The sequence below is a fragment of the Nomascus leucogenys genome, chromosome 16, assembly GCF_006542625.1.
Source record: "Nomascus leucogenys isolate Asia chromosome 16, Asia_NLE_v1, whole genome shotgun sequence".
NCBI classification, from domain to species: Eukaryota; Metazoa; Chordata; class Mammalia; order Primates; family Hylobatidae; genus Nomascus; species Nomascus leucogenys.
Window position 1 is genome coordinate 16853980 of NC_044396.1, and position 257344 is coordinate 17111323.

The 257344-nt window shown below is 36.7% G+C and overlaps 3 protein-coding genes and 2 long non-coding RNA genes across 7 annotated transcripts; 3 read left to right on the plus strand and 2 right to left on the minus strand.

Moving 5' to 3' along the window:
* Positions 1-29122: 29122 nt before the first annotated feature.
* On the minus strand, positions 29123-160492 carry LRRC69 (leucine rich repeat containing 69). Of its 2 annotated transcripts, XM_030794980.1 has the most exons (10): positions 160452-160492; positions 142999-143027; positions 142395-142580; positions 117708-117834; positions 115171-115243; positions 109078-109273; positions 105651-105722; positions 53153-53254; positions 47649-47828; positions 29123-29493 (listed from the first exon to the last, which is right to left on the minus strand). In XM_030794980.1, exons 3-10 carry the CDS (start codon positions 142575-142577, stop codon positions 29383-29385), a joined length of 1044 nt encoding a protein of 347 aa, XP_030650840.1. In that variant the 5' UTR covers positions 142578-142580; positions 142999-143027; positions 160452-160492; the 3' UTR covers positions 29123-29382. The 2 variants fall into 2 exon arrangements, with proteins under 2 accessions (XP_030650840.1, XP_003268335.1); XM_003268287.2 differs by lacking the exons at positions 142999-143027; positions 160452-160492 and having other exon boundaries at positions 142395-142613.
* On the minus strand, positions 158186-175146 carry OTUD6B (OTU deubiquitinase 6B). Of its 2 annotated transcripts, XM_012496118.2 has the most exons (8): positions 174876-175017; positions 174048-174202; positions 171408-171488; positions 168588-168727; positions 166668-166980; positions 164544-164605; positions 161186-161292; positions 158213-160502 (listed from the first exon to the last, which is right to left on the minus strand). In XM_012496118.2, the coding sequence occupies exons 4-8, from the start codon at positions 168597-168599 to the stop codon at positions 160418-160420; spliced, it is 579 nt and encodes a 192-aa protein (XP_012351572.1). In that variant the 5' UTR covers positions 168600-168727; positions 171408-171488; positions 174048-174202; positions 174876-175017; the 3' UTR covers positions 158213-160417. The 2 variants fall into 2 exon arrangements, with proteins under 2 accessions (XP_003268334.1, XP_012351572.1); XM_003268286.3 differs by lacking the exon at positions 168588-168727 and having other exon boundaries at positions 158186-160502; positions 174876-175146.
* Positions 175147-175152: 6 nt separating this feature from the next.
* On the plus strand, positions 175153-177441 carry LOC100587964. Its single transcript, XR_001113343.2, has 2 exons — positions 175153-175412; positions 175521-177441. It is a non-coding gene; the product is annotated as an uncharacterized LOC100587964 (long non-coding RNA).
* A 6442-nt stretch (positions 177442-183883) lies between these two features.
* LOC115830624 lies at positions 183884-185428 on the plus strand. The gene is made up of 2 exons (XR_004026153.1): positions 183884-184008; positions 184621-185428. It is a non-coding gene; the product is annotated as an uncharacterized LOC115830624 (long non-coding RNA).
* A 19525-nt stretch (positions 185429-204953) lies between these two features.
* Positions 204954-252100, plus strand: PIP4P2 (phosphatidylinositol-4,5-bisphosphate 4-phosphatase 2). The gene is made up of 7 exons (XM_003268284.4): positions 204954-205250; positions 224398-224546; positions 225537-225643; positions 227292-227415; positions 237294-237346; positions 249631-249721; positions 250552-252100. Exons 1-7 carry the CDS (start codon positions 205145-205147, stop codon positions 250693-250695), a joined length of 774 nt encoding a protein of 257 aa, XP_003268332.1. The 5' UTR covers positions 204954-205144; the 3' UTR covers positions 250696-252100.
* The last annotated feature ends 5244 nt before the right edge of the window (positions 252101-257344 follow it).

The following is a 257344-nucleotide window of genomic DNA, read 5'->3' on the forward strand; positions in this document are numbered from 1 at the left end:
ACTGTGCCATTGGAATTAAACCAAAAAGGCAATATACTAACTAAAATTGTGTAGCCAAGGAAAAGAATACCATGTATATAGTTTGCTGAGTCCTTTTTAATGCCCATTTGTTTGGAGAACAGAAATCTGATTTCTGGAAGCCTTTATAATAACAAACTACTTGGATCCCTTAGCTACTTCCAAGGTTGCCTGCTGCACTTTTTCCCATTGTTTTTAAATTAAAGTGAAGAGTTGCTCTCCATCTTCTAAAGATGACATCTCTAGCTTTGTGTCTGTGCAAAAATACCTTTCTTTTTAAATCCAAGGAAGAGACACAGCAGGGTTGGGGGATACTTTATTTATACTTACAAAATAGAAACTGCTTTGTTTGTCCAACTGTTTTTACATTATATTAAATTTCTAAACCATTCAATAGTTCAGGTTTGGGGCCTGTAGAGAGAGCCCCATTTAGAGACCAAGTTGTAGCATTTTAATCCTATCCTCTTGGTATGAGAGATGAACTCACCAAATAATTGTAAATTCATGCTTGAAACAAATTATTGGTTTTCCTTCACAAAAAGCAATCTTTACTTTTGTTTTATATACTCCATTTATTATATACCCAAAGAAATTCAGAAGCTATACATACACTGATTATGTATTACCTTTATAATAAAAATAAACACAAGATTTTTTTTCAAATCCTATCTAGGTCATAAATTCTAATGTATGTTAACAATATGAGAAAAATAATAGAAAGCTTAACTTAAATCACCAATCAACATCTATCATTTGTGTAATTTCAATCATTTTTAAATTTGTGTTAAATTCCAGTAACAAAAAATCCACAAGAACAGGATTTTATGAATTGAAGGTAAATAGAAGTACCTAAATCATATAGCACCAGCAATTGTTCTAAAACCATTCAAGACCAAAAGAGGGTAGAAATTAATAAAATAGTTCTGAAGTCTCTCAATTTAAAAATTTCTTAAAATTAGAATAAATCTTTCCTAAAAATCTTTTTTGAAGCTTAAATCTGGAATTCCAATTCCGGATTTTTTTTCAATTTCCATGTGCATACATATTACTTAAAACATGCCAAACCAAAGCATGGATCACTCCTATTTATAATCAGCAATGCCAGAACGAAAGAAAAAACATTATGAAGAAATTTATTCACACACATAAGATTCTCAGAGTAACTTGAACAGCCTGTAAAATTCAAGAAGGCTAAGTGTATACATTCAAAAGTTTCAATGACTAAAAGTAGCTTACAGTTCAACACTATGTACCATCTATATGGAATATCTCTTTCTAAACATCTGGGACAATACCTATACAAATAAAAAGATGAACTTGTTATCTTCTACTTCATACATGGATTAACAGAAAGATTTTTCGTAAAATCTCATTTTGATTACATCACTGATATGTTTGAATTTCAGTTATCTCCCATATCAAACTTAAACTCATTAGTGGAAACAGTGCAGTCCTTCTCTGCACCCCTACCCACCTTCTACTCACTAGCTTCTCATTAACTCTAATTCAGCAAGTTTTTATTAAACAATGATAATTTGCTAGACTCTGTGTGAAGTGCTACAGAAAAGGGAAGGGAAAGGAGTAGATAGTACCTCTGTATTCTAGGAGTTACCATTTAATGAAGAAAATCAAAACATGTATAACTAACTCAAGGCAGAATGTGATAAGTAACAGTCAAATCACCCAATAAGTCATACGGGAGCTCAGAGGATGGAGAGTGGCATTCCCTTTGCGGGGAAAAACAAAAGTATTTCAGCCTGCTGAGACTCTGTTGCAGCAGGTGAGTATACTCATGATCTCCTGGCCATTACTTTTCTGTTTTTTTTTTTTTTTTTTTTAGACAGAGTCTCGCTCTTAACTCCCAGACTGGAGTGCAATGGCACAATCTCGGCTCACTACAACCTCCACCTCCCAGGTTCAAGCGATTCTCCTGCTTCAGCCTCCGGAGTGGCTGGGATTACAGGTGCACTAGTCTGTTTCTATATTAATGTCCTTAGTTACGTGGTATTTTACATCTTCTAAACATTTACTCAATGTTTACCTCTTCCACGAAACTTTCCCTGGTTTCTCCACAGTTTTGTTTATGCTGTGTAATGAACATTCAGGTAACTCTCAGTGTATTTTTGTGTATAGAGCTGTAGTCATTTTCACTGTTTATTGGTTTTCCTCCTTTAAATCTATTTCATGTGATTTTTATCCAGTCTGACTCATGAGATTGTACATTCCTTTTGAGTAGGGATTATTCACATAAATTGCTTTGCTTCTTTTTTAGAATTTAGCAGAAGGAGCTGCAGACATTGGATTCACTCAGTAAGTATTAACATATAAATGTTCATCCAAAAGTACCCCAAAATCATTTAGTCTGTCTCATCCTGGTTTCCAGGTTGTGCTGTTAAAGATTCAGATAACCAGGTGGAGAGAAAATGAGAATAAACATTCTAGGAGAAAAATAAGATGAGATTTTATCTTTGTTTGCTCAACTTCTCCCAGTTCTCTCACAATCTAAGGAAAGTTCTTTTTTCAACACAGTTCTTTTTTCTAATACTATAAAATCTGGAGCATGAAGAGAAGAAAAACCAGATGGGAAATGCGGAAGAAACAAAGGAGACAAAGGATAGATAGACACTCTCATGGGTTGGGGCTTCAGAGAGAATTTGTAGAGGGTTGGCATGTGAGGATCTCTGAGGCAATTATGAAGTGTGAGGGAATTTGGCCAGGCTCAAGTGAAGAAACAGACTTTTGAGAAATGCTGTGCAGGTTATAAACTGAATCACATTTAATAGTTTCTGAGAGACATTAGTAAAGAGTGAAATTCTGTCACAATACTTTTGGTTTTGACATGAGGCTTCTTTGAATGTGGTCTCTGTGGAGACTGGGACACCTAAGACACTGATTTATATCGAGGTTACAATGAAAAGTATAGATCAGACATTGGAAGTTATCAACCCCAAACTCATACCTACCTCAGGAAGTTGATCTACAGCATTTCTAAGAAGACACTGTAAAAGGCTCCCATCTGAGAGGGAAAACGAAGGCTGATACTAAGGAAGGCCATACTCTACCCACCAAGCCACATAGCTGGCACAGGGATACGTCCACACAAAGTGCGTAATTTGTATCAAGTCTACCAAACAGAGTACTTTTTTTAAATTTACCCAAAGTTTCATATAGGCACATCCCTGAATCCAACCTCTGTTTTAATTCTTCCAATTTCTAAAATTAAAAGGCTTAGAAAAATAACCTATTCCAATTTTCTAACATTGTAATTGTTAGAACTTTTTTTCCCCCAATTATTGAGGCAAAATCTGCTACTTAAGAGCCCAATCCCAATGACACATAACACATAATTAGTTCTTTAGCTTCAGGCCTAATTAATTTAGTATAACCCTCTAAAGAGTTCGGATATTCTATGGTGCTGTTTATTTCAAAAATACTCTTACATTCAAATATGGATGCACATATATAAGTTAATTACAGTCCTGAACAGTGCCATTAATATTTTTCTCATGATAGGCCAACCAGTACAGTAGAGTGAGCAAAGTTCTCTGTTCTCAACAGTGATTGCCAACATGTCTTACATTGCTTTCTTTGGATTAAATAGAACTTTCCAATAGTTTCTTTAGTGTGTTTTTTTCTTTCTGCTATTATTTCATATTCTGTAATCTATTTTGATACATAATAGTGGCCAAAAGAACATAAATCAAGTGAAGTCACAAAATGCCTAGGGGCCAGGTGCAGTGGCTCATACCTATAATCCTAGCACATTGGGAGGCAGGGGTGGGAGGATAACTTGAGCACAAGAGTTTGAGACCAGTCTAGGAAACATAGTGAGACCTCATCTCTACAAAATAATAATAATAACAATAATAATAATAATAATTGAAAAATTTAGCTGGGCATGGTGGCTCATGCCTGTGGTCCCAGCTACTCAAGAGGCTGAGGCAGGAGGATCACTTGAACTCAGGAGGTCAGGGCTGCAGTGAGCTGTGATCATGCCACTGCATTCCAGCCTGGGCAACAGAGCAAGATCATCTCTCAAAAACAAACAAACACAAAAAAGCAGCAAGAAAAAAAAAATGCCTAGGGAAAGAATCACTTATATATTCAAACACATTTTACAATAATATAAGACATTTTCAAAGAAATCATAAAAAAGAAAGAAAAGAGGGAAAGAGGGGAGGAGAAAAAGGAAGAAGAAAAGGAGAAAGAAGAAAAAGGAAAAGAAGAAGAAAAGGAAGAGGAGAAAGGAAGAGAAGAAAAGGCAAGGCAAAGGCGAAAGCAGTAAAAAATAATTAATTGAGGATTAATAAAAGCCTTTTCTCATTTCTGACTAACAACTGATAAACAATAAGTAAAATAAATTATGGCCTTATCATGGCTTAAGAAGACTTGAAGATGCTTAAAAAGAGATTTACCCAATACACATGTAGGAAATTCACCTCCCTAACGACTACATAATTGTGTGTCTGTAACTTGCTTTAGCAATCCTATTTCTAGAAACATTAACCTCTATGCTAAAGGAAATATGTATATATTGGAAGATTATGATTCTGTCTCTCTTTTGTATCTCATTTTGCAACTACACATACTAAGTTCCTTCAGTTATTCATAATATGATATATTTTTCATCTTTTTACTTTTATTTATATTTTTATATTTAATGCAGGTTTCTTTTAAGTGGTGTACAGTTGGCTCTTGCTGTTTTAGTCCAATGTGATGACCTGTGCTTTATTTAGACCATTTACACTTAATGTAATTATTTATGTGGTTGGATTTAAATCTACCGTCTTGCTACTTCTTGCTACTTTTTTTTACTCTGGCTAATGAAAACATGAACTGTGATAAAACGTGGAAACGATGTGAGTTCCTAAGATTACTCATTTTAATCATTCCCCAGTGTCGGTAGGTTCCTCCCATTCATGTGCTGATCATTACTTAGTTGAACATTCTGCATGTGCAGATTTCTGAGTCAGTGTGTCTCTTCCTCTCTCTGGTACTCTGCCATGTGAAATCTAGCTGCTTTGGAGTCTCCAGACTCAGCTCCTTCTCTTCAACCTATGAAGACTGCCAGCCTCCTCCTGAGTTATCCTCCACCCCCACTCTTTGGCACCATGGTTGCAAACTTTTCTAAAAGAAGATGGGACGGGACAATCTTAATGCTTGTTTTGTTTACTTTCCATCTTTCCAAGATCAGTCCTCTACTGACTGATGTCCAAAGTCTTGACAGCATCGTTTTATATATTGTATCAGGTTATTTTTATTTGTTTCAAGCAGGAGGGTAAATCTAGTCCCAATTACTCAAAACTGGCTAGAGATGGAAGCTATCTATTATACAATATGGCTTTTAAACTGTCCAACATTATGATCACCCTCCCTATGACCTGCTACAGCTTGCCAATTTTCACTTTAGAATGTGATACCAAAATTTAACACAATTTTTAGCTGTGTTCTGACTTTAAAAGCATAAACATTACCACACAATTAAATTTTAACTTTTTGCAAATCCACCGCTGTTTAAGTGATATATTCTCTATATTTTTTATGTAGAAGGTTTTTATAAAAATTTAAGCACAACATTTTGTATTAAACTTTTTCTGATATATTGAATCTAGCCAATTAGTTCATTGTATCAAAATCTTTTTAATCTGATTCTGTTATTATCAATACTGATAATTATGCTTTTCGCTTATAATGTTAGCTATTCCTCCAAACTTTGTTATCTGTACTAATCAGCTGAGGTGGTTATAACAAAATAGTATTGACTGGGTGGCTTAAACAAGAATTTATCACTCATAGTTTTGGAGGCTGAGAAGTTCCAGATCAAAGTGTCACCTGATTCAGCTCCCTGGTGAAGGCTCTCTTACTGGTTTGCAGAAGGCCACTGTTTCTCTGCATTCTGACATGGCAGAGAGAAACAGGAAGAAAGCTCTCTGGTGCTTCCTTTTTAAGGGCATCATTGCCACCATGATGACCCTACTCTCATGACCTTATCCAAACCTAACTGCCTCCCAGAGGCCCTGTCTTTAGATTCCATCACACTGGGGGCTAGGGCTTTAACATATGAATTTTGGAGGAATGCAATTTACTCCATGGCATTACTAAAAAATTGATTATGAATGCTGTATATAGGCTTTAATTAAAATCATTCATGAAAAATGAAAGCCAGACATAGTTACAAGTCCCTGTACTTCATATCAAAATTTATTCCTTAGTAGGCATTATTTGAGAACAATCAAATGGAATTTTTCATGCTGTCCAAAAAGATATGGAGAGCTCATATCAAACTAATTATTGAAATCAAATGTTACGTTTTCAGCAGTCATGTAACTTTTCAATATATTACTTCTATTAAAAGATACTGAAGTTTGTCTAAAAACTTCATTAGACTCTGTCCCTGGATAGAGAGTTCCCACCTGGAAGAGATAATAATTGCAGAGAAAAAAATGGAATATTCAAAACTATTGTGTTACTCAGAAGAAAAATGACTAAAATACTCCATACAGCGTATATTGTTCCAAAAGGATAAGTCCAAAAAATATTTACTGAACACTGCCAAATAGTGTTTGACATGTAGGGGGAAATTTCAAAACTAGAGAAAATTCAAAACTAGCCTCTATCTTATAATGTTAGCCTCATTAAATCTCTTAAAGTTGAAATAGTACCAAAAGGTCATTCCTAATTAAAAGGACACAAGCAATGTGAAAATCATTTTTATAGCATTTCTAAGATACGGTCACGCAGCTTTTTATGTGCAAAGTAGGGGATTATTCTAAGATGGAGGGCTTATAATTATTTTTAGGGTTCCCTCTTCCTTGCAACAAAGAATGTTTTTCAAGACAAATTATTGTGTCCATAGAAATATGAGTAAGTGTGCAAAGTTCAAAAATAACCAAACAACTCTCATGTATATTATTTAGAAATTAAAACTCAACTTTTAAAGTTGACTTTAAAAATTTGCTTTTACTGTCAAGCTTCATGGCTTTGTATTCTTTGTGTTAAGGATCAATAGAGCAAAATGCACAACACACTTTGTTAAGAATTCAGAAGCTATTTATATTTCTCAATATTTTTCTTCATTTCTCTGATTATTAAATAATCAAATTACTGTTATAAAGCAGATGATTTGAGAAAGTATAGAAAAGTGTTTTAAAAGATAAAGAAAATATGTTCCATAATCACACTGTTGATTTAAATTTTGGTATAGTTTGTTCTAGCTTTTTAATGTGAAACATCTTTCTTTAAGTAGTTGAGGCATTTCTATACATGTAATTTTTTATTTCACTGAGATTTATATCATAAGCATTTGTCATATCATCAAAAACTCTTAGAGAATATCATTTTTAATGACTGTACAATATTTCTTCACAAAAATGTACCACAGTTCACTTACCCAAGAAGTAGAAACTGGTTACTTACAATTTTTATTATTATTACAGATAACACTAGGGTAGACATCTTGGAGAATAAATCTTTATCTAGATTTCTGATTGTTTCCTTAGAAGTAGAATTATTAGGGTCCAAGTGTCAAAGGATCATTGCTAATGATGTCATTTTTATTGGACAGTATTTTTTCTATGTGCCAATGAGGCTCTTCTGGGTCACCATTTTACATGGCCCTGGACTTATAATAAACTCATCTTTTGGGGGTCTCAACACTGTTATGTGTTGACTTCCACAACACTTACTGATGTCTAGTTTTCTGGATCAATTGAATTTCCAGTAAGAATTTAGAGCATTCATGCTTTCCCAGGATCTTAAAGCCAGGGAATATATTTTTCTTTTGTGCTTGTTTTCACTTGCTAGTTTTCATTCCACAACTGAAAACCTAATTTAAATATGGGCTACCACTAATGACTTGTTCACAAACAGCACATAATAATATTCAGAAATTTGCTGTGCTCAAGCTTATGTGTCTCAGGAAGTCAAATTGAATGCCCAAGTATAACTCAGACAGTGGAGGTCAAAGTACTATAATAGGAAAAGGGACAGTGAATAATTATAAGTTTCTCATTTATTGGAAGATGCAGAATAAGCTTATAAGCCATTTTAGTTTGTTGAAAATGCAAAATTTTAAGAAACTTTTTAGACCTTCCACAAAGCATTTCTTTCACTTCAAGAAATAGCACATAGGGAATAGTTCCAGAGTTCTCATTCTCCCCATTAATTAGTAACACTATTGAAATTTACTCTAGATGTTTCACAGTTTACATTGCACACAGTTTGGGATGATATTGTGTACCATATTCACTATATTACTAGCAGTAAAATACATATACTAGAATAGATAAACCAATCCTTATGGAACTTTACTTTTTATTCATGTCAAAAGGAGCATAACAAAAAATAAATATTTGAAGTGTTGTAATATGGAACCAGACAACCAACCAGAACACTGGCAAGCAAAGCTGAAATTCAATCCCACCAAAGCCAAAACTCAATGCCAACTTTTCAAGGTCTTTGAGGGAAGAATTTAGATAAGTAGAGTACCAAGGACAATGCTTGGCACACAGGAGAGGTGCTGATAGATGCTAGTTGTTAGCTTCCATAAATTTCATTAGTTGCTAAGATAATTTGGATAATGTTTAAGTCTTTCAGTAGTTTTGAGTTGTTTTTAATATGCCTTAATACATTAAAAACGTAAAGGAATAATACCATATATGTCTTACTTCTCACCATTATTCAATTTGAATGAAATGTTTTCCTTTTCTCCTGGGATGGACAGTCTTACCCAGTTTGTAGTCCCTTTCAAACCTGTCTACTTAGCCCCTTGAAAAACAACTCAAATCCATCTGTGTCAATCCTATGTCAACAAAGATGAATTAGTTATTGAATTGAAATACTGAAATGCAGAGTGGAGAGGAATTCTGAAGCATTACGTTCAGTAAGAAAGTTTGCATAGACCCATACCTGCCGCAGGCATTAGTGGATGTAACCACAACATAGTGTGGCTCTATCATTACTGATCTAGGAATTTTTAATCTAAGGCAATGTCTTATGAGAGCTAGCAGAAATATTTTCACACACACACACACACACACACGTGTGTGTGTGTGTGTGTGTGTATATATATATATATATATAGAGAGAGAGAGAGAGAGAGAGAGAGACAGAGTCTCTCTCTATCACCCAGCCTGGAGTGCAGTGGGGCGATCATGATCTCTGCTCACTGTGAGCTCTGCCTCCTGGGTTCACGCCATTCTCCTGCCTCAGCCTGCAGAGTAGCTGGGACTACAGGCACCTGCCACCACGCCTGGCTAATTTTTTGTATTTTTAGTAGAGATGGGGTTTCATGGTGTTAGCCAGGGTAGTCTCGATCTCCAGACCTCGTGATCCACCTGCCTCGGCCTCCCTAAGTGCTGAGATTACAGGCGTAAGCCACCACACCCGGCCTCATCTATATATCATTTTTAAGAAATTGACTCTGGGTATATATAATCTATTAAAAACAAGATTTTATTGCACTTAAAACTAGGGCCAAAATAAGAAGTAATAAATATGCTTAGTAGCACATAGTACTTATGCCTATCAATCCTTGTAGATGTCCATAGAGAAGGAATTATTTTTATGGTCTCTCTACTAACTGGTATTTAAAATAAAATATCCATCTAATTAAATATATACATCCAATATAGGTCTTCTACCCTATAAAACTTATTATTTGGAGTCACTGTCTTAATAGTTGCTTTAAAAATTATGCAGGATGATCAGAATTTTTTGACATAGCTTCCATACCCAAGGAAGACTCAAGAATGAGGGAGAGATATACTTCAAGATACTTAACATAACTGGGATTGTAGGAGTCTTTAAACCCGAGGACCAAAGACTTAAGAGTTCAAGGTCTAAAGTGCCCTTTTTGAATGTGTTCTTGATATTAGTAATAAGGCAAATTATATGTATATATATATATATATAACCTTTCCCATGTTCTAATCAAATCTTGTGTAGATAATGCACAAAAAAGTGAATGCAACAGAAGTGGCTATATCATATACATCAATAAAGCTATTTCTGAACCTGATGAGCCACTTTAGCTATAGAATAAAAAGTTATTTTCATATCCCACCTCCATTTTCATGAGCACTGTCAAATGACAACCAGTGGAAGGCAGAGAGCTCATCAACTTATTCATAATGAAGAAAAATAAAGAATCCCACCCAAGAATATGCCTTTTATTCCTGCCAGCTCCAGGATGATCACCAGATAAGGAAAGTGAAATAGAAAATAAAAAGGAATATAATATCTCTCCTATGAATTTTTAATTCCTTTACAGGCCCCTTTTACTTTTGTTTATATTGTTATTAGATTGAAAATCAAAAGGAAAGATTCAAGAATACAGCAGTGGTAAAAACAACATAATATAGCAAAAATTGGGGGGTCCAAAAATGTCAAAGAGAGATTTTTGAATGTGACTACATATATGGTGATACTATGAACATTATTACAGGAGAGATAAGAATGGGAATCTTGGAATCCACCACAATAAGGTGATGATTAAACCCTAGGAAATAACACCAATAGAGTGAAGTATGGGATTAGAGATTTAACAATATCAAATACAGAGAAAACAAAGATGAGGGCTTAGAAAAGTCTGGAATTTAGCAATTAGAAAGTTGCTGAGTGACCTTTGGAAGAGGAGCTTTATTACAATGTTGGGTGCAGAAACCAGATTGCAGTTGAAGAGTGAATGAGTGATAAGGAAATGGGGGATATGCATTTAAGAAGTATAATCAAATAGAGTGCAGTTAAAGCTTGAGGTTTTTAAAGGTAGAAATCTCTAATCATGTTTATAGAGGAGGAAAAGACATGGTAGAGAGAAAAAGAGTGAAAATGAGGCAGGCATTCTGATACCAGATGGAGCAAGTCTGGAAAGAGGTAAGAAGTAAAGGGATAAAGGGCACTGATTACAGGAGCATCCTTTAAAAAGACAAATATATATTTCTCAGGGAGAAGTATCGAGAAAGGAGAGAATCCGAAATAGAAAGGAAAGAAATTGAGTTTTTTGTTAAACTGCCCCAACTTAACTGGAGTAATAGCTAAGCATTGCCAGATTTAGCAAATAAAAATATAGGAAATCTAGTTAAATTTGAATTTCAGATACACAAGAAAAAATTATAGTGTAGCTATGTCCCACACAATATTTGGAATATACTTACACAAAAAATAAATGACATTGTTGTTTATCTGAAATTCACAGTTTTGCATGAGACATACAGTAAAAAAGTCATTTATCAGACACACAAATTTAAATGGGCATCCTGTGGATTTTGGTGTAGTGAATTGGATTGGAAATACCATAACAGAGTTCAGGGTATGTTCTACTCCTGGCCACCAGCTTGCTGTGTTACCAGGGAGCACATCTGTCAATGATAGCGGGTAGTAGTAATAGTCAAATGGGGTTTGAATTCCAGTTCTGTCACTTCTTAGCTTTGTAATCTTCTGCAAGTTTGGTTGACAAAAGGATTAAATGAAATAATTTACCTAAAGTACAAAGCACAAATGTTGTTAGAGAGTAAGCAATTGATAAATATTAGACATTGGTGTGGTGATGAATGGCCCTGGGAGTAGAGGCTGTAGTTGTTTGTTTTATTCTGCACATATATAAATTTTATGTAGTAAATAGTAATGTCAGAACTATTTGTAATAATATTGACCATCAGTATTAGTTGAGTTTCAGAATTGGGAAATCAGACACTCACATTTAAACTATAAATGATATGTTGATTACAATAGTGGTCCTGTGTAACTTTTACAACATTAATGGCTCTTCTTGCACTAACTCTTAAAGCAACAGTGTCATCTAGTGGCTGTGAAGTCAATAATGAACAATTAAGAACACTGGATAAAATTTGTGAGGTTTTTATCTGCACAGAAGTTATTGAATTTATATCAGTGATGAATGTTGATGGTAATATTTTCTGTAACCTACTACATCAGCTCATCTCATTTTGTCTCATTAAAATGATGCACACTCGACAACATGAGGGCATTGGGTATCTGCTGTCCTTACCTACCTTTATTAAAGAAACATATCGGAAGGGTTTAATTATGAAATTACTCAGATGGACTTTGGACTTCCCAGACCTTCTCCTAACTCTATTACATCCTGAAAACTTTGGCAGAAAGGGAGGGATAAGTGAGCAAGGCTGGAAATATGAAGCTTGAGACTTTCTCAATTACCAGCCTCAAATTGCTTTTCATTCTATTTAGGTTAGAGGTTTCTATTTTCTTTTTCATGCAGTTAAGAATATCTATGCTTTTCTTTTGGAAAAGAAATTTTCCCAAAACACAAATTAAGATATAAATATTTGGTTACAAATTTTGTATCTGTATTAATTGGGGACCAGTGTCTATTCCAGATACATTACGTAGCTTCTGTCTTGAGGGCTTTTCGAAGAGGTGAGAGATTTATAGTTCATAAAGTTATACATGTAAGTAACATTTTCAGAAAGTAATGAATAGGGCAGCTTTTGTTCACTTCCAGAAATGTCAAGAGAAATTAGGTTAAGAATCCCAAGTAGCTTTTAGGAGAGATTTTACTCTGACCCCATTTAATCTATTTGTTATATGAGTATATTATAGAAATCACAAACTAGAGTCCCATGGCCTAATGGTCAAAGATGGTTAAATTAAGTAAACTTGGCATTAAAACTGGTAATATATCAACTCAGATATGGCTCAAGAGTTATTAATCAATGATTGTTGGAAGTATTTCCTGAGTTTGTGAGAAATACATATATTTTAAACATCAGTTTGAAATCAGTCCTTTTAAAGAACTAATCTTTTTTAGGTATACTTTTAAAATCCCCAGACAATAATTTTCAATTACCGAATATTTCTGTGGCTCCCAGACTTTTTGCAGTTTTCTCTTCCCCCAGACTCCCCTTCACCCAACATCTCTCATAAATATTTCATAGCTTACACTGTTTCACAACGTTCCTAGACTGGTGGGAATTCTGATTTTTCTTTTCGTCTTGATCTAAATGAGTAAAGATATGAACATGGATAATTTATTAGAAACTGCATGCCAGACTCTTTAAAGTCAGTCCTAAATATGAGTGAGAATGTACCTCCAGTAATATTTCTTTCCATCTCCTCTAGTTCTCCTTTTTCTCTTGCTGTTTATTTTTAGGACTTTAGGGACTAAGCCCTCAATGACCAGAGTTGAGACATAATTCCACTCTGCAGAAATTCAGGCACTTGGGCTGGGCATGGTGGCTCACACCAGTAATCCCAACACTTTGGGAGGCTGAGATGAAAGGATTGCTTGAGCCCAGGTGTTCAAGGCCAACCTGGGCAACATGGCAAAACCCACTTTCTATAAAAAAATTTTTTAAAAATTAGCCTCTCATGGTCGCTCATGCCTGTAATCTCAGCTAGTCAGGAGGCTGATGTGGGAGGATAACTTGAGCCCAGGAGGTAGAGGTTGCAGTGAGCTACGATCACACCACTGCACTCCAGCCTGGGTGACAGAGGAAAACCCTGCCTCAAAAAAAGAAAATGAAAGAAAGAAACAGAGAGAGAGAGAGAGAAAGGAAGGAGGGAAGGAAGGAAGGAAAGGAAGGAAGGAAGGAAGGAAGGAAGGAAGGAAGGAAGGAAGGAAGGAGAGAAAGAGAAAGAAACAATGACTGTTTCGCAACAATGACAAGCCTATTCATTGAATGAGAAGATTATTTTCAATTTTCCCATTTGAAAAAAATATAGGGTTTTCATTTGTGTTTGGCTGTTTTATTTAACAGCATCACATACTTCAACATTTAATTTCTGAATTCCCTCATGGGACTTGAGAATGGAGCAAGTATTTTATGAAGCTGAAAAGAAGGCAGAGACAGGTGTCTTTCACTACCAAGTCTCTGTGCCCCACTTCTATTAAAAAAAAAAAAACAGAAGGGCCACCCAATTTTAATGAATGCAATAACAGTGACTATGTGTCATTGGTTTAGTAATGGCTAACTGGTAGGCAACTACTCTACTTCTTAAGAGACCTAGAAGAGCTTCCTAATGCACACACTAATTAATGAAGGGTTTGGTGGGCCACCCTGAAAAATAACAGCTTTAACATTTTGAGCAGAATTAAAAAGAAAAGTTTGTGATGTGTACAATAGACTTGCTTAAAGCTGATCAAGTTATAGAACTTGTGAGCTCCCAAATGTATTCCTAACCAACATTTCACACCCAGAAAGATGGTAGTCATCCATTGAAGGGCATGAAAAAAACAGATACCAGAACTTTCAGAGAATTGAGGATTATACTAGTGAAAAAGAAATTAAACTAAGTTGATTAGGAAAATGATTTCAAGATTCACACAAACCAGTGTTAAATCTATTCTTGTTTCAGTTTTCTACCTCTGCCCCGATCAATTTGGAATAAGCAGATGTTTCTGGAAACCCAGATTAGAATATCATCCTTAAGATTTTTGGAGAAGAGAAAAGCCCAAGGACAGAGTGAAGGCAGTAAAAGAGAATGGAAGGTTGTTCTGGGGGCTGGAAGACAGTAACTCATTCACATGTCTAAAAATAGCAGGTCTGTAGCAACAACGAAATTCAAAAGATTGTTGTAGCAATTCTGGCTTTCTGGAGGACTCTATGACCAAAGCATAGGTGGACTGAAAATAAAACACATTGAACTAAAACAGAGGTATCTGAGAGTTTTAGGTGTAGTTTGGGACAAGTTGCTTTACCTTTTCAGCTTTCAAGAACATACTTGTCTGAAAGGTGAGATTTCAGGTTCCACGCCCCTCTCCTATATTTTCTTTTTCTTTTTCTTTTTTTTCCTTTTTTTTTTTTTTTGAGACAGAATCCCGCTCTTGCCCAGGCTGGAGTGCGGTGGCACAATCTCCACTCACTACAACCTCCGCCTCCCAGGTTCAAGTGATTCTCCTGTCTCAGCCTCCCAAGTAGCTAGGATTACAGGTGTGTGCCACCATGCCCAGCTAATTTTTGAATTTTTAGTAGAGACTGCGTTTCGCCATGTTGGTCAGGCTGGTCTCCAACTCCTGACCTCAGGTGATCCGCCTGCCTCGGCCTCCCAAAGTGCTGGGATTACAGGCATGAGCCACTGCGCCCCGCCCCTCTCCCACATTTTCTAAGGGAAAAGCTGTCTACTGTTCTTCCACGCTGTCTCTTCAGTGACCTACTTCTCTCCTTTTTCTCCTGATGTTTCCTCTTCTCCTCTTCTGCACTTATCCTGTTTTGCATTATTGCAAGCCTCAATCCAATGAATCTTAACTAGGCTGAAATAAATTATCCGCTGTTTGATGGTCTCTTTTTCATTAGGGTCTCACCAGGATATCAAAAAGCACAATTTAAATACAATCAAGCAGGACTGTGGAAGCACCTTTAAAACCCAAGGCATTCTCCATCAACTTGGAAGTATTCCCAATATAATTCAATTCTCTTGATGAACATTAAGCACATTCTTAGCTAGAATTGTCAAGTCTTTATTTGTCAGTAATCACCAGCTTTCAAAAATGCATAGCCTTTATTGGAATCACAGGAGCCCCAAGAGATCAACTCATTCAATCATTTGTATTCTCTAAATGCTTTTCCCCCAGTAAAAGCAACATTTTGTTTAGACTGAAGCTTCATAGAGGTGTATTACAAGCCTGTTAGGCATAGGCAGTGCCTGATTCTTTTATACAATGCTTTGAGCCTTGTAGATGTTCTGTCAACAAACACTAACTCCATGAAATAGGCCAATTTAGGATGTCTGAAAACATCATCACTAGGTCTCCCCACTCCTTGTTACCTATTCAAGCATTCTGGCACTCTGATTTCCCCAAATCAAACCAATGTGATTTTTTTAGATGCCTCTGAAATTCAGCAAGACATGTTTAACCCAAAAAACTGGTTATGGGGCACATGCCCTGGAAAATCTACTGGTAAAATATAAAGGGGAATAAACTTAATATTGTAAAGAACGTAGTATGTTGTAGTGGGAAAGGACTTTTTTTGTTTTTAACAATAAAGTATCCCTTTCGTGGAAAGTTAAGTGTGGAATCGGCAGTAAAATACTTGATATCTTTTCATCACAGATTCTCTGAGTTTCTCTAAATATTGCTCTAAAAACATAGAGTATTAGAATTCTCATTCATAATAGAGACCCTATATTATGGGAAATAAAATAGTATATTTTGGTTAGAAATAAATGGATTTGATTAGAAATAAATCTGAAAATGCTTACATTGAAAGACTTGAGTTCCATAAAAATTTCTATCAGGAAAGTAGTCCTTTATTTATTGCATATGTACTTTAAAAATACATTCAGAGCAAAACTTAATTTCAGATTCATTTTGTTTTTCTTAATTAGTCATTCTGGTCCTAAAATAACTTGTGAGCTTGAAAATCTTAGGTAGTTTTTGTTATACTACACACTAACAAAATTATACAAAATAATAGATGAAGATTTCATATACCTACTTTTCTAAAAAATGACACAAAGACCCATCACTATGACTATGAAGTTCTTATTATATCAAAGGAAAGCCATTGTAGTAATGTCAGATAATTCTCTGACCTCCAGTTCCTGCCTAGCCGTGGTAAAGAAACAAAACAGGGACAAAAGACAATGCTCACATGTGCGCACACACACACACACACACACATACGCACATACACACATACACACAGAGTTCCCTATGTCATACAGTATTTGCCTCCTGCCTGGAGATCAGAAACCGAACCTACTGGCTCCATTTTTTTTCTTAAAGTTTTAGGATTTAAAATAATCCACCAGAAGCTGCAAATTGAAACACAGTGATTCAAAGTGTCAGACTCTTAATCCTTCAGAAGAAAAAGAAAAAGAAAAGAAAAGAAAAGAAAAGAAAAGAAAGGAAAAGAAAAGCATTTCATCGCTGACACAGCCAGACCTTATTAAGTGATCCCTTTCCAAGAGTGTGCCTTCTGACTTTACAACAGGCTCCCCGTGTGTGATTTTGGCCTTCTCCCCATTACAAGAGCCTTCTGTACATGTCCCTGTATCTTTGCTATCTGAGACTACAACACCTAAGGAAATAAGTTAATTGTGCACTTGTTAAAACCCCATATAAGACTAGTCTAAAAGAGGACTTAAATTTGTAGAACAGCAATGAAATCGTAGTCATCTGATGATATAAGAATATAATTCATTCCTCATCAGAATCCATGCCTTTGCTTATATTTTTCTTTCCAATGGCCTGCTGAGCATTTCCACTAATGTCCAGTTAGCATCCTTAATTTCCCACGTATATCATAAAATCAAACTCATCCTTTTCCACCATATCTAGGCCCCCTTTCCAAATCTCTTACCTTGCTACTTGTCACCCACATTCTTACAAATACCGAAATAAAACCCAGATAAGATGGAAAGTTTCCAGCTATTCATGTCTCCACCCACTTTGCTCTTTGATGCATAGCAAGTTAGTTCTATTTCTAAAATAAAGGTCTTCTAAATCTATCTCATGTTCAGTTCCCACTGCCATAAACTCAATTGTCATTTAGTGTACTCATGCAGACTAGTCTTATAAACTCAATTTGGTCTTTTTCCTCCTTGCTTGATTATACCCTCTTAATTCATCTTCCGTGCTGTTGCCATCACCTTTAGCCATTCCCTGTTCTGTAGTATTGAGTATACATAAAGCATAAGCTTCTAGAAATTCAAGGTCCTCCATGACATCTATTACAAACATTGACTGAACACATACTGTGATGTTAGGCTATGTGCTTTTCATAAATTGATTCGTTTAATCTTTATAATAACCCCCTGAAAAGGGACTGTTTTTTATGTTACAGGTAGAGAGGTCACTGATAGAGGCCCTGAGAAGTGAGGAAACTTGCTTCTGGTCCCACTGTGGTAAATACAGGAATAGGAGCAAAACGTGCCAGGAACCATCTGGGAGAAACTGTTTTCCAATTAGAGGGAATAGCATAGAGAAGTCCCCAGGTGGGAATAGCATGGGAGCTTCAGAGCACTGAAAGGAAGACAGTTGGGAGGAAAGTGAGCCTAAGGAAAGAGTGACAAGAGGTGAGACCAAAGAAGAGGTAAGAAAAGCTAAACCACAAAGTGCCTGTGAGAGATGTCAAGGAGTTTGGACTTTGTCTAGAACATAACTGGCAGCTAACAAATGTTTCTATGTATGCTTTGGTTCATAGCAGCTTACTCATATTAAACAAAAATTGGACAAGCCCAAGTTGGAGAATGGATGAGCAAAGTGTATCACAGTTATGTTATGGAATACTATCCAGTAACAAAAAGGAACACACTCGTGATATATGCAACAATATGGATGAATCTTGAAACCATTATACTAAGTGAAGAAAAGCCTTGCAGAAAAGAATACATATTGTTTGATTCCTTTTATAGGAAGTTCTACAACAGGCAAAATCTATGATGGAAAAAAATATCAGAAAAATGGTTGTTTGCCGGGGATGAAGGGGCAGCATGGAACTTACCAGAAAGCAGCGTTGCCAGATTAATTTTGAATTTCAGATAAACAAAGAATTTTTTAGTACAAATGTGCCCTGTGCAATATTTATGACATTACTATATAAGAGTGTATCCACTGTTTGCTAACATTCATATTTACCAGGGCATTCTATATTTTTATTTGTAAAATCCAGCAACCTTGCAGGGAAGGGACATGAGAACATTTTTTGGGGCGGTGACAATGCTCCATATCTTTATAAAGGTTTGGGAATGTATTTGCCAAAGTCTTGTAAATTTGCGCATAAGAATGTTCATGTAAAAAAGATAAAAAGATAAGTATTTAACTCTAGTTAGTGATATGCACACTGAAATACTAGAAGGGAAATATACTGATGTTTACAACTTATGTCAAAATGCGTAAAAAATAAGATAGACTGATGACTGAATAGAGGAATAAATAGATATTTAATAAGGCAAATATAGTAAACGTTAATTTTAGAATCTAGGTGATGAGTATATGGGTGTTCATTGCAAAGTTCTTCCAACTTTTCTGTATGTTTGAGAATTTTCATAATAAAATGTTAGAGGGAAAAATTCATGCCCTGCCCTCATGGAATTTACACTATAGTGGAGGAAGACAGACAATAAATAAATGAGTAAGTAAATAGTAGAGTGAAATAGAAGGTGATGAGGGAGAAAGATAAGGGAAAGGCCTTTGTGCATGTTGGGGTGGGCATCATAATTTTAAATAGGGTGGCCAGGGAGGGACTTCCTAAAGGTTGTGGGGAAATAAGCCAGAACATCTGAGGGAACAGTTATCCAGAAAGAGGAAATAGCATATGGAGAGAGAGACTGGCAGGATTCAAGCAGGGAAGAGCTTGGTCTGACATTTTAAAGGAAGCCCTTTCTGGTCATTGTGCTAGGGACAGATAAAAGCTCTCTGAGGCTTTGTCTGTCCACTCCTAAGTTTGGATAATGTCTTCCTTATGAGAAGTAGCAATAAATATTTGTTGGATGAGCACTTAGAAACATAAAATGAAAATCTTTTGGTGAGATATGGATATTTTATTCTTTGAAGTAGTACTTTCTTTTTCAAACCAGTGTTAATTACTTGAATGAGGCATTTTAATTGGTCAATTTTAAAACATTTTAAATGCACTTTTTTGTCCTCTATTTGGAAAGATAAAATAATAAACCACAAGAAACCCCTGGTTTCTTCAGTCACACCAGAAAGAAATCACACGCTTTAGTTATAATTAAAGTGACTGGAGGCTTTTTCTAATTTTACTAGGGGAGTGATGGCCATGATCCAGCTTCCCTACTTTCCAATACACTCACTTTCTTCCTCTCTCTCCAAATATGTATCAAATTACTTCCAAGAATAAAAGCCAGTAACTTCCCATAAAGTGGCCATTGTGAAGCTCCTGGCCCATGCAGCCCCTGCCCCAGGCTGTCTGCCTGAAACTCATGATCCAGGCTTAATGCTGACCAGCTTGCTCACCTTTAGTCTGCAGTGATATTAATAAGCCCCATCTCACTTCTTAAGGCCCAGACACTTACCTTTGAATGTGTCAGAACTCTCAGCTGCCCGTGGATGGCCTGAATCTATGATTATAGATCCTTTGCCTTCCCCATCCCACCTTCTAAAGCAGCCTTGCTCTTTTAGTTTTCGTAGCTCATTTTCTCACTCGCCAACACCTATGTTTACTACTGTGCTGCCGTATTAACCATCTTCACTCACTCCAACCATGCATCTAGAAACAAGGCACATGTCTCCCATCACCTCAGGTGATTTCTCTGGCCCCTCAGGGCACTGATTCTAATGAGACAAGGACCTTTTAAAAGTCCCTTCTTTAATTCTGGTGTGCCATGGCTGCTCTATGAGTCTCCAGATCCCTTTTGAACTTCAGGTCAGGAGACTTCATGCAATTTGGAGCCTTGTGGCCTACAGAAGGCTCCCAAAGTACCAGCAGTATATTTGCAGCTTAAGCTGCTTAGGGACATTCTCAAGGCCACGAGGCAAAACAGTTCTTTAGCAAGAGCAAGTGACTTCCAGCCACTTATTTTCAAATAGCTGCAGTCTAGAAAATAACTTAGACAACAAGGAACATGCAGAGATATTTTATGAAGAAATACCAATGAGAGTTTCAAACGTTATTCTGGAGATGTGAGAAGCTTCATCAAATAAAAAAATTAAATTCAGCTTCATTACAAACTTTCTTGGTAATCTCCATTAATAAATACATTAAGAAAGAAAACAATGCTTTTTAACATAAAAGTCCTAAAATAGCTAATATACATAATGGTTTATTGCTTTGATTATAGAAAAATAATATCAATACTTTAGCTAGATTTAGCAACTCTTTATCCACTGAATTCAACTAACACCATTGTGAAAAGGTGTTAGTAATATTGAGTAATTAAATGGAGAAAATCAATTTGGATTGCATTTACAAATAAGATACACAAATATAAATAATCAGAGACCACACTTGAATTACTCTTAATAACTGAGGACATAAATAGAATTCATTAATAATCCTAAAATAATATATATTCTTCTGTTTGAAGCTACTCCCCCACAACATAGATGTTAAGAGTTTATAATAAACAGTAAAAGAAACTTGAGTTTCTCTTTTTTATTCTCTGAGGCAAATGCAAGTGAAAAACAAAAATTCCAAAGAGCAGCCGCAGAAGAGACAAAAAAGGAGAAAAATCGAAGCTAGATAATTCGCTAGAAGTTATTTCTCCAGTTGCTTTAACTTCATCAGAATAAAAGAAAGTTGGTTGTAATTGTTAGAAAATATTTTGCAGTTTCAGATCCCAAAAAGAGAGTTTCAGATGGATTATAGATTGACAAGATAACCACACTCTCATACACATACACATACATGTATATGTGGAGTGAGATTGATTAAGTTTCTAATTTAATTAATCAGTGATTCAGAACATGAGTTGACCCCACAGGGCAGAATCAGATGCATTCTTCCAGAGTCTGGTTACTATGGTAACACTAGATACATGACCGTGCAACCAGTAACACTAAACTTCCTGACATCAGAGTCATGAATTTTTTTAGCACACATTTAGCCTGGGCTTTTAGCTTTTCAAATATTCAACCGGTTCCTATCCATTATATCCATAGGACTCATTCATTCACTTGCTTCAGATCTTTGATCAAATATTACCTTGTCTGATTCAGTCCCTCGATAAAAAGTATTCCCATAATTCTCTATCTTCTGGATCCTCTTTTACTTCACCAAAGTACTTATCATTATATTGTTAGCCCATTGTTTATTGTTTGTCTCCCTACATTAGAAAGTAAGTTTTATGAAAGCAAGGGCCCTGCCAGTTTTGTTCATGCCATATCATTAGAACAGTGCCTGGTAGATAGGCCCCTCATTAATATTCATCTAATAAGTGAATAAATGGGAAAACAACAATATGTGAAGAAGAGGTAATCATAAGAAGCCATTATGTATATTAGCTTTTTTAAGACTTTCATGTTAAAAAGCATTGTTTTCATTCTTAACGTATTTATTAGTGGAGATTACTGAGAAAATTTTAAATGAAACTGGACTCCATTTTTTCATTTGATAAAGCTTCTAAAATCTCCAAAATAACATTAGAAACTCTCATTAGTTTTTCTTCAGAAAATATCTCTTTGCATGTTCCTTGTTGTCTAGGTTATTTTCAGGACTACCACTATTAGGAAATAAATGTCTGGAAGTCATTTGAGGTTCTATTTTAGATGTCTTGAAATTGAGAAGCTTGGAAACATAGGTTAAAATGGAGAAACAGATTTAGACACTACCCACCGAGGTGTGGTAAATGAAGCTAAATGAAACTGGTGAGAGTAGAGATTCATATGATAAAGAAAAAGCACTCAAAGAGAAGAAAATGAGACTGAGTAGAGAATCCTCTGCAACACATGGTTTTGACAGAAATATAGAAAAGGATTCTGTTAAAGGGATGGGGAAAAGGAATGGACCTCAGGCAGGTAGTTCCAAGAAGCAAGAGACAGCCAATTAAGCCCAACCTTCCATGGAGTACCAGCCAGAGGAGGAGCACCTGGACTGGCAGTAAGTCACCTGATGACCTCTGAAATGCCAGTTGCCATGACATGGAGGAGCAGAAACCAGGTTGCAGTACCTTGGAATATGACAAGGACAGGAGTAGAAAGGAGAAGTTAGGGAGCCAACATTTTCTTTTGTGTCACCTGAGATAGATGGATGGATAAAATGTTCTCCCCAAGACCAAGACAGCACATACATTGTAGCTGAGATCATGGAGTTAAAATGGTAAAAAAAAAAAAAAAAAAAAAAAAAACACTTTTCTAGGGGGCAGGGCCAAGATTGCTTACTAGAAGCAGCATGGTTCAGAAGCTCCCATCGAAAAAAAAAAAAAAAAAAAAAACATAATAAGCATGTGAATCCTTCACCGGCAACCAAGGTATCCAGGTTCTCTCATCAAAATTGACTAGAAGGCTGGCATGACCCACGGAGAGAAGGCAAAGCAGTGTGCTGCAGCGGCCCACCTGATAGCCACACGGGGAAGGGCAATCCCCTCCCACCAGAGAAGGGAGGCAGTGAGTGAGCGTGCTCCTCAGCTGGGGAAACTGTGCTTTTTCCACGGAACCGTGCAACCCACAGATCAGAAGATCCCACTTGCAAACCCATGCCACTGGGACCTAGCATCCCAACCCTGGAACTTGCAGATTCTTATAGCCTCTCAGCTGGAATCTGTTCAAGCCTAACAAACTCCCAGGAGGAGGAGCAACCAGCATCTGCTGCCACTGCCTGCTGTCTAAGCCATTTGAGCTCCTTGGGGAAGAGGCAGCAGCCAGCACTAGGACTCACAACTGCCCAACACGCTAAGCTCCCTAGGCAAGGGAAAGGCGACACCCATTTCTATAGCTCCAGGCTGCATTTTTTCCCCTGCTGGAGCCAGGGAGGCTGGATGGCTTGGTCCCAAGTCTTGTCCCCACAGCCCAACACACTGGCTGTGTCAGTCTGTGGCCAGAGTGCCTCTTCAGGTCTAACCCTGACCCGTCCTTCCTCAGTGGGTAGGGCTTCCCTGCAGAATCTCCAATAACTCCAGCCAGAGGCTCAGGGACAGAATTCGGATCTCCCTGGGCCTGAGCTCCTAGGGGGAGAGGTGGCTGCAGTCTCTAAGCACCAGCTGACTTAGCCTCTCCTCCTGGTCATTCTGAGGAATCCAGGCAACCTAGGGAAGTGGGTTTCCCCCCAGCAAAACACACATTCTCCACCAAGGGACAAAGTGTTTTGTTAAATTAGTTCTGCTCCCTGTGCCACCCAACTGGGTGAGACCCCCCAACAGGGTTTGTCAGACACCCTATACAGGAGCAATCCTACTGGCATCAGGGGTTGGGGCCTCTCGAGGTCAGAGGTCCCAGAAGAAGGAGGAGACACCCATCTTTGCTGCTCTCCAGGCTCCTTGAGTGACATCTCCAGGCATGGGAGCAAATCAGATGAATAAGGCCTGAAGTGAACCCCCAGCTAACTGCAGCAGCCCTACAGAAAAGGGTCCTGACTATTGAAAGAAAACAAGCAGAAAGTGACAACAACAGCATCAACAACAACAGTAAGTCCCCCACAAAAAACCGCATACGAGGGTCAGCAGCCTCAAAGACTGAAACTAGACAAACTCATGAAGATGAGAATCGATGAAAAAATGCTGAAAACCCAAAAGATCAGAGTGTCTCTTCCCCTTCAAATGATTGCAACGTCTCTCCATCAAGGGCACAGAACTAAATGGAGGATCAGATGGAAGAATTGACAGAAGTAGACTTCAGAAGATGGGTAATAAAAAACAACAAGGAGCTAAAGAAGCATGTTCTAACCCAATGCAAAGAAGCTAAGAATCTTGATAAAAGGTTAGAGTAATTACTAACTAGAATAACCAGTTTAGAGAGGAACATAAAGGACCTGATGGAGCTAAAAAAACACAGCACATGAATTTCTTAAAGCATACACAAGTATCAACAGCCAAATCAACCAAGCAGAAGAAAGGCTATCAGAGTTTGAAGACCACCTTACTGAAATAAGACATGCAGGCAAGAATAGAGAAAAAAAGAATAAAAAGGAATGAACAAAGCCTCCAAGAAATATGAGATTTCTTTAAAAGACCGAACCTACGATTGATTGGAGTACCAGAAGGAGACAGGGAGAATGGAAACAAGCAGGGAAACACACTTCAGAATATTATCCAAGAGAACTTCCCCAACCTAGCAAGACAGGCCAACTTGCAAATTCAGGAAATACAGAGAAAACCATCGAGATACTCCATGAGAAGATTAATCCAAAGACACATAATCATCAGATTCTCTAAGGTCAAAGGAAAAACTGTAAAGGGCAGCCATAGAGAAAGGTCAGGGCACTTTACAAAGGGAAGCCCATCAGTTCTCTGAAACCAATGAGAATGAGAAGACAACATACCAGAATCTCTGGGTCTAAAGCAGTGTTAAGAGGGAAATTTATAACACAAAATGCCCACACCAGAAAGCTAGAAAGATCTCAAATCAGCATCCTAACATCACAATTAAAAGAGCTAGAGAAGCAAGAGCATACTAATCCAAAAGCTAGCACAAGACAAGAAAAAACTAAGATCAGAGCAGAATTGAAGGAGTTAGAGACATGAAAAACCCTCCAAAAAATAAATGAATCCAGGAGCTGGTTTTTTGAAAAAATTAAAAAAACAAATAAACTGCTAGCTAGACTAATAAAGAAGAAGAGAGAAAAGAATCAAATAGACACAATAAAAACGATAAAGGGGATATCACCACTGACCACACAGAAATACAAACTACCATCAGAGAATCCTATAAATACCTCTACACAAATAAACTAGAAAATCTAGAAGAAATGGATAAATTCCTGAACATACACACCTTACTAAGACTAAACCAGAAAGAAGTCGAATCCCTGAATAGACCAATAACAAGTTCTGAAACTGAAGCAGTAATTAATAGTCAACCGGCAAAAAAAAGTCCAGGACGAGATGGATTCACAGCTGAAATCTACCACAAATACAAAGAGGAGCTGGTACAATTCCTTCTGAAACTATTCCAAATAATTCAAAAGGAGGGACTCCTCCCTCATTTTATGAGGCCAGCATCATCCTGATACCAAAACCAGGAAGAGACACAACAAAAAAAAAGAAACCTGATGAACATCGATGTGAAAATCCTCAGTAAAATACTGGCAAACTGAATCCAATAGGACATCAAAAAATTTATCCACCATGATCAAGTCAGCTTCATCCCTGGGTTGCAAGGCTGGTTCAACATACACAAATCAATAAATGTAATCCATCACATAAACAGAACCAATGACAAAAAAACACATGACTATCTCAATATATGCAGAAAAGGCCTTTGATAAAATTCAACATCCTTCATGTTAAAAATTCTCAATAAACTAGGTATTGATGGAACATATCTAAAAATAATAAGACAAACCCACAGCAAATATCATATTGAATGGGCAAGAGCTGGAAGCATTCCCTTTGAAAACTGGTACAAGGATGCCTTCTCTCACCCCTCCTATTCAACATAGTATTGGAAGTTCTGGCCAGGGCAATCAGGCAAGAGAAAAAAATAAAGGGTATTCAAATAGGAAGAGAGGAAGTCAAGTTGTCTCTGTTTGCAGAAGATATGATTTTTATTTAGAAAACCCCATCATCTCAGCCCAACTTCTTGAACTGAAAAGCAACTTCAGCAGCCTCAGGATACAAAATCAATGCACAAAAATCACAAGCATTCCTATACACCAATAATAGACAAGCAGAGAACCAAATCATGAGTGAACTCCCATTCACAATTGCTACAAAGAAAATAAAATACCTTGGAATACAACTTATAAGGGACATGAAAGTCCTCTTCAAAGAGAACTACAAACCATTGCTCAAGGAAATAAGAGAGGACACAAACAAATGGAAAAACATTCCATCCTCAGGAATAGGAAGAATCAATATCATGAAAATGGCCATACTGCCCAAAGTAATTTATAGATTTGATGCTATTCTCATCAAACTACCATTGACTTTCTTCACAGAATTAAAAAAATATATTTTAATTTCATATGGAATCACAGAAGACCCTGTACAGCCAAGACAATCCTAAGCAAAAAGAACAAAGCTGCAGGCATCATGCTACCTGACTTCAAACTATACCACAAGGCTACAGTAATCAAAACAGCATTGTACTGGTACCAAAACAGACAGATAGACCAATGGCACAGAACAGAGGCCTCAGAAATAATACCACACATCTACAACCATCTGATCTTCGACAAACCTGAAAAAAACAAGCAATGGGGCAAGATCTCCTATTCAGTAAATGGTGCTGGAGAACTGGCTAGCCATATGCAGAACACTGAAACTGGACCCCTTCCTTATACCTTATACAAAAATTAACTCAAGATGGATTAAAGGTAATGTAAGACCTAAAACCATAAAAACCCTAGAAGAAAACCTAGGCAATACCATTCAGGACATAGGCATGGGCAAAGACTTCATGACAAAATGGCATAAGCTATTGCAACAAAAGGCAGAATTGACAAACGGGATCAAATTAAACTAAAGAGCTTCTAGAAGCACAGCAAAAGAAACTATTATCAGAGTGAACAGGCAACCAACAGAATGGGACCAAAATTTTGCAATCGACCCATCTGACAAATGTCTAATATCCAGAATTTACAAGGAACTTAAACAAATTTGCAAGATAAAGACCAACAACCCCATCAAAAAGTGGGCAAAGGATATGAACAGATGCTTCTCAAAAGAAGACATTTATGTGGCCAAAAAACATATGAAGAAAAGCTCAATATCACTGATCATCAGAGAAATGCAAATCAAAACCACAATGAGATAATCTCACTCCACTTAGAATGGTGATTATTAAAAAGTCAGGAAAAAATAGATGCTGGTAAGGCTGTGGAGAAATGGGAATGCTTTTACACTGTTGGTGAGCATTCCACTGTTGGTGGGAGTGTAAATTAGTTCAACCATTCTGGAAGACAGTGTGGCGGTTCCTCAAAGATCTAGAACCAGAAATACCATTTGACCCAGCAATCCCATTACTGGGTATATACCCAAAGGATTATAAATCATTCTACTATAAAGACGTATGCACACATATGTTTATTGCAGCACTATTTACAATCGCAAAGACATGGAACCAACCAAAATGCCCATCAATGATAGAATGGATAAAGAAAATGTGGTACATATACACCATGTAATACTATGCAGCCACAAAAAATGAATGAGATCATGTCCTTTGCAGGCACTTGTATGAAGCTGGAAGCCATCATCCTCAGCAAACTAGCACAGGAACAGAAAACCAAACACCACATGTTCTCACTCATACGTGGGAGTTGAACGTTGAGAACACATGGATACAGAGAGGGGAACATTACACACCAGAACCTGTTGAGGGGTAGGGGATGACGGGAGGGAACTTAGAGGATGGGTCAATAGGAGCAGCAAACCACCATGGCACCCACATACCTATGTAACAAATCTGCACGGTCTGCACATGTATCTCAGTGTTGTTGTTTTTTTTAAGAAGAAATAAAGAAAAAAACAAAAACTTTTTCAACAGCTTAGGTTATAAGAAATCCCTAATCAAAATCAATTTACTGAGCAATTTTCCCTCAAAATAAGCATACATACTTTACTCCTGTAACGCATTTTTGATGAGCTCATTTGTACTTGGTTTTTTATTTTTGTTTAAAATGCATTCTTGGTTAATGGAGCCTTTAGAAAGTTACCTTGAGGCCCCATCTCTGTCTCAGTGGGGCCCGAACTTTGCTCTCTGGTTTGAGGATCTCTTTGCTGTGCTCCATTGATTTCATTTCTCAGAGGCAACTCTGATGCATAAAGAACCTGAATTAAACTCATAAAAGGCCTTGCTAGGAAGGTAACCTGATAATAACTACCTGGAAGATGAGAGACTCCACTCAGCTTTCCACCAGAAGGACCATACGTAGTGACAAGAAGAAATAGATTTCTGGTGGGGTTTAAATATAAAATTATGATGACATTTCTCACTTTTCTAAACATGCAGCAGCTTTATCTAAGTCTATCCTGTGGTTCTCAAACTAGATCATGCAAAGAGATCACGTGGAGGGTTTGTTAAAATAGCGATTTCTGGGCCACACTCCCAAAGTTTCCAATTCAGTGGTTCTGGAGTGGAGCCAGATAATTTGTATTTCTAACACGTTCTCAACTGATGTGGATGGTGCTGAATAGAACACAAGTCCAAGAACCACTGGTCTGTGCAAAGCATACCACATATTTTCATAACTTATTTTTCTACTTTTCTGTTGTCCTTCAAAGAAAATAAGCACAGTTCTCATTTCTGCACTACTGCCTCGGCAGTTTGTCGTGTAAAAAGTTTTTTTAAAACGAGAAAAAAAAATTAAAAACAGTCACAAAGTGATATTAGGGGTTACCTAACCTGAGTTTCCAGGCTTCTACTCATTTTTTCTGTGAAGGTCAGTAGATATTAGTGCCTCAAATGAAATCACACAAATGTAATACGACTATCTAGCACAAAACAGTGATTCCTTTTCAATTGCAAAACATTCCTAAGATAAATACTTTTCCCCATCAAAGTCTCTTAATACTCACCTAGAAAAAGGGGAGTGGTAGTCATAAAACAGCAGGAAAAAATAACTCACTTGCCACACAAATCTTTATTTTTCCATTTTTTTTTTTTACCTTTTTAAGCCAAAAAAAGCACACCTAGAATCTAAGCAAGCTAAAGGCAGATTGTAGTGCTTAGATTGGGAACATTATAATGGAATTATTTTTCTTCCTTTATTTAATGTGTTGACAAAGAGAACAGGTACAGCATGGTATCTTAAGTAGGGCATAATCTGTGTATGCAGAGCTGACAGGGCAAGTTGAGTGAGGCTATGAATGAGCACCTCACCTGTTCTACACCTGAGCAATTCCAAAGAGGTTAGGGTCACGTTGAGTAAAACATTTGTAAGAACAAATTAATACTTGGAGAGGCACCAGCTGCAGATTCTTGCTTATCTTCCAGTCCTAAAAAGTAAAGATTAAAAATAAAATTTAGGCAGTGTTCAATAAACATTTTTCATTAAAATAAATATTTGCTTTCTCAGAGGTTTCAGAACGTTGATTTCTAAAGGACGCACTATTCTATTTATGCTTGATTTGCTCTTTTCTCACACATAAAAACACAAACTTAACTAGCTAAGAAAGTCATACTCAAATGCTAAACAAAATCCAAATGATGAAAGATTATGTATGCTTTAATTCAAACATATCATTATGTAGTCTAACCATAAAGTGTTTGAAATGAAGGTGAAAAAATGAAACAGAATCTACATGAACCTGACTTTTGTCCTTCAGGGGTATTAAACTGATCAATCAGCAAATATGTACTGAACTTCTTAATGGGCATCTTGGTTTTACCTGTCCAGCACGCAGTTCCCATGGAAATTAATCTTCCTAAAATTCTTTGTTCACTGTCTGCACTACTCATTAAGATCTTCACTGGCTGGGTCTCAGGCAAGTTGCCTAATACATGAATTAAATTTTTGTACTTCAAATATTTCTATTCTCACTTCTTAGTGTACAAAATAAGCAGTCAAAACCCTGTTAGCCAATTTAGTGTACATATATTGACCATTTATGTTTGAAATAATGGTAAGCTCAAAAGCTTACCATTTATATGTTTTATAATCATCTTCTGAAATCAACACAGCTCTCAGTGAGAGAATCCAAAAGATTTCCAAAACTGGTAACTGGGAAATATTTAACTGGTTGATAACGCTACTTAGTTTTACCATGAAACCATTTGGCCAACACCATCACAACCCACAGTGAGAGATTTGATTGCTGATCTGTTCACTCTTCCACAAAAGAACTCTGAGATCCCATTGAAAGGTTCAGACAGGTAAGCACAGTTATTGATCCATCCTTGAGAGAGTAACAGCCTTCTAACCCTGGTGATATATCAGCATGGAGCCAAAGTCATAAGTCATATCCCCTTCACACCCACCTCCAACAGTGGCTGTGAAGCACTTAGAGGATACACAGCACTATCCTAACCGTAAAATATTTTGGATAAAGGTGAAAAATGGTACAGAATATCTACAAACCTAACTTCTTTCCTACAGAGATATTAATTCATCAGTCAGGTTCTGATTGATGAATCAAACAGGCTCTGAACTCCTTAGTGGATGTCTTAGTTTTTCCTATCTGGGATCCATTTCCCATTGTGCTGGCACAAAAGCCCTGTTTTTCCTTTGGGCAACTACCACTCTTCCAATCTCAGTGCATATGCTGGGGGAGTGAGAGAGCAACTTTTCTCACTCCCTGGCTCAATATATGACCATGTAACTCAGGCGCAGGCAATGACTCAATTGCTTCCCTCTGACAACGGTGACTAGTCTGGGGTAAGCACTTAAGGCAAGACAGTTCAAGGAAGCCAATGAACATCAGCCCCAGGACATTCTCTGCATCTATTGAGAGAAGGGAAGCTCTTCCTTTACTCCCAAAAGACACAATATAGGCAGCAGCCACTGGAAAACAAAGCCAAAACAAAGGAATGCAGAGATAACAAAAAAAAGGACAGATTCCTGATGATAAATTTGGAAACCTAGTTTGGACATGACAAAATCTTCAGCCAGATTTATCCCTGGACCTTCTTCATTGCTTAAATTTGTATATGAGTTGGGTTTCTTTAATTTGCAACCAAGAGTCCTGACAAATTATAAGTTACCTAAAATCTGCACATTAGGCAAAGTGTCAGGCTACAAAGATATCCAGCAAACAATCCCTGCCTCTAAGAATCTTAGCAACTAGTTGGAAAGACAATAGTCATACACACACACACAAATAGAAACATATGGCTCAGCCCAAACATAGGTTCTATATGAGTGCAGAGAAAGGAGACACCATAGGCTGCATATTAAGCAAGATTTCACAATATCAGAAAAAGGTGAGCCGGGTTTTGAAGGTTGACTAGAATGTGTCTGCCTGGAGAGAAACCAAAAGGACATTTTGGGGAGGGTGAACTATGACAGCATAAATTCAAGAATGTGCACATTGTATTGGGGAAACAATACAGTATAAACTATAAATAGACCATAAAATGTTAAATCATGGGATATCAACAATACATTAGTTCAGAAATAAAAAGATTTCATAAGTATTTTTGAAAGACACATATAATATTTTAAATCTACTATATAAGATATAATATTGATTCCCTAACTAGATTATAATGATTAAGTGATGAAATTGTGGTTGGAGAACAAATGGCAAAAGACAAGCTAAATATGGTCTTTTCCTTTTCCATATACTAGACAACCATCTCACCCAACCAGTTAATCCTGCCTACCTCTGTAACATATCTCAGCTAGAACTAAAGAACTATTGAAAATAACCCATGCTACATACATTTTCCTCAGCTCCTCTTTAAGAAACCTGAACAATTAATAGAGCCAAGAACCAAGAGGAGGAAGTTAGAGAAGGAAACAAATGTAAACTAAGGAAACAAGTTCGACATCTGATTTGCTTTGTCCAGTTTATTCATGAGGTGAAAAGTTTATAATAGAAAGTATTAAAGGCATTTTCTATTTCCAGTGTGGTTTTAGCCATTTCCCTTGTGTCATTAGGACATTGCATGGGCAGAGTTTAGGTTGGCTCGTACTGCAAGCAGGAATGCAAAGTGTCTGTGTCCCTCTTTCCCCTTCTTGGGGGAAACATTGTTTAGTTAATTAGAATAAAATGAATATTTTGGTGAGATTTTTAGAAGTCTATATATAAATGCCCATTGTTAGTTTTATAGTAAACATGAAACTTTGAAGGTGATTATTCTCTAACTTAATAGTTTCTATTTCTTATACAACATTTTTCAGGGCTATGAATTGTTTTCTAGAAATTTAACTGAGAAAAACAATTCAGCATAATTCCTTGGTATTACACTTTTCCATCTAGATTCATCATCTCTAGGAATGTTTGCATAACATGAAATTCTCGTACCACCTTACCACTTGCTGCCCTTTTAAATTTGTATTTCTGTTTGTGGCATTATTGCAACTATTTCTACTGGTACGACATATGTCCATTTGAAATGAGCATGTTACAAAGGAATAAAGACACTTCCTGTTATAGAGGACCTCTCTTCACAAACCTCAATTAACAAAACCTCATGATTTTGTCAAAGACAAATACTGCTTTTGTCATTGTTTATAGATAGAAATCAAAACACTCAATGAAATATCCTTTCTGTCAAGCCAAGGTCAGTGAATAGGAAAAGGAGTTGGTCTGTGATTATATATGCTTTTATTTTGAAAAAATATCATTTTAGCAAAAAGCTTTAAAAAGTGAAACGCTATAATACAGTTTACTTTTTCACTCATTAATACTTGCATTATTTTCTAAAGCAAATAAACACATGATTATATTCTCTACATGTTTTTTAAAAAGTAGTTTTCCACTTTAAATTCAAATATTACTCTTTGCTAAGTTTTATGTTTGTTGAATGGTAGAATTGAGAAATTTTTAAAAATCATTCAACATAATTGGTAACCATCACTGCCATATTTTAAACTTTGAGAAATTAAAAATCATTGCAATATATATTTATATGGCACAGTAAAAAGTTTGGATAAGATTTCAATATTATATGAAGCACAAGGAATAGAAAAAGAGCATAAGACGGTTTCTTGTTTTCTCAGGAAAAGGTATCTCGGTAGGCAAAATAATGTCCTCCCAAAGATGTCCACATCCTAATTCCTGAAATCCATGAATATGCATGTCACCTCACATAGCAAAAGGGACATTGCAGGTTGGGTTAAATTAAGGACCTTGATATAAGGAAGTTATCCTGGACTATCTAGGTGGGAGCCATGTAATCACAAGAGTTGTTAAAGTGGAAGAGGGAGATAAAAGAGAAGGTCCAAGTGAGGTGATATGAGAAGGCCTAGATCTGCCAATACTGACTTTGAAGATGGAAGAAAGGAATCATGAGCCAATGGATATGGGGGGCCTCTAGAAGCTGTCAAGGGCCAGAAAATGGTTCTCCCCAGGAGCCTCCAGAAGGAAACCCAGCCCACAAAACCTTGATTTTTGCCCAGTGAGACCCATGTTGAATTTCTGATCTACTTGACTGTAACAAAAAAAAAAATACATTTCTGCCAAGTCACCAAGCTTTGGGGAATTTGTTAACAGCTTCAATGGAAAACTAATACTGTTATCATGTTCCAAATTAGCAGGACTTGAAAAGCATAACAATGGCAGCCCTCCCTGCTTATGGAATCAACGCATTTTCATGCTAGAAGAGACTGGTCTAATCCCTTCATTGTCCAAATAAGGAAATTAGTCCTGATATAGTAAGAAGGTAGACGACTTACCTTAGGCCTCATATTTCAAGGTAGAGACAAGATTAGAATCTAAGTTCACTAAATTATAGATTAGTGTTAGTCATTGTATGATTCCCAGGCTCTTTCATTAACGAGGATTTCTATTATAGTTTAATAGCAACTACAGAATGGTTTAGAAGAATGAACAGTTGTTGGAAAGTGCACATGTTTTCAAATAACATACTGAAGAAGTATATTTCTTTTCTATGCCAGTCTGTCTCCAACTGAGGGTTAAACATATTCACTTGAATTATCCAGGCATCACTTGAAACTCAACATGTCTAAGATAAAACTTGGGGTCTTGCCTCCCAAACCAGCTCCCTTCTGGACTCCTTCTCCTTCACACCCCTCAGAGGTTTCCCATGCTCAGTCAATCAACAATTTATATTGTCCTTCCTTCCTTATGATACTTACCTTCCTTGCTTTTCCACCACCACACCTTACACCCACAGTAGTCAACCACTCTAACTAGCCTCTTATCTTCAGCTTCTCTTCTCTTCAAACTTCAATTAAGCCAGCACCCTATTACCAAGTGACTCTTTCTAAAACACACACACACACACACACACAGACACACACACATATATATATCTCACCGGTTTTCCCCCACGTGTTCAGTAGGGTTTCATTTCCAAACAAGATCAAGTTCAAACCCCTTACTTAATCTAATCCTTTGACAGGTTCATGGCATGTGACCTCAACTTTTTAATAATGTCTCCTCCTGCCACTCCTATCCACAGACCAACCTAACTGATTCACTGCCCTATGAACATGATTTATTCTCCTCCCTACCATTCTCTTCTCCTAAAACATCCTCTTTACTTTCTTCTCCATGTATCTGAATTCCACCTATTTCAAGGCTATATACAAGTCCTGTCTTTCTAGGCACTTCCCAAACCAGACAACCTACAGTGATCTCATCTTCCACTTTGAATCCTAAAGCAATTGGTCTCTATCACTCATTTAAGATCTAGATTTTATTGCTAATATCTTTTACCTCTTTAGCATTTAAACTCAAATTTTAAACCATTTGGGACAGACTAGGTCCCCTACTTATTCTCATTGTACTTAGCATTCAGTTCCCTGCTTAAAGCAGGCCCTCAAAAATTTATGGAATGACTAAATATAATTTATCACTGCCATGCCACAGTGATAAGTGACATGAGCACTGCTCTGAAGTTAACTACTCCATTTAGCAAGGGTAACCATACATTGGGATTTGCCAAGGACAGTCCTGGTTTCCTGTTGTTTTTACAGCTATTAATAAAATCCACTTTTACTCTCAAAAGCACGTTGGCTTAAATCATACATATATGGTCATTCCACCCTTAGGGCAATTTGGACTGTGACAAGAACAGAAACCACAAAGAAAATCCCGTCATGTTCCAGCCAGCCAGCCAGCTAAGCAGCATTCTCTCCCCACACAGTGGTCCTGCTCTCCCACAGCACCCCCTGCATAATCAATATCCTCTGAATTTCACAAGGAATTTTCAACATTTTGATGGTATACAGCTTCAGAAAACTAAACTAAAGCTGAATAAAATGTAAGATTATTTAGAAGAAAAAAAATTATAGATACAGAATACTACTGTGACTATATCCAGCAGTTTGAGAACAAAAGGGAGAGTTCTCTGAAAGGGTAAGAGTATTCGAGGAGTTCTCACAGGAGTAAAAGTAATCAAGACACAGTGTATGAGCTCATTTATACTCTAATTGTTTTGCTATTTTTGGAATAAAACAATAAGAAATATATATATCAATTTTAATTTTTCTAAACAATACTTATGACTTTCATGGCTGTTTAGAATTAGAAATGTGATGCTTTCTGATCCTCTTAGTACCTAATGCACATTAAATTGACTAACCACAGCATAAATGTTTTAAAACCTACATTCATTTTCACAGTTGACTGGTTGAAATGATCAGTTTCATAAATGAATGTCAGTGGTATCTTAACAGTAATAACTTTTTACTACAAACTAAGATTTTACTTTATAAGTAATGAGTAAAATTATTAAATGTAATCTTATGTTTCATTACTGGCAGCTTGTCATAAAAAAGGAATTAAAGTTACAAATTTTCATTTATTTTCATAAAGTAGATGAACGTTTTCACTCATTTATAGGGAGACCTACTCAGCCTAATCTCTTTTGAGGGTAGTTTTAATTACATTACATCATTTAATACAGGGTTGAGAGTTCATGTTCCAAACCATTCCCTCCCTAAACTATTCAACTTTAAAGGAATCTGGGGAAATGTTAAGTTCAACTAACGAAACTATAAGAAATGAAAACTATTAAATGCATATCTTGGGCACAAGATCACTCAACTGTTTGGAAAGAATTTTATGAGACTAGGTTAGGTCTAAGTCATTGTTCAAATACAGACAAAGTTAGTAGTGACTAAAAAGGATAATTTTTTGTTGCTGTTTCAAAGATTTATATCATTAGGAGCTAATATTGAAATATCAACTATGTTGAAATTATTGATCATTTTGTAATTGCTAAGGACTAACTCAACTTTGATGGCAGAACTATAGCATTTAGAAAAAGACAAAAGCATCTGGATGAATTATGATCAAGGTTGATATTTGAGACTGAATAAAATTGTTTGACTATTTTCCAATCCTCATCTCATTATTTCATAAAGCAAGCATGACATAATTTTACATTCACCTGAATAGAAGCAATTACAACTTGATATTTGATTGTTCTGTGTTTTATGTTGAGAATAAAGACCCATTTATCATCCAGTGTCTCCCTCCTTTGAGTGTAAACCCCATAAGAAGCAGAACATTGTGTAAAGCACAACAGGGGCAACCAGACGTTGGCATTATCAAATATGTTCTCCCTTCCTGATAAAGTATTTGCTCTAAAGGTCAGCAGTCTCTAAGTTTAGTTTCTGAAGAGACAATTAACAAATTTAAAAAATTTTAACAGAAAGAGAGGCTTCCAGGCAAAAAAAAAAAAAATTTTTTTGTATAATTGCTGTCTACTTAAAGTAAAAATTTAGAGATATATGAAAGCAATTGTTTACCAGTGTGCTTAATCTGATTATCATCCCCAAGTATTCTGTGCATGTTTTCACTCTGTTTCAACTCTGGAAACAAGGAACCTATGAACAGCATTTAAATTTTTTTTAATTGCTAACATCTAGTAATATATATTCAAATCTCAATTTTCTTTATCAATCTTTAAATATTTTAAGCATCCTTAAATTTATTTAGCATGATTAACAAACTGTATACACTTATTCTAATTCCATTGCCATATACTTTTTACTATCATATACTTACTAAATATTATTAGTTTAATGATTTTAATAAGGCTAGAATCAATGGTTTTTAAAAGCAAAACAATTTTCCTTTAAAAAATTTTTCTTGTTATAATTTTCTGACGCTCCCATGGCTTTTGCCTATCAATGTATCTACACATATAAGTCTACATTTTGAGTTATTTTCCCTTAGTGCTTTGAAAATAGTATGCCATTGCTTTTTCTGGCATCTATTACTGTCACTGAGAAATCTGATGTCAGTTCATTGCTGCTGCTTTGTAGATGATCTCTCTTTTCTTAACATTTCATCTTTAGCTCTTAATAGTTCAACTTTGGTGGTATATAGTTTTACCAAAATGTGTCTGTATATGGATTTGTTCTTGTTTGTTCTGCCTGGCACTCAATGTGCTTTTTCAATCTGAAATTGTCTTTTTTCAATATTTGAACATTTTCTGCCATTAGCTAGGACATTCAAAGGGTGCAGATCCTAGTTAATGGGTTTCTCTTTTAACCATTATGTTTTTAATCCATGCTATATTCTTATGCCATTATGTTGCTGTTTTTATAATGCCCTCAGACATATTTAATTCATAAAAATGTATTCTAATTTTTAAAGTGAAATTATATAGATATCAAATCTCCTTATTTTCCTACTCTTGCTTCCAAGCTCATTTCCTCAGTGATTGATGCTAACCTGTGTGTGTGTGTGTTTGTGTGTGTGTGTGTTTGTGTGTGTGTGTGTTTGTGTGTGTCTGTGTGTGTGTGTCTGTGTTTAAAATCCTGTAAGAAAGTTCTATCTATCTGACCTGAATGGCCAGTGGTTCTATTTTCTACTCTGCAAGTCGACAGAAGAAAAGCCTCATCTCTCTTTCACATGACAGTGTTTCAAATATACAAAGATAGCTATTGGGAGTAATTGTATCATCATCAATCAATAAATTTATTTGCACTTTCTCTTATGATTCAAAATGAAAATGTGCATGTTCTAGTGCAGGAAAAAAGAGACAGAAGGTGGTATCAGGAGGTGTCATGTAAGCTAAAGTCCTAATTCTATTATTTGATAGATTTGAAATTTGTGAACAAACTACTTAACTTTGCTTAGTCTTAGTTACCTCAACTGTGAATAGAGACAATGAAAACCAAGTCACAAAGTTAATATGAGGGCCAAAAACTCTATTACTTAAATGTCACCCCCTGGGAAAGTTACCTTTAAGCCTCCACCAAAGTAGTTTTTGTTCTGTCTATGACTCCATAGCATGGGTATATAATGCTTTATGACAATGCTTCTAACGTTACATTTTAATAGTCTGTGATCTCCTCAATAGCATGAACCGCATCTTATTCATCTCTGGATCCAGAGAGCTTAGCACAGTACCTTGTGTATAGTAAGAACTCAGTAAAGATGTTGAAAGAAAAAAATATGTGAAAAGCATTTTGTAAGTGGAAAAGCACCACCATTACCCATCTTCTAGTTGTTTAAAACCTTTCGTATCTCCTCTTCTTGGTTTACTCATTCTCTTAACATGATGGAACAGATAAGGCTCATCATGCAGTAACAAATTCTATTAAAAATTCTATTAATTTTTTAAAGTAGCAGTACCTAATCACAGCATTAAACTCTTCCTGAATTGGTGTACAAGACAGACTAATTTTAAATCCTCTTTACTAGCTCTTTCCACAGCCTACCACCATGCACATATCTTCCCATTTTCAAAATCTTTCTTCAAGCCTTCCTCACCCTCCAAAGAATATTCTATAGCACTCCTACCTTTTACAGCTACATTTCTTGCAGATTAGTCAAGACTTGCTGGCTTCACTTCTGTATTCTTATCAGGCTTTTCTTTTTATTTATTTATTTATTTATTTATTTATTTATTTATTGAGACATAGTTTCACTCTTGTTGCCCAGGCTGCAGTGCAAGTGCAATGGCGTGATCTCGGCTCACTACAACCTCCGCCTCCTGGGTTCAAGTGATTCTCCTGCCTCCTCAGTCTCCCAAATAGCTGGGATTACAGGTGCCCACCACCATGTCTGGCTAATTTTTTTGTGTTTTTAGTAGAGACGAGGTTTCACCATGTTGGTCAGGCTGGTCTCAAATTCCTGACCTCAGGTGATCCGCCCGCCTCAGCCTCCCAAAATGCTGGGACTACAGGCATGAGCCACCACGCCTGGCCCCATCAGGCTTCTTATCGATGCAACCTGCTTCCAGCCCTGCCACTTAATGACACAAAGGACACCACCTTCCTCTTTTGATTTTTCAGTGCTGTTTCTTCTCCTCAGCCCTGGATCTGTCAACTTGGTGTCTTTAGTCAGCTCATTCTTGAGCCCATATTAGAGTAAGAGAGCAGCCAAAATTTTCTTATGCCCAGAGAATAGTGTAGAAGTGGTTGAAAGAGAACCAGCAAGCAAAAGGGACTTCAACATCAGAACAAGAAGACACGGGGTACATGGAAGAAGAAGCATGACCAATGGGAAGTACACACCACCATGGAGCTTCGATCTAAATAGGAAGATCATACACCAGAGGATGCCCACATGAAACAGGACATTGGCAGAACATATGGCTCCTACCTCCTAATACCATGACACTACTTAAAAACTCCAAGAATTAGATAATATAGGCAGAAAGGAGGGGAAGGAAATTCTAAGTGATCAAGATAAAATCTGAAATGACTTAGGAAATCCTAAAATTACCACATAAGCCTTGAATTAACTAGGTAAACTTTCCAGTAGAATGGGGGCCCAAATAAAAGCTAAGTTCAGTGGAAGAAAAAGCAAGAAAGCCCTGTTTATTGTGCATCTGTGTGTTATAGCTGAAGAATTTGTGCCACTCTCCCTGTTTTGCCCTTCTGTCCCTGATTGTTTCTTTTCATTCTCATTTGCTGACTCCTGCTTTTGCCACCTTTTAATAATATTGCCCTCCAAGGTTCTGTCCTTCTGGTCTTCTCACCCTACTGGGTAGTTCTCCTTAGGTAATCTTCATTCCCAGGGCTTCGAGTGTCTCACTTCTATAAACAATTTTTAAATCTGCATCACCAGGTCTAGCCTCTCTTTGTCAAGCAAAAATGTCATCATACCCCACTACTTCAACAACTCTAAGTAGCTGTTACGGGCTAAACTGTGTCACCCAAAAATCCATATGTCTTAAACCCCAGCATCTCTGAATGTCACTGTATTTGGAGATAGGGTCTTTAAAGTGGTACTTAGGTTAAAATGAAGTCAAGTAAAGTGAGCTGTAATCCAGTATGACTGACATCCTTATGAGAAGAGGAAATTTGGACACAGACACGTACCAAAGGAACACCATGTGAAGACACAGGAAAGAGCCAGCCATGTAGAGGCCAAAAAGAGAGGCTGCAGGAGAAGCCAACCCCTTCTGGCACCCTGCTCTCAGACTTCTAGCCTCCAGAATTGTTAATAAATCAGTTACTGTTGTGTAAGCCACGCAGTCTGTGATACTTTGTTATACAGCCCTAGCAACTTACACACTAGCTTTTGAATTAAGCTCAAACTTCACACAAAAGAGTCACTGTAACCTCACACTGCTGTTCTCTCCAACTTCATCTCTCATACCTCACCTTCCGTGACTTCCCTGTACTCATTGTGCAATTTATATTTGCACAATATTACCTCTGCACAGGCAACTGCCTAGCCTGAAACACTTATCCACTAGTTCTTTATCTATTCTAAATGCCTCCCTAGCCTTCAAAGCACATTTCTAAGAAATGCCTCTTAAAATAACAACATTTATTATGGATTCTCCAAACACAATCACTGTGGTAGGCACCAGGGTTAAACCAGGGACTATCCCATTTACTGGCGATGCCTTCTTCTCACAGCATCCTGTGCAGCTTCACATCTACTTATCACAAGAATGCAATCATTCTCTCTTTCTTGTCTGAAAGCTTTGGTTTACAAAACACACACACATAAAAAATTATACTTATTAAGCACCTACTATATGCTACCTTTGTTGAGCACCCACTGTACTAAGCACTGTTTATGCATTACCTCATGATCCCTAACCACAGTTCTGTGTGATGGGTATTATTATTATTGCCATTTGACAGATGAGGAAGCTTAGCCTTGAAGAGGAAAGTAAGAGGACACAGGTGGCAAGTGGTAGGGCTGGACATCAAACTTAACTTGTCAGATTCCAATCCTTATTATCCCACTTCTCCTGGGAATATGTGAGTTTCTCGAGGATCAGAGTTCTGTATTCCCAGCCCTGGCAAATAACCTGACACATAGTTAGAAAAAAATAAATAAGTTTCAGTGGATAAATAAATGACGACAGAAGAAGGATCTTTAACATAAATGTCTTAAGTTCAGCTGAAGTAAATGGGGAATAACTAGGTTGGAAAACATAGGAAACATAGCCCTGACTCTCTGGTTAAGGATCAGGAATAACATGTATGAGTTCCCTGCCCATGTCCTCTACTTGGCAGCTTTCTGAGACTGGCAAAATTACTTGGTTTCTCCTTGCCTGGGATTTCTTACTGGTGTCAGGGGGTTATTTTGGACATTAATTGAGGTATTCCAGGTGACATATTTAGCAGAGCACCAGACGCACACTCAGTACCAAATAAATTCTGGCTGTTGTTGCTTGTATTAGGTTGTAGTTTCTGAAAAAGAGACATGAAATAAGAGTAGCAGCACATCAGATGGTTTTGAGAGGGAATCTGTCAGAGCACAATAAACATGGCAACTTGTCCAAGGTGTTCAGAACATCACCAGTGGAAAGCAGGATGTTTTGAAAACTGTTTCCAAGTAATCTGACATGCTGTACTCATTAAATGTCTCTTGAATATAACAATCCATTCCAGATGATAATGTGAACAATTCACATATAGCTACATGTGTGATCAAGATTACATATTTACTCCCATCTTGAGGACCAACATACATTTCTATCCTCATTTTCCTACCGATGAGCTCTCTTTTCTCTTTGTATTTAAGGTCCAGTTGGTTTTAACTTTCAAATTCCTGCTCAACCACTATTTTAATGTTCTCTTTGGCTACCTGGTTAGTTCTAGATTCTGAGCTTTTAAAAATCCTAACATTAGCCCTCCTTGGCAGCACCTTTGCCAGATTTTCTTATGATACATAGAGATGTACTATGTTGACAAACTAATTAAAGGAGGAGCTGGTATTCAAATCCAGATCTGATTTATCATCCTGTAGAAATACAATTTTATCAGGTATTGTCAGAAGCTCTCTCTCTATAAAGGTGAACAAAACCAAAATGGTTCTTGAATTCCTTGAGCTTAGTATTCAATGGTAGAGACAGACACCAACACCAAGTAAATCGATTACTACGAATTTTGCTAAATGCCATGAAGACTTCAAAGCTTTCTGATATAAACGCCAACTCAACTTTGACAAAGACATTTCCATAGCAAGAGCATTAAGGTATTGAAAAACCGAACAACTTAAATCACTGTTTCTTATTCATAAAGAACTTTTATAGACAACCACTACACTAGAGCCCAATATACATGTAACTGAGTTGAGAATGATTTCTCTGATTAGATTCTTCCGCTTTTATTTTTTGGTCTTAAGTACACATGGTTATGTCTAGTAAAACATAATTTGTACATGACTGGATCAAGAGGAAAACACTTCTAGACTTCCTTTTAGTCTCCCAATTCACATGCAACATTTTACAATACTTGGCAGTGTCAAAAACTCTGGTAAAGGACATTGTGAGAAACATTGTAGTAGCTCTACACCACGACCACAGCTGACTTAGATCTTTTACTCTGGACTAGCTCTGTGGATCCTGTCTATCAGGCTGTCTATCAGGATCCACAGAGCTAGTTCAGAGTAAATACCTGACATCAGGTGACGTGAATACCTGGCATCAGGTGATGTGTAAATACTTGACATCAGGTGATGTGAACTCTGATGACTGTTGCCGGATTTCATTCTACAGGATTGTAAATGAACTACGTAAAGTGGCTGTTGTAAAATCTATACTCTGCTTCTTGGAAAGTAAACAGGCCAGTAATGTGAGCCTCCACGTCCTAAGCGTGGGTTAGTATAGCTAAAATAACCTACATGTTTTCTGGTTCATATATTGTGTTATCCATTGTAACTCTTGATAAAATCTCTCTACTTGGTATGAAGGATAGATTTATTTATCCATTCATTCATTCATTCACGTTTTTTATAATTCGAATCTATTCTTCTATTTTTGCTCTAGAAAGTAATAATACAATCTTTGTAGGTAGGCTACATTCTTGGCTTGTGTCAATATCAAATTTGTTTTGGACAAGATGCATCCTTAAAGGCAAAAAATAGTAAGAGATAAGGCCAATGGAAAAAAAATATTAAAAATCGGCAACTCTAGGTAAAGGGTATACAAATGTTCGTTGTATTATTCATTCAAGTTATGTGTTGTTTTCCAATTTCTCAAACTAAAAAGTTGGTGGAAAAAAAGTTCTCCTTGTTGAACCTCATGATGAACACCACATATAGTGAAGTTCATGAAAGAAAGTTTCACAATTACAGTTTTGAGAAAGATAATGTATCTCTGAACATAAGTAGTGATGATCTCATCCAGGAGTTAGAAATGTAAACTTATGAAACAACTAATAATGCTAGTAAGAATACATTATCAGCATTCACATGCACTCATCGATTGTCCCTGGGGAGGCCATGGGCTGTGAAAGGCGAAAGGCCTAATCCAGGCTCTGGAGATTCTTGGGAACATGGCATACTTGTATGCAGGAGCCTTTTTTCCGCTTACAGTGGAGTAAAGTGAAAGACTTTCAGGATAGGGTCCAAGAAGCAGACTGACAGAGCAAACTCTACAGTGTGCCTGAAGGCAGCCATAGTAAGAAATCTCCCCAGCGTAGAGGCCATATTAAGGTGTTTGTCATCTTCCAGTGCTCCACAGTGGATTTACTCCTTCACCAACACCTCCTTTTCTTTTTTCACTATTCGCTATACTACACCTTTGTCACTAACAATTCATTAATTCATATATTCAACCAATGAATATTCATTCAACTTTTTAATATTCAACTTTTTGTTACGTGTAAGAAACCACATAGGCCTTGCTTACTAATGTGTGTAAGACACAGCCATTTCCCTGTGGTACTGGGACAGCCCTAAACAGGGAGAGCAGAGATTCCCAGCCCTGACTGCACATGAAAATCAACTAGAAATCTTTTTTTTTTTTTTTTGAGACAGAGTCTTGCTCTGTCGCCCAGGCTGGAGTGCAGTGGCGCGATCTCGGCTCACTGCAAGCTGCTCTTCCTGGGTTCACACCATTCTCCTGCCTCAGCCTCCCGAGTAGCCAGGACTACAAGCGCCCGCCACCACGCTCGGCTAATTTTTTGTATTTTTTTAGTAGAGATGGGGTTTCACTGTGTTAGCCAGGATGGTCTCGATCTCCTGACCTCGTGATCCGCCAGCCTCGACCTCCAAAAGTGCTGGGATTACATGCGTGAGCCACCGCGCCCGGCTAGAAATCTTTATGAAAATGTGGATGCTCAGGATCCTACTGTTACAGACTCTGATTTAGTAGGTCTAGGGTAGGATAATCTGTATTTTTTAAAAGATTCTTTGGTAAATTTGGTGAGTGGCTGGTGATAAGATACACTGAGGCCGGACGCAGTGGCTTATGCTTGTAATCCCAGCACTTTGGGAGGCCAAGGCAGGCAGACCACCTGAGATCAGGAGTTTGAGACAAGCCTGGCCAACATGGTGAAACCCCATCTCTACTAAAAATACACACACAAAGAAAAGCCAGGTGTGGTGGTGGTCACCTGTAATCCCAGCTACTTGAGAGGCCGAGGCAGGAGAATTGCTTGAACATGGGAGATGGAGGTTGCAGTGAACCAAGATCACCACCACTGCACTTTAGGCTGGGTGACAGAGCCAGACTTTGTCTTGGAAGAAAAAAAAAAAAAAAGATAGGTATAAGCATATTCACAGCTCAGATCCTTTATTGGCACAAAGACTACTGGAGCATAATGATACCTTAAATCACTTGAACAACAGGACTTAGAATCAAACTCTTTAGAGATAGAGATGATGTTAGAGGTCATATATCTAGTTCCCTACCAAAATCTTCCCACCCACCCACACACACACTCACAGCTAACAACGAGTCCTAGACTTCCCAGCACACCTAACAGACTAGATAGGAGTCTATAGCTTCCGGGTTGCTCAGGCTCCCAGATTTTGCAGAAGTCTCATACTTAACCATGTGCAAAAACAGAACTTCTATCTCTCCCCAACAAACCTAACCTACTTCTCCCTTAGTCTTCCCTATTTTAGTAAAAAAAAAAAAGAAAGAAAAGAAAAAAATCTGCTTTACACAGTTCTGTAGGCCAAAAAACCTGGAAATCTACGTCTTCCCACTTCTTTCTCCAAGATGCATCTTCAATCCATAATTTCCCTCTACTGCCACTGCGATCATCATCTCTCAGCTGGTCTAGTGCAAATAGCCTACTGCCTAATCTCACTTTCTTGCCCTCTAATTCATTCTCTATGCAGATGTTATCTTTTTAAAATGTAAATTAGGACATACCACTCTTTTATTTAAAATTCCTCAAATGTGTCTCATCACACATTAACTAGAAGCCAAATTCCTAATGTAAACTACGTGGTATTTTGTGATCTAACTCCTGCCTATCTCAACTTTCCTAGTCAATTAATACTTTCTAATCACACTGAACCATTTTTCAGTTCCTCAAATCAAAAAGTGATTTCCCATTAATACACACTGTTCCTACTGGAACAGTTTCCTGGAAACACTCTTCCACAATTCTACCTGACCTTCTTTACCTTTGAGGTGTCATTTAAAATATCCTTTCCTCTGTGAAGACTTCCCTTATCCCAGATTTAAAGAAGGGCTTCCCTGATACTCTTCCTTGTGAAGCCCATTGGTTGTGGACTGAATTGTGTTTCTGGCAAAATACATATGTTGAAGTCCTAACATCCAGTGCCCCCGAAAGTCACCTTGTTTGGAAATACGGCCTTTACCAAGATGATCAAATTAAATGACACCTGATTTTAAACTTCTGGCCTCTACAACTGTAAGACAATAAATTTCTCTTGGTTTTTTTTGTTTGTTTGTTTTGTTTTTGTTTTTGTTTTTTTTTTAGACAGAGTCTCACTCCGTTGCCTAGGTTGGAGTGCAGTGGTGCAATCTCAGTTCACTACAATCTCTGCCTCCCAGGTTCAAGTGATTCTCCTGTCTCAGTCTCCCAAGAAGCTGGGATTAGAGGTGCCCACCACCACACCCAGGTAATTTTTGTATTTTTAGTAGAGATGTGATTTTATCTTATTGGCCAGGCTGGTCTCAAACTCCTGACCTCAGGTGATCCACCCGCCTCAACCTCACAAAGTCCTGGGATTACAGGTGTGAGCCACCGCACCCAGCCTAAATTTCTCTTGTTTTAAGCCACCTAGTTTGTAGTACTTCGTTATGTCAGCCCTAGCAAACTAATATACCATTCTTTTATGTCATGTTAATCACAATTTATGTTACATTTGTGTTTACTTATTTGTTTGTCTCCTTCACTAGATGATAATTTTCAGAATGGCAGAAACTGAAGCTGTTTTTATTAATTTATTTAAAATTATCCCCCAATATTATACTATGCTAGCCCAAGGAAGGCCAAGGGCTCACCAAGAGCAGAAAGGAATTCTGGTATTAAAAGCAAATGTTGGATAGTCTAGAACAGGTGTGGGAAAACTATGGTCCCCGGACCAAATTTGACCTACCTCCTGTTTTCATAAGACTTGTAAGCTAAGAAAGGTTTTCACATTTTTAAATGGTTGAAAAAAAAATCAAAATAAAATAATATTTCATGATATGTTAACATTATATGAAATTTAAATTTACAAGTAAAGTTTTATTAGAACACAGCTACACTCATTTACGTATTATCTAGAGCTGCATTCATGCTACAAAGGAGAGTCAAGCAGTAGTCACACAGATCTCACTGTCTACAAAGCCTAAAATATTTACTATCTGGCCGCTTAGAGAAAAAGGAGTTTGCTGAGCTCTGGTCTAGAACATGCTTTATGGGCTATGTTAACTGCCCTGGGATTCACAACTCCTGGGTAACATAATGTTGCAGGTGCACATTCATGCATATTTAGTGTTCTAGAACACCATCGTGATATAAACTAGCCAGCACATTCACCTTTTCTACACCAAGAATTCCACGACAGACTACTGACAACTTCTTCTTCTGAGAAGAATTTAGTTCTGGTTTTATTATTAATATTCATGAACAAAAGGGATTTACTGATTAAATACTTTCAACTTTTATGAAATTTTGCTAGAATGCATGTATTTTGATAAATTTGGGAGTCTATGAATGCAAATAGAATGGGTGATGATGATTATTACAGATACTTATCCAAATTTGTCTACCCAAAATTTACAGTATACTATCCTATAAGCCAATCATAGGTACAAATCTAGTTAGTATTAACTGATTTAGATAAGAACAAAGGATAGGAATCGGTATTATGTTCATATTCACACAAAAAGCATCATTTACCTTTGGTGGAGGAACAAATCGAACACATTCCAGCCATACGGTTATAAAGTACTGTCCACATATTGCACATGTTTTTCCCTGAGAGATCATGCTCCTGACTTGTGGGTACTGTTCTATGCCATCCATTAGGAAAGGGTTATTTTCTGCTAGCTGATTCATTACAAATCTTGATGTTATTTCCTAAATTGAAAAAAAAAATACAGTTCCTCAGATTGTTTTCAAAACTATGTTACATTACATTGATTTCCATTTCACTAGATAAAGTGTATGGCTTATTATCTAGATTCTGTTAAATTAAGATTCTGCAGTGTATCTAATGAATTGTGTTGTGAATGACTGGCATTGCAAATAAGTTTGGTTTTCATCAATATGAGAACAATAAGTTTCTTACATTATCGTATTTCTACATCTCTTACATATAGGAATCCAAGTCATAATACATTTGCATTACATATATTATAAAGTTAGATACAGTTTAGGTTTAAATCTGGCACCTCTCATTACAATAAGCAAAGACTGTACAAACATTCAGACTGGATTCAAAAATGAATTTTGTCATATTCACTAAGGTCTAAATCCTAACTACTTAAACTGTGGTTCACAGACTGCATCACATGGGAGCTTATTAGATATGCAGAATGTCAGACACACTCCAGACCTACTGAATCAAAATCTGCAATTTAACTAGTTCCTCAGGTAATCTATATGCATATTGAAATTTGAGAAGCACTGGTCTAAATTCCTTGCTGCACTGAGAACCTGAATAATGCCATCAAAAAAGCAATGATTTCTATGAACCAAATATCTGAATTTAATCTTAGTTAAACCTAACTACCTAGATATGTTCAGAAAATTGGCTTGCAATAATAATAATAAAATACTAAATAATAAATGGAGGAAGTAAGAAAATGGAAGTTGCCTTTCACTAGGGCTATCATCTTAATAAAAATATATTACATAATGCATAAAATTAAATCTTCGCTGACCAAGCAAAGAAAATAAATAAACATTTGCCTGAATCCATTAAATTTTCTCCATTGTTCTTGTCAGTAGCATGGAAGTCCTGTATAAATGTTACACAAACACTGCTTGAAATTTTAATAGTGTTTGGGGATGATTTATTTGGTACTTTTTTTTCCTGACAAAAGTGAAAGATTTCCCAGTAGTATTGAAACAGTCCACATAAAGCTTGGATAGGAATTTTTGAAAATACATATATACACACATAATCTTTCATGCATTCACCTAAGTGCATGAAATTAATTTAATTTAATTTGAAATTTAATTTGAAATTTAATTTAATTTAATTTTAAAGAAATTAAATTCTTTAAAAACTTAAAAAATAATAGCAAAATCTTATAAACTGCTGTGTCCATTTCCTATTATCCTATCCCTCCCAATAAACAAGCACCCGAGAAAGCTGCCTTTATACAGTAAACAGCCCTGAGCATGGATTCCTTATTTGTCTGATCCTTCAACAGCACAACCTCCTACCCACTTAAGCTCATTCTCCTGGGTGGTTGCGTGACTGAGGTCATGCTTTCACACTAATATTACCAGGGTGCCTAAATCAGATGTTTATTTTCACCCTTTCTCCAACTACTTAAGCAGATGATAGCTTGTGATTCTTAAAGAAATATTGATTTTATAGGTAGGCTTTTAGCTACATGAATTCAATGGCCAAGTCTTATTATAAAGCTGTAGAAAACTCATGGATAAGGATTCACTATCCAAAATAGCAGATGATGGAAGCATTTGCTGAAATACAAGGGACCTAAAAATAGGTTCATATAGATCACTTTTTCCATTTATGATTTCTGGACCCAAACATGTTTGTTGCACTCAGTATATCTGACAGCTCTTAACATCACCTATTATTTATATTTTTATTTTACTTATTGCCAATGTGTTACTTTGGAAGGATAGCATACACCATTAAAATATAAAGTTCTTACTTGGAAATGTGAGTATATATAAAATAAAATACTATTGGCATGACCAATAGTATCTTTTAGAACATCTCTTAGAGATGCATTCAATGCAATTTTTGAGAGTATACAATTTAATGATGGTCTAATTCCAGTGTTATTTAAAAGTCAAGAAATCTTTTATAGACCAAAGTGGTCTATAAAAATATTTCAAAATACTCAAATTACTCCTTTTAGATCGCTTATATGCTATTTTCTTAGAATATTTATAAGTTAATTATAATTCATCATAAATGAAATTAATTTTATATGCCCTACATTTTCCTTACATATAATTTTTGAGTTATTAAATTATACATATAAAAATTATATAATATGAAAAATATAAAATGTAAAAACAAATATGAATCCTAGGAGTGATACATTTTGGAACTATTGTATACTCATGTGTTACTATGTGTATGATAAGTACTAAAACGTAGCATCAAGAGCAAAAATTCAAAGTCTGAGACAAATACATGCATAGGTGTAAACTCTGGCTCTATGACTTATTTGCTGTGTGATCATATTTGGGTGAACCCTTAACTTCCCTGGTCTTGAACACCTCATCTGTAAAATTGGGATTTTTTCCAATACTATCACAAAGAGTTTGGAGAATTAAATTACATAAAAATGGTAAACCATTTAGTCTGGCATCTACACAAATAGTTTGGAGAATTAAATTACATAAAAACGGTAAACCATTTAGCCTGGCATCTCCTAATGCAGTATATTCTGGCTAATATTTTTCTATAATATAGTTATTAGCATTAAATTTTACTTCATAAATCTCTGAGGTGAGGTAAAGTTTTAAAATCTTTACCAAGGCATAACCCATATCATAGTTCCTAGAATTCTTTGACACAGCAAGTACTTTAATCAGTAACATTGACTAAATGCCCCATAGAAATAACTCTTACTTTAAGTACCAATCAATTTAAGTCACTTTTATGAGAAAAATTCTTAGAGATACTCTTAAAACTACCCAAATCATTTACATATTACAGACATAGATAGCTACTTCCACTAAACATATTGTAAAAATTAACTTTTGTGCTCCTGGACCCAACAGTTCTGAAAATTAGAACAATTTCTCTCTCATTCACCGCCCTCACAGACAACGTTCTTGTCCTCGAAGGCTCCCTATAAGACAGCTACCAGATTGGGTTAACTGCTAATTCAGCCTCCTCCACAAACCAGAACCTCCTCCAACCCAGGACAACCCTGTCTCCATTTCCCTCAGCTCCCTATATCCCCTTTCTGAACCAATATTGTAGCTGGGAGTCTGGAACCCAACTGCTTAAGGTGGCATCATTGTCCCAACAGTTAGTAGCTCTGTGACCTCAGATAAGTTATTTGACCTCCCTAAATCTCCATGTCTATATCTATAAAAAGTGGTCAATAATGATACCTATCTTTCTAGGGTTAGTAGAGGACTAAATTAGTTTATTCCTGTTAAGTGCTTAGAAGAGTACCTTGTCCATAATAGGCATAAAATAGGTGTTAGCTACTATTATTATACTGAAATGATTGATGAAAGGAGAAAAATAAGTTATAAAGGAATAAAAAATCAAATACAACAGTTACTCAAATTATTTACTATTAAATTTCAAATGAGATGTTTTTCTGTTACAGAAGAGTAAGAAATAACGCTGTTTGTGAAAATATTCTGTGAAAGGGAATCTGAAAAAAGTAAATCGAACTTTACAAGATGTCAGTTCTTTGGTGCAGCAGTTACATTTTTAGGGGTAATATACACAGGAACTAAAAATTTACTATGAGAATGGTCACTGTCCCTTTGCTTTTTGTTGTTTTTGCTTTTTGACTTTGGGGGCGGTTTTTTGAGACAGGATCCTGCTCTGTCACCCAGGCTGGAGTGCAGTAGCACGAACCCGACTCATTACAGATTCAACCTACTGGGCTCAAGGAATCCTCTCACCTCAGCCTCCTGAGTAGCTGAGACCACAGGCACACACCGCCATGCCTGGCTAAGGTTTTTAAAATTTTGTAGAGATGGTCTCAAACTCCTAGGCTCAAGCAATCATCCTGCCATGACCTCTCAAATTGCTGGGGCTTCAGGCATGAGACACTGTGCCCAGCCTTGTATCTTTGTTTATAAAGGCTAAAAGGCCAGAAAGTTATTAATAATTTAAACATCCAACAGTGGAGAAGTAGTTAAAAATATTATGATATCATCATATACAGAATACCATGTATTCATCAAAAAAGACGTCATGGTCTAGTTTTATTTTGTTTTGTTTTATTGATTGGAAAGCTATTCACAATAACTGAATGGAAAAACAACTCTATATAGTGTACAGAGTTTGAACTCATCTTTAATTACAAAAATATTTTGAATGCATAAAAATTTCTAAAAGAATAAATGTCATAGAGTATTAATTTGATTTCTTAGTATTTTTATTAACTTCTGTTGGCTTTTTTTCCCCTAATTTCTCTACAGGAGCTTGTATTACTTTTGTAGTAAGAAACTTTTTAAAAGTCAGTATAAGAAATCTTGATTTTCTCCATTGCTTATCTGTATGTTATTGTTTTCTGTAATAAACAGGTATTATTCATAGAATAATTTAATTAAAAAAAAAACAACAAAGTAAGCCACTGGACAAGATTGGACCTGCAGCCAGGAAAGTTGATCCCATACAAATCTTAAAAGTCTTATGACAGTCCTGCACATTATCTACAGACCCAAATGGATCTCAGAAATCTAAATTCTTGATGAAGAATCATAGTCAAATGTGGGAGGATCTGTGATCTCTGACTTGTCTATTGCCAAAGAGTTCTGTAATATGCTTTCCTCTTCCTTCTTTTAATACCATTAACCTGTTTTGCTGAAGTGAACATAGTTTCTGGATCATATTCATTTATCCACTAGGGAGAGAGACAAGTAAAAATGGAGTGAAAGAGGTAAAGACTACACTAAGAATAAATCAATACGTCTTTTTTTTTTTTTTTGAGACGGAGTCTCGCTCTGTCGCCCAGGCTGGAGTGCAGTGGCGCAATCTCGGCTCACTGCAAGCTCCGCCTCCCGGGTTCACGCCATTCTCCTGCCTCAGCCTCTCCGAGTAGCTGGGACTACAGGTGCCCGCCACCACGCCCGGCTAATTTTTTGTATTTTTAGTAGAGACGGGGTTTCTCCGTGGTCTCGATCTCCTGACCTCGTGATCCGCCCGCCTCGGCCTCCCAAAGTGCTGGGATTACAAGCGTGAGCCACCGCGCCCGGCCAATACATCTTTAAATAATACTGAAAAGGCTAAAGTGAAAATGAATTTCTCTCTTTTATTCATCCTACAAAATATTTCCATTTCTCTGAATTAAGTCACTCTGGGAATCAGAGTGACCTAGGATTTCACTGGATTCTATAAGCAAGTCAAAAAGATTATGTATAGGATCCACATTGCCAATGGACTAGGATTACATTAATCATTTGCTGGCTTGGCAAGAATGTTTTAAAAGAAAACGCTTTAAAATTTAAATTGTGGCTTTAGTTTGAAGACTTGAGTGAATGAGGTAAGTCTTCACCTGTAGACTCCAGACGTTCTCCCGTTGTGTAGAAATCACTGGCTGCTGCAGGAACAGTGGGTTTCCCTCACAGTAGAATTCCCTCAGCTTCAGATCCTGAAACTTTTCAAACAAAATAAAAATCTTATTGTGCAACAAAATAATGAAACTACCTCTAAAGCTACACCTTTAATAAAATTAAACTGAAATTACTTTATTTAGGACTAAAAATCCACAGTAAATACTAATGTGGATTTAAGTCCTAAATAAAGTAATTTAGGGGCACACTGGGGCATACTCTACTTACCAGAAGCACAAGAATTTTAATGGTGGCATGAATGGCCATGACCTTAGGGGTCACTTGTCATATCCCCATCCTGAACAACTAAGAAAACTTGTTTAGGGTTATAGAACTGGTTAGTAATAGAATAAGCATTAATACATTGAGTGTTGGGAACATTTTGCAAATGTATTTATTAGAAAACCAAGCATAACAAAAAATATCCTAACGTACACCAACCTCTAGATCTCAAAGACTGTCTTATGATCCATTTATGTTTAATGAGGAAAGTAAAAGAAATATAAGAACATCAAAATGTTCACATTATAACTTATTAGGGACCATGAAAATATTACTAAAAATACAAAAATTAGCCAGGTGTGGTGGTGCATGCCCCTAATCCCAGCTACTTGGGAGGCTGAGGCAGGAGAATCCTTTGAACCCAGAGATGGAGGTTGCACTGAGCCGAGATTGTGCCACTGCACTCCAGCCTGGGCAACAGTGAGACTCTGTCTCACAAAAAAAAAAAAAAAAAAAAAAAAAACAGAAGATGGAAGATATACAGGTCACAAGGATATTTAAAGTTCTATGGAGAAAGTCTAACAATTGCACTCTACAACTTCAGTAGAAAAAGAAAAGATTAAGAAGAGAATAAGAAGAGAAAAGAAGAGAAAAGACAATGTCTTACTTTCTTACAGAATATCTTGCCTTGCCTCCCAAAAACCCATGTAGCTTTCACAGTTAACCTAATTTAGGGAGTTATTTCTCTGAACCTAAATTTCAGCTGTAAAATGGGGACATATGACCTATCTTAAGTAGTATGCTGGTAAACCAGGTCTTGAAATGAAGAAATAAAAAGCCTCAATTTGCAGTGAGTGTTGACTCCACAGTGTAAATCCTCCTGCTATAGCTGATTCAAGTCACTGAACACAGAGTTTGGGAAGGGATGTGCAAAATTAGCTTTTGTGAGCCTGGGTGAAGTGGCTCCACACCACTGCATCTCACAACATTTATAGGAAAATTAGAAATATTTCCATAATTTGAGCCCAGAATTTGAAATGTAGCAAGCATGCAACAAATTAAAAATAATTGATTTTAAACATCTGGGATATCATGTCATTAGGTTTCAAAAGTACAGGAAAGCTTACACAACACAGGCAGATGTTTAAATAAAATGCAAAGCTCAAGTCTATGTTGGTATCACCTTGAGTCCTGGTCTCAAAACAGACATTCTAACTTTCTTAATTCAGTTTCCTGTGTTAACCATCTCAAGGGTACAACCTAGAGAGTTGAACCCAATGGCAGCTCTAAGTCAGTACGCAGTGTGCTGAAATGAGAAGGGTTATTCCTTGTGCTTCATTCTATATAACCACCATTCTTTCCTTTTTTGTCCTAAAGGATATCATTCCATAATTTATACTAAACTCACAGTCCTCTAAGAAAAAACCAATACAGAGAGATTAATGTAAAGGAGAAAGAAGGAATAAGTAAAACAGAAATGAGCAGGTGAAGGACACAGAATGATCTTAGAATATTAATATCTTTTAATTATCTTCTCCTTTGTGACAAGAGGAAAAGGCATTTAAGTGAACCCCTGGATAAGTTTGAAGACACTGGATAGTTGAAGGAGTCAGACATAGTCCCTTCAACTGTTTGAAGCAGAGAATAAGACCACATGTCAGTTGAGTTTGGAGGCAGGGTATCAGTGTGAATGGAGACAGGAAGAAAGAAGTGAAGGTTTGAAATGTCCCACAGTTTTCAGTAAAGGAAACTGGACAGAAATATATTATACAGAAGTGCTGAGGGAACCACTGTAATCTACATGTTAGTGGTGGCCCCTGTCTGCACAATTATGTGCTTTCCTTTAGCATTCAGCTTCCCAGATCCAACATAAAGAGTTTGCAACATAAGTATGTCAGAAAGTAAAAGAATGAGCATGTTGTGTGTACTAAATATTAAAGGGCAGGACTGCTCCTTTTCAGTCTAGACTGGTTACAGGAAGGAATAACAATACCAGCTCTGATGGACTAGGAGAAAAGAAGACGTGGCAAGACATGAAGTCTCAATGACTTTGACTTAATGACTCATTGAGTGACTTCATGTCACTGAGTCATTAAGTGAAAAGATACGGATATAAAGCAATAAGATAGCTTGAACATAGAAGGAACCAGTGGTCACATTGCCATACCAGACCTTAATTCTTCAAATTTAGAGCATGTGAAGGTGATGTCAGGATCCGGATTTGACTGTAGATATGGTTTGCTGAAGTGAAGACTGAGGAAGCTCCTTAAAATGAAGGATTCAAGGAACTTTGAGGCTAAGATGTCTGTGTCAACTGCCTTCTTGAGTAATGGTCTCAAATATTTGGCTGTCCAATGGACCTCTCCAACTGGAAGTTCCACAGGCACCTAAAGTTCTAAATCCTAAGCCTAAATTCATGTTTCCCCCAAATTACACTTTTTCCTTTTTCTCATCACCCACTTCAAGTCTCTCACCATGTCCTGTCAATTCTACCTTCTTAAAACTTTTGGAAACCTCTCTTTCCACCCTCCATCCCATCCACCTCCTCATCACCCCCACACAATCTTCTCCTACTCCTGGCCACACCCACTACCCGCCCCACCTTCATTGGAGGCCTTTGTCTTATGTGAGTTGTTGCAATGGTACTTGAATTCATCTCAGCGCCAGCTTTTGCTGAAGAAATGGTTTTCTGAAAGGAAAATTTGGTCATATAACAACCTTGCTTAAAACCTTTCAAGGCTCTCTTTTGTCCATAGGATAAATTCAAAGCCCTCATATGTCATACTTGGCTCTCCTTGGCTGACTCTCCAACCATATATCCTAGTAAGCCCCATCTTTACCCTTTTAAGCTTTCAGAGGTACTTAGAGATCTATGACAGGCCTGTATCTTATCTCACAGTTATGACTCATGCCATACCCTTTTAACTCATCCTACACCTGGGTCACCTCTTCAAAACTAAAATGTCACCCCTCTAAGCTTCTCCAGCCTCTATCAAATGTTTCCTTGTCTCCTCACTGGGCCTGGTATATAAATTAATCATATTACCTATAAATACTCTGAGACAATCATTGTTGAAAAGTCTATCTTCATCTATCAGGCTTTGGTCTCTTTAAACACTATGACTTATGTGACTAATGCAAGCTCAAAATTCAATGCCTAGTACAGAGCTGATGTTCAATAAATGATTTATGAATAAACAAATAGCTTCTCAGAAACCCCAGACACATTCGCTTCTCCCTGCACACTCAAGATTTGCAAAGGCTTTCTTCTCCAGACTTGGTTAATTTTTATAATTGTTCCCACAAAGCTCAAGGCCTCAGGAAGAATATGCAAATTTAGCAAGTCCTTCTGTTGCTTCAGACTAGCCTAAAGTAATGAGGGAGATCAGAAGGGGGCTAGATTAGCAGGAGCATTTATAAAGTAAACTGGGGGTGAGGGAGGAAGCTGAGATTTCACATGGACTCAAAAATAGAACCAATAAGTAGGGTATGACAAATCCCGGTGCATTCTTCAAAGCATCTCAAAATTCACAGGGTTACTCTTTAGTGAGAACTGGGATTTCTAAATAGGCTTAAGGTCAAGTTTCAAGGAGGGGGGATAAGATTCCAGTGTGGGGGCTAAGGCATCCAAAAATTAGATTTAACTAATAACTCTAAAAAAGGATATTAATACTATTTGTGACCAATGGGAAATTCAAGAAACTGTATGATAAATTTGATATCTAATCAGAGTTGTGGAGCAATTAGGCTGATGATATCATTTGAACATAAGAAAGCCAAAAATATCTGTGCTGGGAACCCCTGTCTCACACACCCTGCATCAAAGGGAGGGAAAATAGTCAGAAAGTGACCTAGAGTCATAATCCTTCAGTATCTGCTGAATACCCAAGAGAAGATCCTTAGAGGGAGTTGAAGAAAAGAGGCTAAGAGCCAAGCCTGGAGGGAAATAGATAACTAAATTCCCAGGCTATAAACATACACACACACACACACACACAGAGAGAGAGAGAGAGAGAGAGAGAGAGAGAGAGACAGACAGACGCTGAGACCTTCCTCATTCTAGTCAGGGAGAAGCAGTTGAAGGCCTGCAAGCCCAGGCCCTGCCCCGCCTTTTGTACCCTAGGCCTTAAAGCCAAAGGGAGAGTCCTCTTCAGGCTTTTCCATTTAAACATCAGCATAGAAATAACTGATCTGGGAGGGCTTATTTGTGTCACCGCACAGTCCTCACCCCATGCCTGCTTTAGACCCCATTTCTGCCCTTGAACTACCTGAGAACCAGTAGCCCGAAGAGGACTCTACTTCCACCCTGCCTGTGTGTGCCAACCCTAACCATGCAATTGCTTTACAATGCAAACCACACCATATCACTCCCCCTCTTACAACCACCCAGTGGTTTCTCATCTCACTCAAAATGAAATGCACACTCCTCACCCTGGCTTCAAGACTTGGTTATGATTTGGATTCTGCACTATCTCTTTGGCCTCATCTCCCAGTACCTGCTCTCTCACTCTTTCTCCACTTCTCTCTTGTCTCTCTCCACTGTGGTAACATTGGCTTTCTTCCCAAGCAGTCTCCACCTTGGGGCCTTTGCATTTCCCTCTTCTTAGAACAATTTGGTCTCAGTTTTGTCCATATCATAAAACATCACAACAAAATGGAGTAAGATCTTTAGTGGTTTGAGAGGGGAAGTGCTTATGACCCAAAGATTCAATAACCAGAAAGTTTTCTTTGTTGTTCCAAAGCAACATGAAGACCTTCTCATATGTGCATGAGATATGCACCTTAACCAAAGAAAATTACTCATGACACAGCAGCTGAAAGAGAGTAAGAAAGAAGAATTTGAAGGATACATTCTTTTAGCCTGTCAAAACACAAAGAATAAAAATTAGAACAGCCACTGCCCCCATGCAAACAAGATTAGGGGAATCTGGAAACATTGGCAATGTCATTTAAAAGGCTGAAAATTACTCTTACTCTTTGAATAATTCTTATAGGAATTTTTTCAAAAGAAACATTTAAAAGAGACAAATGTTTATGCATAAAAGGTATTTCTCAGAATTATTTAAATTTGGGGAGGGGGGATGGGTGGGTGGGGTTTTACTCTGTCACCCAGAGTGGTACGATCTCAGCTCACTGCAGCCTCCACCTCCTGGGCTCAAGCTATCCTCCCACCTCAGCCTCCCAAGTAGCTGGGACTACAGGCACGTGCCACCACGCCCAGCTAATTTTTTGTATTTTTGGCAGAGATGGGGTTTCACCATATTGCCCAGGTCTCGAACTCCTGAGCTCAAGCGATTCACCCAATTTCACCGGTTACAGGTGTGAGACATGCGCCAAGCCTAAGTTTAAAAAAAAAAAAAAAACCCTTTACTATGTTTAAAAAAAATGAATGGTAAATTATGCTATCATATGCCTGAATCCTCTGACACTCAACCTTCTCATTTCACATATCTTACAAAACCTTTCCGGGTCATTCTTGCCACCAGGCTTCCTTGCCTCTGTGGTGCTGTTTGCAGAGTCACACCTCAGGGAAGACAAGAATCACCATAAATTCATCATCACCAACTTCCAGTATACCCTCAGTGGTTGCCAACAATTCCAATCTAGTTAACATGCTCTTCGAACCAAATTTTCCTTGCTAACTCATAATTCTTTGCCCAGTCATGAAATAGTGCTCCCCAGAGCCCACTACATTCTCTTTTCACTTTATCTTCTTCTTTTTTTTTTACCCACATTCATCAAATTGATTAAATCTCTATGGCAAAGACTCTGGCTCCACACTCAATAGGCAACTACGTACTCAAAATATTCACATGTCAAACTCACTATTTCCAAGATTGAACTCATGATCTGCCCTCCTAAATTTTGGTCTTCTTCTAGTATTTTCTATCTCAGCCCATAGAAAACATACTAACTCCATCACCATTTTCAAATTTACATGTTAAATATCTCTTAAATATGTTCAGGTCTTTCCACCTTTCCTGCCACTACCTTAAACCAAGTTATCTTCATTTCTTATTTGACTTCAGCAAAAGTCTACCAGAAATCCACCCCACATTCCCTCTGGCCTCCCTCCAGTATGTCTGTCATTCTTCAGATGGAAAGATCTTTTCAAAATAAATCTGATTGTGTCATCACCTACATAAAACTAGGAAATTTCCATTGTCCTTAAAGTTCAAAATCCTTAGCATGCCCTACATTCCTGGGCCACGGCCTGCTCCCATACAATCTGTGAGCCTCAGTCACACTGAATTTCTTCCAGTTTTCTGAACATTCATGTTCCCTCTCGCCCTAGGGCCTTTCCGCATGCTATTCCTTCTGTCTGGAATGTATCTTTCCCCTTTACCTCACTGATTGTTGTTCATTCTTCAGCTGTCAGCTTGTGTCACCTCCTCCAGGAAGCCTTCCCCAGGTTACTTATTTAGTCAGGCTCCTGTTGTCTATTATGGATCTATGTTCCTTTCGTTTAGTGTGCTGATTTCAGTTTGTAATTATACATTTAAAATGTTAATTATTTGTTAACAATTGTTTCTCTACACACTACAGCTCAGAAAGAGCAGAACCTCTATGGTTTCCTTATCATTCTATCTCCACTTCCTAATGCAAGGCTTAAACATATAATGCAAAATGTATAGATTTAGAAAGATGGACTTGGGAGTCAAATTGCCTTGTTTGGATTTCAGCTCCCTACTTACTAGCTGTGAGAACTTGAGCCACATTACTAAACCTCTTTAAGTAAAATGGGAATAATAATTATAGTTCCTCATAATGGTTAATATGATTGTTAAATGATGTAATCCATACAAAGTACTTAGAACAGTTCCTGTGGCAGAATAATTAGTATTACCTGTTATTATCACAGTAGGTAGTCAACAGTTTCAACCATTAATAATTTAAATATGTATCATTTATTTTCTATTTTGTATTATAATGTTTTAGTAAATATTAGGATTAAATATTTTATGCCCCTTAAAATTTATTCAAAAATTAAAAGGTAATAAATTTAATGATGTTTACAAGAGATTTTTTTTTTACAAGAGATTTTTAATGACAAAATTGTCCTGATATGATATTGAGTAAAGTAAGCAGTATGCAAAACTGTTTTTAAAAAATATCTTTTAAATCATAAATATTAAAACAAAACATAGAAATGTGCTAAAATATTAACAGTTGTCAATGGGTTGTATAGTTGTAATTTATTTTTATGCACTTTTATATTTTCCTAAATTTTCCAATTCAGAAAACTATTTTTATAACCAAAAGAAATACTAGAAAACCCTTTCTTCATTTAAATGTTGGAAAATAGACCAAAAGTAGGCCCCCTGATGTGAAGAAAAATGTGCCTGTCAATATCAAAGCTGATAGTCTTTTATTTTTTCATATTTTATGTAAAAGATCATCATCATTCTTCCCTCTTAGGTGAGTTAATGCTTAAGAGTAAGACAAAAATCCCCATTTTGGGCCTCCACTGACTATCTTTAAAGTCTGTACTCTGCTTTTTAACAGTCTAGTTACATCTCTTGAACTTTCCTTATTTCGGACACACCCTTCTCATGAGGACCAGTGCTGCCAAGTTAAATCATATGCCTAATTCCATTCATCAATTGCTTCTTTCTCCTATTGATGTTTCTAAGGTACTCCTCTTCCTATTAACTCTGCATTGTCTAAACCCTACAATGTCTCTCTTGATACTTAACTAAGTCTTGACAGTTTATTTGTATGAGTCTTATCTCTTTTCCTTCTAAATAATATCCTGGTCATATAAATTGTCTTTGTGTAATTGACCTACACAACTAAAGCAGTAAATCTATCTGACCACTTAGTTTGCATGTATGTTATGTCAGTTCCACATGTTGTATCTCTGATATCTGAACATGCCACAAGATTATAATGAAATTTCTCTATATCTGTATGTCAAAAAGATGAAATGACTTCAATACTTTCTCCCCACTAAGTAATTAGGAGGGGAATGAGGAAGGATGGAATTTTAATTCCACCTTGCCTTGGTTTCATCACACAATTATATTTCACTTTTCATAGCCTAAATGTGTTCATAATTTGTCCAGCAATGACTCTTCAGTTATATAATTATTGTCTCTGATAACAGCTTTATTTCTAAATCTTTTATACAAAAAAACTTCTAGCAATTCTTATCTTTTTTTCTCCATTTATTTTCTTTAAAATAATTATAAATTGTTCTACTCTTGAATCTTAATTCATTCTTTTCAGCATTGGCACCTGAATCACCATAAAAATGTCTCAAATAGTCATACTCAGATACTATACAATAAAGATTTTAGAAAATAGCCCCTTTGGACAGTTCCAGTGGGCTTATTTGCTTCATAACTGGGCAACAGCTTTTGACTGATTCCAGAGTTTTTTTCCTAGAGGTATTTTATTTTATTTTCTTCCCTTGCCCTTTCACTTTCTACACAATTATCCTTGTTTTCTCTCAGTTATTTTGTTCTTCTTCATTCTTTCCCCACTTCCATCTCTTACTGTCATTCTCTTTAGCTCCCTTCTTATGAATACCTAAGACATCAGAACATAACATCCCCAGGTTGTGTAGATGCTTTGCCCTAGGCCAGACCCTCATTCCCTCTAAACTACCCTGTGCATTCTCCCAGTCCCTCTTTATTTTCCCTGCCTTCATCTTTCTATTTTCTGAAGTTTCGCCCTCAGCCTACAAAGCTCAAAAAGAAAATAATGATAGAGTACATTTTGTGCTGTTAGTGTACTGTGGTAACTTAAAGATATATCCACAAATTATTTGTTACTGCTCCTTTAAGAGGTAGAGCCTAATTCTCCTCCCCTTGAGTGTGTACTGGACTTAGTGACTCACTTCTAATGAATAGAATAAAGCAGAAGTGATGTGTGCAACTTCAGAGATTAGACCATAAAAGGCATTGCAATTCCTGCTTATTCTCTCTTCTTTGTGAGTCACTTACTCTGGGGGAAGCCAGCTGCCATGATGTAAGAATATTCGGGTAGCTCTGTTGAGAAGCCCACATGCTAAGAATCTGGGGTTTTCTGCCAAAAGCCATGTGAGTAAGCCATCTTGGAAGCAGATCCTCCAGCTCCAGTCAAGCCTTCAATTGACTGCAATTCCAGCTGACAACTTGATTACAACTCACGAGAGACCCTGAGCTAGAACCATCCAGTTCAGATACTCTCAGATTCCTAATCCTCAGAACCTGTGTGAAATAACAAATCTCTGATGCTTTAAGCAGCTAAATTTTGGGGTAATGTGTTATACAGCAACAAGTAACTAATATATAATAGAGTGCTTCTATTTTACTAAAGCAAATCAATAAATATATTGATAAATCCCAACACCTACTAAGAACAGGACACTGGGCTAAAAATAATGAAAAGTTGAATGAAGTAGAAGACTGATTCCTGCTTTCAAAACCTTAACATTCTGTTGGAAACAGAAAACCCCAGTTTCAAGCTGTAGACCTACACATACCACATTGCACTGTAATATCCCAATTTACAATTCAATGTTACTTTTTACAAGACCATGTCACATTGTCTTTGAGTCCCTTCATAAGAACGATTTCTTATTCTTTGTATCTCCTGATCTAGCATAAGTTTAATACATAAATGTGGTTCAATAAATATTTTTCAATAAATGCTTGATTATCCATACCAAAAAACAATATTTATCAATAAAAGGTAGTGAATGCCTAGGGTCAAAAGACCAATGAAGATAATAAGGGTACCTTTAGAAAGAATGTTTGCTATACAAATGGTAGAATAGGAAAAAATAAAGTGGGTAGTAGCTTAAAATATCTTGAGCATTATGTTTGATATGTTATGAATCTGTGTCTCTGCCCAAATCTCATGTAGAATTGTAATCCCCAATGTTGGAGATGGGACTTGGTGGGAGGTGACTGGATCATGCAGATGCTTCTCATGAATGGTTTAGCACCATCTCCCTTGGTGCTGTTCTCATTATGGTGAGTTCTCATGACACTGGTTGTTTAAAAGTATGTTGCCCTTTCTCTCTTGCTCTCTCTCTCTTGCTTCTGCTCCTGCCAGGTGAGACAACCCGCTCCCCCTTTGCCTTCCACCACAATTGAAAGCTTTCTGAGGCCTCTCCAGAAGCAGAAGCCACTATGCTTCCTGTACACCCTGCTGAACTGCAAGCCAATAAAACCACTTTTCTTTATGAATTACCCAGGTTCAGGTATTTATTTACAGCAATGCAAGAATGGCCTAAGACACTATTTAAGTGCAATGACTTTGGAGTTAGCTAGACCTCAGTTCAATCCCATGTCTCATTTAATCCTCAGTGAAGAGGATATTATTAGCTTCTGTTTACAGATGCAGAATATAAAACCTAGGTGAATTACAAGAACTCTGTCAAGTTTACATGGGGAAAATGTTTCATCTGAACCTTAAAAATCAAGGAGAAATCATTCAGGAGAAGAAAAAGCATTCAGGGTAGTGAAAATTGTGTACACGTAAACATCCAGGAATGAAACTGCCATGGCCCCCTGCCAATCTTGTCCCAGGGTCACCTCTCAGGTAGTCCTGCTTCCTAGTGACACCAGTTAAGGAAAGATCTGTTGCTAGAAGCCAGTTCCTAAGGTCCCTTCAAATAATGTGAAAGGACTGAGCTGCCAAATCTCTCATGTCTTGAATCACATACACCCTGAAATTTCTGAATGTTCCTTGAAATGTAAAGACTTACATCAGAGGATACCATTTTGCAAACATTTTTCAGGGACTTTCGTCATCTTTACCAGGAGTCTATAAAACTTGTGAGCACCAGCCTAATGTTGTCTAGTACATGACAAAGGGAAACAGAAGATAAAAGCAAAAAGCTAACAAAATATTTGCCTCAATTTTACATATTAATTGTACTGTCTGAAAATTTAGGAAAATTTTCCTTTTTATTGGATTGCCCCTGAAGCTCTTCCTTCTATTAGGAAGAAAGTCATCTAAGTTAATTACAAAGAATAAAAGATAACTCAGAACAAGTTATCAAAGCTGTTGTTTTAAGTGGCCCAGAAAGAGGAGGGGCCATATCAATTGTAGCACACAAGTTTTCAGCTGTTGCAAACAGAAATGAAATAGAACGCTAGGCCTGGACCCTTTCCAACTATTACTCTGTCATCTATCATATATCATCACATTTTATCCATCACAGAAATCCGATAAACATATAGCACAAGAACTGGAGTTGAAAAGCAGAAAACATTTAGTGTTAGAGAATAAAACCTAGGAGGTCTGGAAAGAAACTGAGATAAAAAGAGAAAGAAATACAGGTTTTTAACCCTACAATTCTACTGCTAGAACCTACAGACTTTTATTTCTCCAGAATAGCTGATACTATTCGTTTCCATTTCCCCTTGTTCGCTTTCTGCTTTTGAAAAGAAAATTTTCCACATTCCAAATAGATTTGTTATCGTTTGTTGAGTACCATGTGCAGCAGTGTTTCAGAACAGTGCTCATTCATACCTATATAGGAGCCTAATACTATTGACATCAAGAGTCATTTTTGCTTATTATATTAAAGTGAATGTATATAATTATGTAGAACTATACTTCTTCTTAAACATATTTCAATATATATATAGTTGATACTTATCATATTTGATACAAATAAAGTAAAACAGAATGGTCTATTGAATATTTGCCTCAGATCATATCTAAGATCAGATGAGATGAAAAAGTACAGTAATTGATTGTCACATCTTTCCTAGAATACCTTCACAAATAAATTAATAGAGAATACCAAAATTTCTCCTAAAACTCTGATAATTTACCCTTTTTTAGAATACTATTCCTGAATGACTTGATGTTCAAATACATATAAACATGTGCAGCATAATTTTGAGATGATCCATTTAAAATTGCCATCTATGGTTCTAAACTGTACATTCTTTATGTGCTAATCAATCAGTCCTTGATTAAAGGATATTGTAATTACAAACAAAGTAATTCAGATCTGATTCCTCCCCCCAAAAAAGACTAGAATTACCTATTTTTAATAAAATGACCACACAGTTAACTAAATATAAACATAAGTAAATAAATTAAACAGAACATACAATAATATTTCAAATATATTTAAACTTATTTACTGTAATGATTAATTTTATGTGTCAACTTCACTAGGCCATGGCGTATCCAGATATTTGGCTAAACATTATTTCTTGGTGTGCCTTGAGGGTGTTTCTAGATGAAATTAGGGAATTGATAAACTGAATGAAGCAGATTGCCCTCCCCAGTGTGATTGGGCATTATCCAATCTGTTGAGGGCATGACTAGAACAAAAAGGTGGAGGGAGGGAGAATTCACTCTGTCTGACTGAACTAGGACATCAGTTTTCTCCTATACTGGGACTGAGGCTTATGCCATCAGCTCTCCTGATTCTAAGGCCTTCATGATTGAACTGGAAGGATACCACTGGCTTTCCTGGGCCTTCAGCTTGTATACAGCAGTTAGTGAAGTGAGACTGCTCAAACCCATAATCATGTAAGCCAATTTATTATAATAAATATGTTGAGAGAGAAAGAGAGAGAGATATCCTGTTGGTTCTGTTTCTCTAGCAGACCCTAATACGTCTATTTAAAATATATCCTAGAGGCCGGGCACAGTGGCTCATGCCTGTAATCCCAGCACTTTGGGAGGCCTAGGCAGGCAGATTACAAGGTCAGGAGATTGAGAACATCCTGGCCAACATGGTGAAACCCCATCTCTACTAAAATACAAAAATAAAAATAAAAAATTAAATGGGCATGGTGACACATGCCTGTAGTCCCAGCTACTCAGGAGGCTGAGGCAGGGGAATCGCTTGAACCCAGGAGGCGGGGGTTGCAGTGAACTGAGATTGCACCACTGCACTCCAGCCTGGTGACAGAGTGAGACTGTCACAAAAAAAAAAAATATATATATATATATATGAGGGATGGTGCCTGAAACCATAAGCCAAAGAAACTACTAAGGAAAGAGGCAATGGAAATGTGACAGCAATTGCAGCTGAAATAGAGGATGCCATGAAATATATTCTGTAATAGAGATACCTAAAAAATGTTAAGTAATCATACATGAAAGAAAAGAAAAGATTCGGTAAAAGAAATATTGTTACACTGGAGAAGAAGGAAATACGCCAAAATGTGAATAGTGATCATCTCCAGAGAGCATCTAAAGTAGTCCTTTAAAGCATGTCCAATTATATCACTCCTCTGCTCAAAAAAAATCTCCAGTGGTGTCATGTCTTACTCAGAACTTAGTCCTTTTCAAGATAGTTAAAAATTAGTCAAGAATACCATTCAACATACAATAGGACCATCAAACTTTTCCTACTCCTTTGATGTCCCCCTTTCTAAGTGCAACCACTCACCCAGAGACCCTGTCATCTGCAGATTTTACACCATATAATTCTACTGCTTGGGAACTGAACTAACTGAAGAAGAGCTTGACTCTTGAGCCAAAGAAAGCCAATATAGCCTGGCCACAAACTGATTCAATCACCTAGCTGCAAAAGGGTTGGCCTAATCATATACTCTTCAGGAATTCAAACCAAGAAATATGGAAATAATTTGACATTTAGTTCTGTAACCTGAAATAGAACAGGTATTATGTCAGGGACTGGAGAGTTTACAGTGGGCTATGTGCACGTTGAAGTTATAAAGGAGTAGAAAAAAGGTATAAGCAGAAGAAGCATTTGGAACATCGCTAAGATACACTGCATTTAAGTGTAACAGGTATGATGACTTAAATGTTCACGCAGCTGAGGATTCCAGCTCCTCCTTGAACTAAGAATCACATGCTAACTCCAGTACCTCTGAGCTCTGCCCAGCCTTACCATATCTCCTGTTTGAGTCCCCATGAGATTTTCCCTACTCCTCCCTGTGTAACTTTAATTAAACTCCATTTATGTTCCAACCAAAGAACCGAAAGAAAATATGCACAGCAATTTCAACATGTCATAGAATTCTCCTGCTCCACCTTTGGCAGATAGATAAGTCACTCCAATATTTCTAAATTGCTCCAAATAACCTTCATGGGTATGTTTCAGTGAATTATCCTTTGCAAAATGTCAAACTCTACTTCTCTCTTCTCTCAATCTAAGACTCCCAATCCTTAGTCATTTATTACTTAAAAACAGTCTTTTCAGGTTTTAAAAGCCAGTTATACAGTTAGCACCTCTCCACTGGATAGGAGAGCCGTATACCTAGAGATGTTCTTTCAACCATACTTGTAAACCTTGCAGCACTAGTTACAAAGAAAAGCTGGAATGAGCAGTAACCAGACTCTACAAAAGGCACTTTCCCTAGGGATTACCAAAGATGTGAAAGCTCCCAACCTCTGTCCTGGAATAATCTACAATTTAAACTAAGGAATTCCATTTTAAAATGTATTCAGACCAAGCAACAACTCATAGCAGTGAACTAGACGATAGATATTCAAAGATTTCGTGAAGGCTGTTTATAGTTGGAAACCTAATTGTGAGATCTTGTCTTCCATTTATCTTATCCGACAGGAAATTAAAACTTGAGTGGTCAGATCATGATGGGGACTGCAGAAAGAATGTCAGTTGAAGCTTATGGCTTGGTTTCCATACCAGGCCCAGTGTGGTTTTAAATAAAGCCTCTCAAAGGCATAGCGCCTTTAATTTCGCTTAGTATATTTTTGTTCTTCTGTATTAGACTATATGTTTCAAGGGGTTCTTGAATGCTTTTCTTCACCTTCCTTTAAGTCACTATTTTAACCAAAAGAATACTGTTTTTTAGCTTTTCATATAACTTTATCTGTACTTAATAGTAAATTAGACAAAGCACTGGACTTACAGGCTGGGGAAAGGATTTAATTCATTTCTTCCACACAGCCTCTATGAACATATTATTTAGAGTACCTGAGCCTGTTTCTCATCTTAGAAATAGAAGTAATACTATCCATCTCATTGAATTGTGAAGATCAAATGAGGGATGTTTAAATAACTTCAAGGCATTGTAGAAAAATAAGTTACTACACTAACATGTAGTTCATTGTCTAAAGTAGGCAAGTCATGTTTCTTGCTCTCTTTCAATAAAAAGGCCTTGCTAGAATCAGCTTTTGTTTTTTCTTTTTTCATTATTGCTATGGTCTGAATGTTTGTGTCCCCCGAAAATTCGTATGTTGAAACAATCCCCAATATGATAGTATCAAGGTAGGGCCTTCGGGAGATCATTAGTTTGTGAGGGTTGAGCCCTCATGAATGAGATTAGTGTCCTTATAAAAGATTCCCAAGGAATCCTGTCTACCCTTCTACCACATAAGGACATAGCTAGAAGGTACTATCTTGGAAGCAGAGCGCAAGCCCTGAACAGACACCAAATCTGTTGGCACCTTGATCTTGAACATCCCAAATGTATAAACAATTTCTGTTGTTTATAAATTACCCAGTCTAAGGTATTTTGTTCTAGCAGCCCAAATGGATTGAGACAATTACTTTGCTTCCATTAATCTCTACCAGACAAAGGTAAAGGTGTTTATATATACTGCAAGTGTATTAGTAAATTGATACAAGTACTTTCAGTTTTAAGACGGTAAAACTAGGCATACTTAGTGTCTCTCTCTCCCATGCCAAAACTTAGAAATGATAAGAGGATAACTTTTAAAATAATACATAAATAGCCACTTAAATACAGGAAGATAAATTCTTACAGGAACAGAAACCACATGTAGAGAGTATCAAATGAGGAAGGAAGCATTGACCCAGGATGAATATGGAAGCCCAAGTAAGAGCTTTCACCAAAAATAATTAAGGCAATTCAAAACACAGAGGTAGTAGAGTCCTTCAGAGAATAATGGGATCAGGAAACAATAGACAGAGGGATTACTATACTCTCTCAGGACCAAGCAGCTCTGTGGACTAAACCACCTACTCTACCCCATAGCCACACTATTCCTCCTATCCCTCACCCTCTTCCCCTACATCCTATGCAACTATAGCCTAGTTAGGAGATGTGCTTTGAACAGAGAGATAAAATGGAGCCGTGAGTAGCTGGCAACACCAGAGAAGAATCAGAATGCATTATACTTGCTTCCACACACTCACTGACCAAAGCAATCTCCTGTCAGACATTTTTCCTCTCTATAAAGTGAACTGAAAAAACAGCCATAAGTCTTTCAGGGAATCTCCTGTGCCCAGAATTCTAAAATAAGCTGAAATTTAAAAAATGATGCAATCATCTAATAATCTTTGAATGCCAACACCATTCAGGATAATAGATGAAAGAGTTTATGGCCAGGCACAGTGGCTCATGCCTGTAATCCCAGCACTTTGGGAGGCTGAGGCGGGCTGATCACGAGGTCAGGAATTCGAGACCAGCCTGAGCAACATGGAGAAACACTATCTCTACTAAAAATACAAAATTAGCCGAGTGTGGTGGTGCATGCCTGTAGTCCCAGCTACTCGAGAGGCTGAGGCAGGATAATTGCTTGAACCCAGGAGGTGGAGGCTGCGGTGAGCTGAGAACGTGCCATTGCACTCCAGCCTGGGCAACAAGAGTGAAATTCAGTCTCAAAAAATAAAAATAAATAAAAAGTTTATACCAGAGGAATAGAGCTGATAAAACAGGACTATAAAATAATTAGTATAATTAATATCTTCAAAGAAATATGTAAAGAATTGCTTACATACAGCAAGAAAAAGAAGTGATAAATAATAACCAATTAGAAAACTTGGAAATATTGACTCATAGAAGTTTCCTGAAGCATAATTTAACAATATTTATCAAATCAGTAGAAGTGTGCATAATTTTTGAGATAGCAATTACACTTCTAGATATATTTCCTAAGGGAATAACTAATGGTATGTACAAAGAGTAGCCACACTGAACTTTATGGAAGCATTTTTATTGTGGTAAGAAGTGTGAAGAATCCTACCTGCCAAAAAAATAGGGGACTGTTTAATTATATACATATATCAAGGCTAAATAGCCAGTAGAAATAGTGATGTAGGAAAATACTCTAAACCATGGGGAAATGTTTACAATAAAATGTAAAGATACATTACAAAGCATGTATGAATAATACATTAATATGTATGAATAATACTAATAATACAAACACATTAACATGTCTGAATATTCCACTTTAAAAAAAAAACCTCCATGTGCATGTGTATACATGCCCTCACACTCACATACACATTTTTAAAGTGGAAAAATAGTAAAGAAATAAGCCAATATGTTGTTCACACCTCCTTGGTCAGACCATGGGTAATTTGGCTTTTATTGTTTGCTTACCTATATTTTCCAAATAATCTACAGTGAAAAGACATTTTTAAAAGTTTTTCCAGGAATCATTAAATTTACATCACCCTGATTCTGATTACCGATCTGTAAATTTTCCGAAGACACATTTGGGAATGAGAATACAAGGAGATAGATTCCTCCTGTACTTGCTCAAAAGACTGAAAATACAGCCTCCCAACGTGGATACGACTTTCCCAGAGCTAAAAATATTTCAAGAGTTTCAAGAAAGCTGTATCAACATCTGTGCTGATTCTAAGATTTTCTCAGAAGTTTGAAAACTCTCCCACATATCTGGCCCATGAGGTAAAAAAGTAAGAAATATTTTTTCAAGTTCAGTGCTGGTTCAGCTTACGAATTTTAATCGGGGAGCGGGAGAGGGTGATATCATCCCCAATGATGTAAAAATCGGTTTATGGGGGAGGTGAAAAAATCTTAGATATTGTAATTGTTTATGATCCTCCAAAGCTCAACTCTGACAATATAAATGTATATATGGAATAACTCTAATACTAAAATTTCCTGGGGGGTAGGAGGAGGTTATTAGAGGAATAAAGTCTAAAAATTGTCCTGGGTGAAGGGAAACAATAATGTGAAAATGGTTGAGAAACACGATTCAGCTACAGGAACATAAAACCCAAATTCTTTTTCTTCATACCTTCTGTTTTTGTTATATTCTTTAGAGCCTCAGAATTAACTACTTAAAAAAAATTACATACACACATATGTACATGTACTCATGCTCCTTTGTGTCAGGAAACTCTTCAGTAATTTGCTTCTATATTGAAATTTCTATACCAAAAAGATAATATTTTCTAAATTTAACTTTTATTTTAGGTTCAAGGGTACATGTGCAGGTTTGTTATATAGGTAAATTGCATTTCATGGAGGTTGGTATACAGATTATTTCAACACCCAGGTAATAATCATAGTACTTGATAGAGAGTTTTTTAATCCTCTCCCTCTTCCCACTTGCTACCCTCAAATAGGCCCCTGTGTCTGTTGTTCCCTACTTTGCGTCCATGTGTATTCGATGTTTAGCTCCTACTTATAAGTAAGAACATGCAGTATTTAGTTTTCTGTTCCTGGGTTAGTTTGCTTAGGATTATGGCCTCCAGCTAAAAAGGACAATATTTTATAAAGCCATGGATCTTTTCCCAAGCATTTTGTTGCTTCCTGTTTTGAAATATAAGTGTCTAAATTGTTGATGAAGTGTGAACTGATAGCTATTAACGTTAGTCCCAAGATTTTAAATTCACAATTTGTTTTTTGTATTTGACTCTGGAATCACTCACATTATTATGATTCCTATTATAAAGCACAGAATAAGGGCTCAAAAGTATGTAATGATTCTTTATTACTTGAGTCATTATGAGATTAAGAGCAACATTTTTTGAGCAATGTTTCTTAAATTCTGCTGTTTTATATGACTTATTTAGTATTCATTATTCTTTCTATATTTTTATGGCCTGGCTTGCTATATTAATTGCAAAAAAAACACAAAAAACAAAAAAACAGACAACACATAGAGTGTCATTTATCTCATGTAACAAGTGTCACAAGTTGAGCAGGCCAGGAGTAGTAAGGCTGTGCAATGCTGCTGCCAGAGGTCCATCCTGCTTAACAGGTAGGTTGTTGTCTTCGTGCTTGCACTTTACAGTCCCAAATGGCTGCTAATTCTCAATCAAAATTCAGGCAACACAAACAAGAAAAGACCAAGTGGCAAGAGATAAAGTCTGTCCAATTTATAGGAAAAACAAAAGCTTTCCTGGAAATCCCACTCAAAAGATTTCCATTTATTTTTCCCTAGCCAGAACTGTGACACATGACCACTCCCACTGGAAGTAGTTCAGGAGAGGAGGGCTGGAGATGGGGGTGTCAGCAGCTACCCAACAGCACCTGCCACATTTGTTCTTGTATATCAATCACATATCTCTGGTCCTGTTTCGGCCCTTCAGCCTTTTCCAAAAGCCCTAAATAGAGTACCAGAGCCTTCATTTATACTCTGAATCATTCTTACAATGTCATAAGCACTGAGGACACAGCAGTGCCCCAAACAGACAAAACCTCCCCTCCTGGGCTTACAATGCCCTAAGCGTTTTCTTCATGACACTACCTTAAATTTGTTTACCTGTGTATTATCAATCTTCCCTACTAGATTATAAGCTCCAAGAGGGCAGGGAATTTGTATTATTCGCCTCTGTATCCAGATGCCTACAAAAGTTCCTGGCATACAAAACACACTCAGAAAATGTATATCGAATACATATATTAATAAATAAGGAAACAGACTTGGGGAATTTAAGGATCTCTACAGAAAGTCATACAGTTAATAAAGTAGTAAAGCTAATATTTTAAGAATTTCTGTCACCAAAAAAGGAACATCGTCTCTTAAAATTCTCTAGCATATCCTCCCTGTCTCAGTCAGTGGTGCTAAGGCTCTATCACTGGTGTGCTGACTGGCACCAACACAGAAGAGCCAGTTCTGAGCATCAATGTCCAACATGGCTTTTAGTGACATGATATCGGTAGCTTGAAACAGGCCATGGTGGGAGTATTTACATAATGGGAATTAGCAGATGCTACAAACAAGGGTTCCACTCTGGCACCCCAGGGAGCTGATTGTGTTAAACATTTATGAGCAAAACACTGGATGTTTCACATCTCACTTCCTTGTATATATTAGTGCTGAAAGCATTCCATGAGCCTTCCAGTTTCTCCCCTTGATATGGTTTGGCTGTGTCCCCATTCAAATCCAATCTTGAATTGTAGCTCCCACAATCTCCATGTGTTGTCAGAGGGAGCCAGTGGAAGGATATTGAATCATAGGGGCGGGTCTTTCCCGGGCTGTTCTCCTGATAGTGAATAAGTCTCACAAGATCTGATGGTTTTATAAAAAGGAGTACCCCTGCACAAGTTCTCCCTTCCCTGCAGCCAAACAAAATATGACTTGTTCCTCCTTGCCTTCCGCCATGATTGTGAGGCCTCCCCAACCATATGGAACTGTGACTCAATTAAATTTCTTTCCTTTATAATTACCCAGTCTCGGGTATGTCTTTATTAACAGCATAAGAACAGACTACGACAGCCCTCCCTAGAAGCAGTCCTTATTTTGCTGCTCCTGTAGTATTCACTGAGTTTTCAGCTTGGTGCCCTCCTCTTGCTTTCTTTACCCTCCAAATCTCTAAATCTTTGAAGAAGTATCACAGCCCAACAGGGAGTGGGGCAAAAACTATAACTAAAAACTGTGACTATCCAGCAAGCAAAGTGGGCAAAGGCACAACCAGCTCTGTATCTGAAAACGACCAGGGGCAGAACCTTTGTTGAATCACAGCGTTTGGTTGGCAGTCTTGAGCTTCCTCTGTGGAGGCATAAATCTTGTTATTTTTATATGAGGACAGGTAGTACTGGACTGATTCTACTTGCCATTCCCCAGGGCACTTTCAGTGGAACTTGCACTCTAAAATAGTGAATAATTGAGTAACAATTGTATATGTATCCCATAAAACAATTTCATAAAGTGCCCTTTTCCACGCTAATATTTAGCACAAGCTATATGTTTGATTTTGTTTTCTTCTTGCTTTACAGAGCATATCTTTGATCAAGGAATATAAATTATAATTCCTCTTCCTGCCATAAAGTTTTTCAAAATTGCTAATATTAGGGTTTTCAGGTATTCATAGGTTTTTTTTTTTCCAGTTTATTTTACAACCCCCTCCTCCCATCTGTTCTCTCATTGTCCAGGTTAGATTGCCCCAGAGGACTCCCATATATATGTAGGGTAGCCTAAGGAAAAAAGAGTGGCGAGAAAGCAACAATACCACCTTCTAGCACAATTTGTCTAAGGTCCTGACATTATGGTGGCAGTCCTACACCACTGTAACAGTGTGTATGAAGTGGAGGAAAATGCTGGTGCTTTGATGGTGACAAGGGAAGACAGGAATTAGAACTAGTGTAATATACAAAGTACTTGCTATGTTTCTGGTGATTTATATCTGTTAGCTCAGTCAATCCTCATGGTAGACAGTATCATTTGTATTATTATCCCATTTTTTAGATAAAGGAATTAAAGTTCAAGTTCAATTAAAATTTTCCTGCAGTCACACAGTTAGAAAGTTGCAAAACTGGAATTCATATGCAGTGCATGAAAATTCATGTGTTTTCTACTACATAATGCTGTCCCAACCAAGTCAGCACTCTGGCTGCCCTTCACTCTATTATGACCTAAAAAAGAGGTTACTACAAAATCTTGCTCAGTAGATTTCCCTGGGAAAGCTAATTTGTAAAATCTACCAAGAAAAACCTGCCTTCTTCTATAGCCAACTCAGGGATCTCTTGCAATAGCTGTTATCTGTAAGAATCATAAAACGTCAACCATAAGTAGTGTCAGAGTCAGAATTAAAACCCAAGTTTGTCTGATTCCAGACTCTGTCTGATGTTTTCACCCATCATACTTCTTCCATTAATGAAAAAAATTACAATATATCTATTACACAAAAATAGAAAACCCATTAACTGCATGTCTTTATTGGAGTTGTGCATGAGACTTGAATCAGCTATAATTCTCATGACAGAGATGCACATAGAAAAAAATCTGAGGTCCAAATACGCACCAAACCATCTGAGAAATCTTGCCACCAGATTATTTTAATATATTAGCACTAACTCCCTTCTTACAAGTATAAGAAAGGGAAAGTAAGCAAAACTTTTGCATTCTGAAACAAGCAACTACAATAACAAAAACCTCACGGTCTCCCCACAGTGACATGATCAGCTTTTCTGAGGGTCACCTAGTGTGTCACCCTTTGTGATTCAGTTGCATGACATCCCCTGCACAGCTAAGTTGCCTGAGTCTTTTACTAACCCAGTGCCTTCTGTTTGGAATTATTTCCTTGACTTTCAGCTCTGCTTTTTCTTTAATGTATCCTCCTATAAAACCACACCTGAAATTTCTTTGACATTCCCATCTTATCCTGGACTACAGGAATGCCAGCAAAGACTTTAAGATATGGTGCCAGAGAATATCCTTTCTTCCTCTCAAAAATTAGGCAAAATTTTCCTTTTTGGGGGGAACTACAGATGTTGCCAATTGTTCCTCCTAATTATCAGGCACAAAATGTCTATTCACCAACTTCCCATCTCAAATGAACCTTCATAGGAATCTTGACTTCTATTTTCTAAAGTGAGCCTATAGGAGTTAGGGAGGTATGTAGCAGCAAGGAAGGACTTCACAGATCAGTCCTTTCTCTGGCTAGTTCAACTCAGCCAAGTCTTCCTCAACAATTAAAAGAACATGCAATATCGATGAACAGTCAAGAACAATACATGATAATCAGGCATAATATGTTTATATAAATCACTACTAGTAATTAAGAGTATTTTGGGTTTTGAAGCAACCCAGGTTTGAATTTCAGCTCTGAAATTGAGAAAAGTACCTTAATCTTTTCTGAAAGCCTCAGTTTTATCATCTGTAAAATGGAAATGGTAATAGTTCCTAGCTCATGAAACTATAATGAAAATTAAAGGATACTATTTAAAGTGTTTAGCACAAAACCAGCGTAGTTTTCCAAAAATATTATTAACCATTGTTTGTTTTTGTACAGCAACTTTACATATCCTTTCTTGGCATATTACTGTTTCCAGCAAGCATCTGTGACCTAGATAGATGAAACCATAGCTAACCATTCTGAGTATATCCCCGACTGAAGAGTAGCCTTCTACAATGGACTTTGGCCATCTTTGAAGGTTCTGACCTTAATCATCAGACTTATAGGCCATGGAATGTCTTTGCCAGCTTTTCCTAAAGGAAAGTGGTCCTGGCTCTAACAAAAGAAAGAGCTATTTTCTGAGCCTAGTTTCCTGACACCTTTGGGTAGCTGTCTTCTTGACACAGAAGTTAGTTTTTACCCTCTAGAACCTTCCATATTTACTGCCTCTAATTACTGTACCTATCTCACAATACCTTCTCCACAATCCCAATTTACGATGTGATTTCCTGTATATGGGCACTTGGAGAAAAAAGCAAGAGAAAGCTAACATTTATAAAGTTGTAGGCAGTTTTCTAGAAATTTATTTGATCCCACTTCATAAAAATCTTAAGAATAATAAAAAAATTGATTGCCTTGCCTCATACTCTCACTGCTGACAACAAATAAAATATTCTGAAATTCCCTGAAATTTTATACAGGAAGCTTTGGAAGTCTCTTGAGATACCTTCTCAGTCAAGAGCTGGATTTTTATTTTTGATTTGGCTTGTATTTTAATATATATTCTATTATCCTCTAAGAACTTTGTGATTTATAATAGAAGATATGGAAAGTGTGGCCAATAAAATTAGAGCTCAAAATATAGAAAAAAATATTGATTTTAAAACTATAATCTTTTAATTTTTTTCTAAACTTGGCAGCCATAGCAGTAAGGATTTTTAGGGGTTTATATAATTTTAACTACCTGATAAAATTTAAAAGGAAATATAACTATAATAGAAATGTAATGCAGCTATTAAAGAGATTTACCTTAAAGTGGTCTAAGAAGAAAGAACACAAAGTCTTCTGAAAAATAAGTGGAACAGGAAAGCAATATAAAAGCAAGCAAATAAAGTGGAAGCTGAGAGAAGTAGGATCAAGATGGAGACAAGTTCTGACATCAAGGTCAAAGAAGATTTTTGAGACCCTCCCAAAGTTTGTAACTTCTGAACATTAGATGAAGTGTAGGGAAATCAGACAATGGCTATGATAAAGCTAATCAGTCATTCATTCATTCAACAATGTGTATTGTTGCTTATTATGTATGCTTATTATTTGCCAAGGACTGCTCTTGGCAATAAAATATAGCAATGAATAAACAGGCAAAGATGCTGTTCTCATGGAAACTTGCATTCTATGGAGGCTAAAAAAATGGAGGGTGGGTACATAAAAATAATAAGCAAGTAAACAAATCTAAACATATATTTATTACAGTGTAAGTGCCATAAAGAAAAATTTAAAATTTGATGTCATAGAGTAGAGGCTATTTTGACTGAGTTGTGAGGAAAAGCTCTCCTGAGGAGTTGATACCTGAGCTGAGATCTATATAATACAAAAAAGACAACCACTTAAGTACACTTAACATGATCTGGAAAATAAAAGCCAAGTTTAAGATTTTCAGGAGATAAATGAAAAGTGTAAAAAGTAACATAGTAGATTTGAAAAAGAACAAGAAATTGTAACAATAAATGAAACTGAAATATATAATCTAATGGGTAGGTTTGACAACATGTAGACAAAGCTGAAGAAAAAAGTATTAAATCTGTAAAATATATCAGGAGAACATATCTAGAATTAAACACAGGGAGACAAAAGAATGGAAAACAGATGTGGAGGGAGATAAGATGCAAAAAGATAAGTAAGTACTCACCATCAATAACAATATTGAATATAAACAGTTTAAATTTTCCCAATTAAAAGATTTAAACAGGCTGAATGGATAAAAGCATAAGACCCAACTATATTCTGCCTACAAAAAACTCACTTACCTGCAACAACACACATAGACTGAAAGTGAAGGGATGGGAAAAGATGTTCCACACAAATGGAAAACAAAAGTGAGCAGGAGTAACTATACTTACATTAGATCAAGTAGACTTCAAGTCAAAAAATATAAAAAAGAACAAAGAAGGTCATTATATAATGATAAAGGGATTAATTCAGTAAGAAGATATGACATATGTAAATGTATATGCACCGAACACTGGAACAGCCAGATATATAAAGCAAGTATCGGAAGAATTAAAGGGAGAGATAGACCCTAGTACAATAATAGTTGGGGACTCAACACTCCACTCTCAGCATTGGACAGAGTATCCAGACAGAAAATCAGTGAAGAAACATCAGACTTAAACTGCACTACAAAATCAAATGGACCTAACAGACATTTATAAAACATGTCATCCAACAGCTGCAGAATACACATTCTTCTCCCCAGCACATGGAACATTCTCCAGGATAAACCATATGTTAGGACATAAAACAAGTCTCAACACATTTTTAAAAATCAAAATCATAAGTATCATTCAGATCACAATAGAATAAAACAGTGAATCAATAACAAGAGGAACTGTGGAAACTGTACAGACACATGAAAGTGAAACAATGTGCTCCTGAGTCACCAATGGTGAATAAAGAAATTAAGATGAAAATTTTTAAATTTCTTGAAACAAATGAAAACAGAAACACTGCATACCAAAACCTATTAAATATAGTAAAAGCATTACTAAGAGGTAAGTTTATAGCAATGAATACCTACAACAAAAATTAGAAAGATTTTAAATAAACAATCTGACAATGCACCTCAAGGATCTAGAAAAGCAAGAACAAATTAAACCCAAAATTAGTAGAAAGAAAGAAACAAAATTAGAGCAGAAATAAAATAGAGAATAAAAAGCAAATTTAAAAAGTTGTTTGAAAAGATAAACAAAATCAACATGGCATTAGACTAAAAAGAGACAGATGATTCAAATACATAAAATTAGAAATGAAAAAGGAGACACATTAATAACACAGAACGCAAAGGAACATTAGAGATTATTATCAACAACTATATGCCAAAAAATTGGAAAACCTAGAGAAAACAGATGAATTTCTGCACACATATAATTTAACAAGGTTGAACCAGGAAGAAATAGAAAACCTAAACAGATCAGTAATGAGTAATGACATTGAATCAGTAATAAGTCTCCCAAAATAAACAAACAAAAAAGCCCAGGACTGCATAACTTCACTGCTAAATTCTATCAAACTTTTAAGAAACTAACACCCACTTTTCTCAAACCATTCCAAAAAGAAAGGAGAAAATTCTTCCTAACTCATTCTTCAAGGCCAGCATTTCCCTTATACCGAAACCACAAAAGGACACAACAACAAGAAAAACTACAGATGAATAACCTTGATGAACACAGATGCAAAAACCTTAACAAAATAGTAGCAAATGGAATCCACAAGTATATCAAAATGATTACACACCATGATCAAGTGGATTTAGGCCAGGATTCAAGGATGGTTCAATATATGCTAATAAGTAAATATATAATACATCACATCAACAGAATGAAGGGTAGAAATCATATGATCATCTCAATAGAGGCAGAAAATGGATTTGATAAAATTCTACACCTTGTCATGATAAAAACTCTCAACAAATTGGATATTAAAGGAATATGCCTAAACATAGTAAAGGCCGTATATGATAAACCCACCGTAAAATCATAGTGAGTATGGAAAAGCTTTCAGCAGGGAAAAGAAAAACGCTTTTCCTCTGAAATCTGGAGCAAGACAAGGATGCCTATTTTTTACCCCTCTTATTCAACATAGTATAATACTTGTATTACTCCATTCTCACCTGCTATAAAGAACTGCCTGAGACTGGGTAATTTATGAAGAAAAGAGGTTTAATTGACTCCTGGTTCCACAGGCTGTACATGAGGCATGGCTGGAGAGGCCTCAGTAAACTTACAATCATGGAGGAAGATGAAGGGGAAGCAAGGCACATCTTCACATGGTCAGCAGGAGAGAGAGCAAAGGGGGAAGTGCTGTGCATTTTTAAACAACCAGATCTCATGAGAACTCACTATCACAAGAACAGTATGGGGTAAATCTGCACCCATAATCCAATCACCTCCCACCAGGTCCCTCCCCCAACATTGGAGATTACAATTCAACATGAGATTTGGGTGGGGACACAGAGCCAAACCATGTCAGTACTGGAGTTCCTGAGAGAGTAATTAGGCAAGACAAAGAAATTGTAAGGAATGAAATTAAGAAACAGGAAGTCAAATTGTCTCTATTTGCAGATGACATGATCTTATACATTAAAAAAAAAAAAACTGAAGATTCCACCAAAAAACCTGTCTGAACTAATTAACAAATTCAATAAAGTTGCAGGATACAAAATCAACCAAACAAAAATCAGTAGTGATTCTATACACCAGTAATAAATAATTCATCAAGAAAAAAGTCATCCCATTTACAGTAGCTACAAAAAATTTTTAAAGCTAAAAATAAATTTACCCAAAAAGGTGAAAGATTTCCAAAATGATACCTACAAAATACTGCTAAAAGAAATTAAAGAGGGCACACACAAAAATGGAAAGACATCTCATGTTCATGGGTTGGAAGAATTCATGTTGTTTTTGTTGTTGTTTTGTTTTGTTTTGTTTTGTTTTTAAGGTGGGGATTGACTTTTATTCCAAGGAACAACATCAGTTCACTGTTGTTGGAGACATGACAATCATTTTCATCCCAAGAACACTTTAAGGAAACATTTTACAAGTATGCTTGAAAGAATGTCGCTAACTGGTCCAGAATTTTATCTTCTTGATTTTTCCAGATTTCTCTATGTTTTTGAGAAAGATGTTAACGTTTTGCCGTGGTAAAAAATTTCAAACCTCATTTTTTTATTCCTTTTCTTGTTGCTTTGAGAAAACTCATGCTCTGTTTTTCTGAATCAAATGAAGTAGAAGTTTACAAAGCTAATTTTCTTCTTGTCTAGCTATTAACATGATTTGTCAAAGGCATGTTTTTTTCAGCCAAAGCCTTGTTTCCATTTTTTGTTGATGTGTACTCTTGCTCTTTTAGCTAGAGTGTATGTGAAAATAAAGAAATATATCATTGTATTCACAACCATGTGTCTTCATTTATAACTTTTTGTTTAAGAAATTTTTGGTTCGAGTTTAGTTCATTGATATTATCCTCTGAATGCAGTTAAGGCTGGGCAGAAATTCTACTTATGTGACATCTGCCACAGGTCTATTTTGAAGCTTTTCTTCTAATGGCAATGTTTATCCTTACCAGGATTTAATCTATAGAATTTTCTCTCAACTGTGCTTTTCTCCAGTTCCAGATAACGTCCTTTACACCATTCCTTCAGCGGTTCACAAAACTCAGATTTGCATCATTCTATTTTATTTATTTTATTTTTTATTTCATTCCCTCATACCTTGCCCATTCCCTCTGAATATTAGGTGTGATGTCAACAGCATGTTAGAAGGATCAATGGGAAGGCAATGATTGAAAACATTTCAATGTACCTTAATGGTGTTCCTTTGAGGAGCACCCAGGAGAATATCTGGTCATAGATCTTTTTTTAAATGCAGTTCTATAAAACCCTAATAGTGGTGATATGATTAGACTATGAATCCATTTTATTACCTAGTGTACAAGTGTCAGTCATGTGTCATTATATAGTCTGTTGATCTTTCCATTTGCAAAAAATGAATAGTTTTCCCCCACAAATGCACAAAGTTGTATGTTTCCAGTCTTCTTTTAATGTTTATAGTCATTCCAAAGTAACATTCTATTTTACACTTTCACATACATTGTTATGAATCATTGTTTTTTCTCTTTTTTCCACTTATCACCAATTTATTTCATTCAGCCAGACTTGGAGTCTTCATTTTGTAGAACGGTGTAAGTGGTTTCCATTCCAGCATGAATGTGGTCAGTCACATGGCAGTGGAGTGACCAAATTCCAGGTGTTCTTGGAAACATTTCTAGGGTTTGGCATGTTCCAGGGAAAATGTCAAAGACATCAGAACTATAAACGCCCCTGTGCTTGTATTAGAAGCTATGGCCGTTAAAATGTACAGTGTGTAAGTCTATTTCATCACCCATTGACTTCATCTCCCACGTGCATTGTGAGGCCTTGTAGGTTTCCAAACATTCTTCCATGAATAGCATGCATTTTATTGCTTTCTATGAATTCCTCATCATCTTTGTTTACTTTCTTGGGGTGATCAGAGTATGTTTTGATGTTGTCATCTAAGTACAAAGATTCGTTCTCATCAAAAACTAGAAACAGAAGGGCAAATTACAGTTTCTTTCTGGGATTGAATACTTCCAAGTAATGTCTTCGACAAACAATCAGGGGGCCAATTAATCCACTGTAGAGATCCTTAACTTGATCCACAGTTGAATAGTAAGCCCATGGAATACAAGCAGAATCCTCTGTTCCAGCTCCAGGTCTTTCTGGGATTTTCCATAGGTAAGTGAGAGTTTCACCTGGTAATGCTGGAATAACTGTAGAACTCTCCATTTGTACCCCATGGGCATGTACTGAGTAGGGCCTTGTGGTCATGTTTTTAAAGATAATTTTGACTTTATCTCTAACATCTGCATGAAGTTGTGGACCTAGAATTCCCAGATGTTCTTCTTCAGCTTTTCTCTCCACTGGAACACAGAACGTGCTATCAGTACACTGCTGATACACAATTTCTTGTACTTTGAGCCTAAGTAAAACTCTCCCTTTTCTAAAAATGCATTTGAAACATTCTGCTCTTGTAAATGATGCAGCTCCTTTTCCCACTCCCTTTGTGGGGAATAATCTCATTCCACCTCCACTGCTGCGATATAGTATGTCCTCTCTCCCAGGTAGAAGGTGGAATCCTCAGACTGCCGCCTGCATTGGTTCACAGTATATTTTTGCTTCATGCCGCCTGTGTAATGATCAGCTGTAAGGCATTCAACATTAAAAGTCCAGTGTATTTTATTAGATTCCTGAAAGTCTTCATCTTCCTTATCCACCTGATCAGGTGCAGTTGTAAACATTCTCATATTATCTTCCAAGAGTAAACTCTCATTCTCATTAAATACTGTAGGAAACAAATAGAACTCCCTGTCTACATCTTTCTGTCTCCAATTTGCATGTAAACTTCCTTTCTTGCTTATTTTCATTGGTCCAATAAGCCCAGTGAATATATCTTTAGTGGGATCCACAGCAGAATAATACATCTTAGCTAGACATACAGGATATGCATTAGTGGGTCCTACTTCTTTGGGGACAGTCCATTCATAGGTTCATGTTTCTGTGGGTGCCACATGGGAAGCTGAGGGAGTCACACCTGTGAGAAAGGTCACATTAGAGAGGCGAAGTGTGTTTTCTAATGTCAGAATTCATAATGTTAAAGTGATTATATTACACAAAGCAATCTACAGATTTGAAGCAATCCCTATCAAAATACCAATGACACTCTTCACAGAAACAGAGAAAGTAATTCCAAAATTTATATGGAACCACACAAGACCCCCAAGAACCAAAGCAATTCTGAGCAAAAAGAACAAACCTAGAGTCATCGAACTACCCGAATTCAAAATATACCACAAAACTATCGTAACCAAAACAGCACAGAACTGGTTTAAAAAAGACACTTAGACCAATGGAACAGAATAGAGAACCCAGAAATAAATCCATATATTTACAGTCAACTGATTTTTGACAAAGGTGCCAGGAACATACACTGAAAGGAGAGCCTCTTCAAAAAATGGTGCTGGGAAAATTGAATATCCATACACAGAAGATTGAAACTAGACTCATGTCTTCCACCATAAACAAAAATCAACTCAAGATGAATTAAAGACTTAAATGTAAGACCTGAAACTATAGAACTACTGCAAGAAAACATAAGGGAAATAATTCAGGAATTAGTGCGGGCAAAGATTTTGTGGGTAAGACTCAAAATCAAAATAGAAAGAATAATTTTTTTAAAAAGAGAATAAAAAAATACTCAAAACCACAGACAACAAAAGCAAAAACAGACATGATTATATCAAACTTAAAAGTTTCTGCATATTAAAGGAAACAATCAACTGAGTGAAGAGATAACTTGTAGAAAGGCAGAAAATATTTCCAAGCCATTCATCCTACAAGTGATTAATATAGAGAATAAACAAGAACCCAACTCAAGAGCAAAAGGAAACCCCAAATAATTTGATTTAAAAATTGGCAAAGGATCTGAATAGACATTTCTCAAATGAAGAGACACAAATGGCCAACAAGTATCTGAAAAACAGGTCCAATATCACTAATCATCCAGGAAAATGCAAATCTAAACCACAGTAAGACATATCTCATCCCAGTTGGAATGGCTCTTGTCCAAAAGTTTGAATTTGTTGTAACAAATAGAAACAAATAAAAATAAATAAATGCTGGTGAAGACACAAAGAAAACTCATACACTGTAGATGGGAACATAAATTAGTACATCCATTATGAAAAACAGTATGAAGTTTCCTCAAAAGTCTATGAATAGAACTACCATATGATCTAGCAATACCACTACTGAGTATTTCCAAAGGAAAAGAAATCAGTATATCAAAGAAACATCTGCATCCCCATGTTTACAGCAGTACAATATGTAGTCAACCTAAGTATCCAGCAAAAGATTAAGGAATAAGGAAAATGTTGCATATATATATATATATATATTCACAAAAAGAATATTATTTAGTCATAAAAAAGAATGAAATCCTGTTATTCCAGGCAATATGGATGAACTTGGAGGACATTATGTTAAGTAAAATAAGTCAGGCACAGAAAGATAAATACCGCATGTTATCACTCACGTGTGAGATAAAAATGTTGAGTTCATAGAAGTAGAGAGTAGAATAGTGGTTATTAGAGGCTGGGAAGAGTAGGGAAGAGGTGAGGAAAACGTTAGTTAACAAATACAAAATTACAGCTAGAAAGGAGAAATAAGTTCTAGTGTTCTAGTATTCTATCGCACTGTAGGGTGACTACAGTTAATAATTTATTGTATGTTTTCAAATAGATGAATTTCAAATAGATAGGTTGTTGAATGTTTCCAACACAAAGAAATGATGAATATTTGAGGTAATGGATATGCTAATTACTCTGATTCAATCATTACTCATTGTATGTATGTATAAAAATCTCACTCCGCACCCCACAAATATGTACAATTATTATGTGTTGCTTAAAATTTTTTTAAAAAGATGGAGGTATGTAATAGAAAGTTTTGAATTGTCTAAGAGGAGAGAATAAGTATCAAATAAATACTTCTCATAAAGCACACAATAATTTTTTTAATTTTTAGGGTAGTCAGTTAAAATAACAGAAAAATGGTTCTCCTTGAAAAGGTCCTTCACATTCTTTGTTAGCTGTATTCCTACATATTTTAATCTCTTTGCAGCAATTGTGAATGGAAGTTCATTCATGATTTGGCTCTCTGCTTATCTACTGTTGGTGTATAGGAATGCTTGTGATTTGTTTGCACATTGATTTTCTATCCTGAGACTTTGCTGATGTTTCTTATCAGCTTAAGGATCTCTTGGGTTGAGACGATGGGGTTTTCTGGATATAAGATCATGTCATCTGCAAACAGAGACAATTTGATTTCCTTTTTCATATTTGAAAACCCTTTATTTCTTTCTCTTACCTGATTGCCCTGGCCAGAACTTCCAATACTACATTGAATAGGAGTGGTGAGAGAATGCATGATTGTCTCGTGCCAGTTTCCAGAGGAAATGCTTCCAGCTTTTCCCCATTCCATGTGATATTGGCTGCGGGTTTGTCACAAATAGTTATTATTTTGAGATATGTTCCATTAATACCTAGTTTATTGAGAGTTTTTTTTTTTTTTTTTTTTGAGACAGAGTCTTGCTCTGTCACCCAGGCTGGAGTGCAGTGGCGCAATCTCGGCTCACTGCAAGCTCCACCTCCCGGGTTCATGCCATTCTCCTGGCTCAGCCTCTCCAAGTAGCTGGGACTACGGGCGCCCGCCACCACGCCTGGCTGATTTTTTGTATTTTTAGTAGAGACGGGGGTTTCACCGTGGTCTCGATCTCCTGACCTCATGATCTGCCCGCCTCAGCCTCCCAAAGTGCTGGGATTACAAGCGTGAGCCACCGCGCCTGGCCTATTGAGAGTTTTTAACATGAAGGGATATTGAATTTTATCGAAGACTATCTGCATCTATTGAGATAATCATGGGGTTTTTGTCCTTGGTTCTATTTATGTGATGAATTATATTTATTGATTTGCATATGTTGAACCAGCCTTGCATCCCAGGGATGAAGACCACTTGACCATGGTGGATAAGCTTTGTGATGTGCTGTTGATTTCAGTTTGCCAGTATTTTATTGGGGATTTTTGCATCAATACTCATCAGAGATATTGGCCTGAAGTTTTCTTTTTCTGTTATGTGTCTGCCAGGTTTTGGTATCAGAATGATGCTGGCCTCATAAAATGAGTTAGGGAGGAGTGTCTCCTTTTGAATTATTTGGAATAGTTTCAGAAGGAATGGTACCAACTCCTCTTTGTACTTCTGGTAGAATTCAGCTGTGAATCCATACGATCCTGGGCTTTTTTTTTTTTTTTTTTTTGGTTGGTAGGTTATTTATTACTGCCTCAATTTCAGAACTTGTTATTGGTCTATTCAAGGATTTGACTTCTTCCTGGTTTAGTCTTGGGAGGGTGTATGTGTCCAGGAATTTATCCATTTCTTCTAGATTTTCTAGTTTATTTGCAAAGAGGTATTTACAGTATTCTCTGATGGTTGTTTCTATTTCTTTGGGGTCAGTGGCGATATGCCCTTTGTAGTTTTCATTGTGCCTATTTGAGTCTTCTCCCTTTTCTTCTTTATTAGTGTAGCTAGCGGTCTATCTATTTTATTAATTTTTTCAAAAAACCAGCTCCTGGATTCATTAACTTTTTTTGAAGGATTTTTCATGTCTCTATCTCCTTCAGTTCTGCTCTGATCTTAGTTATTTCCTGTCTTCTCCTAGCTTTTGGATTTGTTTGCTCTTGCTTCTCTAGTTCTTTTAGTTGTGATGTTAGGGTGTCAATTTGAGATCTTTCTAGCTCTCTTATGTGGGCATTTAGTACTATAATTTCCCTCTTATCACTGCTTTAGCTGCATCCCAGAGATTCTGGTATTGTCTCTTTGTTCTCATTGTTTCCAAAGAACATTTTGATTTCTGCCTTAATTTCATTATTTACTCAGGAGTCATTCAGGAGGAGGTTGTTCAATTTCCATGTAGTTGTGTGGTTTTGAGTAAGTTTCTTAATCTTGAGTTCTAATTTGATTGCACAGGGGTCTGAGGGACTGTTATGATTTCAGTTATTTTGCAATTTGCTGAGGAGTGCTTTACTTCCAATTATTTGACCAATTTTAGAGTAAGTACCATGTGGCACTGAGAAGACTGTACATTCTGTTGTTTGGGGGTGGAGAGTTTTGTAGATATCTATCAGGTCCACTTGATCCAGAGTTGAGTTCAAGTCCTGAATATCCTTGTTAATTTTCTGTCTCAATGATCTGTCTAATATCGACAGTGGGGAGTTAAAGTCTTCTACTATTATTGTGTGGGAGTCTAAGTGTCTTTGTAGTTCTCTAAGAACTTGCTTTACAAATCTGGGTCCTCCTGTACTGGGTGCATATATATTTAGGATAGTTAGCTCTTCTTGTTGATCCCTTTACCATTATATACTGCCCTTGTCTTTTTTGATTTTTGTTGGTTTAAAGTCTGTTTTATTAGAAACTACAATTGCAACCTCTGCTTTTATCTGCTTGCCATTTGCTTGGTAAATTTTCTTCCATCCCTTTATTTTGAGCCTATGTGTGTCTTGGCACATGAGATGCGTCTCTTGAATACAGCACACTGATGGGTCTTGGCATTTTATCCAATTTGTCAGTCTGTGTGTTTTATTGGGGCATTTAGCCCATTTACTTTTGAGGTTAATATTGTTATGTGCGAATTTAATAATGTCATCATGATGCTAGCTGGTTACTGTGCACACTCACAAACCACTGCTTAAGGAAATAAGAGAGAAAACAAAAAAATGGAAAAACACTCCATCCTTGTGGATAGGAAGAATCAATATCGTAAAATGGCCATACTGTCCAAAGTAATTTATAGATTCAATGCTATACCCATCAAACTACCATTGACATTCTTCACAGAATTAGAACAAACTACTTTAAAATTTGTATGGAAACAAAAAAGAACTCTAATAGCCAAGACAATCCTAAGCAAAAAGAACAAAATTGTAGGTATCACGCTACCTGACTTCAAACTATACTACAAGGCTACAGTAACCAAAACAGCATGGTACTGGTAACAAAACAGACACTTAGACCAAGGGAACAGAATAGACATCTCAGAAATAAGACCTCAAATCTACAACCATCTGATCTTCAACAAACCTGACAAAACAAGCAATGGGGAAAGTATTCCCTATTTAATAAATGGTGCTAGGAAAACTGGCTAGCCATATGTGGAAAACTGAAACTGCACCCCTTCCTTACACCTTATACAAAAATTAACTCAAGATGGATTGAAGACTTAAATATAAAACCCAAAACCATAAAAACCCTAGAAGAAAACCTAGGCAATACTATTCAGAAAATAAGCATGGGCACAGATATTATGATGAAATCACCAAAAGCAACGGCAACAAAAGCAAAAATAGACAAACGGGATCTAATTAAAGAGTTTATGCACAGCAAAAGAAACTATCACCAGAGCAAACAGGCAACCTACAGAATAGGAAAAAATTTTTGCAAACTACCCATCTGACAAAGGTCTAATATTCGGAATTTACAAGGAACTTAAGCAAATTTGCAAGAAAAATAAACATCAAAAAGTGGGCAAAGGACATGAACAGACACTTCTCAAAAGAAGACATTTATGTGGCCAAGGAACATACAAAAAAAAAAGCTCAACATCACTGATCATTAGAGAAATGCAAATCAAAACCACAATGAGATACCATCCCACAAAAGTCAGAATGGCAATTATTAAAAAGTCAAGAAACAACACATCCTGGCAAGGCTGCAGAGAAATAAGAACACTTTTACACTGTTAGTGGGAATGTAAATTAGTTCAACCACTGTGGAAAACAGTGTGGTGATTCCTCAATGATCAAGAACCAGAAATACCATTTGACCCAGCAATCCCATTACTGGGTATAACACCCAAAGGGATATAAATCATTCTATTATAAAGATACATGTATACATATGCTTATTGCAGCACTATTCACAACAGCAAAGACTTGGAACCAACCCAAACTCCCATCAATAATAGACTAGATAAAAAAAATGTGGTACATACATAGTTGGAAGTAAAGCCCTCCTCAGCAAATGTAAAAGACAGAAATTAAAACAAACTGTCTCTCAGACCACAGTGCAACCAAACTAGAACTCAGGATTAAGAAACTCACTCAAAACCACTCAACTACATGGAAACTGAACAACCTGCTCCTGAATGACTACTGGGTACATAACGAAATGAAGGCAGGAATAAAGATGTTCTTTGAAACCCATGAGAACAAAGACACAACATACCAGAATCTCTGGGACACATTCAAAGCAGTGTGTAGAGGGAAATTTATAGCACTAAATGCCCACAAGAGAAAGCAGGAAAGATCTAAAATGGACACCCTAACATCACAATTAAAAGAACTAGAGAAGCAAGAGCAAACACATTCAAAAGCTAGCAGAAGGCAAGAAATAACCAAGATCAGAGCAGAATTAAGGAAATAGAGACACGAAAAACCCTTCAAAAAATCAATGAATCCAGGAGCTGGTTTTTTGAAAAGATCAACGAAATTGATAGACCACTAACAAGACTAATAAAGAAAAAAAGAGAGAAGAATCAAATAGACACAATAAAAAATGAAAAAGGGGATATCACCACTGATCCCACAGAAATACAAACTACCATCAGAGAATACTATAAACACCTCTACGCAAATAAACTAGAAAATCTAGAAGAAATGAGTAAATTCCTCGACACATACACCATCCCAAGACTAAACCAGGAAGAAGCTGAATTTCTGAATAGACCAATAACAGGCTCTGAAATTGAGGCAATAATCAATAGCTTACCAACCAAAAAAGTCCAGGACCAGATGGATTCACAGCCGAATTCTACCAGAGGTACAAAGAGGAGCTGGTACCATTCCTTCTGAAACTATTCCAATCAATAGAAAAAGAGGGAATCCTCCCTAACTCATTTTATGAGGCCAGCATTATCCTAATACCAAAGCCTTGCAGAGACACAACAAAAAAAGAGAATTTTAGACCAATATCCCTGATGAACATCGATGCAAAAATCCTCAATAACATACTGGCAAACTGAATCCAGCAGCACATCAAAAAGCTTATCCGTCATGATCAAATGGGCTTCATCCCTGGGATGCAAGCCTGGTTCAACATACGCAAATCAATAAACATGATCCAACATATAAACAGAACCAATGACAAAAACCACATGATTATCTCAATAGATGCAGAAAAGGCCTTTGACAAAATTCAACAACCCTTCATGCTAAAAACTCTCAATAAATTAGGTATTGATGGGACGTATCTCAAAATAATAAGAGCTATCTATGACAAACCCACAGCCAATATTACTGAATGGGCAAAAACTGGAAGCATTCCCTTTGAAAACTGGCACAAGACAGGGATGCCCTCTCTCACCACTCCTATTCAACATAGGGTTGGAAGTTCTGGCCAGGGCAATCAGGCAGGAGAAGGAAATAAAGGGTATGCAATTAGGAAAAGAGGAAGTCAAATTGTTTCTGTTTGCAGATGACATGATTGTATATCTAGAAAACCCCATCGTCTCAGCCCAAAATCTCCTTGAGCTGATAGGCAACTTCAGCAAAGTCTCAGGATACAAAACCAATGTGCAAAAATCACAAGCATTCTTATACACCAATAACAGACAAACAGAGAGCTAACTCATGAGTGAACTCCCATTCACAATTGCTTCAAAGAGAATAAAATACCTAGGAATCCAACTTACAAGGGACGTGAAGGACCTCTTCAAGGAGAACTACAAACCACTGCTCAATGAAACAAAAGAGGATACAAACAAATGGAAGAACATTCCATGCTCATGGGTAGGAAGAATCAACAGCATGAAAATGGCCATACTGCCCAAGGTAATGTATAGATTCAATGCCATCCCCATCAAGCTACCAATGACTTTCTTCACAGAACTGGAAAAAACTACTTTAAAGCTCATATGGAACCAAAAAAGAGCCCGCATTGCCAAGTCAATCCTAAGCCAAAAGAACCAAGCCGGAGGCATCACGCTGCCTGACTTCAAACTATACTACAAGGCTACAATAACCAAAACAGCATGGTACTGGTACCAAAGCAGAGATATAGACCAATGGAACAGAACAGAGTCCTCAGAAATAACACCACACATCTATAACCATCTGATCTTTGACAAACCTGACAAAAACAAGCAATGGGGAAAGGATTCCCTATTTAATAAATGGTGCTGGGAAAACTGGCTAGCCATATGGAGAAAGCTGAAACTGGATTGCTTCCTTACACCTTATACAAAAATTAATTCAAGATGGATTAAAGACTTACATGTTAGACCTAAAACCATAAAAACTCTAGAAGAAAACCTAGGCAATACCATTCAGGACATAGGCATGGGCAAGGACTCCATGTCTAAAACACCAAAAGCAATGGCAACAAAAGCCAAAATTGACAAATGGGATCTAATTAAACTAAAGAGCTTCTGCACAGCAAAAGAAACTACCATCAGAGTGAACAGGCAACCTACAGAATGGGAGAAAATTTTTGCAATCTACTCATCTGACAAAGGGCTAATATCCAGAATCTACAATGAACTCAAACAAATTTATAAGAAAAAAACAAACAACCCCATCAAAAAGTGGGCAAAGGATATGAACAGACATTTCTCAAAAGAAGACATTTATGCAGCCAAAAGACACATGAAAATATGCTCATCATCACTGACCATCAGAGAAATGCAAATCAAAACCACAATGAGATACCATCTCACACCAGTTAGAATGGCGATCATTAAAAAGTCAGGAAACAACAGGTGCTGGAAAGGATGTGGAGAAATAGGAACACTTTTACACTGTTGGTGGGACTGTAAACTAGGTCAACCATTGTGGAAGTCAGTGTGGCGATTCCTCAGGGATCTAGAACTAGAAATACCATTTGATCCAGCAATCCGGTTACTGGGTATATACCCAAAGGATTATAAATCATGCTGCTAGAAAGACACATGCACATGTATGTTTATTGCGGCACTATTCACAATAGCAAAGACTTGGAACCAACCCAAATGTCCAACAATGATAGACTGGATTAAGAAAATGTGGCACATATACACCATGGAATACTATGCAGCCGTAAAAAATGATGAGTTCATGTCCTTTGTAGGGACATGGATGAAGCTGGAAACCATCATTCTCAGCAAACTATCGCAAGGACAAAAAACCAAACATTGCATGTTCTCACTCATAGGTGAGAATTGAACAATGAGAACACACGGACACAGGAAAGGGAACATCACACACCAGGGCCTGATGTGGGGTGGGGGGAGCAGGGGAGGGATAGCATTAGGAGATATACCTAATGTTAAATGACGAGTTAATGGGTGCAGCACAACAACATGGCACATGTATACATATGTAACTAACCTGCACATTGTGCACATGTACCCTAAACCTTAAAGTATAACAAAAAAAAATGGTACATATACACCATGGAATAGTATGCAGCCATAAAAAGGCATGAGATCACGTCCTTTGCAGGGACATGGATGAAGCTGGAAGCCATCATACTCAGCAGATTAACCGGAGAACAGAAAACCAAACACCGCATGTTCTCACTCACATGTGGGAGCTGAACAATGAGAATACATGAACACAGGGAATGGAACAATACACACCAAGGCCTGTTGGGGGGGCAAAGTGGGGAGAACATCAGAACAAACAGCTAATGCATGCAGGTTTTAATACCTAGGTGATGGGTTGATAGGTGCAGCAAACCACCATGGCACAGGTTTACCTATGTAACAAACCTGCACATTCTGCACATGTACCCCAGAACCTAAAATAAAATAAATTTTAAAATAGGAATAGTAAAATGATATAAAACTTCCTAAGATTTTTTAAAATGTGTCATTAAAAAGTATCCAATTATTTCAAAAGAAAAAAGAGAAAAGGAGTACAGAACAAGTAGAACAAATTAAATATACACAGCAGGCTGGGCAAAGTGGCACATGCTCGTAGTCCCAACTACTCAGGAGGCTGAAGTGGGAAGAGAGCTTAAGCTCAGGAGCTCAACACCAGCCTGGGCAAAATAGCAAGACCTCGTCTCAAACAAAGAGAAAAAAAGAATAGTCAGATGGATTTTTTAAAATGAAGTATTATATGGTATTTATAAAAGATACATCTAAAATACAAGGATATAAAAAGGTTGAAAGTAGGCAGTGAAAATAGATATATCATGTAAATGTGAATCAAAATATATAATATATGTTTATATATAATATACATCATATGTTTATATATATTATATGTTTATATATTATATATTATATGTTTATATATAATATATCTATATTCATATGAGAAAAAAATAAACTTCAAAGCCAAAGCATTATTAGCGATAATTTACAATATATGAGCATGGAGCCCAGGGATCAACATTTTAACAAGCACATTGCTGATTCTCATACACTCTAAAATCTATTTGATAAAGATATATTTTATTAGGATTAAGGCCTGGAGAACATAAAGAGTCAATCCCTTAAATCAACTAGGTGGAAATGTAAACTAGTTTCTCATTCTCAACATGGACATTTTGGGCCAGGTAATACTTTGTTATAGGGAACTGTCCTATGCATTACAGAACATTTAGCAGGATCTCTGGCTTCTACTCACTAGATGCCAGCAGTATCACTCCTCAGTTTTCACAACCAAAAATATCTCCAGACATTGTCAAATATCCCTGGGACATGGAGGGAAGGCTAAATCTTCCGTGGTTGAACTCCACTGCCTTAAAACAACTTTATTATTAATTGTCACAAATTGGTTTTGATTTTTCAGAAAAGCAAAGCAATCATGTTTGTTATGTAAAATCCACATCCACCCACCCATCAATCTATCCGTCTACCCATCCCTTCTGCAATTATTTATTGGGTGCCTACTCTGTGCCAAGCACTGTTATAAGTTTGGAATACATCAGTGAAAGGGACAAAAACCCCGACCTCCATAGAGATTACTTGGAGATGGAAGGGAGAGAGAGAGAAATCATCTAAATGAAAATCAATGCTTAAACAGCCTGTACGAGAGCCACATTTGATTTCAATCAGTCTCTCTTTATAATATTTTTAATTTTTTTAAAGTTTACATTCTGAAAAATATTGGCCCTGATTTTGAAATCATTTGAACTCCACTTTTACTGCAAGACTAAAAACACAGAAGTTCCAACTCTCTGACTTTATGATCCTGTCCTTCCTACCTCTCAACAAGAGAGATGAGAGGTAAATATTGCTGAAATTTGAGGATATCCATTTTGAAGCTAAGCAAGGCATCCCCTTTATCTCCTGAATCACTTTCATTAGGTACTTGGCTAGAAGAATAAAATTTCCAAGGGTAGCTAGCGATAGTGGTTGGTGAAATGCTGTTCACCAACCACTATACCATGTGAAACAGGGTCCTCTGCAGCACTTACATTTTATAGGCATTCAGGAGCAGCCTATCTTTAATTCTAATAAAATCACATACAGAAGTAGAAAGTCAGAAATCAAATTATGTAAGTTAACTAAAAAGAGAAAGATAGTTGTATTCCCTAACTTAATTGGGCCCGCAATTTTTAAAACAAGAATTTGAACAAAATCACCATTGCATCGAGGATAATATTTCATAATTTTTTTCTCTCTGCTTTTCATTTCAAAAAGTCTACCCCATGAAATTTTAGAATTACAATGGTGAAAGAAGCAATAACATATAATTCAACACCCTCTTCTTCACTGACCCCCATATAAGAAACAGCAGAAAACATGATCTCATTCTCATAAAAGTAGTGACAGGGAAAGCATTTAGTCAAGTTTTGGAACTCACTAATTCTATATTAGCTAAGCTTACATCACTTACATAAAACCACAGAACCCACAAGGGGTTTCCATTAGAAAAGCATTGGCTTGTGTCCCATTTCTTAAAAGGTCAGTGAATGTTGTTTTAAATGTATGGCTCCTAACAAACTGAGCCACTGAAGACAGCATTGACAAAGAAAAAAATATATACTATTTTAAAACCAAGGTCAAATTTTAGAGAGGCATTTAATGAGCTTCAAGAATAGGGTATACTTTTCCTTAACATTAAACAGAGAAAATCAACTATTCATATGGGAACAAGAATAAAGTGGATCTCTAATGCTGCTAATCAAAAGAGGGAAAACAACAATGGGGATGAGGTAGCCAACTGGAATTTCTCATGGCTATTTGAGCAAAGTGGATAGTTTCAAGGAAATCACTAGATTGTGGAGATATTCAGGGATGTTCTTGAGCACAGCTTAATGGACATTTCCCTGTGTATCACTTTTAAACTTTTAGGCTATTTTCTACCATCTTGCAAAAGAGTTTCAAAAGTTTTGATAGGAGTTTTGATACAAGGCAAACCACAATTTCACTTTCCCAAAGAGTTTCTTGCCCACAATTGTATTGCACTTTCTAGACCGTTTAAGGACATTTTTGATCATGGACATGTTTAAATTTGAAATGGACATTCTCCAAGTGTTCAATCAATTTCACAGAAATATTTCTATTAATGCAAAACTAAATGGTCTCCCTAGGAATGCTTGTCTGTATGTGCACATATTTGTGTTACTGCTCATATATGGAAATCATTCTATTGAAGGCAGATGAGTTCATTTGGAAATGAGAATTATCCAAAAATAAAATGGCTTTCTTCACTTGACTTTGTATTAAGCACAAAAAATATTTATGTACTAACAAAAGATACTGGTAGTATTTGAATTAGACAAGTAACAGACAGAGAGTGACAGTAAACCAGGGTATGTACCATGCTAGATATCAGGCATGTGTCTGGAACCAAGGACACCATAGCAAGACATGCTTAGACTGGTGTGGATCAAAATAATTCATCACTGGCTATAAAAAGAGAAATTCTTTTAAATTAAAAATATCCAAGAAAAGAAGAGACATCAGGATAAGTAGTAAGCAACAAGTTAAGTGAAGTGTCTAAGAAAAAGGGAATTCAGTAATGAGAGGTCCTATTTCCACAGGAATCTGGTCTGGCAAACAAACCGAATGAGCCACAAGGGAGAGGGAAAGGGTAAGACAGAAATAAACAGAAAACCAAAGGCAAGGAGCCAGGGAAAGGAGACCCCCCTCAGGGAGATAGTTTATTGGTTCTGCTTTGTTGCCCAAGGAAGGTAAGCCTAAAGAATGTAAAGGAATCTGCAGAGGAAAATAACCTGGAAGAGGGGCAAAGACAACATGGGGAATAGGAAGCAGAGTGCACTGCTGAAACCAGCCACCCTTGTACATACACCCTTGGGTACAGATCAGTTGGTTACAGTAACAGTTACAAGTTAGAACCATTCAGGTGATCTCATGGCTTTGAAAGCCTTCAGAGACAACCCTAAATTTAGGGTGGATTGAGGGGCAGGTATCTCAGACCAAACCTTAAAATGACGAGAAAATAACATTCAATATCTGTCATGTGCCAAACACTAATAAGAATTTATATGCATTATCTCATTTAATTATTCATTCATTCTATCATTACTGACCACCAACTGTTATGTGAGACACTTTCCTAACAATGTGATGATACAAGTGTTATTAATATCCCCAACTTAAAGAGGAAAAAAGTGAGACATAGAGTAATGGAGTTACCTGTCCAAGATCACACAATGGGTACATTGCTAAGCTAGGCAAATTTAATTTTTGTTTGAGAAAAATGGATTCAAATCTTCTCCTCACTATTCAAATGATTTGTATTTCTGGGAAAGTTGCTTCCATTTTTTTTTCCTTCTGTGTTTCTCATACTGTAAAAGGGAAACTGCTTTCAGTATTCTCAAATTTTATTTATGATAACCCTAAGGAATTCTTGAAGGAAAAAAGGGGCATTGATGAAATGGAATAGGTGCTATAACTATGATTTCCCGTAAATAGTCCAAGTATACTTTTTCTCATGACAATATTGCATGAGGCTTTCCCGCTTTATTTTTTTTTTCTTATAAAAACAGTAAGTGCCTACAAACCTTAGGGATATACAAATACTTAAGATTCTTAACTCTGACACAGAATGTGTTTATGGAAGCTACAGATTCACATGAATGTTAATATCATGAATTTGAAACTGCAAGAAAGCAGTGACTGTAGAAAATGTAGCATTGGGTATAATTTACATATTTTTAAGCACATTTCTTAAGTGTCTACTCTTAGCAAAGCACTTTCTCATAAGTTGTCACATTTATCTTTATCCTTGTAAATGTTTTAGCTACACTTGAGTTTCACTCCCAAACTATAACCACCCAATGCAAAGGGTGAACTTTAAAAAGACAAAACTCAGAAACGAAAGTAACATGGTAAAGATTTGGCCTTCCTCAAATTTCTCCAAAATAAAATTTAGTGTTAAATTCACATGCTAAAAAATCTCTCCAATTTTAGATTGGCTGATGAATAAATGTTTAAGAAGTTTTGTCAGTGGCATATATGCACCAAGTACATCCACAGTGTGGCTAAAAAGAAGTAAGGCTAACCGAATTAAACAACATATAAAACTCAGCCTCCAACTATATAGGCATTCCTTGTGTTCACATACCAAAATCCTAGTTTCTATGTGAAATATTTTTCAGAGTATACAAGAATTCTATTGTCCAAAGAATGTTCCTTGAGTATCATTTTAGTCAAGGACACAGTGAAATTCTCAGAACCCAAACTCCCAGTGAGCTCAAAGAAATGCCTTATTTGTATAGCATGACAGAGACTGCCCCAACCTGAGACAAAGAATGGATTCCTCAGAGGCAGGAGGAGTCCTGAGAGTGTAGCCAAAAGTCTTGAGCGCAAGTTCAAGCTCTGTCACTGTTCCATCATTCAGGCCAATAGTTTTCCAAGTGTAGTTCCCAGACTTACAGCATCAGCATTATCCAAGAACATGACAGAAATGCAAACCCATGGGATCCCCAACCTACTGACTCAGAAATCCTAGAAGGAGGGCCTAGCCTTCTGGGTTTTAAGAAGGCATCCAGGGGATTCTGATGCACATTCAAGTTTGAGGGTCGCTGCTGCAGACAAACTACTCTGGAGCCTCAATATCCTCAGCTCCAAACAGGAATAATGATACCAAATCTGTCTTCTTCAAGGAATTATTCAATAACAAATAGATTTGATAACTTGCAAATTTTTAGATAATGGCAAAGTATTCATCCAGAAAGATAACTTTGAACTCCATTTGTGAATTTGAAAAGTAGTCATAATAGTACAGGTTGTTAGATAGATTGCTAATGGAGGATTCTAACTAAGAGTTTATTGAAATGTGAAGTTTTCTATTTGGTCTGCAATGTTTTATATATGATATTTTGTTATAAACTTCACATCAAACACAAAACTCATGATGCTCCCTGGTGATGATCATTAAAACTTTTTCTTGCTTTTGTCAGGTCACCTTTTTCTTCAAATGATTGCAGTTTGAAAAATAACTGGGCTCCTGAGGGAAAGAGGAGCTAGAGAAAGAAGACCTGTGACTAAAAGATTAAAATAAAAACTGTTTCAAAGGAACTATAAAATTTCAATAATTTACTTTTTTTTCTGTTGAAAAGACTGAATCACAACTACTTCATAGACTGAGTTTTCTGACCTAAAGAAAGATATTAGTAATCCTCTCTTCCCAGAAATCCCACGTTGACAGCCTATCCAAAACCCTTCAGCAGCAAATAATGATGTTTTTTCTTTCCCCATCATCAAAAGTTATGAAGGCAACAGGTCACTTTCCCCTTAGTATTTTGAACTCAACAATGAAATTACCACCTACCTGACTTGCATCTTTGTTCATGCTAATTCATGCCAGTTTCTTTGATTTTTCTAATTTTAAATTTCTGTCCATCATTAAAAATAACAGATTTATCTTGTTCTTATGATATCTCCAGGTTCCACTTCAATGTTTAGAGATTTCTTCAAACACAAATTCCAAAGTTTCTATACAGCAACATCCATATTTCTTCACTTGCTTCCCCAGATTAGAAGAGAGCTTGGCTGCAGAGAAGGTACTCAGTAATTGTTTATGGAATTGGAATGTCGTATAAACCTCATCAAGGAGGTTTATATCAATTGCCCTTGCAGATGCTAAATAGAGTACTAAACTCAATGTTCTATCAAAGTATAATGGGTTAAATAGTGTCCTCCAAGATTCATACCCACCCTGAACCTCAGAATGTGACTTTATTTGGAAACAGAGTCTTTGCAGATGTAACTAGTTAAAATGAGGTCATACTGGATTAGAGTGGGCCACAATCCAAGGATTGGTATCTTTCTAAGAAGAGAAAACAAAGACATGTCCTTTAAGCCCCAGTTTGTGATATTTTGCTATAGCAGCCTCAGGAAACTAATAAAACAAGCATCACTGTTTCCTGCACTAACTGAACAACCAACAGTGTTGCCATAGATTGTCCAGTGTCCACTAAAGGCCATACTTCACATATGTTATTCTCTGACAGACAGATACAAATAAAAGACATTTAATTTCAGATCATCGTTTTTCTCAAAGGCTTGTTCATTCAAAATCCAATTCTATACTATGCAGCCATAAAAAATGATGAGTTCATGTCCTTTGTAGGGACATGGATGAAACTGGAAAACATCATTCTCAGTAAACTATCACAAGGACAAAAAACCAAACACCGCATGTTCTCACTCCTAGGTGGGAATTGAACAATGAGAACTCATGGACACAGGAAGGGGAACATCACACTCCGGAGACTGTTGTGGGGTGGGGGGAGCGGGGAGGGACAGCATTAGGAGATATACCTAATGCTGAATGACGAGTTAATGGGTGCAGCAAACCAACATGGCACATGGATACATATGTAGCAAACCTGCACATTGTGCACATGTACCCTAAAACCTAAAGTATAATAATAAAATTTTAAAAAAAAAGAAATGCAAAAGCCTGAAAAGACAAAAAAAAATCCAATTCTAATTCCAGCAATAAATAAAAATGTCAGAAAAAGTGGACATATGATAAAGAAAAGGTAGAAGAACACCCAATGATTAAAAATCACATATTGAAGAATATTCATTTAAGGAAAGTGCTTAATATATAATGTTAAGTGAAAATGACAAAGCAAGACACGTATTTCTTTATGCAGTATACATTGAATTTTTTAAATGAGAATATAAAAATGAGATTCTTGAAGAAAACAATAAAGTGTTATCTCTGGAAGGTAAACTTAAAGACACCTTACATTTTACTCTTTCTATACTTATTTACTTATTTTCTACAATGAATGAATTACCAGAAAAATGCTACTTACAAAAGGATAAATGAAGACAACATCTTAAATCTTAATACCCATTCCTTCAAGAAGCAAAGGACACTTGCAAACTAATACAATAAATAATTTGGTATGTCTCAGACAGGAATTAGGTATCAAAAAATTGTATGTGAGAAAACTGAGAATGTTCTAAAATTGTGCAATGATAGGGGATCAAAATAGCCCCCAGAGTTTTGCTTTCTCTCGCTGATCTTTCTGCTATTGATATATTGATAACGCCTTATGGAGAATACTTGGATAGTACCTTTTTTTTTTTTTGAGACGGAGTTTCGCTTTTGTTGCCCAAGCTGGAGTGCAATCGCACGATGATCTTGGCTCACCGCAACCTCTGCCTTCTGGGTTCAAGCGATTCTCTGGCCTCAGCCTCCCAAGTAACTGAGATTACAGGCATGCGCCACTACTCCCGGCCAATTTTGTATTTTTAGTAGAGACAGAGTTTCTCCATGTTGGTCAGGCTGGTTGCCAACTCCTGACCTGAGGTGATCCACCCACCTCGGCCTCTCAAAGTGCTAGGATTACAGGCGTAAGCCACCGCGCCCGGCCAGATGGTAATTTTTTAAAAAGAAAAATCATACTGGGAAATTAAATATAATAAAACCAATCCAGACATAGTATCGTGTGAAAAAAATGTTTTAACAGGCTTTTCTAAAAACACACATGAAGAGGTCCTGGAACGGAAACTTTCTTTTTTTTTTGAGACGGAGTCTCGCTCCGTCGCCCAGGCTGGAGTGCAGTGGTGCAATCTCGGCTCACTGCAAGCTCCGCCTCCCGGGTTCACGCCATTCTCCTGCCTCAGCCTCCCGAGTAGCTGGGACTACAGGCACCCGCCCCGATGCTCTTCTAATTTTTTTTGTATTTTTAGTAGAGATGGGGTTTAACTGTGTTAGCCAGGATGGTCTCGATCTCCTGACCTTGTGATCCACCTGCCTTCGGCCTCCCAAAGTGCTGGGATTACAGGCATGAGCCACTGCACCCGGCCGAAACTTTTATTTTTATTCCATACTTTTGTTTTGCTTGACATTTTAAGAAACATGCAGAAGTTGTACAACTTAAAAATTTTTAAGTTTTAATTTAATTTTTTTAAGTTAAAATAAAGGAAAAAAGAGGTAAGGAGAGAAACTAAAGTCTCTCCTGTAGCAGATCTGACTACATGTTCATAAAAGAACCCAGATATTTCTTTTTTTTTTTTTTTAAAGACAGGATGTCACTGTGTTGCCCAGGCTGCTTACTGCAACCTCTACCTCCCAGGCTTGAGTGATACTTTCACCTCAAGTAACTGGGACCACAGGGTGTGCCACCACACCCAGCTAATTTTTTTGGTGGTTTGTTTGTTTTGTAGAGATAGGGGTTTCACCATGTTGTCCAGGCTGATCTTGAACTCATGGAATCAAAAGCAATCCTCCCGCCACAGCCTCCCAAAATGCTGGGATTGCAGCCGTGAGCTACCATACCTGGCTATTTCTGAAACAATTAATTCACTATGTGGTCATGCCAGATTTTTTCTTAATAACTAAATAACACAGAAACTCTTTTGATCCAACATATATGAACAAATATTTATAACAGTCCCATTTTTTACTGTAAATTTCCATTTAATGTATGTTCTTATACAAAAGTCCTGGTGAAAATACAGTTTCAAATGTTCAAAAGCCATGTGAATTTCAAAAAAAAAAATACTGTTCTGAAAAAAATTGCATTTTCTAAATTGCACACCAAATTTATTTAAATCATAAAACAGCAAAACACTCCTTTTTTTTTTTTCGAGATGGGAGTCTTGCTCTGTCGCCCAGGCCGGACTGCAGTGGCGCTATCTTGGCTCACTGCAAGCTCCGCCTCCCAGGTTCACACCATTCTCCTGCCTCAGCCTCCCGAGTAGCTGGGACTACAGGCGCCCGCTACCATGCCCAGCTAATTTTTTTTTTTTTTTTGTATTATTAGTAGAGATGGGGTTTCAACATGTTAGCCAGGATGGTCTCGATCTCCTGACCTCGTGATCCGCCCGCCTCGGCCTCCCGAAGTGCTGGGATTATAGGCGTGAACCACCGCGCCCGGCCTAAAATAGCAAAACACTCTTAAATAAATACCTATTTCAAAAAGTAGTTATAAGGCAGTAAAATAAACTACTCAAAGGCACTTATGCACAATGCAGTTTCAAATCTTTGAGTTAAGAGTACACTTAAAAGTAATGAGTACACAGAGCTTTATTTTGCTTTTCTGTCTGTTTTTATGTATGTTTGAATATTCTCATAGTTAAAAAAGGTTTTTAAAAATGTACTTCACAAGGTTAATGCTTCCTATAATCACCAGTAGAGAGTAGATGATTGCTATAATTATATATTACTTATTAGTATTTCACTATTGGTATATATTTTATACACAACGTATAATAGTTTCCATTCCTGGAAACCAACTGTGCACAAAATGCTTCATAATCACTATTTGACATAACAACCTTATGAGGTTAGTGGTTTTAATATTGTCATTATCTAGATGAAGAAATAGCAACTCTGAGAAATGAAGCAATTTGTTTGAGATTACAAATTTAGAAAATAGGAAATTAATGCTTTAAACCCATGTGTATATGACTCCAAAGTCTACGTTATTCATTTCTACGCTACTCTGTTTCACAAAAAGCATGGCTTAATTGTTTTGAATGTTCTCTACCATTACTTTGAAACTTACTCTCTTTCACTGATAATCATAGTGTGACCTAGAGTCAGTCATTTCTCCTCTAGGTCCACCAGTTGTGCCATATTTTTAATGTGGGAAACTTTGATTTTGAATCAGTTGAACCAAAATAATTTGAAATGGTTGGGCCAAAGCCCAGATGAGTTTGCAGATCATCTTATGTTAGAGTGTTTATAGAAATTCCTGAAATAGGTACTTCACAGATGAAACCAACTCAGACCTGTCAAAATTACTCCAAATTATTGGGACCTAAGTAATTATGTTTTATCAAAATTGTTAAGTACAGAATCACTTCATAGAAGAAACAGTCAATTAACAGACCACTAGGGTGAAAGGTGAATAATAAATGAAATTTAAGAACGTTAGTTAGATTTATTCATTTAACAAATATTTACTGAGTTAAAATTCAAGACATTGCAGGTATAGAGGAAAAAAAAGAGTATTCTTTCTCTGGAAGCTTACCATCCAAAAGCGAGAAAGACTTGAAATGAATTACTCCATTATGTTGCTCAAGCATACCATAGAAATACCATAGAAAAAGTGGCACCAGAAGATACCATAGAAGTAGCAGTGGCACCAGGGGTACCATAGAAGAAGTGGCACCAGAAGGCATCACAGGACATAGAGAGTTAAATTAAGACACAGAGGGTAAATAAAACCATGTCGCATTTTCAAGGTCAATATTAACAATATCCAATTTTTACTAAACATTCAAATCTGCACATTTTTGGAAACACTGTGGTGATTCCTTAAAAAATGAAACATAGAGTTACCATATGATTCAACAATTTCATCTAAGTATATTCCCAGTGGAACTGAAAGCAGACAAAGAACAAATATTTGTAAACCCATGCTCATTGCAGCAATAGCCAAAATGAGAAAACAGCCCAAGGTCCCACAGGTGGGCAGATACCTGTGGATAGACAAAATGTGGTATATACATACAACTGAATATCATTCAGCCTTAAAAAGGAAAGAAACTCTGACACATGGTATAAGATAAATTAATGTTAGTCATATTTTACTAAGTGAAATAAGTCAGTGGTAAAAGGACAAATATCTGGTTCCACTTATCTGGTACCTAGGGTACCTAGAGTAGTCAAATTCAGAGACATATAGTAGATTTGTGGTTGCCATGGAGGGGGTAAAGATCTTATTTCAAAGTATTTATAGGAACTTCTAAAATAGGTGTACAAAGGGAATGGGGAGTTACAGTTGAATGGATACAGAATTTCAGCTGGAGAAGATGAACAGGTTCTAGAGATGGATGATGCTGATGGTTGTGCAACAATGTGAAAGTACTTAGTACCTTGGACTATACAAGTAGAAATGATTAAAATGGTAAATTTTATGTTGTGTATATTTTGCCACAATTTAAAAACTGTATACTTTTTTCTAAAACATAGACCTTACACTCATTTTTTTATATTTGAATTACCTTCAGTATAAAATATTGCTCTAGGAGGTAAAAAAAAAAAAAAAAAAAGACTGAAACCTCAATTTAGAGTGGATAAATCAGGAAAAATAATGGGTCAACAACTATTCATCGAATACCTTCTGGATAGATGGACTTCTCATTATTACCATGAATGTTTAAGCATGTTCAATTGGATATAAAAATGCAATAGGAAAAACTGACATTTCTTTCTCAAAAGTTAGGAGTTGCCAAGACAAACGGTTTCTCCGTATTTGAAATAAAATGAGGTCAAAATTCATTTTCAAATGAGAAAAAAGTGCATTTTTCATTGTTTATGGCCTAAAGATGACTAACAAAAGTGTCACCTTTGGATTAATTACAAGGGATAAAAATTTATGCTCTGGAAAGTAATATTTTCAAAAAGCCAGAGGTGACCAAAAGCAGTGTATAATAACCAAAAAATTTAATCATAGCTGATATATTAAAATATTTATGATAGCAATCAGAGTTCACTTAGTTCAAACAAATTCAGCAGGCGCAGAACACAAAGAAAGAAACAGGAGAGAACAGGTTTTGTAATTCTAAAAGCAAATCTTTGAGTCATTTGTATAATTTAAGGTTCCAATTACTACAGGTTTTACTGTCTGCCCATATTTTTTCTATTCCCGATAGCATAAACAAAATTATTTTTCAATTATAATGGAAGTTGACTCTACTTACTCCTGATGGAAATATCTGAATAATATTTCCAGCTATGTCTAGGATTCTTAGTTTTTTAAGATCACAAAGTTCCTGTGTCAGAAAACAGAAGAGAGAGAGATTTTTTAAATCTAATATTTAAAATCATAAGAAAAATCATAAATTTTTTTAAAGCTCCAACATGATGAAGGTGGCCATCTTTTCTAATCACTGTACTGACCAATTCTTCAGCACATCTTCCCAAGCAGACCCCCATATCCTGGACTGCCAGCTATCTTTGAATTCTTCATTTCCTCTGACCACTTCAGGGCAACATAACATGGCCACTGTGAGTTACACTACATCTAGATTCAAATCTCACCTCTGGCAGGTACTATAACTATGGGCAAATTTCTTAATTGCTTTGTACTTCAATTTCTTCATTTGTAAAATGAAAATGCTAATAGAAGCCCTTAAGTCATATGGTTGTTGAATGGATTAAGTGAGTTACAAATCTGAAAGTGCTTACTAAAGGCCTACTATGTAGTGAGCACTCAATAGACATTGTCAATTATTAAAATAGAAAGACTTTGAGAAACAGAAAACAGAGTAATCCTGGAATATTGTCTCTATTAAAAATTCCACCAGGATGTATTAAGCATCTATCTTTTGCTTAGCCCTGTGCTAACACAACCCTTTCCTTATAAAAGAAATAAAATCTGTTACTGCCTCTATCTATGTACCCAATGTAACTGTTCATTACCGTAGTAACCACACGGTTGTTATAATGCATCTGGGTTCTGGTATTTCTACTAGCAAGCAAAGGATAAGTAGTATTTCTTTTTAAGTAGAAACATTAAAAAAAAACTTTCTAAAAATTGAAAAATACAGGTATGACTTACTAAACAGTCCCAACCACTTACAGTGGTATTTCTAAAACATCACTCATATATTGATGATCATACCTCTACCTACGGATGATATGCCTCTTTAGTCATGCCAATACTCTTCCTCTTCAATTTTATCACATGTTATCACAGGTTTCATTCTCTGGAGGCAGATGCTGAGATGGAATTTGGGGTGCTAAATGTTTATTAGGGATCACCCCTGTAAAAGGCAGGGTCAGGAAGCAGGACTGAGCAGATGGGGAAGTTGGGGTGGGATTCAGACACAATAGAATCTTATTCAGGTGGGTGGGGAGCTCCAGAGGGCTATTGCCTATCCAAATTTTTCTTTATCAGGAAGAAATGGCCAAGCCTTTATATCCCCGCCTTGTTTGGTCACAAGATGCAGAATGCTTTAGGAAGAGCATGATCTTGAGCAAGAAAAGTGGCAGACCCTGAAAGAGCTAACAGCTAGAGGCTGTCTGCAATCCCCATTCCCTGCAGCTAGGCAGCAAATCCTTGAAGGGAGTCCTCTTCTTAAGTCCTACATAGTCGTCCATTGCCATGATACTCTCCTTTGTATTGTTTTAGCTGCAGAGATTTTCAGACTCCAATGTGTTCCTTCAATATCTCGTTATGATATAAGGGCTTCCCACCCTACTTGAAAACACTTCATGGTATTACTTCCATTGCTGTTGACTCTTGCATTTTCATTTGTTTGTTTTTGCTTCCATGACTGCCACTATTATTGCTGTTGATATTTGTTGCTCTCTTTTTCTAATTTTTGCATGTGTATACCCCTCACAAGTATTCAATGAAGGTTTAAAAACTCACAAATAGGCAAGGACAAAGTTGTGCTATGAGAATGAGAAGTGTCATAAAGGGTTAAGGAAACAGTGATATGTGGAAAATTTGGTATTAGGAGGTCAGGAAAGGCTTCCTGGAAAAAGTGAAGTTTAAGCTGAGATTCTTTGAGTTATTTGGAACAAATGATGTTCCATTAAGAGCAAACAGTTGTTTGGGATAGAACTATAAGAAGTCTAGTGTGATGGTTAATTTTAGGTGTCAACTTGACTGGATTAAGGAATACCTAGAATGCTGGTAAAGCTTTATTTTGGGTGTGTCTGTGTGAGGTTGTTTCTAGAGGAGATGGGTGAGTCAGTAGAAGGGGTGGGAAAGATATTTGTTCAGTGTTGCTGGGCACCATCCTATCAGTTAGTGACTTGGATGAAAAAAAAATGTAATTTCCTCTCTCACCTGGAGCTAGGACACTTCTTCTTCTGCCCTTGGACCTCAGAACGCTGGGCTCTCCAGCCTTTAGACTCTAAGATTTACAGGAGTACCCCTCCCCTCCAGCCACCACCACAACCTCCCAGTAATCAGGCCTTTGACCTCCAACTGAGAATTACACCATTTGCTTCCCTGGTTCTGAGGCTTTCAGAGTTGGACTCAGCCACACTACCAGCACTCCAGGGTCTTCAGCTTGCAGATAGCCTGCTGTAGGACTTCTCAGTCTCCATAATTATGTGTGTCAATTCCCCTAATAAATCCCGTTAGCTATCCTGTTATCTATCTATCTATCTATCTATCTATCTATCTATCTATGTAAATATGTTACTAGTTCACTAGTTGTGACCTTCCAGAAAGGCACACAGCCAACCCACAATTCAAGTAGTTGAATACCATCAACTATCCTTGCTATCCTCCTGCCCTGTCACTTCCTGCTAGTGCCTCTCATCTGCCATATCCAAGAGGAAACCAGAGGACAAAGGAGTTCACTGCTGCCCACACAGGTCAGTCTCCCAAGCAGAAGGCAGGATAGAGAGTGAATATGAAGGAAAAAAGGAGGACAGCCAGTACATATTCCAAAGCCAAAATGAACTTGTATTTTGTTCTGTATACATTGTTACCAGATAAAATACATAATGCTCACTTAAATTGAAATATCAAGGCTGGGTGCGGTGGCTCACGCCTATAATCCCAGCACTTTGGAAGGCCGAGGCGGGCAGATCACGAGGTCAGGAGTTTGAGACCAGCCTAACCAACATGGTGAAGCCCCGTCTCTACTAAATTACAAAAATTAGCCAGGCGTGGTGGTGTCTGCCTGTAATCCCAGCTACTCAGGAGGCTGAGGCAGGAGAATCACTTGAACCCGGGATGTGGAGGTTGCAGTGAGCCAAGATCATGCCACTGCACTCCAGCCTAGGCAACAGAGGGAGACTCTGTCTCGAAAAAAAAAAAAGAAAGAAAGAAAGAAATACCAAACAATAAATAGGTTTTTTAGTCTATTCCATGCAATATTTACAACATACTTATAGTAAAAAATTTAATCATTGCCTACCTGGAATTCAAATTTCAGTGAGCATTCTGTATTTGTATTTACTAAATCTGGCAGCCCTAGCTATGTGGGATAATTCAAATTATAGCCTTCCTCTGTCATAGGGATTTGGGAACTGACTACATTTAATCTGAGAGAAAGCAAGTGGTGGCTTATACTCAGATACCCAAATCTAATCTATAACCACCTCCCATCATGTTGAGTTCTTCTCCAACAGCAAAATACTGTGGTTCCATGTTTTGCTCACCTCTGGCAAAACTCCAACATTGTTTCTGGCTAGCAAAAGCTTCTGAAGTTTCTTCAAGAATTTAATCTCTTCAGGTATGTATATCAGCTGATTGTAGTTAAGTTGAAGTTCAACAAGATTCTCAAGAAAACAAAGTTCTCTAGGAATGCTGGCTAGTTGGTTATAATTTACACTCACATAAGTAAGACTTTTTAATCTAAAAAAAAAAAAAAACACCAAAGTATATGAATGAAACTCACAAGAATAACAGAGTCCACTATATATGCCCAACTTAGCAGAAGCCATGCGTCAATTTAATTTTTGTAGCTCTTCTGAGCTTACTTCAGTCAAGTGTTTACAACTGTTGTGAATCATAAGTGTAAAAAGTTTTTGCTGAAATTTAATTTTTAAAGATCTTTTGTAATCAGATGGTTTATGTTAAAAGTATGTTAGGTAATCAAAACCTAGATTTAAGAAAAAGAAAATTCTATTTCCTTTCTTTATACGTATACATTGGCCATACCCAAGAGAAAGCTAGAGGACAAGGAGAATATGGACATACCTATGTATACAGATCAACACAGGTACAGGCATAAGCATACATAGACATAAATATACCTAGTACCAAATAGATACGAGTACTGTTCAATTGCTGTGGAAGTTCAAAGATGAATCAGCCACAAATTCTGCCCTTTTGGATGCCATGGTTTAGGAGATATTAAATAGAGCCATAAACAGAACAGCAAATGCCATTGGCTAAGGAGAAAAAGGTTAAGGAAATTTGAGTCTGTAACTGCAGATATGGTTCCTGAAGCATATTGCAAGTTTTTCTAAAGAACTGACATTTTGAATTTGGCCCTGAATAAAAGAACTTATAAAATAGGGCAATAAGAGGGAATAGTAAGCTAAGAAAAATATTATGAATAAGGAAGCAGAAGGGAATTAACATTACTAAGCACAACTACATGCCTGTGCATTAAATTTAATCATCAACATAACTCTGAGGTTGGAATTACTACTCTTATTTTAAAAGTGAGGAAAATAAAGCATTAGAGGCAGTAAATAAATTCCCCAAGTTACCTATCTAGTAGGTAACAATGTCAAAATTCTAACGCAGGTGTGTCTGTTTGCAAAGCTAAGAGTGAAAACATGTAATCATCTCAAGGTTGAAGTGTGTTACGATTGAAGTAATGTAAGAATGAGGGAACTAAATTTTTAGGCAGTTGAAAATGGAAGACTGGAGGTTAGGAAGTCATCAGTGCTAGCAAAGGGAATTATGAGGATTCTACAGATTTCTCCATACATAGTAGAAGCCATATGAATACCTGGGATTGATAGGAAAAACAACAAAAGAAAATGAGCAGAGAGAAGAGAGAGGAAGCCAATGGAAATATTCTTGAGAAATATAAACAGCTGACCATTAAAAATTAAAGGCACCCAGCAAAGTTATGAACACAGAAGTAGAAGAAGAACCAGATTAGCAAGGAATCTCTGAAGGTGTGAGAGAAGAAAATTTCAAAATTAAAGAGATGGTCAAAAGTTTAAATGTTAAAGAGAGATCATCCAAACTAACAAACAAAACAAGCAGAAATAACACCAAGTCACAAACTACAAAGTCAATATTTAAAAAATCTATTGTATCTCCATATTGTAGCCACAAACAATTGGAAAATAAAAGTTTAAGATTTCCATTTATAGTAATGTATAAAAAATCCTTCATGAAATAGTTAAGAGTACATATAACAAAGACATGAGGGACCCCTACACTGAAAACTATAAATTATGAATGAGAGAATGTAAAGGGGCTTTAAATAAAAGTAGAGATACATTCAGGTATAGAAAAGAAAAATATTGCCAAGATATCAACTTTTTAATATTGATCTATAGATTCAGTAATAGATTCAAATACAAATTTTGACAGCTTTTTTTGTATAAGACTTGATTTGGGCTGGGTGCTGTGGCTCATGGCTGTAAACCCATAACTTTGGGAGGCCAAGGTGGAAGGATTGCTTGAGCCCAGGAGTTTAAGACCAGCCTGGGAAACACAGTGAGACCCCCATCTTAAAAAAAAAAAAAAAGACAAATCAATTTTAAAATTTATATGGAAATTGAAAGGACCTAGAATAGCCAAACTATGATAAAGAATAAAATCAAAAGACTCACATTACCTGATTTCAAAACTTACAATGCAGCTACAGCAATCAAGATCGTATGGTATTGGAGAAATGATAGGGCTACGGTCTGAGTATTTGTGTCTCTTCAAAATTCATACGTTAAAATCTAACCTCCAATGTGATGGTATTACAAGATGGGGCCTTTGGGAGATGATTAGGTCATGATGATGGGGTAAACCTCATAAATGTAATTAATGTCCTTACAAAAGGCCCCAGAGAGCTCCTTGTCCCTTCTACCATGTGAGGACACAGTGAGAAAGGTGCCACTCTATGAACCAGGAAGTGGACCCTCACCAGACATCACATCTGCCAGCACCTTGGTCTTCACTTCCCAACTTCCAGAACAATGAGAAATAAATTTGTTTTACTCCTAGAAATTTAAATGAAAATGAAATTAAACAGGTTTACAAAAAAATTTGTACAATAATGTTTATTGTAGTTTAATTCATAAAAGCCCTAAACTGGAAATAACCCAAATATACATCAATAGGAGAAAATACAAATAATTTAGGGCATATTCACGCAATGAAATGCTACTCAAATAAACAAAAACTGCCAGGCATGGTGGCCCACGCCTGTAATCCCAACACTTTGGGAGGCTGAGGCAGGCAGATCACTTGAGGTCAGGAGTTCGAGACCAGCCTGGCAGATATGGCGAAACCCCATCTCTACTAAAAATACAAAAATTAGCTGGGCGTGGTGGCAGGCACCTGTAATACCAGCTACTCGGGAGGCTGAGGCATGAGAATCACTTGAACCCGGAAGGCGAAGGTTGCAGTGAGCCACGATTGCGCCATTGCACTCCAGCCTGGGTGAGTAGGGCCAGACTCTGTCTCAAAAAAAAAACAAAAAAACAAAAAACAAACCAATGAACTACTAATAAATGCAACAGTTATATGAGTCTCAAAAAATATGCTAAGCAAAAGAAGACAGACATAAAAATGTATATATTATATGATTCCATTTATTTAGTTCTAGGATTGGTAAAACTAATTTGTAAAGAAGACAGAAATCAGAATATTGATTGCTTATGAGAGGTAAGAATTCACTGGAAGGGTGTATGGGGAAATTTCTGGGCTGAAGAAAATGTTCTACATGTTATTGGTGTGTGTACATTTGTCAAAATGCATTGAATAATACAAAATGCATTGAATAGTTTTATGTAATTTTTATTCAGCAGAAGAAAAAGGCCATTATATTTGACTATGTAAAGGACAGTAACGACTTTTGAAAATGATCTAAAGTAGAATGGAGAAGACAGAAGAGAATTTACAATGTGTTACACAGGAAGCAAAAGCAAAAGACATGGCACTTTAGAGAGAGATGACAAGGAAGCAAGAGCGAGAGGAAAGAAATAGAACATGGAGAGAAAGATGCTGAAAAGAAGGGAATTGAGGGAACTCAAATTTGTCTGGATAATAGGAAGTGAAGTTCTTTGCAGTATAAATGGTCAAAGAAGGACAACTCAGCACTGAAATGGAGTAAAAATGTGTGGAGCAGGTCCTGTGGGGAAAGGGATGGGGAATTTTCTTCGTTAATCATTTTTATAATCATTTTTATTGATTCTACTCTGATTTACTATATCATGGGAGTTGGTTTTAACTTTTTTGTTATTTCAAGGCAATAAAATGAGCTCAGATCCTATTGTTCATTTGTCCATCATTCATTTGTGTGAGTAAAGAGGAGGGAAACAAATATCTGCCATTGTTCCTGATTCCACCAAGCAGGGAGATGTTCTACTTTTCCAAAGAAAATCTACAGAAGATACACTTGCAGCTTCTCCCTGACATCTGTCTTCCCCAGGAGATTGAAGAACAACTTCACTGATTGACGAATTTGGAGAAAGAACTGAGCCTGTCGACTTAGTCCCTTGCTCTCTCTCCCTCTGTCTTCCAGACTCATTCTGTCACCAGGATGCCCATGCTGTCCTCTTCCTGTGCCTGTGCAGCACTGTCCATGACAGAGTTGTTTAGGTGTAAAACTCTTACCTGGCCAAATTTGACTCCAAGTCCATGAACTGATATTCTGTAGTTTAAATGAGCCAAAAACAAAACTCCTTTTTCCCTCTCCTAAGTTCTAAATAAATTGAGAAATAAGATATGGGATTTAGAGAGAAGGAAATCAAACATCAGCACAGAGCTGAAATGATCACTCTGAGTCCCTGCTAGCCCTCCTCTGTATTAAATATACCACCCCTTCACAGCCTTTCCTGCTGAGGCTGCTGCTTACTTCATGGCAGGGCAAGAGGAGAATGCCAAACTACACATGCTCAATGCTTTGCCCAAATCCACTGAGAAGTCATTCTTTTGTCTCTGGAAATGAGTGAACAAAGGGAACGGAAAGAAGCTAGAATAAAAATAACAACCAATAATAATAAAAGCTGACATCCACTGAGCACTTACTCAATCCTAATACCTTTTATGTCCCAAACTCAACCCTAAATATATTGTATGAATTCGCTTAACTGTCAAAACAGTCCAATTTATTTTCTGAAAATACTATCATCATCCCCATTTTGCAGATGAAGATGTCAAGATATAGGAAAGTGAAGAAACTTTCCCAGGCTCAGAAAATGGAATTCTACCTAGAGAGATGACCAATTAATTGATATCTAGTAGGATATGGCCAGAATATAGACAACCCAGAGTTAACTATAAAACGGAACAGACCTATACACTTTGCAATCCTACCTTTTTCAGTGAAAGCATTCTTTCATCTTTCTAACATATTCCCTTAGATTTATATGATTCCTTGAATACTGTAATTTGTATTCCAAACAGAGATAAGTGTATGAAATTGTGAAATCATAACGTGTTATAGCGGCAAAAACTTTGAGGTTCATCTATTCAAAATTCTTTCTTTAGAGATGAGAAAGCAGCAGTTCAAAGTAGTTAAATTACTGACCCGAAGGCATAAATCTAGTTGCACAGAGATATGCACTGAACCTCATTCATGAGATCTCCCAAGTTATTTTTAAAATTATATCATCGTCAATATATACATCGATTGATAAGCTGAATTTGTAAAAAAGCAAGCAGACAACTATTAGCATGGCATTTTCATTGCTGCAAATATTTATCTTCTATAGAAATTAGATTGATTCAATTCTTTTCTAGTTGCTCTGACTTAAAATATTGCTTTCCTTATAAAAATATATTTGGAAAAAATAACGCACTGGCTAGAGGTATAGACAAGTAAATTGGAATAGATGTTAGGTGCTTCCGAAAGCCCTGTGTTGAGGACTGTTCAAAGTTTTGTATTCTCTTTTAAAACTCTGGATGCTCTTGCTCTGTGACACATCTGTTTCTGCTCAACAGGCAATAAAGGGAGCCTCCAAAGTAAACCTGAACAGAGTTCTCTCTCCATCTGTCAGAGGAAAAGCCCAAGAGCGTGTTTTGCCTACAGAAGGACAAGGCTCTCAGCTGGCTCCAGAAAGGCATTCTGTCTGTGCAGATATGCAGGATAAGGAAAAACAGCTTTTTTTTTTTTTTTTTTTTTTGGTTAATGACAATAAAATACGGGGTTTTTAAAAACGAAAATGACATTGCAGTTTTAAATCCTTAGTTTTTACATTACCTTTTCCATCAAGCTCAAAATGGTTTACAATACACATGCAAAATAACATTTAATGTGCCCAATTCTGTGGCTAACCAAGCTCCAAGAACCTCAGAGTTGGGAAATCAATGAGACCATCAGTTTTAGAACTTCATGTTTCAAAGCCCAATGTTTACACTAAGATTATCATGCTGTTTCTCATTTCTCTGAAGTGTTTAAGGAATCATCTGCTTAAAATTAGTGGCTTGCCTCAGTCCTTCAGATCCCTCTTTGCTATGTATAAATCCCACAGGGACTTATGCTAGGCATAACGCTTTCAAATGACCACAGTGGGGAAAAAGGAGGGGCGCGACTGTTAACCAAGTCTTGCTATAAACAAAATTACCTGCTGACTTCTTGAGGAAGCTGCGTAAGATGATTGTTGTTCAGATTAAGCAGGATTAAATTTTGTAAGCCATCTGTTAGAAAATAATTTTAGTCACTTTAGCCATCTGTTAGATAATTTTTAGTCACTTTTCTACTTTTCTACATACCTTTGTTTTCCTTCCGGTTCTTGCCTTGGCCGAGGCTCTTTTGGTGGTGGTAACAGAAACCCTCTTAAACTAGCTCAAGCAAAAAGGAGTAATTTATCACAAAGTTACAAATCTAAGTCACTGTGCCTGTGGAATGAGGATGCAACCAGGCTCATCAAAAACTGGAATCAGAAGCTAAAAGGCACCCAGAACCTAAGAATGTACTGTCTGAATATCTCTGCAGAAAATATAATTTAGTTCTTCATTACAGCTTCTCTCATTTTCATATTTATAATATCGTACCCGCTCTCTTTCCTCCCTCCATTCTCCCTTTTGAACATGTTTGCTCTATTTTTCTATGTACTCATAACCATATCACAACTTCTGAATTTGAATGTTCATTGACAGGGAAGACAGAGCCTTTAAACTCACATGTCCACAGGAATCAAAATGATAATCCCATGCCATGTCAGACAGGGCCACCACCATTCAGCCAGCTCTGGCAATTGTCATATGGGAATGCAACTGCAGTGTTGCTAAATCTTTCTTTTTTAAAACAGATTTTTAAAAAGAGCCAGAGATCCAAACTTCTATGTGAACTCTCCTGATTTGAAAACATGGGCACTTAATTCAAAGATTTTTAAAGGCCAAAAAAATAGAATCAACTTATTTATGAACCAGCTTCAGCCCATGGGCCACCAGTTTGCAATCTCTGCCTCAGGTCATGTAATTATCTCAAACCAATTAAACTGTTTTAGACTCTATCACAATTCCCAAGAAAGAGAAAATATGACAAGCTTAGCTTGGGACCCAACTCCAGCCCTGATCAATCTGCTCTGGTCAGGGAAACAGGGTCATGTAATGCAACAAGGTTATTCAGACCCATGCTGGGCAGCATTAAACTCCCTGACATCAAACTACTTCTGACCTTGAATCATCAGGACCTGACATAGAACATAACTTAGGTCAATCACATGGGATTTTCAAAGTTCAATAACCCCAAGTCAAGAATATTCCCAACTCAAAGAAATGATAAGTGTTTGAAATGATGGCTATGCCAATTACCCTGATCTGATCACTATATATTATATGTATCAAAATATCACTATGTACTCCATGAGTATGTACAATTGTTATCTGTCAATTAAAAAACAATTATTTTTAAAAAGAAATATAGAAACTAAAGACATTCAAGAGCACTCCAAATTTTATATATGTATATAAAATATATCTAGATAGATATAGATAAAGATATATATATATACCTAACATCTCAAATTTAAAGGCAACATGATAAAAAATTCCTTATAGAGCCTTAATTAGTATAAATTAGTATGCTCAACATTGTTTATGTATATCAGGTTGCACTTAAATCTGTCCCCTCAGTATAGGTCATAAAATATTATTATCTATTGATTTGCATGACCTTAACTTTTTAAGTGTAAACTGTTTTCTTCCAAGGTAAATTGTAACTGAACTCTGGTCTGTGGCTTTGCATATATAATGTGTCCAAGTATCAATAATTGTTTGTTATATCTATTATTTTGGAAAAGAATATTTTTCCAAGATATATGACCTAAGATTTTAAAGTACCTTTAAAAAGACAGTACAAGAGTCTACTTGTGCTATTTGCCAAATATAACCCTTAATTTATTGCTGCATGCAGTAATGTCATTAATAAATTCTGTGTGAAGATGACAATGATTATATATAGCACCCATGCCTCAAAAGTTCAGAGAAATTTATAAATTTTATAATATTTCTCTCGTTTTACTACTAAGGACCAACACAGAAAGTGGTGAAGTACCTTACATTAGTTGATAAAGCCATAAAAGCCATCTAGATCTCTTTGTCATACATTTGTCCTTAAGCCCACTCTAGGAATATCAAATAAGAATAGCGTCATCTTGAATGGAGAAATTATTAGTTAATGGGAAAAAGACAGAAAAAAATGCTTATTGGATCTCATACCTTTTCATTAAAATTCCCCCCAAATTGATTTAAATTTAGCATCTTGATCAAAAAGTGTGACTTAATATCTAAGACAGAATAAAAAGTGAAAAGAAAAAAGCTACGGTAGAGCTTTACTTCATTTGATTTTCCAATAAAATTATTTCTGGCTCAGGAAAAGGGTCCCCAGATTCACAATCTGATTTTATACTGATTCTACAAACGGGAAAATTCATTAACACTGATGCTTACTTATTTTCTTAGGTCTACATGTAAATAAACATATGATACAATACTTTTTTAAAGTGTTGTCTCCTCCTATATTTCAAGAGTAGTATGTAAATATCTCCAACAAAAAAAAGATTAAACATGCAAAATTCTTTTTCATTTCAGTCTCATATTATTAAATATGAGAGATTAAATTTGATGCTATAATGTTCTTTCTTGTTGATTAAATTACCACAGGCTCCAGGTGCAAATCTACAGATCCTATTTCCAGATAAATGGAGATTCTTCAGAGATGTAAGATATTTCATCTCTTCCGGAACTTCTTCTAAAAGGTTGTTTCCCAGATTTAGTGTTGTCAACTGCAAACATATAGAGGTTTAATGGACTCATATATTATCCAACTTCAAATGAAAAACAGAAATAATTTAAGCCCCCTTGCTCAGATCTATGTAACCTAAGAAAACTTCAAAATATTTTTAAACAATTATTTCAGTTATATCTAAAGTTATCTTTATAAATAAAGTTCATTTGAGCTTCATGCTCACTTTATGTTAATTAAAGCACAATTTAATTTTTAATTAGAGCACTTAAGTTCATTAAAATTATATTACAAACCATCCCAAGGATATGTAAAACCACAACCAATGATCCATTTATAAATCATTTGAACAACTTAAGAGTATCCGAACCTTGTGACCTATAGAATCAAACTATTAAACACTCAGCAAAGGAACTAAGTTACTGAAAACAGAAACATAGCCAAAGATCTGAGGTCCTCCTGACATACTACTCCCAAATGAGCTAGGCCATAAGACCACTCTATTACATGTATACAGCCTGGGGGGGCGGGCCTTTAACTTTGATGTCACTCTGTGTGATCACAAAATTTAGAAAAGAAACTATTGAAATGGTATAATGAGGGTAGAAAAGATCTACCCTACAGTTATCTGTCCTACAGAGAACAGATTGGTCAGGCCTAGGAAGAACTGCACATAAGGGGAGTTAAAAAGTTCCTCCTTGATGTTGTAATCCAATAAATCCGTGATACAGATTGTTCCCAAAAGTACAGTAATATTCTTTGTTGTAAAATCTAATTGTACTTTCCAAAATACAAAGAGTCTTTTACTTTACTCCTAAACATAATTTACTATTCAGGTTTAATTACCAATTGCATACTTTAGAATTTTAATAGTAAGGGCCAAATAAAAGGAATCTTGGAAGTTTTAACAAACTAATGAATTTACATAAAACCAAAAAATTTAAGAAGAAAATTTAAGCCATTCACAATTTATATTTAAATGTCACCTAGTACTTGTTATGGATGTAAGACAATGATTTAAATTAATACAAAGAAATATACATTGATATTAAAATGAAATTTCTCATCCTAAGAATTCATGGTAAAGGTTTCACTTGCATATGTACTTTTGTCTGAGAATTACCATTATCCTAATTTATAATAGTATAATACATCTACTACCATGTTGGAGGCCTTCTTCTATTGTAAATGTGAAGTTAAAATACATTCATGTAGCTATTTTATCCAGAGTCTGTAACTTATTGGTTTCCTATAACTGCTATAAAAAATTATCACAAACTTTGTGGCTTAGAACAACACAAATTTATCATATATTTCTGGAGATCAGAAATCAGAAACAGTCTCACTGACTAAAATCAAGCTGGTGTTCCTTTCCGGAAACTCCAGGGGATGATCTGTTTGCTTGCCTTTCCTAACTTTCAGAGTCAGCCTCCATTCCTTGGCTTATACGCCCCACTTTCCCCTTTAAAGCCAGCAATGGATGGTTAAGTCTTTCTCAAATCATATCACACTAATGTTGACTCTTCCACATTTAAAAACCTCATAATTACACTGGGTCCACTTGGATAATCTAGGGTAACCTCCCATTCTCCAGGTTAGCTGACTATCCACCTTACTTCTGGCTGCACCCTTAATTCCCCTTTGTCATATAACCTAACACATTCAGAGGATTGGGAGATTAGGTGTGGGCATCTTTGGGGCTCCATTATTTGCCTATCAAAGTGACTATTTGCAGTCTCTTCCAAAACGAGGTAGATTTCATTCTTTTGCCTACATTTAGTGAAACATGCACAGCAGCCTAGGAGTACTGAGAGCCCAAGAAAATCTCTCTGAGGACTGGCGAGATACGCAAGAATGTGTCAGGCATTGTGAAAAGTCCAAGATTTTACCCAGTTTACAAGCTAACAAGTGAACCTGCCACAGTTTCGTGAATGCTGGTAGAAAACATGAGACCCCTGGGAAAGATACAAGGGTCCGTTTATTACTTAGAGCAATAGCAGTGTCCAGAATATTACTATTTTTTGCACTGAAAATGCAAAGAACACAAAGAGATACCTAGACGTGAAGTAGTCTGTGTTACTGAACAGGAACGATGAGTTTAGGGACCCTGAATCTTTTATGATGGGCAGTAACCATGCCTGCCCTTCGGTCCAGAGGGAGACACTATTTCTAATTTCCAAGGTTGTCTGCTATGTAATTATACTGGAAAAATTGGTCCAAAACAAAGCCAGCCAGTGCCTCTGTTTACAGAATGTGCAGAAGTATGAGACTCATGGTGAATTATCACCTAAAAAAAGGGATGGTAACATATATTTTTAAAGTAAACAAGAAACAGCTTGTAATGTCCCACACTATCAATGCTTTTCTGTGTATTTCTAAGGGCATATACTGTACAGTGCTCATTTTGCATGTTATGTGGTAAGTTATTACATATGAGTTAGATATATTTTTGTCATTGAGTTTTACAGAATATAAGGGTCTGGCCCAGATATATGAAGATACATAGTAACTAGATTTCATCATATGTCAAAGGAAAATCACAGATTATAATCAATCTTGACTGTAAAGCAGGGTGGGTTTCAGTTTTGGTTTAGTTTTTGTTTTTTTGTGGGTTTTTTGATGCTTAGAAATATATCCATAAACAAACAGTTTTAAAAATGCAGTCTAAACTGCACATATTCTAAGTGAATACATATCTCTTAAAGCAGGTGGGTCACCATTCATTTATTCACTCATTAAAAAATATTCGGCCGGGCGCGGTGGCTCACACTTGTAATCCCAGCACTTTGGGAGGCCGAGGCAGGCGGATCACGAGGTCAGGAGATCGAGACCACAGTGAAACCCCGTCTCTACTAAAAATACAAAAAAAAAAATTAGCCAGGCGTGGTGGTGGGCGCCTGTAGTCCCAGCTACTCGGAGAGGCTGAGGCAGGAGAATGGCGTGAACCTGGGAGGTGGAGCTTGCAGTGAGCCGAGACTGCGCCACTGCACTCCAGCCTGGGTGACAGAGCAAGACTCCGTCTCAAAAAAAAAAAAAAAAAAAAAAAAATTCATTGCATGCATAAGACATGTAACATCTTTGCCCTCAAGGCACTTAAACAGTAAGAAAGCAACCATCCAATGACTAAGTGGCTAAACAAATTAATACAAAAATAACAGACAGTATTAAGTGTTCTAGAGACAATTTAAAGAGTGAGGAGAAAGTGATTTGTTGATCAGGAGAACCTGTCTTAGAAGTTGCTATATAGACTGAGATCTGAGTGACAATAAGGAAGAAGAAACTGTCAAAATAAAGACCCCAATGGAGGCACATTCTTGGTGTGGTTGAGGAGGCCAGGAGATGCAGCTGATGTGGCTGAGCACTGTAGATAGAGGAACACTCAGCAAAAAAGAGGTTGGAAAGGTATACTTGGGCCAGATTACATATGGTTTCATAAACTAGCGTAAGGGGTTGGGATTTTACTCTAAGCTCAGTGAGAAATGACTGTAGGGTTTTAAGCATATGTGTAACATTATTTGACATGTGTTTTAACAGGATCATCCTGGCGTCTGTATAGCAGAATCTGCAAGGGCAGCAAGAAGTGAAACACAAAGAGAACGCAGAGGCAATACTGCAGTGGTGCAGGCAAGAGGCAATGGCTTTAGCTAGGTAGCGGGTGGTGGACCTGGAGAGACGTGGATGGGTTTGGGATATGCTTTGGATGAAGAGCCAGAATGTTGTATGATGTAAGATAAATAGAAGAATCATGAATAGCACCTAACTTTGGAACTTGAGCACCTGAGATGGGGAAACTGTGACAAGGGCAGGTTTGGAGGAGGGACAAGGAATCAAGAGTTTAGTTTTATCCCCGTTAAAATTAAGAAGGCTTTTAGATCTTTAAACGAAAATGTCAAGTAGGAGTTGTAAATGTAATTCTAGGGTTCTCCGGAGTAATCAAGAGCACAGAATAAATTTGTGAGCCTTCAGTAAGTAAAAGGCATCATGTGGGATTATAAGAGATGAGAATGCAAGCCCAGCAGAGGAACTGACTGAGAAGTGGCTGAAGTGGAAGGGAAAAATAGGCCACTTAAAGCATCTGGTACACCACATCCCACAGCTGAGTAGTGCTCCATCCGCAGCTACCATGAATTTATCCCGGGAGGACTTTCTCCTGCACCCTTCTTAGAAGAATTTCCCTTAACTGCAAGGAAAGGCTTTACCTGGAAGGTTGTGCCTCTGCTCCATCCTCCCAGACAGCCGCTACACCATGACAGATGCCAGGACATAACAGCCCAACCCCTTTGCCTCTGTGCTGCAGGGCATGCCCCAAAGCTCTGAAAGGATTGGGCTGAGACTACATTTCTCCTGGAACCACCTCTTTATCCAGGTTCTTTCCCTGCCCTGTCCAGATTCCCTCACTCCTGGACAGGTTTCTTCTGAGAGAAATGCCTCAATATTACAAAAATCTATGTTTCAGGATTTCCAAGATATATAGTGTAACAGAATCCAAGGCAAAAGCAAAAGAAACAAAAAGTATTTTAAAAAGGAAAATTTGGAACATATCCCAGGGGAAGGCTAAATAAAATTAAAGCATCGAAATAACCACTGGATTTAGCAATCAGAAAGTGATTAGTGATCTTGAAAATAGGGGTGAAGAGTTGGGGAAGAAAGTCTGATTGAAGTGGGCTGTGCAGAAAATGTGAGAAAGCAAAGACAATGACTAATAGACAATTCTTGTAAGAACTTTTGCTATGAAGGGAAACTAGACAATGAAGAAGAAGCTGGAGTTTCCCCCCTACCCCCAAGATAAATGATAGTATAGCTTATTTATGTGCTGATGGAAATAACTCTGTAGGGATTAGAAACTCACGCCTTAAATATGGGGACACTCACAGAACCAAAATCCTTTAGAAGATGAGACAGGTACAAAGTACAAGTGGGTGCTGGCCTTAGATAAGAGTAAGGGCTCTTCATCAAGGGTAGTAGGAAGGAAGGTAGGAAAGGGTGAGTGAGGATCAGATAAGTAGATGAATTAGTGATGAAAAGATGAGAGAGTTCCTGAAGGATGGTGTATGTTTTCTCACAGAAATATGAAACAAAGTCATCTGCTGAGAGGAGGAGATTAGGAGGTTTGAGGAAAAGGAAAAAGTCACTCTGAAAGGCAAGGAGAACTACAAACCACTGCTCAATGAAATAAAAGAGGATACAAACAAATGGAAGAACATTTCGTGCTCATGGGCAGGAAGAATCAACATTGTGAAAATGGCCATACTGCCCAAGGTAATGTATAGATTCAATGCCATCCCCATCAAGCTACCAATGACTTTCTTCACAGAACTGGGAAAAACTACTTTAAAGTTCATATGGAACCAAAAAAGAGCCCGCAATGCCAAGTCAATCCTCACGCTACCTGACTTCAAACTATACTACAAGACTACAGTAACCAAAACAGCATGGTACTGGTACCAAAACAGAGATATAGACCAATGGAACAGCACAGAGCCCTCAGAAATAACGCCGCGTATCTACAACCATCTGATCTTTGACAAACCTGACAAAAACAAGCAATGGGGAAAGGATTCCCTATTTAATAAATGGTGCTGGGAAAACTGGCTAGCCATATGGAGAAAGCTGAAACTGGATCACTTCCTTACACCTTACACAAAAATTAATTCAAGACGGATTAAAGACTTACATGTTAGACCTAAAACCATAAAAACCCTAGAAGAAAACCTAGGCAATACCATTCAGGACATAGGCATGGGCAAGGACTTCATGTCTAAAACACAAAAAGCAATGGCAACAAAAGCCAAAATTGACAAATGGGATCTCATTAAACTAAAGAGCTTCTGCACAGCAAAAGAAACTACCATCAGAGTGAACAGGCAACCTAGAAAATGGTAGAAAATTTTCGCAACCTACTCATCTGACAAAGGGCTAATATCCAGAATCTATAATGAACTCAAACAAATTTACAAGAAAAAAACAAACAACCCCATCAAGGGGTTGGGCGAAGGATATGAACAGACACTTCTCAAAAGAAGACATTTATGCAGCCAAAAAACACATGAAAAAATGCTCATCATCACTGGCCATCAGAGAAATGCAAATCAAAACCACAATGAGATACCATCTCACACCAGTTAGAATGGTGATCATTAAAAAGTCAGGAAACAACAGGTGCTGGAGAGGATGTGGAGAAATAGGAACACTTTTACACTGTTGGTGGGACTGTAAACCTAGGTCAACCCATTTGGTGGGAAGTCCAGGTGTGGCGATTCCTCAGGGATCTAGAACTAGAAATACCATTTGACCCAGCCATCCCATTACTGGGTATATACCCAAGGGATTATAAATCATGCTGCTATAAAGACACATGCACACATATGTTTACTGCAGCACTATTCACAATAGCAAAGACTTGGAACCAACCCAAATGTCCAACAACGATAGACTGGATTAAGAAAATGTGGCAAATATACACCATGGAATACTATGCAGCCATAAAAAATGATGAGTTCATGTCCTTTGTAGGGACATGGATGAAACTGGAAACCATCATTCTCAGCAAATTATTGCAAGGACAAAAAACCAGACACCATATGTTCTCACTCATAGGTGGGAATTCAACAATGAGAACACATGGACACAGGAAGGGGAACATCACACTCCGGGGACTGTTGTGGGGTGGGGGGAGGGGGGAGGGATAGCATTAGGAGATATACCTAATGTTAAATGATGAGTTAATGGGTGCAGCACACCAGCATGGCACATGTATACATATGTAACAAACCTGCACATTGTGCACATGTACCCTAAAACTTAAAGTGTAATAATAATAAAATTAAAAATATATATATATATAAAATAAAATAAAAAAATAATTATTATCATGAGGGTGATGTAGAATCATAAGAAAATGCTTTTTATATAATATTAAGTAAAAGATGCAGAATATTAAATGACATGTTCATTATTAAGGCAAATATAAATAATGAATGTATTTGAATCAAATGAAAAATATCTTTTCTTGGTGGTGGGACTATGAGTAATTTAAGTATATTTTCTTCATTCTTTTAACAAAAAGAGAAAAAACAAAGAGTTTAAAATGGCATGACCATGTTATTCAAGAACCAATTTCCTTACTCTTTTTTCATGGATTTGTAAAAATGACAGCTTGTACGTTAAGGCAATTTGAGCTTCGGAACAGTAACCTGACTTCTTTGCCTCAGTAAATTCACTGTATCCTGATTTTCTTAATGGGTGGGAATTGAACAATTAGAACACATGGACATAGGAAGGGGAACATCACACACCGGGGACTGATGTGGGGTGGGGGGAGGGGGGGAGGGATAGCATTAGGAGATATACCTAATGCTAAATGACGAGTTAATGGGTGCAGCACACCAACATGGCACATGTATACATATGTAACAAACCTGCACGTTGTGCACATGTACCCTAAAACTTAAAGTATAATAATAATAAAATTTAAAAAAAAAAAAAAAGAAAGGCAATCTAGGGGAATGTAGTAGGGTGACTGACAACCACAGTTGATTATCTCATCCAACTTAGCTCCCAAGATATTGTAAAATGGATAGATGATCTAGGAAAAGACATTTTATCTGGATAATGCATTAACCACATGGTCCTTTGACTGGAAAAAGCTACCATGTGAAATTCTGAGCTCTGCAACCAAGAATGTAGCTTGGAGAAGAGGAAGAGGGTTCACATAAAAACCTCAACTTGTAAAGGATTTCAAAGTCAAAACTAAGATGAAGTGAGTGGGACTGGGAATATTCTTCATAGCATAGGATAACCAAAGGAAGATTCACTGATTTCCTTTAAATTCATAAATGTCTCTTAAAGACTAGGTAGTAGCATTTATACTCTGTCACCATGGCAAATACATCAGAGCTTCAGTGTAGATTACTTAAATTATACGGAAAGGTCCAGAAACACTGTAGCAAGGATTGAGTTACCTTTGAGAAACACCTCAAGCCCCAACCTAGATGTTTCGTTAATTCAATTATGTTTAAGATATGTCTATGATGGTACTATTTCTGAATGCTAGAGGAAGAGTGAACAAGACACACAAGATCCCTCTCTACAATGCTTCTATGCTGGGAAGTGAGTCAGACAACAAATAAGTAAACAAATAGTGTGTTAGTAGTTAGTCTTCAATATGAAAAAAGAAAACAGGATAATGCAATAGAAAGTAACTCAGGACTAGATTGGGTCATTAGAGAAGTAGTCTCTGAGAAGATGAAGTTTGATGTAAGATATTTGGAATGCTTTGACAACATTGTTTCAAATGGTGTTTTACTAACAAAGAACTGCAGAAATAGCAGATATCCAGAAAGAGTGTAGGCAGTGTTTCATTAGTAACATTCTCTATGGTATGTGTAGTTCCTGAAGGAAGGCTTTAGTCATATGACAGACAACTATTTGATAAGCTTTAAAGCTTGCATCTCTCAGTAATTACATGTAGAATGAAGTTCTATTGGTATTCTCTCTCCCTTGGAAATTGGTATGGTTATAGATGGAAAGACCCCATTGCTACTCATAGACCCATAAACCAGGGAATTATCGTAACTTACAATTAGAATAATTTTTCTTTTTTTGAGACAGTCTCACTCTGTCCCCCAGGCTGGAGGGCAGTGGCACGATCTCGGCTCACTGCAACCTCTGCATCCTGGGTTCAAGTGATTCTCATGTCTCAGCTTCCCAAGTAGTAGGTATATGCCACCACGCCTGGCTATTTTTTATTTTTATTTTTAGTAGAGATGGGATTTTTGCCATGTTGGCCAGGCTGGTCTCGAACTCCTGGCTTCAAATGATCCGCCTGCCTCAGCCTCCCAAAGTGCTGGGATTACAGGCATGAGCCACCGCACCTGGCCTAGAAGGAAATTTTACAAGTCACCTAGACCAACATACAGAATGCAGACGGGCAATTAACATACCTTCCCCATGAGCACACCCAGTAATGGGTAGCACTTTTATCTTATTAGGAAGATCTAGCTATCTATATTTAATTTTTTAATATTTAGGCTCTCTGAAATTTCTACCCAATTTTTCTCACAGCAATCATAATATTTGCATTCCTTCTCTCTCACATAACAATCTTTCAAATTTTTGAAGATTGCTATCATATTCCCTCTAAATTTGTTCCATTTTCCCTTAACTATTTCCCTCAGGACATAATTTCCAGACCCCTAACCATACTGACCACTCTCTAATTTTTGTGAGCACCCATCTCTGAAAAGATGGAGCCTATGGTGAGACAGGAAATCAGCTCTCATAGCACATATGCTAGTGGGACCACGGGTCTCCCTCAGGCGGATGACAACACTTCTATTATGCAGCCTAACATGGCATGTACTCTTTCAGCAACAAGGCACATTGTTGATGCATAATTAGTTTTGTCTGTGGCCAATAAAAACCCCTAAGCTAACTGTCAAGCAGATATCCCACATCCTGGACTTGTGCAGTTGAATTCATTTCTTAACCTAAATATAGGAATTTACATTTATCCCTGTTAAAAAAAAAAAAAAGTGGATCTTGTTAGTTTTGGCATCTAAGATAACTCCAGTGGATCACTCTAAATTCAGAGTATTAAACTGGACAATGCTCCCTGGACAAACTAGATCTGCTTCTCCCACTTCTCATAAACCTATGGTGGTCAAACATTGGAGCTACCTAGAACATCTTTCTCTCCCTCCACCTAAATTCAATCTGCCACCAAGTTTTAGTCTTAAAAATCCTTTTAGATGTACCTTTTTCAGTTCTATCTCATTGCAATCAACCTAGTACTCATTACTGCCTGCCTATAGCATTACATAGCAAAAGATGCAAAGAATGGATGTATTGTGACTTAAATTTCCTTTATTCAATCCTACTAGATTATATCTAAACAGCTGCCCAAAAGATGAACCTATAATTTCTCTACCCAGTATATCCTAAATGTTTCCAACCTCCCTGTAGATAGTCTTTTCTATGTCTTTGTATACTTGCTCCAAATACTGTCTGTCTATGCTCTTACTAAATTTGATTTGATTTGTTTGATTGTATTGACCCACTCATATCTGAAAGTTATAGCCTATCTGTGGCCTGCCTTAAAATAGGCATGTGCACTTTCTCTTACATCTTGGATATGAGGCAAGCATCTCAATGTCCATTGATGCCTTTGGATTATAGAATCTAGGTTCAATGTATAGTGATATTTTTAATAAGTAAGAGAGAAGAAGACAAGAAATTTAAGGAGAAAACATACTGATTAATCTATTAATCACAATACTAATGACTAATATTTAAATTTAAATTAAGTGCCAAATATATGAAACACTGTGCCAAGCTGAACATTGCCTAATGTGGACCTCGCAATAACCCTGATCTTACAGAAAAGGGATCTGAAGTCCAGGCTATGATTTATGGTGAAACGACCTAGGTTCATTCTATGGCCTATATTCCTAACTTCTACCCTCCACTATCTTCAGTAATGCACTACATATCTTTAAAAAGAATTTACTATTGCTCAGAATGATCATACATATGCACATAATACAAATATATGTATATATGTATACAGACACATATGCTCACACACATACACATGCTCACAAAATGAAATGGAATACAATACATGAAATTCTCATTTTAAATATCCTGTCCTATCATATACACATTCTTGAGTCTGTATTGTGCAGTAGGCAAAACACAGGCTGTGTGCTGTGCAATGTACCGGATATGTGATCTTGGGCAAGTCACTCAAATTCCTAAGCCTCTATTTCTTTATAAAAATGGGGATACTAGCATTTACTTCTTAAGGTTGTCTTAAGGATTAGAGACAGTTTAATAAAGTTCCAGGCAAACAGCAGATATTATTAAATGATAATCTTTTAGGCCCAGGAAAATACTGTGGGGCAAAATGTTAGCCATACCTGGTGCTAGAAATGCAGTAAACACCTGATACACACACACGCATACACACATACATACATATTGACACTTCACTAGTTTTCAAATTTAAAACCTGCTTATTTTCTTAATTTCTAACTCATTTTTTCAAATATTTCTAAATTCACAAGAACTCTTTTATTAGGCATGGGATATTAAATTTAATAGGTTATAAACCATGATTAAATTACACACATATATTTACTACCTGGCTCACGGTGAAGAGCCATGTATGTCAGGCTTAACTGCAGGAGTGACACCTGTAAATATGAGTGGGATTGGCAGGATCTCCATGTGCAGGGTCAACCACGGGCAAGGAACCTGAAGCAGCCTTGCTGGCAGTGCCAAGGAGCAACTCCAGGGTCAGCTTTGTTTCACCCTCAGAACTTGCTAACCATAGTTAGGAGGCACAGTTACCAACAGCAATTCTATTTTCCTCTCCTATTTGACTGAATTTAGAAAATCACTTTGATTTACAAATTGCAAAAAGGGAGATATCTGATAGAAACTAAGAGACTGGTATTTCTTCCCAGACGTTTGGGCAAAAATTTAAGAAACATTTAGACTGGAAAAGTTTAAAGAAATATTCCTGCATACTTTAGTACGTAGAGAACAATGCATCCCATTTGCTGAATTAAGCCTAAACTCTTAGCTCAGAAACTGGTATGACTAATAAACACAGTATTTTAAAAAATAGTATTTCTTTCCACAGAACCTTTAAATATGCAATCCTGCTGTGACAAAAATCCACCAGTGCTGGGGACTGGCTGGACTGTCACTATTGACTATGCATGTATGAGCTACCAGTTTGCCACAGTTCCTTCCTGGTCCCTTTTTCTCATATGTTACCTGCCTGGAGGCATGTGTTTTCAACCTCTGAATAAAATAGATGGCCTGCAAAAGAAAATCTCATCCTATTATTTAACAGCTTTCCCCACCCATTTATCTCAAACCGTTTCTTGTAACTTCTCTGTGTGTGTATGTATGATCAGAACACTTCAGATCTACCCCTTGAGCAAATTTCAAGTATACTATACAATATTAACTATAGTCACATCATTGTGCATTAGCTCTCCAAAACTTATTTATCTTACATAACTGAAACTTTGTACCCTTTGACCTACATCTCCCCTTATCTCCCTCTCCCTAGACCCTTGTAGCCACCATTCTACTCTCTGAGTCTGATACTTTTATATTCCATGTATAAATGAAATCATGTAGTATTTGTCTTTCTGCATCTGGTTTATTTCACTTAGTATAATGTCTGCCAGGCTCATCCACGTTGCTGCAAATGATAGAATTTTCTTTTCTAAATCTAAGTAATATTCCAATGCATATACAGTCATGTGTCACTTTACTATGGGGACACATTCTAAGAAATGCATCGTTAGGCAATTTTGTCATTGTGTGAACATCATAGTACTTACACCAACCTAGATGGTATAAGCCTACTATGCACCTACTATAAGCCTACTATGCTATATGGTATAGTCTATTGCTCTTACGCTAAAAACCTATGCAATACAGTATGTTACTGTACTGAATACTAAAGGCAATTGTAGCATAATGGTAAGTATTTGTGTATCAAAAAGTATCTAAACATAGAAAAGGTACAGTGAGAATACCGTATAATCTTATGGGACCACTGTCATATATGTGGTTCATTGTTAACTGAAATGCTGTTAGGCATCACATGACATATGTGCATATATATATATATATATATATACACACACACACACACACACAAACACACACACACACACGAACATTTTCTTCATTCATTTGTCCATTGATGGACATTTTGGTTGTTCCCATATCTTAGCTATTGTGAATAATGCTGCAATGAACATGGGAGTGCAGATACCTCTTCAACATACTGATTTCATTTGCTTTGGATATATACCCAGAGTGGGATTGCTGGATCATACTACTATTAATTTTTTGAGGAATCTTCTTACTGCTTTCCATAATGACTGTACCAACTTACATTCCTACCAACAATGTACAAACATTTCCTTTTCTCCACATCCTTGTGAATACTTGCTTTTTTCTTTCTGATAACAGCCATTCTAACATGTGTAAAGTAATATTTCACTTTTGTTTTGCTTTGCATTTCATTGATGATTAGTGAAGCTGAGTACCTTTTCATATACCTATTGGCTATTTACATGTCTTCTTTTGAAAAACGGCTATTTAGGTCCTTTAGCTTTTTTTTTTTTTTTTTTTTTTTGAGACAAGTCTTGCAATGTTGTGTAGGTTGGTCTTGAATTCCTGGTCTCAAATGATCCTCCTATTGGCCCTTTTACCCATTTTTAAATCAGGTTATTTGTTTGTTTCTTGCTATTGAGTTGCATGAGTTCCTTATATATTTTGTATTTTAACGACTTATCATATATATGCTTTGCAAATATTTTCTCCCATTCTGTAGGATGCCATTTTATTCTGATGATTGTTTCCTTTGCTGTGCAGGTTTTTAGTTTTAAATTATCCATTTTACCATTTTTGCTATAGTTGCCTTTGTTTTTGGCACCATGTCCAAAAAATCATTGTCCAGACCAATGTCAAGAAGTTTTTCCCTATATTTCCTTTTAGTAGTTTCAGTTTCAAGTGTTACATTAAAGTCTTTAATCCATTTTAAGTTGATTTTTGTATACCATAAAGGTCCAATTTAATTCTTTTCCATGTGGATATCTAATTTTCCCAACATTTATTGAAGACACTATCCTTTCCCCAATGTGTGTTCTTGGCACCCTTTTCAAACATTAGTTGATCATACATATGTGGATTTATTTCTGGGCTCTCTATTCTGTCCCATTGGTCTATGTGTCTGTTTTTATGCCTAAGCCACACTGCTTTGATTACTGTGGCTTTGTAATAAATTTTGAAATCAGGAGGTATGACGCCTCTAGCTTTCATGTCTTTGCTCAATATTGTTTTGGCTATTCAGGTTGTTTTGTAGTTCCATATGTATTTTAAAATTGTTTTTTCTATTTTTGTGAAGAATACCATTAGGATTTTGATAGGAACTGCACTGAATATGGAGATCACTTCCAGTAATATGGACATTTTAACAATATTAATTCTTCCTATCTATGAAGAAGGGATGTCTTTCCATTTACATGTATCTTTTTCAACTTCCTTTATTAATGTCTTATAATTTTTCATGTATAAATCTTTGACCTGTTTGGTTGTTTGTGAGTACTTTATTATTTTTATTGCTATTGTAAATGGATTGATTTTTTAATTCCCTTTTCAGATACTTTATTCCTTGTATATAGAAATATGATTGATTTTTTGTTTGTTGATTTTATAACCTGCAACTTGACTGAATTCATTAATTAGTTCTAACAGGTTTTTTATTGAGTCTGAGTCTTCAGACTATTCTACGTACACGATCATGTCATTTCCAAACAGAGATAACATTATTTATTTTCTGATTTGGTTGCCTTTCTTTTTCCTTATTTGTTGACTAGGACTTCCAGTACTATGTTGAAAAGTAGAGAAAGTAAGTATTCTTTCCTTGTACCAGATATTACAGAAAAAGCTTGCAGCTTTTCCCCACTGACTATGATGTTAGTTGTGGGAGTCTCATATATGGCCTATATTGTGTTAAGGTAAATTCCTTTTATACCTATTTTGTCGAGAGCTTTAATCATGAATGGATGCTGAACTTTGTCAAATGCTTTTTCTGCATCTATTGTGATAATGATCTGGGTTTTTTTCTTTTGTTTTGTTAATGTGTTGTATCACATTGATTGATTTGCATATATTGGGGTCCTTGGCAGTAAAAGGTGCTGCAGTGCTGCTTATCTCTTTTCCTTCTATTGGGGGAAGTTGTGGTCAAGGGGATGCCCCTTGGTGGTAGGTCCAGCACATGGGCGTGTTTGGGCCACAGAGATGCCACTGTCAGAGGTGCAAGTGCATGCAGAGCAGCTGCAGAGCTGGGTCTGGAGCACAGGTACATGCAGAGTGATCACGGCTTTGAGGTCCCAGGTCACAGCCACTTCTGAATGACATTTTCACGGAATGAGAAAAATGGCCACAGAAGGACTGTTAATTTTGCTGGATAAAAATTCTTTATTGTTTCTGCAGCAATAATGTGTTTCAGGATTCTGTTTTCATTAAATACTAACAATATCTTGGTTCTCCAATAATTATAACAGATTTTTGTGCTTAATGCTTCCCCTTGAGATTTACCATCTTCCCCATGAAGGCATCTTCCTTTTGCATTTGCATAGCATGGTGTACTTTCTATTATCAATTATTATTATATATTTTATAATGACTTGTTTACATATTTTTTATTTTTTTCACTTTTAAGTTCAGGGGTACATACATGTTCAGGTTTGTTACATAGGTAAACTTGTGTCATGGGGGTTTGTTGCACAGATTATTTTGTCACCCAGGTACCAAACCTAGTAGCCATTAGGTATTTTTCCTGCTCCTCTCTCTCCTCCCAGCTTCCACTCTCTGATAGGCCCCAGTGTGTGTTATTCCCCTCTATGTGTCCATGTGTTCTTATCATTTAGCTGCCACTTATAAGTGACAACATGTGGTATTTGGTTTTCCATTCCTGCATTAGTTTGCTAAGAATAATGGCCTTCAACTCCATCCATGTCCCTGGAAAGGACATAATCTCATTTTTATTTTTCTATTTTTTTTTTTTTTTTGAGATGGAGTCTCACTTTGTCATCCAGGCTGGAGTGCAGTGGCACGATCTCGGCTCACTACAACCTCCACTCTCTGAGTTCAAACAATTCTCCTGCCTCAGCCTCCCGAGTAGCTGGGATTACAGGCGCCTGCCACTGTGCCCAGCTAATTTTTTGTATTTTTAATACAGACGGGGTTTCACCATCTTGGCCAGGCTGGTCTTGAACTTCTGACCTCGTGATCCACCCACCTTGGCCTCCCAAAGTGCTGGGATTACAGGCATGAGCCACTGTGCCCGGCCCATAATCTCATTTTTTATGACCGCATAGTATTCCATGGTATGTATGTACCACATTTTCTTTATCCAGCCTATCATTGATGGGCATTTCTGTTGATTCCATAATTCACATGTATATTTTACCTCTACTATTAAATAGGAAATTTTCCAATGACAGGGTCTCTATGTGATTCATCTAGCATTCAAAGAACGATACCTGGAATATAATAGTTGCTCAATAAATATTAGTTGAATGATGCCTGCTTAGATCATCTCTGTAAAAACTCAAACTACGGAATAGTTATTATGGCTCCACATCAGTTTTTATTTTCAAAATCAAATATCTTTTGAGCTTAATCTGTTCTTATTTGCCCAGCTTTATTTATTTCCTTCTAATGAGTTGCATGCTTTCTTTATTCAAGCCTGCTCATTCTCACTAACCCCTATATTCAATTCAATGTAGTGCATATAATTTGTAGGCCTAGAACTTGGACCAGACAGCCTCTCTTAATATTTAATTATTCCATGCTTGTAGCTATTAATTATCACTAGAAAACTCTATGCTACTTATTATATATTTTAATTACTTGGTTTTGACTAACTTAGATAAACTCCCCCACTCCCCGGCCTTTTATTTGAGATGGAGTTTTGCTCTTATTACTCAGGCTGGTGTGCAATGGCACGATCTCGGCTCACTGAAACCTCCACCTCCCAGGTTCAAGTGATTCTCCTTCCTCAGCCTCCCAAGTAGCTGGGTTTACAGGCATGTGCCACCACACATAGCTAATTTTGTATTTTTAGTAGAGACGGGGTTTCACCATGTTGGTCAGACTGGTCTCGAACTTCTGACCTCAGGTGATCCCCACCACCTCAGCCTCCCCAAGTGCTTAGATTACAGGCGTGAGCCACTGCACCTGGCCAGATAAAACCTTTTGTATTAAAAAAAATTCTCAAATGTCCATCTTTATCTGGAAGACTGTCTTCCTAAACTAAATCATGGTTATACCATTTTGGAATAAACTATTAGATTATTTGCCTATAAGATGTATAAATATGTTTGAACTACTTAACTTCCTTAAGAAGAGTGAATCTTTAACTTCCTTAAGAAGAGTGAATATTCACATTTACTATAATCAAATAGTATATAATATACGTGTCAGGTTCTGTAAACTATTTTGTAAAGGTAATCGAATCAAATTAATGAGGGAATAATAACTGGATTTTACAATTTTGAATTAGCATATGTATGGTCAACGTATGGAAGGAGGTTCAATTTATGGTTCAATCTGCTAATTCTTATCAATGCCTTTTTTAAAGAAATCTGTGGCATCCTTAAAACCACTGTTTAATACAACTGCCAAACTGCTTCTGAGTCCAGCTCTTCCTGAAGGAATTTATTTATATGAATAACTGCCAATTTCAAAGCTACTATTTAATTTTGCAGTAACTTCCTAACAAAGTCATATTTCTCAAAACAATTATAATTTCACTAGAAATTGAGGGGAAGTTTCCATGGGCCAGCATGTTATCTAATCTCTAGATATTTCATGGAGATCCCCACAACCTCTTACTGCTGGCCCCTTAAATCCCAAAGTTAAGCTCAATGTCAAGAAATATAATAAGGATTCTCTACCGGCATTAACATAAAAAGATTATCAAGGCATTGCCTTTTAATATCCCATCAAAAGCTTCATAAGGAAAGAATAAGAAGGAAGGACAAGAGTTTCAAATTATTAGAATTCAATTAAAATGTAAAATCTTAACATTCAATTAAAATGACACTCAACTAAAATGTAAAATCTTAAGTGTTTGGAAGTTTGAATGAAGGTTGGGCTAAAATTTTCTATGTAAACAATATGGATAAGGCATCCTATATTAGGTAGATAACAGTGATGGCAACTTTAGGAGCTAAGAATGACAAGGCCCACTTTTCAGATGAGTCAAGGCAGGTCTACAGATAGAGTATATCAGTTGTTCCACATCACTGGTGAAGGAAAGAAGAGGGCTGGGTCTTTTCTAGATGCCTGCCAGCAGAGAGAGAAGCTGGATTTCCAGCAGGGGTTCAAGAGACCTAATACACGCCTCGGCATGAAAGCAGAGGCAAAGGAGACATGAACGGTTCCTGGAGAGAAGGTACTCACTATGTGCCCTTTTACCAGGACAGGACACAACAGAACAGGATAATGAATCCCTGTTTTGATAGCCAGGCTTAGGAAATAGGAGGCGTTACCTAACTGATGGAAAAAGAAGAGATTTTCCGTGGATGGAACAGGAGAAGAGGAAGGCTTGATGCTGACACACAGTATAAATGACAGGGATCTTCTCTGTTCTGCTTGGGTTAGAAAGTGAGACCAGAATGCCCAAGGAGGAAGAGTTACGGGAAGTCTCTGCTCATGGTCATTCCTTTCCTCTTCCTCTGCATAATTTGTTCTTTATCAGGGATGTCTGATTCTTTGGCTTCCCTGGGCCACACTGGAAGAAGAATTATCTTGGGCCTCACATGAAATACACTAACACTAATGATAGCTGATGAGCTTAAAAATAAATAAATAAATAACAAAAACATCTCATAATGTTTTAAAAACATTTATGAATTTGAGTTGGGCCACATTCAAAGCTGTCCTGGGCCTCATGTGGCCCGTGGGCCACGGGTTGGACAAGCTTGCTTTAGATCTTAGCTCAGTTGCACGTTTTCACAATCACCTTCTCTGACTTCTCTGACTAGAGACTCTCATAGCACAAGACTTGCCTGACTAGAGACTCATAATACAACACAATTCTCCTTTACAGCACTTTTCACAATTCTCCTACAGCACAAGTGTAATATTTCACAATTGTAATAATACACTTATTTGGATGTTTCATTAACTTTCCCCACTAAACCTATTAGGGATATATGAATGATTTTGTTCCTTTTTGTACTGCTACCACTGAGGAGAGTGCCTACTCCACTGCAGACACACATAACTAGTTGTTTAATGTATGAATGAATGAAGTTGATTGGGTTAAAGGTCATTAAGGACAGCAAAAGTATGAAAAGGAGGACACAATTAGTAAGTTTATAAACTACTCAAATCTGGTTAGAGTTGGTCTTATTTACTGTCAATTGTTTATGGCCAAATAAAAAGCTATGGCAGACCATATCTTTGTCCTGGTCAGCTGCACATGTGAGCAGCTTAAGGGGAATTTTGCCACACTGCCATTGACTTTATGATGCATGTCAACAATGATGCACACAATTAGAGATGATGGCTATCTGTTTTACCTATGAGGCACCTTTGTTCCTACGTGTGTTTGGTTAGGCAGGACTTTGAAAATTACTTCCATTTCACTCATGTTGACATTATATGAGTTAGTAAGTAAAAAGCAATAGGGATGAGACAAGATCTTTGCCCTCAAAATTCATAAAGTGCTTCTCTGAAAATTGTTGACATCCCCATACTTCAAGAGCCACAGTCCAAATGCATTCACCATAAATTATAGGACATTACCCCATTTTTTTCATTGTCATTAGAAGTGATTGAAATTTTCCAGAGCTTCACTAGTTAAATTAGCAAAGAAAAATGGAAGTAGGATCTAAAGTAGGTTCTTTACTAAAGAACCCCTACCCCCTCATTTTATCATTGTTGCTCGTCATATCATAATGGTAACACTAATCATAATAGCTAAAATGTATTTAAAGCTTCTACATGCCAGCCATGGAGCTTTAAATATATAAACATTTAATTTAATCCCCAAACATGAAGGCAGGGACCACACTTTGTACACATCTATATCCTTAGGAACGGCATAGATGCAAGAAAATGAATGGTAAATATTTGTTAAAAGAATCACTATGGGCCGAGCGCGGTGAATCATGCCTGTAATCCCAGCACTTTGGGAGGCCAAGGTGGGCAGATCATCTGAGGTCAGGAGTTCAAGACCAGCCTGGCTAACATGGCGAAACCCCATCTCTACAAAAAAATTAGCCAGGCATGGTGGCAGGCACCTGTAATCCCAGCTACTCGGGAGGCTGAGGAAGGAGAATCACTTGAACCTGCGAGGCAGAGGTTGCAGCGAGCCGAGATCATGCCACTGCACTCCAGCCTGGGTGACAGAGCAAGACTCTGTCTCAAAAATAATAATAATAACAATAATAATAATAATCATACAAGAATCACTATGGGCTAGGTGGGGTGGCTCACACATGTAATCCCAGCACTTTGGGAGGTTGAGGTGGGAGGATTGCTTGAAGCCAGGAGTTCAAGACCAGCCTGGGAGACAAAGTGAGACCCTGTCTCCAAACAAAAAAAAAAAATTTTTTAATTAGCCAGGGGTAGTGGCACACGCCTGTAGCTGCAACTACTTGGGAAGCTGAAGTAGGAGGATCACTTGAGCACAGGAGTTCGAGGCTGCAGTGAGCTATGATCACATCAGTAGACTCCAGCGTGGGCGACAGAGCAAGACCCGTTTCTTAAAAGAAAAAACATATGCAAACAAATGGGAGGAGGGGACAATGCATGTAGTGTTCAAAACAGCCATCTTTAGGCAACTCAGTTTTTAAGAACTATAAATTGAACACCATACCCTGATAAATTTCACACTAAATATATAGAATAATAACACAATAGAGCTGAAAGCAACCTCCAAGGAGACCTCATTTTATATTTACTGGTTGAGTGACCTTTAGCAAGTAATTTAACCTCTTCCTGAACCATAAATTTTATTAACAGTATGAGGGTAATAACTTCCTTGCAAGTTGTAGAAAATGATAAGCTCCTGATACTATGCTTGGCTCCCAGTAAATGGTTGATGTTGTTATTCTGTTAGCATTTTATGAGTAAAGAAATTTAAAGGTAGTGTTTTTGTTCTAGGAACTTAAAAAAAAATCAAGACTATGTTAATACGTTGCATTCTGTGGGAAATATGACCAAAAAATCAGTATATTAGGGCAAATTGGACTTCGTATGATGATAAAAGGCTACTTCAAAAGATAAACACTGTAGACATAAAACAAAATGAAACAAAAGTCATAGGTAGATGGGTAGCTTTAAACATTGATAAAGGGTATGACTATAGCAACATAAGAAAGAGTTCAAATTAACTTTAAAAGTACATGAGAATTTTAGAGAAAACTGTTAGAATAAGAATTATAATCACCGAATTTTTTTTTTTTTTTTTTTTTTTTTTTTTTTTTTGAGACGGAGTCTTGCTCTGTCGCTCAGGCTAGAGTGCAGTGGCGCAATCTCGGCTCACTGCAAGCTCCGCCTCCCAGGTTCACGCCATTCTCCTGCCTCAGCCTCTCCGAGTAGCCGGGATTACAGGCGCCCGCCACCACGCCTGGCTAATTGTTTTGTATTTTTAGTAGAGACAGGGTTTCACCATGGTCTCGATCTCCTGACCTTGTGATCCGCCCACCTCGGCCTCCCAAAGTGCTGGGATTACAAGCGTGAGCCATCGCGCCTGGCCAATCACCGAATTTTGACATACACATCACCAAGTTATAAAGCCCACAAGACACTCTGTGGCATCAGTCAGGTCAGCTGAATGTCACAATATGCCCTGCACCTTCTCTCTGCTTTATTGTTCGCCTTAACACTAATCACTGCCTCACGCCCTATTTTGGTTGTTTCTTACATCACTCCTGACTAAAACATAAACTCTATGAGGGCAGAGATTTCCATCTGTTTTGCTCCTCACTGAATCACCAGTTCTGAGTGCCTGAGACACAGATGGTCCTCATTGCTTATTTGTGGATTAAATAAATGAAGGCAGAAATTGAGCCCCAAAGAAACTAAGTGCCTTGTATATAGCTGGTAACTGCTGAACCAGTTAAGTTGTGCCAGCACTTCTAAACTCTCCTTTTCAATTCTCTAAGCTGTCTCTTTCTGTGAAACCTTCATCTGCCTTTCCTTTTTTTTTTTTTTTTTTTTTTTTGAGACAGAATCACTCTGCAGCCCAGGCTGGAGTGCAGTGGTGCAATCTCAGTTCACTGCAACCTCCCACATTCCGGGCTCAGGCAATCCTCTGGGACCAGAGGCACGTGCCACTGTGCCTGGCTAATTTTTAATTTTTATTTTTTTGTAGAGATGAGGTCTCACTATGTTGCCGAGGCCAGTTTCAAACTACTGAGCCCAATCAATCTGCCCGCCTTGGCCTCCCATACTGCTGGGATTACAGGTGTGAGCCACTGCACCGGGCCATCTGCCCTTTATTACCAACTGTGAGAGGGATGGAGCTGTATATCTGAACTCTATGATAATCTACAACCATTCTTTGAGGGTTTCTAGCACATTTTATCTAGCATGCTTCTAGAACTCCCATTACATAGGGAAAACTGTTTTTTTTTCCCAAAACTCCACAATTTCTCCAAGACCCTATATAAGAAAAACTGCTAGCTCATGAACAGCTAAACATAATGCCATTGGCCTGAATCTGACTTTTAAACTACTTTAAAGATAGAATAGACTATAAGCAGCCTAGTCGCAAATCGGTTGAATTCTTAATGGTGTAATTTCCTCTTTAAAAATAAGCACTGGGCTGAGCCAGCTCCCTGGTGAAGGAACTGAGAGTGAACAAACAGAAGTCAACATGTAGGTTACCCCTAAATAGAAGAATGAGAGGGCAAGTAATAAAGGGAGCCAAAAGAAGAAGACAATGTAATGATAATCAGACTCTTGGGGCTTTTTCCTATGGAAATATATCTTGGAATGTGTAACTTTTTACTAAACAAACTATTAACCAAGTGTGAGACAAGAATACAGACATTTTCAGATATGCAAGGGATCAAACAATTTAACTACCACATACCCAGACTAGGATGATTTCTCGAGACTCCTGAAAAACTAAGAGAGCAAGCTAAGAAAGGAAAATACAGGATACAGGAAACAGTGGGTCCAACTGAAGAGAGCAACAAAGGGAATGTCTTTGGCTGACAGTATCTAGCAAACCTAGACAGCAGTCAACTTAGAGTGGGGCAGAGGATGGAGGGTCTTGGAGGGAAGTCTCTCAAGGAAAAGTACATTTGACAGAAAAAAATAATATGGTTTGAAATAAAACGAGGCCACCATAAAGCTAAGGCACAAGAACAAAGGAAAGGTTATTAGAAACTCCAAGGGAACAAAAATTGCATGTAAGAAAGAAAATATAATCATAGATTAATTGACTCCATGTGAATATTTATTTATTAGTAATATATATTTTTAGAAGTTTAGAGTTACCCAAGACACAAATCAAATATTTAATTATGGTTATAACTGAATAGGATATAAAAGCTATAAGTCTTATAAAAGTAAAAACTTCAGAGTTTGTGAGGGGGGAGAGGAAAAGACAGCTGAAGGCGGATTACAGAGGCTGACACTGTCATCTTATAAAGTGGCGAGTCAAAAGAGACTGCAGTTGATGAAGGAAGAAATAAAGGTGTAGTAACATTACATGTAAAAGATACCTGTAGACCTAATCCCCTAATTCCACATGTGGACCAATATACAATAGATATATTAATATAACTATATCTAGAAGATGAAGAAAAATGATGCCAAAAATAGACAAATCAATAAAATAGGTGAGTTAAAAGTGGTTATATATGGAGATCAGGATTGAGGATGAGGGGAAGTGGGATAGAAGATAGCTTCTTGCTATAAGCTTTTTGTAATATTTAATTCTCTGTAACCAATGGTTAGTATTACTTTAATGGAAATAAATTCAAATAGAGGGAGAGAATAGGTTCATGACTCAGTCAAGTCCCAAATTCTTTTGCAAAGAAACTCCTCTTTCCTATTAAAAAATTCCAAGTCCTTGTTGTCTTGTAACTACAAGTGTACTTTCTGCAACTACTAATGAAGGAGGGACTTTGTAAAAGTTACCCTATTTCTTATAAAGATACAACTATAGATTACAAACTCAATTTCTTAAACCTAAAAGGAGATGAGGTAGGGTGAAAGTAAGAAAATACAGATTTATTTTTTGGAACTGTAAACTCAAAATTAATGAGCTATAATGCCTTAGCTGCTTATAGGTTCTTCCTGTGCTGATGACAATTCAGCAGTGAACAAAAAGAAAATTACAAAGTTAATATCCCTTGCCTTCTCTCAACCTCAAGATTTTTGGCAGCTAGAGTTTCACATTGTTAGGCAGAAAGGTTTAACACAAGCATCTGGGATTCATTCATGTCAACTATTGCTCTTTAAAACAGAGTATTTTTTATTTAAAATATTAACCTTCCTTTAAAGACTATTTCAGGAGAAATAAATGTCCCCTCCTTCCTATTCCCTGCCAACACTCCATTTCAAAGTTTCAGCCTGCCCTAGGAAATTGAAAAGGTACTCCCTTGCTACATCCTAAATGTCTCTTTGTTCTAAATGCAAAAGCTTCAGGACAGTCCCCAGGGTGAACAGCATCTCCTGGATCCTCAAAACTACTTCCAGATGTGAGCCCCCAAGGTAGACGACCAGAGGTTTCCAACCCCTTTCCAGATGACAGCCTCTAGAAAGATGGGTGTGGCAGAGACCTAGTCCCCTGACTCCAGACATGGGCCAAAGAGCACATGAATAAATTGAAACATCTCTCCCTACCACATGGAATTCCCTAAGGGAGAAAGCCTTCTGATGCCTCTCCAGCAACACTCCACATTAAGTCTCCAGAGACCTAAGTCTCCATAGATCGAAGTGTTATTGTTCTGTCTCTTACCCATTTTTTCTCTCTTCCTGTTTTCCATCTTCAATACCAAACAACAACAAGAAAACACTGTTCCTCACCTGGGTCAACTTGTGTAACTCTGGACACACTTTGGGGATTAGGTTATTCTGAAGGACTAGAGTCTTCAGGCCAGGCAGTTTTCCTAATGCTGAGGGCATCTTTGTCATCTTCTTCCCATTCAAAGTAATGATCTTCGTATTTTTACCACCACTCAATGCTTTTATTAACAATCTCTCAGTCATGATCTTGGAAAAGAAGTAGAAAACAAAGAAGGTAACCATTAGAGATTAGAGTTCTTTATTATACAGCTTTAGAACCTCTAATTACAGAATTGGTGTGTCATAGAAACAAGAACATTCTGAGATCCACCAGGTTGAAGGGGGGAAGCATTAGATTATTTTCCCTTGTGAAAGATATGAAGGGAAAGTAGATGGTCCAGGTTTGGGGCAGGAAATGTATAATGTAAGCCTAAGATAGCTTATGCCTGCGATGTTGAAGTTATCAGAGATTAATGAGGACACAGAAGTGAACTTCTAGGAGCTCCCACTAGTCTAAGATAGAAAATATTAAGGATCAGAAAAAAATAATCTAGAGTAGACTGAAATCAAAACACATTAAAATCTGAGTTCATAATGGGATTTTTTAAAAAGAAACATTACTCACCCTGGGAATTACTAGTGCACCAACTCAGTCTGAAAATTGATAAAGGAAAAAATATAAGCATTTATTCTGCTCTTCCAGTACAAACTGCACTTAAATATAACTTAATAATAAAGTTCTTATTCACAAGAATTGAAACTAATAAATGAGAAAGAAAAAATAACTAATCACAATTTTTGCAAATTCTAATAAAATAATAGAGCTATGCAAAAATCATAATTGGAGACTAAAAGTATTAGATGAAAGGTTGATGAGGAACTTTATAAACAAGTGATCAGGTTAATAACTCACTAATCATTTTAGCATCAATAAAATTGAGACAATCACATTATAAGCCTTATGAAGTAATGAATTAAAAAGTACACAGCAGCACCACCTATGAAATGTTCCTGCCCAAAAATTAAATCTGAATCTAATCATGGCTTCAAGATCTAACTACTATTTACAAAAAAACAGAACTAGAGAATAAGTTAAGTTCATTATAGGGAAACACTCAGTCAAATCTATAATATGGAAGATTCTACAGGCCTGGTCCCTGGTCCAATGTCACAAGGTTTCACCAACAAATGAAAGACATTAATAAAAAGGAGGGAAAACTGTTATGATGTAAGTGAAACTTAGGGCAAATAACAGCTAAATGCAATGTCCGGACTGTATTTGAATCTTCAGTTGAATACAAACATCTCAGGGAAATTTGTTCATGGGCTATTAGATGAGAGAAATTAATTCTGTTCCATGTGAAAATGGTATGGTGGTAGTATTTATTTTAAATGTGCTTAACATTCAGAAATGCATATTGAAATGTTCAAGTGAAATAAAATGATATCTTGAGTTTTCTTTAAAATAATCTAGGGGGGAAAGTGGGTGGAAGAAACTGATCAAACAACATTGACAAAATGTTGATAATTATTAACACTGAGTAATAGACACATAGGGGTTTGTATTAGTCCATTCTCACACTGCTAAAAAGAAATACCTGAGACTGGGTAATTTATAAAGAAAAGAGGTTTAATTGGCTCACAGTTCTGCAGGCTATACAGGAAGCATGTTGCTGGCATCTGCTCAGCTTCTGGGGAGCCCTAAGGAAACCTACAATAATGGTGGAAGGCAAAGGGGGAGCCAGCACTTCACACGGCCAGAGCTGGAGGAAGACAGGAAGGAGGTGCTACACACTTAAACAACCAGATCTCAGGATAACTCACTCACTCACTAGCAGGAGAACAGCACTAAGGGGATGCTAATGCATTCATGAGAACTCCACCCCCAGGATCCAATCACCTCCCACCAGGCCCAGTCTCCAACACTGGGGATTATAATTGAACATGAGATTTTGGAGGGAACACAAATCCAAACCATATCAGCATTCATTATATTAGTCTTGTTATTTCTGCTTATGTTTAAAAATTTCCAAATAAAAGATTAAAATGGTGACAAAAAGGAGAGGGAGGGGAGCTGTGGCCAGTAACATTTGATTATTATCACAACCCCATTAGCACCCAGATAGGATGAGTCTTAGAGGCATTAGGATTACACATGCATGTGACACACTTAGATGTGGATTTCCAAAAACTTGAACATTATAAAATACATTCTGCACTGAAAGTGATCTGAACAGAAATCAATCCTTCCTTTGGCATTCAGAAATCACTTTATTTATTTATTCAACAAATATTTACTGAGCACCTACTACATAGTCAACACTGTTGCAGGAGTGAATGAAAAAGATACAAATTTCTGTTCTCAAGGAAATTCCATTCTAGTAGGGTAAGAAAAGCAATCAGATAAGTAAATCTACTATGTTAGATGGTGATTTGATGCCAAGGGGAAAAAACTAAGCAGAAAAGAGAAACAGGGAGTGTGGGAAATGATAAGTTTACAATTTTAAATAGGATGACCAGGAAAGGCCTCACTGAGAGAATGCTATTAGAGACAAGACCTCTTCCAGTAAGAGAGTAAAATCAAGTGCCAGAATTCTAAAAAGGATCATTAAATTTTTAAAGGGATTATAATGAATATCAATATCATAACAGTAAATCAAGAGATGCCAATAGTGACTTTCAGTTGCTAGAAAGATAATTTTTCAGCTTCTTAATCACTGCTGTTTGCCTTCCCTCTTCCAAACCTATGCTTCGTCTTCTTTACTTTGATATTATTTGTTTCCTAAGAATAATAAAGCTGTTACTACCCAAACAAACTGATCACAAGGCTTTGTTTAAAAAAAAAAAATCCATGACCATCATCACCTCTTAAGTAACTATTCGGTGGCTAGCATCCCAGATGACACTGTCCAAACCCTAGAAATTTGTTACTGCTTTAAGTGGGTAAACAAACCAATACAATCTGATACTGCTTTCTGTTAATCTGCTGAACCTAGAAAACCTGGTTAACATTTTTGAGTCTTTCTTCTCCCTTACTTCCAATATATAATCAGTCCTATTCATACTGCCTGTTCCAGTTATCTATCACTGGGAAACAAACCACCACACATCTTAATGGCCTAAAACATTTATTTTATTGACAAATCTTTTTTTTTTTTTTTTTGAGACAGAGTCTCGCTCTGTAACCCAGGCTAGAGTGCAGTGGTGCAATCTCGGCTCACTGCAAACTCTGCCTCCCGGGTTCATGCCATTCTCCTGCCTCAGCCTCCCAAGTAGCTGGGACTACAGGCGCCCACCACCACGCCCGGCTAATTTTTTGTATTTTTAGGAGACGGGGTTTCACTGTGCTAGCCAGGATGGTCTCGGTCTCCTGACCTCGTGATCCACCTGCGTCAGCCTCCCAAAGTGCTGGGATTACAGGTGTGAGCCACCACGCCCAGCCTTTATTGACAAATCTTAATCTGGGCAGGGCTTGCCTATAGTTCTCTTAGTGACAGCTATAGCAGCTCAAAGTCTGCTGCAGAAACCATCTAAAGGTTTACTAACCCACATCTGGTGGTAGATACTTCTTATTGGCTAGGGCCTTAGGGTGGTCAGCCTCTACATGTAGCCTCTCCAATGTGGCTTGGACTTCCTCCCAACATGGTGGCTTGGTTTGAAGGTTGAGCATCCCAAGAGAGAAAGTGGAGTGGAAGCTGTATTACTTTCACGACCTTGCTTCAGAAGTCATACAGAATCACCTCTACCACATTTTATTCATTAGAACCAAGTGACAGAAACAAGCTCATATTCAAAGGAAGACAAATTAGACTCTGCCTCTTGAAGGCAAGTGACCAAAAATTTGTGGACATGTTTTAAAACCCACCACAATCCACCCTGTAGCCATGAGCTGTTTACATTCTTCCCATATGCAAAACAGACACTCTTCCTGCAAAGCCCCCTTCCCCAAAAGTTTCATCTATTTAGAACATCAGGTTCAAAGATCTTGTCATTTAAGTTAGGTACAAAGGTAGATGAAGCTCCTCTGAGGCAGTTCCTTTATTTCAGCTTGAGTGCAGTTCATCTTGACCTGAAGACCTATCAACTAAAGAGACAAGTTATCTATCCACACATACCTAGAATACAACATAGGAAAAACAAAGGGCAGGCAATAGTTAGTCCCATTCAAAAAAAAAGGAAAAATCAGAGGAACAAAGTAGCCACAGGTTCATAGCAATTCTGAAATCAAATGAGGCACAAGGTTGTCATTTTTTTTGTTTTTTGTTTTTGAGATGGAGTCTTACTCTTTCACCCAGGCTGGAGTGCAGTGGTACAATCTCAGCTCACTGCAACCTCTCCCTCCTGGGTTCAAGCAATTCTCCTGCCTCAGCCTCCTGAGTAGCTGAGATTACAGGAATGTGCCGCCATGCCTGGCTAATTTTTGTATTTTTAGTAGAGACAAGCTTTCGCCATGTTGGCCAGGCTGGTCTTGAACTCCTGACCTCAGGTGATCCACACGCCTCAGCCTCCCAAAGTGCTGGGATTACAGCAGTGAGCCACTGCACCCCGCCCACATGTACTGCCTGGGATTAGCTTTTGGTTCCCGTTTGGGCTCTTGATTCCATCCTCTTGAATTTCTTTCCTTTTCCATAAAATGTAGCCCATGTTTGCCAAGTAGTTTCCTCAGTCTGCTTCCCGCCCATAGAAGTTCAAGGTGCCAAGGGCCTCTTATTTTAATTCTTTTTTGATAACAGCCTTATTGAGATAAAACTCACATACCATTAATTCATCATTTAAAGTATACAAGTCGATGGTCCTTAGGATATTCACCAACTTGTGTAACTACCACCATAATCCATTTTCGAATATTTTCATCATCCCCAAAAGAAAGTCTGAAGCCTTTAACAATCACTTTCCATTCCTCCCATCCACCCCAACCCTAGGCAAATACAAATCTACTTATCTGTATAGATTTGCCTATTCTAGGGATTTTATATAGATGAATTTATATAATATGTGGACTTTTGTGACAGGCTTACTTTACTTAGCATGTTTTCAAGGCTGAGATGCTTTGGATATGTGTCCCCACCCAAATCTCATATCAAATTGTAATCCCCAGTGTTGGAGGTGGGACCTGTTGAGAGGTGATTGGATCATGGGGGCAGATTTTCCTCTTGGTACTGTCCTTATGATAGTGAGTTATTGTGAGATCTGTTTGTTTAAAAGTGGTGGCACCTCCCCTGACTCCCTCCTGCTCCAGCCATGTGAAATGTGCCTTGCTCTGCTTTTGCCTTGCACCATGACTGGAAGCTTCCTGAGGCCTCCGCAGAAGCAGAAGCTGCTACACTTACTTTACAACCTGCAGAACTCTGAGCCAATTAAACCTCTTTTATTCATAAATTACCCAGTCTCAGGTATTTCTTTATAGAACTGCCAAAACAGACTAATACAAAGGCTTATCCATGTTACAGCATGTACTGGCACTCCATTTATTTTTATTGTCAAATAATATTCCATTGTATGAATACATCACAGTTTACATTTCCACTCATCAGCTGATGGGCATTTGCATTGTTTCTACTTTTTGGTTATTACAAATAATACTGCTACAAACACCATCTGTGTACAATTTTTTATGTGGACATGTTTTCATTCTCTTGGGTATATACTTAGGGATGGAATATGTTGGGTCATACAGTACCTCTATGTTTAGTCTTTTGAGGCACTGCCAGACTTTTCCATAGTGGCTGCACCATTTTACACTCCTACTAACAGTGCATGAAGGTTTATCTTTTCATTTTATTGTCCTTCTCAATCCAACCTGATGCAAATCCTTTAAAAACTTCATGGGTTTCTTTTAAAACAGTTTATAATTCACTCCATCAGACAAAAACCACACCCACAAATCTCTTTCGGATGGCCCACCTCTATCTTGGGTTCCCATGTGAAACTGCCGTGAGACATTATCCTTAAGATTTTTAGGGGCCCTATTGTTTGTTGGTAAGACAGCGTATTTAACCTTCCTGTTCTTAACAAAGCCTTTTATAGCCATGCCTTTTCATCTTCATCATTTTACTGAGAGTTCCCTGGATTGGCTCTGTCTGGAACAGATTGCTTAATTTTGGCATCATTCACTGTCTGGAGAGGTTAGGAATGAAAAAAGTATTTTTCAAACCCAACAAGTTGTGGCTCCTTTATATCGAACAATTTTTTTTATCTTGCTTGCTTTTCTCCTTTTGTCTTTTGCTATAGGGGCTAGAAGAATCGAGATAGCACCTTTGACATTGCCTAGAAATCTCTTTAGTGAGATCATCCAGTTGAGCTATACTTATTTTCCACTGTTTCATGGAAAATAAATTTCCAGCATTGCTAAAATTTCTGCTACTATGTCACAAGGTCACCTTTCTTCCAGCTTCCAACCAATAATATCTCTCACCTTGTTTAAACCTTCACCAATAGCTTCCTGAAGTGACACTAGGCTCCTGTTAACAGTCTCTTCAAGGCCCTTCTAACTTACACTCAAGCTCAGTTCCAAAGCTCCTACTACATGGCTTAGTAGCAGCAAATTGTATATCAAGATTTAATAAAAAATAATAACAATACAAACCATTAGGAATTGTATAGAACATGGGTTTTATTACAGGAATTTGACCTTATATAACTATGGGAGCTGGTTAAGCCTTCTATATATGGTTGTTACTTTTGTGCCCAGTGTTATGCCTTCCCTAAAATGCAGAGAAGCCAAAAGAGAAGATCTAGCAGAAGTGACGGTACACAAAGTGGCAAAGAGTCTGATCAGTTGGTTCAAGGAAGATTTCCTGCTATTGACTGCTGGGTCCAGTCATAATGGATTAAAAAGAGCTAACCAGATGATGAAGTAAATGTGAAGTGGAAAAGCATTTAAATAAAAGCATGAAGAAAAGGTTCAGGGGCATGAAATACACAGGACCATGGAGAGTATAAACAATTGATTCTAGTGCATATATCTAAAGAAAGGAGTGATGGGAGGTGACTCTGGAGGAGTAAATAGGACCTGTCATGAAAGACGTCTTTTAAATGCCGTAATAAGGAGACTTCATCCTATGGGAATAGGAAGCCATCATAAGGATTAGGTTAGAAAGTATATTAAAATATACCCAGAATTTGTTTTAATCGAGTGATTAAGAAGTGATTGTTATGAAGGAAATTTATACTCGAATCCCTAGAAACAGAAGGCAGGGCCACGTGGGAAAGGACTGGGGACTGTCAGGAGGTAGAAGAGAGTAGCAAGGGTAGAAAGTCTAGGCCAGAGGGCTAGGCGCGGTGGCTCACACCTGTAATCCTGGCACTTTGGGAGGCCAAGGCGGGCAGATCACGAGGTCAGGAGATCGAGACCATCCTGGCTAACATGGTGAAACCCCGCCTCTACTAAAAATACAAAAAAATTAGCCGGACGTGGTGGCAGGCGCCCATAGTCCCAGCTACTCGGGAGGCTGAGGCAGGAGAATGGCATGAACCCAGAAGGCAGAGCTTGCAGTGAGCCGAGATCGCACCACTGCACTCCAGCCTGGGTGACAGAGCAAGACTCTGTCTGAAAAAAAAAAAAAAAAAAAAAAAAGTCTAGGCCAGAGCCTTTATTGGAGTTCTTGTGGAAAATACAAAGCAGGAAAGGATAAACAGTTTAGGACTGGCCAGTGTGAATAATTCTGTGGGTTTTGGGATTTAGAGGTGGTTCCCAGTGATCTGGTACCTGGCCCTAGGATGATTAAAGCAAAGGAATATTGTCTCCTGGGGTGTATGGGTCAGACAGAGGAGGTCTGGCTTAGGACTGGTTAGTTTGCATATCAAAGCCATGCTCCTGGCTGCACCTGCCCTTTGCTATCTCTAAGAACCAACTAACCCCAGTAGGAGCAGCCCCTCCTCAGCCAGAAAGGTTTTTTAAGATGTCAAAACATCAGAATATACAAAAAATAAAAATCAAAAAGATAAACGATACAGGAAAGTGGTAGTGAGATTTGCATTTGTGGCAGTTCACTTTAGTAGCATAAAAGAACGGTTTAAGGGAGTAAGACCAGAGGCAGGGATGGCTTCTGTACTATTCCAGGTGATGGAGATAAAGTGATAGGTATAACCTGGGTAAGACTGTGACTAGAATCTGGTCTCTTTGTAGGAGCATTAGATAAGCCACAATTTAGGATGTGGAGAGATGAGAGTTGTGTAATATTTAGCAGGGTACAGCTGTGACACAGGTCTAGGTTTATTAAGACAATGAGAATCTAGGAAAGACAGATTCAGAAAAAGAGGTGGAGTTTGCTCTTTCAAACTTTTCAGTTTTCACCATCTTAAACACACTCCTTATGGACACCAGCTGAAAATGAAAGGGTTGCTGATCTCTGTGCCGTATAGGCTAGCCTCATGGAATGTCAGAATCTAGAGCTTTCCCAGCAACCCGAAATCAATCCATTTGGCAGGCAAATTGAAAAAATCACCAGCTTTTTGAGACAGCATCAGCCTGTGAACTCAGCAAAAAACTAGGAATCTAAAGTTGAATGTTAATCCAGACGGTTACTGACTTATTGTGTAAATTTAGAAAGTCAGTCAAATTGCCTGTATCTATCTCTCTTCTCATCAGTAAAATAACAAGAAAGAATGCCAATCTGTTCCACAGAGATTGTGTGGGAAACAGCTAACTAATGATTACAAACTATTCTGGAAGTATAAAGTGCTGTAAGAATGCTAAAATATATAGCATCCTAGGAACTCAAGGACCCTAAAGTTGAAACAATCATTAATTTTATTAACAGAGAAGGGTTGTTTCATTTATTAACACTCTATAATACAAAATAATATAGCTAATTCTTAATATGACAAGAGCCCATGACAAATTAAAAATTTTGGAAGTTGGAAAAATGCATGAAAAACAGGAGTTGATAAACACAGGTTATGGCAGAAACCAATGCACTTACTTCATTTGTTTTGGCAAGCTTATTTTGTGATTTAAAATGTGGTCTGAGACTTGGGGTAAAAGTTTCAAACATGATCAGATGCTTCATATACTTGAAAACTGCTGTAGAAATTCTGTCCTGTAATAAGGAAGGGTACTGGGTTTCTCTTGGTTAGTTTTCTTTTTAAATATGGAAATGGAAGGTTTGATTTAAAGGGCTTAGGATTCTCAAAGCCTACCTTCTAGAGTCACTTACTAGCTATGTGACTAGCCTTTGGATTCTCTAGCCTACCTTCTAGAGTCACTTACTGGCTATGTAGCTTAAGCAAGTTATTCATTCTCAACCTCTTCAAGTCTCATTTTCATTCTCTAAAAAATAGGGATGAAAATAGCAACCCCTGCTTTCCGTGAGGCACAAGTAAGCCAGATATTTAAAGCATTTAGCACACGGCCTGGCACACAGTAAGAGCTCAGTAAAAGGTAGTGGTTTGCTTTTGTACAATCTCATATACACATTTAAATTAAGAGTTCCACTTTCTGTTAACAAATCTCAAGTGTGCAAGCACTACCCCTGAGGCTGATCTAAGGTGCTAACATGTGCCCACTGTGCCAAAGATGTCTCCCTGATGCCACTTTCTTGCCACTATACTCTTCTTTACCCATCACTACTTCAACTTATTGCTTAGATATCTGAGTACACTCTTGTTAGAGAAGTTCAAATGAGGGGCTAAATAAAGATCCATTGAAGATGTTATACAAGAGATGCTTAAGCTGGCTACATGGCTGGAAATAAATTACTGGTTCACAGACTTTAAAACAGAAAGAGATTTGTAAGAAATACAGTTACAAACTCTTAATTTTGTCAAGTAAGGACTTTTTTTTTATTCACTCTCAACTACTGCCACCATAAATTCATAAAAGTAAGGACATTTTAAACCCTTCTGTTGAAAGAGGATGACATATACATAAGTTTCTTAAATTGATTAAATTTGCTTTATGAAAATCTCGCTATCTTATACTAAATGTTGTTATGTTGCCAATGGGATCAGTTTACAGACCAGCATTTAATTACCACTAGGCTAGAGGAATCTCTCAATATTCTACTTAAAATCACATACACAAATACACATACATATTTTTATATTTTTGGGAAGCTTTACCAAGTATTAAACACAGAAAACAGAAGTAGCCAATCAAAACAAAAAGTAGCAATGAATAGATTACAAAATAGAACACTGAGATAAACTAAGACCAGTAAGATTGCTAAACATCTACAAAGTCTAATAAAGTAGGGAATAAACCAAAAAGGAGGATAAGATAATGCCAAGATTTTGGCTTGGAAACTAGGCTTGCTTTTCTTTTTTTTTTCTTTGAGGCAGTCTTGCTCTGTCCCCCAGGCTGCAGTGTAATCTCTGCTTACTGCATGCAACCTCTGCCTCCTGAATTCAAGCGATTTTCCTGCCTCAGCCTCCCGAGTAGCTGGGATTACAGGCATGCACCACCAGGCCCGGCTAATTTTGTATTTTTAGTAGAGACAGGATTTCTCCATGTTGGCCAGGCTGGTCTCGAACTACTGACCTCAGATGACCCACTGGCTTTGCCTCCCAAAGTGCTAGGATTACAGGCGTGAGCCACCATGTCCAGCTGGAACTAGGCATTTTTGACTGACATAAGAAATTTAAGTTAGCAGACCAGGTGGAGATGGTGGTGGGTGAAACCCTGTTTGAAACCTCCAGCCACTGCTCACTTCTTGCTGAGTGCTGCCACAAGGAAATCCTGGCTCAGTGTAGACAGCCCTTGTAACTTTTTTTAAGAAGCTGGAAATATGAATTTTTGGTGAAATCTCCCCTTAAATGCTACCAACTACCTCACATCTTTTTTTTTTTTTTTTTTTTTCTTTAAATCACTACACAGGTCTAACAAAGTATGTCTCTGAGCCACATTCAGTCCAGCAGTTTGGAAGCTCTGACGTAAGTGTGAAAAAGAGGGTCAAGGATAACATCCTAAAGGACAGTCAGGGGAAGAGGCTCAGAACAGAATAGCACCTAAGGAGGAGGAACCATTTAGCAAAGAGTGGTGTATTAGTCAGGGTTCCCTAGAGGGGCAGAACTAATAGGATAAATATATATAAAGGGGAGTTTATTAAGGAGTATTGACTCACACGATCATAAGGTGAAGTCCCACAATAGGCCATCTGCAAGGTGAGGAGTAGGGAAGCCAGTCCGAGTCCCAAAACCTCAAAAGTAGGGAAGCCAACAGTGCAGCCTTCAGTTTTTAGCTGAAGGCCCAAGAGCCCCTGGCAAATCACTAGGGTAAGTCCAAGAGTCCCAATGCTCAATGAAGTCTGATGTTCGAGGGCAAGAAGCATCCAGCACAGGAGAAAGATGAAGGCCAGAAGACTCAGCAAGTCTGCTCATTCCACTTTCTTCTGCCTGCTTTATTCTAGCCATGCTGGCAGCTGATTAGATTGTGCCCACCCAGATTGAGGGTGGGTCTGTCTCTCCCAGTCCACTGACTCAAATGTTAATCTTCTTTGGCAACACCCTCAGAGACACACCTAGAAACAATACTTTGCATCCTTCAATCCAATCAAGTTGACACTCAATTTCAAACATCACAAGTAGTATTATGGAAAAAAGATAATTTCAAGGAGGGTGTAGTCTACAGTGCTAAAGGCAGCAGAGATTTCCAGTAAGTTAAGGATAAGTTAGCAGTTCCTGGTACTACTCTTAGAAGCAGTTTCAGTGACATGGTAGAGACCAAATCCAGACTGTTTTGAGTCAGGGGGAGGACAGGAAGAAAGAAAACAAAACAAAACAAATATATATATATATATATATATTCAAAATTACAAGTTTAAATAAATAGGTCCATGTGCAAAGGGTGTCATTCGTTAGCAATAATTAAAACAAGCTTTGTAAATATATTACAACATACACAAAATAGTACTTTAAAGCACTTGAATATTCTTTGTGGAGCTTAGGAAAGGTGTTTTCTTAATTCACATTAATTCACCCACAATACCAAAAGAGTTTAAGAATATCAAAACCAAACCTGACAACCTCTATGTCAATCAACAATCTTGACAGCTAAATCCTAAACAGAATATAAATATCAAAGTTTGAGATATTCAGTAGAAAGCAAAACAGAAATACTATTAGAATGTTTACCTTATTATATCAGATACTTTCTTGGTCTCATAATGGTCTCATAATGTCCTACAAGTTACTACGTGCTAAATTCCTACATGCTTAATTCTAAGAGCAACAGTGAAACGGCCTCTCATTCTAGCATTCCAAGGCTCTGCTTTATAAACCACCTTGACAATCCCACTTTTCCAAAAGAGATTAGTAGCCTATCACATTTCTGCCTCCCATTTAGGTGGCATATAATACACCAAAAACCAACCTGTAAAATAATAACTATTATTCTCATAAATACCATAAATTATATAGAACATGCTATATATATTATCTAAACATTCCTACTTATCTTTATAGTTCTCCTACTAGGAAAACATTATTATTCCTATTTTATATAAGTAAACAGGAGCTCTGAAAGGTTAGTCAATAAGCGCCAGGGTCAAGACTGAAATGATAAGTCTGAACCCAAAGACCACGATTTCCAGTACATGTAATAATGCTTAGTAATGTTCACCAAATATTCCAGCTCCCTGCCTTCAGGACACAGGGTAGGACTGCACTTCTAGGCACTTTCCTACTTAGGTGAAGCCATGTGACTAATTCCGACAATGAATGGAAATGAGATGTGTTTCTTCTAAGCCACAGAATTTACTTGCTGGAGGGAGATCCTCCAGAATGCTCTCTTCTAATAAAGTTTAAGATGGTGACAGCTTGAATAGTTTGGGTCCTACAGTACAAAATTATGGAGCAGGGCCCTCGGCCAACTTGCAAAATGTAACAATACAAGAAACACTCCCATGTTGCTATGTGACTCTAAGATTTTTGAGTTGTTACCATAGCACAACTTAGTCTATCCTGAATGCTACCACCAGTAATCCCAAATGCCAAATAAACACATTTTAGTGGTTAAGAATAAGAAGAGACAGGAAAAAAAGTTAAGGTCCATTCAGCTTTTTCAAAGGGGATTCATGTAAGTTTGGCATTAGGCAGTTGCTAAAGTCATGTAAAGTAGATGACTAACTGCCTAATGTGTCCAATTTGTGATCTAAATGGTTTTCTTTAGAACTTTCCAACCTCATTAGCAATAAAACTTATGATTTAGTAAGTGGTTCTCAACTGGGGGCAATTTTGTTCCCAGGGAGACATTTTTTGTTCTTACAACTTTGGAGGGGGATACAGGTACTTAGAAAGGAGATGCCGCTGCTAAACATCTTACAATGCCACAACAAAGAATTATCCAACTCAAAATGTTAATAGTGCCACTGATGAAAATCTCTGATCTAGGTATATAAGGCCTTTCCAATGTCAGTCACAAGAGTAGGGGTGGGTGGGGGGTAGGGGAAATGCCTGACTCAAAAACAGCAATTTTTCCATCAGGATTTGGCAAAGTGAAAAAAACCCTTACTTAACTGCAAATTAAAACTACAATGAGATACAATCTCATACCAGTCAGAATGGGTATTATTAAAAAGCCAAAAATTAACAGAAATTGCCAAAGATATGGAGAAAAGGGAACACTTATACATTGTTGGTGGGAATGTAAATTAGTTCAACCCCTGCGGAAAACAGCACGGAGATTTCCCAAAGAACTAAAGATGTAACTACCATTCAATCCAGCAATCCCACTAGTGGTTATCTACCCAGGAAAAGAAATCATTCTATCAAAAAAACATCTACACTCATGTTTATCAAAGCACTATACACAATAGCAAAGTCATGGAATCAACCTAAGTGCCTATCACTGGTAGATTAAAGAAAATGTGGTACATAGACACCATGGAGTACTATGCAGCTATAAAAAAGAATGAAATCATGTCCTTTGCAGCAACATGGATGTAGCTAGAAGCCATTATCTAAGTGAATTAACACAGAAACAGAAAATCAAATACCACATGTTCTCGCTTATAAAGTGAGAGCTAAACAATGGATATACGTGGACATAAAGATGGAAATAACAGACAGTGGGGACTCCAAAAGGGTGGGGGAGGTTAATAAACTACCTATTGGGTACAATGTTCACTATTTAGGTGACAGGTTCCATAAAAACACACATTCCAGCATTATAAAATATACCCAGGTAACAAACCTGCACATGTACCCTTTAAATCTAAAATAGAAAATTAAGAAATAAAATGAAATGAAAAATTTAAAAACCTCGTGTAATTTACTTTTTAAAGTGAGGTCATTTTTTTTGTTCATCAACTCATGCACTGAGGTTATTGATCCCCATGTTAATGCTATATTTGGTTAAAATTATAAACAATAAATAAGACTTTTTTGTGAATACAAGAGTGACAAAAAAGAGCTAGATTATATATCATCCCTATTCACAGAAATAAAAATTCAGCAGCCTTATAGAAAGGCAGCGATTTGTTTCAGTATGTCATACTAGTCATCCTGATTATACTGAAATAAGACAACTATAAAACTTCTTCATGGTCAGTATATTAACAAAGGTTTTAATTTTTTTGAACTGTACACTTATTTTATAGGATTCTTATATTTGTGTAGATTTATTAAAATCAGACATTACCCTAATTGGTATGTGAAGGTAAATTAGCTGAAACATCACTATTGGAAGTTAAGAAAAATGAAAGCTCTCTTGGGTTCCCTTTCTCCCTTCAACTGACCAAAACACTTGAAGAATTCATCCAAGGGCAAGGTAAATTAAAAAGCAAGCCTTTTGTGAGCAAGCACAATTCTAAATCATATCCATCTCTCTATTCCCAGCAGTCTGTTAACCTAATGCAACTTCTTACTCATATCCTATCCTCTCAACTGATAAATTCTAAAACTATCAACAAACATTTTTTAAGCACGCAATGCGGACAGGCCAGGCAATGTGCTAGGTATTTTAAGATCAGTGAACAAGAAATTCTTGTTTCTAAGCACTTAACACACTATGGAAAAAAATAGATGAAAAACAACTAAATTCAAGTAAGTGATTACAAGTGTGTAGGTGTTAGAAAGAAACATGATTGGGAGGAGTCTGAGGAGGGTTGTCTCAGTAGGTACTATTAATATGTAAACTGAGACTAGAAAGACAAGGAAGCTGGGTAAAGCAGGTTGGGTGAAACATTCAATTCTGAATGGTAGTTCCAAGACCTTAAGTGGGAGAGAACAATGGTGGGTTAAAAGACCCATGTGTTAAGAATTAAAACCTCATGAGCTCTAAGATAAAGACTTTAGACAGGAGGAAACAATCAATGTATGTGATAACAGAACAGGCAGAGAAAAAGTTTCATCTGTTCAATAAAAGTTTAAAAAAAAAAAGCATGAAATCACCAAATAAATTCTCAGAAAATCAACTGATCTAGTCCTTCAGCTACTTCATAAGAACCTGTACCAAGAAGGCACTATATTAACAATTGTGTGAAAACATTAATTTGCACAAACTTCCTTCTTACTGCTCTACAGTCTTGCACACAAATGTTTATTCTTTATTTTAACATCTATGGGTCTTAAAATATTTTTCAAATTCACTTACCCTAAATAAACATTCATTATTCTAAAAGGTTCTAAGATTCTACCTGATTTCTAAGAACTATAGCTTTAATGGCAATTACTTTATTTCCCTCTACTCTGGGGCATAAGCTATGCTCATATATTTATTCGAAATCCCTTAAAATGTAAGCATCTGTGATTGCATTATTTTCAATTATATGTGAAGACAAAGTAAAGGCTGGATAAAATTCTAAAGCAAAATGAGTTTTCTCCACTTCTAAATTCTCGAATTGTTAAAGAATGACAATTCAAGCAAACAAATGTTGATTTAATTCATTCATCTTTTATTCTTTTTTTGGCAAACATCACGTAATATAAGCAAAACTATGCTGTTCACTATAGTTACACACATTCTTTTTTGCTTTACACAAGTTGTAAACAAATTTAAGTGAATAAAATTCTTGGCTAAAGACATATTCCAGAACTCTGACATATACTTTTCAGAGTTAGGACAAAAGAAAGCATATGTAACTTCCATTAGACCATCATCATATGAAAAAGTAAATTAGCATATGCTGCTTTTAAATTAACATCTGTCATTTTATTTAAACACTTTTTTAGGTTATAGCTAAAGTGATATTTATCTGAAGTTTTAGGAAAGAACAGAAGCTGACCATACAAATCTTGTTCATAACCACATTGGCCACTTAAATTAAAAATATAACAAAATTGAAAAATAGACATATAACCAAAAAGATTCTAAATCTTGTAAGGAAAAAAAGAATAAAGCTGCCAATAAGTTATTTTAGAATATTTTAGATGTAGATAACATTTATAATACTGGGTTTCATAATATCTTGTTTTATGACTTCCTAACGCTGACGTTTTAATTTTAAAGTAACAGATTACTTCAAAATAAACCCAAAGCATTTAGTGTTTTATAACTTCAATTTCATTCTTCTGTAAATTTCAGACACCAAAAAATTCACATCGAGGGTTACAAAACAGGCATCTTCAGAATATAATTTGTTTGGCAGGCAGAATGGCTTGTAATCTTTTGAACTGGAAAGCCTTCAGGAAGTACTTACTTGCTATCAATGACCCTGCCAGCTTCCCACATTGTTACCTGCTGGGCGTGTGAAAAGACTGACACCCCATTTTTCATATAAACCCAATATTTACTTATAAAAATTAGTTGTACTCATGGAGCAAAAATTCAAATGTTATAAATGACATTAAATCTTACTAGTTTTATCTCTAGTTTGGGAAACATACATCAAACTAAAAAAGTCTCATTTTCATAATATTTCCTTACATAAATTATGGAGACGTTTGTATATATCCTCTTAGAAAGAATACTGTTGTGAGTAACCTGAAATCTGAGCTAGAACAACCATTCATATACAAAACTACTGTATACAAGTCTTAGCTTCCAAACAGTAGCTTTCAACTTCATTCATATATATAACATAAAATTTCTCAAATATTTGAGTTGAAGGAAAGGTGACATTAATAAGGCTAATAAAATAAGTGGCAAAAGTTTTCTTCAAATCCTAGAGAATGAAGCAAGAACGGAAATACCTGGTAAGACAAATCAGAAAAGAGGAAGAATTTCAAGTAAACGTGGTCTTGGACATTTTACACTGCTACTCCCTAAAACTGCACAAGGTAAAGGCCATAAAATGCTTGTTCCTTCAAGGAAAGCAAAGTAGAAAACACAAAAGGAAATATAAAAATGTGTAGTTATGAAAGAATCAAGAGATGATGGTACTAACTCCAGTCCCATGCTTAAAAAATACCAAAGAATAACAAATGCATTAAAAAGACAGTAATCTATTAGGTCTTTTTTAAGTTATACACAAATAAAAAACTAATCTCTAATTCTTTAGAGATTTAAATTTGACAGAGAATACCTATTTACCTTTGAATTTATCTCACTTCTTTAAACAACTGAATCCCATCTAAATAAATATTTTTAAAGTCTTAATTATTAAAGCAAGCTTCTTGGCTATGCTTTGATAAGGCTATATATATTAATAATAAAGCTCCACTGCATTAATATCATCAATACCATGGTTACTGAAATCAAGTTCATTTTATAAGCAATAATTAAATTGACCATCACCATACTACATTATTGCAATGACAAAGATATTGAGTAAACTTCTTCAAGACAAATTACATTGAAATGGTTATTTTGAAAGTTTTTAGGAATAGGCAGAAAAGGGAGAATTAAAAACATTGAAAATTTGTTCCAACACAAAACAGAATGTCCAGGATCTTACATAAATGAAAATATCAGCTAATAGGGGACCATCTTGGTCTATGAATGATGTTCTCTACAATGAACTTAACAAATTTTTAAAATTCCACTAAGAAGACATTGGTTAAAGTTTATCTCTGACATATTTCTAAAAACACCTGTTAGTAGCTTTGCCATAAAACTGATTTAAGGTAGTTGTGTTTTTCAGTAGCATTTAGAACAACCCAACACTTGGTAGAAATACTCAGTTCAGCACACTGTATTAAAACATAATTGTACAACACTGTATAAATTAGCTGCAATTTTCAGTAACTATGTTTACCAACCGTGTAACTGAATTATAATGTTCTCCTAAGCCATATGCATGTCTCATATATCTGAAATTAAAAAAAAAAAAGAAATGAGTAGTTTTGATGAAAACAATTTATATATATATATATATATATATATATGCTTATTATATATATATATAAACCAATGATTCTGAATGACTCAGTCCACATGGGTATCACTCAATAGACTACGTGGACATATTAACTAAGAGTTCAACACCATTTGAAAAGTGGCAGCAGTCAGCAAGATCTGGTCCAATCACTGGTGGTAAAATGAAAAGGCTGAGATGCTGAGGGTTCAATAAGCTTAAATTGTCACCTAGCCATTGATGACCATCTTAATAGGTTTAGCTAAAAAATACTAAAGCCAATAGCAAACCCTGCATGCTGTATTTCAGAAGAGATTTCTAAATCATGTAAGATATTTTCATAAAATAAAGAAAAATAAATCAAAGGAATAAACAGGCAACATGAATGTATTTCAACTTTTAATACTTGTTGAAACTTTTAGCATTACTAATGTCAAACCAGGACAGTATACAAACTAGTCCTAAAATTTTATAACCTTTAGAAATGACTTTATTCTTAACTCACACACAAAAATAAATCACTTGAGGTTTAAAAAATTATCTAAGTCACATATTTTAACACATATAATCTAAATTTTTTTATATTCCTTTTTGTATTAATTGTGAAAAATAAAACAGTAAAAATGTCTAGGTACTTACACAAGTATTAGTGGTTTTTTTGAATATTCTTCGCCAACTATAATGGGAGGAGAATCTGCCTGTATTATCTCTATTGGTGTTTGTAAAATGTGAGACAGAGCTCTTAGCTATAGGAAGAAAAAAAGTATGAGTAAAGAAAATAAAAACGTAAATCACATTCAAGTATGTGTGAACGGGCAACCAGTCAGAGCAGGGATATGCTGTGTTCACCACTGTACACAGAGAGCCTGGTATATACTGGGCACTTAAATATCTGTTGAATAAATAAATATAATACAGGTTGAATATCCCTTATCCTAAACGCCTGGAACCAGAATTGTTTTAGATTTTGAATTTTTTCAGATTTGGGAATATTTGCATATACTACATGAGATCTCTTGAGGATGGGACTCAAATCTAAACACAAAATTCATTCATGTTTCATACATATCTTACACACACATCATGAAGGTAATTTTATACAATATTTTAAATAACTTTGTGCATGAAACTAAGTTTTGAACTGTGACCTGTCATATAAAGTCAAGTGCAGAATTTTCCACTTGTGATGTCAGCCCTCAAAAAATTTGATGTGGGAGCATTTCGGATTTCAAATTTTCAGATTAGGGATGCTCAACTGGTATTTACTAAATCAAATGCAGAGACTGCTCAAGCCCTGCCTGCACAAAAGCTTTGTAAAAAATATCAATGCCACAGTTAATGAAGAGGGGCAATGAGTAGACTAGGTATATTATACTAGTCTACTTTTGAATACACTTGAAAATGTTCATAACAAAAAAAAATTTTTAAATACCATTGCTCAAGCACCAGACCAAATAAATTACAATGTGAGAAAACGGGCAGGGGGAAGAACAAGATATTTTTTTAAAGTTTTTCAGATGATTCTAATCTACAAATACTGTTGACAACCACTGTTCTATAATTTTCAAAGAGTAGAATGAGATACGTATATGAATTGTACTGCCCTATCAATTAATTTCTATTTGATTAAAATATACAATTTTAAGTAATTTCATACCATACAATATAAAATTAGAGCCTAAAGCCAGATGAATAATGGTGAATAATAAACCTTAATGCTAACATTTTTAAAGACTTATTACGATTACCGGCCAGGCACAGTGGCTCACACCTATAATTCCAGCACTTTGGGAGGCCAAGGCAGGCAGATACCTTAAGTCCAGGCATTCGAGACCAGCCTGGGCAACATGGTAAAACCGTGTCTCTACAAAAAAATACAAAAATTAACCGGGCACGATGGATCATTTGAGCCCAGGAGGCAGAGGTTGCAGTGAGCCAAGATCACGCCACTGTACTCCAACTGGGGTGACAGAGTGAGACCCTGTTTCAAAAAAAAAAAAAAAAAAAAAAAAAAAGACATATGACCAAGCACTCAAGGACTTTAAGTACTTAATGTGTATTAATTCATTTAATCCTCTTGATAACTTTATGGGATAGGTACTAGAATCTGAGGCAAAAAAAAAAAAAAAAAGGGTTACAAGACTTGTCAAAGTCACTTGAACTCAGGAGTTCGAGACCAGCCTGGGCAACACAGGGAGACCCCGTTTCTACAAAAAATACAAAAATTAGCCACGCATGGTGGTGCATGCCTGTAGTTCCAGCTACTCAGGAGTGGGAGGAAAGCTTAAGCCTAGAAGATTGAGACTGCAGTGAACAATGATGGATAGCACCACTGCACTCCAGCCTGGGTGACAGAGTGAGACTCTGTCTCAGAAAGAAAATAAAAATCATAATGCTCTGATCTATGGGGGCACTATGGGATATGTACTTGCCCCATTACAAGAACATTCCATTGATGAACATACTCCTTTCTGAGGTTTTGAAAGAATGTAAGAAATTACTTCAAAAATATGGAAAGCACTCTGCTGCATGGCGGTAAATTGAAAACGTTCCTTTGAAGCACATTTTTCTTATACCTAAAATATCATTTTTAAGAAACTAGCATAGAATAGAGGATGCGAATCAAACTCTGGAAATCCTACTATGCCTTCTAACTTCAGAAATCATAGAATGATTTTCTCTTTAATAACTTAAATTTACTCTATTGTGAAAACTGCAACTCTTACTTCAAATGAATTCACAGATGAAAAAAATGTGTAAGTGTCCTTCAAAAGATGTTTTAAAAGGCTTTTCTTAATTTCTTGATTTAATCTCTAATACTCATATGAATGATCCTTTTAAGAAAGTTCAAGCATTTTTAACTATTCCTAATGTAGTAACAAAGCTACTATGAACTTTTCCTGAGTTTCAGAGGCATACAAAACTAATGGATACAGTTCCCTCTGGTGGAAATGCACGTACACAGCACTACTAAGAAAAAGATTTTGGGGCAACATTCATGTTGCATCTTCAAATGAAGCTGGTCTTAAAGTGAATTATTTAGAGGCACAGACTATTCATGATGATTAATCATCATTATATATTACTAATTGTACTGCCTAGGTTCATCCATCTGGCACTTCAGCTTACAAACTTTTATGCAGGTACTCTCTGCCTTACTTAAGCTCAAAAATGCTCAACTGAGTACACAGAGAGGGTTTATTATGGCCATATAGTAATCAAGAAACTCAAGCTTGGGAGGATGGCTGACTCCCCTGTGGCCACAAAACAGAGGGGCAGAAGAAAATGCCAGGACCTGAACCCAGGACTTTCTTTCTTATCCTGTTTAATACCCAGGCTGCTTCATCACCATCTGGCCTACTTAACTGTTTTTGTTTTTGTTTTTGTTTTTTAACAAAACAAAGTTAACAGTAAGTTTTTTTTAAATTAGAGCTAAAAAGTAATCTTGATAACTTCCTGTAAGTGACTGAACATACTGTTTTCTTACATATGAATTTAATGCACCAACTACTGCTTTCAAGTAAGTCACTATCAATTAGGAATTCAAAATACGATTTTAATATATATATTGTGGTAGGATTTGGCCCATAATTTCATATAATTTTTTTTTCCATTTCTGATGTAAAAAAGATATTTTTCCAATAGTGACTTTGATCAGCTGAGCTACTAGGCTTCACTTTCCTAAGTCCAGAAAATCAATGTATTGCCAATACTACTATCACAATGAAAAGACTTATACATATTTATTTCCAACACACAGATCTAACACTGAGCTATTTAAAATGTAATAGCATTTCAATCCCTCAACATACATACTTTAATCACAGACCTAATCATGTTAACTCCCTATTTCTTTGTCAGTTGAGAATAGCAAATATATAAAGAAAAGGAATCTTCAAAGAGAAATTGGGATTAGCTGAGAAACATCTAAAAACTACAGAAGGGATTTAGAAATAATTTAACAACCCACAATCACTATGAATAACTATAAACTTACCTCAAGCTGACCTCCCCATGCAGCTGTGTTTACAATATCATCACAGTACTTCTGAAACTCTTCTGTAGAGAATAGGTCAGAATACAGCACTTAATAATTTTTGTAACTCATGTTACAAAATCCCTTTTATAGTTCCCACAATTCCTGACAAAAATGCCCAAGTTATGAACATTCTCCTTCTTTACCAGTATCCTCCAGAATCTAATCTAACTCCCAGGTCCAAACTTAATTCACCCCAACTTTCTACCACATTTCCATCCAAGAACAAAGCAGTCCATTTCTGCTTTTCTTCTTCCGTCAGAGGCCCAGATACCCTCCCTATATAACAAACCTACCTCACTCTACCCCAAGCATTGACCCCCAAAATTGCCACCACATTCACTATCTTGACATGTGTTTTAAGCCCAAACCTGCATCCAAAGGAATACCATGAAAGACAAAAAAAAAATGTAGTTCCTGTATAATCAGGTTTACTGTAAGACTCTGGGAAATATACGAAGAGAATTCGAGTAAAAGTACAGATGAATTAAATTCCTTCCCCAGAGTTAGCATCAAACAGTGCCTCCACTTGTTATTTTGGAAGCACTTACATTATTTGCGTAAGTATCAGTTCTAACCAAGGAAAAGGCTTTTCAGATCAGCCCTGAGAAGTAAAAGACCTACTCACTAAATTTACAATGGGTATATTTTGTGCATACAACTTTTTATACAGTATGTTAAAATGGAAAACAATTATCCTTACTACAGAGATGGAGGGAAAGAAATTATCGGCATCTAAAAGAAAAATATGTCTCATGTGTTTGTCTCATACCCTGTTAAATCCTCACTGTTCTGAACAGTGCCTAGAATAGTGCTTGGCACACAGCGCCCTTCAATTAATATTGGTTGAATAAATGGAGATAATTAATTAAGTCTTTTGTGTTTTTCTCTGACTCAGCATACTGAACTGCCACTTCCTCTTTGCCCTACAACTAGAGCAACTGGGGAGTCTCAATGATTTAGTAATCATTTGGGAGATAAATGACAGAAGACTCGTTTATTACATTGCCTATGCATATATCAAAATATATGGAAAAATGTGTTTTATGTCCCATAGCAAATTCTGTTTATTTAGAAAACAGCAATGACCTAAAACAGCAAGAGATAAGTTAACATTTCCAATATGACATCTATGGGAAATTAATTCGCTACATAATTAGATATGCTTAAGTCATTCTTGAGATCTATCAACAGATACCTTAAGCCATACACACTAAAGATCTATAAACAGATACCTTAAGCCATACACACTAAAGATCTATAAACAGATACCTTAAGCCATACACACACTTGACTGCCAGTGCTCACTCTTATCAATTCTGCATCACTCTCTACCTTTCCTCCATGGAGGACAGACTCCACTAAAGGAAAGTCAACTTTAACCTTTCTCTCTCCAACCCATTCTGGCCATATGACTTGTTCCCAGTGGATACTGCCAAACCTGCCATCTTCTCTCAAGGACTAATAGTCCTCTATTCCATTCATTACTCCCCCAAAACCTATTCAGATTTTTACTTGCTCTCTTCCTCATCTGCTAATTGTGTACTTTTTTACTTCCTCATAAATAGTTTATCTTAACTGTGAAAGTATTGTATAGAATAAAGCAGGTTATTAACTCATTTGTTTTACTTGAACACTAATCTTCCTAATTATAGCTTATTGTGAATAAAAGTAAAGTTCCCAAATTATAAGATAAAAGAAGGAAATGGTTTTCCTAGTCATTCTCTCCTTATGGTCTTCAGACCCTATATATACTTCCTGAAGCTTACCTTCCTCAATACTTCACTTTGTCAAATACGAACTTACATTTTTTTCAAAAATGATTAATCTTATTCCTATTTCTATCTTACATAAAATGATTAACATATTATAATTACAAAATAACTAAGTAATTAAGAAATCTTAATAGAGAAAAATATACCAACATCTATTAAAATTACAGAAAATAATTCTGCCTAAATCTTGTGATGTTTTTTCCTCATAAGGATCGTCTGGGTTCTTCTTACGCTCAGTGCTGGGAAGCACTTTATTTAAAAACAACTACAACAAAGCAACAACAAAACATAGTAAAGAAAAATAAATTACCTGGAGTATACATATCTCCTGTATTAGGGTTTGTTAAAAATGGCAGAAAGTCTTCCACATGGCTTTGCATATACTCAGCGGTCTGACTTCTCAAGGCAACCACAGTCAGAGCACAGTCCTTTTCTTTCAGTTGATCTTCAATGGCTCTATACATACAGTGGCCATCAGATGGAATCTGTTTAATTTCTAACTGTCTAGCTCCCAATATTTGAGCAAGTTTCTCACTTTCCATATGTCTGGCTCCTGTTAAGTTTTCAATTTCGGCTTCAGCTATCCGTTCTTCTCGCTCCTTTTCCAATGCAGCTTTCTTTTCCTAAGAAAAGGAGAATGCATGAAAGTTAATTCATAATAATTTGGACTAATTCTCAATGTATTAAGGGAATGGAAATGTAAAGGTCTCAAAACTTTTCGGTGTTTTTTCTCCCTTCTCACACAAGCACTATCACATTGATCATCTCAAGAATTTTCTACAAGGTGAGCTCCTTACTCTCTTACTCATCTGTGTGTTTCCAGCACCTTGCTCTATACTGGACATTAAGAAAGCCCTAAGTCTACTTAAAAGCTACATGCCAAGTTTCCAAAAACTGTACTTACTGATTTCAAAGTATTCTCTTAAGACTGAGTTATCCTAGGCCTTAAAGCAAATTATTATTATATTAAAGCCCAGGCTAATCCAGGCTTCTTATCAGTCCACCAGTAACATGTTAATATGACACAGCCTTTAGAAGGGTACAAGCAGACACCCTTTTTATCAAGCTTTTTAAAATGTCTGTATACACATACATTTAATTAACAAATATTTTGTAAAAAAAAAAATTAAAATATAAGAGAGAGACTCAAGCTCCCCCTAACACCACTGCCATCCCAGTGCTTGCTCCAGAGGTTTGGTATGCATCCTTCTAGATTGTTTTTCCATTCATTTTAATAAATATGGTATACTCTTGAAAATATGTATAAATTCTTAATAAAAATGGTATCATATGTTACATTCTACAATTTGCTTTCCTTATGCAAATGTCTGATGAGCTCCTCCCATGGAAACATATGCAAGGATGGAGTAGGATGAGGGAAATGAGAGATTCGTAACATGAAGAATAGACAGGAGGTGTATAGGGAAGGTTGGGGAAGAAGAAAGGAAAAAAATTCCTAACAGATGGACTAATAATGATCAAAAGCCAGAAAGCACTATATGTTTCATAGCTAAAAACAGTTCATAGAGCTACAGTGCCAGAGAAAAGTGTCAAGAGATGAAATTGGAGGCAAAAAGCATAGGCATATAGTTAATACACAGTAGGTCTATACTTAACATAGGACTAAAAAGAAACTACAATATACACAAAATATTTATAGTGCTTTTCTCTGGATAACGGGATTCCAAAATAAGTTTTATTTTGGGGTGTATGTGTGTGTGTGTATGTCTGTATGTTTTTCTGCATCTTTCTAATTCTCTACCATGTATTTTGTTTGTATACTCAAGGGGAAACTGCTTTATAATTTAAGAATAAAAACTAAGTTATATAAATTTTGGCATTAATAATAAGTTACAGGAAGGATTTGGTAAGCCAAGAATAGGAAAAGGTAAAGACTTCCATAACGCTAGCTCTAATTCCTCCTTGGAACAAAAGTGAATGGGAAGGCAAGTTTCAATTAAACTTATTGTCATGTACCTGTACTACTTGCCTGTTATGTGCCATGCTAGATGAACCTAAAGTGATTTCTAAGTTACCTGAATCAAAAGCAGTAATATCTCCCTAATAAAACATAACCTATTTAAGGTTTATATAAGTAATAGGAACAAATTTATTTCACTGTGTACCTAGAACTGTGGATCACAGAGGCATAAAATCTTAAAACACAAGATGGCACTATTACTTTATAAAAGACTAAAAAAGTTTCAGAGGGGAAAGGAAGAATAAGCACCTTAGATATCATCTAATCCAAAACCCCTCATTTTCCTCTTCTGAGGAAACAGCACGCAGAAAGATTTCCAAAGGCCATACAGCTGGTAAGAGCAGAGCAGGGACCAAGGACAACACAGAGAGCTCCTTCTATCCAGGCACCTGAATCAGAATAAAAGTTGGAGCAGATGGGAGCTGGAGTTAATGATGTCATGTACTATTTACTGAAAGAGTGGCACTTTATCCTATCTGCAAAACTGTTTTAAGTCTCTAAAATACTAATTCTAACCATTTTGTTTTTTCCCTTCATGCTTTGCTTCATTAGAACAAAGCAATTGAGTTTCCTTTTCAGGGCACTAGGTAAGAAATCCACTGAATTCTTTTTCCAGCAATATATAGTTTCCCAAGAGCACTAGGCACTTTGGTTTCTACAGCTATAGTACTGGAGATAGAATGGCACTAATAAGTTCTAACAAAAACGTATAAAAGATGAAAATAACATGTAAATCATAAATATATTGTCAGTAAAACTAGAGTCATGTTGATATAGTAATATAACAAAGAAGATTCAAAGGGAATAATAAGAGCTGGACACCAGTCCTGGGTTTGTATCAAACTTTTAGTGTACAATTGAGATAAAATGGGTCTCTGCTTTCTCATTGGAAAATACAGAAATTGAATTCAATCTCATTCCAGCCTTCAAATTCCGTATTTTTGAAACCCAGCTCTTCTAAGTTCTATTTTCGACTCTTTCTATCATATCAAAAAGCTTCTAAGTTCTTTGAATAAAATACTGTTTTTCTAGACTAAAAATAAGAGAGATGCTATACAATATTCCATGATATTCTTAAAATAAATCTTGATAAAGTTTTATCACATTTCTCTTCCAGAGTTGTATCTTTCCCAAAGATAAACATCATTAATTAAATGACTTTTCATTCCTTGGTGCTTCTGGCAAAAAAGGAGGTTCCAAATAATCTAACACCCAATTGTGCATCCTGACTTCAGGTTCCATTTTCTTAAGCATTATAAACGTTCAATGGTTTCTGTTCTAAAATCCCATTAATATAACCCTGTAAAAACATTACTTGGGCATTTTTTCTGCCAAGTGTTAAAGCAGCTGACTATAAAAGATACTAACTGGTTTGAGAGTATAACTGACAAAGGTATTAATTCCAGTTGTGCAGTATCTTAGGGAAAAAGTAACCAAATTTTCGAGACAGGTAAGGGAGTTTTCGTTTTGTTTTGTTGTCAGAGGTCCAGCTGGGGAGGAACAAGTTTTGATAAAGATAGGAAGAACTTGTGCCCTTAGGTTTTCCAGAATTAAATAGGCTATTATAAGATGTTTCAATTACTAAGTAGACGTAATTCCAATATTTTGTTATGCTACTGGCATGCAAAAATTCTGCCCTTCCTTTTTGATCTATAGAAGCTAGACGACAATTGTGAGATCATCGCAAAAGAATGCATATCATAAGCAGACAATCTCCAAGATTCCATGAGATCTAAATTTTATGAATCTACAAAATTCACAATTATATTTACTCAAGAATAAAATTCTATACAAGAATGAGAAATGTTTGACTATGTGCATTTCATCAACTTTCAAACAAAAAAAGACACTGCTTTTAGGTTTAATTTTTTAAGAGGCATAGTATGCACTACTTAACATAGAAAAAGACATTGCTTTTAGGTTTCCTTTTAAGAGGCATACTATGTACTACTTAATATAGAAACAATACTATCATTTGTTGACCCATTAGTTCTCCAGGCCTTGTGTTAAAGGCTTTGGAAATAGTACAGTATTTAATATTCACAATGAATTAGCTTATGAAGTAGCTATAATTTGCCCCCATTTTATAGATGTGAAACTGAGGCTTAAAGAAGAACCGTACCCAAAGTATAACAGTAAATGAAATTAAAACCTCATCTGTTTGACACTAAACTCCATGCTCTACTAAATTACCTACTATGTCATAAGATGCAAAATGAGTTTAAAAATATGCATTTAAAACCATAGAAAACATCAAGTGTTAATAAAATAATACTCGCAACTAAAAAGACTGAATTTAATCATTTTTCTTTTTCAAATTCAAAGGGACTTACCTATCTAATCTCATTTCCATAATGCTGATATGAACTAGCTACTTCCAATAAATCAGTTTCCTTATAGCTGTTGAATAATGCAGTATATCACCCCCACATTTGTTTTTGTGCATGCTTTTCCTCCTATTTGGAATATCCTATCTAAATAATATTTCTTTCAAATTCCAACCCATTATTAGCATAATGAACTTTCCCTTCTCTAAATTTTCATAATTAACCATTATATAGATACCTACATAATTCTCTAAGAATTTTGTATACCTACACATGTTAACTTCTAGGTTCAAATCCTTATTTCTCACCCAATGGTATAGTTCTTGGCCAGGGTTGTGCATCAGAATCCCCTGGGCCCATATTCTGAATTTTTAAGTCTGGGATAATATATTTGTAAAAAAAACTACTTTGCACTTCCACTCCCAGCTTCGCTCTCCTATGAGAGCTGCCACCTGAATACGTTATTTTATATTCTCTTAGGATCATTTTCTTCTCCATAAAATGGGGATAAGAAATCCTACTTCACAGGATTACTGTCAGGACTAAATGAGATGTCATATAAGCAGCTTAGCATAGTATGTGACACACAGCAGGTGCTTAATAAATGTTAGTTCAAGTGCCTAGACAAGGAACTGCATCATTTTTTTTTCATTCTCTTCCTATAACAAGATCTAAGATAGTACCTAAGATAGTATTGAACACACAGCACTAACTTATATACTTGGTGACATGACTTTCATACCCGTCTCTTTTGTGCTTTTGATATCCGAGGTGGCTGATTCTCAAGCACCAAGTTTGAAATGTTAACAGCAACAGAATCTATCTGAAGGAAACAAAAAGCATTAACAAGTCAATGTAAAATACTTATTAAATTAAATTCCTGAAAATCATAAATATATCTAATCCCACATTTCAAATTTGAATAACAGCAATAGACACTGTATTAGATAATATGGTTTTGTCTGTTTCTATTTTTATGGAAGAATTTGACAAGTTCCCAAGAAGTTTCTTTCAAAGATCATGCTCATCCCTGCATGCTTTCCTTCCTTCTTAGAATGCCTACTCCATTAATCTAAATGCAGTACTGTACTTCCTGTAAGTGCCAACTCATTTAGCACTCCACTCTTCTTTTCTCTCACTATTGCCAGTACGTATAAGATAAAGGTCCTGTGCTGGCTCAGTTCATTATTACCTGCATAACCTCAACTGGCAGCAGAAGCCTTTTTCCATCTTAATTAGCCAGAACCTGATGAGTACTAATCCTTGACCCTAGTAGCAAGTTGAGCTTTTCCTACCCTACCCTTTTCCACCTACAAACTGATAACTGCAGGCAGAAAATATATTTAATTTATAATATCACTTGATATTACTATCAATCCTAAATGGCTAGTGTGTGTTTGCTAGAGTAAAAAAAAAGATGCTAGACTTTTGACTGTAAGGATGAGTAGCTAGTATTACTGCAACTATAAGTTAAGCCAGTTTTTAGTATAACACATACATAAAACAACTCAAGGCCTTTAATTCACAGAGACAGAAGTCTCCAAAGTCTATGTCCCAAATGATCAAAATATCAAAATCAGATAGAGACTTCAAAGAGTGGCTATCAACTATAGTGAAATTAGGAGTCTTGTGATTCTTCAGAGGAATCTGCTAAAATTTGCAAACATCTATATTGAAAATAGGCAAGATAAAACAGATGCATCTGAAAAACAAAAAAGCAATGGCATTAGTTTTTGGTAGTATTCAGAAAAGAGAACCAATTTAAATTAATGAAAAAGATAAATAGTTCAAAGTAGAATGCGAGTTTGTGTTTTAACAGTAGGACTCCATGTAGCTTATGAATCAAACATTTTTGTCCTTGGAAACCTGGGAAAGAAACCTCAAAATTGAAAGGTCTGAGGGAGCAAACAAAACTATCTCACTAATAGAAAAGATGGGGAGACAATTGGGAACACCACAATTGTCACAACACAATTTAACGCCTGGAGTATCATATACGCCTTGTTACCTGGAGATGAAGTATATTAAGGGCAAGGAAAGTTGGGAACTTGGTAACTAACAAAGTTAAAGAAATTTAGACTATATTTAATGTAAGGACCACTGTAAATAGCACAGACAAGCTGTACTTGTCAACAGCAAACCAAAAATCAACCAAAATTTAAGTACTGCAGATAAGATTTTGCATAGACATAAGAACTTTCTATCAAAGATGGAGTGAGGTTGTGGAGTCTATATGACCCTTCACATCCAAAACCCATACAACAAATACCACACTATACAAAGCTGTAACAGAATTCAGTATTCATTTCCTGGAGTAAGATAGTTCTCATTTGGAATTCTGGCTTTGGCAATCAACAGCTGTTACGACTCCTGGACAAAGTTCTTAATCTCTCTAACCCTGTTTCCCACTTGAAAAATGGGATTATGTACACTTACTTCATAGGTTATACCTCACAGTGTGTTATTGAGGTTAAATGAGATAATACATATAAACCAAAGTATTTGACACATATATATTAGATCCAACGATAAAATAACTATTAGTTAAAATTATGAAAGTTAGGATGCTCCAACTTACCCAAGAAACATCAGTAAAATTTCATTCATTACAACTTGTTAATAAAGCACTTTTATAAGTTAAAAATGACTTCACGTTCACTTTCTTGATTCTTACAAAAACCTGTGCTTAGAGAGCAGAAATACTTGTATCGTATCATATATGTGGGAAAATTTGAGCTCAGAAAGATTAAGTAACCTTGCTCAGGTTACAATCCCATTCAGTCGCAATTCTGGGATCAGATGCCTGGTCTTCCAACTTTCATTTGGTGAAGCTTCATCTTTTGGGCAAGTAAATAGGTAAAGAAGTATAGCAGTTTCTTTGCTGATCTCCCTTATAAAAACACACTGCCCTGTAAACTTGGTCACAAAAACATTAATGAGAAGTGATGTATGAGCATAACTAAGTGATTTCATTTCCCTACCAATTTTATGATTTGAGATAAGCAGTCTAACAGGGCCGGGCACGGTGGCTCACGCCTGTAATCCCAGCACTTTGGGAGGCCGAGGCAGGTGGATCACAAGGTCAGGAGGTCGACATCGTCTTGGCTAACATGGTGAAACCCCGTATCTACTAAAAATACAAAAAATTAGCCGGGCGTAGTGGCGGGCGCCTGTAGTCCCAGCTACTTGGGAGGCTGAGGCAGGAGAATGGCGTGAACCTGGGAGGCGGAGCTTGCAGTGAGCCAAGATCGTGCCACTGCACTCCAGCCTGGGCGACAGAGCAAGACATCGTCTCAAAAAAAAAAAAACAGTTTAACATTTAACAGAAGTGGACAGCTGTTTTCAAATGGTGTAGGCAAAGACAAACATTTATTTCACATACCTTATTCATATCCTTAGTAGTCAGCTTCAATTGCTCCAGTTCCTCTCTATGTTTCTGTTCCATTTCTTTTTCCAACTTGGCCACATCTTCGGTGAGTTGCTTCCTCCTCTTCTTGTCATTCTTGGGAACAGCATTCTTCATGCCCTGAATTTTGGCTGAAAAGCCATTACAATCATTAAGTCAGACACGCAGGAGTAAAAGGAGATGAGAAACAGGAACCAATAAGGGGACGGTAAGGGGAGAAGGGTATAGAAAAAGTAATTATGGAAGAAAGAGTCATCACATAACAGCTACAGAGAGAGAAGGGCCCAGATGAAGCTGAGACCAAAAAAAAAAAAAAAACTTCATTAACAAAATCTTGAATATGTTTCAGTTGTTTGGTGAGATAGGAGAAGGAAAAAAACCTGACTGTAGCAAGATTTAAATCTTTCAGGTATCCTTTCTGAACCTCCTAAACTGAGGCGAGTCCATTCAAAATACACCCATTAGGGACAAGTATCGGTAACTGGGGCAGGTATAGAAAAGGGAGGCATAGTGGATTTACGAGCAGACCAAGACGGCGGCTTCTAGGTATTTTCAGACACCTGCACCCCGGCGGCGGCGCGGGGTAGGGGGCACGCGGCAGGCCTCAGAAGGGGAAGCCTCTGAAGGTCGGGGAATTAAAGGGCCGCCGGGGCAGGGAAGGCGGGAGAGAAGAGGCCACTTGCTACTAGGGGAAGTCTAGGGTGATCCAGATAAGTCACGCCTTAAGATTCCCCAGAACCGACCCGCCACGCGCCCTTCCCCCAGTCGCGGCGGCTTCCAGATTCCCACTTCCTTCCGCCTCACCTTGCAACTCCTTCTTCTCTTTGCGATGCCTTCTCGCCAGCTGCTCTTCCTCATCAAGCTCTTCGGTCAAGACCGCCTCCATGACGACCAGGTAGCCCAGCACACGCGCTAGAAGAAACCTACACCGGCTAGTAGGCACCTTCCACCCCTCAACCCTCACCCGGGGTTCCATTGGCTACGGCTGGGACCCAGCCCCGCCTTCAAGGCGGCACCGGATCTAAGCCAAGCCACTGCAAAAAGGAGAAACTTGAATGGGGTGCTGCGCGTGCGCACTACCGTGACCCTGCTGTGATGGGCGGGGCGGCAGGGGAGGAACCAGACTGCGAGCGGAGAAGCGAAATTTGCGGCCTCGGAATTGGCTAGAGCGCTAGAGCCCAGTCAGCCATAAAGCTACGCGCTAGGCTCTTGGCCCTGACGTGAGGCGCGCAGAAATGACGTAACGGGAATAGTTTTCAACGTCTATTTCATTGTGTGTTTCAGAGGACCTCCTTTAATCTTTGATTTTGGTCCCTGTTTCTAAGAAAAGCAACTGAAAAGGTAAGAAAGAAAAATAAAGCATTTTAATAAAGCCGTCGATAATTATCAATGGGAATCTTTGGGCTGTTTGGGGCTGTGTGGAATTAAATTATGTTTATTGTCTCCAAGGTCATAATACCGCCCCTCAGAAGAAAGGAACAGCGCTAAGTAATCGAGAGAATGCCTCCTCTTGAAACAGATGTAGAGATGGAAACAAGATATAAGAAGGATTGAGAATTATATAATACAGGAGCTTAAACACCTATGCGCGATGATAAAGAGGGTAATATTAGAGCGCTTGGAAAATACCAGGAAGTTGAGAGAGTTAACAGAAGGGTGCACGCTGGATTGGCCACAAAGTCGAATTACTGAAGTAAGTGCAAAACGACAAATTGTCACAGAATACAGAGAAAAGGGGAAAAGAAATTAAGATAAGAGGAGAAAAAGAGAGATCTAGAGGGCCGGTCCAGGAGATACAATCTATGCATAATAGGAATACCTGAAACTGAGGACAGAGCAAGTGGAGCTGAAACAATAATTAAGGATCTAATTGAAAAAATTTACCAGAATTGAAGAACGAACTAGATCTACGAATGGAAAAGGCTCACAGGATACCTTTAGAATTTAATGAAAAGAAAGCAACATCTAGACGTATCCGGGTGACGTTTTTGAATTTCAAAGACAAAACATTTTACAAGCATCCAGTCAGAGAAAGCAGGTTACTTACAAAGGGGCAAAAGTCAGGCTAACCTCAGATTTTTTTCCTGCAATTCTAAATGCCAGAAGACAGTGGAACAATATCTAGAGTGTTAAGGGAAAATAATTTTGAGCCAAGAATTATATACTTTGCCAAGTTATCATTTCTTTACAAAGGAAACTGGAAGACATTCTTAGATATACAGGGGTTAGGAAAGTATATCAACCAAGAAACTTCCCTGAAAATTTTACTGGACGATTTACTGCAGCTAACAGAGAAACTGAATTAAAATAAGAATAGGGAGGCAATTGTATGAAAGAATTAATGGTATGCATTAAAACTAGTTAAGGAGCATTAAATTTAAATTGTTATGTATAGGGCATTAAAACTAAATACAAAAATAGAAACATAAGCTGGGTATAACATTTCAGTTTACATTTAAACTAGAAGGGCATAACACATGTTCAATATATTGAACAAATACTGTTTTATTTTTAGCATGTAGTATTGTAGATACAAATGTGCATGTTCTTAAGCTAAACCTAAGTAAAAGGGCTTTGTCACTAGATTTGACAAATAACATTCTAAATGTCAATTCTGACAAAATTGGAAAAGAGTACAGTTTTATTTCCCTTATTTTTAAGTATAGCAGGAAAAAAATAAAAAGTCTATCCATAACGTTACTACTGATACTGTAAAGAAACTTCCAATCACTGGTTTGGGAGGGGGTGGATACATCCTCATTTTCTGTCCATGACGCATGGGGAAAAACAGTAGTTACTGCATCATATAGTTTATCTAAGTAAATTTGACGTGGAAATAAGTGTTAACTACAAAAATAGAATATATACATTCCAATATTTGGAAAAGAAGTGGTAAAAAAAAAAACATAGCAAAAGAAAAATAGCAAAAAGACATTAAAATTAGCAAAAAGTAGATTGACAGTACAGGTGACCTATAAACTGGTTAAATAGCCCTATTACAATTGAAATTGGGTCAAAAATCAATCTCTAACCTGAGAAACATTTGTATTAAACAAAGGATCAAAGAGTTTAAAGATAATGGAAACTATAAATTATAGAAATAGCAACATTTTTATTAAAATCTAAACATAAGACATTTTTTGTAAAACATACAATATAGGATGTAATATTTAACAAACTATATGGTAAATAATATGACATTAATATATAAAATATGTTCCAGATCTTGATGTGGGTGATAGTTTTACTTATGTACATCGATATATATCTATTTAAAAACATGTACATTTAAATTGGTGCATTTTATGTATTTAAAATTTACTGAGTAATCTTTCTGTATGTATTATTAAAGAGAATATAGCAAAAAAAATGTTGGACTATGACTTCAACATTTATGATTTCTTTTTTTTAGAGACAAGAGGGTCTTGCTTTGTAGCCTAGGGTGGAATGCAGTGGCAACATCATAGCTCACTGCAGTCTCCGACTCCTAGGCTCAAGTAATCTTCCTGCCTCGGCCTCCCAAAACACTGAGATTACAAATGAGAGCCACCAACCCAGCACAGTTACAGCCTTTGATAAATCAAGTAAATGGAAAGTTAAGAGATAAAAGGTAGTTAAATAGTTAAAATGTGTGTGTAATACATACATTACTTTTCTAACTTATTTTTGCATTCTCTTCAAATTATCCTGAAGCATTTCTAAATGATTTTATACTCAAATGTAGAGAAAACTTTAATATATTTCTAGAAAGCACTCATGACAACATTACAAAAAAAAAAAAAAACCCTAGAAAATAATAATTTTCAACCCTGAAAAATCACATACTTGGAATTTTTTTAATGTTCTTAAATAACCTTTGGGTCAAAGAGGAAATTATAACAAATCTGATGATTTAGGAAATACAACAATGAAGATAATTATACTTTACATGCTATGGGATGGATGTAGAAAAGGCAAGAAACAGGTATTAAAACACTAAGTGAAGAATGGAATATGCACATGGGAAGGACTCTAACTAAAGTTTTTCAATTTTGCTACCTTTCAAATGAGGAAGTAGTCTGCCTTCATAGTGGATTTATCCCCAATATATTATGAGACCACAATTAACTACTTATTTCTCCCAATTGAGCTTTAATGTAACATAATGGATTCTAAGCATCCGACAATTGATTCTCAAGGAAAGGAAAGCCCAAGTCTCCTTCTTTCTTTCCGCTCCCTGCACTGTTTTCCCCTTCACAGACCTCTGTATAACAATATTTTAATGTACAACATTTTTATTGAAAAGTATGGCCTTCAGAAAAACAGCACTGGCATTACCTGGGAACTTGTTAGAAATGCAGTATCTCAGGTCAATAGCAGCATAGTGTTAGATTATAAAATCTTACACATTTACAAGACTTCTCAGCACAGTGCATTATACATTGTGAATGCTCAATAAATGCTATCCAGAATATGTGTAGAAAAAAATATTTGGATGTTGCCAAAACATTAATAGTACTTATATCTGGGTGGCAGCTTTTTGGATAGTTACTTCTTTATGTTTTTTAACATTAATTATATTAAAAAGCTATTTTACTTTTATAAATTAAACATTTCCAGAGAAATTTTGAAAAGTATATAGATGATGATAAATGTTACCTGTTGTATTAGAACATTCTCATGCTGCTATAACAAAATACCCAAGACTGGGTAATTTATAAGGAAAAGAGGTTTAATTGACACAGTTCTGCATGGCTGGGAAGGCCTCAGGAAACTTACAATTATGTCACAAGGTGACAGGAGAGAGAGTGCAAAGCAAAGAGGGGAAAAGCCCCTTATAAAACCATCAGGTCTCATGAGAACTCACTCACTATCATGAGAACAGCATGGGGGAACTACCCCCATGGTCTAATCACCTCCCACGAGGTTGTTCCCCCAACGTGGGGGCATTACAATTTGAATTACAATTAAGATGAGATTTGGGTGGGGACAAAGAGCCAGACTGTTTCACCTATGATCCCACCATGTAGAGAGACCCTGAAAATAGTATATTTCCTTCTGGTCAATTAAATTACTATTCAAATTTAGAATAATACTATATATAAATTTCTGCTTCATTCACTTGCAGTTATAGACATTTCGCCAAGTCAATTATTTTTCAAAAACATTTTTAACCGCTGCATATTTTCCCATCACACAAAATAGCTGTCACTTTTTAGCCCTTATCTTGCTTAACTTCTCAGCAATATTTGACACTATTTACTGCAATATTTGCATGATTGACTCTCCCTTCTGTCCACACTTCTACAAAAACACAATGTGCTCTTCCCACCCAGCTGTCTTAGTTTCTTGTTTAACCTGCTTGATTTCTCTCCATAACAGTCAACGCCATCTGAGATGGCCTTGTTAAATTGGGTGTTGCCTGCTCCTCCCTTGGCTTCTATGATACACCCTCTTCCTTTTTATCTCCTTTGGTTCTGGATGCTCCTTATTGACTCTTCTACCTCTTCCTGAAATTTGCTGAGTTCCCTAGGGTTCTGGCCCAGGCTCATTTTCACTCTACGTACTTTCTGCCAACTTCCTCCCATTCTTCAATTACCACATCTATGTGCCGACTGGACCTTTCTCTCAAGTTCTAGTGTGTATTAAGATTCTCCGGATAAACAGAACTAAAGGAATATAAATAGATATGTAAGAGGAGATTTATTATGGGAATTGGCTCACACAATTAAGTTGGTTCTCTGGGTTTTTGGTTTGTTTAGTCTTTTGTTCTTTTAAAATAAAATTTATGTGTTTCCAGGATTCTTTTTGAAATCTTAGTACATGGCACCACTCTACACCCCAGACAGCCCCGTATATTCTGGATTCATCTCTGATCCCATTTACTCCGAGTCCTAGAGCTTTAGCCATATTTATTTTTTTTTCTGTGTTTACAAAAATCAGATTTCCTCCTGTCACCAAAGTTTTTCAGTAGGTGCTTCCTTGACTTGGGAAAAACATTCCTGAAATTTTGTAAAACTGACTTTTTGTTATTAAGATCAAAATTTGTGTTTCACTTCATCAGAGATGCCTTATCTAATAACCTACATAATGGTATCCACCACATTCATATCATCTACTGCAAGGAACTGTCAATCACTTTGCCTGCTCTATCACTGTCACTTATTACTGTCTAACAGAATCTCCTTTTGGCTTTCTAAAAACAGTTTTACTGAGATATAATTAATATGTAATAAACTATAACCAATCAGCCAATAAGTGGCACTACTGTCCTTTTACTTGCTCATGTTGGAAACCTTGATGTAATTCTTGATTACTTTTTTTCCTTACTCTTTAATATCAACAAATAATTAAGTCTTAGTTTCTAAATACGTTTCAAATCAATCCACTTACCTTTAGTTCCACTAGCACCACGCTAAGTCCAAGCCTGAATCATTTCTCACCTATATTATGAAAACATGCTTCTCTCCAGTTTATTCTTTATAACACAATAAGAACTTTATAAAATTCAAGTCAACTTAGGAGTTTCAACTTAAGTAGGTTCTCAATAAAATGTATACTTCTTAATACGCTTCTCAAGGCCCATTCCAGTCTCATCGCACACCACACCTGATATAATCTATTTCAGCCTTTCTGGACTTCAGTGCCTTGAACTTCCATACTTTCTTTTCCTCAAGGAATGGAGTGCTTCTGGAAATAGAGCTTTCTCAACACTGGAAATATTTATACACCATCACCCCTTGACCGCCCTGTCTAGAATTAATCACAGTTCTTAACCATTCATTCTCTATTGGAAGCACCTTATTTATTCCCCCTTTTAATACTTTTACTTGCCTTCTATCTGTTTCATGAACTTAAATATAATGAAACATAGAATAACTAGATCTGTCTCGTTTGCCTTTGGGTCCTCATTACTTAATATTATGCTTAGCCCATAGAAGCCATTTAATAAACATTTTAATCAAGCATGAACTAGATGACTACTTAGGGATAATAAAGGCAGATAAAATAACACTTAAAGTCACTTTCAGCCTTAAAATTATACAATTATGGAAGTATTGTCCTATAATTTATCCTCAATATTTTTCAACTGTAACATCAAACCAGCTCATGGTAATTAGAAGACAGATCTTGTCTCTGTGATGATGTGTTACCCAATGGCAAACTCTGCACTAATTGGATATCAGTAAATGAAAGGAACTATTTTATATAACTTTATCTTTTGGGCTTTCAATTTTCTAGCCTGTCTCTTAATTTATATTGTATTACACTTTCTTCAAATATTTTCAGTTGCAGTATTTTAAAATCTCTGTTTTGTTTTCTATTTTCCCATTTCCAAATTCTTTTTGCTAAATTATTTTTCTTCTTCTTTCATGATATATTTCTTTCTTTTACTTTTCTCTAAAAACTTCTGTGGCATCAGGAAAGAATCCTATGTGTGAAACTTAATGGCAAATTGGTACTCAGTATCCACTGCAACTTTACAGAGTTGAAAGAAGTTTCAAAGATTGGAAAGATAATACCTTTTCATAATCTCTTTTCTGTTATCTCAGGGCCACTACTGATTAGGACATTTATGGAGAACATGGGTGACACTGAAGCAGCATTCTAGTTTCCAATGCCATCAACCTCATACGTATCTACCTGGTCTCTGATCGAAGCTACCATAACGTGTTCTTGAGGTCAACATGTTTTGTGGAAGTCACTGTATTTGCCCCTTTATGTCAATTACCTATTATAAACCGAGAGAAATGGGAAAACTAAAAACCTATTTTGAATTATTTTTAATGCAGAACTATTTTTTCAAGTGAAATCTTATGCAGAAGTCTGGTATATGAAACAGATAAAAATGAACCAATGAGATTGAAGGGAATGAGTAGCATGGAATCCTGCCCACTCTTCGGAGAATTTGAGGCAACTTTGTAGAGCCTTAGGAGTTCAGTTTGTATGTTACTGGGTAATCTAAAGCAGAAATTTTAATCTGACTGCACTTAAGAATCATCTGAAGTGTTTGTATTGGTTAGTCTTTACTGATGTCCTGGTCTCTCTCCCCTCAAAAAAAGTCTGCTGCTGGGACCAAGCACACAGATGCTTTTTAAAAAGCTCCCCCAAATGACTCTAATATGCAACCAGGATTGGAAATAACTACCCTACACAGCATTTTTCCTGATTCTGAGCACTCAGCTTTTCATTGATTTTCCTTAGGGCAAGTCCATCTTATTCTGAGTCCTTGTGTTTTCTTTCTGAACCTACAATTTCTCCATAGGTCCCATGGTTTTCAAAATTTCTCATTTTCCATTTTCTGTCCTTTTATATGACCTACTTGAAAACCACGGTCATCTTTCAAAACAAAACACTGCCTGTTTCTTAGGTCTTTATTGTGGGCTTGTTGTTCCTCAATACATATTTACATAATATAGTAACAATTAAGACATGGGCCTTGGTGTCAGAATTATTTTATATCTCTTTTTCTTATTAACTCTGCAGCTTACCAGCTCTGGATAAGTTAAAGGACAGCTATAGTCTTACTACATAGAATCATTATAAGGAATTGGTGGAGTGATCCTTATAAAAGTGTTTGCATGGTACCTAGCACAGAGAAAGTGCTTGAAGTTGTTAACTGTTATGGTTACAAAATATGTAAATAATTTTTATTGTCCAATTTTCTCTCTTCATATACACTAAATTGTTCTAATTCTTGAACCACAGTAACGACGTGTGAATGACTTACGCATTCGGTGTGTCCACTCAACTACTGTTTATTAAGTTCCTGTTATGGTCTATGAAAGGAACTGGTAAGACAGTCATTATTCCCCTTAAATATTCCCAAGTGTTAGTGGTCAAAGTTTTTCTCTGCTGAAAATGAAAAGTACCCTGTAGGATGGAGAAAACAGCCATCTTGAGAGCTAAATCTGGTCTTAATATTTGTTGACCTGTTACTACAGTGTTGCCACATATGCTTTGTTGGTTTTTTAATTTAGCCCCCAAACATTTTAAAAATCAGATCATTTCATGTTAAAAGAAATCTAGACTTCTAGTTCTCTTGAAAATGTGAGCTCTGACGAACATTTAAATTATAGAGTAGCAGGGGTAGTGTGCCCTTTATTTGGTGCATGTCTTCTGCAGTTTCCTAAGTTCTGTTCTCTGTTGTTGCCTCATCACTGAGGCCAAATGTCAGTTGCTGATTACATGCATTTGAACAGTTGTTATTTTTTATAGTGAAATTAAAGGTAAACTGTTTTGATATCCACGTTTCTACCAAAGGTAAGAAAACACAAGCCAAAAAGACACAGATTTCAAAAAAAAAAATAGGAGAAAGCATAATTCTTTATGGAAGTGAAGAATAGTCTTTGTATCTACGTATGCCAAAAAAACGTGTATAAAAAAATACAATTTAAGATGCCATTATGAAAAAACTCCAAGTCAGCGTTTACTAACATCTCTTCAGTTTTAGGAAGGAGGCAGGTTTGTCTTGCATCTCATTGGATCTCCTGTGCTACCTATTTCTTGAAATACCATAAGTACTAATATATACTTGCAATAGATAAACATGAGGAGTATTACAAATATAAGAGATAGCAGGAACTATTTTAATATTAAGAGGTACCAAATATGCACGCTAGGTGTAGTAAATGAAATAATTGTTTTCCTTCTTCTACAATATTTACTTAATCTGGAGGCAGAAATACATGTTGTCTCTCTTTCTGCTTCTCCATCAAAATCCCAACCAAGTAATCAGGATCTTTGAGAATCACAATAAGAATTACAGCCTCATGTTTGGATTTTTTAAATTTAAATTTTAAATTATTCCTTCTTTCCACTGATATTTGAGGAACTGCTATGCTCCAGGTACTGCGATAAACACTGGACAAATGTTGGAAAGCTAAAAAGGCATATTCCTCTTATAAAGACATTATTTACTTGTAACAAACAAGTAAATAAATGTATTAGTCAATATGTAAGTAAACAAAAAAATGGACAAGCACAAATTAATTTAAGTACTATGTAGGAAACCAATAGAGTACTGCAACAGAATAATAAGGTATATGGGATGGGGGTGGGAGTCTGTTCAGGGATGATCTACCTGAGAAGGTAACATGTAGGCAGAGATCTGAATGAATCGTGAGGAGTCAGCCTTTCAGAGTAAGTGGAGTAGGCACTTCCAAGAGAAAAGCATATTCTTGGCTATTTGCCTATCAATGTCATCTTGAACAAGGGTTAGCAATCTCCTTCCTACCTGTACCACAGATGCTATGTGCCACCTCCATGCTACCTTTGCCACCAAGAGATTAAATGTGATGCATTATTTGAAGGTTCCTTATCCTGATACCCTGTGGAAAGTAAAATCAGTGACAAATAAAAGCAGATCATTATCTCAGGTAGAGTCTGCTAAAGATGATACTTGCTTGTCAGTACATGAGTATCCACCCTAGTAAAAAACCACAGAAGAAGTGGGATTTATCTTCAATGTTCTCTCACTTCCCCTTCCAAGTCCCTCTCCTGCCTTCTGATGCTCTTTCCCACAAGTTGCAGGCAAATAAAGCATGTATATTACTCTCTTTTTATCCAGAGTTGCTCCTTGTCCTTATATGAAGTAGATTCCAGACCTCACAATTGTATATGCCTATCCTTCTACTCCAACCCCTCAAAAAAAGAGGAAGAATGAACAAGAGAAAAAGAAGGAAGGAAGAGAGGGAGAGAGGAAAGGAGGGAAGGATGGTCCTGAAGATCCCAGTTCGGTGCTGAAAAAAGCATTTCTATTAAACTTCTTCAAGACAGAATGAGTGACCATAGCTAATAATGTACCTTAAGCTTTTCTAGAATCTTTGTATTAAAAAAGTTGATTGTTACTAAATGTATTTTAATCTCGTAAAATTTTAGGAATTTAAATGAAGAATTTCACAAAGGGTAAGAAAAATTTTATATTTATAAATTTGTCGTTATGATTCTCCCATTGTGGAAAAAAAAATCTCGGGACCCCAATTCACTATGCCAAAAGGAAAAAAGTAAGCTGAATGCTGAGTCATGCAAGAAACTGCTTGCTTTTTTTCCTAAGCTAATAGCTACAGATAAAAGGTCAGATATCTCCATAGGTAGGTACTCTATGTTCACCTTATGTAAAGTGCCAATTTATTGAGCATGAGAGGAATACCTAATTGACTATTCCCCAACCTGCTCCTTTTCTCTTGCAATATATGGAGTCAGTAATGGGACCATATCCTCTCTCTTTCCCCTCTAGCCTGCTTTCCCCCTTTAAATACTGAAGCCCTCAAAATCATCTTTCTAAAAAGGTATGAACCATAGACTGTTCCTGTGGATTTGTGTTTTCTTCCGGGCAAATCCTTAAGCTTGGCAAAATAAAATTCTGAATTGATTGAGTCCTGTCTCGGATGCTTTTTGGTTTACGCTATCAAGATTTGGAAGGCTTAAGACATGTCATTAAGGTACTTTATTTCCTTCTAGCATTTTGATTATACTGAAATTGGGTAATTAGTGGTGCCTGTTCTGAGTAAGATGGAGAGTAGAATGAAGAATGAAAAGCACTGGGAAAGGGAAAACAAAAACACATCAAAGATTTCCACCTTTACTTCCTTAGTTTTTTTAAAGAAAAATGTATTATCTAATCACAAGCTACAAATTAAAATATTTGATTTACTTTTTCAGCAAAAGTTGTAAATTATCAAATAGAAAATAGTGAAAAGATTATGTCATTTTTAACAGTGTTAAAATTTTAGTTATACTCATTTGACTGGTTAGTACTGCTCTTATTTACTTATTCTACAGTTACACTCTTATCCTTGCATAGAAGTTACTTTAATTTTTTAGTATTTAAGTTATCCTTAAAATACAGCATGAAGCTATTTTACCATATATAATTTACTTAAATATTTATTCTTAAAATAACATTATTTTTAAATAAAATATGTATGTGAATTAAGAACTCCTTTCTCTAACTCCAGTCCTCAAATGTGACCACTGTTAATAAATCCACTTAATATAAATATTATAATAGAGGCCGGGCGCGGTGGCTCACGCTTGTAATCCCAGCACTTTGGGAGGCCGAGGCGGGCGGATCACGAGGTCAGGAGATCAAGACCATGGTGAAACCCCATCTCTACTAAAAATACAAAAAATTAGCCGGGCGTGGTGGCGGGCGCCTGTAGTCCCAGCTACTCGGAGAGGCTGAGGCAGGAGAATGGCGTGAACCCGGGAGACGGAGCTTGCAGTGAGCCGAGATCGCGCCACTGCACTCGAGCCTGGGCGACAGAGCGAGACTCCGTCTCAGAAAAAAATAAATAAAATAAATAAATAAATAAATAAATAAATATTATAATAGAAACAGCAGCAGTGTGATCCTTACAAGCTGTATTAGTTTCCTTGGCCTGCAGTAACAAAGTATCAAAATATGGGTGGCTTAAAACAATAGAAATGTATTATTTTATAATTCTGAATGCTAAAGTTTGAAGTTAAGATGTCAAAGCCATGCTCCCTCTGAACACATCAGTTCTCTCAGATTTATTATTTCCTTTCCTTTGCTAAATTTAGGTTTTATTTGCTCTTTTGTTTCTGGTTTTTAAAAATGGAAGCTGAGGCTGTTGACTTGAAACTTTTCTTCTTTCTAATACAGACAGTTTCATGGGATAATTTTTTATTTGAGGATTGCTTTAGCGCATTCCACAAATTTTGGTATGTTGTGTTTTTTCCAGTTCAAAGTACTAATTTCTCTTTTGATTTCTTCATTGATACATGAGTCATTTAGCATGTGCCTTTTTTGGAAAACTTTATGTTTTGATTTATTTTAGGCTCACTTAGAAGTTGCCAAAAAAATAGGGTTCCTTTATACTCTTCAACCAGCTATGCTGCCATAAAAAAAAATAAAATAAAATTATGTCCTTTGCAATAACATGGATGCAGCTGAAAGCCATTATCCTGAGTGAATTAATATAGAAACAGAAAATTAAATACCCATGTTCTCACTTACAAATGTGAGCTAAACAATAGGTATGCTTGGACATAAAGATGGAAACAATTGACCCTGGGGACTCCAAAAAGGGGGGAAGAAGGGGGCAAGGGATAAGAGACTGTCTGTTGAGTACTATGTTCACTATTTGAGTGATGGGTTCACTAGAAACCCAAACCTTAGCATTACACAATATACTCATCTAACAAACCTGCACATGTACCCCCTGAATTGAAAATTAAAACACCTGCACATGCGCGTGCGTGCGCACACACACACACACACACACACAGAGGAAACTGCCCCTGATGCAATACTATTAGCCATAGACCATTTGGATTTCACCAGTTTTACAAGCATTCTTTTTGTGTGTTCTATACAATTTTACTACATGTATAGATTTGTGTAACCATCCCAAAATCAGGGCACAAAAATGTTCCATCACCTTAAAGAAACTCCTTTGTACTGCCTCTTTATGGTCATACCCTCATCAGAACTCCAATTTCTTCCAACCTTCTTATCATCCTTAAACTTACTTCCTCATCTATGCAGTTGTTCTGGCCCTTTTAAATGTTCTTTTATAGTTTGAATATTTTGTTAGGAGAGTCTTAGCTAGTACACTGTTTTATTATGGTAATTTTTGTGTAGTTTTTGCTTTGTGGATAATTAAAGGGATGTTTTTCTATTCTATTTTCTATCTTGTTACTGCTGGTTCACACAAATTACTGGTCTTTCTAGCTCCTTTTTTTCTTTCTTTTTGGTTGCTCTCTCTTCAATTCTTGTTTCTTTCTTTCTCAGTCTTATCTCCTTGTCAGAGGAAAAAAAATGTATTTTTCCTTTACTCATGATGAATAACTTTCTGACTTCTGTTTCCCCACCTTCTAATATCAGTGCCCAGAAAGTATAGGGCAGGCTGTTACAGGGGTTCGTTAGCACTGTCCAAATGGTCAGGAAAACTGTAGTGTGTTCCAGATCAAATCCGTACCCAAGGGCACCTAATCTAGCTGTGGAGGTACAGTGGCAAGGTTATCAGCCCACCATTAGTGGGCTGATCAAAGTGATTTCCTAAACATCAATTTCTGACAGAAATTCTATATTCCTAAAAAATCTTTAAAAGATAGTTTTGACAAAAAAAAAAAAAGATAGTTTTGACTAGAAAAACTGCATCAGAAAATTTACAATTATTTGATCAGCCATGGTCAGGATATTATTTCCTTTGTTATGACAAAGGAAAATGTGAAACATTACTATCAAGTTAAAAGGTTATTGTAAGGCAACAGTAACTAAAATTTTTATGTTTACTCTTGACAACTATTACAGTAGTGCGTGAAATTATTAGAACAGTGACTATTTTCCTTTTCAAATTTTAAAACCAAAAGTAAAATTCTTTATTGTTTAAAAATAGAGATTATAATGCAGACTACCAAAATACAACATATGTATAATTTACCCTAGAAAGGAAAAAAAATTAATTGTATTATATCTACTCCAATTTAATTATGAGGTTTTTTTTTAAAGTTGTGTCTTCAGTGAAGATAAGAATCTCATTATGTTAATGGCTCATATGAAGAGACTGGAATAAATGATTCAAATAATAGGTAAAAACCTTTGGGAGAATAAAACAAAGAGATGGAAGGCAGCTAAGATAAATGACCAGCTGCAAATAGCCTTGGTAGAAGGATAAGGAGGAAGAAGAATAGTGTAGAATTGAGGAAATGATAAAAGTGAACAGCCTAATTTTCAGATTCAAGAGCAGAGCATCCTAATAGAATTCAACGAGATACATTTTTGCAGACTCTGACTAAAAATTAATTATTAAAGGATTATCATAACTACCACCATCTGTGTGTGGCTTCATACTTCTCAACATAAGCAATCTCTATATGAGAGGCAGACACGTTTTAAAAGAAAGGATTTGGGACCAGATGTTTTGGATTGGGTTTCCAATTTCAGTACTTAAGGCTAGTAACATAATGAGTGTTTCAGTGTCTATCTCAGTAAAATGTATATACTAGTAGTGTTTGTTTCAAGGATTGCTTTGAGGATAAATTGGGATGATTCACAAAATGTAGTAAGTCCTCATTAAAATGTGTTAGCTAGTATTATTATCAAAGATAACCCAATTTATTGTCAAACTTTTTCACTTGAGATATAAAGAAAGTATGAAAATCCTTAGCTTCCCCAGTTGGCTCAGCTTTGCATCTCTCCCATTTTTGACCAGGGCAAACCTGTAAACCTGTGTAAAAAAATAAGTAAGACAAAATATATTTTTTTAAAAAACAAAACAAAACAAAAAACGTATCCACCAGGGCCATGGTCAGGATATCATCTGGCCTCTGCTTAGGAATTCTGAGCGTATCAACTTGTGTCCTCCAAGTCACAGCTTTCCCCCATATTTTCCCAGTCTACATGTGCCTGGGTGTCTGCCACACCCACCCTCAGCTCTGATTTCTGCTGCTAACTCTTGTGCTCTTCCTTGAATTTAAATCTACTTCACTAATACCCAACAACCTGTGGAGTCCACGCTAACCCTTTCTCCACAGGTTAGACCTGGGCCTCTAATTATTGGCTTCTAATTCTTCATCAGCTGGTTCAGTGCTCTTCTGGTTTGAATTTCAGTTCTTCCTAGATAACCTTGCCACTGTACCTCCACAGCTAGATTAGGTGCCCTTGGGTATGGATTTGATATGGAACACCCTACAGTTTTTCCTGACCATTTGGACAGTGCTAACCAACCCCTGTAACAGCCTGCCCTATACTTAAATAAATTCTATGTATTCTGCTTACTTTTGATACCCCACCTTTCCCTTTCAAACCAATTATTATTTCCTAGGATACCTTTAGCAAAACCAGTCTCAACTGTGGTATAACTGGGTATAAACCTGTGGAGATGTTTCATGAGATAAGATTTTGAGGGTTGGATATCATATGGCTCAATAGTATTATCTGTCCCACTTATTTATTACACAGGTTTACTCTGAAGTGAGAATCTACATACAAAGCATCTTTCGCATTATAAATTGTATGCACATACATACGACATTGCATTTCTGGCTCACCCTTCCTCTGCCTTTCTAGTCATGCTTTTGTTTCCCTGGTGTAAATATCTAATTATATTGTTCTCCCTCACTTTCTTCTCTTCTTTCTTATCTTCTACCTCCCATCCCCTATGTCCCTTACATTTTACTTTTGTCATCCAATAGGTTCCCATTTCTATATGGAAGGTCAGCTCTTCTCTGAGTCCAGCTTTTACACTAGCTCTCATCCTCTCCCTGGTGCACATGATAGGACTGAACAATCAAGGCTTAAGACCTAGTAGGTGTACGCATGTTCTCGCTCATAGGTGGGAATTGAACAATAAGAACACATGGACACATGTGTGCCGCCCACCCTGGCCTTCCAAGGTGCTGGGATTACTGGCGTGAGCCATTGCCCTTGGCTTAGTCTTTAAGTTTTTTGTCTCCTATGTTGTCTGGGCTGGTCTCAAACCTCTGGCCTCTAGTGGTCCTCCCACCTTGGCCTCCCAAAGTACTGGGATTACAGGCATAAGCCCTCATGCCTGGCCTATATTTTACTTTCTTCTAAATTTTTAAAGCTTTATATTAACCAACTCATATTAATTAAGCAAAAAATTAAGAAGAGTTGAGATTTTTGTATGAGAAATATGCACTGAATAGTTCATGACTAGACTAAATTTAAGAGTAATAGAAAAACCATGGAAGGGTCTTGCCTTTGTGTTATTGTGCGGATAAATCCTTCTGTGGTAAGTAGAATAAAGGTCTACCAAAGATGTCCACATTCTAAACCCCGGAACCTGTGAATATGCTACCTTACATAGTGTCTTAGTTCATTTGTGCTGCTATAACAAAATATTTGTGACCGTGTTATTTACAAACAAATTTATTTCTCACAGTTTTGGATGCTGTAAAGTCCAAGATCAAGGTGCCAGCCAAATCGGTGACCAGTGAGAGTCATTCTCTGCTTGCAAGATGGCACCCTGTTACAGCATACTCTGAAGGGAACGGATGCTGTGTCCTCATGTGGCAGATGGAACCGAAGGGCAAAAAAGGGATGAACCCACTCTCTCTAACCCTTTTATAAGGGCCCTAATCCCATTCATGAGGACTCTGCCCCCATGACTGAGTCACCTCTGAAATACCATCACATTGGTGATTAAGTTTTAGCATATGAACTTTGGGGGACACATTCAGACTACAGCGTGTTGCAAAAGGGACTTTGCAGATGAGATTAAGTTAAAGATACTGAGATGAAAAGGTTTTCTTGGATTATCCATGTAAATAATCACAAGGGTCCTTATAAGTGAAATGAGAAAGCAAGAGAGTCAGAGTCAGAGATTTGAAGATGATTCATTGTTGGCTTTGAAGATGGAGGAGGGAGTCAGCCAGGAGGCAAGGAATGCTAATGGTCTCTTGAAGCCAGAAAAAGTAAGAAAATGGATTCCCCACTATATCTCCCACAAAGGAATGCAGAATTACTGACTGCTTGATTTTAACCCAGTGACCAAGGTTAACCATTTTGGACTTCTGACCTTCAGAATTATAAGACAAATTTGCATTGTTTCAAGCCACTAAGTTTGTGGGTAATTTGTTATGGCAGCAATCGGCAACTACTACATCTTCCTAATGGTAATATATATATATATGTAATTGGTAAATTAAAATCCCCACCAATTATGCAGGCCAATGTTAGAGACAGCTGAGTAGGATCAGTTTAGCTAGTCTGACTAGTTAGTGTTGACTAATGTGGCTAGGGTGATTGGTGAGATCAGTGAGAATATGTGACAAGTGAGGCTGGTAACAAGCTGTCCAGGCAAACAAGGCGGTATCCCTCAGAAAGACTGAGTGACATGAGGCATATCAAGTGTCAGATGACCAAAGAGGGAGAGCAGCCTTCAGTGTGAATGTTCAACAGGTGTGAGAGGAACCAAGTGGGAAACAACACTCTACCCACGCTTTCACTAAAGGTGAAAGAACAATGAGTAGAATGGCACACATCTGAATGCCATTTAATTTAAGAGTATCATGTACTCTGGGCTTAACATGAACCAAGAAAGAATGAGGACAGGACTTCTATCAGAAAAGAAGACAGTTTGACATTTCATGGGCTGTAAATCACAGAGAATCTAAAGAAAGATTATATACAGAGACAGCACATAGTAAGAATGTTTTAAACACACAAAACATTGAAAGAGAAACTACAAACTAGGAAAAAATATTCGCCTTATTTATTACAGGTTTATAACTTTCAAAAGTTGTCTGAGACTGCAGGTGTTGGGCACTTCATACAGGCTGTTGCAGCAGGGAGAATATCCAAAGAGAGTATTTTCTGGAAAGCAGGAAACAAAGAGGCTTTCTATGACAAATTAACAATGTTGCCAGTTTGTCTGCTTTGGTCAGGCAGGTATTGCAATCCTTTAGACAAGAGGTATCTGTGAGAGAGAACATGAGAGTGACAGCGAGAGTGATTTGACCTGTTTGACTCCATTACCTTCTGTTCTTGGAACTGTTTGTTTAAAGAAAGAAGTAAAAGGAGTGGGTCAGTCTCTCAGTACCAGGAAACATAGATCAGTGTCCATCCAGTCAAAGAAGAACGTTTTACATTTCTCCATAGAGCAAAAGGTCCACGTGTTGAATTTATGAAGGCAAAGAAATTCTAAGGGCCGGGCGCGGTGGCTCATGCTTGTAATCCCAGCACTTTGGGAGGCCGAGGCGGGTGGATCACGAGGTCAGGAGATCGAGACCACGGTGAAACCCCGTCTCTACTAAAAATACAAAAAATTAGCCGGGCGTGGTGGCAGGCGCCTGTAGTCCCAGCTACTCGGAGAGGCTGAGGCAGGAGAATGGCGTGAACCCGGGAGGCGGAGCTTGCAGTGAGCCGAGATGGCGCCACTGCACTCCAGCCTGGGCGACAGAGCGAGACTCCGTCTCAAAAAAAAAAAAAAAAAAAAAGAAATTCTTACAGTTCTTTCAATATATTTCTTTAACAGTTAGGAAATACACCTGCTGCTGTAATTGATAAACCCTGAAATCTCAGTGACTTAACACAGTAAAGTATATTTCTTACAACACTTAAAAACCGGTGTTCTTAGTGGGCAACTCTCCTATAAGTAGTGATTTAGTTTGCCAAGATCCTCCCTTCTTGTGCCATTTTCACCATGTGACTCCTGTGGGCTCCTCTGGGGTTCTTTCTTTCCACTTAGCTTTGAGTAGAAAAGAGTGTGGAGGATCATACAAGGGAGGTTTTCATGGCCTACATGGTCTACAAGAAGTCTACATCACTTCCACTGACATTCCACTACCCAGAATTTGGGCATATGACTACCCCTAAGTGCAAGAATGGCTGAGAAATGTAGTTTATCTGGGTTTCCAGGAGGAAAAGAGAATGGATTTTATAAATAAGTAAGTAAAATTTTAAGTAAGAATTATAATTAAAAATATTAAATGATAAATAGACAAACTCCCTAGTGGAAAAAAAATGGCCAATACCATTGACCAATAAAAATATTAAATATTCAGAATCATTAAGGATAAAACTAAGATACAAAAACTATTTCCCTATTAAACTGTCAATATTAAAAATAATGATAATACCATGTTGTTTTCCTGTGCTGCTGAGAAATAGACAGTCTCACTGTCTCAAAAAAAATAGGTAAAAATGTTTTTTCAAGTTTCAGAGGACAATTTGACAATATATATCTGAAAGACTTTTAAATGTGTATAGTCTTTGATCTAGGCTTCCAATTCAAAAAAATTATCAAGAATAAATAATCAGAAAAGTATTCAAAGATTCAAAGATTTCTTTCATAGTCTACATCACATCGATGAGCAAATCATGTTAGAGCTAGCTTCACAATATGTCCAGAATCTGATCCCTCTTTCAACCTCCACTCCTTTGTTACCTATAATCCAATTTTCACATAGTAGTCATTGTAATCCTTTTAAAACTTATGTCAAATAAGGTCACTCTTCAAAAGCCTTTAAGAGCTCTATAGTTTTCTCATCTCAGAGGAAAAGCCCAACTGGCTCCATGTGATCTACCCCATCGCAGTCCATGACAAACTCCTCTGGTCTAATATCTACTTTCTACCCCTTCTCTCCGTGCTCCCTTTCATCAGGCTACACAGACTTCGTTGCTGTTCCTATATGAACCAAGCATGCTTTCTCTTCAGGGCTTTGCTGTTCGCCGTCCACATTTCTGCTTCACTGTTAGTGAAGCTGATCCTATTCCCTCCATGTAAAAAGCAATGTGCCCCGTCCACCCACCTTTCCTATTTCCTTCCGTAATATTTATCTCCATCTGATATACATCCTTGGTAAATTCAGTTTTGCTTATCTTCCTGTGTTGTGATGTCAGGAATTTTGTATCTCTTTAAATAGTGCCAGGCACCTAGAAGGTGCTCAGTAAACATTTGCCAAATGAATGAATAGTAAAATATTATAAAAATTCTGAAACATTGAAAAATAGGAGACTGGTTAAATAAACTGGGATGGTTGACTTAAAGGCCATACAGTCAGACAAGATGGAATCAAAAGCATAAAATAAATGAGAATGTGATTCTGTATCTCACTGGAGGAAGTGCTGGAAATACCAATTTCCAAATAGATAATAGTTATGTTTTTTACCCAATTGGTTTCTGAAACCATAGGAAAGGGAAGTTTCTCATCCTAAAGTTACTTTTACATGTATCAACTGATTCTATGGTCTCAAATAGATTTCTCTGTGAAGTGTGTGTGTGTGTGCACGTGTGTGTGTCCAAGGGCTAAATGGATTTTTTTTAAGTAATCTTATTATTTACAGATTATATTGGTCATTGGTCAGCTAGGGTTGCTACAAAATAATACCACAGACTGCATAGTTTAAAGGTCAGAAATTAATTTTCCCACAGTTCTGGAGGCTCCAAGCCCAAGATCTATGTCCAGCAGGGTTTGGTTTCTGGTGAGAGTTTTCTTCCCGACTTGCTGGTGGCCTTTCCACGATGCATGCTTGTGCAGACAGTGAGCCAGTGAACAAGCTTTTTGTGTCTCTTCTTCTAAGAACATTTATTCTACCAGATTAAGGCCCCATTCTTATAACCTCATTAACCTTAATTACCTCCTAAATGTCCTGTCTCCAAATATAGTCACATTGCAGATTAGGCTTTAAGGTGTGAATGGCAAGGGGAGGGGCACATAATTCAGTCTCAGGTATATTTATCCTGTTTATTAAAAAAGCAAAGAGTCACTAAACCTGTTTTGCATCACCTCAACTAATACTGCTTTTTCCTAGGCTTTCTTTTTAAGATTTATCCAAAGATCCCGAGAATATACTGAGTTAAACTAATAACCTTTTGGAATACTATTCTAGTTGAGATCATTAATTTGGAAACACTAGCAAAGCGATTAAGTGATAAGAGTAATACATCAAAACCAAATTTTGTTAGTAGGAAAAATACACTGTTCAAAGGTTAAATAAATGTTTTAATGAAGAAAAAGAACTCACTTTTTAAAAACTGTTTTGCCGGGCGTGGTGGCTCACGCCTGTAATCCCAGCACTTTGGGAGGCTGAGGCAGGCAGATCACGAAGTCAGGAGATCAAGACCATCCTGGCTAACACGGTGAAACCCCTTCTCTACTAAAAATACAAAAAATTAGCCGGGCGTGGTGGCACGAGTCTGTAGTCCCAGCTACTTAGGAGGTGAGGAAGAGTTTTTTTTTTTTTTCTTATGAGACGGGGAGTTTCGCTTTGTAGCCTAGGCTGGAGTGCAGTGGCATGACCTCGGCTCACTGCAAGCTCTGCCTCCCAGGTTCACGCCATTCTCCTGCCTCAGCCTCCCAAGTAGCTGGGACTACAGGCGCCTGCCACCATGCCCAGCTAATTTTTTGTATTTTTAGTAGAGACGGGGTTTCACCATGTTAGCCAGGATGGTCTCGATCTCCTGACCTTGTGATCCACCCACCTCGGCCTCCCAAAGTGCTGGGATTACAGGCGTGAGCCACCACGCCCGGCCCTGGAGGCAGAGTTTGCAGTGAGCCGAGATCGCGCCATTGCACTCCAGCCTGGGTGACAGAGCGAAACTCTGTCTCAAACAAAACAAAACAAAAAACTGTTTTAACCCTAAGACACACACACACACACCACACACACACACACACACACACACACATTTTTCAGAGAAACTGGTTTGAGACAGTGAAATGTACCTGACAGTGATCCTTCAAGGCAGTAATGATAATGCTTAATTACACACCAAGCTAGCTGTGTAGGGTCTGGAAACATCAAAAAGTGTTTTTGACCAAAATAATTTGTTACAATGGTGATAAGTGGTCACATTTTCAATGTATGTTGGTAATCTTCCCAACTTCTTCTTACAATTGTGTTTATCTCCATGGTAGGAAGGAATGGTTTGTCTCAATATTGTCCCAACTTGTAACCCCAGCATTTAGTACCAAATACTTGTTAGTTAAAAATGTTTAAATCAAGGGGAACATGAATTTAAGGTAACAGTCATCTCTCTCTCTCTCTCTCTCTCTCTTTCTCTCTCCCTCTCTCTGTAGGTTATTAAATAAGTCGAACTTGTAGAAGTATAAATCAGAAATGTTTATAGTTTTCTCCAAATACTGCCACTAACAAGGCCATTTTAAATTCCCCTTACCTCCTGTAGCAGATATCTTATCACATTATCACATCTTGGGAAAATTCTATAATTTCCCAGTCCATTTCAGTGAGCCAGGTGAAGTGGCTCACACCTGTAATCCCAGCACTTTGGGAGGCTAAGGCAGGTGGATTGCTTAGGAGTGCCAGACCAGCCTGGGCAACATGGTGAGACCCCCATCTCTACTAAAAATACAAAAATAGTTAGCCAGGTGTGGTGTCACACAGCCTCTAGTCCCAGCTATTCAGGAGCCTGAGGTGGGTGGATCACTTGAACCCAGGGGTGGGGTGGGGGAGGTTGCAGTGAGCTGAGATCATGCCACTGCACTGCAACCTGCGTGACAGAGTGAGACCCTGCCAAAAACAAAAGCAAAACAAAACAAACACTTTGTCTAAAAATCAAATTTCCTATGCAAATTGAAGATTTTCTCTTTGTGGCTCACTTCTAGCATTGTGGCTTGAGGGACCTAACACAGGCAAGGAGGATATGGTCTTCTTTTTCTTTCCCATTACCTACATTGGGGACAATATATTTTGCCTCTGGTTCTCAGCTTCTTCTTCCCTCTTGGATATTCTAGCTTCTCCAGTGAGCGGACACAAGGAGGAATCAGAAAGATTCACTGGGCCACTAGTGAAGTCTTCTTTCCTGTGTTTGACATTAATTGCTGGGCCAATAATGACTGTCCATTGACAATGCCCTCTCAATGGCAGGCACTCAAATACTGGATTTATAGAGGAGAAACAAATATGAGTTATTTCAAAGCCTTCCCAATCCAGAGCGTCCTGCTTCACCTCATCTAACCCTCCAAGGCCCTTGCATTTACTGGCATACTCCATGGGCTCTTGTCGCTGGTTATTTCACCCAGGAGTTAGCTTTTTTTGTTGGTGTCAGCATGATGGCATAAGTGCAGCTATTTTTTGTGGTGCTCACTTTGCCGACCGGAAACTTATATGCTCTCATCAAAGCAGAAGTGATAGCTGAGCTGAACCACAGGCCTCTCTGTGTGCCCTGCCATCATTCTCGAGTTGTTTTTTTTTTCCTGTTCACATAGACTTTCAGAAGATTGATTAGCCTATGTCCTAACCTAATGTATAACTAGAAAATTAGGTGCTGATTTTCCTTTTTTTCAGACACCCCCAGACTTTGCCAGTGACTCCCTTAGAGTCTGTCTCACTTGGCTTTTTGGAGAGGGGCAGGAGCAAGCCATAGCAGTGCCTCCCAAGCCAAAAGTCATGACTTCAATAATTCCCGTTTACCTCCTTCCTATTCTCCTGTTTATATGGACTAAGGTAATCGTGGTTATTGAGGGGCTAGTTCTGCTGATTTAGTATATGGGGTTCCATCCTCATTTTTGGATCCTAGCTATGTTTTGTATAACAGGAAAAGTTTCATACAACTTCAAGTTACATGTACTCTATTGAACTTTGCATTTCACTCTTTTTCATTCCATTATTTTCTTTTTCGGAATTGTTTGCAGAGCTTTTATTTTATTTTACTGCATCCTGTGAGATGCAGGACAGCTACTTCAATTTTGCTGATGAAACTGAGACAATAAGAGGCAACCTAGGACTAATTACTTGAAAAAAAAAAAACCTTTACTGAGCACCACATATGTATGTGGTGCTGCGCTAGATGCTACAAAGAAACAAGTAGTCTCTGCTCATGTATATGTGCATAGTTTATAAAATAAAACTATTTTAAAATGATATTATCATGTTAAAAAAAAAGTCATGCAAATATAGTAGGGGAAAACATAATTTCAACTCTGGCATTTGAATGGGTATTTAAAGGATTGGCAAGAACACAAAAGGCTGGAACTCAGGACCACAAAGTCTGTAGGTTTGACTTCTTAAGTTTTCTTGCAACATCAACACTAACAGAACTCCCATGATGCCTCTTTCTGAAGAACTGCTCACCTGGGAGGAAACCATGTGGTCTTGCCTTTTCCCCGAAGTGTTTGGAAATAATACATGGAAACAGGATCTCTTCTAGTTCTATTCCACACCTATACCTTAACTTTCACTAGGCTTCTCTACTGCTGCTGTGGGCTGTTGACCGGCTCTAGCCCCTTCTCTTCTTCCCTGGGCTCTTCTGTGACTGCAGTTAAGCCTTCAACTTTCCTCTATTATTTCTGCAAAATGTTGTGCCCTTTAAAATTCCTGAATATGGCCTTATTCTCTCAGGATTATTACTCTGTCTGCTGGAAAATATACTTCTCATATTGACTTCAGAATTTCATATTAAACTTCCTTCCAAAAGCATAGCGTTCCATACAGACCTCTCCTCTGTCATTCTCTATGTTTTTCTTAAATGACATGTTTGTAGCTGGACTAGATCACTATATGAGGCCCCCAATGAATCACACCTTTCTGCATCTGTGCCCTTTTGCATGTGACATAGCCACATCTTCCATCAAGAGACTGAATTTATCTCCCTGCCTGCTTCAATATACACTGTCCATGTCACTTTCTCTGAACAATAGAATGTGGCAGATGCAGTCATGTGCGTTCCAAAACCTTGGACTTATGAGGCCTTGCAGCAACTGCCTTTGGCCTCCAAGGACCCTACCCCGAGACTGTCATGCAATGAAGAAACTCACAGTGAAATTGCATTTGGAAAGAGAGGTTCAGCCAACCAGATTTATTGGCTGAGATCAGTCCCCAGCTGATCCACCAGCTGAATGCATTGGCCTAAGTGGGTGCAGGTGAGACTTGGCAGAAAACTACCTGATTAACCCTAATGATTATTAAAAAAAAATACGGTACATTGACAATCCACTTTTAGGATGGTGATTCTTATAAAGCAATAGATAAATAAAACAGAACATTGTACTAAAAGTAGAAAGCAACAGATAAATCCAATAGAAGTTGGCACTGAAAGTACAAAGCAATAGATAAATGTAGCAAATTGATATTGCTGTAACAAAACCCCAAGTATATGGCATTGTCTTTAGGGCCAGGCACAGAACAATACTGAGGAGGAGTGTGTGAAACTAGAAGAGTAGGGAGGAAATTGCTACTGGAGACTGAAAAAACAGAGGTGGACCAATTAACTGTTGCCTGTGGTAACTTAGAAAATAGAAAATGTTCCTAATGAACTTGTTGATTTCACTAAAGTAATTTCCATGTAGAAAATTAAAAGCGACAACTAGCTTCTTTTAGCTGTGTTAAATAAGGTATTTTAAGAGAAAGTTTTCATTTTCTGTTGACGCCATAAAAATTACCACAAATTTTGCAGCTTAATACAAATTTAATATTTTGTAGTTCTGTAAGTCAGAAGTTTATCATGGCTCTTATAGGGCTAAAATCAAGGTGTCAGCAGGGCTATGTCCCTTTCTAGAAGTTCTAGGGGAAGATCTATTTCTTTGCTCTTTTGGGTTGTTTGCAGAATCCATTTCTTTGTGGTCTAGGACTAACATTTGTACGTCCTTGTTGCTGTTAACTGAAAGTCTTTCCCACCTTCTTGAGCATACCCATACTCCTTGATCCCTTCCTCCATCCTCAAGCCAGCAATGGTGGTCTGAGTCCTTTTCTCACTTTAAATCTCTCCTGTGAATATCTCTGACTACAGCTGAGAAAGGTTCTCAGCTTTTAAAGACTCATAATTAGGTTTGGCTCACATGGATCATCCAGGATAATCTTCCCATCTGAAGGTATGCACCCTGTAATCATATCTGCAACATCTGTTTTGCTAAGTAAGGTAAAATATTTACTGGTTCCGGGGATTAGAGCATGGACATCTTTGGGGAGGCATTATTTTGCCAACCACAGAAATGAACTAAAGTAGGAACTTTCAGTTTGCAATTGAATTTAGAGGAAATATAGGGGGCTTAAGACAGTCTTTCATCCAGCAACAGATTCTCGATGTAAGAAATGGCCTCAGAGTAAAGTTCAAATCAGGGATATGGCTGTAAAACCCTCCCTGAAGACCTCTGAAAGACTCAAGCAGTGACTTGGCGACTTCCTTAAATAGACAAGGGAGCATCTAAGAATTTGAAGGGCCTCAAATGTGACCCAAACATAGAGAAATACCTGTCTCAAAAAAAAATTATGTTTGTGGCTTTGTGGGCATGAGGTAAACCCCATTCAGATTCATTGGAAAAGCCTACACATTTCTAAGGAAGTTGTGTCAATTTGGATTAAAAGGGACAGAGGCAGTTCAAAATGAAAAGAAGCCTCTGGGTTCCCAACTTTCTTTGTGGGGAGGCAGGCTGAGAAAGCTATGCAGCTGCAAACAGGAGCCATTTCTTATGAAAAAGACCAGACTTGGTGGGAAGGGCCAAGAGCCAAAGATAGGAACAGATGAGGAAAAGGTGTAACAACAGAGGCTGACTGTGCCCTAATAAGTAAGCATTCCATGCCTCTCGGGTCAAAAGAGCTGGTGACATGGGCCCAAGTGGATTTCGGAATTCTGTGGTCCCGCGTATTCTATGTACCTTCTATTTAGAATGCCCCCTCCCCCTTCTTCTGTCAGTTGTTATCCTGTTCTTGTTCCACTCTTAAATGTTGGGGATTGAGATGGCTGGGAGAGAAGAAGGGCACATGCATCGTCCTTTTAGTTCACAGGTCTCTGGATTAACAGATGCTGTGCCCAAGGAGCTGGACCTGTGGAGTTATCCCCCAGGAATTTTGACTGCACCTGGATTGGATTTAGGTGAAAGATACATAAAGTTGACTTTAGTGACTAAACTAGACTTTGGGGTGTTGGGAGTGGATAAGTGTAGTTTGCCTGTGAGGGGGACGTGAACCACATGACCAGTGGGCAGACTGTGGTAGATTGTTATATAATAGCATCCAATGGATCATGCCTTGCTGTGTTCCACACCCCTTTGCAATGTGACATTGCTACTCTTCACTTGAAGTGATGGAATCTGTTCCTTCACCAGCCTTGTGACTTCCTTTGATCATGAAGAGGCCTCTAGGTGCTCATTTTTTTCCAAGCAGGAGGCAGGCTGAAAAGGCTATTGATGGTAGGGGAATGTGATAAGAAGCGACGTTTGAGAACCAGAGCCTAGATCTTAGGGGTCTCTTACCTTCCACCATCATCCTCTTAGAATAGTGTTCTGAGAATACGAGGTATATGAAGAAGTCTGGAATAAAGACTACATGAAGAGAATTGCCCAGTGAGCCCAAATTTCCCAGCTGAGCCTAATCCCCAGCAAACCTACCAGCTGAATGCTACTGCCTGAATGTTGAGGCAAGTCTGACAGAATTGCCACCCAATCAACTAGAGAATCACAGAAAATAACAACTTATGTTGTTTTAAGCCACTGAGTATTGGTATGGTTTGTTAGTAGTAGATCACTGAAACAGCAGCTTAAGTACATCTCACATATTATCTGTTTATAGAGTATTTTTATTCCAATAGACACATTAGCTCATCTCATGAATAGAGATGGCAAAGTATCATAATCATAATCATAAAAATACTTTGGATTGATGAGTATTATTCAACAACTATTGAGAAACCATAAACCATAGTATGATCTTTAAACTAGAATGAAGTGGTACTCATCTCATAAAAGCCTTTTGCTTTTTGTGGAAGTTGAGATTGCTGCAAATATAATCTCAGTATATCTACTACCTTTTGTAGTGTAAGAAGAGTAACTGTCATGAGCCTCAAATGAGTTCTGCCGTAGAGAAACCATATAATGAAGTAAAGAAAAAAATGAACAACAACAAAAAAAAACCTTTATACTGATCACTACATGGGCAGAAAAGAAGACAGTTGTAGAGATATGATGGAATAAAAAAAATTGATCAGTCAGATGGCAAAACTGTCATCTTCATCAAAAAGCCAAGAAACGTTCTTAATCTTTTTGTGCCAAACATTTTGTTTTAGTAAGATTCTGGGACTGTGTATATTTGTTCATTCACTCAATTGTTTATTTGACAAATATCGAGTGTTTACTAATGTGCCAAGCATTGTGCTGGATACTGGAGATCTAGTTATAAATAAGATAGATAGGTTTCTGACCTCAGCAATTTGGTTGGGGCTGGAGTTGTCACAATGGAGTGTGACAGGTAACATGACAGAATACTATAGTAATAAGATTTTGTTGATTTTTCTTATAATTTTCTTTAACTCAATAGTCTCCAGGCTGCAGTTATAAAAACACTGCTGTTCATTTTTGTAAATTACAGGCACTTTTGCAGGAAGTGCTACATCTTGATTCTGTACTTTCCAGGTTCCTGGAGACCTAGAAGTGCCCTTATATCATATAGGGATCCTTATATTGTATTGTATCCTGATGCTACTGACCCACAAAAGATGCTGCCCGAGTGAAAACATCATTATTTCATTTCCCCTTAGGATTTCCAGCTGATGCCTAAGCAGATTTTTCTGGAAGAAAGAATGTATCTTTAGAAAGCAGAGTGAGGATCCTTCCTAATGTAGTTTGAAACATAGTTTCATATGTCTAACTTCTGCTTTGCCTCATGCTCACTGAAATCTACAGCTAGCCTCATTTTCCACTTGTTTTTGACTCTCTCAGGCATCTTGAGGACTGAGATCATGTCGTAGTTATCTTTCAGACTTAGTAAATGAGTAATAAATGTTTCTTTTGAGTGACTCAAAATTATTGCAGAAAAATTATCATCCTAGATCATTACTATTTTTCTATTGCATTTTTATTCGGACATGTTCAAAACTTTAATTTTTTTTTTTTTTTTTGAGACGGAGTTTCACTCTTGTTGCCCAGGCTGGAGTGCAATGGCACGATCTCAGCTCACCTCTACCTCCGCCTCCCGGATTCAAGTGATTCTCCTGCCTCAGCCTCCCCAGTAGCTGGGATTACAGGCATGTGCCACCACGCCTGGCTAATTTTGTATTTTTAGTAGAGATGGGGTTTCTCCATGTTGGTTAGGCTGATCTGGAACTCCTGACCTCAGGTGATCCGCCCACCTTGGCCTCCCAAAGTGCTGGGATTACAGGCGTGAGCCACCACGCCTGGCCTCAAAACTTTAATTTGTTTTCATATTCATGTAAACTACTTTTGGATAATATGACAAACCACCAAAGAAAAAAGAAAAGAAAAACATATAAAACATGGCAAGAACTGTGTTTTTAAAGAAAAAAGTTATTCAGTGATTCTTGTCAAACCATGGTAAGGAAGACTGTATTTAGGGCTATAGGGACCATGGCAGCAGGGTCTTGCCATGTTGAAGAAGAGATTAGGCTCAATTCTGAATACAGCATGGACAAGTGGGAATTTATAGCCTAGGAGCATGCAGGACAGGGGCAGTAGATGGAAAATTACCAAGGAAATATCAGGGATAAGTGGGATTCTGACTAAACCAAGCAAACAGGATTCTTGCTGAAGACAGAACAGGAGTTCAGGCCTCACACGGGGGATGCTGGAAGATGAGGAACCTGATCAAATATCAGTATTGAGAATGGGGCTTCTTGCTAAATTAAGTTAGTAGGGTTCTTTGATAAAACTGGATTTTATAAGGAAGTGCAGATGGGCGCAGCAGAAGATTCAGAAACCTTACTTCTTTGACCAAGCAAAGAATCTTTGTCAGTGCTTAGGGTTTTTTGTGTTTTAACTCTGTTTTACAAGTAAACGATTATTTTAAAACTTTTGTCTCAAGAAACTTGCTTTTCGTTGTTTGATGTTATTCATAAACCTACTTATTGTATATGTGTCAGGGACAATAGGCTACAAAATCAAAACTAAGATGACAACCTATTTTGTAAAATGAAACCTGTAAAAGGCAACACACTGCATAGTTCCAAAAGGGTGCTGTTACCAGAGTTCCAAACCAGTCAGGCCAACATTCCTGTTGTTAAAAAAAATCAATCAGGAAAAGCAGGGAATGCTGACACTTCCGCAAAGATCTACTTTCTCTTAGATAACAGATGTTGAAAACTGATTTCCTACATAACACCCCTAGAGAAGGAATTGATAACCCCAGGAAGATGTTTTCTTTATATAACTGCTGCAAAGTTTGACAGCAAAGAGTCAGTCCCTCCTCCTCCTTAGGGGAGATAAACTTGATAATCTGCTTTTGCTTCAGTTTTCTTGTAATCAAGTCACAGGCCTTTCCTCTTCGCTAGCCCCTTTCAGGCTGCTTTTTATCCGTCTTACCTAGAAAAAAGGACTTGTCCCCCTCCATCCCATTTACTCTCGACCCCCTTTCAGTTACTTGGCATCTTCCTTTCCTTTTCCCTTCCCAGTTGGTCCTAATTTGTTCCACTTTTCTCTGGCTGGCTGGGCTCCCGCTCCTCCACTCCCGCTCCTCCCACTCTGCGGGTTCTTTCTTTCTCCCTCCCCTCCCCTCCCCCAGCCATGCCTCCCAGCGCGCTTCCCTTCCCCCGCCTCCCGGTCCTGCACCCTCCCCTCCCCCCGCCTCCTGCCTTGTGACACATCCCGGGCCCTCCCGGAGGCGGCAGCAGCAGCAGCTGCAGCGGCAGCAGCCACCACTCCGCCGAGGCCGCAACCCCGGCTCGGCCTCCCCAGGCCACGCCGCTGCCGCAGTCATGGCTGCTGATGGGGTGGACGAACGCTCGCCTCTGCTGTCAGCATCCCATTCCGGAAATGTCACCCCCACCGCCCCACCGTACTTGCAAGAAAGCAGCCCCAGAGGTAAGGCCAGCGTAGATCCCTCTACTTTGTAAGGAAACGCCCAGAAGGATAAAGACCTCGGAGCTCTAGCTTGGAGGTGGAGGTGAGCCTCTCGCTTGGGCTGAGGAAAGATGATGACTGTGTCTTCCCAGGCGAGCCCCCTGCCTGATAGCTTCTCCGCAGGGCTTTTGTGGTGGTGGTGGTGATGATGGTGGTGGTGGTGGTGGTGATGGGGTGTGTGTGTGTGTTTGTATTTCACTACTTCTTACCCAAGGCTACAGGATGTGACATGAATTTCCCAAGCTCTGCTTAGCTGTTTTCAGAGCAGCCCCTAAGCGCAGCTAGAAAGTGGTGCAAATCTTTCACAATCATTCACAAATCCTTTTCCGTTGCTGAGAAACCAGGAGTATTGCTCACCTTGGCATCTGTCCTTGAAAGGGCTTTAGCTTGAACAATATGCTTCTGCTACCATTCACCCAACAGTGCTGTGTTCACTCAGTGAATTGCCATACCCAAAACGAATACAGTTAATCAATATTCCTAATATGTCTGAAATTCTTGCCCTTCCTTTTAACTCCTACTTTCAAGGAGTATGTGTTAGATTTAATTGTGAATGAGAAGGAAGGACCTTACTTCTGAAAGAAGGGAAGATAGAATATTTTTAACACATATCTGGGTGAGATTGAAATTAACTTGTAAAAAGTAACCCAAATTAATACTACATATATTTCTATTTTTTTTTCTCAAGAAGAATAAAAAAAGATTAAATGCAATGGGATCTGGAGAAATATGGAATCTATTTACCATACTATCTGATATATTTAAAAATCGATCGTTGTTCTAAGCCTTTTAGTTGATTACTATAGTAAATAAATAAGGTGGAGTCAGGTGTTACAAGAAAATGGAAGGCAAGACTTAAAAAAAACCACTTAGGTTAGTGAAAAGATTGGCCAAAATGGCACTTGCAAATGTTCCTTAAGTGCATCTCCCTATTTTTTTGACTGAATATGAGCAAAGTTTAAAAACCCAAGGAAGCAAAAGTTAATGATTTTGAAAATATAAGTAGGTAATGTTTCTTGTAATACAACTTTTTAAGTTCAAGTCTAGAATTAGAGGTGATGTAGAGCAGGTTGAACTTGTTTAGTATTTAAAATTTCTATTTAACATTTTATAACTTCAAAATCAACTATCTAGATCTTAATCCATACTTAACAAGAAGCAAAACAAAAGAAAAACATGTTTAGCTGTAAATAATTCAGTGTGAGCCATGGCTTGAGAAATAAGGTACAGAGACTTGCCCACAGAAAACCTACAGGTCATGTTTGTTGGTCAGCATTAAACTTGTATCAAAGGACACCAGGCAAGAGAATTTCCTCTAATGGGCCAATATGATAGGAATATTTTACTGTTATCTAAATCGTATTATGTAGAATAGACTTAAACACTCACTAATGAATGTTTCAACTTCATCAAGTCAGCCTTTTATGGCAAAATGACAGTTTATTAGGAGACAAAGTTTCAGTTTAAGTAATTGTCCTATAACCTATTTTCGTGCCCTCAACTACTGGATAAATTATTTTTTAAAAATGGTTACACTCAGGGACCTGCTTGTAGACATCTTTATTATTTTCCATATATTTGTTTAATCTAATAAGATTCCTCAAACTACACAGGTATAAGTTCCAGTTCAGCCACTGAGAAAAAATAGTATCATTGTAGAAAACTTTTAACAACCAGAGAAATTCAATGACTTAGCAAAAAGCTTCTTCTGTGTTACGGTAGAATATATTTTTTCTTAATTGGTGAATGAGACACGTTAGATGATTAGAGAAACTCTTAATTTCATGTGACATAACACCTACAAAGGAAGAAGCATAAATGAGAGGTAAAAGCATTTTATTTGCATTTTGACAGAATATTTTTCATCATCAGTAACAAACATTGTAATAAATATTATGAGTAACACACAAGATCTAATTCTGGAAGACCACCACTATTCATTCATTTATTAATTTATTGGGAAGCACAATGTACCATACACTGCTCTAGGGGAACAAGAGTGATCAATCCCATACCCTCATGAAGCCTATATTGTATTAGGGAGAAAGAATGAATAAATACATGGCTGAATTATTTCAGATTGTAAAAAAAAATTCTATCACTAGATCAGATGTTTTTGGTAGTTGAAAACCATTAGGGTTGACAGTTGGAATTCGATCAGAAATAGAATGCACTTTCTGATAATGAATTTTAGTTCGTGATCCCATTTATAATTATGCAGACTTTTATTTTTTTAAAAAAGAAGTTAAAAGCTATAACTAGTGAATATTTTCTCCAATCCAACCTTTTCTCTTTCTTTGACCTTCTAAAGTACAGGAATGTTAGTTCCCACCTCCAAGATGAGATAGTCCATTTCAGGTTGAAAGTTGGTGTAGTATTTATTTCTAGACAGATTATTAATAATGTAGCAGGGAGCAGTTAGTATTGTGTGTTTAGTTTTAGCACAACAAAAATCATCTGTGGTCTGTGTAACAATCCATGTTGGTTTCTAATTGGAGTGTGTCTAGTGTTCTCTACTGTCAGTATTGGATTCATGCATAGGAAATCGCTTCTCTCCTGCTTACAGTGCTTCATTTAATATACTTGCCAGTTTTTGTTTAGGTATAGAAATTAAAATTAAAGAGAGTTTTAGGCTCATCTGAAAGGAGATGGGAAGACATACCACAAAATTTACACAGTTTTGATGTATTAATTGATTCCTTTATACATCTGCTAATTTTGTAGTTAGGATATAACAAAAGAATATGACCTTTGAATTTATAAGATTTTTTCTGTGGAAATTGTTTACATCTGGGATTGTCTCATTATGTATTGAATATGGAAATGGGATTATATGCTTCACTATAATTCATAAAGGGAAAATAATAATTTGTTATACAGAGGCAGACAGTTTGATTTACTTAGTTTATTTATTTTATTATTCAGCAAATAAATATTTGAGTACCAGCCAAATTTGTGGTAGGAGAGGAAAAATAGACATGGCTCCTCTTCCAGTGTAATGGGGGTATTGAGAAATAAATTATGTAATCACACAAATGCAAAATGCAATGGTGATGAAGACAGTGCTGGAAATATATGCAATACCTTGAGAGCATAAATTAATATTTAATTTTGTTGAGGGAGTCGGGGAAGGCTTTTGTGATGCTTGAATGAGATCTGAAAGTTGAGCAAGAGTTAACTTGGCAAAAAGTGGACTGGAAGACCATTATAGGCAAAGAAAGCAGTATTGGCAAAGCCATCAGCAGGGTGGAGTATGACAAATACAAGGAACTTAAGGAAGGCCAACGTGGCTAAAATGGAAACAGCAATAGGAAATGCACTGCAAAATGGGATTGGAGAGATAGGTATGGTGGATATTCTCCCAAGACTCTCTTTCCCCTTCAAAGAACTATGTCTTCTGATATTCAGTTTCCTCCCCTTGAATCTGGGCTGATGCCATGACTTGATTTTGACCTCTAGAATAAGGTAGAAAATATGCTGAATGACTTTGGAGGGTAGGTCAGAAGAGGTTTTACAGCTTTTATCTTGGTCTTTTGTAAAGTACACTCTGGGGAAAGTAACTTGTCATGTAACAAGTGGAACACCCTGAGACTGCCATGCTTTATGGAACCTGAAACTAGCCTCGTAGAGAGAAAGATGCCTGACCAGCCCTCAGACATGTGAAGGGAGATGCCATCTTGGATGCCAAGCTCAATTGAGCCTTCACATGACTCCAGCCTTAGCCAAATTCTTACTACAACCACATGTGGCCAACTTGTTCTGCAGCAACAGATGACCAGAATAATGAATATGAATCAGCCCATCCAGGATATTGTTGGTCATGTTAAAGAATATTGCCATAAGCAAAGGGATGACTGGATTAAATCTTTATTATTAGTTTGTAAACCACTCTATAAATTAGAGAGTGAATTAGAGGATTGGCTAGAGTAGACAAGGATAGATGACTTCCTTGATTATTGTAATAATTCGGGCAATTTAACTGAACTATTTCAGTAGCTTAGACTCAGGTGGTGGTAGAGATGGAGAGGTGAGGGATGATGTTAAGGAGGGGGATTGAACAGGGCTTGATGATGGATTGCACATGGAAGTGAGGGAGAAGTGGCAAGGGTATCTCTTAGAATTCTGGCTATACAACGTCGTGGTGTGATTACCAGAACACCAGAAGAGGGCCGAGTTTTGGGGAACACAGATAATGAACTTAGTTTTAGACATGATGTATTTCAGATGCTTTCAAATATCCAAGAAGAGATGTGACAATTGGATCTACAGATCCCATTTGTGGCCAAATGGGACCTGTAGTGTAGATCCGGTTGTCGTATCTCTTCTTAGTCCTTGTTTCTTAGGACTAAGAAACGGGGCCTGGGCTGAATATATAAAATTGTGTGTTATTTGCATATTGGTGATAGCTAAATACATGGATGTTGATTTAGAACTTCCCAGGGCCCTACCATAGTATGTGCTGTGATGGAACATACATGTGCTAAGGTAGTGATTAAAGCCTTCAGGCCGGCCTCCAGTTGTTTTTTTTGTTTGTTTGTTTGTTTTTCTTGAGACAGGTTCTCACTCTGTTGCTCAGGCTGGAGTGCAGTGGTATACTCATAGCTCACTGCAGTCTTGACCTCTCAGGCCCAAATAATCCTCTCACCTCAGTCTCCTGAGTAGCCACCACACTCGTCTAATTTTTTTGTATTTTTTATAGAGATGAGGTTTCACCAGGTTGCCCAGGCTGGTGTCAAACTCCTGGGCTCAAGTAATTTGCCTGCCTTGGCCTCCCAAAGTGCCAGGATTACAGGCATGAGCAACCACACCAGGCCCAGAGACCTCTAGTTCTAAGATATCATACACATATTGTCATTTTCTCTGTGTACCACAGTGTGAAAAACTTTGAGGTGCTCCATATGAGAAAACCTAGGGAGAAACAGTAATCTAAGAAAAGGAGAAAGCCTGGACAAAGCTTTGAAAAACCCTCATGTTTAATGACTAGGGAGAGGAAGGTGAATGTAGCTGCCAGCAAGGTGGGACAAAAACCAGGAGATGATAATATCACAGAGTCAAGAGCAAGAAAATACTTCAAGAAAGGAGTCTTCATGCAAAAGTTTAAGAAAGAGCAAAAATGATAAGGACCAAAAATGTCTTTTAAAGTCAGTGTCATGGAGATCATTAGGGACTTTAGTGACAGTTGTTTATATTTGTTTATATTCAAGCTCTTTTTAAAGAATTGAAGAATTATCTATTTCCATCTAATGTAATGTTCCAATATACCTTTATTTTAATTGCAAACTGACCTCAAAGCAGCTTAACATAAATGAAAAGGTTAATATTCCTTTACCCTGAAACTCATTTAGGTTTTCTAGGAAGCATAATTGTCATAATTGTGTTTTAGAAGACATTGCCATATCCTTTTCACCTTTAAAAAAACATGTAAACTTGAAATTGCTTGAGGAAATGTTTTCAGTGAGTAGAAAAATAAAATAAATTGACTCCTGGTTTTGAGACATATTATTTAATATGTACTCTTATGCTTTCTTAGAAATCCTACAGTAAATAGGTTTATTTTTAGTGACTCTCATGTCCTATACCTGGAGAAATCTAAGGTGAGAGATAGTGTCTTAAAGTTAGGTAAGGTCTCAGTTCGTTTTTAACTGTGTTCTACACTAGGCTAGACTTTTACTGAATTAGAGAGATTGAATACATTTTGGCAGTCTTTTAAATTTCTGAGCCTCCCTGCATACTTGCAGAGTATAAGGTTGTCTGTGGATTGGCAGGAAGAGATGACACAGATCCAGGGACCCTTACCACATGCACAACCCATTGTAAGACTAGATTAAATTCTCACTTTACTTGCCAAGGATTCGGAAACCCACTGGAAGCCAGATTGTCCCAATGAGGAGAAAAGGATGCAGGATATTTGAGAGCAGCTTCCTGAAGCTCCCCCCAGCCCCAGTAGAGTGTTCACCTGCTGTGATACTGAGCAAGCAGGGCCTTGGCGAATATGAGAAGCCTGTTGTGTTATGCTAATGCTAATGCTCCATTTAAGGAATTTTTTTTCAAAATGGTTCTTGAATCAAAATTTGCTTCACTGAGGCCACATCCTCATCAAGGAAAAATAGAGCCCACACATTGGTGAAATAGATCTGCTTCTAGCTTTCCAGTATGGTGGTGAGCTCATTTGCTGTTATAGTCTTTTTTTCATTATTCTGTAGGCATCAGGCTCAAGGATTCTTTTATTCTGTTTTATAATGCCCACATTTCCTTCTGTCTATACTGAGCATCTTTAAAATATTAATCAAGAAATGTTTCATTCAGTCATCCTTTCAAATATTTGAATGCCTATTACAGTATTCCAGATGCTGGGGAGCTTACATTACTGTGAGAGATACATACAGTAAGCATTATAATTTCAGAGGGTGAAGAAAATAAAGCAACCTATGAGGGTGGAGAGTAACTGTTTGGATGGCAAATGTTTGAGATGAGTGTCCAGGAAAGACAACTCAGAGATAGCAATCACCGAGAGACCTGAAACATGAGTTGGATCAGCCTTTGGAAGATTTACTGAAAGAGAGCTCCAGGCAACGGGAACAGCAAGTATAACACTTGCTATTTTAAAAACAAGGAGGAGGCTGGGCGCTGCAGCTCATGCCTGTAGTCCCAGCTACTCATGAATCTGATGCTGGAGGATCTCTTGAGCCCAGGAGCTTGAGGCTGCAGTGAGCTGCGATTGTGCCATTGTACTCCAGCCTGCACAACAGAGTGAGACTCTGTCTCAAAAATAAATAAATAAATAAATAAATAAATAAACAAAAACAAGGGACAGTGGGTTAGAGCATGGTGACTTAGAGGACAGCAGAAGAGGTAGAGGAGGTGAGAAGTGTAAATGAGGGAAGTTCAGGGGAGATTTTCTATTCCACCTGCTGAAGAAGGGATTATGTCCTGAGGATAATGAGAAGCTATGGAGAGGTTGGAGCAAAGGAGAGACATGAAAACACTTTACTTTTTAAAAAAAATCACCCTTGGTTGGCATGTGGAAGAGAACAGACTAACGAGACATGACACTAATCAGGATGCTGTTAGAACTGAAGAGGCAACAGGGGATGGTGATCTAAACCAGGGTACAGGTGATGGAAGCACTGAGGTGTGGTTGGTGTCAGGATGTATTTTCAACAGGACTTGCTGATGGGTTGAGTCAGTGAAAAGAAAGGAATCACAAATCTCCAAAAATGACCCAACTAAGTAGGTACAAGGTTATATCTGAGACAGGCGAACAGGAGGAAGAGTTGGCCATGTGTGTGGGAGGTGGGAGAAAGACAGTGGAAATCACTATTCTGTTTTGGACATGTGGAGTTTGGAATACCTTTAGTTATTCAATTAGAAATGTGAATTAGGCAGTTTGTTGTACAAATTTGAGGTCTGAGAAAACTTGGGGTTGGAGAGCAAATTTCATTCAACAATTATTTATTAAATGTACAGTAGCATTTTCCTGGAGTGGGAGACGATGCTCTCAATTTCCTGTTTGTTTCCAAGGACTATGCAGACTCTTCAGGAATGTAAAACCTGTAGGGTAGAGCACTCTGTTAAAATTTTGGAAGGTTTGCCAAATGCATACAAATGTTAGCTAGATGGATATAGATATTGGAGAAGAAAGTTAACAGGATGGATGTTCATAACTATCTTTGAGGGCAATAAGCAGCTGTCTAGGAAGTGATCTAAATGGAAACTGTAATACTTCCATTTGGAAAAAGTAGGTAACCCTGAATACACCTTTGTGCTCAGGTGTTCTGTGTTTCTTTTTTTTTTTTTTTTTTTTTTTGAGACAGACTCTCACTCTGTTGCCCAGGCTGGAGTGCAGTGGCGTGATCTTGGCTCACTGCAACCCCTACCTCCCAGGTTCAAGCGATTCTCCTACCTCAGCCTCCCAAGTGCTGAGACTACAGGTGCCTGCCACCACGCTTGACTAATTTTTGTATTTTTAGTAGAGGTGGGGTTTCACCATGTTGGCCAGGCTGGTCTCGAGCTCCTGACCTCAAATGATCCACCCACTTTGGCCTCCCAAAGTGCTTGGATTACAGGCATGAGCCACCAGGCACCTGGCCTGTGCTTCATGTTTAATGAGTGAGAGGTATTGAATAAATTGGGAATGGCATTCCACAGTAGCTCCTGAAAAGGAATACATTCTTCCTGCTGTTTTCTGTTATTTTATGAGTGTTTCTATGCTTTTTAAGAAAAATTTTTGGTGGTAGTGGGGGTGTGCAAAGGAGTTTATGTTGCTTTTGAACTTTTCTAGATTTTTTCTTTTCCAGTTGCTGTTGTAAAGTGAGTTTCTTTTCTTCTGTAAAAACCACAACAATCAAATGTGAAAAAAGCAAAAAGCATGGGTCCTTTTTCTGGACTTCAGGTGCATTGTGCAAGTATTGTGTAACTAACTCCCTTTAGAGTCCAGAGAAGGTCTGCCACCCGTAGTGTTTGGCTTGGGAGACCTGAGGCTATTTATCTCCGCCAGTTACTAACTGTTTGGCCTTGGAATCGTTACTTTACATCTCAGGGCCTCAGTTTCCCACATTTATCCAAGGAGTGGTCCATTATGTTTCCTTTGGCTTTTATATTGTTCTTAGGAAGCTGGACACACTTAGGAAAATATTTATATAAATTTAAAATGTAGATGCTTGTTATCCTTTCTTATCTCACTCTTTTACTTCCAGTGTCCCTCTTTCACCTAAATAGCTATTCCTTCCAGTATGCTTTTAGAAATGGGAAAGATAGTATATTGAAGATTAAGGATGTTACATGACTTTTTAAAAAATTAGAAGCCCAACTAGCATGCACTGTTTTATTTCTCTGTAGAATATATTTACATGTGTGTGCTGCATGATTGATTAGGGCATTTTATTCTAAGCATTTACTTCTAAAGGCAATGGCAAAATTTTTCTTCCTTTCATATTTTGAGATATTTAGGCTTGGTCAATCTGTAATATGGATTTTAAAACAGTGTACAAGAAAGCCCTGAATTTTTTGACATTTTTAACATGTGATTTCTACAGGGGGAGAATTTGGAAGAAGGCATGTTACAATATGACATTTTATTGTTTGACAGATTAAGTGCTAAGACTGACCATCCAGAGGAGAAACAATATAGAGAAATGATAGTGAGTAGACTTAAAGTGAGATTTTCAGACACCTTTTAGACCATTGGACATATCCCAATAAACATTGATTTCTATTAGCTGTATGGATTTTACAAACTAATATAAAGTTATTTTAAAGTTTTGTAACAAAAGCATTTTCCAAGTTTATAGAATTTGGTTGTCATGTTCTAGTTCTCTATATAAAATACCTTGCCAGGCTCAGCAAAAGTCATGTTTGGATTTGCTACCATCCCTTAATGAGGACATAGGTCATTATTAAAACTATCAGACATGCCTGGATACAGGATGACCTAAGTGGAAGCCATGTGGTCTTTTATGACCCAGCTTCAAAAGGCAAATATAATGTCATTTCTGCCATCGTCTATTTGTCAAAGCAGTTACAAATCACCCAGATTCAAGGTACAAAGACTTCACCTCTCAATGGGAGGAGTGCCAAAGAACTTGTGGCTATTTTGTAAAACCACCATAATAGGCCATGTCATATCCATAGAATGGAACAACATGATGCTGGAAAAGAAATGATTAAACTCTATATACAGTTATGGAAAGATACACTGTAAAATGAAAAAACAATGAGATGAAGAATAGTTTATAAGTCATACTCTCTTTTGTAAGAATGATGGAATAAATGAGAATATGTATATGTGTATATTACCTGTGCTACACTCAGGGAATACTAAAAGGATACATAATAATAACATAAGTGGAAATCTCTGAAGTAAGACTTGACAAGTGGGCACAAGGGTTGGAGTAACAATTCTGAGCATATGCCTTTTTACATGATTTTGATTTTTGAGCCATGCCAATATATTACTAATAAAAATTTAATATGTAATAAATACATTAAACTTTGGCTACATTATATTATTGGTATTTGTGAAGTTTGTCTTGGATTAGTACCTCAAACATGTTAACAAAGCCATTTTTTTAGACTGTGTCCGCACATCTCTGTATAGGTCCTTGCAGTTGCATGTGTTATTTCATCCTGCTTGATTACTCCAGCCTATAAAGATATTAATAGGAAGAATCCTGTTTTGAGATGGGAGATCTATTACTATCTATACACTTTTCCCTAAGACCATGCTCATTGCCTCATACACTTGTTAGCCATTTATAGTCTTTTCCAAATGAGATCTACTTTTTTTTTTTGAGATGGAGTCTTGCTCTGTCGCCCAGTCTGTAGTGCAATGGCGTGAATGAGATCTACTTTTTACTTCCTATAGGTAGATGAGTAGGAAAGGGATTCTTAAAACTATAACATTCAAATTCTACACATTTGCTGAGGCTCCTTTCTTTCAAGCAGTCTTTTCTAATTTCTGTTGCTGGAATATATATGTTCCCAAAACAATACCTCACATTTGTACTATATATCTTTTTGTTTTTGTTTTTGTTTTTTTGAGACGGAGTCTCACTCTGTCACCCAGGCTGGCGTTCAGTGGCACGATCTCGGCTCAGTGCAAGCTCTGCCTCCCGGGTTCACGCCATTCTCCTACCTCAGCTTCCCGAGTAGCTGGGACTACAAGGCACCTGCCACCATGCCCGGCTAATTTTTTGTATTTTTAGTAGAGATGGGATTTCACCGTGTTAGCCAGGATGGTCTCGATCTCCTGACCTTGTGATCTGCCTGCCTTGGTCTCCCAAAGCATTTGCACTACATATCTTAATACTTATCTATGCATATGATCCCATAGGGAGAGACAAGGAGGGAGATAGGATTCCTGTCACATCAGGGAGCTCTACTATAGTCCCTTGCCTATGAACTTTTACATTTAGGCACTTAACGAATATCGATTGTATGAATGAATGATAGCCTGAGAAAATAAGGAAGGATGTCATGATGGTGATGATGAAGTCACTTAGGGACTGAAAGTTTTACAGGATGCTGGAGGAATGTGGGAACAAAAGACAGAAGTGATCCAGCAGAGCATGTGGTCAGATCTTTGTCCTCATTAGAAACATCCATATGACAAAGGGAAGAACTCCATGGCTGTAACCCCTGCTTGCTACAGTGGGGGTGCCATTTTAATGGTTTAATTCCTAGATTTCTTTAGTAATTTTTTTTTTCTTTTTTTGTGACAGAGTCTTGCTCTGTAGCCCAGGCTGGAGTGCAATAGCACGATCTTGGCTCACTGCAACTTCCACCTCCCGGGTTCAAGTGATTCTCCTGCCCCAGCCTCCCGAGTAGCTAGGATTACAGGTGTGCACCACCACTCCTGGCTAATTTTTGTATTTTTAGTAGAGACGGGGTTTCATCATGTTGGCCAAGCTTGTCTCTTAACTGCTGACCTCTTGATCTGTCTACCTCAGTCTCCCAAAGTGCTGGGATTATAGGCATGAGCCACTGCGCCCAGCCGTAATTTCTGTATTTTAAAATAAAATTCCATTAATCCATGGGCCACAGATAAACAGTAGAATTTAAGGGATTTATTCACTAGATATCTCTCAACACCTACCTAAAAAAATAAATATTGATTCTAAAGACTCTTGACTTTCTCTGGCATTAGAGCTCATACAGCGGCCTTATCGCATCTCTTCAGTTACGAAGCAGCAGTCAAATTTAGATAATAAGCAAGTGGAATGAAGATGTGATGGGTATCACCATCCTTGCATCTTAACAGGTCTTTCCTAGTGGCATCAATCTCTGAAATTTCCCCAGGGATGCGGTGTTGCTTTTGGTATCAGTTCCAGGGACTGCCACTTGGCCATTCCTATATTAACTTATGGGCCAGGGAACAAAGTTAGCAATTTTACTGGTTGCCAAGAATATTTGTTCCAATTGTATATTCATAACTAATAAAATAACTTCGGAGTGGATCCCCATATCTACTGGGACCACTGTGAGTTGAATCTGGGCTAAGACATCATCTATCAATTGATAGCCGCTTTGAGTCCCTCTGGAATTAGCACTGTTTAACCACCAGTTTCTAGTAATTGCTGAACCATCTGGGTATTTTCCTTTCCCCAGTACACAGTCTTGTAAATAGCCTTGTAAATAGCCTCAGGTCTCTTTGCAGAAAGTTTGAAGGAAGATTTACAGTACATGCTGAACCTACTTTTGTTGGAAACTGGTTGAAAGATTATGACTCTTTCTTGTGGCTACCAAAATTGGGTTGCTGGTTAAAATACCTAGAGTTTTTTCTAAGATATACAACCAAGCAACATCTTTGCAGGTAACCCATCCATTTCAATCCTAGGCTAATTTCAGTTAGCCACTGCCAAAAGTGCTGTGGCTCAAAATATTGTAATATCCACTACTTCTTCTTGCAATAAATGCACCCACCTGTATTCAGTGTTTAATTGCTGCCATTTGGCCTGTTACTCCAGGATTTCATCATCCCCATTGAAATGAGGCAGCACATCTCAATGGGGTCATCTCATACTGTAATGTCTGGTCTGCATTGGAGAGAAACCACAGCAGGATGCATGTGCTCCTCTAAATAATGTATTTATTGATGCCTTAGTGAAGGGAGTATGCTCTGGCCCTTCTCAGGGGATGTAGTGAGGTTTGAATATGCAGGTTTCATATGATAAATCCACTTCAACATTCCTAACCCTGTATGCCTTTGGTTGCGTTTCCTGCATTATGCTAGGGATATTCTAGCATCTCAGCCTCACTAAATGTAAAACCAAGTCTCATCAACCAATTAAGTAAATGCTTAAAGCTACTTCTAGCTTTAAAACAAACATTGAATCCAGAAAATCTCGCTCAATTCATTACTGTGTTTTATTCTCTTTGGTTTAACACCCTTAGGATCCACTTCACAAGTACTCTCCAGGTTTCTGGAAATACATATTATCAAAATGTTGCAATTATTTTATGTAGAAGCTGCCTCTTACTGAATTAGAAGACTTTGTATTTGCCCTTCTGAAACATGTTGAGATTTGACCTTAGTTATGGATCTTGAGACAAGGGGCTTGAGGGTGGATTTTAAGAAGAATGGCCATCCCCTTGTAAGGCAACTGCCTCAGGCAGGGGCATCACAGAGTTTTCCAGTAAGGGAAGGCTTAGGCACAAGAGGGAAAGATATTTTCCACTTGCAGTGGAGGTTCAGAGTGACTCAGGAGTTTAAGATTTGCAGCTCTGTTTGGGTACAATCAGATGGTCTCATTCCAAGTTTTAGAGTTCCACTTCTTTGCAATCAATGCCCCAACTTTCAATGAGAAACTTGATAAGGCTGTGGATTTACCTAGTAAGGCTGTGGAATTACTTGATGTTATAATTTTGCAATTTGCACAATTAATATTTCTGTTTGATTTCCGGCAATAAATTCTTTGTTTATTAGAAATAAGTGATACTTTTAAGGTTAAGATAGACATTCTCTGGTTCTCTAACCATGATTTTAGCTGAGAATGTAAAGACCGGAGCTTCTCATTTTCTGTCTGTAGAGGCCCAGTGCATTCATAAGGATCCATCCATATCATAGTCCTTGTAATAATTATTACTACCATAATGCTCAAGTGAAGGAGCCAAAAACATCACAATCAACTACTGGGGATAATCTGATTCATCAGGATGGCACCATGGGTCATAGATTACTACCATCCCATTTCCCATTGGTAAGGAGTTTGGCATAGCATTTAAGCTCAAGTTGACCAAACCATTTCTCCAATTCCATCTTTGAGGAATTGTTTCCTGAGATCACTTCTGATATGAATTTCTATATCAGTCAGTATTGGTCAGAAGATAGAAACCACACAATAGAGTTTAATATAAAGAATCATTAACCAAGTATAAAGTAACTAACTAGGTAACTGTAAGGTAAACATATTACTCTAAGGTATCAAGGAGGTAGCAAGAAGCAACTGCCACCACTAGGGCTGAGGGAACAAAGGGAAGAGATTGGACTTATTAAAACTTAGTAACTTAGAGGAGGGGTCCTGCAGAACTGAAATATGACTTCTGAAGAAGCACTGGCCAGCTTGTGCTGGTGTCTCTGAACTCTGGAGAAACTCTCTGAACTCCTTCCTTGGGAAGGAGCACTGGCTATTTGGTGTGGGGGTCTACAAAAGGAAGCTGGTTCTGGCAAATGTTGAAAACTATAAACTGACTTCAGTGTTCCCAGAGGAAAGAACTACCATTACCAGGGTGAAGTAATACTCCTAGGGTGATGTTCAGAGAAACAGCAAGCAGATTGGGAGCAAACAGGTAACAAATAGAAGGAATAAGTCCCTTATTCCTCCTCCAGCCTTGCAGCCTCCCAATATCACCTCCTATTAAGAACATAACCTGGAGCCAGCTGACAAAACCAAAATGTGGTTTGCAGAGTTCCAGCTCCAGCATCACAAAAGAGAGTAAAGGTGGATTTGGAACTGAGGGTCAGTAACCTGATAACTAGCACATTTCCTTTTCAACCTGTCTTCAGCCAGATGAATTGTTCCGAGAATGTCATTGTTCTGGGAGAACTTGAGTCTCCTAAAATAGTTTTCTTTGGTTTCAAAGATGGGGAGGAGCAGGAAGTGGTCTTCCTTTGCTCTGTATTGAACTGAACTGGAGAAGTTTGACACTAAAAGCAGCTAACCCATAGTGGCCAAGCTAAGTCTGTCCCTAACCTACATTTTGCACAAAGATACTAGGGAAAATGAATCCTTGCAATGAAAATTAGAGGAGAAAAAAGCCAGGCTTTCCTCAAAGGCTACCCTTTTATACTTTTCTTGCTCCTCTTATAATCGTAAAATATCTCTCATTTTAAGCTGATGTCATTTTCAATTTTGATATAACATCTTTGTCAAGAGCCTGAAGGGCTGCATATAGAGGATGCTAATGTAGTAAGTGAATTAAACTGCCAAATATTGTCATTGAGGAGACGTATAAAGGAGTAATTGAGATAATAAAGGTCAGAGCAATCCAACAAAACAATTTCAATCTTTAAAATACTGGAGGATGTATCTGAGAAAAAATGAAATATGGATTAATACACCAGGATGAATTAGCAAGACGGAGGGGCTGTTTGGCATAAAATAGATAAATTAGGTAAATGTTTGTGTTGGGAAATGTAATCTGATCACTTGTGGGTTTGCAGAATATAACGCTTCCTTTTGAGTGTTTTAGAAAGATCATTATGTGTGCCTTGTGATCCATAAACTATCATTCTCTCTCTTTTATAAGTCCGTTTTTCTCTGAAGTTTTTACTGTGAAATGATTCATCTTTTTAAAATATATTCTATTTCCTCCCCACCCCGATTCTTCCTTCTCCTCTTCTTCTTAATTCTCTTTAACCAAGATTTTACTCTCCAGAAATCTACATTATCAGATGTTTGCTTGTTCCTAGAAAAATCCCCCCATTGGCCCTTAAATATTTTCCCTATATTAAGTCATTATTTATTAAAGGAGACAGCTGTTATTGTGGAGAGATCTCCAGAACAGGAGTCAGCTCTGGGCTTTGCTGAAGTTCTGCATAACCCTTAAAAAGTCAGAATTTCTGGGTTTGTTTTCTCCTTTGTAAAATAAAGAAATTAGACTTCATAATTCCAAAGATTGTTTGAATTTCTAACATTGTTCTATTCTGGAGCTTTGAGGGAGTTTTTTTTTTTTTTAGGATTAAGGACTACTGGCCTAACAAATACTGCTCACATGGAGGAAAAAAGATTTTTAATTTAGGCAAACCCCATGGAGAAAAATGACCATTGTTTAGATAACAAGTAAGACTTTTCCAAACTGAGGAATTTTTGTGACTTTCAATATCTAATGATCCTAAGTTCTGAGATTACAGTGGACTTTTTAAATGTGGTGCGGAAATTTAAAATAGGTAGGATAGTGGTGATCCGTTGTTTTAAAGTGAAAATATAGGCATGGTGGTGCATGCCTGTATTCCCAGCTACTGAGGAAGCTGAGGTGAGAAGATCACTTAAGCCCAGGAGTTCAAGGCTGTATTGAGCTGTGATTATGCCAAAGTGAAAAGAGACAAAATGAATAAATCTAAGTTAATTTAATTATTATGGGTTTAATCTATAATAATCTAATTATTAATCATTTAAATTAATAATCTTAATCCAATTATTGTAGGTTTACTAACTGTGGAATCTCCAGAATTACAAGTCCCATATAAGAGGAGATGGAGCTACAAGTAAATGCTTCCCTCATTGAGGTGAAATCTGAGTGATAGGGAAAGGCCAAAAGTACAAGAAATATCTGTCTAAATCAGTTTAAGGCTGAAGTAATGGATAGAACATTGAAATGAAAGGCCAGGAAGCACTGTTTATTGTGGCAGTTAGGCTGCAGCATCTGTCATTCTATTGATCTCTTGGATTGATTCCATTTATCTGGTGGGCCAGGCCAGTGTCCCCTGACTACTTCACCTCTCTCAGTGCATTATTTGGAGAGAGTAGTCTTCTATATAAAAGAAGGCCTTGTTTTCCATCAAGCTGCACTCCCCTGCTAGAACCTTAGCTCCTCTGCAAGGAGAGTAGGGTTAATATATTAGGTTGGTGCAGAAGTAATTGCGGTTTTTGCCATTTGAAAGTCGTAGCAAAAACCGCAGTTACTTTTGCACCAACCTAATACTTGGTGTTATTTTTCCGAGAGAAATAGATATGTCTAATAAGTTTTAGTGACTCGCTGATTTATTAATTCATTCAACCATTGAATAAACATTTACTAAGCATTGTCATAGATCAGGCATTATGACAAGCACTGGTGAAGTAGCTGTGGACAAACCAGATGTGCCCCTGGCCTCGTGGAGCTTATGGTCTCTCTTACGTTAGATTTATAATCCTCACTCGTTGTTCTGTCCATGTCCCTCCACTTCCCAAGCCTCCAGAAGAGTAGATTTGAGCATATTTCTGTCATTGAAGGCGTTTTTTTTCTTTTTTTGGCAGATTAAAAATTATGTAGTACAAATCTTAGAAGAAAAATTCACAGGGTTTTACTGGCTCTAATGCCGTTTTAATGATTGTTAACATCACCCTCTGAAATTTTCTTAGGAGATTTCTTTGAGCAAAGCTGAGGAATGTATGGGTTTGTGTCCTTTTATGTAGTGTAGCAATATTTCACCTCCTCTCCCCATAATGCCCTTGTTTTCTTTATAAAACTGTCTTGCATTTAAGTTTCCTTTCTATCATACTGTGTAAGATAGAGACGTGGGATTACGAGAGAACTACGTAATGTTACTGTACAACTCAAGGAAAAGGCCAGAGAGGAAGCAACTGTTATTAATAATGCTACTGCAAATAATTATTAAAATAATATTCATTATCATATACCAGGCAGTGTGTCTTGAATTTCTAGTGAGGTACATATTCTTTCCCTAAGAATAATGTCTTTACTGAGATCTGACAAAGTAATCTAAAAATTGCAACACCTTAAGTATATTGTTGACTCATTGTTTCTTTAATGTGTTTTTTTCTTCTTGATTAATACATTACAGGTCACTCTGGATCACGCTCAAATTCTTTTCACGGATTTAAAATTATTTTTATAATTTAAGACATGTACAGCTTCTTTTGAATTTCAGTGTTTGGCAGTGTTCTGTTATAAGCCTCCCAGAAATGTGAGCATATCGTCATTTCAAATGGCCTCTTTCAGAGCCTTGGCTGCTGCAGAAATTTGTCTTATGAATCATTTGAACAAATACCACTTGTTGCTAATCCTTAGCAGTCTGAAAAAAATCCTATATCATAACCCAAGGATCAGGTGGAAATATGTGTATTTTAAACATACCAAAATGTTTTATGCTCTAATTCTTTTTAAAATATCACAAAGTCTAGAACCTAATACAGTGGATAGAAAACCTTTATTTCAAAAATAGCTCTTATTATGATTAGCTATTGTGATTATATTTTATAGTGTTACAGAAGCCTCTTGAGATACCAGTTCTCTTTCGTGCTTCAATCATGTGTTAGAGTGTGGCTCTTTCTAAATGTCCCAAGACAAAACTTTACCTTGGAAAAGTCTTCTATCCCTGTAGTTGAGATGGTTACAGAAAGGGGTTAGGCAGTCTCCTTTAGAAATCCCATTCCAGAGTAGTATATCAAGATTCCTTTTCTCAGACTTTTGTAACAAATATACACTTCTGGTAGATACTTGAATTTGAAAGTAGGCCTCCACCCTTCACTCACTGAGTCAACCTTAGGACTCTCAAAAAAACACTGTGTGTGTGTCTTTGTATTATGGGAATTTTCAAACATACCCAAAAGTAGTTGAAAATATGACCTTCCATGTCATTATTATATTCATCAGTTATCAACATTTTGCTACTCTTGTTTCATCTGGTTCCCCATTCTTTTTGTGGTTGTCGTTGTTATGGTTTTTGAAGTTTTTAATCCCACATACTACATTTCTTTACTCATAAACACTTTGATGCATTTCTTACATTTTTAATGGTAGGTAAATTTTGAGACTAAAAATTGTTATATTTACTTTATTTTTGTTTTGTGTCTGAAATTAGCATGGTTCCCATTTTTGTTCCATGCTGAGAAGTTTAGTTTTCTTAGGTTCATTTTTGTTTCTTCTTGACTTCTTCCAAAACCTTGTTTTATTCTTGTCATAGCCAGCAGTCATTATAACTGGTTCCAATATAAAGACAGAGCATGACAGCTACATAATTTATATGTATGGATAAGCAATTTTAAAACTTTGCTTTCATCGACCATTTTTATTTCCTGGGAATCAGATCACTTGTGTAAGATTTTTATTGTAGGCATAAATTACCACTCTCCTGTTAGAGACTGTATGAATTTACTAATAGGAATGGAGTGACATTTTGAGTATAGATTAGTAAAAGGAAACTGGGTTATTGGGATAGACCTAGGCAAACATGAGTTAGATTTTATCAGAGTTAAGAATTATTTTACTTGATAAGTCTCATGGATGTTTGTGCTCTAAAAGTAAGATAAATTGGCTAGCTTTGAAAAACAAATAAAAGAATGTGGGAAAATCTTGATCGTTTCTTCTTTACTTATATTGCCTCTATATTCAAACCAGCCATAGTAATTTCTCTAAGACACTGATTCAGTGACTAATATCTTTTCAGCGGAGCTCCCACCTCCATATACAGCCATTGCCAGTCCAGATGCCAGTGGTATTCCAGTAATAAACTGCCGTGTGTGCCAATCACTAATCAATTTGGATGGCAAGCTTCACCAGCATGTGGTTAAGTGCACAGTTTGCAATGAAGCTACAGTAAGTGGAGATTTCCATTAGTAAAAATATAAATTGTTATTTGACATTTTATTCCTAAAGGAAGTACTTCGATAATGTTACTTAAAAGTATATGTGGGCTGGATACAAATATGGTAATCTTTTTTCCTGTCTTTTCTTCTGTCTCTCTTTCATCATAGGATACTTCCCTGTGTTTAAAGCTAATCCTATTAAGAGAATTTCATGGTGAATTTAAATATAATGCCTTTTGGCTTTTTACTTTCAAAAACTAGACTGAGCATGGCAGTTATGTATAAATACTTTCAATATCTATCCACATCACAACTACATTCATTCTAGTTTTCGCTAAAATGAAAATATTGTGTACTAAACTTCATTACAGATGTAAACTTTGCCCTATTTATGTGGATAATTATTTAAAGTTATTTTATGTCTGTAGGATGTCACTATTGTTTTTCTGGGCTTTTGTGATTATGCATTTATTACTAGCATCTGTGCCAAAGTGTTTACAAATAGATTGACATTTTATTCAATTTAGTTGATAGTAATTTAGGAATGTTTAAAATATTGAATAACACTTTTCCTTTTTTAAAAATTGAGCTTTGGGGAGCAACTAAATTTTCAGCAATATTTTTATAGTTTCAAGTAATAAACTGGTAAAGCATACACTGGTTTAGATGAAATATATTTCTTTCATAGTTAGGCTTTATATATTACATTTTGATCTCTCAAAATCTGCAATTAAATATTAATTTTATCTTTGACTTTTTTTTTTCTCTTTAGAAAAGTCTAAAAAAAAGTCAGCCAGTGATTATTGTGTCTTGAAGGGCCACAAAGCATGAATACTTGACTTTACATGTTTTATAGAAAAATCATAAAATAAAACCTTAAGTTACAAAAGCAATATATTTCATTAGTTTTCATGGAATCCTTTCCTTTTTAAACACAAACAAACTTTGACAATCTGTACTTTGGTTAATTGTTGTGTTTGCATTTTCTTCCCTTATCCAGCCAATCAAAAACCCCCCAACAGGGAAGAAATATGTTAGATGCCCTTGTAATTGTCTTCTCATTTGTAAGGACACATCTCGGCGAATAGGATGCCCAAGACCCAACTGGTAAGAGATAAAGATTAATTCATTGATTCATTCATTTGTTCATTCAACAAGTATTTACTAAAGGTTCTTCATGTGCCAGGCTTTGTTCTAGAAAGAGTCTTTGTTTTCAAAGTCATTCCAGAATCTAGATTTTTTTTTGTTAAAGCAATGACAAGCTTGGTTTGAACTTAGTCATAGATATTTGTAGGATATAATATTCTTAAATGAGCAATGAATGTTTTCTTTGTGTTATGTAAGTACTTAATGCACTATAATAAATCAATAACTCATTGAACTTATTTAAAAATAATGAGGTCAGGCCAGTGGTTCATGCCTGTATTCCTAGCAGTTTGGGAGGCTGAGGTGGGAGGATCACGTGAAGCTGGTAGTTTGAGACCAAACTGAGCAACATAGTGAGACTCCGTGTCTACAAAAAATTAGTCAGGTGTGACAGCATGCACCTATATCACCTATATTCCCAGTTACTTGGGAGACTGAGGCAGGAGTATCATTTGGGCCTAGGGATTAAAGCCTGCAGTGAGCTATGATTGTGCCTCTGCACTCCAGCCTGGGCAACAGGGTGAGACCCCATCTGTTTCTCTCTCTTTTTTTTTTTTTTTTTTGAGACAGAGTCTCAATGGGAAGAGTCTCAAAGAGTTGGTTCACTGTGACCTCTACCTTCTGCACCATAAGCCTTCCCACTATAGCCTCGTCCTGAGTAGCTGGGACTACAAACACACACCACCACTCCCAGCTAATTTTTTGTATTTTTTTTTTTTTTGTAGAGACAGGGTTTCACCATGTTGCCCGGGCTGTTCTTGAACTCCTGGGTTCAAGTGATCCCAAAGTGCTGGGATTACAGGCATGAGCCACCATGCCCGGCCCATCTCTTAAAAAAAAAAAAAGTAATCACTTAGTTTACTTTTGATATAATTAATCTTCACCTGCAAGTGTTTTAGTTATTTTTGTGTATCTCACTGTATGTTATACTAATCTCTGCTGAATGTATATGTGCAATAAATTCTGGAATTATTCGCTCATGCCCAGTACCATTATGGATGTCCCCAGATACAAGTATATAAAGGCCTTACTTGTGTTTTTTTTTCTGTGATCTCTCTGGCTTTTTGACCATTACATGAATCATGTACAGCCCTATCCAATGATAGACTAGAGAATAGAAATGAAAGCAGGATCCTGTTTGCTTTCATCTCTGATTAAATACGCATCAAGGAATATCACACTGCTCAGAGAAATTTGGTTGTAACCCAGCCCTTCGGTGCCTTCGTGGCACAGAAATTTTTGTTGATATAGAATATTTTTAACTTAGTCTTCTACCAAACTCAAGTTGGCTTCCTAGATAGGGAAGAGTAAGTAGCAACTGTTTTCTGATTTGAACTTACAAAAACTTGGAAATGACAGTTAAATGGTTGCCATTGATTAGGACCAATGCTATAATATATTGTTTCTATCCCAAGTACAGAAAGACTCATATTTTGCTTTTGAAAAACTGACTGTTACTACTCTTTGTAGTTTCGCCTCCAGCTTGACATTTAATTCACTTAATTTATAAAACAAGTATAACACATTTCATATTTTTGGCCATATGTTGCAGGTTTTGCTCTTAGGCCATTTGTGGGATAGTGAAGTTGTTTCCTTTCTCTTTTCACAGTAGACGGATAATTAACCTTGGCCCAGTAATGCTTATTTCTGAAGAACAACCAGCTCAACCTGCATTGCCAATCCAACCAGAAGGTACAAGGGTCGTGTGTGGGCACTGTGGAAACACATTCCTGGTAAGTTACTGGACATTTGTCATTAATCTGTAAATACAGGTCATGATCTTACAGATTAGACCACTGCTCATAGTCTTATAGTTTTGTCCAAATGCAAATTAATCAAAATATTAAAATAGAGCCTTATTTTGGCAGACAGTCAGAAGTGCAGCTAGGATATAGAGCATCTTCTGTGAACTAGATAAAAGGTACGTCCTCTGATAAGTCCAATTGCAAAAAGGATCCTCTCTATGTAGGCCAATGAGAAATCGTGCCCAGGCTTAGTTCCATGAGTATCTTGGCTTGGTGAGCAGCTGAGTCTTAGCCCTGCTCTCACCTGCTCAGCAGAGGTCAAAGTGCACAATCTCATGCAGTAGATTTGCTTCATGGCTTCTAGATTCAGGAAAAATTTGAATCATAATTTATCAAAAATTTTCTGACTTTTATAAATTATTCTTGGAGCAAAGGGAATTAACACTGTTACCCATAATTAGATAAAACCATTAGATAAAGAATAAGAAAGTATAAGTAATTTGATATGAGCAAAAGTTATAGAAGTTTTTGTTTTACTACTTCTAACTTAAACTTAGTTTGATTTTTTTTAAAGTTAAATTCATAATTAACTTACCCTGTCAGGAAGGATAAGGACAGGTTTTCTTTTATTGTTCAGCCCATATAGGAGACAAAAGATTTTCTTTAGAACTTGAATGTGAAAAATATTTATCAGAGTATACACATGGGAGTCTAAACAAAACCTGCTGTCACTAAGACATGAGCTTAAGAAAATATAAGTGGTTTGCTTTTTTTTATTTGTAATTTTACTTTTTAATTAAAGAACTTTATGTATATAGTTCTAAATGTCAAATGGGACCGCAATCTTCTCATCTAGCTGACCCCCAGTTACTGTTCCCAAAATGCTTTCACCTCTTTCAGCTGCTTTATTGATGGTCACTTCTATGTGTTTATTTTTTATAATTTTTTAATTTTTATTTATTTATTTATTTTTTGAGATGAAGTTTCACTGTGTCGCCCAGGCTGGAGTACAGTGGCATGATCTCAGCTCACTGCAACCCCTGCCTCCCGGGCTCAAGCAATTCTCCTGCCACAGCCTCCCAAGCAGCTGGGACTATAGTTGCACCCCACCATACCTGGCTGATTTTTGTGTTTTTAGTAGAGACGGGGTTACACAATGTTGGCCAGAGTTCTATGTGTTTAAATTGCTTGCTTATCCTTTTTCTATTTGATTAAGCAATTTTAGACATTACCCACTAAATAGTAAACTGCAAGATGAGAACTTAGCACTCATACTGCCCTCCCACTCATATTCCTTTCCTTGCTTTCATACTCCTAGTAGAATTGCAACATTTTGTTTAATTAATACTTAGTGTTTATAATTTTTATGATTAGGTAAATTTTGTTCACAGCTGAACCAAGCAATGTGGTACATTTTTCTTGTGTATGCATTTTAACATTTTCTTGGACTTATAAATAATTGCCCCCTCCTTTGGATTTAATTTTCTATGTGTAAATCACTCATTCTTATCATATTCTTTTGTAGAACTATAAAATACCTATTACTATAATTAAATGCATCAAGGAATCTATTATTTAGGCTTCCTGCTACATAGTTGTCATCCTTCCCTTCACCATCATCATGAAAATTCCTTTTACCTCTTTCCTGTGTTGGATCCCATGCCATCCTCAGAGTTCTTGGTTTATTCCTTCATTTTGGTGGAGCACATCTACTCTTTGCTTTCTATGAAAAGATGCAGGGAAATATTATATTTGAGCTCTTTTTCTCTTAAGTGGTTTTTAATCTGATCTTACATTCACATTATAATTTGTCTAGATGTACAATTCTAGGTTGCCAGTTGTCACCTTTCAGAAATTTAAAGTCTTTGTTCCATTGTTGATGAGAAGATCAACTGCTATTGTGATACCTGATCCTTTTGATATGACATATTTTTTCTTCTTTTTCTTTTTCCTCTTTCATTTTCTTCAGTGTTATGAAATTTCATGAGGCTGTGTCTTCGTGAGGGTCTTTTTGAACTCGTCATTTGGATATTCAGTGGGCCCTGTTATTGTCCATTCCATTTTTTTTGTTTTTAATTTTGTTTTTTCATATTATTTAGTGGGAAACTTCATTATATCTCCTCATCTTAATTTAAAATTTTAATTTCAGATGATCTAACTTAATTTTTAATTTCTAGGAGCCTTTGTCTTCAATTTTTTAATAGCATTCCTTTTTCATGCCATCTTTGTAAAAGGTAAAGTAGAGATTCCTCTTCAAAGACTTTCCTCTCCATCTAATTAGGAGTAAATAGTAACTTTTCTTAGAAGCAAAATTTATTCAAAGATCTGTGCTAACATTCTTAAATATCTGCTAGCTGTAATAAAGACATCAATGTACTTTATGTTCTTAGCTCCCACAATTTAGCCTAAATATTTGCCCTGGCATGTTTATACTGGTCCAAGCAAGCATTTGGTCATAGCCTGTTCCTCTTCTTATTTGAAGGTGTTTTTACCTTTCTCAGAAAATTCCACAAGTTACTTCCTCCTTCCTTTGTTCTCCTTTGCCTTTGCCTCTTTTAGAAAGTTCTAAGTTGCTAGCCAATTAAGACAAATACAGAATATGAAGTCCTGTCCAGCCAATGGAAACCAGACACAGCAGTAAGGTAGACGCATCAGGTTATAAATGACCCTGTCTCTTTTGTTCAGTGTACTCTTGTGGCAAAACTGCTGGCAAGTGTACCCTTTCTGCAGAAAGCATAAAAATGGCCTTGCTGAGAAAATTAAATTTATGTTCAAGTGCTATTTCTTTATGGCACCAAAGAACAAGCATTCAAACATCTTTCTGAAGCTATTAATTGCATTTTTTCTGAGGTATTGTTCTTCTTTATGCCTTATCTCTGTTTTCTCATTACTTTTTCTATTGGCATTTCTTCTGATAGAAGTTTTATGCAGAAGTTTATATTTGAGAGCAAGTCACTGATTGGAGTCTATGTATGCAGGCAGGGGATAGGTGAAAACTTTCTCCTCCTCGTCCTCTCCCTCCTTCTCTCCCTCCTTCCACTCCTCCTTATCCTCTTCCTCCTCCTCCTCCTCCTCTTCTTTCTTTGTAAAGCTGTCAGCTATTAGTATCAATTGGTCTTTTTTTCTTTAGGGCAGATTTCTCTGGGGAAAGATCCTCTAATCTCTTGCAGGAGATATGCCTAAGAGCCTTTTAGGAGCTAAGAGAGGTAATAGGGGTGAAGCTCTTACGCACTTTTCAGACAATAGACATTAATTTAAATCCTTTGTTTTTAGAATGACTTTTTATTCGTGCCTTCTTCTGTGCCTGGTGTTCCTGGTCCACAAGCTCTGTAGTCCAATTTCTCTACAGAATAAATCATTCTTCTCTTAATGTATTGGGGAAGGGTGGTTTTCTGGTTTTGTGAAAATTTGCAATCAATACTTCTGTCTTTTTCCCAGCTTTATTGGGTTATATTTGACCAACAGAAATTGTACATTTGAGGTGTACAGCTTAATGTTTTGATATACGTCTATATTGTGAAATGATTACCACAATCAAGTTAATTAACATTTTGATTACCTCATATAGTTACCGTGTGTGTGTGTGTGTGTGTGTGTGTGTGTGTGTGTCTTTGTGGTGAGAACACTAAAGATCTACCTTCTTAGTAAATTTCAAGTATATAATACAATATTGTTAACTATAGTCACTATACTGTACCTTAGATCTTCAGAAATTATTCAGCCTGCCTAACGGAGACTTTGTACTCTTTGACTAAAATCTCCCCTTTCCTTACCCACCTCAATGCCTGGCAACCACCATTCTACTCTCTGCTTCTATGAATTAAATTATTTTACATTTCCACATACAGGCATGTGTTTGTCTTCCTGTGTCAGGCTTATTTCACTTAGCATAATATCTTCCAGGTTAATACATGTTGTTACAAATGGCAAAATTCCCTTCTTTTTAAGGCCAAATAATAGTTCATTGTATGCATATACCACAATTTCTTTATCCGTTCATCTGTCAATGGAGATTTGGGTTGTTTCCATACCTTGGTTTTAATGAATAATGCTGCAGTGAGCTTGGGATTGTGATACTCCTGCTTTATCCTTACCCCAATCTCCACCTTTAAAAGTATAGGGTCTACTCTGGGTCTTTCAGTGTGAAGCAGCCTGCTGTCATTGGCTTATCTCTCTATAGATAGTTAAGTTTCAACATCCCTTTCACTAAGTGAGTTGCAAAGTCCATCTGCTTTCCATTGTCCAAAAATTTGAAGTCATATTCCCTCTTTTTTTATCCTTATGGTATTATACATTTCAAAATTCATTTACTATTATTTTAGTCAGGTTTGGGGAAAAAATGGAAATGGATGCATTTATTCAATTTACTATATTTAACCAAAATTGCTAGGATTTTTCTGATTTCGTAGCATACGTCTCCTTTGTTACATTTGTATTTTATTAATTAAATCAGTGACTAAGTACGTAAATTAGAAAATATACTTGGTGGGGATAGGTAACAACTTTCTTTTTAAAAAGTCACTATAGGCTGGGCATGGTGGCTCATGCTTGATATTCCAGTGCTTTGAGAGACCAAGATGGGAGGCTCGCTTGAGGCCAGGAGTTGGAGACTAGCCTGGGCAACACAGAGAGACCCCACCTCTGCAAAAACATTTAAAAATTAGCCAGGGGTAGTGGCATGTACCTGTAGTCCTAGCTACTCAGGAGATTGAGGTGGGAGGATTACCTGAGCCCAGGAGTTGGAGGTTGCAGCGAGCTATGTTCATACCACTGCATTCCAGCCTGGGTGATAGAACGAGACCCTATCTCTAAAATAAATAGATAAAAATCAGTATATACTGATTTAATATAAGCTAATGCACTCTATAGTTACCAATAGATATTAAATGAATTAACTAAATTAAATATATAAAGCATATTTGTTATTTTCTTTTTCATATGTGAACAAACTTTTGAAAGTAACACAATTTTAAAATCTTCAATATAGATTTGTTTCAACCTACTTCCGGAGATCTCCCTTCCATAGCTACCTTGCATTCTTTCCTGTTATGTTTTCTATTCCAAATATTTGCCATGGATAATCCTTGTAGCACATTACAAAAGGAATGATTTTATTTTTTCAATTATATATATTGAGTGTGTACCAGGCACTGAGCAAGGTGCTAGGGAAACAGTGGTGAACAGGAAGCACAGTCTCTGCTTTCATGAAATTTTCTAACCTAATAGGAGAGGAATGGATAGCAAAGAGACAAGCCTGAAAAAGCACAAGACTAGAATTTCGGCTTTTATTTTTCAGCAAAGTGATGATGATAGTCAAGAATAGCATAAAGAATTTGAGAGAGAATTGACTGTACTAATAGGGTAGAAAAGGGAATGAGGCGAAAAGAACAATCAAAAAAACAATTGTTATAAGTGTTTATATTTAATTTTTAGAATCATCTGGCAATGAATTCTAGAGAATGATCTAAATTGAGAGTTTAGATAGATATGTATGTGCCATGGTTTTTATTATTTTAAAAAGTAATTTGTACATTTAGATATTTTTCCCCAAGAAGAAAATTACTAAAGTAATGTGCAAGCCAGAGACTTACTTCTAAAGCTGGCTCTTTCAGAGACTAACTTCTAAAGCTGGCTCTTCCTTACTTAACATTCAGTGCAGGCAAGTGAATCATATTACCATATTAGCAGAGTTATTATGATTTAAAACTTTAATTCTTTAGCAAGAAAAGATGTTTTGGATTAAAATACAGTATTTAAAGATGATTTCAAAATTTTATAGAAAATAAAGTTTTTGATGATTAGGGGAACACTGTGTACACCTATAGGAGAGGTATTGGTTACTTTTGAGAGTTTTGGATTAATGAGAGATGCTCAGTATTATGAAGAATACACTGACTACAAAGTTCTTGCAGCCTTCTCCTTATTATTATGCAGATCTTGAATAATCTTATATTCTTCATAATATGTTATGTGCCCTTCACACTGTTAATTATTAGGTTAATTCACTTACTCATTTCCTACTTTGTTTTAAACTTAGCTTGCAAAGCTAAAAGCAATTGAGATAAGTTACAAAGATACACTAAGTTCAATATGATTGAAAATCAAAAGTGAAAAAAATAAGGAAAAATAATAAGTAGCGCAGACAAAAATAACCTGAAGTCATGCATAATATAAGTATGCTAATATTTAGTCTAATACAGTTGATAAACTTAGGCTGAATCTTAGCTCCGAGTTTTCTAGAGTCAAAGAAAAGAAAACATGACCTGTGACAAAACACTCAAGATATTTTGTTGAAAAGATCACATAGGAAATGCTTTTCCTGAAATAATGAGCTCTCTCTCCTGAGAGAATTCTCTCAAGGATTAAGATAAAAGAACTATTGTATGTGACAAGGCTTTTATAATTTAAAAAAATTTATACTTAAAAATAATTTAATTTTGATATTTTACCCCCAGAAAAAAACACAATTGCTAAAGTAATATGCAAGCTAGAGACTAGCTTCTCCATATTCTCACAGCATCCTTCTGTTTATAATAACATCGTTTAATATACCAGTGCTATAATGGTAAGGTTAAATTTTCTAGGAATTCACAATATTTACACTATTCATACCACAGCCTAGCTGGGACCATGGATAAATTTAGAAAAGCTAGATTTGCCTTTTCCAAAGTGTATTCAATGGCACATTTATTTTATAGGTTAATAACAGGTGTTTGTGAGTAAAGAGTTCCATGTTCATTGGGAATTGCTAGGATTAAAAAATTAAACAGAATTTAAAATAGGATATTCTTTAGCAGTTTTAGAATACACCGTTGTATATATTTAAGAGGGAGTTTTTATGTTGTATGTCCAAACCTTCTTTTTTTTTTTTTTTTTGAGACGGGGTCTCGCTCTTTCGCCCAGCCCAGAGTGCAGTGGCGCAATCTCGGCTCACTGCAAGCTCCGCCTCCCGGGTTCACGCCATTCTCCTGCCTCAGCCCCCCGAGTAGCTGGGACTACAGGCGCCCGCCACTGCGCCCGGCTAATTTTTTGTATTTTTAGTAGAGACGGGGTTTCACCGTGTTAACCAGGATGGTCTCGATCTCCTGACCTTGCGATCCGCCGGCCTCGGCCTCCCAAAGTGCTGGGATTACAGGCGTGAGCCACCGCGCCCGACCGTATGTCCAAACATTTTTTACCCTCCAAACCATTTTGAGATCATCTAGCCGGAGTGGTGATTTGAAGGGCATTGTTTGAAAAATAATTTCCTAGCAGAATGAATTGACTTATAAAGCCTTTAGCTAGTTCTCCATGAATGCAAAGAAGTTTCTTAACACAACTGAACAGCAGAGTTTACTATTACATTTCTATAGGGCCCATGGTCTCTGTTGCTGGTGAAAGGCATATCCAGATACTTTGTTAATCAACATTGACTGAGGGTTGTTGTTCTTTAATAAAAGTGAACACAACTTAGTTCTCACTTTGCCCTGAAGTGGGCCAATTTAGTACCTTCAGGCAGGGTCAGATTTTTTTCATTTGTGTCTAGGGACAAATGGGTGCCATAGCAGAGAGGGATAATAGTTTTAACTTGAACATATTTCAAAGTGTTACCAGTTGCCTATTGTATCTATCTGTCTGTCTGTCTGTCTATCTATCTATCTATCTATCTCAGTAAGATACTATAAAATTAAATAATTAGTTTTAAGCAATATAGCTTTTTTTTTTACAAATCTTCTAAGATTAGTTGCAAAATATATCTTGGGGAAACTCAATTTATCCATTACATGTTATAGCATAGTTAGAAATAAGTCACATTTTAGAAGATCTCTACTAAAAATGATTGGGTTTTAGAGAAGTTGCTTTTAATCTTGCTGATATAATTAAGATTTTTTTTTTTTTGGTCTAATGAGACTTCAAGGTCTGGCAATAAAATTTAAAGAATCCAGAGGCCATATTTTAGATGACAGAACAGTACTAAGTCGACTTCTTTTCCAAAGCATAGGTTTGGGATTCAATTGAATAAATTATAAGAAAATTATTCTAATAATAGATGCTTTTTGTTATTAGGTTGCTCCATTTAAGTGAGTACTTGCAGATAACAACAAAACCAGATGTGGTAGGTTGCTGGCAATGTAATACATTAATTACAGAATAAAGTCCCCACTGTTTGTCAGTTATCATTGATTTTATCATGCATAATTTGTGCTAAAATGAAGAACACTATAAAATGGTAACATTGGACTAAACAATCTCCTTAGGCGTCATCTAAAATACTGAAATTCCTATGTTAGTCTGTTAGCCTGAAGTCTTGGATTTTAAGTTACTCTTGACTCAAAGGTTTCATAATTACCTTCTCAAACCAGTTTCCTTCTTTTAACTATGAAAAACTTAAATTTTTTATTTATAAATAACATTTGAAATGACATTACAAGTTCAGTAACTGTCCTAAGCCTATAACAGAAACATAAAAAAGCACTTAATAATAGTTCTATATTCTTCCACTGCTTAATGTTCTGTACTAATTTCTGTAGAAATCTATATTAATATCTGTTTAGCACATTAACTCAAGAATTTTTTCTTTAAGAGCAGTTTTAAAATAAATTAACTTGTTACAAATTGATATTATAGGTAATTATGTCATTATAAGTAATGAGAGAAATATTCAGTCTTGCTTGAAAAATAAGTGCCCTTGGTTTGACATTTGCAGATGTTTAAAAATAATCATTTTGTAAAGAGGGTGAACATTCATATAAAGTTTTATTTCTCTTTTATTTATCTTGGGACTACATGTTCCTGTTGTGACTAAGAGAGATCAAAACAAGGTTAACTAAATTTCATGAGATTTGAAATAAAAATGAAGAGAAAGGAGTTTAGAAAACCCAAATTTGTATTTTCTTTTCTTAAATCTAATCATAAAAGAAAAAATTATGCATTAGATATTTTCTAAAAGGTATCTTCTATTGTGTGGAAAACGTCTGAATATCTGTAAGTTATTGAAACCCCTGTATCTAGAATTTGAGCCTTCTGAAAAGAAAAATTGGTGGCCTAGATTCCCAAATGAAACTTAATTTTAATAAAAAGTTGTTTTGATGATAAACTGCCAAAGTACTTAAAGAAATTTTCTCAAAACTATCAAGGAAATATACCTTTATAAGGAGGTATATAGAAAAGCAAACAAGATAGAAGAAGATTGTTAGAAAGTCATTTAACAAAATATATTTCATGGGATAAAGATTTACTTTAAATTTATACTGCATATTCCTTCAAAGACTATCTACAACCAGTAAGTCATTTCAAGTATCTGAATAACATTCATGAGGAAGGTAGCACATTTATTACTTAGATTTACAGGGAAGAAAATTGTACTAAGCAGTGTGTTTTTGTTATAGTGTATAAGCAATGACAGAACAGGAAACAGTTCCCAACTTTTTAGTTGATGTACTTGGTGACTTTCTCACATAAGTAGAATAAATAGTTTAATTTTAGTAATGAATCTAAATATTCAAGTATTTAAAAGGCCAGCTCGCAAGACTTAAAAGAAAAATAACTTTGATGGTATATGAAATATGTTTGTATTCGTTGGAAGTGAACTGAGACTTACTGAACAAGATGACCCCAGTTATGGTATTACATTCAGTATTCATGTAAAGCAAACCTAGATTGCGTCAGAGCATTGGAAAAGTCATGGGAACTATTTCAGAGGAGGATCCCAAACTGTATTTTAAGAGAGGGAGAGAAGTGTTGGAGGGAAAAGCTCATGTAACCGTGAGAAGGTGATTGCTTCTGTTGTGATCCCTGATGACATTTAAAGTAAAAGAAATGTCTTATCAGATTGGATAGTTTTCAGTTGTTTTTCTTTTCAATTCCTGTCTTTATTTATTTTACAGTGGATGGAACTGAGGTTCAACACTCTGGCAAAATGCCCACACTGCAAAAAAATGTAAGTTCCCTACCATTGGAAATACTATTGAGAAATACTTGAGACAAATTTGAAGAGTTCAGAATTTTCACTTAGGTAGATTTTGATTTTAAGACATGCTGTGGAGTGAATGCATGCCAATATATTTATGCTTTTTAAGACGAAAAAGACATCCTAAAACAAATATATCCCATTTTGAAATTAAAATGATTAGGCTTGACTATCATCCTCTAAAGGGAAATCAATTTCTATTATAAGAAAGTGAAATTGCTAAAATTATCAGTAACCTGGTTAGGAGATTATAATCTGTTACAAATAGTCTAAAATTTACATTTATAAAATGGGCTGTAATCTAGGAGAAAACTCAAATTGTTCTGGACTTCATAATTAGGTGATTGTTGGCCTTTTTCATCTCCTGCCTAATAAGATTATTACTGATGGCAACGTTTATATAATTATTTGTCTATCTTAACTATTTAGCCTATTTCTCTCTATTCCTAAATGATGTACCTAATGAAAATAATCTGACAATGTAAAATGAAAAAAATAGAAGATATTTTGATTAAAGACATTTTATGGCATCTGTGTTGGGGGTCCCAAGACTACACCAAGTTTCCTTGGTTTTCTACAGGGACTGATAGAAATTAATATATAATTGTACTCACAGATATGATTTATTATAGCAAAAGTATGCAAAGCAGAATCAGCAAAGGGAAAAGGCAGATGGAGCAAAGTTTGGAGGAAACTAGGGACAAGATTCCAAGAGGCCCCTCCCAGTGAAGTACCCCAGCAGTGAATTATTACCATGCATGTACTGTGTTGTCTACCAGGAGGCTCATTAGAGACTTAGTACCCAAGGTTTCTATTGGAGCTGGTTACACAGACACCTCCTACCTAGCACACACCAAAATTCCAAATTCCTGTTTGAATGGAATTTATGTTTAGCATAAACCATACTGTTTACACAAACAATTTATACATAATAAGCCACTCTTACCAGTTAGGGAATGACGGGAATTTTCCCCAAATCTAAATTTCTAGATGCCAGCTAAGGGCCAACCTTACAAGCAGGGCTTTCTAAGCATAGCAGTCGCAGGCCTGCTGTGTTAACTCTTTTCTGCACAGCATCTATTTTGATAATAAAATTACAATTTAAAAAATTATTGTTATCCTCTTATATATGTTAACTATAACTGAAGCAAAGTAAATTAAACTGGAATGCTTAGATAATTCAATTTTTATTATTGAAAATAAGAGGTTTGAAATAATATTCATATTTTAATTTGTGTGATCCTTAGTATGATGTAAATACCTTATCTACATTGAGAGTTGAGAAATCCCAAGAATGGTTTATAGGAGAAAGTAATTAAAAAGTATTTGAAAAGTAGAATATGTGTAGCAAAATATCTCCATCTCTGCTAGATCTGATTTCAACTAAATATAGCTCTGTAAGAATAACTTTACAGCATATTTTAGCTTATAAAAAATAGTTTTTTTATTTGTGAAATTAGTCATTCTAATTCCTTACTGAATCCAATAGAAGTCTGTACATGGAGAAGCAAAGTGGATAAACCCTTAATACATGCCCAAAATAATATAGTACTTGAGGGACACACCCATACTCCCCCCTCGAAAGTATGTGAATATGCATATGGATGATACGTATTTCTGGGTATTATGTGTATTTTCACAAAAATATACAAAATTAAATTGCAAATATATTCACCAAGAACATTAAAATGGAAATAAAGATCTTATAGAGAAGAAAAGGCAGAGACTTCTTTTTTTTTTTTTTTTTTTTTTTTTTTGAGACAGAGTCTCACTCTTGCCCAGGCTGCAATGCAGTGGCACGATCTCAGCTTACTGCAACCTCCACCTCCTGGGTTCAAGCAGTTCTCCTGCCTCAGCCTCTCAAGTAGCTGGGACTACAGGCGTACGCCACCATGCCTGGCTAATTTTTGTATTTTTAGTAGAGGTGGGGTTTCACCATTTTGGCCAGGCTGGTCTCGAACTCCTGACCTCGGGTGATTCACCCATCTCATCCTCCCAAAGTGCTGAGAATACAGGCATGAGCCACCGCACCTCGCCTGGCAGAGACCTCTGTGGTTAGCAGACTGTGTGCTAAGCAGAGTGATAGTTGCTTTATATATACATATATACTAGCTGTAATCTTTACAGCAATCCTGTAATACAGGGATTATTTTTGTAATTTTACAAATCAGCAACTGTTAAGAGAGGTTAAGGATTTTGCTCAAGGGACTTGCTTGGTTAATTATTTTCGTACAATGGCAGTATTTTTACTACTAATAAAGAAGTATTGAATGTCTGAATACTCCGTGATTTGTTAAAATACCACAAGACAGTATATTAATATGAAGAAGAATTTGTATCAACTACTTAGGGAACAACTTACATAGAAATTCACATGGAATAAATCGGCTTAAACATTATTCTAAGAGGAAGGTTTGTAGAATCGGAGTCATATGCTAAACATGGGAGGACTTGGAGCATTCATTACTTATTTGAGTGCAAATACTGTTACCACGTGAACACTCCTAGCTGGTATCTAGATTTATTTTCTTTTTGAATGTTTTCCTTCATAACAAAATGATGGGTCATCTGATGGAGTAAGATTCTGAGACAGAATTTTTTTCTTTAAACACAAATATCCAAAAATTAGTTTTAAGTTACAGAAGTTGGTAAATTTATTACTATGAAACAAGTGTGTTATGTGCTTTTATCTCACAAAATGTATGGGGAAAGCTTCCCCTAGAGCTCCAAAGACTGAGGGGCATTTTCCCATATTGCTGTTTCTTACTCAAATGGTAGCTGGTACTATGGTAGCTAAAGGTGATGTTGTTGTTTTAATTAGGTGGCTTGTGGCCACTGCCAGACTGAAGGTGTACTTGTAGCATTCTGAAATACAGTTTGGACTATGTTTCCATGCAGATGTTATAATGGACCTATGACTAGTAGAGACATTGATTTAATCCATGACAATTATCATTGAATATCATTTCTTTTACATCACTGATGTACTCTTTTGTGAATCACCTCCTGCCATTTTAAACAACAGTGGACTTATTCTCAAGTGTTATCTCTTATTTTGCCGTCTAGTGTTATATTTTATAATTATTCATTAATTCAACAAACAATTCTGTGCTAAGTACTGGTTGCTTGAAATAAAAGATACAATCTTGCCTTCAAGGAATTTAATCTTGTGGGCATAGTGGGGAGAATAGTTAATTACCATAAAGTTTCAAGTGCTTTGAAAGAGGTATGACCAGAATGCTCTGCTTTGAAGAGTCCCTAATCCAGATTAGAGGGAAAGGGATCATGAGTGAAGGTTTTCAGGAGGGAGTGATATATGAACTAAGTTATAAAAGATGAGTGAGAATTGTGTGAAAAAGAGGGTGGGATAATACACTGTGGAAGGAGCTACCTGTGCAAAGGTACAAAGTATAGATGTACTAGTAAGGAAATGGAATGGATAGGACTGAATGTGAAGGGATGAGAGAGAGAGAGATTGGGATCAAGAATGACCCTATTTCTGAGAGGCTGTAGAACCATTCACTGAGACAGGAAATGCAGGATCTAGAAGAAATGTGTCTGGCAGAAGATGATAAATTCATTTTCAACATATTAGATATAGAATAGTAGGTTTGCTAGATTGGTTAATCATCATTCCATCTATCTGCTTTTCAAAGCAGCAATCTTGGATCAATATAGCCATGGCTTCTCCCTTCCTTCACCAAGATAACTGAGAGTTGAAAAAATTCTGTATTGATCAGTTCTTTATAAATGTATAGCTTTGTAATTTATCTAAATTGATCTATATTCCTGAGTGTCCTTGATTGACTTCCCATTTCCCAAAACAGCTATCTCCAGATATCACTATTCCTCCTAAACCCCCACCTCAGTACCCCCAACTCTCCAAGTCTCATCCAATGAATTGCCTCCTATCTCTGAAATAATTGAGGCTATCTGTGAATTCTCTCATTTTTGTACTTCATATTCGTAAACCTGTCTTTATCCATGCTCACTTCATTTCCTCTTCTCAGAGGGATGCAGGTCTCTTCTTTCCAAGGCTTATATCTTCATTTGATTATTGCACCCCATTCTTTCTGGAGTAAGGCACAATTAGCTATCCATCCCCAGTGGGCCACTGAATTTGCTCTAATGAAATTCACATCCCAATAATAAATTCCAATATTTTGATTCTCATCCTGCTTGTTTTCTCTGTAGCATTTGATACTATTGATCATCCTGGGTGTGCTGATTAATTTTAGGTGTCAACTTGACTGGATTAAGGAATATCTAAAGAAATGGTAAGGCATTACTTCTGGTTATGTCTGAGAGGGTGTTCTAGAGGAGACAGTGGACTGAATGGAGAAGATCTGCCCTCAATGTGAGTGGACACCATCCAATTGGCTGGGGGCCCAATAGAAAAAAAAAAAAGCAGTGGAAAGGCGATTTTCACTCTTCTGGAACTTGGACACTCTTTTCCTGCCCTTGAACATCAGAACTCCAGGCTCTCTGGCCTTTGGACTCTGGCACGTACACCAGTGGTCCCTCAGCTCCTCAGACCTTCCTCCTCAGACTGAGAATTACACCATTGGCTTCCCTGATTCTGAGGCTTTTGGACTTAGACTGAGCCACACTACCAAAAGTCCAGGGTCTCCAGCTTACAGATCCCCTGTTGCAAGATTTCTCAGCCTCGATAATCACAGTAGCCAATTTCCTTAATAAATTGCCTGTTATCTAGCTTATCTATCTATCTATCTATCTATCTATCTATCTATCTATCTATCATCTATCTCCTATTGGTTCTGGCTTTCTGGAGAACCCTGACTAATACAATGGTTTCTTTTCCTTAAAGTTTGTTTTCTTGGTTTCCAGATACTGCTTTCTCCTGAGTTTCTCCTACTTCTCACAACTCTTCTTCGTTGGCTTTATTTTCTCTTCCAAGCTGTTAAATTTTGCTATTTTCCGAAGTTGGAACTTGACCGCACTTTATCTGGGTTTTCTCTTATGTTCCTGTGTCATTTAGATGCCATTAAATGACCCCAGATATTTCTTTGGAGCTTCAGATGTAAATATACTATCTCTATTCACTATCTAGCCTAGAGTTATTTCAACTTGATATCTCATGGTCATTTCAAGCACAACCTGACCCAACATTCCCACCTTGCTCTGCAAACCAATCTCCCATGTGTATTGATAAATATATTGTTTTTCTTTTTCACCCCCTACATTATTTCTAGAAAAAGAATATATTATTTTAATGAATGTTATCCTGTCTGTCCAACTGACCAACCAAGAAATATTAGTGTATTTTTCATCATTCTCCATAATTGATAGGTAATATCCTATCAATTATGTCCCTTGGCGTTTTAATTCTGTCCTCTTATTCTCATGATTTCTAGTTCAGTTCATGTATTCAGCGTCTCTCACCAGGACTATTGCACTGGTTTTCTTTTTTTTTTTTTGAGACGGAGTCTCGGTCTGTTGCCCAGGCTGGAGTGCAGTGGCGCAATCTCGGCTCACTGCAAGCTCTGCCTCCCGGGTTCACCCCATCTTCCTGCATCAGCCTCCGAGTAGCTGGGACTACAAGCGCCCACCACCACGCCCGGCTAATTTTTTGTATTTTTAGTAGAGACAGGGTTTCACCGTGGTCTCGATCTCCTGACCTCGTGATCTGCCCGCCTCGGCCTCCCAAAGTGCTGGGATTACAAGAGTGAGCCACCGCGCCCGGCCTGGTTTTCTAATTTATCTCTTGACCTCCAATACTGCAATTATCTATTCATTTACTAGAGTAGTAGTTCCTAAATGCATACATCATTTTAGATTCTCTGGCATCAGATCTTTCAGTGGCTCCCAATTTCTTAGCCATGGCATACAGCTGTGCAAGTTGTATGCTGCACAGCCCAAAGAGGTACAATTTCCATTGTTATTTTAGGTTTCTATATTTAGTTTCATATAAATTATTCTGAAGACTTCTTTTACTTATTGGCATAAACGTACCATATGGTTTACTATCAGCCCATTGCCTAAAATCCAGAATCAAACTCCAAACTTCTTTTAGTCTTTGCCTAACTTTTCTAGTGATATCTTTGTTTTCTTCTATCTCTACACACACAACCTAGTTATTTCCTAGCCCCAACAAATTGCACTTCTACTTCCACAAACATATTATGCAGTTTCTTTCTTCTGTTCCTGAGCCTTATCCTGCTAGAGCTAGAATGGCCTGGCTACTCCTTTCCTCACCCTTGTCTACCTAGAAAACACCTATTTAACCTAAAAAATTAGCTGAAACATCCCTTGCTTCTACTATTCATCTGTAGAAACATTCTGTGGCAGAAAGGTTATTCTGCTGCTTATTCCTTGAACAAATTTTCTTTTCACACCTGAACAATTCTAATGTAATCAGCTGAAATGACTTACTCCCCCATCTATTCACATTTTAACCTATCCTTAAGTCTTGTGTGATAAAGCCATCCCTGGCTGCCTTGTCTGAATATTGTAATGTAAAGAACATTGTTTGCCACCTTTTCCCCTTATAAATTCCTATAGCACTAGCTACACTAGCATTTTCCAGGTGTTCTTCATAATCCTAGTGTTTCATAAGGTGTTTTTATGAAGCGAAAGATTAATAATTTGAAGAGTGAATAGTTAGATGTTTGAGAGCATTAAATGGTCCTTTCAGCTTGGAGATTCACTGTCCACATTTTTGTATATGCCCTTGACTTTCACATGCAGTAATATAAAAAACCAATTAACTGTAAAAATCATCCTTTTAAATGCATAGCTCAGCTCATATGACAGTTAAGAAAATCCCCAGGGACCAAAAATGAAGATGAAGTGACAACCAGGACTATCCTGAAGGTATATGCCAATACTAGGTATCTAGAGCCTTGGAAGAATGAAAGAGAAGGCGTTGGCCTCACACAAGGTAGAGGGGTTGGAATACTGCCTCCTCCCAATAAAGTACTTAAAGTACTCTTCCCCTGGAAAAGAGTGAGTCAGGAAAAAGAAATCAACCAGAAAAGGAAGATTGCAAAGGAAAAAATTTATAAGAGTGAATTTAGGTTTACATTTTTATATCACTTATGTGATCTAGGAAAACCTAGTTCCAGAAACTGACTTAAAGTTTAGGGTTAGTATCAGTCTAGGGAGCCTGAGAAAAGCAAATGAAAGTTCTGTGTGTAGGAAAGCACCCCCAACTATGCATGCTAAAATTTTTTTATATTGAGATCTGCCAAAATAAGTTTTCAACAAAAGTTACTAGTCATAGGAGAAACAAGATTCCAGAAGCATAATCAACATTGACAACAAACAGCATAATTAGACTTCTAAAAACTTCAGATTTATAATTATTAAATGTGGAGTATGTTAAAACTATGCCTAGGATGTTTTAAAATAAAAATAAGAGAAAACATATAAGACTATTTAAAAATTACCAGGTACTCACAAAAATGTATATATGAGTGTTTGTAGCAAATTTGACACGTGCAACAGCTTGGATGAATTGAATTTATGCTGAGTAAAAAAAAAACTAGCCATACAAGGTTACCTGCAGTAAGATTTCATTTATGTAACATTTTTCAAATGACAAAATTGTAGAAATAGAGAACAGATTAATGGTGGTGTGGCAGGCACAGGGTGCAGGATGGACAGAAAGGAGGGTGTGGTTATAAAAGGATCCTTACAGTGATAGGCTATTCTCTATTTTAGCTGTGGCAATAGATACATGAACCTAAACATGATAAAATTGCATAAAATTAAAGACAAATCCATACTCATATACCTGAGAAATCTGAATATTGGTGGATTATATGAATGTTAATATCCTGTTTATAATATTGTATTATAATTTGCAAGATTTACTATGGGGGAAATAGGGCAAAGGGTACATGGTATTTTTCTGTGTTATTTATTACAACTGCTTGTGAATCTATAATTGTCTCAAATAGAAATTTGCAAAAAATAACCAGATAGATATAGAAAGAAACAATAGAACTTCTAGAAATTATTACAGAAATTAAAATGCACATACGGTTTAAAGAACAGATCAGCTAAAGGTGAAGACTAAAGTTGTGAATTGGAAGATAGAGGTAAGTGAATTACCCAGAATCTAGCATAGAGAGACAAAGATGAATGTAAGATTAAGAGAAAATATATTATTAAGATGCCTATTATATATCTGATCTGGAAGGAACAAATAAAGAATGGGATATGCCATTTTAGGAGATAATCTCAAAGAATTTTCAGATCTATGAAAGATATGAATTTTTATATTCGAAAAGAACAATGAAATCCAAGCAGGATAAGTAAATGTGTTACAGTGAAATTGTAGAAAACCTAAGAGAAATAGAAGGTAATTAAAAGCAGAGAGACAAAAGGCGTATTTTCAATAAGAAAAAGATAACAGTTCTGTCAGCAAATGTCTCAACAGCAAAAATAGAAGCCAGAAAACAAGTTTTAAAATACATCAAAAATACTAAGAGAAATTAATTGTCAAACTGGTATTATACACGTATCTAAACCATCAAAGAATAACGAAGGTAAAATAAGTATATTTTCAAAAGCAAAACCAACAAACTTACAAACAAACAAAACCCAGGGTATCTACCATCCTGGTACCCTTACTAAAAAAAAAAACTGCTAAATGATGAACTAGGGAATATGAACAAATATTCCAGAAGAAATTTCTGCAATGCAGGAAGGAAAGGTAAACCAAGAAATTGTAACAATTCACCAGAAACATTGACTGTATAAAATAGCAAAAATGACAGTACCAATTATATTAATGCTAATAAATTTTGAGAAACAAAAATACAATAAAACTCAAATATTGGAAAACAATAGCATTAAGATGCTAGTGGAATGTTTGGTGTTAAAACTTTCTAAAATCTTTGTATTTATCAGGAAGATAGATTTAATAATTGACTTTAGTTTTTAAAACGTATATAAGTTAAAATTTTAATTGCAACTGCCAAATGAATGAAATAAATTGTAAAACTTTCAGAACAATAAGAGGAAAATGAAATAAAAGAGTCATGGTCAATATAAAAGAAGTCTGGAAGTAAAGGTAGAAAAGCAGAAAATACAGGAATAGTAGAAAGCCAAAATAAGATGTCAGAAATAGTCCATGTATATCATTAGACTAATCTTGCTAGTAAAACTTAACAGAAATGATAAGACTAGGTGTAAGAATGGCTATATACAATTTGAAGAAGGAACACATGAATATTAGAACATAGAATGATTGTATAAGGATAGAAAAAGATACAACCATGAATCACTAACCAAAGGAAAAGACATACCAGGCAAACACTAGCCAACATTAAAATGTAATGTTAATATCAATTAAAATAACAGACTACTGTTTTCTCCTTCCTTTCATTAGTAGACCTCTGAATTTGACTAGCCACCCAGCTAGAGATGGATTTCCTAGCCTGTCTTGCAGATAGTGTGGCCATGTTTAAGTAAGGACCAATGGAATTTGAACAAAAGTGATGAGTACAGTTTTCTGATACTCTCCTTAAAGACAAAATTGCCTGTCTTCATTTTCTCTCTCCTCTTTGAATTGAGTGGAAAAGCCAACTGGCGGGAACGTTGTTACCTGTGTAGAGTTTGGCAATACCAGTGAATCAGGGAGTAGAGCTGACTACCAACCCTAGGCTGTACATTTACCTTTAAGTTTTATCTGCTAGAAGAATAAACTTATTTTTAAACTTCTGTATTCTGAATTTCTGAATGTTATGTTCCTTTCTCTCTACAACCTCACCAGCATCTGTTATTTTTTGACTTTTTAATAGTATTAATTCTGACTGGTGGGAGATGGTATCTCATTGTGGTTTTTATTTGCATTTCTCTAATGATCAGTGATTTTGAGCTTCTTTTCATAGAATTGTTGGCTGCATGTATATCTTCTTTTGAAAAGTGTCTGTTCATGTCCTTTGCCCACTTTTTAATGCGCTGGGTTTTTTTTTTTTCTTGTTTAAGTTCTCATAGATGCTGGATATTAGACCTTTGTCAGATGCATAGTTTGCAAAATTTTTCTCCCATTCTGTAGGTTGTCTGTTCACCCTGTTGATAGTTTCCTTTGATGTGCAAAAGCTCTTCAGTTTAATTAGATATCATTTGTCTATTTTTGCTTTTTGTTGCAGTTTCTTTTGGTGTCATCATCATGAAATCTTTGCCTGTTCCTACGTTCAGAATGGCATTACCTAGGTTGTCTTCCAGGGTTGTTACAGTTTTATAGTTTACACTTAAGTCTTTAATCCATCTTGAGTTAATTTTTAAATTTGGTATGAGGAAGGAGTCCAGTTTCAATGTTCTGCATATGGCTAGCCAGTTATTCCAGCACAATTTATTGAATAGGGAATCCTTTCCCCATTGCTTGTTTTTGTCAGGTTTGTTGAAGATCAGATAGTTGTACGTTTGTAAGTGTGTGGCCTTATTTCTGGGTTCTCTATTCTGTTCAATTTATCTGTGTGTCTGTTTTTGTACCAGTAATATATATTGCATGTAGATACCACATATGTACTAAATGTGTAAGAGATTTTATCATTAGTAAGTGCTTGTTGGTCATTGCCTTATCCTGTGAGGAGATGGCACTTGAGTTGTGGAGTAGCAGTAGGTTATTTTTTTCTGAGAAGATTTCTCAGATGTAGTGACTATTTAATTTGAGTGATGAAAAGAGAGCACAGGTTTTCTAAGCAGAATTCCTGCACTGAAATTAATGTACTAAAGTGTATTCTCTTGGCTCACAGAAAAGCTGCTCTAATATTCACTTAGAAACTTTTGACTTATTCAATACATAATTCGAATAAGCTTAGTTGGCTTCTAATGAATGGTATATTACAAACTGCCAAAGGCAGATGCACAGGCAGTGATAAGAAACAACAACCAGCTGTGATGTATAAGGCAGGAAAAACCACCAGTGGATGCATAGAAATTAAAACCAAAAATAGACTAGGGCTAAATGTTACGTAAAAGCAATGAATCCTACATGCCCTAGTAACTCTAGATAGCAAGCTGTACAATATAGTAATTAATGGTGGTCCCCAGGTCATCCAGATGTTTGTGTTTGGGCTCAAGTACCCAGGAAAATTTACGATGTATATTTGCAACAAACTTCATCAGTTTTTCAAAAAGATTTGGAAATTAAAGGAAATAATTTTGTATGCAAAATTAACCTATTTGGAATCACATGTTTCTAAATCATGCCTAGTAAGTGATGAATTTCTGTATTTTACTTATTCATCAGACATTCTTTGAGAGGTTATCATGTGTTAGGCATAATCTTGACACTGGCCACACAAAGGTGAATCATACTTCTGTGTCATTCACTAACACGATGCCTTGCATATGGTATATAGTAATAAATATATGTACGTTAAGACAGAGAAGAAAGTGCTAATCTGGCTACAGATCTCTGCTATAACTTACATCATTTTGAAAATTACCACAATTAGAAACGGAGGGGGTTAATACTATTAGATTTGGAATTTCAATTGAGTAGCACAGTAGGGGGTTTTTAGCAGTATGTGTTAAAAACAGTTCAAAAAGTTTATCCCTTTAATTTGTAATCCTAATTCTAAATTTAAAAATCTTAAGAATGATTAAAAATAAGCATAATGCTTTTAAATGATACTTTGTTGGCATTATGTATAATAATGAACATACTTTAATGTACAATAGTAGAAAATTTGTTAATTACGTTATATTCATCCATCAGAATTTTAGTTTGAGAATATTATGGGAAAAAGTTCATGCTATGTATTGGTAAGGTACAAAATTGGCTAGAGGAAAGTATTCAAAAATACTGAGTGACTGTTTTATGATATTGGGATTATAGGTAATTTTTTCTTTTCTTTTTCTTCATTGTTTCTTTCCTTTTTATTCTACTTTCTAAATTTTTCACATGAACACATACTGTTTTAAGTGTAAAAAAATCAAATGCTATTTGTAAGATAGCCTCTTCCATTCTGAAGTAGATTCTTTGGAAATAAACTTTTATCTTGGGAGATTAGTAGGTACTACAGTGGATTTCTGTGGATATTATCAATGACCAAGGCTTGAACTTTGTTTAAAGCCACAATAATATGACAAATTCACCCTGAACGATTTTGTCACCCATTACAAATGACATGTTTAATGCATGTTCTTGTCTATAAAGTTGAAGCAATGAATAAAAAGTATATATTACTAAAGCCATAGATAAGAACTCACAAAAATGAAATAGAGAATTTGTATGTACATACTTAATGTTCTCTTTTGCTTTCATGAATTTGCAGCTCCTCAGTGGGTAGTGCACTTCCACGAAGACGCTGCTGTGCATACATTACCATTGGAATGATATGTATTTTCATTGGAGTTGGGTTAACTGTGAGTGTTACACTTTGATGTTAGAATTCTGTCCTCTCAACTTTATCAGTAGTCAATAATGAGGCCTGGGACAACCTTCAGGGATCCATGAAGATGCTGCATCCTTGGCATGCCAGCACTAGAAGCTTCTGAATGATTATGAGCAATCAGAAACCCCATCCATGGACCTCTTTTTGATTGAACTCGCCCATCCAAGTGAAATGGTGTCTTTGTACCTCCAAAAGTCCTTACTGTTGGGGATTTTATCATCTATTTAGCAAAAGCCCATTTTTTAAAAATTCAGTGCCAGAACTAATTTTGTATAGCTGTGGGGTATCTTATTATTCAAAGCAACATTCATTCAGCTACAGAGATCTAAAAAAACCACTCTTCTCTTTATCCAAATCAAGCAGAGATTTATTACAATATGAGGATGGCTTGTTTTTAGAGGAGACTGGAGCTAAGCAGTTAGCATGGGGATTATGCCAGAAGAGGAAGATAATCTCTTTTGCTGCCATTTCCATGCTCCTTTGTCAGTACAACTAGTCTCTTATTATTAGCAATGTCCTATTGTGTCCCATGATAGTAAGAAGTTACATAGATTAAATTCCTTGTAGAGATAATATAGTTTAGTGTGCTTTTTTGTTTACTTCATAACATTCATAGTTACTACAAGTAGCAGTATGGTCTATCAGTTGCAGTCAACAGATACACCTACTCTTATAAGGACTTTGTGTATTCAGTCTGGGGGTATATTTCATAACAATCACATGTAAGCTGATACAAGTTCTCTAAGCAGATATTTTCTTAAAGTTTCTAATATTTTGTTTTTATATTGCTTTTTACTTTAGGTTGGCACCCAAGATTTTGCAAGGCGATTTCGAACAACCTATGTTTCTTGGGCAATTGCTTATCTCCTAGGATTGATCTGCCTTATCCGAGCTTGTTATTGGGGAGCCATAAGAGTCAGTTATCCAGAACACAGTTTTGCATAAGCTTGTTTATGATTCAGTAATGCAGGTGAGAGTGTCTAGCAGTTCTTGGTAAGCTACTCTGGACATCTTTAAATTATTTATCCTAATGGATTCCATTCTGGTTTATGTATAATCGTTTCAAGACTTTGGGAGTCTTTTATGAACAAATACTCATTGCACTATATTATATGCAAATTGTTTTGCTGCTAGGTTTTCAAATTTTGAATAATAAAGCCTTTTCGTGTTCTTTTACATCTCTTATAGATATTTTTGGATTTGTTACCAAACATTACATTTACTCTCACCCTTTTATTATTTTTAAATAAGTTATTTCATTACTTGCTGATACGTGAGTATTCCTAAGTGTTTATAAATATTTCTACAATAGTTTCACATTTATATTTACATTTTAATTAAACAGTATCAAAATTGCTTGCTTAAAACCTAAGCAATATGCATTTTGCTTGAACTGCTTACTGTAACTTTAACCTAAGATTATAGTGACCTTATTCAGGAAAAAAAAAAAATTTAGTGCACCTTCAAAGACTTGACATTCTTGTCAGAGGAAAAAAAAATTTCTAGATACTGTATGCTTGTTTTTTGTTGTTTGTAGAAAGATAAAATATTTTGGTAGTAATTTAAAATACAAGAATGAATATTTATTTGTCCACAGTTGGAGATGTTGGGTAAATGTCTTTTCTCAAAGATCACAGGACTTTTGTCTTTCATTTTTGTCTTTTTATTTACCATTTATAAAAGATCTGGTCTGGATTTATGGAATTTAATGTTTATCAGCTCTATGCATTCCTTTATAGAGGCTGGAGGAAGTATTTCACATGTTTTATAATACTTAACCATTTATTCAAAGATATATTTACATTGGGTTGTGCCCCTTTTCCTTAGATCATGGTAAATTTTTCTTATTGAGGTAATTATGTACTACTTATATTTGAAGGAAGCTTATGACATTTTACTGTAGCTAAAATGTTGAGATCAGAGGTACTTTTACTATTCTTCTCAAAGGTAACTGATCAGATAATTACCCAAATTATTCAAGAAAATAGATCAGAGATAAAGAACAACATAGTTTTCTAAGAATTCATTGAAATTTATGGAATCAGCTCTTGCACTGCCCATCTTTGCAGTTTTGAAAAAGAAATTGCTTAATCACAAATGTTCTACAGTCTTTAAATGTAGTAGAATTAGACAGTGAGATCATCTGAGTAAATTGATTGGTGATTCCAGAGATAAGACTAATATTTTAAATTATTTATGTTACTGATTAGTATAAAAACGTACTCGTCACAGAATTTGAAGCAAAATACATGTACACTTCAAAGAGTAAATGACAAATGTATAAATGCTGTAGCTCAGGATTATATGTACCTTTAAAAATACACTAATAAAGATTATTGTTCAAAAATTACCTTGTTTTATTCCATTAAAAATAATGTCACTTCCAGAGTTGCCTTGAAATCTTGCTGTAAAGTTTTCATGTTTAGGAATGTACCTGTTTTTTTATATAATATTCATTTACGTTTTTTGTACTATTTTCAAATGGTTTTATTTTTAAAATATAGTTTTTAAATCCATTTGTAATACACTTGATGTTAGGTATAAAATAATCTTACTTCGTTTCCTAATGGTTAACTAGTTGTAACAGCATTGTATATTGAATAATCCATTCTTTCCCTCATTGACTGGAAAGCTCACATTAAATTATATGCTATGTCATATTCCTTCTGGAATAGTAACTTTATGAGAGCAAGAACCCTGGTAGTCTTGTTCACAGCTTTATTCCCACTTAGAACAGTTCTTGGTGTACATGTGTTCAATATACATGAATGAATATGCAGGAATGAATAAATGGTTGAATGAATTGCGATTTTAAATTCTTATATACACTTGAATATGTACTTTATATTTTGTACCAGAATGTATAGGTAAGTATTTGTATAACCTTGGGTTAAGAAAAAAACGTTCTAAGTAGAACCTAAAAGAAGAAATTATATAGGAAAGGATTGATACAATGAAACCACAACAAAAAAATCCCCAAAATACTTCTGTATGATAAAAAGCCATAAGCAAAGCCAAAAGACAAACTGGTGAAGCTTTTTTCAAAATAGTAGAAAAACTGTAATATCGGAAGGGACTAACAGTATGAAAAAGCAATTCACAAAATAACTACAATAGGTCATAAACTGTTTTTCGATTTTTCTGTTTTTTTAGACAGGGTCTCATTCTGTCACCCAGGCTGGAGTGCAGTGGTGTGATCTCGGCTCACTGCAGCTTCCACTCCCCTGGTTCAAGCCATCCTCCCACCTCAGCCTTCCAAGCAGCTGGGATCACAGCGTGCACCACTATGCCGGGCTATTTTTTTTTTTTTTTTTTTTTTTTGTGTAGAGATGGGGTTTCGCTATGTTGCCTAGGCTGGTCTGGAACTCCTAAGCTCAAGCGATATGCCCACCTCGTCCCCCGAAAGTGCTGGGATTACAGGTGTGAGTCACCACACCCAGCTCCCAATTTTCTAATGTTTGAAGAATGTAAGTTAAAACAAAGAGATACTATTTTTCACTTACCATATTAACAAAGAAGTAGAAAGTGCAATAATACCCCTGTAATGCTGAGGACATTGGAAACACACACACACCACATATTCTTTGATCTAGTAATTCTCTTTCTAAGAATTTATCCTGAAGGTATTGCCAATTTTCTGTTTATAATAAAGAGTAAAGATATAGTCCAATAATCCAATAACATGGGATTGGTGAAATAAATTATGGCACATCTATACAGTGAAATAGCAGGCAATCAAAAATATGATGAAAAATTTCATCTATTGAATTGGAAATGGCTCACAAATTGATACATAGAATATGATCCACATTTTAGAAAATGTATTTTATGTGTACATACTGAAAAAACTAAGGAAAATAAACCAAAAATATTAAGAGTGGTTATCTCTGGGTGAAGAGAGAGAAATTATTTTTACTTTATTTTTGAACTAGATTGTTGGAAAGTAAGTTTTCTCTTGATGAATAGATGAGTAGTATATGATGATTACATCAATATTTGTTAATTTTCATTTTGACTCTTGAAAAGCTTTAAAATAAGTTTATTAAAATCCAAACCAATGACTGTCATTGATAAAACCTTAAGCTTTAAAGTCAGAGAATATATATTTAAGCTTAGTCCTAGGTGAGTTACCTAAAATTTTTAATTAATTAAATTCAAATTTATGAGACTTTTTTTGCATGTAAAATTTTTTTTAAATTATTATTATTATACTTTAAGTTTTAGGGTACATGTGCACAATGTGCAGGTTTGTTACATATGTATACATGAGCCATGTTGGTGTGCTGCATCCATTAACTCGTCATTTAGCATTAGGTATATCTCCTAATGCTGTCCCTCCCCCCTCCCCCTACCCCACATCAGGCCCCGGAGTGTGATGTTCCCCTTCCTGTGTCCATGTGTTCTCATTGTTCAATTCCCACCTATGAGTGAGAATGCAGTGTTTGGTTTTTTGTCCCTGTGATAGTTTACTGAGAATGATGGTTTCCAGTTTCATCCATGTCCCTACAAAGGACATGAACTCATCATTTTTTATGGCTGCGTAGTATTCCATGGTGTGTATGTGCCACATTTTCTTCATCCAGTCTATCATTGTTGGACATTTGGGTTGGTTCCAAGTCTTTGCTATTGTGAATAGTGCTGCAGTAAACATATGTGTGCATGTGTCTTTATAGCAGCATGATTTATAGTCCTTTGGGTATATACCCAGTAATGGGATGGCTGGGTCAAATGGTATTTCTAGTTCTAGATCCCTGAGGAATCACCACACTGACTTCCACAATGGTTGAACTAGTTTACAGTCCCACCAACAGTGTAAAAGCTGTTGTCTTTTGTTATTTTGTTTTGTTTTGTTTTTTTAAGTGCAGCATGTCTTCCGGTGCCTAGGGAACATAGAAAATAACTGGGAAGAGGTTATTTGAAAGAATACACCATAGCCATGAATCAGAAAAGGAATGATGTGTTTATCCCTTGCTGTTCAAAGTAGCAAAAATTGCCTTAGTTCTTCTTAGAAAAGAAGAGAAAAAAATGGCACCATGACCAGGTATTCTTGAATAAGTCATTTGTGAGTACATATATGTTATTTTAGAAGAAAAAAAGGAACCTTGACATGTGCCAAGTAGAGTGCTAACCTCACAGTACATGCTGTTTAAGTATTTACAAGAACCTGGGAAGCAAGTACAGCATTCTTGTTTCTGTTTTACCAAAGGAAATTGAACTGCTACTCCCACAGATCTGAAAAAGTAGATGCTGAGTAGGACAGGAATCTGCATTCAAAACAATCACTCTCTCATGATTCTATTGGAGATTTTTCCTGGATCACACCTGGAGAAGAAGAAACACTGTACTACACCATGTGGGAAATATCACATGTTTATATCCACTTTGGCATTCATATTTTCACATAAAGAAAAATGCTGTGATTTATTTTATTTTTTCCCATAAGTTATTGGGGTACAGGTGGTATTTGGTTACATGAGTAAGTTCCTTAGTGGTGATTTGTGAGATATTGGTACACCTTTTGTTTAGCTTTTGTTTAGTTTTGATATGGCTATACTTGTACTCATATGTATGATAAACCTCTACAGCCATTTCCCTGTTTATGATCTGCATAAATTGCTATAAAATCTAAGTTTTCATTTATTCAGTGTATGTATGTTTGTGGTATGCTCATACATACATATGTAATAAGCAACGAAGACAAAAGCCCTAGTGTTTATGTAGCCACCTTATGTATGTTAACATTTAATCTGTCACAGTTATGATTCTGCCATTGAAGAGGCTAAGACAGATTCAATAATTAAAGGTCACTTAGCTTATATGTGAGGAAGCCAGCTAGAATCAGTCTGTCTGCTTCTGAAATGTGTCTGCTTTCCACTACATAAGGTTTTATTGTTTCACTCTGTAGTGAAAAACTTTTGATTTTTGTGCCCCCTGCTGTTCATTGTCTGTAGGTCATCTGTAGAAAGAGAATTATTAGAAAATATTTGCCCCAAATAGTCATTGCAAAAGCATAATTTAAAATTTTTAATGAATTTGATATTATATCCAACTACATTAACCTTAGAGCATTTTGGTTTATGTAGCAAAATATTACATGTATTTTCTTTTTTATAATTAGCATAAAATTATAGGAAGGCTAAGTAAAAATATTTTCTTTTTTCTTTCTTTCTTTTTTTTTTTATTTTTTTTATTTTTTTGAAAAAAGGTCTCACTCTGTCAGCCAGGCTGGAGTGCAGAAGCAGAATCTCAGGGCAGACTGCGGCCTCAACCTCTCGATCACTGCAGTCTCGATCTCTGGGACTCAAGAAGTCCTTCCACTTTGACCCCCTGAATAACCGGGACTACAGGTGCACCACCATGCCCGGATAGTTTTTTTTTTTCTGTATTTGTAGATAAGTGGTTTTGCCATCTTGCCCAGGCTGGAATGGAACTCCTGAGCTTAAGCAATCCGCCTGCCTCGGCCTCCCAAAGTGCTGCTGGGATTAAAGCCGTATGCACCCAGTCAGAAGTATTTTCTATTAAATATGAGGAAATTGACATGCAATGAGCTTTAAATAACATAATTGTATTTTTCTTGTAATAGCAATATTTATGAAAATGATTGTTTATTAGCACAAAACGCTAATAAAAATTTGTACAAGCTTTTAATTTTAAAATTTGTTTACATATTCAGTTATACATTTAAATAAATACTATGTTCTTTATATTTTGCTAAACATGCGTATGTTTGACTTGAAGTGGAATATTAGATTAAAAACAGAAAAATAAAGAGCCTATTTGTTTTCTTTTGGGGACGGCCTCACAGAGTAAGGATCAGATCAGGCTAAAGATTTAAGAAGTAAGTCTAGTTTGTAATACAGTGAAGGAGAGTCTTTGATCTAACAGTCTTTTCAATTTTGTAACTAAGAGTTATTTAAGGTAACTTATTAAATAGGAAGTGATCGCACACATTGCTCTCATGAAATTTTGAATGCCCTGGGTGGCCTGTTCATATGTGTAGCTAATAATGGTAGGATATACAGAGTTATGGAAAAGTTCCCAGTATTCCAATAAATTTTTCTGAAAAACCTTGCCTCAGTATCTCATATTTCCATATGAGATATACCTTTGGCTTAAGATATTGGACATTTAAATAATCTTGACAATGCATTAAATTTTTTATTTTTTTTAATTATTTTATTTTATTTTATTTTTTTTTGAGAAGGAGTCTCACTCTGTTGCCCAGGCTGGAGTGCAGTGGCGCAATCTTGGCTCACTGCAAGCTCTGCCTCCCAGGTTCATGGCATTCTCCTGCCTCAGCCTCCTGAGTAGCTAGGACTACAGGCACCCGCCACCATGGCCAGCTAATCTTTTTGTATTTTTAGTAGAGACGGGGTTTCACTGTGTTAGCCAGGACGGTCTCAATCTCCTGACCTCGTGATCCACCCGTCTCGGCCTCCCAAAGTGCTGGGATTACAGGCGTGAGCCACTGCACTCGGCCAAAATGCATTAAATTTTTATTAGTTATTAAGCCTCAAGAAAGAGTTTAGGAAACGGAGAATTCCTTAGCTTATGTAAGGCCATGTTTTGTTTTTTTTTTTCTTTTTTTTTTCTG

Bases quoted from the DNA above. Each gene is read 5' to 3' on its own strand.
- LRRC69 (XM_030794980.1), bottom strand. From the start codon at position 142,577: ATGACTGAGAGATTGTTAATAAAAGCATTGAGTGGTGGTAAAAATACG. The intron at 117,835-142,394 runs GTGAGGAACAGT...ATATGTTTGCAG, and splicing joins AGTTACACAAGTTGACCCAG to TTGACAACACTAAATCTGGG. The intron at 109,274-115,170 runs GTAATTTTGTTT...TTTTTTTTTTAG, and splicing joins CTTCCTCAAGAAGTCAGCAG to ATTAAAAAGTCTTACTTATG.
- OTUD6B (XM_003268286.3), bottom strand. From the start codon at position 175,047: ATGGAACCCCGGGTGAGGGTTGAGGGGTGGAAGGTGCCTACTAGCCGG. The intron at 174,203-174,875 runs GTGAGGCGGAAG...ATGGCTTTTCAG, and splicing joins AGAGAAGAAGGAGTTGCAAG to CCAAAATTCAGGGCATGAAG. The intron at 164,606-166,667 runs GTAATTTATTTT...TATTCTCTACAG, and splicing joins AGGAGATATGTATACTCCAG to AAGAGTTTCAGAAGTACTGT.
- PIP4P2 (XM_003268284.4), top strand. From the start codon at position 205,145: ATGGCTGCTGATGGGGTGGACGAACGCTCGCCTCTGCTGTCAGCATCC. The intron at 205,251-224,397 runs GTAAGGCCAGCG...ATATCTTTTCAG, and splicing joins GCAAGAAAGCAGCCCCAGAG to CGGAGCTCCCACCTCCATAT. The intron at 224,547-225,536 runs GTAAGTGGAGAT...TCCCTTATCCAG, and splicing joins CAGTTTGCAATGAAGCTACA to CCAATCAAAAACCCCCCAAC.